The 261325-nt window shown below is 42.8% G+C and overlaps 1 protein-coding gene, 1 long non-coding RNA gene and 2 pseudogenes across 8 annotated transcripts; 2 read left to right on the forward strand and 2 right to left on the reverse strand.

The window, feature by feature from the left end:
- The first annotated feature begins 2717 nt into the window (after positions 1 to 2717).
- Positions 2718 to 189021, forward strand: ARSB (arylsulfatase B). Of its 7 annotated transcripts, XM_077867132.1 has the most exons (8): positions 2718 to 3050; positions 19668 to 19854; positions 24209 to 24399; positions 31980 to 32187; positions 84050 to 84293; positions 108905 to 108975; positions 167205 to 167327; positions 168127 to 170546. In XM_077867132.1, exons 1-8 carry the CDS (start codon positions 2733 to 2735, stop codon positions 168390 to 168392), a joined length of 1608 nt encoding a protein of 535 aa, XP_077723258.1. In that variant the 5' UTR covers positions 2718 to 2732; the 3' UTR covers positions 168393 to 170546. The 7 variants fall into 7 exon arrangements, with proteins under 7 accessions (XP_077723258.1, XP_077723276.1, XP_077723290.1 ...); XM_077867150.1 differs by lacking the exons at positions 167205 to 167327; positions 168127 to 170546 and adding an exon at positions 188906 to 189021; XM_077867164.1 differs by lacking the exons at positions 167205 to 167327; positions 168127 to 170546 and adding an exon at positions 184795 to 185667.
- Positions 52852 to 64768, reverse strand: LOC144294927 (uncharacterized). Its single transcript, XR_013362272.1, has 3 exons — positions 64552 to 64768; positions 59158 to 59224; positions 52852 to 54431 (listed from the first exon to the last, which is right to left on the reverse strand). It is a non-coding gene; the product is annotated as an uncharacterized LOC144294927 (long non-coding RNA).
- Positions 178260 to 178503, reverse strand: LOC144290280 (ATP synthase F(0) complex subunit k, mitochondrial pseudogene; annotated as a pseudogene).
- Positions 189022 to 234899: 45878 nt separating the features above from the next.
- LOC144294949 (copine-1 pseudogene) lies at positions 234900 to 236695 on the forward strand (annotated as a pseudogene).
- The last annotated feature ends 24630 nt before the right edge of the window (positions 236696 to 261325 follow it).

A 261325-nucleotide genomic window follows, 5' to 3' on the forward strand; every position in this document is an offset into this window, starting at 1 on the left:
GCTTTCAGCTGGGGTCATGATCCCGGGGTCCTAAGATAGAGCCCTGTATTGGGCTCCCTGCTCAGCAGGGAGTCTGCTTGTCCCTCTCCCTTTGCTCTTCCCCCACCCCTTCCTTTCTCCCTCTAAAATAAATAAGTAAAATCTTCTTAAAAACCCCGAGAATCCATGAGTTCATAGTGATTTAAATAAACAAATTAATGGGAGAGAAGGCAAACTTCTTCCTTACTTGACAAGTAATTAATATAGAAGGAATGATGGAATTAGAAAATCATCATTCAGTAACCATCCTAATAATAATAGATCAAAGCAAGAAGCATCAGTGGGTGCTAAAACTAATAAGCAAAAGTTTTAGAAAAAATAGAAAAAATTCTCAAAGTATCTCCCTGTAAAATAATGATTAGTTACAAGGGGAAAATAGTAACTTAATAGTGGATAAATGGCTGCCTTAAAAAAGTGATCAAATAATAAATCAACATCATGCCCTTTTTAATACAAAGCATCAAGGGGCACCTGGGTGGCTTGGTGGCTGAGCATCTGCCTTTGGCTTGGGTCATGATCCCGGGGTCCTGGGATGGAGTCACACACCAGACTCCGCAGACAGCCTACTTCTTCCTCTGCCTATGTCTCTGCCTCTCTGTGTGTGTCTCTCATGAGTAAATAAATAAAATCTTTAAAAAGCATCAAAAAGATACATTGTTTGTATGATACTTCTGCTCAAACCCACCACTGAATCTAGTCATCAAGAAACACCAAAGTCCAAGTGAGAGATTTCACAATAACTAGCATGTATTGCATATCATGTGTTCAATAAATAGATACAAATAAATGAATTCTTTTTAATTAACTCATTTGCACATTTCCAGGGCACAATTATACATTTTTGTTCAAAAATGCAAGATATGAGAAGTCTCAGTGCAAGTTTAGCTAGTTTCTGGAGCAGGTGGTCAAAGGAGGAACTGTTTCTGCAGATTAGCAGCTCAATTGGTTTGGGCAATTTGATTTCTATCAGGAAGGGTAGGGAGAAACATGCAAGGTTACGGAGAAGGACATGCAACGGCCATAGAGGAGAATTCTCAAGCCTTTATCATTTCTTACAGGGTGTTTAAATGAAAATTTCAGGCTTTAACATAATAATCAAACAGCTCTTCAAAATTATCCTTTTGAATTTAATGATAAATTTAATTTTTTTTCGTGCTAAATTCCACCGATTCCACCAGAGATTAAACGTGGATGTTGGGCAGCCTGGGTGGCTCAGCGGTTTAGCGCCGCCTTCAGCCCAGGGTGTGATCCGAGTCCTGAGATCGAGTCCCACATCGAGGTCCCTGCATGGGGCCTGCTTCTCCGTCTGCCTGTGTCTCTGCCTCTCTCTCTCTCTGTCTCTCATGAATAAATAAATAAAATCTTAAAAAAAAAAAAAGTAGATGTAACATAAACTAATCCACTTCATGCAAATAAAAATAAATATATGTAAGAGCAAAACTCTCCATGTTAATATTTTGCAAAAACAATAATGACCCTTGTACGAATATAGAAATGAATATATGTTAAAGATTTTAATTTACTAATGAGGAAGCTGGTAAGGTGTTAAAACTAGTTAAAACCCGAGGATCATATCATGAATATTAAAATAAATGTGCAAGTGGAGGCAAAACGTTTTTCCACGGTGGCAGTGGGGATTGTCACTCCACTGGATAGAATTCATTTGTGTTAGGTATAAACAAGAACTAGTTTCCACTCCTATCTGTTATCTACAGCTTATAAAGCTGTGAAATAGTTCCCAGGGCATCAGACTCGGCTAACCTGAGAGGATACAGCGCATAATCCACTCCCCCTACTGTAAATAGTTATAGTCTATCCCCAGGAATAGAAGAGGCAGAGCATTTGGATGGCAGTGGGAATGTGCTGGTCCTAAGGCTAACTTCCCAATTCAATGAGCATGTGGTTAAGGAAATTTTTTCCTTCCATCCAGATGATTTCAGGCAAATTAGATACTATAGTTCCCTGGTTCACTACTTAAGCGTCAGAGCCAGGCCCTGAAGGGGCTCCTACTCGGACGAGCTAATTAATGAGCTGCTCAGTGGTCACACAACACCCCCCAAAATCCTCAGGGCAGCCTAAGCAAAGCTGTCCCTTCGAAGGGGCACCGCAAGTCGGGAGTGTGCATTTGGCCCCTCTTGGGTAGTGAGGAGGAAGTGGCTTCACGTGTGTGTGTGCTCTTCATAAATGAATCTGAAACCTCATCTAGAGTCTGCCTCTCCATCCACCTCCCACTTGGACAAGTCCGAGCTCTTCTGCTAGAAAGGATTCCCCCAGGGCCCTTAAAACATCACGAGTCTGGGTTAGGTTGAACCAACTACAAACGGCCTTATTCTGTAAAAGAAAAAGGAAAGGAGGGTGCAGTGTTTATAATTCGCAGTCACCGAGGTCGTGGAGAGACTTAAAGAAAGCGCTTTGTGAACTAGAGAGAGGCACTGCAAAGACCGCAGCTGCTCCTCTTGGAGGGTGCCACGCGGCCCGGCCCCACCGAGCCCACCGGGCGCCGGCCCCTCCCCCGGTAGCGGTCGGGCCCGGGTCGGAGGCGGCGGGGGCGGGGGCGCCGGGCTCCGCTGGCCGCGGGGGGGCGGGGGGAGTCCCGGGCGGGGGCGGGGCAGGCCCGGCCGCCAGTTCCTGATTCTACCAGCGGCGCCGGGGGCTGCGGGCGCCACAGGCGGCGGGGCCGCGGGCCGCGAAGGATGTGCGGGCGCGGGGCGGCCAGCCTGCCCGGAGGTCCCGGCCCGCGGCGGCCGCGGCTCCCCGGCGTCCTCCGCCTGCTGCTGCGGCTGCTGCTGCTGCTCGCCCCGCCGGGCGCCGGCGCTCGGGCCGCCGGGCCGCCGCACCTGGTCTTCGTGCTGGCGGACGACCTGGGCTGGCACGACGTGGGCTTCCACGGCTCGCGCATCCGCACGCCGCACCTGGACGCGCTGGCGGCCGCCGGGGTGCTCCTGGACAACTACTACACGCAGCCGCTGTGCACGCCCTCGCGCAGCCAGCTGCTCACCGGCCGCTACCAGGTACCTCCCGGGTGCGCAGGGCGCGGGGGCCGGGACGCCGGGGGCGGGCGGGGCGGGCAGGGCGAGGCGGCCGCTCCCCGCGCGGGGCCGCCGCCGCCGCTCCTCCCGGGCCGCAGGCCGCCGCCTCTGCGCATGCGCCCCGAGCGCTGTCCTCCCGCCCGCCCACCTGCTCCGGGGCCGCAGGCCGCCGCCTCTGCGCATGCGCCCCGAGCGCCGGCCTCCCGCCCGCCCCACCTGCTCCGGGGCCGCAGGCCGCCGCCTCTGCGCATGCGCCCTGAGCGCCGCCCGCCCGCCCGCCCACCTGCTCCGGGGCCGCCCCCGCTCCCGCTCTCGGGAGGTGCGGCGGGGGAAGGGGCTCCCGGGGCGGCGCCGGCTGCCGGGCCTGCGAGCCCGTCCGGGGCCCGGGGTCAGGCGGACTCCGCGGAGAGGCCCCGAGGAGCGCGGTGGGGAGGGGCGGGCTGCGGTGCGCCCGCCTGCCCGCAGCCCGAGGGTTTGCAGTGAGCCTCCCCGCGTGGCTGCCCGGACCTTGTGCTGCTGAGCCTCGGGGTCGCCTAGTGGGGGCGTGGTATCCCGGGAGCTTCAGGGGTCCGTCGCAGTGACTCTAGTTTTACACATCATGAAATAATCCGGGCTCCGCCCACGTGTAGCTGTGGTTTGTCACCGCACGAAGCCGTGGCCTCGCAGTGGCCGGTGACCCACCTGGCCTGCATCGGCAGGTGTGCGCCGCGACCCTTCCCCATCTCCCCTGCCCCCCGAGGCCTCTGCCCTCTGGAAACCCTCTGTTCCCTGATTCCGTGACTTGTTTCTTGTATCTGCTTGTCTTTGTTCATTGTTTTGTTTTTCAGTTCACACATATAGGTGGGATCATAGGGTCTTTGTCTTTCTCGGTTCCCTTAGCATTGTACCCCCTGGGCCAATCCGCGTCGTGCCAGGGGTAAGAGTTCATCCTGTTTTTTTTTTTTTTTTTTCTTAATTTTTATTTATTTATGATAGTCACACAGAGAGAGAAAGGCAGAGACAGGCAGAAGGAGAAGCAGGCTCCATGCACTGGGAGCCCGACGTGGGATTTGATCCCGGATCTCCAAGATCGCGCCCCGGGCCAAAGGCAGGCGCCAGCCAAACCACTGCGCCACCCAGGGATCCCGAGTTCATCCTGTTTTATGGCCGTGTAATAGTCCACTATGTATTTTATCTTTGGATGGACACGTAGGCTGCTTCTGCGTCTTGGCTGCTGTAAAGAATGCTGCAGAGAACACAGGGCTGCCTTCCTCTCCTCAGGTTGCTTTGCCCTTTCCTTCTGGTATCCAGAAGTGGAATTGCTGGGCCCTATGGGTCTTTTTTTTTTTTTTTTTTTTAAGATTTTATTTATTTATTCATGAGAGAGAGAGGCAGAGACACAGGCAGAAGGAGAAGCAGGCTCCATGCAGGGAGCCCGACGTGGGCCTGGATCCCGGGTCTCCAGGATCACACCTGGGCCGCAGGTGGCGCTAAACCGCTGAGCCACCTGGGCTGCCCATGTGGGTCTATTTTTAATTTTCTTTGAGGAAACTCCGTACTGTTTTCCCTAGTGGCTGCACCAATTTACATTCCTATCAGCCATGCGAGAGGGTTTCCTGGGTTCCCTTTTCTCCACATTGTCACCAACGCTTGTTATTTCTTATTCTTTTGATAAAAGAATCTGACAGGCCAATCTGACAGGAGTGAAGTAATCACATTATCTTTAAAAACTTTCCTTTAAAAACTTCTATGTAGTTAACAGGGATATGCTACTTGTAGAGAGCTTGATGTATGCTAAAATAAGAATATCAACAACATTTGCATAGTGCTGGACCTTTTTTAAAATAAATTCTTGAAATAACCCATGAGGTAGATGTAACTTTTCATCCTCTTTTACAGATGACCAAATAAACTTGAAGAAGTTAGATTACATGTTAAGAATGACAGAGCTAGAAAGTGGTAAAATTAGGTCTGCGCCTCTCCTGCATCTACAAGTCATCTCAGGCCCATAAAATTGTATCCTTTTTTTCAGGAAGATTGATGATTTTATAAGATCCCGATGTGATTATGGCTATTATATTAAATTCAATAAATGAATACTGTTTAAGAACCCAAGCATACCTCCTTATATACATATTGTTTGTTCATTAAGCATATTTTGAGCCCTTGCTGTGCAAGTCACGAGATATGCTTGAACCTTGCCCTAGTAGGTCTGTGTGCATGTAGCCTCTCAGATCAAGCCTAACCTCATGTTGTCCTGAGATCAAGAGAAGGGAAGGTTTATTTGCGATAAAGATTTCCACAGTGATCTGAAGACTTCTAGAGCAGAAAAGATAGAGTTTTACTACAGGACTGAGAAGGAGCTATAGCCAAGGTTTGCTCTGGAGATAAAGGATGGCTCCCTTCACCATCGGCTCTAAGTACTTTCCACAGGTCTAACTTTGGCTATTAGGTGTAATCAGGAATCTATGCTCTAAGGCAGATCTCGCCCTGGACACTTTCTAAGAGTAAGAGAGCATTTGAGTAAAGAAGAAAGAGAATGCAAGATCTGCCCCAATTAGTTCTGCATTTGCTCTGAAATAAGAGAATTGAAAAATTGCAGAAGAATGGGAAGGCCGTTCATTTTTTAACTTCCTCCCTTCCAACAGACTTGAACAGGAAAGCAAACACCACCATACTTTACAAAACTTGTTCTGATAATTGGCTGCTTTTGTTCCCCAAACATCCTTCTCTGCCACTCACCACCATTGCTTCTTGGAGAAACAACGTGTGTAGAGTAGCCCGTAGGTAGAAGCGAAGGAAGGGTAGAGGCTGCGCATACTCCAGAACAGTTTAGAGACCCCTCAGTGGAGCAAGCTAGCCTCCCCAAACATTTTGCTTGACTTTTCACTCCTGTTTTATTCTGAGTTCAGGAGACCCAATTACAAATTACCTCAGGCTAGCAAGCATCTTTTTTTTTTTTTTTTTAATCAGCAGAAAAGTTTTATTTCTTTTAAGGACAAACAAACCACATCCAAGGCCTTAACTTACAGACGCAAACCAAAGGAGCCATTTAAAGCATTAGCTATTGAGGTACAATACATACGTTGGGAGGAAAATGCTTCTCCATCTGAAGCTTATACCAAACTTTGCTCGATCGACAGCTGAGCTCTGCTAGTGCTTGGGTGTGGCTGAGGGTGTGCAGAACCAAAGGAGAGGAGAACAAACCAAAGGAGAACAGCTGTGTTCCACAAGTACTGAAGCATTTTAGACTGCATTAGTGGGGAGGAAGGGGTAGGTTTCACATAGAAGGGAAGAGGGGGGACAAAGCTAGGTTTTATTTCTGAATGAGTCACGTGTTGTGCAAAAATTTAGACACTAAAATGAGGAAATTTGATGATTTCAAATTTAGGTACTTGAAAGAACTGTAATACTTATATCTGTGAGCTTAATAATCAACTTTGATAGAATGTTTAGAGACCCATCCTTCCCAAAGTCATGTAACTTTAGATTAGAAAAGTATAAAGTGATAACTAAGCTTAGACTGATTGAACTGAATTTCCCCAAATTCTGAGTTTTAGGTTTTTGGCTTATTATTTAGTGACGACGACTGGTTGGGAATAAGGAGATGTGGGTTCCAGTCTTCACATCAGTCTTCAGACTCTGACCTGCTGGACATCATTTTTGACATCTGTAAAATATGGGAGTTGGGCTGAACTCTCAGGCTCTTTCTAGCTCTACATTTCTTTGACTCTAAGGCCCTGTGTCCCATAGAGCAGATTTCTAACTGAGCAAATATATGTTATCGTACCTACTGACCCCATCTACTGGCAGGAAGAGAGATTAATCTTGCCCGATGCTGTGTGCCTTACAATGTTGCTGCTTGTTCTGCTGCCAGGAGCTTGTTTAAACGGAAAAGACCCAGCCTTTTATATTGAGATATATAATTGTTCAGAATCCTCACATAGGAACCTTTTTAAACCTGCATACTTTCGTGAAAAATGCATGGAGTTTGATCAAACGGGCAATAGGGAGACTGATCAGCAGAGGAGGTAAATGGTTATTGGTAAGTTCAGAACTAGAATTCAGGTCTCTGTATACTGTCCTAACCATGGCCCTACGACTCATTCATTCATTATTTTAAAAATATTTTAAATGTATATTTTGTTTTTCTTCTTAAATAGAAACTATAATGGTTTGAAAACTCAAAAATTACTGAATATCTCTCCCTGCGCATATGCACACGCACACATACACTGTTTTGATCCTTAAGCATCCCGTTCCTGATCTTTGGAGGCAAACAGTGCTATCTGAATTGTGCACATGTATCTTTCAAAAAGTATTTTATGCATATACAAGCAAATACATATATAGATATACCTTTTCTCGCTTTTTATATGGATGATAGCATACTCTTCACATGTTTGTTTTATTTTACATTTGAAATAATTCCACATCATTACTAAAAGAGCATCTTGATTTTTATGGCTGTGTAATACTTTAAGTGGATATAATTTATTTAACTGGTCACATTATGATGAACATGTAGATTGTTTCCAGTCTTTTGATATATCAAAACTGAAGTCAGTACCTTCACTATATTATCATTTTACACATGAATATATCTGCAGGATAAATTCTTAGAAAAGGACTGTTTCTAGGTTTAAGGGTGGGTGAATTTGTAATTTTTTAAAAAAAGATTTTATTTATTTGAGGAAGAGAGAGCACAAGCAGGGGGAGGAGCAGAGGGAGAGGGAGAAGCAGATTCCCCACTGAGCGGGGAGCGCAATGCCAGGCTCTATCCTAGGACCCTGGGATCCTGACCTGAGCCCAAGGCAGATGATTAACAGACTGAGCCAGGTGCCCCAGTAATTTTGATAAATCCTACAAAATTGCATTTCAGTGGGATGTATCAATCTACATTCCGACCAGCAACATAAGATATTGCCTATTTTCCTATACTCTGTTTTCTAAAAAGACTTTATTTTTAAGTATCTCTACACCTAGCATGGGGCTTGAACTCACAACCCAAAGATCTAGGGTCATATGCTCCACTGACTGAGCCAGCCAGGCACTGTATACTCTATTTTCTTCTTAAAGTTGTATTTCACATACCACCAAATGCACCATATTAAATGTATAATTTTCCAGTTTTTCACATATCTGCAAAGTTGTGCAACCATCGCCATTGTCTAATTGTAGAACGTTGCAATTACCCCATAAAGAAACCCTGTAACTGTTAGCAGTCCGTCCTCATTGCCCTCTGCCCCCAGCCCCTGGCAACCACTAATCTACTTTCTGCCTTTATAGATTTGCCTATTTTGGACATTTTATATAAATGGAATTATATGATAGATATCCTTTCATCCCTATTGTGACATATACCAAGCCATTTTATGGTCACATAATATTCTATTGTATGGATATACCAACATTTTATTTATCCATCAGTTGATAGACTTTGTCTTTTGGCTATTGTGAATAATGCTGCTGTGAATATCCATGTACATATTTTTTGGTCACCTCTTTTGGGTTTATGCCTAGGAGTAGAATGCTAGATCAAATGGCAACTCTATGTTTAATTTTTTGAGGAGCTGCCGAACTGTGTCCATAGCAGATACACCATTCCCACCAACGTATGTGAGTTCCGGTTTCTCCATGTCTTTGCCAGCACTTGTTACTGTCTTTTTGATTATAGCCTTCTAATCATCCCAGTGGGTATGGAGTGGCATCTCATTGTCCCTTTGATTTGCATTTCCCTAATAGCATTGAGCATCTTTTCATGTCTTATTTGTCATTTGTATATATTTTTAAAAGATTTATTTATTTATTTATTTATTTATTTATTTATGGGGAGGGGGCAGAGACACAGGAGGAAGGAGAAGCAGGCTCCATGCCAGAAGCCTGATGTGGGACTTGATCCCGGGACTCCAGGATCGCACCCTGGGCCAAAGGCAGGCACCAAACTGCTGAGCCACCCAGGGATCCCCTCATTTGTATATTTCTTTGGAGAAATCTCTGCTCAAACCCTTCGCCATTTTTAAATTGAGTTGTCTTTTTGTTGTTGAGTTGTACGAGTTCTTCATATATTTTGGATGCTAGAGTCTTTTCACATACATAATTTGCAAATATTTTCTCCTGTGGGTTTTCATTTTGCTTTCTTAATAGTGCCCTTTTATGCACAAAACTTTTAAATTTTGATGTAGTTCAACTTAATTTCTTTGGCTGTTTGTGCTTTTGGTGTCATATCTAAGAAACCACTAAGATTATAAAGAGTCACCTCCATGTTTTCTTCTACGAGTTTTATAGCTTCAGCTCTTACATTTAGGTCTTTGATCCATTTTTAGTTAATTTTTGTAGTTTTAAAAATATTTATTTATTCATGAGACACACACAGAGAGAGGCATACACATAAGCAGAGGGAGAAGCAGGCTCCCCATAGGGAGCCTGATGTGGAACTTGATCCCAGGACCCCGGGATCACGCCCTGAGCCAAAGGCAGATGCTCAACCGCTGAGCCACTCAGGTGTCCCAATTTTTGTATTTTTCTGAGGTATGTGGATGCATGTGGATGCCCAGTTGTTCCAGCACAATATGTTAAAAAGGCTGTTCTTGGCAGCCTGGGTAGCTCAGCGGTTTAGCACCACCTTTGGCCTGGGGTGTGATCCTGGAGACCAGGGATGGAGTACCACATCGGGAGCCTGCTTCTCCCTCTGCGTGTGTCTCTGCCTCTCTCTCTCTCTCTCTCTCTCTCTCGTGTCTCTCATGAATAACTAAATAAAATCTTTTTTTTTTTTTTTTTAAAAGAAGAGACTGTTCTTTCCTTATTGAATGCTTTTTCCACTCTTGTCACAAATCGGTTGACCATAGGTATATGGGTTTATTTCTGGACTTAAACAATTTTATTCTTTTGATCTGTATGTGTATCCTTATGGCAGCACCACACTATCCTGATTACTCTAGCTTTGTAGTAGGTTTCATAATCAGAAAATATGAGTTCTCCAATTTTGTTCTTTTTAAAGACTGATTTGGGGCGCTTGAGTGACTCTGGTTGAGCGGCTGCCTTTGGCTCTGGTCGTGATCCCAGGGTCCTGGAATCGAGTCCCACATTGGGCTTCCCTCTCAGAAAGCCTGCTTTTCCCTCTGCCTGTGTTTCTGCCTCTCTCTCTGTGTCTCTCATGAATAAATAAAATCTTAAAAAAAAAAAAAGATTGATATGGCTATTCTGGGCCCCTTTCATTTCCATAGGAATTTTGTATAAAAAAAATGTGGAATTTTGATAGGAACTGCACTGATCTATAAATCTGTTTGGGGAGTTTTACCACCTTAACAATATAAGTCTTCTAATTTACGAATATGAGATATGTTTCTACTAATTTAGGTCTTTAATTTCTTTCCAATAATGTTTTGTAGTTTTTAGCATACAAGTCTTGCGATTCTTTGGTTATGTTTATTTCTAGTTTTTATTCTTCTGGATTTTGTTAATTGTTTTCTTAATTTCATTTTCAATTGTTTATTGCTAGTATATGGAAATGCAACTGACAGTTGATCTGTATCCTGCAACCTTGCTGAACTTACTAGTTCTAAAGGGGTGTGTGTGTGTGTGTGTGTGTGTGTGTGATCTTTAGGATTTCTTATATACAAGATCCTATCATCTGCAAATAGAAATAGTTTTGCCTTTTCCTTCCCAATCTGGATGCTTTCCATTCTGAGTGCTTACGTAATTGCCCTGACTAGAACCTACAGTACAATGTTGATTAGAAGTAGCAAGAGTGGGGGATCCCTGCGTGGCTCAGCAGTTTGGCGCCTGCCTTTGGCCCAAGGCAAGATCCTGGAGTCCCGGGATCGAGTACTGCGTCAGGCTTCCGGCATGGAGCCTGCTTCTCCCTCTGCCTGTGTCTCTGCCTCTCTCTCTCTCTCTGTCTATCATAAATAAATAAATAAATCTTAAAAAAAAAAAAAAAAGAAGTAGCAAGAGTAGACATCCTTTTCTTATTCCTGATCTTAGGCGAAAGCTTTCAGTCTATCAGCATTAAGTAAAATGCATTCATTCATTCCTTCATTCAACAAATATTTATTGAGCAGCTGTTTAGACCGGCATTTGCTCTATTCTGGGGATCCCCTGGTACTTGTAGTCTGTTGGAGGTGAGGTGAACAAGAGCGACCAAGGGGGGATGAAATAAACCTATAAACAGATGAGTAAGCTAGGTGAATTTAAATGTCCTGGTATTAAATGTAGAGAAGAAAATTAAGTGGGTAGAGTGCTAAGTGACTCAGGAAATTATCTCCAAGAAGGAGATAGGGACAGAAGCCTGAAAGAAGAGGAGCCAGCCATTCAAAGATACTGGGAAAGAGAGTGTAACCCAGTGGAAGGCACAACCAAGTGCAGGCCCTCCATGCTGCAGTGAGCGGTTTCTAAGAAGTAGGACAAGGTCTCTGTGGCTGGAACTAGTGTAAGAGGGTATGAAAAGCCTGCTCGGAGCTCAGAGGGGGAGGCAGGGTCTCCCTGTACTCATACTGGCTGCTCCTGATAAAATATTAAACTTCAACTTACTTAGGTTTTCATAGTGATATTACATTGGAAGCTGCTCTCTACTGAACGTTTCTAATTGAACAGTATTCTAAGTAAACATACGTTAAGGAACCACAATTAAGTGCCATGTGGCATTCTTTGTCTACATGTTACTTCAGTTGGAATTCAATTTTTTACCCCCTCTCCTCCTTTTTTAAGTTAAGTTTATTTTAAAAATTGTTGTTGGGAAATCCTTTCAAAGTTTCACCTATAAGAGATTTAAATAGAGGTATGTATAAAAACAGACCTTTTCATCTTGGTCCTCAGCCCTCCTTCCTGTTTATCAGTTTCTGGGTATCCTTCAGAGGTATGTTGTGCATACAATGAAGTAGATTTTATATTCGCTTTCCCCTTGTTTAAAATCTCAGGATTGAAATATTAATTTAAAATTCCTCCAGGGGAGGGGGATCCCTGGGTGGCCCAGCAGTTTACCCCTGCCTTCAGCCCAGGGTGTGATCCTGGGGACCTGGGATCAAGTCCCACGTCGGGCTCCCTGCAAGGAGCCTGCTTCTCCCTCTGCCTGTGTCTCTGCCCCTCTCTCTGTGTCTCTCATGAATAAATAAATAAAATCTTAAGAAAAAATCCTCCAGGGGTAAGAGGATAAGACAGATGTTATTTAAAGGTATAGACTTGCAACAAGCAGTAAATAAGACGGAGATCTAATGTCCACATAGACAGCAGTACTGTAATCCTCAAACTTGCTGAGAGACTAGAACTTAATGATTCCAAGCACTAAAAAGAAAGGATGATTATGTAACATGAAAGAGGTGGTAATTACTGCTACAATGGGAATGATGTCACAATGTATAAATGCAGTACACCTTAAATTTACACAGTGTTATATGTCACATATATTCCAATAAAAATATGTAATAAAGATGTCTGTAAAAAGAAAACCTGCCAGCTTTTCTAATAGAATTTGTATAGTGTTTTTAGTCATAAGACTTGAAAATGCTAAATTTCTTTATTCTTACAAATTGACTTTATTCAATACAAAATATTTGTTACACCTCTGTATTCTTACTACACATTTTATGTGGTTGTTCATTCTCAAGTCTGACTTGTCCTTAGGATTGCCTTGCTTGTGCCTGGCCTGGAGAAGCAGTCAGAGTTGAACAACTAAGTGAACGAATGCGTCAAGTACTCTACCTCCCGAGTGTTTCCTGAGAGAGCTCAAGCTCCCTGTCTTTGCTGCTTATGGTTGACATGCCAGGGCTCCTGCTGTCTTTTCAAGAGAACTGAAAAGATGAAAGGGTAACAATAGCAGTGGGCCTTAGTGGGAACACTTCCTGCTAGGAAAAAAGTAAGGAAAGTAACTTGGGCCCTCAGCTGGGAACATTCTCACCTTGGGAACTGAGGGGACCACTCCACCAGAACTCTGTAACCTTCGCAGGCGATACAAGTGATGAAAGATGACTCCAAGGTTTCATTCTTAGGGGACCCAAGTCACATTTTTCTTAATCACATTGATAAATGGACAGGACATCTCAGGGCTCCTTACTCACCCCTGACGCAAGACCTTGGCAGGAAATAGAGGAAGGAGGCTGGGCAGCAGCATTGTGGGTGATTGTTGACTTGCTTCAAGTTCGTTTTAAGAATGTGAGCAGCTGAGACCCGTGGCTACAGGCAGAGCAGGGCATTGCATGCTGGCGTGGAAAGAGCAATGAATTCCCCCTGCGGATGCTTTCACCCGCCCCCCCCCCCCCCAGCTTCTTTTCTTTAGTCCCCTGGCACCCTGCCTGCCCATCCTTTATCAGCCCCCCACCTGGTTGCCTCCCTTGTGGACAGTAGGCTCCTGCCCCTGGTCACCTCTCGCTGGACTCTAAGACTGGAAGTGGGGCAAAGAAGAGTGAAGAGCTCGAAGAAGTAGGTAGAGTGATTGGGGCAAGAAGTAGGTCACACACTGGGAGTGTTCATGGGACCCTCTGGTGGTGGCATCCAAGGAGTGACGTTAGTGGAGCACACAGTCTAGGGGCCACAGGCACTTCTGAAGAGAAAGTACTGGTTAGCCTCTCTTTCCATGCTTCCTTAGGCAGAGGAACAAAGGCTGTGTTGGGTCCATAGTGACTGATAAGAAGGCCCACTGTTAAAACACCTCAGGGCTCTAGTGCAGGGAGCCACGAGGATGACTTGATCTGATGGGTCTTTTGTTTTCGCTGAAGCCAGATATCTACCCTAAGCCCAGCCGGAGCCAAGAAGCATTTTCCCAGAAGGGAAGGGGCATCTGGAAGCCATATTCCCACAAGCATTGAAAATATTTTAAAGAAACAATTCCATGTTTTACATATTTTACTTCCCACGTAATTGGAAGTGAGGAAATAAAGAAGTAAGTTTGGGGCTGAGTGAAGTATGACCCATTGACTTATGGGTTTTTTTTTTTGTTGTTTTGCTGATTGATTTTTGAGGTTTGTTATTTCAAGAATCACTCTGAACCTAAACTCTTTGTTTCTTTAGTCATATCACCTGACTAAAAATTTCTTTTCATCCAGATTTTCCTTTCCTTTTCATTTTGCGCTTTGGGTTGGATTTATAATTTAAACAGAGGAAGGCACTGATACAGTTTTTGCCTTGTTTATTCTTTTTATAAACTACATCCCTTTGTGGGCTTAGCCAGAGATTTACACTCTTTGCTAATCAACACCAAAATAAATGGACCCTTAAAACTGTCAGCGACACCAGCCAGCTCTGCAGCCTGAGTTCTGGGAGACCAGGCCAGATGGCAGTGTCAGGCCCCTAACACACATAATGTGTGTTCTGTAGCTCTTGGCTTCAACAGCATGGGCAGCTGATGGCTTTTAGAAGGCTTATGGGGGGAGGGAACAGATTCTCCACTATCCATTTGTTCTGTGGGGCAGCTCCAGGAATAAACCCTAAGGTGGCATGAGTGGTACTTGACCGTGGTTAAAACCTGTAGTGTGCTGGCTCAGACATAGGCTGGAAATTCTGAACTCCTGGCAGGCCCCTGGCTTGTTCTGTGATTGTGTTCCGGTCACGAAGTTTCCCTCTCAGGCCTTTGGTGTGGACTGTGGGAGGGTGGAGCTGCCTGCTTTTCTGAATTTTAAAGTACGGTAGCAGGTGGTGTACAAATATGTGGGTGCAGTGAGGGGATGAGGTCATCTTGCACAGGTCTAGCTGATAGGATAGAATCTTCCTTCTGTTCAACTAGACATTATCTAAGCGCTATTAAGTTAGGGCAGAAACAGCTCTCACTGCCGTATGTGTGGCCACGATCCATGCAGCCCCCGGGAGAGTTTATTATCAGTGTAGCTGAAATGCTGTGCTCTGGGCTTCCAAATCCTGTAGATAATCAATAGACTGCCTGGACCTCTTAAAAAGGAATAGTGAGCAATTCTGACGGTGGGAGCCAGCCACCTCCCCTCTCCCTCCAAGAGATAGGCCTTTCTCTTTTAAGTTCTTGAGACTACGCTGGTAATATCTCCCATGTCAACTCATAGATCAAATCAATTTTATATGCAACCAAACACACAGGGATTCTTATCAGTCATCTCATGGAAAGAATCTAGAGACAAGCCAGGTTCTTCACTGATTTTACAGACCCTTTACCTTTGTGCAGGGAATCCTTGAGAGTTAAGTGAAATCTTAGGAGGAGCTTTTTCTGAAAGAAGCTTTGGTTTAATTAAGAAGAGATAGGCACATGTGGTAGGTAGAGAGTAACTCCTTTGGATTCTTGTATATTATTATGTAGTCCTCTCCATTCATTCGTGCTCTCTGGACTTCAGAGACTGGGGTTAGAATGGAATTGTTTTAGATGCTGTTGTTATTACAAAAGGACAGTTCTTTTTTTGTTGATTCCTATTAGTGTCCTCTTATCATCCTGCCCCATGAAGCATGGAGTGGATCTGTAGTTCTGCACTAAAGTGCTCGGTTGGAACCAGCTCAGCATTTGCCTGTTTACTGCTTCTCTACACATTACAGCTTCCCTACTTCAAATAGTGTTTGAACAGACTAAAAACATGTTTTTGGCTGTCATCCAGAGTTTGGCTTTCACTTCCCCAGTAATGCCATAAAAATGCTCTGTCAAATAAATTCTCGGGAATTGAAAAGAACAAATTCTCTGCTCCATATGATTGTAGATAATAGAAACAGGCTTCAGCTGACCACCTGGCTTGATGCCCATGGACTAGGAAAACCGAATCTCACAGCATCCCTTGGCACTGCTTTCTAGCTATCAGAGTTAATTCTGTGCATGTAATGGATGAGCTTTCCGTTTAAAGAAATCTGCACATAGCATTTATTTCCACTGGGTCTTTTGGGTTCCCTAAAATAGTGTCTTTCCTTATCCTGCACTGTTGCCAATTAGTATATATTATAAAGTTTTTGGACCTAGGATTAATTTTCTGTTGAGTAAATTTCAAGCTGTTAACCATGAACAGAATCCTTCTATGATTTGGGGTTGTGTGTGTGTGTGTGTGTGTTTTGAGAGCAATGTTTCCTGCCCCGGCCTGGATATTGTAGTATCCTTATTATTCAGGACCCTAGCTGGAAGGAGATGGCACATTCAAATTAGGATGATTTAGGGAGGTTTATATATAGAGGGGCTATTCAAAAATGTGTGAATTGGGGTAAGGGGAACACAAGTGATAGTGTGTAACCCAGTGGAACCGCTGGCCCTGGACCAGAAGAAAAGGAAAGAAAGAACCTAGCGATGAAGAGTGTCATTATAGAGAAGGCTGCCTTCAGGATGGTCTGCACAGAGAAAGGCATGGTCTGGCAGTCCAAAGCCACTCATCTCTTCCCTACATCTAATTTCTTGTCAGGGGTCCCCCTTGGCTGAACCCAGTCAGATGCCAGAAGGTGCAGAGGTGCCTATGATTTGGTTCCCATAGGTCAGCTTCCCAGGGCAGAGAGCAGGACAGAAGCAGAATGTGCATTTGGAAGGCAAGTGGAAGGCATCTGGCACATATCTTAGTGGAGGTGTCCAGTGATTTCTAGGAAAAGCATAGACATCTTTTTTTTTTTTTTTTTAAGATTTTATTTATTTATTTGAGAGAGAGATCATGAGAGAGCAAGTGAGCAGGGGCAGGGGAGGGGAGGAACAGAGGGAGAGGGAGAAGCAGATTCCCGACACAGTAGGCGGCTCCATTCCAGAACTCTGGGATCATGACCTCAGCTGAAGGCAGATGTTTCACCGACTGAGCCACCCAGGCTCCCCAAAGGTGTAGAAATCTTAATAGAAAACTTAAACTCACTTTTATTTTTAAATAGCTTTATTGATATGTGATTGACATGCAATAAAGCACGCATATTTAAGTATACAGTTTGATAAGTTTGGATATGTATACACCTGTGAAACCGTCACCACGATCAAGGTAGTGAACTTATCCATCGCCTGCAAAATAATCCCATTTTAATTTCACATTTAAGATATTTTATATGATTCTTATAAAAACATATGGAAAGACACAAGTAAATGAAGCAATGGCAAGTGCAACTCCAAAGTGCTGGAAAGATCCACAGAAAATAAAATTCAAGGCAATGTCAAAGCTTATGAGAAAGCTATTCAATAGTAGCTTATCGTAAATTTAAAAAAAAGATTGTGAGTGTAAATTTTTTTTTTTGTCTTTCCCTTTGTATCTGTTTATTGCCATGCATTTAACCACAATAAAAATCTGTGAATCTGGTCTGTGTAAGCCAGTTTTTGAACTGAGAAAATCAGTGATTAATCAGTATTCAGTAGTGCCAGCAGAACTATAGAGGGGTAGTTCCAGTAAACAGTTTATGTCGTGTTCATATACACCACAGCCAGCTGCTGGGCAGGTCCAGACTTGCTCTCTATAATGCCACACCATCTCTCAAGAAAGCAAAGCGAAATGTAGTGGGGAAGGCTTGCTATGTTATTAATGACAATGCTTACAGTTCTTACTGTGGCACTTGTTGAATGTGGGGTATGTCTTTGGAGATAGAACAAGGATGGGATTTAATTCCTGAGCTTTATACATTCTGCTTTAAATGATAAAAGCCAGTAAATCATTTGCAAACACACTTTTACCATTTATTAATAATTGCTGGCTACCCACAATGACAGCTGATGGAGGCCAGAGAGTTGCAGTTTGCGTTGAGAACTGGCCCTCTCAGTCTTCTGTGTTCCCAGGGCTCCATTTATTTTAGGAAAATCAGGAGTACCTAGCCTTTCCAGGGAAAGCTGTGTCCAGTGCAGAGTTGAATATGACACCCTACCCCCACTTCGTACAAAGGAAAGTACCTCCCTGGCTAAGCCAGGACAAGGAGAAGAGGTGTGAGGTTTGCGGGAAGGGAGTGGCTGCGCAGGCCAGGCCAGAAGCCCCTGGGGAGTGTCCTGGTTGTGTCCCAGCGGGGGGTGGCTTGGCACCCATCAGCACAGGAGCTGTGACAGGGCCACACTGGCTTCCATGCTGGCCTTCAAACTCATCCAGCAAGTTCAGGTCTCAGGGCCCTTGCACTTTTTAAACATTTTTATTTGTTTATTCATGAGAGACATGGAGAAAGAGGGAGAGACACAGGCAGAGGGAGAAGCACGCTCCCTCTAGGGAGCCTGATGTGGAACCCAATCCCAGGACCCCAGGATCACCACCTGAGATGAAGGCAGACGCTCAACTGCTGAGCCACCCAGACATCCCACCTTTGCACTTTTTATTTCTTATGCCTAGATTATCCTTGCCTCATATTTTTGCAAGGCTCTCTTACTCTATCACATGATTCATATTGCTGCCCAAATAGCTCCTTTCTTTTGCCACCCTCTCAAAAAAATCACGTCTGTCACCATCTCCCTGTCCTGCCTTATTTCTCTCCTTGCAGGGACCACTATTGGACATTATAACATCAATTCTCAACCTTTTTGGTCTTAGGTCCTCTGCATGTGCTTAAAAATTATTATAGACCCCCAAAGAGCTTATGTTTCTGTGGGTTATACCTTTCAAAATTCATCATATCAGAAATGAAAATAGAAATTTAAAAATACTTTTGTTCATTGAAAAACAGCAGTAATAATCCCAATACATGTTAACATAAATAACTTATGAAAAATAACTATATTATCCAAAATAAGAGAATTATCTGAGAAGAGTAATATTGTTTTGTGTTTTTGTATGTGTCTTCTATTAATAGAAGATAGCTAGGTTGTTATAATCTGTTGTAATATGTTATTTTGGTAAAAGTTTGTAAAGAACATCTGGCCTCAGACAGGTGGTTAAAAAAGGGAAGGATCATTTTAACAGCCTTTTCATTGTGGATATTCTATTTTAATATCACACCAGATGCAACAAGGGATCATTTCTTAAAGGACGGTTGTTGTGTGGTCCTTGCACCCTGGGCATAATTGTGTGAAACACTCCCAACAGGTGGGTCAGATGGCTGCTTTTTTTCCCCGTCACTGACTTATGAAATTATGGTTTCCATAAAGTGGAATAAGAAAAGCAAATCATTACTTTCATTAGATTTTTAATAACCCTTAAAAAAATCACCAAATCTTGAAAGGTTACAGAGGCTCCTTCCAAACCAAACACTCATTTCTCACATGCACAAAACTTGGAATACTTTTTCCTTCGTAGATCCACGCATCATGTTATGGTTCCTTTCCTTTGAGGTAGAAAGTGAAATCTTAAGTTAATGGTTTCTAACATAATTCCTTGATAAATATTTGTTGAAATATCTAGTGTTTATTAGAGTGCTTTTATTCATTTTTTCCAATCCTGTTTATGATCCAGTACCTTATTTGGGTAAGTGAGTAAAGTGCCATTCAGAAGTATCCTTAAACTGGTACAGGAATAGAATTAAACCGTCAGGTCTGCAGATGTGTTCAAAAAAATAAGGAACCAAGGGCACTTGGGTGGCTCAGTGGTTGAGCGCCTGCCTTCAGCTCAGGGCATGACCTCGGGGTCCCAGGATCGAGTCCCGTGTCGGGCTCCCTGCATGGAGCCTGCTTCTCCCTCCTCCTGTGTCTCTGCCTCTCTCTCTATGTCTCTCATGAATAAATAAATAAAATCTTTTAAAAGAAAAGTAAACAACCACTCTATCTGCTTGTTCAGGATGTTTCAGATCATCTATATATAATTTCATGTTTATCTCTTTAAGATCCACACAGGTTTACAACACCAAATAATCTGGCCCTGTCAGCCCAGCTGCGTCCCTCTGGATGAAAAACTCCTTCCCCAGCTTCTAAAAGAAGCAGGCTACACTACCCATATGGTCGGAAAGTGGCACCTGGGAATGTACCGGAAAGAATGCCTTCCAACCCGCCGAGGATTTGATACTTACTTTGGTAATGGAAATGCACATGTTCGTTTTACAACTTAGCCGAGCTGCAACCGTCTCATAAAACACACCCCAATGTAATCAAATGAAATAACTGGAAACTTGAACACAGAATGAATCAGCCAGCACTGCTGTGGGCAGCTTCCTAGGACCACCTCCACGCCCGGCTCTGCTCAGCGCACGGTGGGCAGCGCCACAGGGGGCACTTCCCTTTGCCAGCGTATTAAATGCCATGTTGGGGCCTTTGAAGATTTGCTATCTTCACATCTGAGACTGTAGTACTCGTGGAGAACCTTATTACCAAAAGGGCATACAGCTTGATTTTTCAGAAATTTCAGGCAAAACTCAATACAAGAATATTTCCTTCACAAAGGTTCAGAATATTGTTTTCTCTCCATGGACTTTCCCACAGATTTCTTTTTTTTTTTTTTTCTGGAGATGGTAGAGGAGACTCTTTTCTACTGGCATCCTTTTCCCCTTCTGTGAGATCTGTTTTTGAAATCACTAGATTGGGGAAAACCAGTCAAAAAAATAAAAGGAGAGAGTCGATAACAAATAGTAATAGGAAGAATAATAAGAAATAAATGGTTTAGGGACTTGATAGTCATATAAAAATGTGAACCCTGAAGTTAGTTTTAAAACTTACCCTCTTTTAACCTCTTACAAATTATGTCTTAATTAACAGCCTATTTATTTTACTAGTGACTGTGTCTTTCTGATGAGTTCTTTTCATACTACGCTATCTGGCTATTTAGCTACCTACGTACTTCTCATTTGTCTCTTCGTTTATTTACAACCTGCATCTGAAAAGGAACTCATGCTGAACATAAAAAGTTTAAAAATAAATAGAAGGTACCTGGGTGGCTCAGTCAGTTAAGTGTCTACTTTGGGTTTAGGTCATGATCTTGGGGTGCTGGGATCAAGCCCCACATCTGGCTCCCTGCTCAGTGGGGAGTCTGCTTCTCCCTCTGCTCCTCCCCCCTGCTCAGACTCTCTCTCTTTCACTTTCCTTTTTCCTCTCTTTCTCTCTTTTTCTCAAATAAACAAAATCTTAAATAGAATAAAAAATCAGGGTGAGTAGAAAAAGATGGAATTGTATCATGGCACTAAATTATGAAAAAACTGCATGGCTGTAGGTGGGGTTCGCACTGAACTCTGTAACTTGAGAATTCTCATGTCCAAATTTAAAAAAAAATATTTTAAAAAAGGAGACAGCTATAAGAGTCACATTATTTATAAGATAAATGGAAGCCAGATGTTCAGGAAGGGTAAAGCATTTTCTGGCTCTTAGACTTGAGAAATTTCTCCTTTGGGAGAAGGTAAGGTGGACAGCATCCTCAAAAACAGCATTTTAGTAATAAAGTGGTGGTTTTCTTGTACATTTGTCTTGAGACATTCCTTTTCATTTAGAGTTGTGCAACTAGCCCCACAATCCTCTGATTGCTTTTTAACAGAGCATCTAAGTCATAACTTTCGCGAGCACCAAAGTGCATTTTAGTGATTATGTGGGGCCTAGACGATGCAGTTGAAGCCCACAGCTGTGTCATGTTGTGTTGGATCCAGTGTCAAGTTGAGATGCAAGGACATCAGACAGGAGGCTGTATGTGCCCCGCTCCCATCCAGGTCCTCTAGCAGACATTGCTAAGCAATCATGGCATTCTTTCTTAATGAACCTGACTATATCCTCCACATCCTCAAATAACTGTTAAAGTCAGACTTGGGTGTAAGAGCTCTTTGTCATTTTGCAAATTCTAGAGGAAAAACAGCCTGTATGTCCCTTGACAATTTTCAATTAGACCTTTGCTGAAAGATAGATCAATACTTGTACTCTGGCAAGTGTTTAAAAACAGCTTTAGACTATAGACTATAGCTATTTTAATTTTCTTTTCTTTTTCTTTTTTCTTTTTTTTTTTTTTTTACTAAAACCCAAATCACATATTTAAAAATTCAATTGGCTAGAAGAAAATCATATCCTTTTATAAGAGTTGAGAAGCCTGAGGATTGAGATGAACGAACACCCCACACCCATATAGACTTGTAGTTGGAGGGGATAATGACCATGCAGCTGTTATCACTATTATGACGTAGATGTTCTGTTTAAAAGCAGTCAGATGATTGTGGGGCTGGTTGCACAACTCTGAATACCTTAAAGACCACTGATTTGGACACTTTAAGTAGGTAACTTATATGGTATTGTGCATTAGACCTCAATAAAACTGTTAAGCAAAAACGTCAGAGATTTAGTTGTTCAAAAAGTATGTTCTGATTTTTCCCCAATATAACATAGGATGCCATCTTCTTTTAGCTCATCATGTAAGTTCAAATTTGTGAAGCCCTGTTTGAGAAAAGCTGTATGTGATTGCCACATGGTTGTTTGGTATCAGTCTGGCTAAATATGTAAATAAATAGTTCTATTCCTGGAATTCTCCTGTGGTTATATCTTTTTAAATATTTATAATTAAAATTTTTTTAAAAAGTAGCCTCCATGCCTAGCATGGAGCCCAATGTGGGGCTTGAACTCACCACCCTGAGATCAAGGCCTGACCTGAGATCAAGAGTCAGACACATAACCTACAGAGCCACGCAGGCACCCTTACAGTTTTGTATTCTTTTAATCAAGTATATCCTATGCTTATACTCTCTCAAGTAATGGAAAACAATTTACATTTACAGAGAAATAAACGGAAGTGATTTCCTCAAGCTCTTAACACCCAGGAGTTATTAAAAATTCCAGAAGAACCCCAGTGTCCTAACCTCTCTAATCATCCATGTAAGGCCTAAGATCACTTTTATGGATACGTTTCTTTCTCTATTATATATTAATTAACAAATATATTTGATTTCCCTTTTTGTTATATACATTAGGGGAAAAGATTAGCATTTAAAATGTGATCTGGGGCACACGGATGGCTCATTCGGTTAAGCCTCTGACTCTTAATTTTGGCTCAGGTCATGATGTCAGGGGTCATGAGATCAAGCCCCACATCTAACTCCACACTCAGTGAGTAGTCTGCTTGAGATTCTCTTCCACCCTCTCACTTTGCTGAATCTCTAAAATAAATTAATTAATTGAATTTTTTAAAAAGTGGTCTTAGACCAAGGTATTCACTGTATTCGGGACTTTGAATTTATTGAATCGTGGAAAAGGAAATTAATTAAAAATGAATTCATTTTTTATGTAAACTGCATAAGGCTTTTGATTGGTATTATAGAGGATGCTTAGGACTGAAGAAAGGGCTAGGCCAATTTTATCCACCTCATTTTAAGGTTAATAAACATTATTTGTTAGGAGATGGTTCAGAGTCCAGCACAGCTTATTTCTTTTTAATAGCTCTATTGAGGTATAACTTACACACCATCTAACTCACCCAACTAACGTGTACAGATTATTGATTTTTAATAAATACACAGGGTTGTGCCACTGTCATTACAATCCAATTGTAGAATATTTTCATCACCCCAAAAAGAAAACCCATCTCTGTTAGCAGTCACTCCTGATTTTCCCCAAACCTCACCAGCACTAGGTAACCACTAACATAACTTTTTGTCTCTATAGATTTGCCTATTCTGGATATTACATATAAATGGAATAATACAATATGCAGCACAGCTTATTTTAATATTTTAGGAAAATATACAACATTTGCAGAAACCACTTTAGCTGAGACAACCCACTTCCTTTCATGTTTATATTCAAATTGTGGGCTAGGCAGTTGATGACATTTACATTTCGGGCAAAACTGAGATCAGGGTTGTAGACAAATCTGCTTTCAGTGCCCCACGGTAGTTTGATCTGCTGGCTCTGTTAAATTATGTCTAGAGCTCCTCTTTGGTAAGGTTTATGTCTTCCACCAGTGGGTGTCAGCATCTGACTAAAGATGATTCCTCCTAGAGCTGCTACTATAAATAACCTTGAAGCCAGTCTCCCAAGGTCGGTATCAACATTATTTGAATCCTGTGTTCATTTATGTGATTACCTCAGAGAAATCACATTGACTATGTGCTATTTTTGCCATTAGATAGCTTTAAAAGATTAAGATTTTATCACCTTTACTGAATTTGAACTCTGATTTTTAAAAATGGATTTACTTAGAATCATCTACTTTGAGAGTTACATGACAGAGCCTTGTGTTCCGAAGACTTGACTGAGGAATGGATTTGAATTTTTTTTACAATAACATTTTAATGCCTCCTGCTAGCAAATATAGAGATGTTAAGAAGTGGTGCTCTGATTAGCCTTGTCATTTGATTAGCCTTGTCATGGGTAATCAATTGCACTGGGCAATTAAATGCTGAAACATTAGTTTGTTTAACAAGTTTTATGCTATGCTGACTACTTTCATCTCCCATTCATGTTGTAGGATATCTCCTAGGTAGTGAAGATTACTATTCCCATGAGCGCTGTACATTAATTGATGCTCTAAATGTCACACGATGTGCTCTTGATTTTCGAGATGGTGAAGAAGTTGCAACAGGATATAAAAATATGTATTCAACAAACATATTTACTGAAAGAGCAACAGCCCTCATATCTAACCATCCACCAGAGAAGGTAAGCCTTTCTCTTTTATCGATATCAAAATTGTGTTAAGATATACTGCAGGTGAGTATAGGAAAAGGCTGCTTGTTTAGGAGAAGATCTAAAAAAATTCTAGGGGAGTTGTGTTCAAATTTTGGAGTATATTGGTATCTGCTTGGGGAAGCTTGATAAAAGTAGAAATTTCTGGAATCCCTCTCTGAAAGTCTGATTCCTTAGTTCTGGGGAAAATCCATACACCAGAATTTTAATTAATTAATTAATTGATTTTTGTTTATTTATTTATATTTATTTTTAACACAAGTCTTGAAGTCACAACCCTGAGATCAAGACCTGAGCTGAGGTCAAGGGTCAGATGCTTAACTGATATATGATGTATGATGTATGGGATGATGTATGGTGTATGATGTATGGGAGCAACCCAGCTGCCCCCATACATCAGCATTTTAAAGAAACTCTTTAGGGGTGATTCTGACACCATGTGGTCCCCAGATTGCATTTTGAGGAATATTGTTTCTACAGTGTTTTAGTAGAAATATAGTTTTATTATTTTGGTGCATTTTATGTGCTGTAAGTAATTAGTACATTGACTTTTTTTAAATGATAGGCTCATGTACAAGATGAGGCTGTATTATGGCAAACTTTCTGTTAAGAGATCGACAGACTTTGGATTTAGCACAAGTCTTCTTTGTGTTTGGCCTCCCTAGGTTATTTTGGCTATTCTAGATATTTTGCATTCCCATGTTAATTTTAGAATCACCTGGTCAATTTCTACCAAAAAGTTGCTGCTTGGATGTGGATTTCCTTGCCTCTGTAGACCAACATGGGGAGAATGTATGTCTTAACAATATTGTCTTTCACTCCATAAACATGGTATACTGATGAGCCTATTTTTCACATTTACTGCATTGAAGCCATTGTGTATGTCATGTACTGAAATCTTTTGACTTATCTCAAGGTAAAATAGAAAAGAGTGTGAATTGCCTTAAACATTTTGTTGTTGTTGTTGCTGCTGTTGTTAATCTAGAGTTAGCTTCCTAAGCTAAATTCTCTGGATACACTTTTGAAATTGGGTCACATATTTGTGTTGTCAGATGCTGGGCTCAAATGTGGCTTCGTTAAGAATTGAATTAGCACACTGATGAAATTAGTCCTTCAATAAGACCCTGATAGGGCAAACTACAGGATGTGCAGTATTATCTGGTACTTCCAGTTTTCTGTATTTTGTTTCTTTGACAATTACTGAATGGCCTCAGAGCAGATCACAGTTTGGATTTAGATTAATATACCTGTTTAGACGTGGTACCTGGCAGCTGACTCCCTTTTTTTAATTTTTTTTTTCTGACTCCCTTTTTGACATGGTTTCTTCCTGGCTGTGCCTTTGCCTGTTCTAACTCAGTATTGGGGGTCTTCCCTGGTACCCATCCTCAGTTTTACACCACTCTTACATGCTTCCTTCTTGGAGTAACTATACATCTGGTGGAAAATGGAAGATCAGAACATCTCTCAAATATGTGAACATATGCAGGTTTTAAATCTAGATCTAAACCGGGAATGCCTGGTTGGCTCAGTCAGTTAAGCATCTGCCTTTGGCTTGGGTCGTGATCTTGGGGTTCTGAGATCAAGCCCCACATTGGGCTCCCTGCTCAGCAGGGAGTCTGCTTCTCCCTCTCCTGTGCCAGTCCCCCCTGCTTGTGTGTGTGTGTCTCTCTCTCAAATAATTAAATAAAATCTTTTTTTAAAAAAAATCTAGATCTAAACCAATATTGAGAGAGTTGGAAAGATAGCTGCTGGGTATTTGGCCTAGGTTCTCTGTTTTCCTCTGTATGCTTGGTATTCTATAGATAGTGCGAAAAGCCCAAAGAACAAGATAAAGCCTTAAGGGAATTGTGGTTCCTGTCTTATCCTTTGAGTTATGCACCCTTTTACAGATAAGCAAGCAAGAAATTTGTTCAAGGTCACAGAGCTACTTAGAGTCCAAATCAGAATTTAAACCCATTCTGTTTGACTCCAGAGCTCAATGCACTCAACACGCGTCCCGAGTTTACAGCTAATATCCAAGACTAGAGATTATTAGCCTCAGTGTATGATTCAGCTTGATGGTTCCAGTCTTGACAGTATGTTGGGCTCATCTGGAAACCTTGTAATAAAGATCGGTAACAAATATTGTGATTTATTGGTGCCGGTGTGGGGAGGTGTCATTGGCATTTAATGACCCTTCTGCCCCCACCTTTCTCTCACCAGTGATTCTGAGGTGCAGCCACTATTGACTCCCTTCAAACACACAGAGGACAAGCTCAGGCCAACTGCCTTTTACAGGCTTACAGTAAAACACTACCTTAATCATGTAACAACTGTAATATGCCTACAGCAAAAGTTAGTTCCCATTAGGCAACAATAGAGTATTCTCTCACAGTGCCTGTAACATTAAGTGGATAAGAGGAAGCAGCTGGGTGAAGTAGTTCTTTGTGGGTGGGCTGCCTTATCTGGTGTGGTGCGGAAAGCACAGGAACTGTGGGAAGTGAGTCCCTAAGAGCTTGCAAGCCATCCAAAGTTGTGTTAGTAATATAGTGCTGCTCGTAGGTAGCATTGTGGGAATTTCCAGATGACAGGATGGTCATTTTCTGACAGTGTCTAAAATGTTCTGAAGCAGTGTCCAGCATGCCCAACGGCCTCAAGGTCAAGTTTCAAGCGTAGATAAATGCATGAAATAATCGATACAGAATAACAGCCCCAGAGTGTTTGTTTAAGATAGCAAATGCAGACGTTTACATTATCAGTTCTTAGTAAACTGATGCATCATCACATAGTTCCAGGAGCTGAGCTTTTCCTCATTTTATCCCAACGTTGACTCTGATTCCGTACTAATTTCTTAGGTGCTATATATAGACTATAACATAGGCCACTTGTCCTAAGATGGAAATCATTAAAGAAATACACATGAAGTATCCACAGGCCATCTTAAAAATGTGCCTATTTTAAAGAGCACTTGAAGGGAAAAGAGCATATGGAGCAATTTTGTAATAGAAACAGTTGGTGCTGGATTCAGGGAAATACTGCTAATAGCCACTGCACACATGTTGGGAAGGAATGTCTTTTTTTTTCTCCAGGATAAATCCCTCAGTACTAACACTACAGTGTAAAAGCAACATGTCCACAAAATATTGTTCAGTTAAAATAGTCCCCCCTCAACACTTTGTAGAATAAAAATAAATGTTTTCTCATAAACCTAAATCTACTAGAAGCTTCTTAAAGCAAATGTGAATTTCTAGTGGTAGACACTTTTTTCCTGACACAGTTTGGGAAGAAATGTCTTAGTTTGAAAGTCAGTAGAGCAATAGAGCAATAATTTAAAACTGCATCACATATTTTTGAAATTTTTGCTTTAAATTAGGAAAATATACTAAAGAAATAAAAATAAGGCTTTCTTCCTCACTGGAATTAGGTTTCGTAGCATGGTGAGGATATTTAGAGTATATATCTTAGGAATCGAATGGCATAAGAATGGGAGAAGAAGGGCAGCCTGGGTGGCTCAACGGTTTAGCACTGCCTTCAGCTCAGGGTGTGGTCCTGGAGACCCTGGATCGAATCCCACATCAGGCTCCCTGCATGGAGCCTACTTCTCCCTCTGCCTGTGTCTCTGCCTCTGTGTGTGTGTGTGTGTGTGTGTGTCTCATGAATAAATAAATTAAATCTTTAAAAAGAAAGAAAGGGAAAATAACTTTCAGCATCTTACCAATATGCTAGTAACTTTAGATAGTAATGTCATAAGGTTGTATAATACTTAAACATTTGGTCATGCTTCACATTTAGGATTCTGTTTTAAATTCCAAGGAAACCTGAAAGTGTTAGAGTTGGTCTAAAGGTGGCAGCTGGGATCCCTGGGTGGCACAGCGGTTTAGCGCCTGCCTTTGGCCCAGGGCGCGATCCTGGAGACCCGGGATCGAGTCCCACGTCGGGCTCCTGGTGCATGGAGCCTGCTTCTCCCTCTGCCTGTGTCTCTGCCTCTCTCTCTCTCTGTGACTATCATAAATAAATAAAAATTAAAAAAAAAAATAAAGGTGGCAGCTGTAACTGGCGTGGTCAGAGCAGGAATTGGCACCCAAGAAAGAGCAAGGGAAAAATCAAGGTTTGGCATAAACGTGGAGGTTCATGGAGATGAAAATCAGCCCAGGACTACGGTGTTTTAAATTATGGCTGTAAGGTCAGAATGGGCCCGCAAGTCTCCAAAGACCAACACGTGCCTGGGTTGGAACTCAAGTCAGTAGCCAGTGTAGTAATCCTGAGTCCATCCCCAGGATGGCAGCTTGTTTATGGTTAACAGTGAGCTGAAGCCACGTAGGTGGGTGTGGGGAAATTGGCGATGTGTTCACTAGCGGGGGGTCCTACAACAAGTGGCTTGCAGGCAGGGTCCCCATTGTAGTTGGAGAACCTCAGAGCCCTAGTTAATTATTCTTTCCTCTAGGCCACCATGTAGTACAAAGAACAAAATACTCTGTTAATTTTTTTTCATTTAAAAATAGTATTGAAATGTTTCATACCCAGCAGTATGGGAAATGAGTTGTTTCATGGATAAAGTTCACCTGGTAAGTGTTGGAACTTTATTTTTACGATATTGGATGGAAGTACTCTCAGTTATGTTGCCGTGGGCCTCACTTTATTAAAAGGACTGCACTGTACATCATTCTGCGTCCTTCTGGTGAGCCAGAGACCTATGGATATGTGTCCCTGTCCACCTGTACGCTGCATGGCCCTCGATTACTGCTGGTTACATGAGGAGAAAAAAAAAAGAAAATGGATTTTGTTCAAGGAACACTTTTATCTATATTTGTAAGTTACTAGAATGTGGTTGGTGGTAGTGCGAGGCCTTTGCCTGGCCTGTGACAGTCATAGGCCTCATCCCTCAGAGGGGATATTCACTCCTCTTCTCAGCTATGCTCCTTCTCTTTGAACTAACAGAAGCCTGACTGGAAAAATGGGGGAATTGGTGCACTTTTGTAACTTTGACCCCTCAAGAATAATGGTCATGTCTTTAGCTCCCTAGGGAATAATTATAGGAAAGATTTTCAGGTAATATTTTGCTGTATTTGCAAGACTCTCTAATGATGGTCCAATAATCATTTTTCCCCCTGATGTGGTTATAAGAACTCTTTCTCACCACCCTCCCTGGCCATCGCCTCTAGAGATCACTTGCTGGCGGGGAATAACCTGCCCTCTTTCTCCTTTCTCTCCTTCACCATATGGGTTGCCATGTTGTTGCTAATGACCTGGATGAGGGCATCTTCTCCTTAAGTGGTGAGCTCCTTCTCTCCATCCCTGCCCCAGAGAAGCCAGACCAGGGTCACAAACTCTGGTGTTTACAGAGGTCAGGCCGCTGACCTACTAAGTGAAGCCATTCAGGTAGAACAGTGGGGAAGCTCTAGAAACCAGAGAGCGAGGGACGCCCGGGTGGCTCAGCAGTTGAGTGCCTGCCTGCCTTTGGCCCAGGGTGTGATCCTGGAGACCCGGGATCGAGTCCCACATCAGGCTCCCTGCATGGAGCCTGCTTCTCTCTCTGCCTCTCTCTCTCTCTCTCTCTCTCTCTCTCATGAATAAATAAATAAAATCTTTTTTTTTTTTTTTTAAGAAAGAAACAAGAGAGCACTTGAGAGTGAGGCCTCTATTTCATGTTCCAGCCATTTGTTACCAGATGGAGTGTGGGCACGGAGTTGTCGGATTTGTGATTTTTCAAGAAGAATTCTTTAAAAACCACTGAGTTTTATGTGATATTTCCTGATTTTAAAAACTTTGTGTGGGCTGCAAATTGTTGTAGCCTTCCAATATTTAATCCTGCCCTCATCCAGACCATGGCTGGTGGTGGGGGACAGGGCCAAAGGCCCAGATGGCTGCTCCCACAGCAGACCCCTTCACGATGGTCCGGGAGAGATCAGAAGTTTTGCTGTTTGTGTGGCTGGAGCAGAAAGGGTGTGTGTTGAGGGGGAGCGGAGGCAGAGCTAAGGCAGTGTCAAAGATTGTAGTATTGATCTTCGAAGTTGCAATTTGGAATGTTTTCCCATGGAAGTAATGCACAAATGGAGCATAGGTTCAACGTCATCGTAGCTATCATTCCATCACCTAACTTCCTTCATTAAATAGGTTTTAAAGCGATGACTTTGATATTTAATAGCTATTTTTAACATTTTGATTTTGGGGAAGAAGTGTTTCTAAGTTCTAAAGATCTACACTAAAAATAATCTTTTAGGTATCTTTTTGAATGTTGTTTATGTATGTTTGATACTCTATCCTGCAAGGTGTATCATATAGGATTTTTAAAAAATTATCAACAGTAATGAAGAATGAAATATGAGGCTCCCCCCTCCCAATCTGCTTTCTAACTTTCTCCCATTCCATTTTGAGATTTAAATGCCTCAAATACTCTAACGGAATTGTATTATTATTCTTGGATTGAACAGTCGTTGTCTCTTTGAGGGTTTTCAGGTCATTAAGGAATTCTGTAGGAGCACAGTGAAGAGAGTGTTTTCAGAAAGGCTCATTAAAAAATGAGAGGCTGACCTGGAAAGCCACTAATGTTAAATGCTATAAATTGGTATAAAAGGTAAAATAGAATCAGCATATCACACTCCTTAGTTTCCAGGAATTAAATTGGGATTATGTTTGGTCCTTGATAAAAGACTAGCAAGACATGGTATCCACTTGTTTTCTCATATGAAAAATCCTTAACTCTTTCCTAATAGGTGGGAACTTGGTTTTTGGCTAAAGCAAAAAGCTAAAGCATCTATTGGTACATATCTGCACTGTAACAGTGGAGTTTCCAATAGGAAATTGCTCTGCAATTAATATGAATGTGGACATATCATATAGCCTTCCTAAGCCCCAGTTAACTTACCTGTGAAATGGGTGTAAACAGGCTGGATTTGAGTATTACATGAGACAATATGTAGATTGGTATCACGGTATCTAGCACACAGATAACCTTTAATATATAGTTGTTATTGTTGGTTATTGATATTGCTATCATTTGTTTGGATTAGAGCCTTCTAGGCCATTGTGGAACTCCAACTTTTGTTTTTAATTTTTTGTCTTACATCTTCTGTTACATTGCTGATATTTTTATTGATGCTAATAGTTCACATAGCATAAAATTCACCCAATTAAAGTATACAGTTCAGTAGTAAACTCATAGAGGTGTGCAAACATCACCATAATCTAAATTGAAAACATTTTCATCACCCCCAAAAGAAACCTCATTCCTCTTAGCACTCACCATTCCTCATACTCCCTCAGCTCCCTACAGCCCTAGGCATCTTTTGAGTATCTTTTCATGAGCTTATTGTCCATTTGTGTATCTTCTTTGGAGAAATGTCTATTCAAATTCTTTTACCATCTTGTAATTGGGTTGCCTCTTGTTATTTGGTTGTGAGAGTTCTTCAGATATACTGGATACAGTCCCTTGTCAGATAAATGATTTACAAACATTTTCAAGCTATCTGTGGGTTGCATCGATAGTACTTTTATTAACTGATCCATCTGGACTTATGTCTCTATATTTAATACTTCCATACCCTCTTAACTGATTTGCAAAACTCTCTTTCCAGCCTCTATTTCTCTACCTTGCTCTTCAGTCTGTCCACGAGCCTCTCCAGGTCCCCGAGGAATACCTGAAACCCTACGACTTTATCCACGATAAGAACAGGCGTTACTATGCAGGAATGGTGTCTCTCATGGATGAAGCAGTGGGAAATGTCACGGCAGCCTTAAAAAGCCACGGGCTCTGGAACAACACGGTGTTCGTCTTCTCCACGGGTAAGTCTGTCGATAGGAAAATCATCTCTTGGCAAAGCCTAGGACGTGGTATTCGATAAATGGAATGAAGACAAATTGGAGCGTTTAGCAGCTCCTTATTAAAATAAATGTTAACTGTGCGAGTGGAGACAAGATAATAATGGATAGAAAAATGTGTCTAAGGAAAAGCATTATGGGCCTTCCCCCTCTTCCTTCAGATAGCAACATACTCTGGCAGGAAGCTCTCCCCACCTGAGTAAGTGTGAGCAGACATCACTGCTATGCAGGGCCGTGGGCATCACTGGAGTGGCCTGTTCCTGGTGGTCTGCGGCCCAGGTACCCTCTGTGACTAGGACTTCTGCTGCCTAGAGGGTTCCATCTCAGTGTAGAGGCAGATCATGGCATTAAGAAGACAGATGAGAAATGGAGCCATTTAAATCTAGGCTAGAGTCACCACATATCGATTTTTTTGTATTCAGATTGTTTTCTGACAATAAAATTCATACGTATCGATTAGAGAAAAAGACAGAAAAGGAGGAGGAAAAAAAAGTGTTTGAAAATAGTTTTCATTATGGCAGTGCCCTTCTGATTCTGCATCTGGTATACCACAATTTTTTTTCCCTCTCATTAGACAGAGTTTTCTAAGATTTCCCTATGATGTGCTATGGGCGTAGGTCTTGGTTTACTCCTTATGCAGAGTATTCAGAGAGCACTTTGTATCTAAAAATGAAGATGATTTTTTTAATGGGAAGTTTTCTTGTATTATTTATTTCAGAATTGTTTGACCCTCCATCCTACCTTTCTCCTCTTCTCTCTTTACGAAACTTCTCTTACTTGGATAGTGGATCATCCTCTAATTTCCTTAGTTTTTTTTCTCTCCTATTTACTTTTCTTCTGCTATTTGGGAAATTTCCTTGTCATTATTTTGTAACCTTTTCTATTAAATTCAGTGCAACTACTATATTTTTTAATTATCAAGAACTCTTATTTTCTGATAATTCCTTTTTTATAAAGTTCTGTTTTTACTTTATATGTAATGATTTCTTTCTCCAAAGCCTGTCCTCTTAGCTATTAATTTTATGTTGGTATGAGTATGTTTGTAGATATGTATATACGCCTATGTATACTTGTATGTGTATATGTATATGCGAACCCATACATATATTTTTAAGTTTACTTGTACTTCCAACATTGCCTCTCTTCCTTCTAAGGTCATTTTTGTCTTCTTTGGCCTGTCTTTCATGAAAAAGACTTTCTCAAATCCCTGGTGATTCTTGGCTAAAACCTAAAAATTTGATTGCAAACTTCAAGGGTGAGGACAGGACTTCTGGTGAATTTTACTGTCAAGTGACTACGTGAGGCATGTGCCATGACATGTCGTGGAATTAATTTGGGTATTCTACTGATAATTGGTTTGTTTTTTTAAGAGTAGTTTTGTTTTTGCTTTTAATTAGGCATTGTTATTGAATCTAGCATTTAATGAGCATTTACTCTGTGTAGGACAGAGTTCACAGTGCTTCACATGACTTAGCTCAGTTCATTCTCATAATAATTATCTGGGGACAACTATTATCCCATTGTGCAGTTGTAAGAACTGAAGCACAAAGAGGCTGAGTATTCTGCACAAGGCCACACAGCTGGGCAGAGCCAGGCAGCAACCTTTCTGATTCCACTGCAGCTTCCTGAGATGATGCCAATGACGACCTGGATGTTCTTATTGGACCTCATCGCATAGCGGCCCTTTCCCCGTAGTTGGCTGCCATATTGATCTCCTGGGGAGCCTAGGCACGGCCCAGAGAGGCATTCATCCTGAGCAGTCAGTGTCGTTCAGTTACTTTAGTACTGTGCAAATACTCCAATTTTCTAAGTATGCCCTCATGCGAAATGGATTGAATGTAAGATAACATGTATCCTCCCCGTCAACTCCCCAAACTCACCGTCTTCCAAAAAAAATGTTGATTTCTTATACTTGAGTCCTTACAAGATCTCTCATATTCTGAGAGTCTTCTCAATTTACTTGATTTTGAACAGCCTGGTAAAGCACTTTAATCAGGTCTGGAATTGAATGCTTATAGAGGTCGCTAGAAAGAATCAATAAAAAAAGAGACCAAGACATTTAATACTGAGTTAGTAATTATTCCTGGGAAATGACCTCACAGTTGCAAGAATTGAAAGTTATAAGTTTATAAAGCAAGACTTTGTGGTAGAGATCAGAATTATGCAATTTGAGGATAAATGATTTCCTGAAATGAAAATATATGTGGATCAATGTATCATGTGTAGACTGAAAAGTGCTCAGACAAAAGTGAAGATGGTACTTCTGGAAAACTGTTATATAGCTCAACGTGGCTCCTGTAACGATGGTTATTGCTTATCAAGTATGTATGGGAAGAGGTGGAATAACATTTTTTCTGGATATGTGAGAGTTGGGAAAAGGCAATATTCTAAGATCTTTTATTATATGATTTCAAATGCGTTTGCATAACCGTATTTTAAATAGTTGACTGTTTCATAAACATCCCTAATGTATTATTTATTCAAGTATTCAAGTTGTCAAAAATAATTTTGGAAGCTTTGCATTGAGATAATGGGGATTACCTTATAATAAGGCTGCTTTATATTCTTGCACTATGATATATTAATGGGTACATTAATCTGGGACTGTCTTTCCTTTGCGGGCTAAATCCAATTTGATCATGTGTACATATTTTTATTATACTGCTGAGTTCAGTTAGCTAGGGTTCTATTTAGGATTTTTACGTCAATTCAGAAGTGAAAGTGGGGTTGGTGGCTTCTTTTCTCCCTGTCAGGTCTGTTATCTTGGTTATGTTCACTTCATAAAATAGTTTGGATGAATTTCCTTCTTTTATGCTCTGGAACAGTTTACAGATTTCTTGAAAGATCTCTCTGGTTGAGCTGGTCCCTGGAACCTTTTTTGGAGGATTTTTTTTTGAATCTCCATAGTTTAGATCTTTTTCTGAGTTATATCTAGGTGTAGGTCTTTAAAATATTTAAAATTAATTTTGCCTGAAATATATGGGCCCTTTGATCTGTATGCTAAGATTAGTTTTCACTCTGGAAGTTTTCCTTGTACATATTTTAGCTTATTGCTTTAGTTCTGCTCTATTTATTTCTCAAAAATAGCTTTAATTAATAGGTTGAATCACTGATTCAGATTTTCTCTCATTATTTTCAGTTTTCTGTCCTTTTTCTCAGTCTTTTGAATCCCTCTGCATTACTAGTTAGACATTTTTGCAACTTGGCTTCTGTTCTTTAGGGTCTCTGATATTGATTATTATTGATTGTATTTTTAGTTTCTTGTAATCCTTCCTTTGCCTCAATCAGTTCCTTTTTCTTCTAAGCTTGTTAGTATTAATAATAATAATAATAAACAACAATAATAATCATGAATACTGTTTATTAAGCATTTACTGCATGCTCAGGCCTTGTACTAGAGCCTTCTCTATATTTTCTCATTATTGGGCAAGTTGTTAGCATTAAAGCTCAAAGTGACCTTGTGAAATAGGTTTCTTTATCCTCATTTCATAAGTGAAGAAACCAGAACTTAAAGAGGGTAAGTGAGTTGCTCAAGGCTGCTCTTAGGTCTACAAATGTCCATCTAGAATTCACATGTGGTAGTTAGAAAGTGGCCTTTGGGTGGTGATTAGGGTATGAGGGTAGAGCCCTCGTGAATGAGATTCATGCTTTAATAAAAGTCACCACAGATAGATCCTTCCATGTAAAGACACAGCAAGAGGATACCAGCTGTGAACCAGCAGAAAGGCCCTCACCAGAAGGTGACTATAAGGGTGTCTTGGTCTTGGTCTTTCCTGCTTCCAGAACTGAGAGAGAAATTTCTGTTGTTTATAAGCCCCCCAGTCGGTGGTATTTTGTTATAGCAGCCCGAATGGACTGACAAATGGAAGAGCCAGAGTTTAACTGCAGATCTACTTGAGGTCAGTACCTATTAGCCATAATCAACTGGGCCTTTGCATCTCATCTTTTCCTTTTAAGCTCATCCCATTGCCCCTTATCTCTGCTTTTGGCTTTCTACATTTCTGTTCATAGAACCTATGTTTCTCCTGAATCTTTCTGAATAGACCTTTGCTAAAATCTTCCTTTTCACTATAAATCATTATTAGCCACATATTTTTCCTCTGAGTATAAGCATTGATGAATCTGTCCACATAGAGTACATGGCCATCTCTTGGCCTCTGATCACTGTTCTGGTTAATTCCTTCTCATACCTGTAGTTTGAGGTCAGGTTAAGGTGCGCAGCTTCCTCAGTTCTCAGTGGCCTTAGGCATTGAGGGCTCTACACTCCAGTGAATCTGATTGACGTATTTGACATTTTCTTTTCTTTTGGCTAGCTGGATCTTGGACACGCTGAAGGAATTCCAGGATGCAAGGCTACCAGGCTCTTCCAATCTCCATACCTTCAAGGCTTTACTTCAGGGGCATTTCCCAGGATACAGTGTGCCCCACTGTCAGACCCTTTTCTTTTCCTACTCATTATTTTCTGGGAGATGTGATCTCTAACTGCATATAGAAAGAGGAGAAGGTAATCATTCTCTGGTCATGTCAGAAATTAGCACTGTCCCCTCCCAGGCTGCCTTCCTGCCTCTTTTCAGGTAGGAGGGGTGGCTCTGTGTCATGAGGCAATGGGGTTTTGCTAGCCCTTGTTTCTTTAGCTCAGCATCTTTGGCCTTACTGCTGATGGAAATTTCTCCAAGATTCTCTTGGGTGTTACAGGTTGTCATTCAGTCCTGGTTTCTCACATTGTGATGAGTTTTCATCTTATTCTAACGCATCACAGCACAATATTATTCGTTGTATTTTGTGTCTGTGTTATTTTAGCAGGATATCGTTGAAGAGAAGCAGCACTAGTGGTTGTTAGGAAGATACCCTTTTAACCAGGGCCCCTGTCACCATGCTGATCGTTATAGTTGCCAGACTCCAGGAATCTTTGCTGAAGTCTGACCTTGAGTAAAATGAGCTAAAATCAGAGTCAGCTCTGGAGCAACTAGATCATGAATTAAAACTAGGAGAGCTGACTCTAAAACCTTGAAGAGAAAACAGTAATTGATCTCAGCATCTTTATGCAGCTATTATGTATTTATATTAACTCATCAGAATAACCAGTTTCGCTTACCTATAGATGAGAGTTTGACTATAAAGAGAAATCTTATTGAGGTTCTTCCTCTGGAGACTTTTTCTGTGTTCACTGACAGTTTCATTGCCTGAAGTAGAATTTAATAATGTTCTATAATAATGTGACTAAAATCTAAGGAAACAGGGCTTAAATCTGGCTGGTTATAGAGCAGTGATTCATTTCTTCCAGTTTTCTCATTTGACTTCGCCCAGCACTGCCCTACTTTGTAGGCATAAAAATACTGGGTACATCTAAATGTGTTGGATCCATTAGTATAAGAAACCTTAAAATAAACTAAATTCATTTAGTGAAAGGGAGAGGTGAAGGCATATGTTTTTTAGGGTTAGATGTTTGGGAAAGCGGACTGTACTTGATCTTAGCCAAAAGGCCAAGAAGCAATGGGGAAAGCTGACGTTGTGTGTTTTTTTTTTAAATCTCCTTTTATAATCTGAGGGCGATCCATGAGGCTTCTCATTCTCTATCATCATTATCTGAGAACTTGAGGTGGTTATTCTGAGTTTGCCACCTGGGGACCACCTGCAGCAGTGGGGAGTTTGTTAAAAATGCAATCTCTGAGGACATGCCTGCACGATGTTGTGAAAAAACTAAAATGTTGCTGAAATGGACACTATTTTTCTTATCTAAACATTTTTAATGTTTCATAGGACTTAGCATATTTTATTTTATTTTATTTACAAGGCCCATTCATTTTTTTAATCTTCTGTTATCTAACCTTCCTTATATCCATTCTATTTTTTTAAGTTTTTATTTAAATTCTGGTTAGTTAACATACCGTGTAACATTTGTTTCAGGTGTACAGTATAGTGATTCAACAATTCCATACATCACCTGGTGCTCATCACCACAAATGCACTCCTGCATCTCCATCACCTATTTCACCCATCCTCCCACTTGCCTCCCCTCTGGTAACCATTAGTTTGTTCTCTATAGTTAAGGTTCTGTTTCTTGGTTTCTCTCTTTTTCTCTCTTTTTCTCTGTTTGCTCGTTTGTTTTGTTAGATTCCACATATGAATGAAATCATATGGTACTTGTCTTTCTTTGACTGACTTATTTTGGTTAGCATTATATACCTTCTAGCTCCATCCATGTTGTTGCAAATGGAAAAATTTCATTCTTTTATATGGCTGAGTAATATTTCATAATACATTTGTGTGTATATATATTTTTCCATATATATGTATATATACATATACATATATCCCACATCATCTTTATCTGTTTATCAACATCAATCAATGGGGCATTTGGGCTGTTTCCATAATTTGGCTATTGTAGATAATGCTGTTATGAAAATTGGGTGCATGTATCCCTTTGAGTTAGTATTTTTGTATTTTGTGGGTAAATACCTAGCAGTGCAATTGCTGGATCATGGGGTTGTTCTATTTTTAACTTTTTGAGGAACCTCCATACTGTTTTGTAGAGTGGCTGCATCAGTTTGCATTACCCCCAAAAGTGCCATAGGATTCCTCTCTCTCTCCATCTTCATCAACACCTGTTGTTTCTTGTGTTGTTTTTAGCTATTCTGACAGGTGTGAGGTAACTTCTCATTATAGTTTTTTTTTTTTTAAGATTTAATTTATTTATTCATGAGAGAGAGAGAGGCAGGCAGAGACACAGGTAGGGGGAGAAGTAGGCTCCATGCAGGGAGCCCGACGTGGGACTCGTTCCTGGGTCTCCAGGATCAGGCCCTGGGCTGAAGGGCAGTGCTAAACTGCTGAGCCACCCGGGCTGCCCTCTCATTATAGTTTTGACTTCCATTTCCCAGATAAGTGATGTTGAGCATCTTTTCATGTGTCTGTTGTCCATCTGTGTATCTTTGGAGAAATGTCTGTTCATGTCTTCTGCCCATTTTTAATTTTAATTGCTCATTTTGAGGGTGTTGAGTTTTATTTCTTTTTATTTTTTTATGGGGGGTGTTGAGTTTTATAAGATTTTATATATTGTGAATACTAACCCTTTATCAGATACATAATTTGCAAATATCTTCTTCCATTCTGTAGATTGCCTTTTAGTTTTTTTATTGTTTCCCTTGCTATGCAGAAGCTTTTTATTTTGATGTAGTCCCAATAGTTTACTTTTGCTTTTGTTTCTGTTGCTTTAGGAGCTGTGTCTAGAAAGAAGTTGCTATGGTCAATGTCAAAGAAGTTACTGACTGTGTTCTCTTCTAGGATTTTTATGTTTCAGATCTCACATTTAGGTCTTTAATCCATTTTGAATTTATTTTTGTGTATGTTGTAAGAAGGTGGTCCAGTTTCATTCTTTTACATATTGCTGTCCAGTTTTCCCAACACCATTTGTTGAAGAGATCATCTTCCTGTTGGATATTTATTCCTGCTTTTTTGAAGATTAACCATATAACAGTAGTTTCATTTCTGGGTTTTCTATTCTGTTCTGTTGATCTATGTATTTTTGTGCCAGGATCATACTGTTTTGTTCACTACAGCTTTGTAACATAACTTGAAATCAAGAATTGTGATGCTTCCACTTTGTTTTTCTTTTTCGTGAATTGGACACTTTAAAATGGTTCTTTTTATGTTATGTGAATTTTACATCAATTTTTAAAATGCAACTTCTTAGATTCTAGTATAGACTTACTGAATCAGAAATCCTGGGGTCTGGGCCTAGGAAGCCTTCTTTTTAAAAATAATCTAGGTAGGGATCCCTGGGTGGCGCAGCGGTTTAGCGCCGGCCTTTGGCCCAGGGCCCGATCCTGGAGACCCAGGATCGAGTCCCACGTCGGACTCCTGGTGCATGGAGCCTGCTTCTCCCTCTGCCTGTGTCTCTGCCTCTCTCTCTCACTGTGTGCCTATCATAAATAAATAATAAAAAAAATAATAATCTAGGTAAAAAAAAATCTAGGTGATTCTTTTGTGTGCAAAAATTTGAAAACCTCTGACCCAAGGTAATTTATTCACACCTAGGGAATTCACCTAACAAAGAACGTATATGTATTTATTGTATACATAGTAATTATTTAAGTAGCTTGTATGTATAATACATATACTCACAGGAGTACAATACATATATATATACATATATAATTGGTACTTGGATAATGTGGGGATTAGGGGCACTGACTGACCTCTCAGCAGCTGAAAATCCACATAGAACTTTTGACTCTGCAAAAACTTAACTAATGATAGCTTATTGTTTACCAGAAGCATTACCATAAATAGTTGATTAACAGATACTTTGTATGTTATTTGTATTGTATACTATATTCTTGCAACAAAGTAAGCTAGAGAAAAACAAATATTATTATTATTTAAAAAAAAAACAAATATTATTAAGAAAAACATAAGGGGGCAAAGTACATACATAGTACTGAATCATATTTACTGGAACAATCTGCATATAAGTGGACCCAGAAGTTCAAAATTGTTGTTCAAGGATCAACTGTTCATATATTTATACATAGAAACCAGAAACCAAATGGGTTTGAAGTTTAACCTTTTCTAGGTGTTTTCATTTCAGGTAAATGTGCTCATTTCTAGAAACAGACTCTTGAAAAAAAGCTAATAAGAAAATTTTAAATTATTTTCTCTATTTACAATGTGTGATTATTTATGGTAACAAATATTGCTCATCCCATTACAAACATAATATTTTGCTATTTGTATAGAAAGATGACCCTTGAAATCCTTCTCTGATAGAATATGATGAAAGTTTAAGTCCCAGCTTTCCTGCCAGTTGGTTTTGTGGACTGTAGCCTCGGTTTCATGATCTGTCGAGTGCAGATTGGGTGACAGTTCCTTTATTCACTCAGTTTCTCACTGTAGACAGAAAGACAAGCAGGACATAGTTCTAACCCTTGGAAAACTCACAGCCTAGTGAGGCAGACAATCAAATGTATTATTAAGATGCCGCAAAAGTATGTTTGGGTGCAGCCCAGAGTATTGTGTGCACGCGGTAGGCGTGCCTACCAGAACACAGGGGTCTGGGAGGCTTTCTGAGATGTAAAGATTGAGAATGAGTTTGCCAGATAAACGTTGTGCAGATGAACATGAACAAGGACAGGGAGGAGACAGCAGTTGTGTAGGAGGCTCAGCGGGGCTGGAGCCCAGTGCAGGGGGGGAGATGGCCAGAGATGAGGCCGGAGAGCGAGGCAGGGGAGCCTGTGTACGCACAGGAATCTCGAAGGTACAATGAAAGCTGTAGGGAAGCATTGATAGGTTTTAAGCAGGATCAGATTTTCATTTTAGGATTGGTGTGGAGCATGGCTGGAGGCAGGCAGACTTTTTAGGAGGCGAGGCTATGTCAGTGAAGGGGGTAGGAGGGAAGGCAGGGGGGATATTTATGGCCATGAAAGGGTAGATTGAAGAAATCTGCAGGAGAGCTTGGACTGGTTATCTCAGAGTTCTTGTTACTGGGAGAGTTCATTGTTCTGTCATTCTGTGTTTAAATCCCTTTTTTCGATGCTGGTGACAGCCTCTGATGGAGGCATCCCTTCTGCTGGCCAGAGTGTCCATATGGCCCGCATAGCAGTGGATCCAGAGTCCACTTGAGACTGGGCTGGGGCTCTGCAGTACTATTTAGAAATGTATGGAAATGGTTTTGATTGTCACTGTGACTTGAGGGTGATGTCATTTGAAGAACGGGTCCCTGCAGTGCTCAGGCCAGCCCTGTGTAATGGAGAAGCCCCCTGACACAGACCTTAGCAGCATCACCATCCAGGAACACCGACTAGATCCTGGTCGACAGCACATTTCTACTTGAACAGTGATTATTACACAGCCTGCGCTTTTAATGTTTGTTATCTGAGCTTTCACAAAACTCTTTGTAATTTAGTATCTTAAACAGAACAATAAAGAATCTTAACTAATTCTAACACTTATGCCTTAAGAATTGATACTGGCAAGTGGAGAACTCCTTCACAGTTTAAATGTACTTATGCAATTGGCAGACGTGTAAATATTATAGAAATTCGGTGCCAGGAACAGAGAAGTCTGACTGCTGGCAAACCCAATCTCACTAGGTTCTTCAAACACTTAAATGCATTTCTGACAAAGCTAAGGAAAACCTGTTAAGGGAGTAAGTCATACAGTGTGTCCACAGTGTCTTTCTTTTTGCAATTATCCCTTTATTGAACGCCATCTAGCGTAGAAGGAAATAAGAACACATAGTTCAAAACTATGAGACTAGAATGACCTTTCCCCCAGCCAGAAGTCATTAATCCATTTTACCTCTTTAGATTTCATATGTTAATGTCCATGCCAAAAGCATGTTGGATCATCTTAAAATATTATTATTAATAGTTGTAATCACATAGATTTGTTCATTATGATATTGAGAAAAAAGGATAACCAATACATTTTAAAGGCCCCCAGAACAATCTTGTGTTTGTATTATTCTCTGTGACAAACCATTGAATCCATTAGCTCAGAGTCTAAGGCAAAGATGCTTTTCATTCTCTAAATTTATCAAATAGATCTTCAAAGTTTTATTATATGGTTTTTTTGCTATAATATTGCATTATTGACATTTTGAATTTTTTATCATGAGAAACATGAGGTAATCTTTGCTTTCAGACTGCTCTGAGAAGTGGCCTTTCCCTGAGTTTCTGAGTAATGGACGATACATACTGAACTGAGCATGTTTATTGACAAAATTCAAGAAGCTTTCCAATTGGTTGGGGTTTACTTCCTGTTTTTCACTCCATTTTACTTATCTGTTTTTTAAAGATTTTATTTATCCATGAGAGACACACAGAGAGAGGCAGAGGGAGAAGCAGGCTCCATGCAGGGAGCCCGATGCAGGACTCGGTTCCAGAACCCCAGGATCATGCCCTGAATAGAAGGCAGACGCTCAAATGCTGAGCCACCCAGGCATCCCCAAATCCTGCCTCCTGTTAGTCCTCTGCATCAGGTGTTTTTGTTTTGTTTTGTCAAGAGCACCAGTGACCTCAAGCTTGCCAAAGCCAGTAGTTGCTTCTCTGTTCTCATCTTACTTGATGTCTGGGCAGCATTTAATCTACTGGACCACCCCCTTCTTCATTAACACTCCCCTTCTTGGCTTCTCACACTGAGTATTGCTCCCACCTTCTTGGCTGCTTTCTTTGGGTGTTAGGTGCTGAGTCCCCACTCACAGCTGAACCTTTCAATCCTGCAGTGTCCAGGATCCCCATGAGTCATCTTCTCTTCCTTTCCAGTCCCTGGGCTTTCAGTATGAACGATATCCAGAACTCTCCAAATTTCTCTCTCTAACCTGGACCTTTCTTTCCCTTGGGTTAGAGAGAGACTTGTCTATTCAACAGCTTACTTAACATCTTCGCTTGGATCTTGACTCCCTTTTTCTTTCTTTCTTCTTCTTTTTTGTTTTTATAAGTCTTTTAATTTTTTGGATGTTGTGCTGCCAGAGTTTTTCTTTCCTTGCTTGACTTCCTTACACTAATGAATTAATCATAGGTTGGCTATTTACCAGATGTCTATTAGGCATAAGGGTCCTTCTAAGGGGCCACAGAGAAATAAAAATATAGAACATACTCCTTGACACCAAGGATTTCATAATTTAGCACAGGGATCCCAAAGTTTGCTCCATAAAAATAAGGCTGTATGATCAATTAGGTTAGGAAGTAGCTATTTACTTTGTCCCTTTCTTGGAGACTGCCACTAAACACAACATATCAAAGGCTCTGAGAAATTCTGGAGTAAAGAGACCTGCTTAACTTGGCTTAATGAAGCATTTTTTAAATAAAGATTTTATTTATTTATTCATGAGAGACACAGAGAGGCAGAGACATAGGCAGAGGGAGAAGCAGGCTCCATGCACCGGGAGCCCGACGTGGGATTCGATCCCGGGTCTCCAGGATCGCGCCCTGGGCCAAAGGCAGGCGCCAAACCACTGCACCACCCAGGGATCCCCTCTTCATGCTTTCTTAATCGGAAAATATCTCGGAGATTATTGGCACCACAGGTCTCTCTCTTTCCGGCAGTGTTCACCCTGAACCAGCTGTAATCTCTGGCCTCCTGTCTGTTTTTCTCTCACAGTATGGGCCACATCTCATCACCCTCTTCGAAGATGGCTATTCCAAGTCCAGTGATTTTTTTTTTCTTTTATCATTTCCATCCCAGAGTACTTTCTTACTTTCGTCGATTTTTTAAAAATAAAATAAGGATTGTCTCAAAAATTTGAACACATTAAAAATGACATCCATGGCTGTGGAGACTACCAAAAAAAAAAAAAAAAAAAAGCTGTATCTCTGTCCTCAAAACAGCTTGTGATCTGGTGACATGTTCTGACACCGACACACAGTTGACAAATTAGTCAAAAGTGTAAAAGAAGTAGGGGTGAAGGGAGAAGGGAGTGCTGTGTTTGAGAATGTCAGCTTTATGGAGCCACTTTCTTTTCTTTTATATATTCATTTTTTAAGATTCTATTTATTTATTTACTTGAAAGAGAGAGAATGGGGGAGGAGCAGAGGGAGACAGACTCTGTGCTGTACAGAACCCGAGGAGGGACTCGATTTCATGACCCTGAGATCATAACCAAGCCAAAACCAAAAGTCAGATGCCCAACCGACTGCGCCACTCAGGCACCCCTGGAATCATTTTAAAATCCCATTTTGGTACCACATTTGGTGTTAGGAGGTGCTTCTCAGATGCACAGGTAATGGAGCAGGCTGCATGCTGGGACCTGTTGACAGTCTGATCTCCAGGAGCACAGAGTCCACATCTGTGAATCCCTGAAGGAGTGGCATGATTAGTGTCTGTGGCAGGTTGAGATCATCAGGGTGTCATCAGGTGAGGTCGCTTGACCAGGAGAGATCATTTGTCTTCTTCATGACAAGAATAAGTAAATTAGTAAGCACGGTGACTCTCTTTTATTTGAGTCAATACACTGGTCCTGAGGAGACCAGAAGCTAGGTTAGGTAAGTCTCCCTTAAAGAGCACCTAGTGGGGCGGCCCGGGTGGCTCAGTGGTTTAGCACTGCCTTCGGCCCAGGGCGTGATCCTGGAGACCTGGGATCGAGTCCCATGTTGGGCTCCCTGCATGGAGCCTGCTTCTCCCTCTGCCTGTGACTCTGACTCTCTCTCTCTCTCTCTCTCTCTCTCTCAAAAATAAATAAATAAAATCTTTAAAAAAGAAAAGAGAGCGCCTAGTATGGTGGGAGTGGTCTTTATTTCAAATTCCCTGGGGATTGGGAATGAGGAGAGAGCAGGCAAAGGTGTGGTTTAGAAAAGTCCTCTCCCACATCTCCTAGAAAGACTTGTGTTTATTCCATGACCTCCAGGCTTAAAATTGTTTAGTGTGGGAGAGATACTGTGGTAACAATGTGAGTGGTCAGGAGGAGGACAAAAAGTATGCTGAGTCGTTAGTCCAACTCAGTGTCTAGCAGAGAACTCAGGAAATGCTTGCAGGTGGAGACATGCATTCTAGATATAACAACACAGGCCGTCATTCGAGGTCATGTGGGTGGGATAGAAAGAAGTTTGGAGGAGAGGTCATTTTAGATGGTGATCATCAGGGGTGGCTTCGTAGGAGAGATGTGATAGAAATTAAACTGTGCTCGAATGATTGGAAAGTTATCGATAGGTGAATGGAAAACGTGGAGAGGACATTTTGGGCATGGAGAGAGGCCTGAGCAGATGCGCAGGAAGAAGGACGCAAAGGTGTGTTCTGGGCTTGTGACTAGGCCAGTCTAAGCTTAGCTTTGGTGTTCAAAGCCATACACAAAACCACAGTATAAACAGAATGCATCTTCTTAAATGTTAATTTTGCTTCCATATATAGAAGAAAACATATGTAACTTAACTGGCGAATAATTTAAAATTAAACAAGGGCAAATTTTGGAAGAGAGTACAATTTTATGGATCTCATAAAGTTCAAAATCTCAGGTTTCTACTTTTTCCTTTTGATCTGTTGATGGAAGAATTAAACATTTTTTAAAGAATCAACTCCATTCATCCACCAAAACGTGCCCACTAATTCTTACCTAGAACTTGAGGCAGGAGCCGTGGTTCCTTGCAAGTGCCTGTGGGAGGTGGGGCCAGAGCCCCGCACGTGGCCCCTGGCTGAGGATTCTGCTTAGCTGTTGAGAACTCCAGTTGGAGGCCCAGGCTCTCGGACACCGCACGTCCTGGACTGCAGATCTTGAGGGCCGTTAGCGTAGGGCCCCTACAGAACGTGCCTCTGTCCCACACAACAGACATGAAGTAGGCCTGTGCTCTGGTCGGGATGTGGAGTCTGCGCTCTTGCTAAGAATGCAGGGAGGTTTGGCCACCTTCGTCTCTTAGGATAATCCATGGAATGAAGGGTCTTCAGAGGCACTTCCTGAGTCTTCAGTTCTTTTCTTTCTCACCTGCTGGTCCTCAGCTTTCCTGCATTCCTGCGTCTGCTTCTCCAGCCTGTCTGGCTCCCTGCGCTCCGCAGGCCCGTGCCCCCATGCTAGCTAGTCCTTTGTCTTCAGTATGTTTGAGTTGTGAATCATTAGATAGATTAGATCATAGATTCTGTTTTTCTTAGGCAAAGGCCACCCACTCCCTTTCAAAGCTGTCTCCGGCTTTGAGAAAAGACCACATGCAGTCTCTCCAAGCTGGAGTAACATCAGAGGCCAACAAGAGCTGGAACTGTTGGTGGCTGAAAGAGCCTCTAGACCTGCGTTTACCATTTCTGTTTTAATTTCCATATATCCTGGCATATGTCACATTGATTTTGTCATAAGGTTTTCTTTGTTTTTTTATTTTTTATTTTTTTATTTTTTGGTTTTCTTTGTTTTTATATGAAACTCTGCCCAGGGTTATAGACTGCGTTCTTGTATCTGGCCATCTACTCACAATTTAAAGGAATTAAGAAAAGCCACGAGGAACTTTTATCCAGTGCTAAATAGTGCACTGGCTTTTGTTATTCAGGGAAGAAAAGGACTTAGATCTGTGCTGTCCACTAGGTGACCACTAGACACAGGTGGCTAGCATGCATTATGAAATGTGGCTAATTTGAATTGAGATGTGCTATAAGCATAAAATACTGAATCTCAAAGACCTAGTATGAAAAGATTGTAAAATAATGCATTTTTTATATTGGTGACATGTTGGAATGATAATATTTGTGATATATTGAGTAGAATGAGATATTTATGAAAATTAAATTTATCTGTTAATTTTTGAAATGTGGCTGCTAGAGAATTTTTACATTACATGTGTGGCTCAGATCATATCTCTATTGTAATTATAATAATTCCTACATCTTGGGAGTACCCCAAGGGTTGTTTATTGAAGATCTTTTCTCTTAGTGATCAGGCTAAAATGGAAGAACACAAAGTGGACTGTAAGGCTCTACAAAGCAGGAGCTGGGTCATTTTGCCAAGGAAGTTCATAGCTGTGAAGGAAATTCCAAAAACTGTTTTGAGCATTCACAGCATCACTGAAAGAGGATATTGCCTCCCAGTGACTCCACTGAGAGATATAATTTGGTTGCATAATCTGGGGTTGGAATGTTGAAAGAAAGAAAGAAAAAGAAAGAAAGAGAGAGAAAGAGAGAGAGAGAGAGAGAGAGAGAGAGAAAGAAAGAAAGAAAGAAAGAAAGAAAGAAAGAAAGAAAGAAAAAAGAAGGTGGTCTCATTACTTGAATTCTCTTCCTCCAGTGGGTTAAGCATGCAGAAGGGCACGGGGCAAAAACAGGGATGATCGCCTATTGTTATTTTAGAAATGCAGAATGCAACATGATCCAGGCAGAGGGGGGTAAAGAAAGCCTTTCGACTTTAAGGAAAACCCAAAATATTTTTGTTTGCTATGACATGATAGCGCTTACTCCTTGGTGTCAGTAGAAATACAGTTACAACATACAACAAATAGGATTACGGGGATCCTGGATCCAGCATATTAGTATATGTCCACAACATATAAATATTTTCTTGGAAATTTTCATCATTAGTATTTATATAGATTGAAGATACTCTCAAGGCTATTTCTGGCAGTCTTTTTCTTTTTTAAGATTATAAAATCTATTTTGAATAAGTTCACCATTAATAAATATTTCTCCATAAAATAGAAGTAATCTTTTCCCAAAAAGAAGCCTTTAAACAAAGAGATTTTATTATATATATTTTTAGAGCAGTTTAAGGTTTCTAGCAAAATTGAGAAGAAGGTACAGAGATTTCCCGTATGCTCCTTGCCCCTACCCTCACATGGGTACCCCATTACCCCATTACCGACCCCCCTGCCAGAGTGCTGTTGCTTTTTAAGATCTTTAAAATTTTTTCCTTTGTTGTAGAGCTGCACTGTCTTCTAATTCTCTGGGGTAGATTGGAAATAATCAGCTTTTTTGCAAATAGAGACATAATCACAGAGGGGTCACTTGCTGAAAAAGCACAAGTGACCAGTGACTGAAATGGTTTGAAAATTTAGATCTTTTCCTTTCCATTCCAGCTACAGGATTCATAGTCTCACACTCACACAGCTCTGTGAGTTCAAGAATGTCCTTTGTTCATAGTGGAACGTGCTGTTCTGAAAAAGGAGGGGTGTCTCATTTTTTAGGTGTACTTCTTTTTTACTAAATTCTACACTGTGCTTTGTTTAATAATACAGAAATGTTTAGAGAGTTAAGAGAGGTAGAGAAGAATTGAATTCTCGAACTTAATATTCTCTTCCTCCCAGTAGTGATAGAGAGGACTTAAGCATTGTCACCAGCTTCTTAGAGGCCAAGTTGCTGGGCAGCCTTCATTCTCACTTCTCACTGCTTTGTCAGCTGATAATCTTAAGGAATTCATTCAGTCTTATTGCTGTGTATGACTGAAAAGCAATGGCGTTTATTTTCTCCACAGGAACTTACTTTTTCCTTGGATGTCTGTCCTTTTGCCGATAATACTTTCTCACGTCTTAAAACACTCATTGATTCTGGACCTTCAGCAAGATCAATAGTTACACTGAATGTAGAAACTGTGTTCTTGTGGATTATGTACAGTCTGTGTAACCCTCAACCAAGGATCCTGTTGGGAATTGTACATGAGAAGGAAATGATGGGTCATGGTAGTGAGATGCTCCAAGTCTGAGGGTTCAGAAAGAAGCAGACATAAACAGCCTTTTCCCCAAAGACCCCCAGCCAGTTGCTACTGTTGGCTTCCTTAAGAAGTCAGAACTTGAACACATTAATGTGATGTCGAACCTTGAAGGAATGTTTACAAGTTCAGTAATAATGATGAGTGGATCTTTCTCCCTCCCATGTGTGTAAACAATATGTGAAGAGTAAGAAGTAAGAAACAGGGACGCCTGGGTGGCTCAGTGGTTTAGTGCCTGCCTTGGCCCAGGGCATGATCCTGGGGTCTGGGGATTGAGTCCCGCATCAGGCTCCCTGCGAGGAGCCTGCTTCTCCCTCTGCCTGTCTCTGCCTCTCTCTCTGTGTCTCTCATGAATAAATAAATAAAACATTTTTTTAAAAAGTAAGAAACATTTAGAAAAGAAAAATAATTTTCAATGTTGGTATTTTGGGACAATGTTGGTTTTGCTTTTAATATGACATGCTGCTGGGCAGCCCGGGTGGCTCAGCGGTTTAGCTCAACCCTCAGCCCGGGGTGTGATCCTGGGGGCTCAGGATCGAGTCCCACATCGGGCTCCCTGCATAGACCCTGCTTCTCCCTCTGCCTGTGTCTCTGCCTCTCCCTCCCTCTCTGTGTGTCTCTCATGAATAAATATATTTTTAAAAATCTTTAAAAAAATAAAAAATAAAAAATAAAATGACATGCTGCAATCTTAACTCCAATTCAGTCTATTCCCTGAAGCACAATCTACTTCCCCTTGCTCTTTACTGTTCTTGGCATTGGGCATCTATCTCTCATCATTGGAACTTAGGAATGGATCTTGATTTTGTCCTAATTGAAAGAACACACTAGAAATTGATAATACATTTTAACTTTAAAATGCTGCTCGAGTCAAATGCCTGATAAAGCAATAAAATAGGGGAAAGCCAAAAAAGGGGAAGATTCTAGCTTCAGGTCAATGCAAAATTCCCTGGAAAATGAACTACTTGCCATGTTGGGGACAGGGAGAGAGTAGAAAACCAGTTCTGGACAAGGTTGGAAATGGGCTGAGCTGGATATATGACTGGTTCCAGAAGGTGGATGGCAAGTCTGATCTGTAATGACCCAGGAGACATGGCAAGTTTGAGACCCATCTTGAAGAGACAGTGGTTAAGATAGGCAAAGGCCCTGTAATCAGACACACCTGAGCTCAGATTCTCATTCTACCACTTACAAATTGGGTGACTTTAGGTAAGTTTCTGAGCATTAATTTGCTTATCTGCAAATGAGGATAAAGCTTACTCACAGGACTATGTGCAAATTAAAATCAGATTCATGTAAAGTACCTGATACCGGGCCTGCTGAAAGGTAAGAATTTAATAATTACAGCTATTATTCCTATCGTCACTGTATGGGCTTTTGCACTGGTGAGGACATCAAGGCAATAATCTCTGGGCAATGTGTCATTGTATAAATATTATATTTGATTTAGGATTCAAAGATCCAGATTAAAGCAGGACTCCATTCAGCTGTGCTACATGAGCAGAACCCAACACTTCTTAGAAAACGAGGCCTGCAGGGCGAGAGAGGCTGTTGGGACCCTGTTTTCTGGAATGCATTTGTGGAAATGAGTGGGAAGCCCACACATAAGCAGTTGGAGGTGGGTGGTTGGATGTAAGGGTTAGAAGAGCTATAGACTCCAATATGAAGCTCTCAACAACCGGGGTGGAGCAGAGGTAACCCTATATGTTGAAGGCCCCAGAATCTGCTACTGGGCAGGACTGGGGCCGACAGAAGCCCTATAGGCAATTTCTGTCTTTAAATATTACTGAAGTTCTTAAACCCCGGAATGGCAACACTCTGGTTTTAAGCCTTTCCCAGAATGTGAGGTACGTTTATGTTATTCTCCACTTTTCAGCTGAAGAGATGGGCCTGAGGGACGGTGATCCATAGTTAAAAGCAAAGCAATTGCCTCCTTTGGCTCTAGGCTTTCATTTAGAAACCACGCTGATTAAGACACTGTGTCATCCACAACTCTGTGCGTCATGGTGGATCCTTGTAGCCTCATGTCTTGTTCCAGCTGCTGCCCCGGTGACCAGTTCAGAGCAGGCTTTGGTCAGCCTCTCACAAGGCAACCACTGTGCCTTGCCCTGACCCCACATGTTCTCCAACACTGAGAGACTCACATGTACATACCCTACGTGTGCTGCAGTTGATGCCCGTGGGGCCACGCTTACTCACTGGGAGCCACTGCATAAATGTTTTCCCCATATACCCCCCAGAGTGACAGTTAGCAGATGAATTTCATCAGGATTCTCAAAGGGGACCAAAGGGACTGAGCATGAGTCACCTGTGGCAGTGGCTAGCTTGATAACACATCCATGTGTGGCTTTCTCTCATTCCATGTTCAACCACTCTGGCCTCTCATTCCTGCTCCCTGGGATCACCTCCAAAATAAACTACTTGCATGCAGACTGCTGGTTTTGGCTCAAAGTCAGTGTCAGAAAGCATTTACTCGTAGCTCCGTGTTCATACTGACTCCCACTGTCTTCACCAAATTCTAGCATGCTGAAGCTAGAAAGGCTAAGAGCCTCATATTATACATGAGGAAATTGAGCCCCAAAGAGGTTAAGTGACTTTCTATGGTCACACAGCTGGATTGAGGCAGATGTAGGAGTAGGACTCTGTTCAAGTGTTTTTTTGGTTAATGATCTTTCCTTTAAAACTGTCACTCATTCTGCTTCTTAATGGTTGTGTGCTAGGTCTCAAGCCATTTGGGCTTCCAAAAGGAAGAGAATTAGTGATGACAAAATTTGGCTAAGGAACCACTGATTACACTTGGTTTTGGGATACTTAATGAGCCATGGAAAGTTGAATTTAATGAGGATGAGTTTAATAAAAGAGAAAAGGACACAATTGTATGAAGAAGAGAATATGGGGATATCTGGGTGGCGTCTGACTCTTGATTTCAGCTCAGGTCATGATCTAAGGGTTGTGAGACTGAGCCACACGTTGGGCTTCATGCTCAGTGGGGAGTCTGCTTGAGGTTCTCTCTTCCCCCACCAAACTCACACTCTTCCTCTTTAAAAAAAAAAGAGAGAGAGAATATGACATGGGCAGGGGAATAGGTGGAATCAGTAAAGGGGATTAAGAGCACACTTATCTTGATGAACTCTAAGAAATGTATAGACTTGTTATTATATATAGTACACCTGAAACTAGTATAATACTGTATATTGGTTATACTTCAATTAAAAAACTTAAGACAAATAAAACAACAAAACAGAAGTGGTTACAATGAGGGGCCATGCAATGCAAGTGTGGTAAGGAGGGAAACTTAGGACTTGGTGGAGGGTTGTTAAGATGTGGTAAAAAGGTAGTGTGATTGAAGGATTGTATATCCTGAGGGTGGTTGAAGAATTATTGAAGTGAGGTTCTGGATCACTATTGTCCAATGGAAATATAATGCAAACCACAAATGTGAGTCACATATGTATTTTAAGTAGCTGTGTTCAAAAAAACTAAAATAGGTAAAATTAGTTTTAATAATATATTTTATTCAATGTAATAGAGCTAAAGTATTATTTCAATTAGTAATCAATATAGAAAGTTATTGAGATATTGTACAATCTTTTAAAAAAATACAGTAAATCTGGTGTGTATTTTATACTTAAAGCACTTCTCAATTCAGACTAGCCACATTTGAGGTGCTTAATAGCCAAATGTGCCTAGTGGCTACCATTTGTTTTTTTTCCCCTCACTTGATAGAGATATAATTGACATATAACATTGTGTAAGTTTAAGGTGTACAACATGATGATTTGATGCAAGTATGTATTGCCAGATGATTACCACAAGAACGTTAGTTAACACATCTGTTACCTTATATAGTTTCTTTGTGTGTGGTAAGAGCATAGAAGATTTACTCTCTTAGCAATTTTCATGTGTTCAGTACTGTATTGTTAGCTAAAGTCACCAAGCTATATATTAGGTCCCTAGAACTTACTCATCTTGTACCTGGAAGTTTGTACCCTTTGCTCACCCCACCCATTTCCCCCACCCCCAGCCCTTGGCAGCCACCAAGTCTCTTATAAGCGTTCCGTTGTTTGTAGATTTCACATGTAAGATCATACAGCAGTTGCTTTTCTCTGACTTGTTGCACGAGCATAATGCCCTCAAGTTTCAAACATGTCACAGATGGCAGCATTTCCGTCCTTTTTATGGCTGAATAATATTTCATTATATATTCTTTATCAGCACTACATTTTCCGTATCCATTTATCCATCCGTGGACACTTGGGTTGTTTCCATGTATTGGCTTTTGTAAATAACACCACAGTGAACATGTGGATGAAGATAACTCTTCAAGATAGTAATTTCATTTCCTTTGGCTATGTACCCAGAGGTGGGATTATTGGATATTGGATCATATGGTAATTCTATTTTTAATTTTCTGAGGGCCCTCCATATTGTTTTCCATAGTGGCTATATCAACTTCCTTTCTTACCAGAAGTACATTAGGGTTCCCTTTTTTCCACATCCTTGCCAGGATTTACTTCTTGTCTTTTTGGTGATAGCCATTTTGGCAGGTGTGAGGTGATATCTCATTGTGCTTTTAATTTGCATTTTTCTGATGCTGAGTGATGTTGAGGTCCTTTTCATATACCTGTTGGTCAGTTGTGTGCCTTCCTTGGAAAATTGTTCATTCAGGTCCTTTGCCCATTTAAAAAATCAGATTATTTTTTTTGCTCTTGGGTATATATCCTTTTATCAGATACATGGCTTGTAAGTATTTTCTTTCATTCTGTAGGTTGCCTTTTAATTTTAGTGATTGTTTCTTTTGCTGTGCAGAAGCTTTTTAGCTTGTTGTAATCCCACTTGGTTTTATTTTTGTCGCATATGCTTTGAGTGTCATGGAGTTCTTTCCCCATGTTTATTTCTAGGAGTTTCATAGTTTCAGGTCTTAGATTTAAGACCTTAATCCATGCTGAGTTAATTTTTGTGAGTGCTGTAAGATAGGGATCCAGTTTTATTCTTTTGCATGTGAATATCCAGTATTCTAGTGGTTACCATTTTGAACAGCTCAGTTCAGTAGCAAGTGAGCTGATAAGATGGTTGGTGGTCACTGGAGAGAGTGTGATGCCTGAAATTAAAATTGTGGAGGGTTTACAAAAATATATATATATACATATATATATATATTTAAAGATTTTATTTATTCATGAGAGACAGAGAGAGAGAGAGAGGCACAGACACAGGCAGAGGGAGAAGCAGGCTCCATGCAGGGAGCCTGATGTGGGACTCGATCCCGGTTTCCAGGACCACACCCTGGGCTGAAGGCAGCACTAAACCGCTGAGCCATCCAGGCTGCCCTTTTAAAAAAAAAAAAAAAAAAAAGATTTATTTATTCATGAGAGACACACGCGGGGGGCTGGGGGGGCAGTTTACAAATATTTTTAACTGTAAGGCCCAGAGTATAATCTGGGAGTGATATGCTACAGCAGGGTAGAGGATAAGCTCATTGAAGAGGAGGAAGTCAGATCACTGAGAGTCCAGGATTTTGGAGAGATCATCTATATCATCTGTATTGATATTGAAATCATCAGTGGTTTGCAGAGAGTGATAGGAATGGTACTGGAGAGATAGGATGCTGGTAGGTGTCAGAATTGTCAAGGAACATGGCAGCAGTGATCCAGGAGTCTAAAAACAGCTGCAATAAAATAATTGAGTCAGTGGTATAGTCTGAGTGTATGAGCCACAATCTGGGGCAAGATGGATAGTGATTAGAGAGAAGGGTGGGGAAAAAGGAAGTGCAGTGATGAACAGTGAGGCTGAAGAGGAAGCAAGGTCCTTAGGGGAGAGCCAGAGACTCCAGATGGAATTTACTTTTGTTGACGGTGCTCTGCAAGGAGTGGAAACAGAAGGGAAGCGTTCAAGGGCTGGAAAGAGGTAGGATTTACAATCAGATCACCGGATATGCAGAGCTCCTTGGAAATGAGTCTAGGTGCTGAAGGATGATCCTCCCCAGCCTGCTTTTGGAGTGTGAGTCCCTGCTGCTCACTCAACCTCATCATCCACTGATGTACCTGCTCAGATACCCACTTAGGCACTGCCCTTGGCCCCCAGGGGAGAGGATCCTCTGGGACTTAAGGCCATAGTGTATCTTTGGATCCCTCACTCCATCCTGTCTCCTGTTTGATACATTCCTCTGATAATTGCATAGTAATCTTGTTCCACAGGAATGGCTTCATCTAGAGTTCATTATTAAATAATAATTTATTTTTTAACTCATAATGCATGAAGTACGGAATTTTCAAATGTTCAGAAGTTTTTGAGTGAAAAATAAGTCTGTATGCCTGCCACTGTTCTTCAGCCTCTCAGTTTCTTTTCCCAGAGAACACCACTGTTACCAGTTCTAGAATTCACTTGTAGTAGGTAGTGCCTCTGCTCCTATTCCCTCCTTCTGCCTCTTGGGATGTGAAGGAGACTTTCTTCTGAAAATGTATTCAATGTTCTCCAGGACAGGGGCTTGCTAACCAGAAGTCTGGGTGCTAAGAAGTGACTCCAGATCTGCCAATTCTTGAAATTCAGATGTAGTCTTATGGTTGCCTCCTTGGAAAGCTCTTGATTTCTGGGTTCCAATGGCTATATGTAACCCCAAATCTCTGCAGTTCTTTTAGGGAAGAGTAAGATCTTTATTCTTTCATCTATTCAACAAATATTCTTTCAATGATTCTTCTATGCAAGGCTCCATGTAAGCACATAAAAGTGAATCAGACTTGGCCAAACTCCCCTAGGCATTTGGACTATCCACTAATCCTGCCTGAAGTCCAGTCTACGCTAACTGCTGGCAATGGCAGTCTCTCCTTGTTCGACATCGTTTGTATAGAATAAGGGCTGTGTGGTTCCACAGCATGTCCTATCCTGACTACTCTCCAATCTGGGCTGTGATGGGCTCACTGGCACATCAGGGGTTACTAACTGCTATAGTTGTAGCATGAGAGCTGCAGAGTGTCATTGCCCCACCCCACCTCCATCTCCTTATCCCAGATTGGAGAATGGGGTTCCTAGTTTCCTGTATTGAAATTGTGTCCATATAGAAATTGCACACTTAAGAAAAATCCCAACGTTTACTTGACTCTGTTTTGTTTCTCCTCCACTACTGAATTGCAGCATTATATTGATGTGGTCGTGCAGAAGATAAAGGGTTAATATGGGTAACCTTCAGAGGAGAAGAGTGAAACAATCAAAAAGAGCTCTAGCACTTTGCTTCTGTGAAAAGCCAATTAGCACTCTTCCGTGGTTATAATTTCTAATTCCTTTTTGAGCTGAGAAAAAAAAATGTTTTTCCTAATTAGATAATTACTTGGTAGTGACCCTTTGATAAAAAATTGCTTTGACTCCGAAAAGTATCTGGGGAAGAATTACTTTGTTTAATAAATCATTATTCTAACATTTGAAAAAAATCAGACATTAAGAAAAGGTCTTGAAAGGTACAGTTCTTATGCTAAACCATGTAAGAAATACCATATTGGGTTGAAAGTTCTTTGTTTATGTGTGTGTGTGTGCGTGCACGTATGCATGCATACATAAAATTGATATTTTTGTCCCCAAAATGTATACGACTAATTAATGTAGGATGTTAACCAGAAGAGAAACTGAATGTGGGGCATATGGGAACTCTGTATTACATTTGCAATTTTTCTGTACATCTAAAACTATTCTAAAATAAAATATTTTTTATATATGAAAGACACAAATAAAATCAGATGTATTCTACTATATACTGAATAAGAACATTCCTGAAAGCTTTCTATAAGTGTAATTCCACTTAAAAAAAAAAGCTTTATTTAAAAAATTGACAATATATTGCCTTCTTAAGGTTTTCAGCTACATCTAATGGAAGTATTAGAAATGGTAGTTTTAGTACATAAAAGTACGATCAGAATTTCCTGTTGTGCAAATAATGTTAAGTATGAAGTTGAGTTTAGAATATTTAGTTGCTACATAGGCGACACTTTTCCTATGAGAAACAATAAATTACTGTTTGCTAATAAATTTACTCTATACACGAATCAAAGTTATAGTTAAAAACTATGAATTACTTATGTTTAGGGTTATCTCATGATACTGCCAACATGAGGAAGTGTGGTGACACTTTGAGTTTGGTCTATGTCTTGGTTTGTCCCATTGTAAATTTCTAAGAAATTAACTGGTTCTGGCCAAATTTGATTGACATGTGTTTAGTTTTCCTCGATTCTCCTTGAACCTGTGCTTTAATTTGCCACCTTTAAACACAATTGCACTGGAGCACCTGGGTGGCTCCGTAGTTGAGTGTCTGCCTTTGGCTCAGGTCGTGATCCCAGGGTCCTGAGATCAAGTCCTGCATCTGGCTCCTCTCAGGGAGCCTTCTCCCTCTGCTTATGTCTCTGTCTCTCTCTCTGTGTTTCTTGTGAATAAATAAATAAAATCTTTTTAAAAAAACCCACAATTGGATTCGAACACAAAAGAATTTCATGTGAACCTGTATCCTATCATATATAAATTTCAGTGAAATTAAGTAGGTGGGTGGAGTACAGATAATGGAAAAAGAAGTGATGATATAAAAGTTCATTTGTGGTTTACTGCTTGGTATCTTTTAGCCTACATTTTTCTTGACAACAGAGGATTATCAGGAAAATAGTGTAGTCCTTAATTTAAAAGAAGTTTTGGCACAGTGTATCACATGACCCTAATATTGTAATAGAGAAGCCTTCGACCCTTGAATTCCCTTTGCCTAGCACTCTCTTCTCTTGACCTTTTCATGGCTGCTGATACCTTGTCATTTTAAGTATCAGCTCACAAGTCAACCCTGCATCCCATGTTGTCCCTCCCTGCCCCCTCTTCGTCTGCCCCATCACAGTGTTTGGTTTTCTGCATAGCACTTATCCCAGTGGGAATGATCGTTCTGGTTGTTTTTGCCATATTTGTTTGTCATCTGTCTCCCTCAACAGAATTAAGCTTCAAGAGTACAAGGACCTTATTTGTCTTTTTTTTTTTATCAGGATACCCCCTGTGCTTGGAACACTGGCACATAGTAGGTTGATATTTTAATGTTTGACGTTGCAAAACATATGATAGGTATATATACATTTATAGTTCCTGCTAGAAGATAGGCCAGAAAGATTCCCCTCCTCCCATGAATGAATAACTACCCCATTTACTAAATTCTTTCCTAATTCCTTACTGTTTCTGATTTTCTTAGACACTGACATTGTTCTTAGGGCATGATAAATGATATGTTGTAATAGGAAAATGTAAATCTCAAGGAGAAAACTTGGCATTAAGGTAACATTTTATCTGCACAACAAATTGATGTTTTAGCTCCTTTCTTCTGATTTTCGTCGGTAAGAGGATGACTTTGAGGATAGGAAGGAAACATAGGTGTTCTTGGGGTAGGAGTCCATGGGTCATTATATTAGTGACCTCTTGTTCTACCTGCATATTTCTAGAAGACAGGCAACTTTAGTATTTTACCACATTTACCCAGAAATTTGGTCAATGGGCAGTCCGGGTGACTCAGCGGTTTAGCGCTGCCTTTAGCTCAGGGCCTGATCCTGGAGACCCGGGATCGAGTCCCATGTCAGGCTCCCTGCATGGAGCCTGCTTCTCCCTCTGCCTGTGTCTCTGCCTCTCTCTCTCTCTGTGTGTGTATGTGTGTGTGTCTCTCATGAATAAATAAATAAAATCTTTAAGAAAAAAAAAAAAAGAAAAATTTGGTCAAGTCTGCTCTTGGGTTTAGATCCATGTGGCCAGACCTAGTGTTCTTTACCCTGGAGTCGAATAGGCCAGGAGGACCTGTCTCTTTCTCCCAATACTCAGGGACTTACCTTGATGTACCTTGGCCTGTCTCTGCCTTAGAACCTGCATGGGAAGCCTTCACAGACCAGCTTAGAGCTGTAAAAGAAATGTAGGATAGAGTGTGTGATGATTGTTAACTGTTTACATGTGAGATGTTCATACATGTCTGGGATATATTTAATTTTATGAAAGTCACGCCCCACTTGCTGCATGCTCACCTCATCACAAACTTCAGTGATTTTACAATGAATCATTTATCTTAGAGGATATTTGTAGTAAATGCTAACCTCAAAGTGTAAATGAAGTCACAGACCAAGATTCCTTACAGGCTGTAGTAGGCAAGTAAACACAATTTAGATCCAATAGATGTCAGGTGTCATTTTACCTTCTGTTTCACATTCTCTCCCTCCTTTTACTTTCCCCCCAAATTAATGTAGTCTTTATGTTCAATAGAAAGCTATTTGATCTTCCCCATTACTGCCTCTAAGACATCTTTTCTCCTAGTGTAGAGAGTCAGCTCTCCTTAGATTGACTCGAGTGTTTTTTGCTAGCCATGATCCTTAATGTAGGATAGAAGCTCCTGAAATCACTGGTTTCCTTTCAGTTACAGTATCAAGCTCAGAAAAGTCCTTTATGCTCAAAAAAAAGAAGCCAGGGGCCCAGATAGGTTGCCCAGATAAATCTTTCCAATTGAGGTGGCAGCAGTAGTTAGTTGGTCAGATAATTATCAGATAACTCAATAAGGTATCCAGGAAATGAATGGGAAACAGAAACCAAACTGCACATCGATAGTGAAGACCAGATTTATTTTACAGAAGGGAGTGTTTATGCCTCTTTTAGTCAAAATTATACAAGTAAGGGGGATGCCTGGGTGGCTCAGTGGTTGACTGTCTGCCTTCAGTCCAGGGCCTGGTCCTGGATACCCAGGATCCAAGCCCATGTCAGGCTCCCCGCATGGAGCCTGCTTCTCCTTCTGCCTGTGTCTCTGCCTCTCTCTCTCTGGGTCTCTCATGAATAAATACGTAAAATCTTAAAAAAAAAAATTAGTAAGTAATGAAAAGCAGTCCAGGAGCTGAAGAAAGTAGTCTATTGGTTGTCAAATTACCTGGAAAATTAATAGGAATGTTTAATATCCCTAAGAAGACATTCATGAAGTAAAATGAATATAAAGTATCTTGGCATCATCATATGGCTCAAAGTATTTGTGAGCCACTCCATTGTGATAGATACGTGGACCACTTGTTCCCACAAGGTATGGCACTGAAGATTGGTAGAGACATGGAGGGCTTCTTTCATTTTACATTTTTAAAACAATTCAGCTCTAAAAATACTATTTTTCTCTCTAAAAATGGTACCCCTTAGTTCATTTCTTTCTTTTTTTATGAATTAACATTAAAATAATATTTTCTAACCATTGGATTACCAGAGTAGATTTTATTATAAAATAAGTCATACTGGGATCCCTGGGTGGCGCAGCGGTTTGGCGCCTGCCTTTGGCCCAGGGCGTGATCCTGGAGACCCGGGATCGAATCCCACGTCGGGCTCCCTGCATGGAGCCTGCTTCTCCCTCTGCCTGTGTCTCTGCCTCTCTCTCTCTCTCTCTCTCTCTCTCTCTGCCTCTCATGAATAAATAAAATCTTAAAAAAAAAAAAAATAAAATAAATAAGTCATACTTATTTTAGATTGAATATCCATTTTTGAAAGAAATCCTTAGTATCTTCATTAAATTTTTAAAAATGACTTTAATCATGCTCTGATTAAAAAATATTAATACATGATCATGGCAGAAAGCTAGAAAACTCTTGAAAGATATAAAGGGAACAATGTAAATTGTTCATTATCTTACCACTCAAGGTAAATACTTAATTTTCTATGGTAAAAATTTCTCTGACATTAAAAATTCTCCAAAAGTGTATTTTTTAATAATAGCAATCATTTTAAGAAATCATGATCTGGGTGACTACAGCTAGACAAGAGAGGTTTTTTTTCCTTTGGCTAGAAATTTGGTTACCTTTGATATTTTGGCATAAACACACGTGGTGGCAGAGAATAATCGTGATGTATCTAAAATGGCAAGTCTGTAAATACAAATGTGCAACACTGAGTCTGTGTTGAAATGGATCCAGAGGCTCTAACTTCACTTCTTATAAAATAAACTGAGAAGAACCATGACATTTGTGTCTGATCATACTATGAGAAACTTGAGAATCAAATAAGATAAATAGATTCCATCATACAGCAGGATAAGAAAAGTACTAAATCCATCCCAAACAGTTGCTTTTGCTGTGACTCAGCCTACTTTATGATACGGAAAGTGAATTAAATCTACGTTTTTAAAAGCCCAGCTCCCATCATGTTATTGGCTGGCAGGAAAAGGTCTGGGGAAGGAGGCAGTGCCCTGGCCACCCAGGAAACCTTCCTGGAGGATCCCACTGACTCACTCAGGCCTGTCTCCCATCCTCAGCATGTTTTCAATAAGCATGAAAAAAACTTCTAAGTGATCAAAATGATAACTGATTTTTCTTTCTAATGCCTTAAATATTCTTTCAGCAAAGCTTCTTTAAAAATAATTTCTGACCGTATTTTTGGTTTTCATCAAGAAATGGGAATGGATAGTGGTATTGTGAATTGATCCCAAGAGAAAAGTTTCCATAAAATATAAGTGCCTTGGTCAGGTAGTTGGAGATGCGCCTGTCTGACCACTGTTCCCTATCATGAGTTCAAAATATACCTTCTCTTTGGCCGGATGATGTTGACTGCAATCATTTGGATCAGTGCAGAGCTTCCTGACCCACCTGCTGTGTTGGTAAACCTGAAACCGTCATGGCAAATATGTTTATTTGCTTCTCCCTGAAATGTGCTGTCCCTGTTTTGCTTCCTGCAGATAAAAACTGACAGGTCCTTTTCCTGCTAGCCAAAAACAGTGATGGGAACCAGGTGGAAGATACAGCTTTTAGAATGTAGTTTTAACTCATTTTGAGTCCCATAAAGTAGCTTGAGTCACAGACAAGCTGTGGGCCTCACCAAGCACTCCGTGGCTTCACATTCCCTCTGGCAAACCTCTCTCAGTGCACTATGGTGATTTTGCTTTTGGAGTGTCAGAAATAACTTACCTGCAAAAAATTTGCCTGTGAGCTCTGAGGGCTGCCAGAGAGCATCACTATCGTCCATTTTCTCTCTTTTTCCTAGTCTTCAAATCCATATAGCCTAGTGTATTATAAGAATGGTATGAACCAGACTCCCCACAACCATTTGGGTTATAGATGGTGAAGGCCTGGTTACATAACCATTCATTAGAAGAGCAGGTCCAGAATTGGTGAAAGCCTGCATTGACTCCTCGGTTTTTAAAACAGGGACTTGGTAAATAAAATAAAAAAAAAAAAAAAAAAAAGGGCAGCCCAGGTGGCCCAGTGATTTAGTGCCACCTTCAGCCCAGGGCCTGATCCTGGAGATCCGAGATCGAGTCCCGCATTGGGCTCCCTGCATGGAGCCTGCTTCTCCCTCTGCCTGTGTCTCTGCCTCTCTCTCTCTCTGTGTGTCTCTCATGCATAAATAAATAAAGTCTTAAAAAAAAACAACAACACAAAAAACGAATACTTGGAATGAAACCCCTGGAATCTCCCAAGATGGTAATTGACCTTACTATTGTGTACTGAGGCCTCCATTTTAGATTCTCCCCAATTACTTCCTTTTTCTCTCCTTTTAATTATTATTACTCTTGTAGTCAAATACTGGGATAGAGAGCTGGACGGGCTTCGGGAGAAGAAGTGTGATTGTGGCTTTGCTTCTAACTAGCTGTACAGCTTCTCGTGCGCTCTTTCATCTTTCTTGACCTCATCATCTTCGTGTTGATGTCTCAAATATGTGTGAGATTCTGTACTCCAATCATGGAAATTCAAATACTATTTTCTTTTAGGCAGGTTCACAATCTTCTCTGTATTTTTAAGCTGCCTAGAAAGCCTGCCCCAAAGATTCAGATTCCCAAAGCGATTCTGCAGCATAGTCAGGATGAAGGATGAAAACCCCTGATATAGTTTAGACCCAGAGACTCATTATTATAAAACTTTCTCCTTTGCCACATTTTTTTTCATCCTTAAGAAAATTTTGCCATTCAGAAAATAACTACCTTTGTAATCAAATCCTCACAAAAGTTAAGGGTCAGCCATTTTCTCTTTGTGTGACTTTTAATGGATATTTTGCATTGAATCAGTACCCATTTGTGTTCTTGCTTATTTCCACTCTCACTACTCAACCACACTTGACCAGTGATTCTAAAGAACTGAGGATATAAAGTATACTGAGTAAAACTGGTTGATATTAATGTACCAGCCATTACATCTCTCTCTGGAGAATGGTTCTCAGAGCATAGACCCAGAAGCATTCTCATCACCTGGAAACTTGTTAGAAATAAAAATTTTCAGGCCCCTCCTTGGACCAGAAATTTTAGAAGTGGGACCCAGCAATCTGTGTATTAACAAGATTCTGATATGTGCTATTGTATGAGAACTGTCTTAGAGAGATTTTGTATTTTCAGACATTTGGATTTTTAAGTGTGCTTAGATATTTTTGAAGCAATCATTGTCCAAACTTAGAAAATAGAAAGGATATTACATAAGTAGAAATAAAAAAGATATTACATTTCCAAAGAGTATTGTGCCGCCCTGCCTTCCTACTTTTTTATCCTTCAGAAGTTTTCTTTTCTACTCTTAGAAAATCTATCCATATCTCTGCCTTTGTGCAGTTTGAAATTTTTTATATTTTTTATTTATTCTTTTTAAAAACTTTTTTTAGAGTGATTGGGTGACGGACACTGGGGGTTATGCTGTATGTTGGTAAATTCAACACCAATAAAAAAAAAAAGGAAATGTAAAAAAAAATAAAAACTTTAATTTTAATTTTTTTGTGGTCTGAAATTTTATTTTTTTAAGCATGAGAGACACACAGAGAGAGACACAGACATAGGCAGAGGGAGAAGCAGACTCCCTGTGGGGAGTCTGATGTGGGACTCGATCCCAGGACTCCGGGATCATGCCCTGGGCTGAAGGTGGATGCTCAACTGCTGAGCAACCCAGGCGTCCCAACAGTCTGAAATTTTAGTCTTAAAATCGGTTCTATTAGCATGGGAACTTTGATAATCAGTGGTGTTTAAATAATTGTGGAATATGTTGGAATAGTAGATGGAACAGTGACTAATAAAATATTTAATTTCTACTTTTTCATTTGTATATTTTTCAACTGAAACTTCCAGATGGAATTCTTCTTCCTTTAAAGATTTTATTTATTTATTTGAGAGAGAGGGAGTGTGTGTGTGTGTGTGTGTGTGTGCGCACTAGTATGAGCCGGGGGAGGGGCAGAGGGAGAGAGAATCTCAAGAAGACTCTGCATTGAGCACAGAGCCTGGCATGGGGTTCGAACTCACAGACCTTGAGATCATGACCTGAGCCGAAACCAAGAGTTGGACACTTAGTAGACTTGAGCAACCCAGCGTCCTGGAATATAGAACATAGACAAAGATGATTTAAGGTTATCTTTAAATCAATGGAATTGTTCTATAACAGAGAAAGGCTGCTCTTATCAGTGGGACATTTTAACAAAATAGAGCACTTTCAGGGAGGAAGGTGTGAGCGTGGACCAACATCTTGAACTGAATGATGAGGAAGGAGGATAAGGGCATCTGCTGCAGCAGAAGCAGACCGAGAGCCCAGGTTTCTGTGCTTCCAATTCAGTATTCTCTGCACAGAATGGCACTGCCTCTTGGACTGTACCGTTTACCTAATTGGTTGGCTTTTTGTCAAGAACTTGATCCAAGTGTGGTTTTTTGTTTTAATATATAAAGCATTTGCGAGTTCTTCCAAGGGCAGTACATAGCTTTACTTAACTCCCTCAAGCCCTCTCACCTCTGTCGAGTTGGACCAGGAAATTCAAGGTCTAGCCAGGGGCCCCCAAAGAGTTAAAAAGACAACCAGCCTGCAGAGTAGAAGAAACTGATGTCAAAAACAGATGTTCCTATCCAGGCTTTGCTGGATTCCTAAGTCAGGATAAAGCCAGCGTGTATGCATGCACGTCAAAAGAAAAAAAATCTTGGCCAGGACTGTGGAGAAATGGAGGGTCCCCTCATCTGCAGTTCCCCTCCAGGCTTTGTGCATGGGAGCAGCGCCCAAGGGCTCCCGGCCCTCGGCCAGTAGCCCTGAACGCCCTCCGGTCGCTTGCTTGCCTTGTTGCTGAGCTGCTGAGCTGCCCGCCGGCCTGCCCGTCTTCACTGGCTTCGGGATTGTTCTTGGCGTGGCTGCCAGCTGTCTGCCAGGCCGTCTGCAGCCGTCTTCCTGTGCTCCCCACCGCTGCCGAACTTCACAGCACTATTGTTCCTGTTGGGCCTTTTTCTTAAAATCTTTCCCAGCTGTATCCTGATATGGTAAACCACTTAAATTAGCTCCAGATTGCTCTGTTTATTTTGTGTTAGATAAGCGACAAAATACGGTCCCAGCAGCCTGCCAGGAGGAGCTGGCGGGGGGGCCTTCTGCAGGAGGGAGCACTCCCAGACAAAGCTGTGAAAGGCCCAGCTGTGATGCGGTCACCGGGCCTGCCATGCACACGGGCCGCCGCGGGCGGGGATCCGCGCACACCTCATTCCAGAAAATCAAGGCCTTGGCATGAAGTCACAGGAGAAGGAAGCTAAATTTCCATTCTTGGAAATAGATACGGTATCTCTCTTAACCACAGGCCTGGTTGCCCTGCCAGCTGTTGGGGCTCGACGCTCGATGCCCCCCCCCCCCCCCCGATTGGGACAGGAGTCCCTTTTTTCCTTTAAATTGTCCTTCTGTGTTGCAGTGAGTGATAGCTGATGGGCTCGAAACCAGCTGGAGTTTGCTGGCCTCTCCCTACACGCTCAGCCCTAGAGAATGTTCTCGTCTCTGCTGTAGTCTGAAGCTAGAACTCCAAAGACCGTTGAGTTGCCAGCAAAGGTCTTTTCCACACAGCTGCAGTGAAAGTTCACGGTGGGCCTGGCCCGTGTGCCATCATGCAGGCCATCGGGCAGCTGCGCCTGCACCGCCTGGGCCTCTGTGGGAGTCTCACAGGGCCTCTGAGGCGAAGCCTTTCTCAGTACTTCACAAAAAATATTTTCGAATAGAAGAGATACTGTCCTAGAATGAAGATCCTGCCTTTGTGATGGTAGGAATAAACCCAAATAAAATATGAAAAGTCAACTTCCGAATGTTTTAACTCAGCTGAAGCACATGGACAATGCCAGCAACCGGCTGAGTTACCACAATTACTGAAGATTTTGTCTGTTGCTAATTCAACACTCGCCGGGAAAGATCCCATGACTCACTGCAGCATGACTGGGCTTCCAGTCCTCACGCTGGAAGTCCTGGAAATCCTTTCTACCAGGGTCAGGAGTAATAAAAAGTCCTTAGAAGCCTCCTCTTAGTTTTCTTTGGGGCAAATAACCTCCATGTGTAATAAAACGGTACAAAACCAACTTCGGAAGAATTATTACCCTGTCCAGCCCCCTTTTCCTTGTAGAATGTGCCTTTTCTTCTTCACCACATTGGAGCATGGGATTGAATGGCCTCCAGTGTCACCTGCTTCAGCTCCCCGGTTTTCGTCTCTCTCTTTTCCTCTGTGTCCTTTCTTTGTCCTAATTGTGGACAGTCTTGTATTTTTCACACGGACCAGGCTTTCCGCGGATGATCTGTCCCCTGAGAGTAGGGACTGCGTTTGAACTTCTGTTGTCCTTTCCCACGGTGCTGACAACACTTGTGGGTATTTTGCAGGTGCCTAACGAAGACCTTTGAAACCATTGTTTTCTTTATGCTTACCTGATATGAGGTGGCACTCATTCTGCTGCTGTGTTATTCCAGGCAAGCAAAACAACAACCACAACAACAACAGAAACAAGCCTCTTTGGCCAGTTCTCATTAAAATCCTAAGCATACCCTTCCGGTGAGGGGCAGGATGGAGTAAGCCCACTAAAGCCTCTCTTCCCCATGAATTGCACCTGGAAACTCTGGAAAATAGAGAAAGCAACTGTCCGGGGCAACTGAAAAGAAAAAAAAGAAGCAGGGGAGTGGTGAATGGGAGTGAAGTCAAAGCTGAATCAACCCCTTGTATGAGGGGTGGGTTTTGTGGGTTTGTTTTCTCTCCTCTGTCTCTCAGCTTTGACCGAAGGCCTGATGCCATTCTAGAACAATGCAGCAGCCACCGGCAGCAAAATCTTCAGGTGAAACCCTCTATTTCTAAACAGCGATTTGGGAAAGGAGTCCTTTGCTGAAGAACATAGGGGAATTATTACTTTGTTTCTTTGTTTCCTCCCCTGCCCCTGCCCCATGGCCAACCCCGTTGGGGATCTGCTTTTGTGTTTGCGGTGGGGGTTTGGGCACCTGAAATCCCCCAAAGAAAATTCTCTCTGACCAGAGTACTGGTGAAAAGGCACCTCTTTTCTCCAAAATGTGTGGGACATCTCATGATTTCTCTCTCTCTTTTATTTTGCTGCTTTGCTCCCAAAGGCAGCCTCAGTTGTGTGGAAGTACACGACAGAGTAAGATGCTAAAACCTGAGAGAAACCTGTCTTTCTGACCAGAGAAACAAGGAAAAGGGGGCCCCAGGAGGCTAGAAAGTGTGTGTGTGAATCTCAGAGAGGATAGAGGTGGAGAATAGGATCCCCCAGCCCTGTATGAACTGACTCAAGTCCCAGGCTAAGTCCCAGGCTCACCTCCAAGCCATGCGTGTGCCATGCAATCCCAGAGAAGCAAAGCAAAGGCTTCAAGAACTCAACCGCAATACAAACCACTAACCAGGTCCCAACTAAGTCCTGAGTGGGGCGCATACTGGGTGGGTAAACCCAAACATTATAGCAAAGACTTTAAAAACTAAACTGACAATATAACCCTGTTCAGAGAAAGTGAGATGAAGCTTGCAATCTGACTCTAACTGGGTTGGTTGTCTGCTGAACCAAACAGAGATTAACATCCTTGGGGGTATTTTAATAAGGCCTAGAGTGTCACAACTCTGGGGCATTCTGGAAAAGGCAAAGCTTTAAAGATGGAGAAGGCATCAGTGGTTGCCAGGGTTTAAGGGTGGGGTAGAGGTGTGATTACAAAGGAGCAGTACAAGGGAGTGGTTCTGGTTTGATGGATTGTCCTGTAAGTGTGGTGCTAGTTCCATGACTGTCAAAATTCACAGAACTCCATACCAAACCAAGTGACTTCTACTGTATGTAAATCCTAAAATAAAGCATACCATTCGTATCTGATAGGGTTAACACATCTTCGTGACTGCATGAAATATGGAAAAGATCCGTGTAATGTCTTATGTATTTTGAAGTCATTTTCCACTTGATTCCGTGTTAAACTTGTAGGAAAAAAAAAAAAAAAGGAATAAACAATGACGCAGTCTCTTTGGTGTCTATGAAGAGCTTTTCAAAAAAGAATTTTGTGTCTCACGTGCCAGGCAGATGTTTTGTAGGGTCAGCTCACCACAAAAGGCCCCGATGAAAAATTGAGGTATAAAGGAAGGGTCTGTAAGAGATACCTTGATTCCAGAAAAGATCAACTGTTTTTAAAGAAGCCAAGTCAATTTGATAGACTGGTGAAAGCAGGAACAAAGAATTTGACGTACCTTGGAGGCTCTGGGTTTTGATCATTGGGGTGGTACTTCGAGTGCCCTGTCTCGAACAATCACATCTCTTGTACTGAGCTCTGTCCTTGCTTGTGCTCTGAAATACACATGCGGTAGGCAGGCCGGGGCTGTTCCCAGGGACAGATTGTATACATTCCTGGGACACTAGGGAGTTTTCCTGAACATAGGAATTTTTCTTCAACCCACCTTTCATCCAGAGGGCGTACAGTGCCGGATAGATGTTTAATCGTAGTGAGATCCCAGCAGCTGGGCAGAGCTGCACTTTCTACCTCTGCTTATCCTGCCTTTGAATCTTTACCATCACTTTGCATCCTCTTACACCAGCATAGGCCTTACCAATTTATACACAAACGTATAAAAACAGCTGATGGTTTTGAGAAAACTTGCCTACTCTCCAAGTTACAAAGGTATTCTCTGATGTTTTCTACAACATTTTATGGTCTTAGCGTTTACACATAGATCTTTGATCAATCTTTTTTCCCCCATATAGTTTTGTTTTGTTAAGATATAATTCACTTTATCATAAAATTCACCCTTCTGAAGTGTACAGTTCAGTGGTTCACATAGCTGTACAATCATCACCCTTATTAATTTTTTGTCACCCTCCTCCCCCCAAAAACTCCTGTGTCCATTAGCATCACCCCCCCCCCCCCCGCCAGGATATATCCTCCCAGGATATATTGCTAAAAATATATCACATTTCCTTACTGGCAACCACTAATCTACTTTCTTTTCTTTTTTTTTTTTTTTTAAGATTTTATTTATTTATTCATGAGAGACCCAGAGAAAGAGAGAGAGGCAGAGACACAGGCAGAGGGAGAAGCAGGCTCCATGCAGGGAGCCCGATGTGAGACTTGATCCCTGGGCTGAAGGCAGGGACTAAACTGCTGAGCTACCTGGGCGTCCCTCATCTACTTTCTGTATCAATAGATTTGTTTCTTCTGGATGTTTCATGTAAATGGAACCATATAATATATGACCTTTTGCACCTGGCATCTTTCATTAGCATACTTCTTTCAAGGTTCTTTCATATTGTAGCATACATTAGTATTTCATTCCTTTTTATTACTGAATAATATTCCTTTTTGGCTGTATATTGCTAAAAATATATCACATTTCCTTACTCATTCATCAATTAGTGGACATTGGGTGTTTCCACTCTTTGGATCTCTGATGAACAATACTGCTGTGAACATTCATACACAAGTTTTTTGTGGGAATATATGTTTTGAGCAACTGCCGAACTATTTCCAAATCAGTAAAACCATGTTACGTTCCCACCAGCAGTGTTTGAGGGTTCCAATTTCTCTGCATCCTCTCCAACACTTGTCATTGTCTGTCTTTTTTTATTATAACTACCTTGCTGAATGTGAAGTGGTATCTCCTTGTAGTTTTGATTCGTATCTCTCTGATGACTAATGATATTGAACATTTTTTCATGTTTTCATCTTATTTGGAGAAATATCTGTTGAAATCTTTTGCCCGTATTTTAAATGTTTATTTGTTTACTATTAAGTTGTAATATGATCCATTTTTACATTATATGTGCGTTGTGAAGTAGGATTGGTCAAGGGTTTTTTCTTCCTTGTAGGTAGGTATCCGATTACTCTAATCATTTGTTGTATAGAGATTTTTCTCAGTTGGTTTGTCTTGCTAAGTATCAAATGATCATTTAAGTGTGGTTCTTTTACCAGGCTCCCTTTTTAGTACCATGCTGTCTTGATTACTACAGCTTTCTATAGTAGGTCTTGAAGTTGTATAGTATAATTCTTTTCACTTTGTTCTTGTAATTGAAAATGATTTGCAGTTCTAGGATAAACATCACTTGATCATCATAATACTGGTAGGCAGAGTAATGTTCTCCTTTCTTCCTTCAAAGATACGCACATTTTACGCTCCAAACCTATGAATATGTTATGTTATTGACAAATGGGAGTTAAGGTTATAGACTGAATAAGGTTGCCAGTTATCTGACCTTAAAATGGAGAAGTTATACTATAGGGCCTAAAGTGATCACAAGGGTTTTTTCTCTCTCTCTCTCTCTTTTTTAAAGATTTTATTTATTTATTCATGAAAGACACAGAGAGAGGCAGAGACATAGGCAGAGAGAAGCAGCCTCCATGCAGGGAGACCCACATGAGACTCGATCCTGGGTCTCCAAGATCATGCCCTGGGTCGAAGGCAGGCACCAAACCGCTGAGCCACCCAGGTGTCCCAATCACAAGGGTTTTTAAAAGTGGAAAAGAGGGGCACCTGGATGGTTCAGTTGGTTGAGCATCCGACTCTTGATTTCAGCTCAGGTCATGGTCTCATGGGTCATGAGATTGAGCCCCATGTCAGGTTCCCTTATCAGTGAGGAGTCTGCTTGGGATTCTCTCTCCCTCTCCCTTTAGCGCTCCACCTGCTCATGCACACTGTTAAATAAATAAATAAATAAATAAATAAATAAATAAATAAATAAATCTTTAAAACAGTGGTAGAGAGAGACAAAGAGAAGGTCAAAATAATAAAATGCAAGAAAGACTCAACCAGCTATTGATGGCTTTGAAGATAGAGGAAGAAGAATTCCAGTGGCTTCTAGAAGCTGGAAATTGCAAAGAAACAGGTTCTCCCCTAGGGCCTCCAACAGGGAATGTAGCCATCCCAACACTTGGAGTTTTTCCCAATGAGACTTGCTTCAGACTTTTAACCTACAGAACTATAAGATGATAAATCTGTGGTGTTTAGCTGTTAAATTCATGGTAATTGTCATAGTATCAATAGAAGGCGAGCACAATGATGTATTATCATTTTTGTATATAGCTGGATTTGATTTACTGAAATTTTGTTAAGAATTTTTGTACCTGTGTTCATTAGAGTTTCTTTCTTTCTTTCTTTCTTTCTTTCTTTCCTTTCTTTCTTTCTTTCTTTCTTTCTTTCTTTCTTTCTCTTTCTTTCTTCTTTCTTTCTTTCTTTCTTTCTTTCTTTCTTTCTTTCTTTCTTTCTTCTTTCTTTCTTTCTCTTTCTCTTTCTCTTTCTCTCTGTCTCTGTCTCTCTCTCTTTCTCTTTCTTTCTTTGTAATGCCTTTGGTTTTGGAATCATCTGAGTAGTGCTGGCCTCATAGAGTGAGTTGGGAAGCTTAGGCTTCTCTATGTTCTTGAAGAGTTTGTGTACAACTAGTAACATTTCTCCCTGTTTGATAGAATTTACCAGTCAAGCCATTTTAGCCTAGAATTTTCTTTATAGGAAGTTTTTAACTACAAGTGTTAACTTCCTTAATAGATACAAAGCTAACTAGGTTATCTATTTTTGAGAGAACTTGAGTAGATTTTTGAGAATTATTTGCTGGAAAAAATGGTTAAGACTTGGCTAATTTCCTTTTTCAAAGGAAGAAGCATCTCTCGTTGCATTTTTGAATATTTATAGCACAATTTAATATATTTTAGATGAAAAGTAATTACTTTATTATGAGATTGCATAAACAGAAAGTACAAATAAACTGTGTATTGGCAGTGGGACATAGTAAGTCTCTGAGTCCTTCTTCACCAGGAAATCTGATTTCCATTTTGCTTTCCATGCACTTAAGCCACTCACATGGAGCATGAACATGCCATCCTCTATGATAGGTAAATTTACATCATAAATCAGTGGACATTCTGATATATATATTATTTATAATAGTTCTGCTCCTGAGGGGTGGAGCCTCTTTCCATGTGCTGGTGGAATTATTTATGAGCTTACACAGCTTTAGGCCAGACCCCAAACTATGGTAAATTTACAAAGTAATGAATATCGTCTGACAAGCCTCTTGATAGAGAGGCCACTACTTATCCTTGGCTGTATGTCCCAACTGATCATTATGTATGGCGCTGGTTCCTACAGGAAACATTTTGGAAATTTGATAGGGTGCTACTAGCACTCAGTAGACAGAACCCCGGGATGTGATGCTCCTACTAACTCCACACAATGAGGAGCTGTCCTGAGTCTTTTTTTTTTTTTTTTAAGATTTTATTTATTTATTTATGAGAGACACAGAGACAGAGAGGTAGAGACACAGGCAGGGGTAGAAGCAGGCTCCATGTGGGGAGCCTGATGTGGGACTCGATCCCAGGACTCCAGGATCACGCCCCAGGCCAAAGGCACGTGCTCAACCACTGAGCTACCCAGGCGTCCCTGTCCTGAGTCTTATATATCTAAAGATACCCTACTGCATAGTTATGAAAATTAAAAAACATGCGTATAATTTTCTACGTCTAGAACCTAGTCTAGTTTTACATTTAAACATGAGAAGATTTTCATGTGGTTTTATATACATTTAATATCCTAATTCTTTTTTTTAGCATTCATACCTACTACCTTTGATTATTCTGTATGTCTAGTATAGAATGGCCTCCTTTAAGCCCAAGTGGTGTGAGGGGCTCTGAGCCTATAGTCACTGTCGTCTGTTGTGGCCAAATCACACTGGGCACAGGGAAATGGAGAGTCTCGCTGTCCCCTTCTTCTTATTCCCTTACTCTGAGGGTGGTCTCTACAGAGGCCATCTCCAGCACTATGCACCTTTCTAATTTGCAGATTCCAGTCTGCCATGAAGTGAGGGAGCCACACACTAAACCTATCATAAGAAATCGTGTCTGAGACTAAATGGGCCCTACATTAAAAATCTGGTTGCAGTGAATTGATGATGCCTGTTGTGGTTATTTAGGGGCATTTGTTTTGATTTGTTTGATGATTTTGTTTTGTTCTTTTATCCTTGTTCGTGGCTGTTCAGTAGACATTGAGTTTCCCAGATGTTGGACCCCTTTCTCCCTACCCTCCTCCCTCCCTCCCTTCATCTCTTTCTTCTAATTTTAAAATTTGAGTATAATTGACACACAATGTTATACTAGTTCCAGGTGTACAACATAGTGATTAAACATCTCCATATGTTACACGGTACTCACCACTAGTGTGGCTGCCATTGATCACATACATTGCTCTTAGAGTACCACTGACTCTGTTCCCTGTGCTGTGCCCTTTATGCCTATGACTTCTTCATCCCATGACTGGAAGTCTCTACCTCCTGCTCCCCTTCACCCATTTTGCCTATCCTCTCATCCCTCCCCTCTGACAACCATCAGTTTGCCTTTTGTATTTATGAGTCTGATTCCACTTGTTTATTTTTTTAGTTTGCTCATGTGAGTGAAATCACATGGTATTTGTTTTTCTCGGACCTCTCTCTTTCCATATCCCTTTGTTTCCTGTTAAAATGCCTCCATTTAACCTCTGGTTTCTCATTAGACACATAGGCCTCACAGCTCACACTTACTCTTCTCCAGCTGCCTTCCCTGCCCGATGTCTGCTTAGAATGTCCAGGGTCACCTGGTTTCTCCCCACTCTCATTGTGTACCCCTCTGTCATCAGGGCTTCTCCCACCTGGTGTCGTCAGGAGGGCCTAGAGTCCAAGAGTGCAGAGTTGGTTTTGCTTTGTCTTTGGAGCAGGTGTCATCTGCAAACCCCAAAGAATCATATTCTTCTATCTTTATTAAGTATGTATTCAATATTTGAATTATTTGATAAATAATCTTCACTAACTTTTTTTAGTATCTAGGTATATTGAGTTTTTTTGTTTCTGCCATTAAATGTTTCACTCTTACATCGTTCTTCAAAGAGGATTGTGCTGATGACTTGCCTCTCTTCCGTAAGTAGACACTCAAACCTCAGTGAGACCCTTTACCATTTAGTAAACTTCAGAAAAGAGCTTTGGGTACAGAAAATAAGAATTAAATATTTTTATGGTTTCTACATAAGGAAAAAAAAGAAAAGAGTTTTGGGCAAATAGAATTGCCTGTTCATTCAGTTTGGTTTATTGGTTTTTCTGGGTGATCCTAAAAGCATATCTTACTACCTTGGAGGTAGAAATCCAATAAAATGTTGCTTCTGCATCAAAGGTAAATTCAGAACAGTTAACTTGTATGATATATTTGGAAATATAAAGACAAATTAAAGTAGTTGATGCTTGCCCAAATAGAATATGTTAGCTTTCTCTGCCTTAATTCTCTCTGAAAAATCATTGACCTCAATTCCCATCTTCCATGCCATACAAGGAATTAGTGTACTTCTAATTTGGCAACTGCTGTTCTTTTTTCTGTTGATGGTATTTTTCACTCTTGCCGTTCTGAAACTTGCCAGGCTCTGAAATATTTCTGTAATACTTTTTCATCTCCTACTTGTTGATTGCTGATCGACAAACAGCTATCTAGTTAAAAAAAAAAATCATCTGATCTGAAAAGGGAGCCAAATAATTTGTGAGTAAACTATGATACACCCTTAAAGTGCCAAATAACTTTTGTTTGGCCTGAAATTTATAACTTCATTAGCTAAAGATATCAAGCATTTTTTTTCAAGATCAAACTGAAGAGAAAACAAGGAGGGCTTTAATTTTTAAAAAGTGGTGAATAAACATCTATTTTTGCTGGCTCTAAGTACCCTAGACATGAGGCTTCTAAGCTACTTGTTAGGGAAGCAGGAATATGGAGATCAAACCCATGACTCCTGAGTGAGAGTAATTCATAACATTCCATACTTATCTTACAATTTAAGTTTAAGGATCACTAAAATCTGTGACCACCTATGCTTTAAACTACAGAAAAAGTTCAATTGTTTGCCTATCGATATAAAAAGTTCAATTGTATGGGCAGCCCAGGTGGCTCAGCGGTTTAGCACCGCCTTCAGCCCAGCGTGTGATCCTACGGGGGTGGGGGGTGGGGGGGGGTGGGGTGGAGCCCCGCATCAGGCTTCTTGCATGGAGCCTGTTTCTCCCTCTGCCTGTGTCTCTGCCTCTCTCTCTCTCAGTGTCTCTCATGAATAAATAAATAAAATCTTTAAAAAAAATAAAAATAAAAGTTCAATTGTTTGCCTATCGATATATAATAAATTAGGACAGTTTTTCAGTTTCCAGTCCTATTTTAATTTTTATTATTATTTAGTTTGAATTTTTATTTTTATTATTTTTTTTAATACTTTTTTCTTTATTTATTTATGATAGTCACACACAGAGAGAGAGAGAGGCAGAGACACAGGCAGAGGGAGAAGCAGGCTCCAGGCACCGGGAGCCCGATGTGGGATTCAATCCCGGGTCTCCAGGATCGCACCCTGGGCCAAAGGCAGGCGCCAAACCACTGCACCACCCAGGGATCCCCAGTTTGAATTTTTAAAAATTTTTAAGTGAGCTCTATACCTGGCATAGGGCTCAAACTTGTGACCCCAATATCAAGTGTTGCATGCTGTATGAATTGAGCCAGCCAGGCACCTCTCATTTTCCTGTTTTAACTTTTAGAGACCAATTGTTTGCTTGCTTGCTTGCCTTTCTTCTTTCCTTCCTTTCAACTATTTAGTTAGTTAATTAGTTAGTTAGTTTTAGAATTGAATTTAAGTTAACATACAGTGCAATATTGACTTCTAGAATTCAGTGATTCATCATTTACATGTAACACCCAGTGCTCATCACAGCGAGTGGCCTCCTGAATGCCCATCACCCATCTAGCCTATCCTGCACTTATGTCCCTCCAGTCTTTCAAAAGATTTTTGAGTCTTCTCATCCTTAAATTCTAAAGGAGAGATAAAATCCCACAGGCATCTCATCATTACAAGTAATGCCATTAGCCTCATTAAAATGAGGAAATCTTTTACTATAACCCTGTACTTCCCTTTTAATCCTCATTTATTCCTGATTTTTCCCTTTCCCTGCATCCGTCCCTTTCATCTTCCACTTTTTTGGTGGCTGTATCTGTTATTTGGGGTCTGGTTGTCAATCCCATTTCAGCAGGACCCTTCCAATGCTAGCTCAGCAGGCACACTCCCTTTGCTGGTTCTTTTATCCAGATGCAGAGTCCGACTGTGTCTGACTGGGAGTAGGGCAGGAGCATTCATCTGTCCTGAGTGCTACAAACCAGGTGAAACCCCTACAAATGTAACTGAATAAAGCTTTAGTTTCTGACACTTCATTTGAGTCATAGCTTATGATCATTGTGCCTCTTCCTTTGATAATTGAGATACTTTTTTTAAACTCCTAAAAACAAAAAGGTGTCACCTGGCTCTGTCCTGAAAATAATAGCAAAAGCCCTCAAGTTCACTATGTTTTTATGAATCTCAAGAAATCACCTATGGAGAAGAACATATAATTGAGAAGGAATCTGTGCATAAAATCCTTTCTTCTTCATGAATGCATGGTGTTTTAGACTGCAGCTGTGATATCTAAACCTAGTATATGTGTAATAAATACCCGGAGAGGAGACTGTTCTGCTCTGCGTGTTTGATGCTTCTGCGGCTTGTGATTCTTATCGTGAAAATGGCTAATATTTATTGAGTGATACATTTGTGCCAGACTATATGTTAAGATAGGTCTCATTGTTATCCTCATTTTCCAAATGAGAAAATTAGGCTCCGAGAGCAATTTACCCAAACCCAATTCTTTGAATCCATTTCAATGAAATTAGAAAGGTGGCAGTAAGGATGATAGAGACAAACGATGACAGTCATAAACCAGCCAGACACCTTCTGAGTTATATCTAGTCATCATTCAGCTCAAGTTTGCCTTAAGTTCTGGCAACAGAGTGTTCTTAAGAGTGTAGTTAAGATAATCTTGAATTAAGAAGAAGCCTTGATGCAGAACACCCCACCATCCAATGTGTAATTGAATAAGGAGCTTGAGCCTCCTACTCTCCCCTTTCTTTCTTCTTTTTTTTTTTTTTTTTTTTTTTTTATGATAGGCACACAGTGAGAGAGAGAGAGAGAGAGAGAGGCAGAGACACAGGCAGAGGGAGAAGCAGGCTCCATGCACCGGGAGCCCGACGTGGGATTCGATCCCGGATCTCCAGGATCGCGCCCTGGGCCAAAGGCAGGCGCTAAACCACTGCGCCACCCAGGGATCCCTACTCTCCCCTTTCTGATAGTGGTCCCCCCTGTCCCATCATTCTGGTTTCAGCTCCTCCAAGAGGATCATGAATAGAGAGATCATATCTCTTTTTCTACTCACTTCATGAGAGAAAGGGCCTTGTCTGTCTTCTTGGCTGCCATTTCTCCAAAGCTGGAGTAGTCCTTGCCATATGGTAAGCACTCTGGAAAGATTTATTAAAGGGCTGAGTGAGGACTCTCTTCCTGTCCAGGACCGAGTTCCTTAATCCCCTTTGACTTCCTCAATCCCCTTTGACTTCCTCAATCCCCTTTGACTTCAGTGTGACTGATCAAGGGCCAGATTGGACAAACATCTCTGGTATTGTGTTTGATTTGCTTAAATTGTCACGGGGACCAGGAGCTACCCCCACCCCCACGCCCCACCCCCTGTGCAGTGTCCTGTTAAATAAACAGCACCTGTGTATGGAACAGTTCCCTGAAAGTTAAGATCATGGCATGGATGGATGAAGGCTCAGAAAACACTATCCAATAATCAAAGTAAATTTTTAGTGCCTTCAGTCTCAATTTTTGGTGGACATTTTTCCTGTTTGTTTATTATTCCTTACCCACCCCCCAATTCTTGAGCCCTTCTCTTTGGTGGGCCCTGTGCTAGGTCCTGGGAATGTGAAGAAGAATGAGACATCATCCTTGTCCTTGGGAGGCAGAGTTCCTGGGAAGTTAAAGACAACTCATTAACAATATATAGAAATAAGTGAAAAAAAAAAAAAAAAGAAAGAAGTGCGATAGGAAAGGTATATAAAAAGTGCAAAAGTACAGAGAGACTATCTAGACAGGGTGGTAGTGGGGGGCAATAAATGAAAAGTTAACAGAAGATGTAACATTTATCCTGAGAATTAAAATTTAAGTTGGGCAGGAAAGAAGAAGGAGAGCATTTTAGGTGGAAGAATTAACATGTACAGGGGCAAAGTCAGCATGAAGGGGCATGACATATCCTAACAACAAGGTGAGGTTAGTTCTACATGAATGAAACACTGGGCACTTTTTTTAAGCTTTTATTTTTTAAGTAATCTCCACACCTAATATGGTGCTCAAACCCACAACCCCGACATCAAGGGTCTCACTCTCTACCAACTAAGCCAACCAGGTGCTCCAGCACAAGGCACTTTTTATGCAGGAGGGCAAGTTTTGATGCCCAATAAGTAGATTGGGGCCACATGTAAAGGATTCTTTTTTTTAAAGATTTTATTTATTTATTCATGAGAGACACACAGAGAGAGGCAGAGACACAGGCAGAGGGAGAAGCCAGCTCCCCACAGGGAGCCAGATGTGGGACTCCATCCCAGGACCCCGGGATCACGCCCTGAGCCAAAGGCTGATGTTCACTAAGCCACCCAGGTGCCACTGTATAGGATTCTATATGGGGGCTGAAGCTTGAACTTTTTCCTGATGAGAAAGCTAGTAGAGATCTTTAAACATGAACATGACTTGATTGGTTTAGGGCTTCACAAGGATGCCTCTGACAGCAAAGTGAAGCAATCTGTAAGTTCCTGTATATCCAAGTGGAAAGACATGAGGCCCTGGGGTATATAGGAGTGGATGGGTTTCAAATCCATTTGAAAGTTAGACTTAGCAGAAGGGAATGCACATTCAATCAGAAATTGAATGTAGAACAAGAGGGAAAGACAAGAACAGTAGATTGTAAGTTGAATATCCAGGTAGATATTTTCTCCAAGATCTTTTAGTAGGAGAAGATTGAATTTACCTAATCGTCTAGATGACTTCTAAGACATATAGTAACCCTTTGATTTTCATTTTAGTTAACAAAAAATTTTTTTAAAGATTTTTATTTATTTATTCATGAGAGACACAGACAGAGAGAGAGAGAGGCAGAGACACAGGCAGAGGGAGAAGCAGGCTCCATGCAGGGAGCCCGATGCGGGACTCGATCCTGGGTCTCCAGGATCACGCCCTGAGCCGAAGGCAGGCGCTAAACCGCTGAGCCACCCAGGGATCCCAAAATTTTTAAAAAACTAGTTTAAAAGCATCAACCATCAGCAAGCGGGTCCTCTTTTAAGAGAAGGAGGCATCTTAGTATGTGAAATCATGTTGTCTATTCATCTGTCCCACTAACATTGCTGGCCCTGTTGAAAGGAAAGTCCAGGTCCTGATGCAAGGCTATTGGAGTCTTTCTTTCTTTTTTTTATTTTAGGATCCCTGAATCAGAGTGAGGACGATGTCCTGGATAAGCCCGGGTTAGGGAGCAATGACATAGAAGTACACTTGATGTTCAGGGCGCCCTTCCATGGCCAAGCCACAACAATACCCTGTTGGGAGTAGTCCTAAAAATTAATTTTGTTGTCATGGTTCCACCTTAACTTTTATCATCTGGGTCAGGATGAGGATTCATTGTCATGTACTTCATGCATTTGCTCCGATCTCTGGCTAACCAATGTTTTTCCATGACTTTGTAACAGTTATTTTTGTTCAGGAAGGAATAATAAAGTGAGATTTGCCATCTGTATAAGACAACATTAGTTTTATTTTGACATTTCTTTTCTAGACAGCAGAGTCTTTATAATTAGGTTTTCCCTCTGCCAAAAATTTTGCTGAAAAACTACTTCCCTGAAAAAAAAAATTTCAGAGCTCCCATTATTAGTTGGAGTCATCTTATTTTGTTTTGGAAGTTCTTTCGTAAGCCAGTCAGGAAATGAAACAAGAAGATTTTCTCTTGAAAACTAATTCTTAGCAAGAAACAAAAGTTAACTTTTCTCCAAAAGAAAATTAGGAGAGAGAGTGAAAAGAAAACTGGTGATGGTTCCAATGTCTTTTTTAATTTTAATTTGTCAGATTTAAGTGAACAACATAGGAAGCCATATTCCAAATGAGCTTGTATTCTTGCTGTGACTGTGGTCAGGTTTATGTCCAACTTCTCGAAATACCCGGGGGACTGTGCTAGAACTGAAGCACAGCAGCAGTTGTGGGCTCTCTGAAGAGCCCAACTGTGGAATCTACCCTTTGTTGATAAATGGTGGCCATCAGGCAGGTGCCACCTGGGGAGATGCAGGCCCCAGGCAAAGCCAAATGGACCTCTTCATGCTGCAGTTGTGCCATTGGCTCTGTGATGGATGTCCGAGAGAGTAAGTCGCAGTGTGCCAGTTGACGGCACTTTCTCTCTAGAGTGCTCTTCAAAACGTGACAGGTGATAAAATCCCCCATCATTGCTAATGGGGAAAACAGCCCAGTGAGCTAATGGCAAAAACAGTCATACTCACTGCATTGGCACCTTCTACCCCCCATAAGATCTAGAAACACCTTCCAGCCCTAGTGGCCAAATTCTCTTTACAGCACAGAATACTTTCCTTTTTTTTTTTTTTTTTAAGATTTTTATTTATGTATTCATGAGAGACCCAGAGAGAGAGAGAGAGAGAGAGGCAGAGACACAGGCAGAGGGAGAAGCAGGCTCCATGCAAGGAGCCCGACATGGGACTCGATCTCAGGACCCTAGGAACATGCCCTCAGTCAAAGGCAGACACTTGAGCACTGAGCCACCCAGCTGCCCTGGCTATTCTCCTTTTAGAGTCCTACCTGAAGGGCTGCTCCTAGAGTCAGACTGCAGACCCAGCCACCATCCTTCTCTTCCTCATCTCCACATGCCTTTCCTCCACCGCCATCATCTAGTATTTTTGTATTAAGCATTAGCAAGGACATGGAACTGAAATAGACATTATATAACATCTCAAAGGGTGTATCTATTTAAAATGGAGACAGCAGGTGTCTTCTACAAGCACTGAGCCGGTATCGTTTATAGCAGTCTAATAAAAGGGCGAAATACCAGTTCTTGGCTGTTCTTCAGCCGTTCTTGAGCTCACGGGCAGAGTGGAAGCATTTCTTTCCAGTGTATTTTTGTATAAAACGAACAGCACCTCCTTTTCAGTTTCAAAATGTTGCTTATGGGTGACTGATGTGCTGTGAAGTGTAAGGCGTAGGGAGCAATCTCCTCTGTCAGAAGGTGGTGGCCTCTTGTTTTGAATATACAGATTTGCTCATGTAAAATAGAAAGGGTATTAATAAACTGGCTTGGGGGACGCCTGGGTGACCCAGCAGTTGAGCATCTGCTTTTGACCCAGGGCGTGATCCTGGAGACCTGGGATCGAGTCCCACATCGGGCTCCCTGCCCGGAGCCTGCTTCTCCCTCTGCCTGTGTCTCTGCCTCTCTCTCTCTGGGTCTCTCATGAGTAAACAAATAAAATCTCAAAATATATAGACAAACAAGCATACAGGATTGGGTGACTGTTTGGGCCTTGACTCTTTGTCAAGAAGAGATGTAAGGTTCAAGGAAAAGTTCTTTGAAGTCTATGATAGCAAAGGATGAGGCAGGTCGTTGCCCGCCCGTGTGTTGAAGAATTGTTACCTTCATGTAATCTAGCTCCACTCTGCTCCTTCCCTTCACCAAACACAGAGAAGAACCAGGCACTTGGTATGTTAAGGGTTTGAATAGAAGCCTCCTTGGCAGTAGAGCCTTGAATTTCTTATCCATAAGCAACAAAGGTTCCTCTAAAGGGAATTAGCATCACCTTCTGCTGTATGAAAAGGAAGAGTGCACTTCGCTGAGATTTACTGTGCCTATGGTTTTCATTAGGCAGTGGAGCTTTATGTGGCCTGTCGGGGTATTGGGGTAAAGCCCACTTCATACTGGGGACATCAGCAACATGGTTCTCTGGGGGCAGAAGGCACCTGGAGAGTCACACAGGCCTTGTTTGAATCTTAGCTTTGCCACTTACTAGCTATTTGGACTTTTCAATCTTCTTCTTTTTAACAATGAAACAATTAAAAAAAAAAAACAATGAAACAATTATAATGTTAGACTGAGTTATAAATATTAGCTACCATTTATTGAGCACGGAGGTTGTGCCAGGTACCCAGACAAGCAATTATCATCAACAGTGTCATTTAATTTTCATCATAATGCATGAGCTAGGAATTATTATCTCTACATTGAATGTAAGGACTCTGAGGTAGCATATCGCCCAGGGTCACATGGCTCGTGAGTGGTTGGCATCAGCTTCAATTCCGGGTCTCTCAGATTTCAGATCCTGGGAGAGATAATATGAACTTACCATGGTACCTGGTACGTGGTAGGTGCTTAGCAATGCCAGTTATTTTTCCTTCCATGTGTTTCCTGTGGTTTTGGTGTTGATTTCTGTGTCAGATTTTTATATATAAGGTTCTCCAGAGCAGGCCTGTCCTGCTGCCCTCATGTGGTTCATTTGGATAACAGTGGTTTAAAAAACATTTAATTGGGGTGTAATACATATGCCAATAAGGGTTATTTCAAATGTGTCTGTAGAGTCACCTAAATGTATGGATACTTTTGGTTATATCAATGATTCTAACATCTCAGTATACAAGAAATACCACTTTAAATTTTTTTTTCCCTACAGTCCAATTTAATTTCTAACTGAGTTCCACCCAGCTGGTAAGATACTTCATTTCAGTCACTCTTGTAACTTGTCCTCTGGCTTCACCATCAGTTGTCTTAGAAAAGAACCTTTCTCTTCCCTGGTACAGTGTATCACATGAAGCTTTGTCCTCTCAACAAGGGAGGAATTTTTCTTGCAATGATGTTTTCCACCCGACTGCTGTGTTTACAGAGACCTTTAGCCCACTGGAGAAATCTTCAACTTTCACACTTAAGAAAGAGTTCAAATCACCAGGGAGTAGAAGCTTAATCCAGTTACCAGTTTAAATGTTAGAAACTTTTTCCAGGAGAGTAAAAGAGAAAGGTCTGCTGTCCCCATTATCAGGAGCTTTAACTCACTAAGTGAAATTTCACTTGAGGTTTCTTTTTGTGGACCGTGAGAGGCTTAGCTTACCTGGATTCATTTTGCCTCACCCACAATTGCATGCATGCATTTGCAGCCCAGTCATTGATTATCCATGCAGGGCTGTAACCCAAGCAGCTCTCCTCTGGGGACTTCCTTGCTTTCCAGCGACCCGACCCAAGAGATTTGAAGGTCTGCTGTCAGATTGGTGCCACGGCGCCCTCTGATTCTGTGTAATAGGGGGAGGTGTGGGTGCAAGAGGGGAGGTTAGGATGGGACGTGGTAAGGAGGGAGCATCTGTCTTAGTTCTTAAGCAGCATTTATTTTTTAATTTTTTAAAAAAGGTTTTATTAGTTTATTCATTCAAGACACAGAGAGAGAGGCCGAGGGAGAAGCAGGCTCTGCGCAGGGAGCCCGAGGCGGGCCTCGATCCCACGACCCCGGGGTCATGCTCTGGGCTGCAGGCAGACGCTCAACCACTGGGCCCGCTGGGGGCCCCTCTTAAGCAGCATTTCAAAGCAGCATAGACCCCTTGGGTCCTTAAATGTGTCTGGCGTCGTCCTCATGCAGAGACCTTATTGTATTTCAGATAACGGAGGACAGACGCTGGCGGGGGGCAACAACTGGCCGCTTCGAGGACGAAAATGGAGCCTGTGGGAAGGAGGCGTTCGAGGGGTGGGCTTCGTGGCGAGCCCCCTGCTGAAGCGGAAGGGGGTGAAGAGCCGGGAGCTCGTCCACATCTCCGACTGGCTGCCCACCCTCGTGGGGCTGGCCGGGGGCAGCACGAAGGGCACCAAGCCTCTGGATGGCTTCGACGTGTGGAGGACCATCAGGTACTGCTCAGTCTCCTTTGTTCCCTCCCGGGGCGGGCGGCAAGAGCAGCCTGGGGGGCTGAGTGGAAATGATAGTTCAGCTTACCGGTAAATTATTTTTTTAAAGATTTTTGAAATTTATGTATCTACAAGAGACAGGGAGGCAGAGGGAGAAGCAGGCCCCGTGCGGAGAGCCCGACGTGGGACTCGATCCCGGGACCCCAAGGTCACGCCCTGGGCCCAAGGCAGATGCTCAACCACTGAGCCTCCCAGGTGCCCACAAATAAATTATTTTTTAGAAAGAATAAAATGTCTTTAGAACTATTGTCAGGATGTATAGAGATGTTCTGGGTTTGAGATTGTGGCCACGTGTTTGATACAAAGAGGAAGATTGTCTTCAGCTGCTTGCCCTCTACAGGTGTTTTTTTAAGCAGAGAAGCTTCTCAAAGGGGTAGGATGGGGTATTGTTTGCTTCCTGGAGGTCGGGGGACCTGCCCTGTTGTCTGCTGGGAGAATGGAGCGCTACACAGGGGATAGAGCTGGAATGGGAACCAGAGAGTATCTAATGAGCACCCACTATGAACCACCTCGGTTTGTTTTCTTTTTAAGATTTTATTTATTTATTCATGAGAGACACAGAGACACACACACACACACACAGAGGCAGAGACACAGGCAGAGGGAGAAGCAGGCTCCATGCAGGGAGCCCACGTGGGACTCGATCCCGGGTCTCCAGGATCATGCCCTGGGCCGAAGGCAGCATCAAACCGCTGAGCCACCCGGGCTGCCCTGCACCACCCACCCCTGTTTTAGCGGTGGGGGAGTTCCAAGTGAACAAGACAGACAAGATTTTGGCTCTCATGGAGCTTGTGTTCTAGTAGAGAAGGTGAGGGAGGGCAGGGAGTGCAGAGAGGAAATAACTAAACACATAAATAAGCAAGATGACTTCCAGTAGCCGTAAACACTGTGAAGGCAGTAAGGATGTGTGTTGTGGAGGAGAGTTGGCAGACGTAAGGAGGTACGCTGGGGAGCAGAACCCAGACTCAGCTTCGGAAATGGTGGCAGTCCTTTTCCGGTTTAGCCGCCACAGCGTAGAAAAATGGAGGTACACATCTCCAGGGGTGCAGGAAGAAAATTATAAGCTTGTATTTGTTTTTGATTTTATCTTAATTTTGTCTAAGAATATGTTTTATAAGGTACAGCACGTATTAGAAGATTAGCACATATATCCAAGTTATAAATAAATGTGCACATATCGTACATATATTTTACTGGTGGAATGGCAGTTGTCTAGTGCAATAGGATTTAACCTCTCTTTGGTGTTACAGAGGGAGAAAAAGTGGCTGATTGACTACCCTAATGGCCAGGAGGAGACAACCTCCTCGTGTTCTCTTCTTCATCCCACTCCAGATGCTCCATCTCAAAAATAGTAGGGTCTCTATTCTTAGGAAACATGCAGTCGAGTAGGAGTAAAGTGTTACGATAACATGTTAACATATCCTCAGATGGTTCAGAAAAAATTATGTGCATGTATTTCCTATATAGTTCGAGATATACAGTGTGTGTGTGTGTGTGTGTACACAGAGAGGAAAAATACATACTGAGTCAAATATTAACAGTCAGATTATCTGGGTAAAGGGCATAGGTGGTTCTTTTAGTATTTCTTAGTTTTGCAACTTTCTTTAAATTTGATATTATTTCCACATAAAACTTTTTAAAAATAGGCAATTCTGGCAACACAGGGATCCAACCTTACCACAAAGCCAACTGACAGGAATCAAGTTGTTTCTGTCTTCCTTAGAGTATTCCCTCTTCAAATCACTTGTCTCCATTGCCCCCAAATCCCAACCCAGGCCCACTCCATTCACTGGTGTTAACTACCTGGTCCCTGTAGACATTTAGGTTTATAATCCATAGTGCATAGTATGGATATACCATAATTTAACCAATCCCCAAGTGCTGGATATACTGGTTATTTCTAATATTTATATTATCAATTTTTATGTAAGTGATATTCAGTATTAAAAATAGGAGGGTTTGGGCACCTGGATGGTTCAGTCGGTTAAGCGTCCAACTCTTCATCTCAGCTCAGGTCTTGATCTCGGGGCATGAGTTCAAGCCCCACATTGGACTTCACACTGGCCAAGGAGCCTACTTAAAAAATAAATAAATAAAAATAAATAGTAGTGTTTGAGATAAGATTACTTTATGCAAAGGAATTTTAGTTTTGATGCTAAAATTTAAAATGTCCTATGAGCTTAAGAATGGATGAAAGTAGCATTGGGCAGGGCTGTTTGGCCTCTGACAAGCATGGAGTCTATTGGTTCCTTTGTAATGAATCTCATCCAGGAGGTGAGACTAGGGAAGGTCTTCATCTCCTACAGACCCAGGGGAAATTCTGATTCCATTAGCTTTGTGTCCTTTTTCTTTCAATTACTTTGCAATTCAAAGTTCCCAAGTTTTTTTTTTTTTTAAGAGAATTTATCAAATTTAAAAGATCTTTTCTCAAACAGCAAAATTTAAAGTATCAGGAGCTCTTTTTTTACCTTTTCCTATTTTCCAACTATTACTTCAGTCCTTCTTCTAAATCATACTATTTTGGGGGAAAAACCCTAACCAGCCCCAAATTGTTTCCTCCTATTCTTGCCTGAGAAGTTGGTTTTTCCATTTGGATTGGACGACCAGTTTATGATTTGCCATTTAAAGAGAACAGAGCCATATCCACCTCATCAAACAGCTAAGCCAAGAAGTAAACAAGAAAACTTTTTCTCTCATTAGTTGTTTTGAAAGTTTATGCTCAAAAAAAAAATAAATAAATAAATAAAAAATAAAAAAAAAGAAAGTTTATGCTCATTATTTGCTCATTCATACAAGATGACATTTTTCTTTTTCTCTAAAATCTTTCTGCCCCTCTTCATGATCTAAACATGAGATGTACACACGTGTTCTATGCTGACTCTATGTAATTTCCCTGGGTATCAGTAATATATACTCATTGTAGATAACTTGCAAAGCACAGACAATAAAAATAACCACCCAGATCTTACCTGGAAACAGCTACCATAAACATGTCATGTTCCCTTAAAATTTTTCCTAGCATTTTTTTTGCTGCCTCTTTTTTTCCTCAACTCACACATCATCAGTTTTAATCATGTTGTCCAAGAAACTCATTGCAAATATTATTTCAATGACTACATATTCTGTCATTAACCTTTTTTAAAAAAGATTTTATTTATTTATTCATGAGAGACACAGAGAGAGAGGCAGAGACACAGGCAGAGGGAGAAGCAGGCTCCATGCAGGGAGCCTGACGTGGGACTCGATCCCGGGACCCCGGGGTCACGCCCTGGGCCAAAGGCAGAGGTTCAACCACTGAGCCACCCAGGTGCCCCTCTGTCATATACCTTGATATCCTTAACAATTCCCTTACTATAGATTGATCTTTATTTTTTTTATCATTAACACTGGAGTAAACAATTTCTTCATAAAATCTCTGTCTATATTTTGGATACTTCTCGTTATATAGAAATTATTTAAAATTAAATTATTATTCAAAAGAATGAGTTCTACATATTTACTTTTTTGTTTTGTTTTTTTTAAGATTTTATTTATTCATTCATGAGAGACACACAGAGAGAAGCAGAGACACAGGCAGAGGGAGAAGCAGGCTCCACGCAAGGAGCCCGATGCGGGACTCAATCCCCGAACCCCAGGATCACACCCTAAGCTGAAAGCAGAGCTCAACCGCTGAGCCACCCAGGCATCCCTACTTACTTTTTTTGAATGTCAGCTTTATTGCATGCATTTTTAGTTGTTCTTCTTGTGTTGCTATGGAACACAAACCTTGAAAAAGTTTGCCTAATTTTGGAGAATGAAGAAAATAGGTATCAAGTTAAATCTGGAAGTTGATTTTGTTGAATTGTCTTTATATTTCATCATTCAACCATGAGGCAACACACCGCAATCAGAGATGTATATTCAAGGGACATGCTGGGTGGTTAGTGTTCTGTCGTTGAGTCAAACATTGTCTGACACCTTTCTCTCCTCTCACTGACTTATGACTGCTGAATTCCTAATGGGAGGAAAAATGATGTATAGTTTAATTTCATTTTTCCAGCTTTATTGAGATATAGATGACATAAAACATTGTGTAAACTAAAGGTGTACAATGTGATCATTTGATACACATATATACTGGAAAGTGATGACCAAAATAAGGTTAGTTAACACGTTTATCATCTCCCATAGTTACTATTTTTATGTGTGTGAGAACAGTTAAGATCCACTCTCTTAATAACTCTCAAGTATATGATACAGTATTGTGACGCGTAGTCAGCGTGCTGTACATTAGATCCCCAGGATTTAATCATCTAATAGCTGGAAGTTTGTACCCTTTGAGCAACATCTCCCTAGATCCCCCGCCCTCCAGCCCCTGGCAACCATCATTCTACTTGTTTCTAAGAGTTCAGCCACCCCCCCTTTTCTTAGATTCCACATAAATGAGATATCATACAGTATTTATTTATTTTTAAAAAAAATTTTTAAAGAGTTTATTTATTTATTCACGAGAGACACAGAGAGAGAGAGAGAGAGAGAGGCAGAGACCCAGGCAGAGGGAGAAGCAGGCTCCATGCAAGGAGCCCGACGTGGGACTTGATCCCAGGACCCCAGGATCACGCCCTGGGCTGAAGGCAGCACTAAACCACTGAGCCACCCAGGGATCCCCTCGTACAGTATTTAGAGATGACTATTTTGAAAGCATTTGATACACATTATAACATTGCCTTCCCAAAAAGTACCAGTGTACTCTTATTCCACTGGTATATGAGAATTCTCATCTCCTTCACAGATTTTCCTTATATAGCTTTAAAAAACCTCTTTCTTAATATCATAGGCAAAATTATCTCATTTTAACTTGAATTTTTAAAATGTTTATATTCCATTTGTATTTACGCTTTTGAAAATGTGACTCTTGACATTTACTTATTGAAGTTTGAGTTTTCTTGCTGAAATCAGTTTTTCTTTTGCTTCTTTTTGGTCAGAGGCTTTTTCTCAGCCTGAAATGTGCTAAATATTTTCTTCTAAGTGTGATGCTTTGATTTTCTTCCATATAATTCTTAGCTGTTGAGAGAAGATTATGTGTGTTATGTTAGGTTGATATCTAAATGAGAGGAATGAGTTTTTTCTAGGGTTTTGATTCACAGACTTCTTTGAGACTCTGAAAGCTGTGAATTTACAGAAGAAAAGTACCTAAACATATGCACAAAAATTTATAAAGAATTAATTTTTGAGGGCAGCCTGGGTGGCTCAGTGGTTCAGTGCCGCCTTCAGCCTGAGGCTTGATCCTGGAGTCCCGGGATCGAGTCCCACATCGGGCTCTCTGCATGGAGCCTGCTTCTCCCTCTGCCTGGGTCTCTGCCTCTCTCTGTCTCTCTGTCTCTCTGTCTCTCTCTCTCTCTCTGTCTCTCTCTCTGTCTCTCATGAATAAATAAAATCTTTAAAAAAAAAAGAATTAATTTTTGTGATATTAAACACTGATGATACATTTTTTCTGTGACTAAACATAGAAAAATACGAGAAACATTCTTTATAAACCTGTCTCAATTTTTTTAAAGAAAATCTGTTACTTTATTTTTTTAAGTTTATGTAATTTTTTAGTAATCTACACCAATATGGAGCTCGAACACACAATCCCAAGATCAGTTGCATGCACTTTGGACTGGGCCACACAAGCACCTCCCTCTCGTTAATTTTTCATGCAAAAATTAATACCTGCTTTATGATAAGGAAACAGAATAAAAATTTCCATGCCAAGCAAAACTTGAACTTCAGCTGATTGCTAATTTCACTGTGAAAGGTGTTGAGGTTTGATTTAAAGAAATAGGAGAAAGTTTTGAGTGGTTTTTATATGATAACATATGTGTCATGCTTGACATCCAATCAGTTTTGATTTTTGTTTTGTTTTGTTTTGGTGGCAAAAGTGTAAAATCCTGGCTTGCAAAAGCACACCATAGCAAATGGAATCAAAACTCTGTAGTACACTTTGCCAAACGAGAGCAGCCTTAGTTGGGAAATAGTTGAATTCAGTTTGAATAATTTCCTCTGCCCCCAGCTCACTGAGGCTGTTTTCTTTGGCAAAGTCTAAGTCTTTGATGTTTGTGTGTATCACCAAATTTTGGATTATATATCCACATTTCAATCTTAAGATTTTATTGATTACGAGTAACCTTTAAGAGTTTGGCACATGTTTACTTCTACTTACAAAGAAACTGGAAAAAGTTTGGGCACCTTTAACTCCAGATTAGGGGAGTGTTAGAAGGATACTGAACTCCTGGTGACCCAGCTCTAATAGAACAAGAGTTCTCCATTCTTGAGCAGCATACATAATACTGACTGCAGGGCCTTAGCCAAGAGATACGGCCAAAAATATTGTCCAAGTATGCTACACCATGAGACAGTGGGCTTTCCTTTTCTGTTTGGAAAAAAAAAAAAAGTAAAATTTCTGCCCAAAGTTTAATTAAGCATTTCAAGACTTTGCTCTGGAAATCCAGCAAATTTCTATTTAGTAAGTGAACAACTACTCTCATTCTTCTATTTCTTGATGAAAGATCCTGAAAGATGACTCAGCCCCTCTGGCCTTGAAGTTGATGCTTCTCCCAGCATTGGGCAGGCCATCATTCGGTATGAGTGGCGCAACATTCGCCATGACTGCTCATAGTGAAAGCAACCAGTCACATTGACATCTGGAGCTTCTTTTCCAAAGCAGCAAAAACAAATGGGCAGCCAAATGTCAGAGACACTTGATCTGTGCCCAGGGTTCTGGAACTTTCAGATATTTACTTGGAATGCCAGTTTCAAGATAATGCTAATTTTTGAAAATTTCAAAAGGGTTTCATGAAATAGGAATTCCAGTAATGGAGTTGGCTGTGCTGTGAGCATCAGAGGTTTTGCTAGTTGCACAGTTATCAGTTCCTCTTAGACCTGCTTCAAAATATTAAATATATCAAAAGAATCAGTAGTTCTGGAGCAAGTGACATTATTTGCAACAGGAGCTCCTTCAACTGCTTGTTTTTTAATTCTGTTCCAAACCACAGAGCATATTATCAGTTTTAGAGACACAGCTTCTCTAAGTTCTTTCCAGTTCTGTATGGTTTTTCCACTTTCAACTTGATAAGGAGCCTATAGGCTGTTTTAAGGCATTTCAAAGGATCATTATCTCACAGTGTTTTTTCTCTTTCTGCTTTTTTAAAAACTCATTTTATTATACTTATATAAACACAAGCAGAACCCTTAATCATAACGGTAAGCATCTTTTTTCTTTGTAATCAATGAGAAACTCTTCTTGATGTTATAAGATGACAATAGTGAGAATCAAATATTATCTGATGATGTAAAATATCTTAAAATTTTAATAACTTAGAAACTTAAAACTTGGGGCACCTAGATGGCTCAGTCAGTTAAGCATCTGTCTTCAGCTCAGGTCATGATCTCAGAGTCCTGGGATCAAGCCCCGTGTTGGGCTCCCTGCTCAGTGGAGAGTCTGCTTCTCCCTCTCCGCTCTCCTCTTGTGCGTGCACTGTCTCTCTTTCTCTCTCTCCCCCACCCCCCAAAAAAATAATAAGTAAAGCTAAAAACAACAACAACTTAAACTTCCCCCACTATGGATTCAATTTCAAGAGGAAAACTAAAGGGAAAATAAGTCACTTTTAACCCCACTTTCACAGATACCATGAAGGCCAGTGAAAATAATGGTCGGGCAGCCCCAGTGGCTCAGCAGTTTATCGCTGCCTTCAGCCCAGGGCCTGATCCTGGAGACCCATCCATCGAGTCCCACGTCAGGCTCCCTGAACGGAGCCTGCTTCTCCCTCTGCCTGTGTCTCTGCCTCTCTCTCTCTCTCTCTGAATAAATAAAACCTTTAAAAAAAAAGAAAGAAAATAATGGTCAATGAGCCAAAGTTTAAGAACCTCTGAATGAAGATTTAAAAAAAAAAAAAAAAGATTTTATTTATTTATTGATTTGACAAAGAGAGAGTGAGAGAAGGCAAGCACAAGCAGGGGGAGTGGCAGAGGGAGGAGAAGCAGACTCCTGCCCCTAAAATAACTTTTAATGACTGCTGCTAATTCCAGCATCCAAGTTAGTTCTGGGTTGGTTGTGAAGGGACGATAGTTCTCTTAACTATGGGTCATGTTTCCATGACTTTTAATCTTTGATTTGATGCTGGACATTGTGCATTTTACCTTGTTAGCTGCTAGATATTTATGTATTGTTATAAATCTTGCTTTATTCTACTTAGTAATAGTTAGATTCTTCTGGGTGTTGCTTCGTAATTTATTAGGCAGGTCCAGACCTTTGCTCCGTTTAGAACTAATTATTCTCCTCCTCCTCCTCCTCCTCCTCCTCCTACTACTACTACTGAGTCAGCACCTTCCCAGTACTCTACGCAGTGCCCTGTGAATCTGGCTGGAGGGAGCATGTGCTGTCCCCAACTCTGTGACTACTGGCCACTGTTCCCTCTCATCTCTTCAGATGGTTCTTTTCCCAGTTTGAAGTAATTCCCTTGCATACATCTGATTGGTGCTCAGCTAAATAGTTTAAGGGACCCTCTGCAAATCTCTTTCTGGCCAGCTTTCTCTTCTCTGGTACTCCACCCTATGAACTTTTCAATCCCTTGGTCTGTCTGGACCCTTAGCGCTACCTCCTCAACTCAGGGAGTCCACTGGGCTATGCCTCAGTTCCCCTTCTGTGCACCAAGGTCTGAAAACTCTCTCAAGGTAGTAAGCTAGGGTACCAATAAGACTCAACTCCTTTGTCTCCTACCCCTCAGAGATCACTGTCCTTTGCCTGATATTCCTTGTTTTGAAAACTATTGTTTTACATATTCTTTTTTTTTCTTTAAGATTTTATTTATTTATTTATTTATTTATTTATTTATTTATTTATTTATTTATTTATTTATTTGAGAAAGAGAGTGAGCACACGAGCAGGGGGGAGGAATAGAGGGAGAGTGAGAAGCAGGCTCCCCACTGAGTAGGGAGCCCCATGTGGGACTCAATCCTAGGACCCTGGGATCATGACCTGAGCCAAAGGCAGATGCCTAACTGACTGAGCCACCCCAGGCACCCCTGTCTGTTTTTCCTGAGGTTGTTTTAGGTAGGAGGTAAATCCACCCTGCATGCTACTCTGTCTTGTTTGGAGGCAGACATACTCAAAGAAAATTTTATTGTGCCTTTCCTTTCTTGATCAATATTTTCCTGCTTATTTTCCACTTTCAAATGCTTGTTAATTTAATCTGGGATCATAGACCCAGCCTTCTGAGACATGATATTATACATCTTACAACTCTTCAAAGCTTTTCTTCTGTATTCAGTGTTATCACATAATAGAGAAATTATATATGTTGATCTATATGTTTAATTATCTTTAATGTTACCAACCGCCTTTTATTATATAGCTTTGCCATTCTTCAGTTCCTAATTTTAATTACTCTTCTGATCGGTTGCTCCATATTTTATTTTATTTATTTATTTTGTTTTATTTTATTTTATTTTTATTTTTTTAAAAGATTTTATTTATTTATTCATGGCAGACACACAGAGAGAGAGGCAGAGTCACAGGCAGAGGGAGAAGCAGGCTCCATGCAGGGAACCCGATATGGGACTCTATCCCGGGGGCTGAAGGCAGGTGCTAAACTGCTGCGCCACCCGGGCTACCCTTATTATATTTTATTTTTAAAAATTTTTATTTATTTATTCATGAGAGACACACAGAGAGAGAGAGAGGGAGAGAGAGAGAGAGGCAGAGACACAGGCAGAGAGAGAAGCAGGCTCCATGCAGGGAGCCTGACGTGGGACTAGATCCCGGGTCTTCAAGATCACACCCTGGGCTGAAGGTGGCACTAAACTGCTGAGCCACCCAGGCTGCCCGGTTGCTCCATATTTTAAAGTAATTTTCAGTAGTGGTACATATATGATAAGGAGTTTTTTTTAAATAAATCTTTCCATATGAAATATTTATTAGCCTTTGCACTTAAATAATAATCTGACAAATCTTGCCAAATTTCTTCTCCTCCAAGAGTCTATAGACATTGCTTTATTGTCTTCTGCAATGGTAATTACCATTACAGCAAGGATTTGCCTGCAAACAAATAGAAAGCTGAGTTTATTTATAATCTTGATATCTGACAAAGTAAAATTGACATTAAAATTAGTGGTAAGTTTAACAGTAGGGGTAGGGCAAATGATCTCTTCTTTGACCAAGTATTTAGAAGTATGTTGCTTAATATGCAAATATGTTAGGTTTTCTGTAGTTATTGATTTTTTTGTTTAATTCTGTTGTGGTCAGAGGACATACTTTACATTACTGAGTTCTTTTCAATTTGGCCTTGGCTCTATGTATGATCTTTCTTGGTGTCTCTGCCATGTGAACTTGAAAAGTATGTGTATTTTGTGGTTGTTAGGTATAGTGTTAGGTTTTTCTTGGTGATCTAGTCAGAAAATATTTTATTGGGATGCCTGGGTGGCTCAGCGGTTGGGCACCTGCCTTTGGCCCAGTGCGTGAACCTGGAGTCCCGGGATCGAGTCCCACATGAGGTTCCCTGCATGGAGCCTGCTTCTCCCTCTGCCTCTGTCTCTGCCTTGCTCTCTCTATGTGTGCCTCTCATGAATAAATAAATAAATCTTTTTTAAAAAAAAAGAAAATATTTTATTTTAGTAGATGAGTTTATATATATTGCAATGACCGGTATTTTTATTCCTAGCTTTATCATATTGTTTTATGTTATATTTACTCTCATCTTTGATCTTTGATTTTTTTAGTTCCTTTAATATATTTAGAATGATTTACATTTTATTCTAGTGCTCACCTTTATCCTAATATCTTTACAGACTGTCCCTGATTTATGAGTTTTTATGATCATGACCTGAGCTGAAGGCAGACATTCAACCACTAGCCACCCAAATGCCCCTGAAGTGCACTTTTTAAAATAAATGTTGCCCCTATTTTTCTAGTCTGCCTTCTTGTGATTCTGTGATACTAGGTTGTTTCAGTAGGACTCTGATTTTTTGCCTCTTCCTTTTTCCCCTTTTATCATTCACTCTCCAAAAGACACCTATTATTCACTGGTTCCTGTAAGAATTGGTATCTTCCTGAGACTGCCACTCTTGTCCTGCGCAGCGTCTAAGCCCTTCCTTTTGACTCCTCTGAGGCCGGTCCGCTGATCCATTTCATCACTCAGGGTGGGGCCCTCTTTTTCTAGGGTTTATTTTACCAGATGCAGTCCTCATGAGTCCCTTCCCTCTTGTGCCCCCTCACTCTCTTTTGCATGATGCCAACCTGACTCTGCCCTGATTGTCACTAGCACTGACTCTTCGGGTCTAAGATGATTATTTCCTCACAGCTACCTGAAATTTAAACATGTTCTGGCTCCCACTTATGTTGTAGGCTTAAGCATTGGATGATTTTACTTTCTTTCCCTTCCTTTTTTTTTTTTTTTAAGATTTTATTTATTTGAGAGAGACAAAACGAGCAGGGGGAGAGACAGAGGGAGGGAGAGACAGTGGGGAGAAGCAGACTCCCCGCTGAGCAGAGAGCCCACTGTGGGGCTCTATCCCAGGACCCTGAGATCATGACCTGAGCCAAAGTCAGATGCCTAACTGACTGAGCCACCCAGGCACCCCCACTTTCTTTCCTTTTCAATATGGCTTCTAAGGAGAATATGTGGTGAGTTTAAACTTTAATGGCCACCATTATTCTCTAGAAATCTGGAAACTCACATGTTCTTAGGCTCTTCCTCTAGTTTAAGAAAAACAGCTCCAGGGTATTATGTGCAACTGAGGAATCACTACATTCTACTCCTGAAACTAATAATACAGTATGTGTTAAATAAATTAAACTTAAATTTAAAATTTTAAAGGAAAGAAAAGAAAAACAGCCCTAGAAACTATAAAGAAGCATTATAAGTATGGTTGATGAAATAAGGATGGCAGGGAATTCTAACCAGTAGCCGCATTCAAAAAATGCCAAGTGAATATATATGTTTTTAAGTTAAAGCAAAATATTTAAGGAATGATGTGTTATTTTTTTATCTACTTTACCAACCTTTTTAATAAAGGAGTTTCTACCCTGGAACTCTGGGATGCTCAGTTGGTTATGTCTGCCTTCAGCTAGGTCATGATCTCGGGGTCCTGGGATCCAGCCCTGTGTGGGGCTCCCTGCTCAGTGGGGAGTCTGCTTCTCCCTCTCCCTCTGCCCCTATCCCCCCCCACTTGTGCTCTTGCTCTCTCTCTCAAATAAATAAATAAATAAATAAATAAATAAATAAATAAATAAAATCTTAAAAAAAAAAAGAAGTACTTCTACCCTAAGTCCACAGTATGTAGCACTCTAGGGGTTTGTTCAGATTTGGATTTTTTTTTCTTGTTAGGAAAAAACTTCACATGCAAGAATGCTATATATTATGCCTCATGTCTTCTGTTTCCTTTCATGTAATCTAGTGTTTGCTGCCTGGGTGGACATAGGGAGGGATGTAACTGGGAGTGAGGGAGGAAAAACATGATGGGCCAGTTCTGAAGACAACTAATGGAAGATCATTGCCCATTTTTTCTTTAGTGCGATCTCTGAGTCCCAGAGCTAGAAGTGGACAAAGCAAATCCATCTTTTTTCTGTTTTCTTTGGGATCAGGTTTTGATTTTTATGCTAGAATCCAAGAATATGTTGTTAATCTCTTCAGCATTGGCATTAGTGAAAATCCCCTGGAGACTTTGGCATCTGGTCTTCTCTTTAGTTTCCAGTGCTCTTGCCAGTTTTCATCTTTTTGTAATTCTTTATGGGTATTATCATGGAAATTGGAAGAAAGGCATATTAGGCCCTGCTGGTTTGCCCAGATACTAACCCAGAAGTTCTACAAATTATTTTTCAGTAATGAATAGGAAAAGATATATTTAGGGGAGTGAATCAGTTATTCATAATAATATTACTTATTTCTCAAGTAGCCTACTTTAAAAATTTAATAAGATTTCTTAATAAAAATGTCCATGAAAATAATCTTTCTGTATATAACACTATATCAAATGAATTTAAGTTATATATTTCCTCACCAAATTTAGTCAAAATCTTATAATTCCCATGCCTAAACTCTTTATTCATGGTTATGTTTGCATGTTAAAATGGCTTTTCAAGGAGCATGGGATTTGCACAAACCTTATATCACCTGGACCCAGATAACAAGGAAAAGAAATCCTGCCAGGAATTTCAGTGGTACCATTGACCCTTGAGCAACATGGGTGTGAGCTGTGTTGGGTCCACTTATACACAGATTTTATAATATAAATATAGTGCAGTACAATAAATGTATTTTCCTTATGATTTTCTTAATAACATTTCTTTTTTCTAGTTTCCTTGATTGTAAGAATACAATATACAATACACCTAACATACAAAGGGTCTGGTCAATAGTAAACTATTAATAGTTAAGTTTTGAGGGAGTCAAAACTTGTACATAGATTTCTTTTTAAAAAAAAATATTTTATTTATTTATTCATGAGAGACATAGAGAAAGTAGCAGAGACACAGGCAGAGGGAGAAGCAGGCTCCCTGCAGGGAACCTGATGTGGGACCTGATCCCAGGACCCCAGGATCATGACCTGAGCCAAAGGCAGACGCTCAACCACTGAGCCCCCAGGCGCCCCTGTACATGGATTTTTGACTGCACGGGGAGCCAACACCCCCCACCCTAACATTGCTCAAGGGTCTGCTATGTAATGGCTAAAAATGTGAACTCTGTAGTTGGAGCTAGTTCAAATCTTATCTCCTCCATTTGTTATTTATGTGACTTTGGGCAAGTTACTTAACATCTGTAAGCAGCAGTTTCCTCATGTGCAGGAGGTAACATTAGTAGTACCTACCTCATAGACACTTATGTGCGGATTTAGTGAAAGAATATGTATAAAACACCTAGCACAATGCCTGGGACATGGTCACGACTCAGTAGCTTGAGGTGAAGACGGAAACAATAATGACGATGCTCACAAAGAGGTAACAGGATGGACTTTACTCTGGGTGTTTCTTGAATTTTTTAATCAGTAACTTTTTTTCTTTTTCAAAATTTTTCATCTCAGAAAATATTATCATAGCTATTTATTTCTGTTTCTAAAAATTTGATACTGCTTTTCAGAGTGTGTCTTTTTTATGACAGATGGTCAGCAGCTAATGGTAAAATGAGGATGGAATGTAATAGCATTATATTTATTTATGGGAAATATTTTACTGCCCCACCCTTCAACTAGTTGGAAAATGAAAGTCAAAAACTGGAAACTATTTATAAATGGACAGTGCTGTGATCTCAGTGTCTGAAACTGTAGACTTTTAGAAAATATTTATAGAATATTGGAAACTAGTCACTGATCAGTCTCTTCTTGCCCTGTTATTTTTAAAGCTAATCCAGAGAATATGCAATTTGAGGTGAATTAAAACAATACTAAAATGTCATCAAAGATAATTAACTGTGTACCATTTTATATACGTTTTTAAGAGAAGAAGATAGAGAAAATGATTCTCTCTCTTGTGAATAGGGGCATTTGAAGTTAATAGAGATATTTGGTAATAGAGCCTTGAAAATAAGCTGAATGAATGGAAATATAAACATTCAAGGAGATACTGAGGTCACATCTACATCCTGCTAAGGAGACAATTTAGCATAGTGGTTAGAAGTGAGGAATTCAGGAGTCAATTAGAAACTCTGCCTGAGTTTCAAACCCAGTTCCTTCACCTGCTCAACTACACAATCTTTCAAGTCACCTAACTGCACTGTGTCTAGATTGTGTCTGTGTCAGAGTGTCAATGATTAAACGTGATAATATACATAGATCATTTAAAATGGCATATGGCACAGAATAAATGCTCTATAAATGCTAGCTACTGTTATTCAAACTAGCCTGGCCAAAACAAAGAAACCTCAAAATAATTCCAGTTTGGTGGTTATGGACATGGATGAAACATGCCAGGTTTAGAGATGGGTCTCTGTCAATGTGAACAACACATTAGAGTTCCTTTTCTTTACATAATTCTTTGACTACTTACTGCCATAGTCATTCACGTAAGCTGGGGTGGGTAGTGAGCATTGTGCAGTAAGGATCCTCGAACAGTCCCACAGGTGCCTACCTTAAGAAGCTATTTAGAGAGCCCAAACATTTGCCAGAGTAAAAGCACACACTACTTTGCCATAATAAAGTGAGGTCATTGCAGGGACTTGTGTGATTATTGGAAAATCATTTCCCATGAACATCATTAGTCATTCAGAGATTTAAATTTCACAAATGGGATCAACAGTCTAACAAAGATAGTGTTGTTTGTACAGCAAACTATACCATATGCTTAATCTGAAAAATAGGGAAAATCCCTAGATAACAGATGACAACATATCTTTTTTATATGCATTTCATGATTAGTAGACTGTGACTTAGCTATATTTGACACTAATACTTTTCTAAAATGAGACTCTCACATGGGAGAGAATATTGTAATATGTCTTCGAAATTAAAGTTAAATTAAATACACCAGTGTATTTCATAAGGGGAATTATTTTTTTAAAAAGATTTATTTATTTATTTATTTATTTATTTATTTATTTATTTATTCATGAGAGACACAGAGAGAGCAGAGACACAGCAAAGGGAGAAGCAGGCTCCATGCAGAGAGCCCGATGTGGGACTTGATCCCTGAACCCTGGAATCACCTGAGCTAAAGGCAGACGCTCAACTGCTGAGCCACCCAGGCATCCCACTCAGCCATCCAGGCATCCCTCATAAGGGGAATTCTTGCCAGCAAGAAGAAAGAATGGGAATATAATGTTCCATTGTATCTCCATATTATTCTTATATCTGTATCTCAGATTATAGTCTTGTAATTGTGGTTCTGTTGTTTCCATGTCTGCAGAATCAGTATCCACATTTTGCAATATAAAGGGTGTTTTTAAGCTACCAGCTTATTTAGCATGCATCATATTCCAGGTTTATGTATGTGTGCTTTATGTATGCTGCCTCATTTAATTCTCCTAACAATTGTGTAAGTAGGTTCTTTTATCCACATTCTACTGGTGAACAAAAAGCTCTAGTTTATATAACCGTGTAGACCTGAGATGCAGACCCTGAAAGGCTGTGCCCTTAAAGACAGTGCAGGACTGCATCTGAGAGAGTGAGGCCTTCAGAACTGGTCAGGAGGAGGACCAGAAACTACTGAAACAATTGATAGCATCCACTTTCTAGTACTTTGGTTGTATGGAAATAAAACTTTGGAACAGTACAATTTACAAATAATCATGAAATGCTACAATGTTTGTAGTGTTACCTGTACATGCATAGATACATACAGAAGATAGAAGTCAACACATGTTATAATATAGCAATAGTCAGTCCCATAATCATGTATGAGTTTGATGAGGCCATTGTTTATTTGTAAGATTGTGGTAATTACACAGTTAATACTGCTGAAAACTGTCATGACCATGCAAAGCACTTTTTTTTCCATCTCACTTCGGTACCCATACCTTTGAGGAAGAGATTGTATCATATGCAAAAAGAGATGTGTTCAAAGTACTTTTATCTCTATACAGGGGCCTATTAAAGGGACTTGATTGTAGGAGGTTATCAATGGTTTTCTTAAGATAGTTTCTGAGGAACTAGAACTTCCTTTCAAGGGCAAGCCATTATCATCTACATGGGCTCATTATGTAAGTGTCCTGGAAGCTAGTCACTCATCTTTTCCTCTATGGAAGAAAATCAAGAATTTAGAACATTTAATCAAATGTGTTGACTTCATATAACAAGGCTCAAGACTAGTGATTCTCACTCAATAAATGGTACTGGGATAACTGGATATCTAATGCCAAAGAATGAAATTGGATCCCTACCTCACAGCACACACAAAAACTAACTTAAAATGGATCAGAGACCCAAGGTGCCTGTGTGACTCAGAGGATTGGGCAGCCGACTCTTGGTTTAGGCTTGGATCATGATCTCGGGGCCTTGGATTGAGCTCCTCACCAGGGTCCGCACTCAGTAGGGAGCTTACTTCAGGATTCCCCCTCTCCTTGTTTTCTCTCTCTCTTTTAAATAAATAAATCTTTTTTAAAAAAATCATGAGAGACCTAAATGTAAGAACTAAAATTATAACCTTCCTAAAAGAAAAGATCAGAGTAAATCTTTGTGACCCTGGATTAAGCAGTGGTTTTATAGATAAAACACCAAAAGCAACAAAAGGAAAAATAGATAAGTTGTACCACATCAAAATTTTAAACTTTTGTTCTGCAAATGATACTATAAAGAAAGCAAAAAGACAATGCAGAGAATTAGAGAAAATATGAACAAAACATGCACCTGATATGGGAATTACATCCAGAATAAATGCAACCCAATTATAAAAAGACAAATGGCCCAATTAAAAAATGAGCAAAGTATCTGAATAGATATTTCTCCAAAGCAGCTGTACAGGTAGTCAATATTCACATGAAGATGAAAACATAAAACTGCAGTGAGATACCACTTCATACCAACTAAAAATCGCTATAATCAAGAAGACGACCATTAACAAGTGATGATGAGCATGTGGAGATATTGGAATGCTCACAGTCAGTGACAGTGTAAATGGTACAGGTGCTTTGGAAAACAGTTCTGCAGGTCCTTAAAAGGTTAAATATAGGATTACCATATGAGCCAGCAAACCCACTGCTCAGTATATATCCAAGAGAAATGAAAACAAGCTTCTGTACAAAAACTTGTATGCAAACATACACACATTACAACATTATTCAGAGTAGCCAAAATGAGGAAACAATCCAAATGTCTGTTCCCTGATGAATATGGATGAAGAAAACATGTTATATTCTTACAATGAAATATTATTCAGCCATATAAAGGAATGAAGTACTTGATAGATGCTGCAATGTGGGTGAACCACAAAAATGTTATGCTAAGTGAAGGAAACCATCACGAAAGACCACATAGTCTATGATTCCATTTTTATAAAGATTTTATTTACTTATTTGAGAGAGAGTGAGCAAGAGGGAACACAAGCAGGGGCAGAGGGACAGGGTGAGGCAGGCTCCCACTGAGCAGGAAGCCTGATGCAGGGCTTGATCCCAGGACCTGAGCCAAAGACAGATACTTACCTGCTTAATGGACTGAGCCACCCAGGTGCCCCTCTATGATTTCATTTATATGAATATCTAACATATGCAAATCTGTAGGAGCACTGTAGATTAGTGATTGCCTTGGGCTGCAAGGAGGGTAGGGAGAGAAGAACTGAAGGATAGCTGCTAGTGGGTGCACAGTTTTTATTTAGCAGGGGAGAAAAATAGTTTAAATTGTGTTGATGGTCATACAACTCTGAATTTACTAAAAACATTTAAGTCTACGCTTTAAGTGGGTGAATTGTATCATTTGTAAATTGTATTTTAATAGTTAATTTTAAGAAAATTAGCATGGGTGCTTTTATACATTTGCATGCCCAGGCTGAAGTGCATGTCAACGAGAACACTCTCTTATGGCGTCAGTAGTTTTCAGAGCTCCCCGGGTGACTGCTTTGTGTAGAAGGTGAAGAATCACTGCTCTAGAAGAAGGTCTAAACTAAATGAGTTTCTAATTTAGGAAACTTCAAAAGAGTTCTGGTCCTATGTAAGAGGACTCCAGGAGACCTCCTCTAATATTGGTACTTAAAGTGTGGTCCTCAGAGCAGCAGCAACAGTACTACCCGGAACCTGTTAGAGATTCCTGGCTTCACCAGCTCAAAGAAATCAGAATCCACAGTTTAACAAGACCTTCTTCTAGTGGGTTGCCTGGGTGGCTCAGTTGGTTGAGTGTGAGACGCTGGATTTTGGCTCAGACTCAACCAACTCTGGCTCTGGTGGTGGCTCTGGCTGTCAGGCTTAGAGTTGAGGCTGGAGCCTGCTTAGGATGCTCCCTCTCCCTCTGCCTCTGCCCCTCTCTGCCCCAGCTCATGATCCTCTGCACATATGCTCTTTCTCTGTCTCTGCCTCTCTCTCTAAAAAAAAAAAAAAAAAAAAAAAGTCTCCTGGTGACCTAGTAGTAGTACCTGAAAGTGAACAGTTGTGCTCCAGAGCAGTGGTCACAACCCAGTGCCTCTAAGCTGCATATCAGATTCACCTGGGAGTTTAAAACAATATGAACACCTGGGTTCTACCCCTGGTGACCTTTCTGGTTATGAGGGACAGCCTGAGCATTTGGATTTTATCTTATTTTTTTAATATTTTATTTTTAAGTAATCTCTATACCCAATGTGGGACTTGAACCCACAACCCCAAGATCAAGAGTCTCGTGTTCCACTGACTGAGCCAGCCAGGTGCCCTGAGCATCTGGATTTGAAAAACTCCTCAGGCAATTCTTTTTTTTTTTTTTTTAAGATTTTATTTATTTATTCATTAGAGACACAGAGAGAGAGGCAGAGACACAGGTGGAGGGAGAAGCAGGCTCCATGCAGAGCCCAACGCGGGACTCGATCCTGGATCTCCAGGATCAGGCCCTGGGCCACCTATGTGTCCCTCCTCAGGTGATTCTAATGCGAGGCAAAGTGAGAAGAACTGGTGTAACAATACTGTTTGGGGACATTTAATGGTGAAGAGAAGAGATGATAGTTAAAAAAAAAAAAAACGTAAAAACATGGAAGAGCATGCATAAAAAATAAAGATTATTGGTGACAAAAATGTCCAGAGGTGTAGAGGAATGGCAGTATGACCACAGAGGGTTTGCTCTAAAAAAACACAGGGGAGCACCTGGGGGGCTCAGTGGTTAAGGTCTGCCTTTGGCTCAGGTCACGATCCTGGGTCCTGGGACCCAGTCGTGTATCGTGCATTGAATAGTTTGCTTCTCACTCTCCGTCTCTCTCCCCATCACTCATTTTCTCTCTCTCTCTCTTTCTAATAAATAAATAAAATTTTTTAAAAAAAAGACACAGGAAAAGGAAAAGATAAAAAAAGACTAAGCATTTTTCCATCCAGATACAAACCTTTTGTATGATCACTGGAGACTCCTCAAATTTAGGTGACTGCGGATTTGTGAGTTCTTAAACTGCATTGAAAATAGGTGCCTTCCTGTTGAACTTTTAGTCTATAAAGAGAATGTTAGCTTATTATCAGGGTGGTGGATATTTTTTCCCAATAGCCAGAGTGCTGGTGTCCAGTTCCTCAGCCCTGGGAAACTGAATTCCTACCTCGACTCGACAGGGGGAGCTGTGTGGGGTCGGGGTGTTTATGCTTCCCTTCAGGTGTCGCCAGTAATGGGCCACCGCTCTCCAATGACCATCGTCTCCCTGCCCTTGGCTGGTCACTTGGCAATCAAGACTCTCTAAGATTCCCGACGCAGTACCGGGGAGCTGGTGGTCTTTGAGATCCCCCTTCAGCCCCTGCCCCCCTCGCAGCCCCAGCAGCCCCTCCCCTGTGGTCCTGTCCCCCCACCACCACCTGAGTGCACACGCCCCCAGCAGCAGTCAGTGCCCCCGCTGCGCAGCCCACTGTGTATGGGGTTTCTGCAGCTCCCCAGGTGGATCTGGGTGGGGGGAACTTGGTGCAGCACAGAGCTTAAAGGGAACCCACAGGCCTTCCCCGCTTCTTCCTCCTCCCCTGCCTTTTCCTCCTCCTTCCTCCTCCCCTTCCTCCCACCATCCCTTTCTTCATCCCTTCCACCTCAGGCTTTGAGACCCTGTAACCTTTACTGAAAGAAAAGTAAAAGGCTTTAGTAGTGAGACTTGAGAACCTTGTGACCTAATAGGACATTTTCTCCCTTTCGGTAAAGGCAATCCTGTTCTTTTTTTTTCCCTCCACTCCTAGCATGAGCCCAACACCTGAGCTTGAACCCTGAGATCAAGAGTCCTGTTGCTTCGCAGAGGGAGCCACCAGGTGCCTGAGGCAATTCTGTTCTTAAACTTACGGAGTTGTCCGACTCCTGAGGGAGTTACACCCCCATTCAGGGCGATAGTTTCTGAGTGGTTAGAATGCAATTACACTCCAAGGTTAACGTATTTAAATACTACATCCACATCCTAGTATGGATAGTTTTCCTCTCTTTAAGTTCCTAAACTCTGTAAAATATCCAAGCTTTCCCCTTGTTATATTTTTAAATGTTGTGTTTGTGGGACCTTAAATTTTTACAAATTATATACTCCTTTAAAAAAAAAATCTTAAATTTTGGGACACCTGGGTGGCTCAGTCAGTTGAGAGAACAACTCTTGATTTCAGCCCCAGTGGTGATCCCAGGGTCATGGGATGGAGCCCTGAGTGCATAGCCTGCTTAAGAGTCTCTCTCCCTCTGCTCCCCCTAAAGAAAATAAATAAAATATTAATTTTAATTAAAATATTAATTAAAAGTCTTAAATTTTTCTTGATTACAATAATAATGCTAGTTGTAGAAGTCGAAAGCCCTCTATAATCTTACCCTACCCCTCTGTCCACTCCAGTTAACAGTTTAGTGTATATTTTCCCATATTTCCATAATTACTTCCCATGTAGGTATGCATCTTTCTAAAAAATGCATCCAGAAATATTTCTAAAATCCATCATTTTCCAAAAGGCTAGCTCCAGGGAATGGTACATGGGCTTATCCAAGATTTTAACAACTTTTTATATTTTGAGGTGGAGTAACCTGAGATTTATGGTATTTTATTCAAGTACACTTGGTTTCCTTGATTTATTTAATAACCTGAAGTGACTAAGGGCTTTTAGTCATTGTTTTAATCACTAATCACATACTGTGTCTTCCTTCTTGCCTCATATTCGTAACCACATCCTTATCCAAATATTCTGATTACTACATTTTAAAAAGTAATATCACAAAATAAATAAATAATAAAAAAATAAGAAGTAGTATCACAACCTACTTAAGAGAACTGGTTGTTTCTTGCTTTTTTGTTGTTGTTGTTGTTGTTTTGTTCCTGTTTGCATCATGGTGAGTCTGCTTGTGAAGATTTTTCCCAGCAAATAATCCATCACCAGGATTACTCATGGACTCTAGTATTCCAAATATCATCTCTTCTTTTAAGTGTCCTTATTTTGAAATATCTGTGGCTCTTTTGAATAAAGCAAAAAATATAAATGAATGAATATCATAACAGAGAAATTCTTTCTTTTTAAAAGTCATTAGAAGAGGGGATCCATGGGTGGCTCAGTGGTTTAGCGCCTGTCTTCGGCCCAGGGTGTGATCCTGGAGTCCTGGGATTGAATTCCACGTCGGGCTCCCTCCATGGAGCCTGCTTCTCCCTCTGCCTGTGTCTCTGCCTCTCTCTTTTTCTATGTCTTTCATGAATGAATGAATGAATAAATAAATAAATAAATAAATAAATAAATAAATAAATAAGTAAATAAAATCTTTTTTAAAAAAGTCATTAGAAGAATATCCTTTATGGGATGCCTGGGTGGCTCAGTGGTTGAGCATCTGCCTTTGGCTCAGGGTGGGATCCTGGGGTCCCAGAATCGAGTCCCACGTTGGGCTCCCTCCATGGAGCCTGCTTCTCCCTCTGCCTATGTCTCTGCCCCTCTCTCTGTGTCTTTCATGAATAAATAAATGAAATATTTTTTTTAAATCCTTTATTTAACTGTGCCTAATGCTTTGGGATATTCCAGTGAACATGCTTTTTAAGGACAAGGGATTATGTACTATATTTTAGCCCTGAAATTTGGGGGTATTCCTTTGAATTGAATGAATTTTGTTTTGTTTTTCTGTAGTCCAGAAAAATTCTATCTTCATTTTAAGTTACCTTAAAATTTTAACATGCAAATTTTACTTAGCTAAATCTAAATTTCATCAATAGTAATAACTTCTTCTGAACAATATGAAGACTTTATAAAATGCATTCATTCTGATTTCCCCTTCTGACTTACTTGCTATTTTAACTCTCTTTACATTAAACCCACAAATTAGACATCATCAACTTGTTTAGATTTTCTCACATTCACCATTTTGTTTGCTAATCATCCCTTCTTGGTTTCAGAGCTTCTGGAAACAAACCCTGTCATTTTGGACTGGTTGACAGTCTTCAGGACAATCAGATAGTTAGTTGCCTCGAAGAAAATGAGAAGAGTCCTGGGAAATATGCCCCCCTCCCCAACAGTGCTGTCTTCTGTGCCCCCAGGACTAGAGGCATCCCTGTGTATTTCCCTCCCTTTCTCTAGTTAGCAAGTTTTATGGAGTAGAGAGAACCAGGACATCTGATAGAATACTAAAGTTAAATACGTCCAATTTGAAGAGCTGTCGTGTTTTTCTGAGATCATATTCTTCTTACCATTTTTGCTGTTATAATCTTTATTTTAGGGGTGCCTGGGCAGCTAAGTCAGTTAAGCGTCTGACTCGATTTCAGCTCAGTTCATGATCTCAAGGTTGGGAGATTGAGCCCCAAGTCGGGCTCCACACTGGGCGTGGAGCCTGCTAAGTTTCTCTCTCTCTCTGTGCTCTGCCCCCCCTTAAAAAAAGATTATCTTTATTTTATAATATAATGATGGTGGTAGTGGAAGTTTGGGATTTTTTTAATTAGTTAAACTTTATTTAAAAATTTGTTTTACTTGGCAAAAACAACATTGCCAATCACAACCCAGATTTTTTGAAATTTTATGGACCTTGAAATCCCAAGCTACTGCCGTAGACAACTACGTGTAATTTTAAATGTGGGTATTGGGTTGCCTGAAAACATGTCCTCTTGGTTACATCAGGGTCCTTAATGGTTTTTCAGGTGTATACAAATCTTACAGTGTTAACAGTACTGTCCAGCCTTTAGTTGGGTTAGCAGGCAGTCCTTAGGACTCTCCCAACAATTGAAAATTGTTTTTTACATAAGGCTGGGTCTATACTAGCAAAACCATGTACATCTCACATATATGTGGTGATGCTAATGCTCTCAATTTTTTTTTTTTTAAGATTTTATTTATTTAAGAGAGAGAGTGGGTGGGAGGGAGAGGGAAAGAGAAACTGAAGGAGACTCCTCACTGAGCTTAGAGCCCACCGCAGGACTCAGTCCCATGACTGTGAGATCATGACCTGAGCCAAAACCAAGAGTCGGACACTTGACCGACTGAGCCATCCAGGCGCCCCGATACTCCCAATTTTTTTAAGAACACCATTTTGAGAGTCATATGATCTAATATTTGGCCAATAACTTTGTGTCTCTTTACTCATAATATAAAAAGTTGGACTGTGATCCCTAAGTTTCCTTTCACCACTAATGTAGGTTGTGATTGTAGTATTGATGCCGCCAGCCTGGTAGGTGTTCTTTCCTCATCTTCCTGTGAATGGTGGATGTGAAGTCTACACAGAATGACTTGAGTTCTCATTTCCCCTTTGTGAAGAATGGTCATGTATAAATACAGCCACATCGTTTATTGCAAAGGGTCACAGGAATCTTATTTTTAAATTGTGGTATGTGTGACACTGACAGATATTCACTCATTACTATCTATAATGTAGACAAATAATGATGAATTAAAGATGCACCAACTACAGATTTTAGAGATCTCTGAATTTGTGACAAAGTTGTTAACTGGCAAGTTTGTTATTTCCTGGAAGTACAAGGAAGGGAAGTATTGAAAGTCATCATATTAATTTGAGAGGAAACTAACGTTTCGTAAAAAATTCTCTTCTAGCGAAGGAAGCCCATCTCCCAGAATGGAGCTGCTGCATAATATCGACCCCAACTTTGTGGATATTTCACCATGTGAGTACCTCATTTATCGCTACTAAACTTAATTTCTTTAGCTAGCAAAGCCATTTGTGTTGCCAGGTTGTCTTCAGCCTTGCTTTCTCCTTTTCCACTTGGGTTTGCTGTCAGGATAAACAGTCTCCACGACACCTGTTGTACTGACCTCACTGGCTTTGGTGCTGTTCTTGGCTCTGCCACTTACTAGCTTCGAGCCACTTCAGCTCCCTACTTCAGCTTTGCCGTAGGACCTCAGAGGCTCCTGCTCATTGCTCACATTCAACAGGACCATCTTATTGTTGCCCTCTTCTCACCTGACAACCCCAGAGTCTTCTTCCAGGAAACCCAAGGTCAGATAAGCCGCCATGTCCTCTGACGGAGCTGGCCACATGCTGCCCAGCACCTGCTGTGTCTCAGAGGTGTGACTTACCTACCAATCGGGGAAGCCATTTGGCTGGACTGTCTCCTGCCTAAGTTAAGCCATAGTAGCCCCATTAATTCTTCAGGGAAAGAGGCCATTTATTCTCTTAGATCACAACAGGCTGTAACGGTCTGGTGCATATACTAGGCTAGTGGCCCCAAGAACCCTAGCCTAGTGAGTTTGCATCTGGAAAGCCTTAACTCTTAGGCCCTTTGTCCAGCCTCCCCCGTCAAGCCTCATCTCAAGACTCTTCAGAAAACAGTGCTCTTCAATTCCTTTCATTCCCTTAGGTGCTCACATCCCCTCCTTTCTAGACATAGGGCCCCTTCACTCACTCATTCCATCGTTCAGGCTTTCCTTACTTCTTTGTCTCTCCAGTCTGTGGCACAACCAGCCCCAGGATTTCCCTGCTCAGATAACAACCTGATAGCGGTTGTGTGGCAGGGAGCACTAGAGGACCACTTGCTCTGCCAGCTGCATCCAGCCCCTCCTTGCCCTGTGAGACACTTACCCTTTCTAAACATGTAAATTGTCATATTTTGTCTTGAATATACTTGTATGCTTTTCTCTGTAGCTTCAACACCTTTTCTTGCACTTCCACAATTTTTCCTCATCCCTTAAAACTCAACACAAATGTCTCATATATGTGAATGCTTCTTGGAACCCCAGAAAGTCCTTCTTCAGCATCCGTTTGTATGGATGTGCATAAAGCCTTCAGTCAGTTCCCTTATATGTGCCTTCATTTCCCATGAAGCTGAGAGCTCCTGGAAGTCAGGGTCTATGCCTTATTTATCTTTCATCCTCACAAGTTAACACAAATACTCAGCACGGGGTAGGCCCTCAGTGATGATTACTTGAAGACTAATGGAGGAATGTTGGGATAGAATTAGGACAAAAGTGGAAGCACTTTTAATTTTAAATTCAGAAAGGAAAGGGCCTGAGGCAGGTCGGGATGGCTATAGCATGGAGAAATTGATATTTCCGTTGGAGTAACTTTTGTCAGTGAGAGAGGCAACGGTAGCCACTTGTCTATGTGGTAGCCACTAGCTGTGTGTGGCTATTGAACACCTGAAAGGTAGCTAATTGTGAATTGAGATGTGCTGCAAGTATAAAATACACATCAGGTTTTGAAATGGGGCTGGTGGGAAGTGCCGAGGTGGCTCATTTGGTTAAGTGTCTCAGTCTTGGTGGTGGCTCAAGTCATGATCTCAGGGTCGTGAGATCAAGCCCCATGTTGGGCCCTTGCTGAGCATGGAGTCTGCTTAAGGTTCTCTCTCTCCCTCTCCCTCTGTGTCCCCACCCTCCACTCGTGATTACGTGCTCTTTCTCGAAAGAAAGAAAGAAAGAAAGAAAGAAAGAAAGAAAGAAAGAAAGAAAGATAGATAGATAGATAGTTTAAATTCTAGATTTCTGCATAACCCAGCCACAGTACTGCTTGCTTCAGGGTTCCTAGTCAACCTGCTGTGGGTTTCACTACCTTCCCCGTAGTGCCCCAGCTCAATCCCCACATAGACACCTTGTTTCTCCAGTATAAAAGTTAAGGAGGTCATGGAACTCAGAATAGAGAATGGTTTTAGTTTTGCCACCCATAGATTATAAGCAAGTCCCTCCTTTTCCTGGACTCAGTTTCCCACAGGCTAAATGACGGACTTACAATGACTCTCTACTGCTGTTCCAAATTCAGGGACATTTTCTGGCTTTCTGCTGCCCGCACCCCCCTCCTCGAAATCCACTCCAGGCCTCTCTATTGGCCTTCCCTGCCCACGAGGGACTCTTGCTCTGACTGCTGCTTGTAATGAAGGACACTGTCCAGCATTGGCATTGACATAGAACCACATTCACTGCTGGTCCACAGAAACAGGGCTTTCATTTCTGTCTCCACCTGCAACTAGGAAAATGCCCCTCCTCCTCACACAAGCACAACACCTTAGACTTCTCTCCCCAATTTTGATATTCATTTTAATCCACTGTGCAGCAGAAGCTGAAAAAAGGGAAGCTGTCTTTGGGGGGTCTGTTCCTTCACAGGAGGATGATACAAGCTCATTTCCTTTTCTATGTAGTTAAATTTGGGGGCGGAATAAAATCCATCAAGAAGAAAATATGTATTTATAGGACAACAAGCAAGTCTGTGAATCATTTTTGTAGAATGTTTTGTGAGTATGTTCTAGAGGCTTTGTGGAATGAAATCATACTGTGGCCAATCTCGAGTATAAATTACAGATTGAGCATTGAGTCAGTGTTATCACAGAACTATTTCTTTGGTTTCTAACTCCAGTACTTCTCAGATTGTCCTTACTTATAGCACAAGAGGGTGGTATTTTACTTCTTCCTTCCCAAAGCCACTTCACCAGTTTCCTCACCTATGAAGTGAAGATTGAATTAAAAGATGTCTGAAGTCCCTTCCAGCTTCAACATTCTGTGGGTCTCTGCATAAAGAGGATCTCAGAGGAGCAAAGCTGCTGACTCAGTTTCTCACCCTTTCCACCCTGTGTTCATTAATAAGCAGTGATGTAACCAAAGGCATGGTTGTGAATAGATAAGTATTTTATAAGTAAAAATGTGAGAAATCTTTGAAGTGCTAGGGTAATTAGAATTGTAGGATTTCATTATAACTACATCCTGCCCACTTTTCTGATCCCTGTTCTAACACATCACTGCATTGATCCACTTCTCCATCTCCCTCCTCCCCTTCAGTGGGTCTTGTTGGGGGTTGTGGACCAATGTCTCCTCCTATAATGAATCAGAGGAACAGGCATTAGACGTTTCCCAGGGGAGCCCTGCCTTCTAGGTAGTACACATCCCCTCAGAAGCTGGCCTTTAGGGATTTAGCAACTCTACCACCTTCCTCTTATTCCAGGAGCACAGGGTACCCCCCAGAGGCCCTTCCTGCTGGTGAGTTGGGGCTTTTTTTCATGGCCACATACCCGTGGTATATTGTGGATTGAGTATGAATAATAAAGATATTCCCCAAAGCCTGAGACAGACACAAGCACACACCAGAGGTTATAGGGTTTCCCAGGGACCCAGAGATTGTGCAGTAAAGCATGAACAGTCTCAAAGAACCACAGATCACACTCATTTAGATGGCTACTATCTAAAGAAAGAACAAAGGAAGGAAGACAACAAGCATTGGTGAGGATGTGGAGAAATTTGAACACTTCTGCACTATTGGTGGGAATATAAAATGGGATTGCACTGTCGGTGGGATGAAAGGATAAACAAAATGTAGTCTACACATATGATGGGCTACCATTCAGCCTTAAGAAGGAAGGAAGTTCTGGCACATGCTACAATGCGGATGAACCTTGAGAACATTGTGAAACAAGCCAGTCACAAAAAGACCAAGTACTGCATGATTCCACTTACATGAGGTCCCTAGTATAGTCAAAATTTGGAGACAGAAAGTAGACTGGTGGCTGCCAGAGGCTGGAGGGGGTGAGATGGGAAATTAGTGTTTAATGGGTATAGTTTCAATTTTGCAAGATGGAAAGAGTTCTGTGGGTGGATGTGATGAAGGTTACACAAAGGTGTGAATGTACTTCATGCCACTGAACTGTACATTTAAAAACAGTTAAAATGGTATATTTCATATTTATTTTACCACAATTAAAAATAAATGAAAAATGCAAAACCAAAAAAAAAAAAAAAAGCATAGAAATTCTTGAGGACTGGGTCTGTATCTTTTTCATTTATTGCCATATCCCCAGTGCATAGCACGGAGCCTGCATCATAGCAATTTCTCCATAAATACTTGTTAATGAATGTTAATAGATCAACAGCTGAAAGCCATTGTCTCCATGTCTCTTAGCCTTCCCTGAACCTAAAAGTACCTCCAGATGGCAATTCACACCCACCTCTTGATCCCTGAACTTGCATCTTACATTTTGTTCCTAAATAAAAATAATCTAATTAAGATTAGGAAGTGCCTGGTGACCATTAACATTATCATCTACAGCTGCTTGAAACTGCTGGTCCAGTTTATAAATGCCCACCCTCACTCCCCCACTGCATTGACAGTATCAGCCAGCAGGGGTGATGGGAGAGTTTTCCCTCCCTTTCTTCCATCCTTTCTCTAGACCTCCTTGAGAGACAAACATACATATTTATAAAGTCGCTTCCTTTGTACTTGGCCCAGCCTGACTTCCCCTGTGAGTCCAGGGCACTGCTGCTTCTTACTCTTCTAGAACTTTCTGTTCCCTTCCTGGCAAGTTCCCTTGCCTTGTTTCATTGGTCACTGTCCTCTCAGGGCCCCAGATCTGCCAATGCTTTCATCTCCACCTCACCCCTCATCCCCATGACCAGTGTCAGACGTGTGGGCTGTAATTGCTTTCCTATGTGCTTTGAGGAAGCCTTTTATTCATCTTTAGAGGCTTTGTTCCGAGGTAACCTTGGACAGATGTGTTCTGGTCTCCATTCAGATGCTACCTTTTTTCTCTTCCCTCCTTCCTTTCTAAGAATAGATCCTAAGAATGAGTTATTCCTCAGGTCTTTGAAATATTTCTTTCTAGCAGGCTGACCTTGACTCAGTGTCCTTCTCAAGCAGTACAGGGTAGTCAGTGAAGGAGGCCTGCGAGAACCCAAGGGACTGGGATGATGCCATTTAAGCTCATTTATGGGAAGCCCAGAACTATCTTAAGTGGCAGAAAGCAACCGAGATCCAAGTTAGGCCTTGAGGTCCAGCAGGTGTGAGTCCAGCTCAACAACGTGCTTCTGAGGGTCACCAGATCCAGACTCCCTTAGGTTCTGGCCAGCATGCCTCAAAACCATGAGGAGAAATAATTTCAAAGGAGTTAGCTTGCCTTAGAGAAAATATATGCAGCCATCCCGCAGTAACCAGCCTTGACAGGCACTGTCCTGAAGGAACGAGCCTATGCCATCTGAAACCACGACTCACCTCGGCAGTCAGACGTGACATTCTGTGTCTCCTTAGAATTCTCACATACATCCAGTCATGCAGTGTAGACATATACACCTGACACACGCAAGCATACAAAGCACTCAGATTCTTCTGGTAGAAGCTTGATCATAGATGAAGGGCATGGACAGATGTTAGCATTTTCCGTACCACCAAAGGCCAAGTCTTCAAAGTGATTCTGTACAGCTTTTCTACTATTTCATTTAAAAGGCCTCCTTTCTTTAAAGGTTATAATGAGACGTTATTTCTGCTCTTGATTACAGAGTGAAAGAACAGTCTTTCCCTCCCTCTCTCTCACACACTCATTTTCTGTGGTAAAATTGCCAATTCAATACACGAGATTTAAGAGTTGTCCAGGTTTGCAGGCTGGGAGCTGCTCCGTTTCCTCTTTAGAGCAACATTCAATCCAGTTCTGAAGTATTTTATTCAGCAGGTATGACATGCTAGGGACTGATGCAGGGACTGGAGATCAGTTAGACTTTCAGTTTTGTTAGAAGCTGGTCTGGAAGAAGCTGTGGACACAGCCTCTTGCTTCCCTGCCTGACAGCTGTCGTTGCTCCCCAGCTGCCCACAGCCACATGCAGATGCCTGAGCCCCCCAGCTACAGCCTCCCCCCTCATTCAGTTTGCATGAGCCCTCAGCCCTGTTGCAGTGCCCACCTTTGGCCACTGTCATTCATCTTCCTGTGCTTTTCTGACACTTCTCTAAGGACCTGTTCACATCCCTCCTCCTCCAAACTTGAGTCTCTTGAGCTTCTTTGGAGCATCTTAGGACACTGAGTTCTTGCTATTTCATATCGCAGATGTTTATATTCCTGTGTTTCCCCCATCCAGAGCTGTAAGTTCCAAGGAGGGGAAGATTTCATCAATAACTCTCTCAATTCCCCTCCCCCCTTTTTAGAGGAGGGGCATAGGGAGAGGGAGAGAGAATCTCGAGCAGGCTCCAAGCCCAGCTCCGAGGCCAATGCCAGTGGAGCTCAATCTCACAACCTTGAGATCACGACCTGAGCAAAAATCAAAAGTTGGATGCTTAACCGACTGAGCCACCCAGAGCCCCTCTCAATATCTTTTGTTGCAGAGATTTGCCCACACTGAAAAATGCATGCTAATAAATTCATCATTGAAGTTGGCTATCACCCACTCATTTCATTAGAATAAATCTAGCAAGAGCAATAATATCATACTTCATTTTCAAAGCACTTAGTTTTTTTCTGGGTATACTTGTGAAGTAGCAATCCAGAAGCAACTTTTCATTCGTCAGCCTGAAATTCCACATAGAGCAGAATTTTAAAAGTTAGATGGAAAAAACAAAACAAAAAGTTAGATGGGATGCATGAGGCCCACCACCTCTTGATAAAGAGATTGTTCATCATTACATAGAATACCAGAAATTAGAAGGCATTCAGTTCATCCACCCTCTTTATAATCAGGAAAGAGAAACGGAGGCATTGGCCACACATTGCTAATAAATGACCTGGAATTCAGGGCTTTCCAGATTCAGGCCTCACATAAGAGCCATGCCCTCCTAATTTCAGGAGTCTCTTTATTTTCTGTTCTGCATGGGATTTGGGCAAAAAGGATGGCCCAGATCTGCGTTATAATCATCTCAATTGTCACTGGAGCATTATGCACTTAAATGTGGCTGGAAAAATAGGTCTAGCCATAACACTAGCTTGCAGTTTCAGGTACAACCTGACTGTGTGGATAACAGCAGCTTCTGTGTGCAGAGCTAGTTATGCAAGTCCCGTAGTGCCTTGTAGTAATTGCACTGCAAGATGGTGGTGGGATGAGAGAAAAGGGTGTGCACAGGGTGTGTAGCCTGCTGGGACATGCAGAGTTCCCAGGTGTCGAAAGTCTGGGTTCGAATTTTAGTTTTGACTTATTTCCTGTAAGCTTGTGGATAAGTCCTTTGAGTTACCCGTTTCATCGCCTATAAGTTGAGAACGATTATATCTATATCTTGTACATATGTCACAACAATAGTTCATAGGGATTCTGTTCTGGCTGCAGAGATGGGGGGGGCGGTGCGTGTGTCTGCCCTTTTTGTTTTATGCATTTCTTCAGTTTTAAGTTTCAGTAATGGCACTTCCATAATCAGGAATAAAGCCATAAAGATTTAACTTTGAAAACCAGCCCGGAGGGTTCCTGTGAGACCGGCCCATCTGGAAGGCTGCTGGGTGTCCAGTGAATGGGAGCTGAGTGCCTTGCCCCCATGCCCACCTGTACTATGGTGGTGAGATGAGTGTGCGAGCATGCTCCTCCACCACCAGCCTGAGATGGGCTCAGCCTCTGCTGGCATTCTTTCTCCTTATTGAATTTAGGAGCTCATTTTGCAGCTTGTCACAAAGTTAGCAGAATTTTGTGTTTTCTCTACCTGCTAATATTTGTCTTTAGCAGCTCATCAAATGTTCCTCGGTATAGGTTGGTACATGCCCTCGGTTGCAGAGCCTAAAGTTGGGTGACCTTGTCCCTTTTTAATTTACAAAGGTTTTTCTGCTGCCTCCTTCACTTTGGGGAGCACTAAAGTGTGTTTGGAAATGTGGCCTCTTTGATGCCAAAGGCAGTCCCACAAGCCTCATATCCCATCCACCCCACTTCACACAGTGCATCTCAAGTAACATACATCAAACCTTTGCTGTTAACACTTGGTGCTGGCATACTGGCTTTCATCCTGAGAAAATAAATAAACCACACCAAACCCACAGCCCTTTAAAAACACTAATTAATCCTCACCACAGGCCTTGGCTACACAGAAACGGCAAATCCCACTGCCCCAATTTTATGTTTGGAGAAATCAGAGTAAGCAACTTTTTTAAGGCTTCCCAGGGCCAGATAACAGAAGCAATTCGAAGGGCTGGGGCTGGCCCTGCCTCTGGGAGAAGGCCATGTGGCCAGGGCCAGCTGCCTCCCTGAGTTGCCCTCCCCACCACACCATGCACTTACTTGCCCAGAACTCCATTTACACATCAGCTTTTATTTTTCCCCCTGGGGTTACGATGATGCCAAATCCTCTCATTTCCAACTGACCACTTACTTATTTGCTTGCTTTTCCTTAATTCTGGTACAGCCTAGAAATTTTAACAATGGCTTCCAAGAGTAGGCTGGTAATTTCAGTGGATTAGAAGGTCTATGCTGATTTTGACAGCACGGTATAGACTATACCTTCCATACAGTCCCTCCTCCACACTGGAGCCTGCCCAGGATTCAGGTCTGTTCAGGATTCCAGGATGTCCAGACTTCTTTTTTTCTCCCCTCTCCTGGACCAGACATCTTCCTACCTCAACTCCCCAGCCTTATAATCTCTAAGGATAAATACGCATGCCTTTCTTGAAATAGTCAACCATAAAAGTTTGGAAAAACCTAAAACCTCACTACATTATGTGGGACATATCCAATGGAATTAAAGTATAGTAGATCCCCTTTCTAAATATTTACTAATCTGGATAGATTTTTTTAGGGGCTTGAGGGTGTTAATGTATAAGACTGAAATAAAACTTTTAAAAAACATTTCTGAGAAGAAAGCTGAGTACATGGTCTCCCTTAAGTAATCTATAATGTAAGATGTTAGTAATCAGGCATTTGTTACTTCCGGCCCCAAATACCTAGGGAGTGAATACATGGCCTCTACTTCTGAAGAGCCTTTTGAATGAGAGGAAAAACTGTGTGCCCAGGAAATGATATTAACACAGCAATAAAAGAAGTAGCAACAAATGATAAATGATGTCAATTGAATACATAAATGTTAAAGAGAAATAAAGATATAATGAGAGGCGTTTGGGGGATTAGGATAGATTTCCTCAAAAAGCATAGTCTTAAATGTGTCCATTATTTTAATAACTTTGGCTTTATCTTTCTTGATTTAAATATGAATGAAGGAAAATAATATTTAACACTGTATTAATTTTCTATCACTGCTGGAACTAATTACCATAAACTTAATGACTTAAAACCACACAAATTCATGTTACAATTCTGTAAGTTAAAAGTCAGACATGGATCTCACTGAACAAAGAGGGTTGTATTCCTCTCTAGAGGCTCTAGGGGAGAATCCATGTCCTTGCTTTTTCCAACCTGGGGAGACTACCCCCCATGCTTGGTCAGTGCCCTCTTCCTCCGTCTTCAAAGCCAGTGATGAAGAGTTAGTTGAGTCCTTACAGCACAATCCTTACTTCTGTCATCACACCTCTTCTGACCTCTGCCACTTTTTAAGGACTCTTGTGATTACATTAGGCCCACCTGGGTAATCCAGGCTAATCTCCCTATTTGAGGGTCAGCTGATTAGCAACCTTACCTCCATCTGCAACCTTAATTCTCCTAGGCTCTGAAACCCAACCGGTTCATAGGCTCTGGGGCTTAGGACATGGACATCTTTGGGGCCATTTTTCTGTGTACCATAGACACCTACTCTGTTGCACTAGACTTGATGAAAAATGACAAAAAATAGTTCATAATCTAGGTGGAGAGAAGAAAAAAACATACAAAAAGTTAAAAGAAAATCAAATAATAGTGCGAGGCACCAGCGGTCGAGACATTACAAGCTATATTTGATTCATCACCAGATCGTTGCCATGGAGTCTGGTTGAGAGGGCTGGTATTTGAGTGGAGGGTTCAGTCACTCAGGCTGGTTAACCAAGGGGAGGAAGCCTTGCCTGGAACCCTGAATGAAGGGTTCTGGAGGTGGAAAAGGCAATCCTGGGACACACAAGCACGTGAGTAAAAGGGTGTACGTGTAAGCCTGTTTAGACAAAGAGAAGGAGGAAGCAGAAGATGGGATAAATAAATAAAGACAGTATGTCAGGCTAAGGAGGCTAAACTTGATCCTGGTATGAGGGAAACTACCTACTTGTTTGTTTCTTGTACAAGTAATACACAAGAAGAGTGTTGTGTGGAAATTTTGACAAATACTGAAAAGCTCAAAGATAAAGGTAAAAATCACCACAATCCTACTATCCTGCTACCTCAAAGTAAGCAATGTTAATAATTTAGCATGGATTTTTTTTTCTGTTTTCTCTCTCTCCCAGCTCTGTTCGCTGACAGCCATGTGTCACACATTCTTACAGAATTTGGATCCTATGATATATTATTTTATTAACTGATTTGTTAGCAAGGTTAAGTATAGAAATTTTTCATCTTTAAAATTTTTGTGTAACAATTTTATTAATGGCTGTATAGCTTTCTCTGACCTGGATCTATAATTCTAACATGCAAAATACTTAATCATTCACCCTATTTTTGTATGCGTTCATATATTTTCCAAGTTTCATTAATATAAATAAAGCTGCAATGACCAGCCATTATTTTGGGAGGATGATGTCTAAAAGCAAAATTCCTAGGTCAAAGGGCATAAACAGTTTGAAGATTCTTTATTATATATTGGTCAGTTGCTTCCCTGAAATACTGTATGAATTGATATTTCTACCATCACTACGTGAGAATGTTTATTTTGTGGAATTCTTGGCTATAGGTTATATTAGCATTTCTCAAAACATTTGCCAATTTTGTAAATAAAATAATTTATTGATTTAATTTGGATCTTTTGTATTGCTGCTGAGGTGAGGCTTATTTTTCGTATTTACTGGCTATAATTACTAATTCCTATCTTTTTCTCATGTTAAGAAAAAAATATTTTTCTTTTCAATCTATAAGAGCTTTTATATATTAAAATATTGTTGTTATGTAGCAAATATTTTTCTTTTGTTTTTTTAATTATTCATGAGAGACACAGAGAGAGGGAGAGAGAGAGAGAGAGAGAGAGAGGCAGAGACACAGGAAGAGGGAGAAGAAGGCTCCATGGAGAGAGCCTGATGTGGGACTCGATCCCAGGACTCCAGGATCATGCCCTGGGCCAAAGGCAGGTGCTAAACCACTGAGCTACCCAGGGATCCCCTTATTATATCTTTTAAATTTAAAAAATAAAAGCTTTCATTTTGTAGAATTCTTGTGTTTATTTATTTTAAAAGTTCTTCATCCTGAGTTTAAATATTCACTCAAAAAAATAAATAAAAAATAAATAAATACTCACTTATATTTTCTTCTAGTCCTACAAAGCTTTAGTCATTTACATTTGGCTCTTTAAAAATGTGTCTTAAGTGTAATAGTATGAATGCAAAGTAGGTTTACAATTTAAAAATAGCAAAATCAATATGGTTATGCCCACCATCTTGAAAAACCAGTTGAGATTTTGATTGAAGTTGCATCAAATCATAGCATAGATCAATTTGCATAGATCGATTTGTCAATGGACATGGTATAGCTCTCCTTTGATGTGATCTTCTCTAATGACTTCCTATGAAGTATTATAATTCTCAAGATTTTTTATTATTTATTTTTGCATATCTTATGGTTTTGTTGCTATCATAAATAGTCCTTTTTTCTTTTTGAATTCTGTTAGTTGTTAGTGTATAGGAATGCAGTTGAATTTTGGATATTCACTTCACCTTTAATCTTATATCTTTTTTTTATTTTTTATTTATTTATTTTTTTAATCTTATATCTAATTAGTGATATTGTTAAACCCCGTTTCTAAGTCTCATACTCTCTTGAGTTTGTATATCAACAAGGAAATTATCTTGAATAATGACAATTTGTTCCTTTCTAATCAGATACCCTTCACTTTTTCTTGTCTTATTGCTGTTTTTATTCAGTGTTGAATAAAAGTGGTCATATCAGGCATCCTTGTTTCATTCCCAAGCCCAGAGGGAAAGCTTTCAAAGTATTACCATTAAATATAATGTTCATTATAGATTTTTATACTCTATCAGAGTAAGAATATCCCCTTCTATTCCTAGTTTGTAGAATTTTCTGAATTATGAATAGGTGTTTTATTTTTTTTCAAAATTTTAGGGATCCCTGGGTGGCACAGTGGTTTAACGCCTGCCTTTGGCCCAGGGCACGATCCTGGAGACCCAGGATTGAATCCCACGTCAGGCTCCCGGTGCATGGAGCCTGCTTCTCCCTCTGCCTGTGTCTCTGCCTCTCTCTCTCTCTCTCTCTCTGTGTGACTATCATAAATAAATAAAAATTAAAAAAAACAAAAAACAAAATCTTTTTGCTTCTATGTGATCATATTTTTTTCCTTTGATTTGTTAATTTTCTGATGTTAAATTTGCATTTTTGAGATACATTCAGTTTATGCATTGCTAGATAAAGTTTTCTAATACTTTATTCAGCATTTTTACTTCATATTTATGTATAAGAATATCCTGTAATTATGAGTTCTTAAATTATCATTGTAATATTTTGATCAAGGTAATGCTGTTTTCATAAAATGACTAGAATGATGTTTCCCCTTTTTGGCCCCTATGGAAGAGGTATTATTTGTGCATTGGGTATATTTATCTTTTTATCTCCCAGCTTTATGGAGATATATTCATTACATATTACATTATGTAAGTTTAAAGTGTACAGTGTGATGCTTTGATATATACTTATATTATGAAACGATTAACACAGTAGTTAGTTAACACATACATTACGTCCATAGTTACCTTTATCTTTTGGATTTTTGGCAGTGAAACCACTTAAGATCACGTTTTAAATAACTTTCTGGTGTACAGTACAGTAAACTACATACAATGATGTACTTTAAGTACCCAGAACTTTTTCATCTTATAATTGGAAGTTTGTACCTTTTGACTACCAGGTACTATTTCTCCTACCCCCACCTGTACCACCTCTGGTAACCATCAGTCTACTCTCTGGCTCTATGAGTTCAGTTTTTTTAGACTCCATATATGAGTGAGATCATAGAATATTTGTCTTTCTCTGTCTGACTTATTTTACTTAACAGAATGCTTTTGTGGTTCATCCATGTTGTCACAAATGACAGGATTTGATTCTTTTTCATGGCTGAATAATATTCTATTGTGTATATACTACAGATTTTTTCCAGTTTTATTGAGGTATAATTGACAAATAAAATGGTAAGATATTTAAGTGTACATTGTAGTGATTTGATATACATATACATTGTGAAAGGATTCTCACCATCTAGTTGATTAACATCATCTATCAGCTTTATATTTGGATGGGCAGAGGAGAGTATTTGAGTTCTACTCTGAGCAAATTTCATTTACATAATATACAGTGTTATCAATTATAGTCACCAATGTTTACATTAGATCCTCAAACATATTCATCTTATAGCTGAAAGTTTATACACTTTTCCCACCTTCCCCTTATTTACTGCCCCCTATGCACATTCCATTCTGGGAACCACCATTCTACTCTAAGAGTGTGAATTTTTTTGTTTTTAAAGATTTCATATATAAGTGATACTATGCAGTGTTTGTCCTCAGAGCCCATCCATGTTGTCACAAATGATAGGATTTCCTTCTTTCTTATGGCTGAATATATTTAATACATATATAAAATATAGATATAATATTAATCTATATATGCCAGATCTTCCTTATCCATTCATCCACTAATGGATACTTAGGTTGTTTCCATACCTTGGCTATTGTGAATAATCCCACAGTGAACACGGGAGGACAGCTATCTCTTCAATATCCTGTTTTCACTTCCTTTGGATATATACCCAGAAGTAGGATTGCTGGATCATAGGGTAGTTCTATTTTTAATTTTTCGAGGAACCTCCATACTATTTTCCATAGTGGCTGAACCAATTCACAGTACCAACAGTGTACAGGGGTTCCTTTTCTCCACAGACTTAACAAAACTTTTTTTTTCTTTTTGGTCTCCGCCCATTTTTTTAATTGGATTTTTCTTCTATTGAATAGTATATGTTCCTTTTGGGTATAAACTCCTCATCAGGTATATGATTTGCAAATATTTTCTCCCATTCTTTAGGTTGCCTTTTCATTTTGTTGATTTTTTTTCTTTTGGGGTACAGAAGCTTATTAGTTTGATGTAGCTTCACTTGATCATTTTTGCCTTTGTAGATTGTGTTTTTGGTGTCATATTAAAAAAAAAAAATCATTGCCAAGACCAGTGCTAAGAGGATTTTTTTCCTATGTTTGTGTCTAGGAGTTTTACAGTTTTAGATCTTACATTAAATCTTTAGTTCCTTTTCAGTTTGTGTGTGTGTGTGTGTGTGTGTGTGTGTATGGTATAAGATAAGTGTCCAAATTTCACTCTTTACAATGAGGATATTCAGTTTTTCCAACAGTCTTTGTGAAAGAGACTATCCTTTCCCATTGTGTGTTCTTGGATTTATTTCTGGGCTATTTGTTCCATTGGTACATATGTCTGCTTTTATGCCAGTAATTATTTACTTCCTTTTCGTTTTTTTCCTGTTGCTCTTTTTCTAAATAAGTTGAAAATTCAACTCATTTATTTTCAGTCTTTTTAAATTTAAATTATAAATTTAATTTTATATAAATTACATATAGACTTAAGTGCTTGCTTTATTTTACTGTAACTAATTTCATCTTGAGATAGATATTTTATTTTGATCCTTTTTGTTTGTTTGGTACATCTTTGAATTATCTTCTTTCCATGGAAATGTCATGGGTAATATGCTTTCTGAAGCCTTCATATCTGAGAATATAGCTTTCTGTTACTTTTGCCCAGAATGATAACTATGTTAGGTAAATAATCCTATGGTTATTCTTTTTCCTTAAAAATTCAGTAGACACTGCTTATGGTCTCTGGCATCTATTGTTGCAGAAAAATAATCTCAGTATTGTCTGATACTCTTGCTTTGGAGATATCCAGTTTTCTCCCCCTGAATGGATAATTACAGTGTTCTGTCTTTGGTACTGATAGTTAAAACCATATATATATCACCAGTATATTTTGTATTTATTTCATCACTTTTTCTTGGAGGAGAGTGGGTACTGCACAATTCAAGATTCTTCATGCCAAGAAACTTTTAATCTGATGGGTGTTTGGATTTTTATCTCTGTTAAATGTACTCTGGTCTTTTGGGCAGTAACATCACTTACATGCGTGTTTGATATCCTTTGTCCTTCATATATACATTCTCTCACTTCTCATTTTTATCTCTTTGCCATTTTCTCCCACATTTTGGGATGAGTTCCACTTCACTTACTTTTTTTTTTTTTTTTTACAGATCTCATTCTGTGTACCTTTAATGCTTCCAGTGGCATTTCAGAATATAGTATGGGAAATCTTTTCCCTCATTGCCTTTCTATAGGCTTTCCAGCAGTTTCTGTTTTAAAAAAATCAATTTTATGATTGTATCTTTTGCCTCTTTCATAGAGTTAATATTTCATTCGATTGTATTAAGTACACAAATTTGAGGCTGACAGTTGACTCTTTTTCTTCAGTAAATAGTTCTCAGGTATGCTGCACCTATACCTCTACAGTGATATGTTTATCTCCTCTTATATTGTAAAATATTATATTTGTGTATATTTTATTATGTTCCAGGTTCATAGTATTTTGTTACTGAGTGTAAATTAGGTGGGTTTTGCTTAAAAATGGCATAGATTAATTATCTTTGGATTCCATCTTTCATGCTATTAGAACACTTTCAAGTATAAAAGCAGGAGGACTAGTTTATAAAAAAAGATACATAAAACTTGTTCAGTGATCTAATAGGCAATGGATGAGGAAAAGTGATCTGGTGCAGTGGACCCTCCTAGTAAGTCTCTAGGTGATTTCTTTGTATTTGGTGGAAGCCTTGATCAGGAGCCAATTTTGTGGTCTCTTCTCAGTCTCTTGGACTCTGTTCCAGGTATGCAAGTGGCTATGCCCAGTTCCTTTCCTGGTGGTATGGTACCCTGTGTTAGGATGGATTCTGCTGCATGCAATTTTTTTCATCTCATATGCTGGAGATGCCCTTGGACTTCATGCATGAGTGATTCCTAACCCTCTTGACTCATAGCAGTGAAAAACGTTCTCGTTTGAAGGATTCCTTTCTGTCCTGATTTCCAAATTAGGAATGTTTGTGAAAGTCTTCTAGTGGGTCTTTTATTTCCTGGGGCCCCATACCATTTTCTCAGGGGTGGAGCTTCCAGTCAGCTCTAGCTTCTCCCTTTAAAATGTGAGGGGTGTTAGATACCTGTGCTTAGTTGTCCTCTTATCTAAATGTCCCCAGTAAGCACTTTTAAAGAGGGTACATACATGATTAAGGAGGTTGAGAGCAATCACATGGAGAAGAATCCAGAGAAGAAACTAATGTTGATTATGTGCTGTGTTCCAGGCACTGTCTAGGCTTACTCTCACCACTGCCCTACCCCCCATGCCTGCATTATGTTCTTTAGAGTACACAGCACCATCTGTCATAATTATATTCTAAACATTTATCATCTTTTGCTCCGATTAAAATATAAGCTCCATGAAGGTAGACGGCAGACATTTTTTACCTTTTGTATTCATTACATGACTATACCCAAGTACCTAGAATGGTGGTGAGAGAGAGAAGAGAGAAAAGCAGTTTTTGACTAAATATCCTTAATTTAAAGAACAATGAAAAAAAGAAAGACTTGAGAAAACCTTTAACAGATCTTTTAAAAAGAGATTGGATAGATGTCAGAGGTACTTGATTGGTAATAGCTAATGTTTGTTTGTAAAGTAAGATATGGAAGACAGATTTGGTTTACTTGATGGCTAGTGTAAGAGACTGATGTGTACTTGTGTCCAACGTGAGTATAAATTTATGGTGACTTATCAGAAAGTCATGACTATTTTGGCAACTTACAAAAATTCATTTCAGAGCCTTTCTTTTATATAATTTTGTAAAAATTTCTTACAGAAAATAATTAGATGCTTATCTGACTTTAAGCACATTTCTCAAAAGAGAAAATAAAAATATAAGGAGGAAAGAGAGAGACTCAGCTCAAGTATTACTCTCCCTTATAATCATTTGCCTGAGATATAAGAATTATTTGTAATATATATATTTCATTTAAAGAAAGTTGAAGGTTGGGTTTGGGTTATTTCTTGGATGAGTTAGAATTCAGTATTTGATATCTGTTAACAACTAATTTTTAAACATTTTAATGTTAGAGACTGAAAAAAAATCTAAACTTTGCCTTCTAATTTTAATTGTATTTTCAAATGTATATGAGGTTATTTTTTCTTAATCTCTTCACAAATTATAAAGAACATAAAGCAGCATTTATTCCTGCATTGAGCTCAAATGATTACACATTCTTTGAAAATGAAAATGTTGACAGTGGAAGCAAAATTAGAAAAGAATGCAGAGAGCTGTTCATAAATCGCCAGACACTTGGAAGAGCATGCAAGCAAATCTAAGAACTATGCGTTTTTCATAATTTTACATTTTCCCTTTTAAAAATCACTTTCTAATTTGTTGATGGTTTGGCAGCTCCTAGGATGACATCAACTCTTCCATTGTGCAGTAATTGCTTTCTTTTAGATAACTTGATGGCACTTTATCAAGTGTTAGTGATGAAGTTGAATTAAAAACCAACTGGGTTTGAGTTTAAATTCCCCTACCTGATAAACCAAACACATTCCTGACCTTAAGCCTGCTTTTGAGCACTCTTCAAAACTTACATTGTGGGCAGCCCAGGTGGCTCAGCGATTTAGTGCCGCCTTCGGCCCAGGGTGATATCCTGGAGACCCGGGATCGAGTCCCACGTTGGGCTCCCTGCATGGAGCCTGCTTCTCCCTCTGCCTGTGTCTTTGCCTCTGTGTGTGTGTCTCTGTGTCTCTCATGAATAAATAAATAAATAAATAAAATCTTAATAAAAAAAAAAAAAACCTTACATTGCCTGTAGGCTGCAGAAGTAAGCAAGTGAGAGAAAACACACGTTTTAGAGTCAATAATCAGTCAAAATAAATTGTCAAAATGCATTAAATTATCGGTGCATGTCTCCAACCATTCAGATGCTTTTAGCCCAAATCATCTCTTTTATTTATCTTAACTTGATCCCAAATCCAGAGCATAATGACCTTGGCATTGTTTTTCCATTTTGGAAAACCAGAGCTGGGTTTTTGAGCTGTAGTCTGTCTCAGCAGTCAGGGGCAGATGAGGGGCAGCAGGTGGTAATGAAAAGATAATACTAGAAATTAGCCTGTTAATGGGGAAGAAAAAAGTCTGTTAACAGTACTAACAACTTTTCTGAATCTCCTAGGAACTCTCCTTGGATGACCAGGTGAAAACACTTGGATTTGTAAAGGTCAGCTCTATCACCCCACTCTAGGCCAGAGCTTCTCAAACTTGACTGAGTATAGGGATCACCTAATTCAGGATTTTAAGGAGCTCCCGGGTAGTGCCCAGGCTACTTTTGAGTAGCCAGCTCCCAGCGTGGAAAGTACTTTTACACAATTTGGAGTCCAAGATTTATAATTTATTTACTTTTTTTTAAAGATTTATTTATTTATTTATTAATGAGAGACATACAGAGAGAGCGACAGAGACACAGGCAGAGGGAGAAGCAGGCTCCACACAGGGAGCCCGACGTGGGACTCGATCCCAGGTCTCCAGGATCACGCCCCGGGCCAAAGGCAGGCGCTAAACCGCTGAGCCACCAGGATTGCCCCAAGATCTATAATTTAAAATATTTGTGGGAATATTTGATTTAAGACTAATTAAATATTTTGTGAGATATGCAGTTGGAGACAGAGATACAAGATGTTAAATTTTCAGAACTGTTTTATAATTGTTACTATATTAATTATATACCTAATATATTGATTATATAATTAATTATGTAATCAATATGTAAATTATAATTATAATTTTGTAATTTCCTCCAGAATTCCTGTGTTGGCTAGCTGGTAGCATTTTACATGATCTTTCCCATGATCCAAATACCAAATTGTTTTCTGATCCTAAAGTAATCTGGTATTTGATGAAAAAAAATCAAAGTATATTCAATTGAGCAAAGCGTGAAGATTTTAGAGCTCAACTCAGAAACACAGTTCCTTTTTCCTTTTGTTCCTGATGTTCTCATCCTGTCAACAAATAGGAAGAAAATCTAAACTTCTCAGAAATGGCAGTGAACTGAGCATCTGTCCCTCCAGGAAGTCAAGAATGAGGTACTAACATTTCTACCTAAATTCTCTGAGAATTTAGAGAATTCTCTAAATTCACCCTGCTTGGGTGGTGAGTTCTTTTTTTCCAGATTTATTTATTTGAGAGAAAGAAAGAGCACATGAGCAGAGGGAAGAGGCAGAGGTAGACGGAGAAGGAGACTCACCACCGAGCAGAGAGCCCCCACATGGGCTTGATCCCTTGACCTGGGGATCATGACCTGAGCCAAAGGCAGATACCTAACCAACTAAGCCACCCAGGCAGGTACTGGGGTTGTGAGTTCTGATACCTTTCTTTTCTTTTTTTCTTTTCTTTTCTTTTCTTTTGAACAATTTGTTTTTTAAAGATTTTATTTATTTACTCATGACAGACAGAGACAGAGACAGAGACACAGGCAGAGGGAGGAGCAGGCTCCATGCAGGGAGCCCGATGTGGAACTCCATCCCGGGACTCCAGGATCAGGCCTTGGGCCAAAGGCGGCGCTAAACCACTGGACCACTAGGGCTGCCCTTCTGACACCTTTCAAGTACTTCCTCTGGTCTTGCAGAATATTAAGACAAATATTAAGACAAACTGCAACAAGTTCCCAGAGAGAATAAATAGAGAAATCAGGGGACTAATTGTGCTACTTCTGTGGAGGAGACTTCCCCATGTTCATGCCCGCGTACATGGCAGAGAGGCTCCTGGCATGGGTGCTGACATCCACACATCTGTTTGGGTGGTCACAGCAGTAGCTGTGATACCTGTTGATGAGCCAGTGTCTCTGAGGGACACAGAGTGCCCTTGCCGAGCATCATTCTTGAGCTCAGCTGGCATCCTGACTCAACGAGCTTCTTTCTTCACCTCATCTTTCAAACATAAAGGCATACACATGTCCACATCAGAGAATCTGAAAACCAGATCTTATCATCATTTATCACATTCCAGGACCATGGAAGAATCTGATGTTCCTAAAATACGGCATAGAAGATCTGTTCCTTCTTTTTCCCCATAAATTGCAGCCTTTGTTTAGACTATCCTGAGGACTCACTATAGTTTTCCTTTAAAGTGTTTGGAGATCACAAGCAGAACATTGTATGCAATATTTAGGAGGAAAAAACCATAGAAGATAAAATTTTTTATTCGGTATCATCTCAATAATAAGTTTTATAGGCTTCAAAACAGGATTAGAAGGAATAGACCAAAATGTTATGTTGGTCCATTACCTTTGGAGAATGAGGTTATAGATGATTTCCTACTATCTTCTTCATTCTGTTCAGCATAGGCCAACTTTTCTATAAGTTTGTATTACTTTTGCAATTGAAAAGAATGAAGAGAGAAGAAAAGAAAAAGGAAACAAAGCAACAGTGATCAGGCTAGAAGTCCCTGAACCTAGGCCCCTCCCACCACATGTGGGTAAATCTCTGTTCAGGGACTTGGGTCTGTAGTTAATTGTTTGATGTTTTTTGTGGTATAGATCTGTCTACTGCTGCAGTGACAGAAATAAATTAGAGTGTCTCGGTAAAGACCAAACTCATCAATTTTTCCAGAATCTGTATTTGATTAATTCTACAAAGGTCCAGGTCAAAGTTATTCCTCAAACCATATTATTTCAATAAAGAAGCCCAAAGTTTCCAGGTTTATCAGGAAATTCATTATCACTGTAAAATAGCAAAAGGTCACAAAATGTCTCCTTCCACAATCAAATAGCATATAAGAAAAATTTCTTTTTCTCCACAATTCATTACCCCAGCAAAACCAAGAGAAACCTCTGACATTTCAGATCCTTTTGCTTCAGGGGAAATAAATGTTCCATAGATCATGGAGAAAAATGACAAACAAATTAATGAAAAACAAATATACTCCTGCAGTGTACTCAGCCATGCCAGACCAAACACAAGTCAAAGTGAGCTTTTATTCTCAGGTCTTTCCAACTCTGAGGAGTGACAGTTTCCATAATGGCATCAGCACTTTAGTTACAGAAAGCTGTACGCACACCAAAGAAACACAAATTAAAGAAACATGCAGTGGAAAAACAGAAAGAGGAATTCTATCATTTCATGCATATTTAACTGTAGTGGGAAAATCATTGCTGGCAAAGCATTGTTGAAATCTTGAGCTAATAAATGGAAGCATTCTAGAAGCTTTTCACCCTTCTCTTCATAATGCTTTACACAAAATTGTAACTTGACTGAGTTTAGCTCAATTTTCCCACGTCCTAAAAATCCCTTCCTTTCATCTGCCTCATTCTGGCCACCTTTTTCTTCCTCTCTAAAGGTTGTCAGGGAGTGATTAACAAGTACTTTCTCCATATCTTCAATTTCCATTCACCTGCAAACTACTTTTCACACCAAGTACATTTCCATTTTCTTTTTTTAAAAAAAAATACAAACAATACAAATAAAATAAAAATTCACTATGACTCCCTGCCCTAGCCTGCTCCCCAGAGATGACCGCTGTTAATAGTTTTACCCTTCTAGATACTATCGTGGCATCACTTATATAATATGAATATTATATGAGTGTATAGAATACTATTTCCATGTAAATGGTATCATATAAAATGTACTTTTTTTGTGACATGTTTTCCACTCAACGATCTGCCTTGGCAGGACATATAGACCAGTAGTTCTCAACCTGGGGACAGTTTTGCTGCTTGGGGAACTTTAGGCAATTTCTGGAGACATTTTTGGTGGTCATAGCCTGGGTGGTGGTGTGACTGGCATCTTGTAGGTAGAAGCCAGGGATGCTGCTAAACATCCTGCAATGCACAAGATAGCCCATGACAAAGCATTGTCCACCCAGGGACACCTGGGTGGCACAGTTGGTTAAGTGTCTGACTCCTGGTTTCAGCTCAGGCCATGATCTCAAGGTCATGGGATCAAGCCCTGCACCAGGCTCTATGCTCAGCACAGAGTCTGCTTGAGAGTCTCTCTCTCTCCCTCTTCTCTCTCCCACCCATCTGCTCATGCACACAAGTGTACATGTTTGCTCTCTCTCAAGTAAATAAATCCTAAAAAAAAAAAAAAAAAAGAATTGCCCACCCAAAATATATATATGGTGGGGATCTACTTTATTCTTTTAACTGCTACATGGTATTCTGTAGTTTATTTTACCAGTCATGGAACAATGTACATTTAGACGAATTTTTTTAAATGTTTGTTTGTACCCATCATTCAGTGTTTCTTTCATTTACTTTTTACCTAATTGCAATCTGCCTTCTTCCCCAGACATTCCCTGGGTTCCCAGTGGCCTCCTAACTTCCACAGTCCCTGGCTTCTTTTCAGGATAAGCTGTCTTGGCCTTTCCCTGACATTGCCAGTCCTCGTTATTCTCTTCTCCCAGAAGTACTTGGCTCCCTGGCCTCAAGACTGTATCCCTCTGTGTATCTGCTGCCCCTTTTCAATCCCTGGGGCTGACCAACCACCGTGCCTTGAGCTCTTGCTGTTCACCAGGCACTGTGCTAGGCATCGGGGCATGAGGGTGAGCTGCAGCACATTCCTGCCCCAGAGACCCTCTGGTTCAGGAGACGGGCACAGCCACAAGTTGTGCAGGGAGGCATGCTCCAGTTACAGCGGGTGCAGAGTTTGCTGAGTGACTCAATACATGATTAGCTGTAGTAAGAAAGACTTTAAAGGACTATAGAAAATGTCTTTCCTTCGTGGTTCAGAATGTACTGCATATTTTGTCTTCATGCCTACTTCTCCCATAACACACATTTAAAAAAAATAAATCAAGGAAAATGCTTTCTTCACATTTTACCACCACCACTCTTTTTCTCTGCTTTGAAACAGCAACTGCATTGTTTCACTCTTGCTCTATGGGGAATGCACTCAGCCTTGGCCAAAGCAGAGAAGAGATCAAATTAGAGGAGCGAGTCTGCTTGCTGCTGGCTGAGGGCAGGAAGCAAGGTTGGCACGCCCTCCTCTCCATCTGGGGCTTCCTTCTCCTCCACCTTCTCTTCAGCCTCCTGGGTTGGAGGACCCCAGGCGTGGGCCACATCTGCCGCCCGGCCCCGAGTTCCCTGGATCAAGGGATCTGAAGCCCCTACCCGAAACCTGATAGCAAAGGAAATCTTAACCCTAAGTCCAGCTCAGTGCTCAGAATGAACTCCTTCAACATGTACTCAGTGCTCCCTGGGCAGGCCCGGGGAGGCATGAAGACAAATGGGTTGTACCCCTGCCCCCACAGGGGTACAGGGAGGGAGTTGGGGGGTGGAGGGCAGCTACTCAGGGCAAAGCAGAAGAAAGCCCATGAATGAGGACTGAGCTAAGTTGCTGAAGGAGAAAGGCCAGGGGGCAGGGGGCAACTGGGGGGGATCAGCTTTGCTAAGGGATCGAGCAAGGCACTTAAAAATCATTGCCCTTCTCTCTTAGAAATAAGAGCTGTTTTGTTGGATGGACTCATTTGATTTAAACAAGGAAAGTAGGATTCTGGAAGGAGAACCCAAGAGCTGGGTTCTCGAGTGCCTGTCTGCCAAGCCCTGTGTAGTTTGGGTGAGACCGAGCCTTGGACACAGGGGCTTTTATCTGCCATTTGTCTCAGGTCCCACTGCAACCATCCGGGCTTATGGCTGTGTCAGCCCTGGATGCTCAAGTCCTGCAGCCCCGGTTGTGTGTTGGGGATCTTAACTTGACTCACTTCTGTTCAAGTTCATTCAGCAACTCACGTTATCTAGTTCTTAAGAGCACACTCACCGATTGCTCCAGTGAGCGGAGCTCTGCAGGGTCGGTATTTGTATTTCTAACTGTTTATGTGAAGCCAGGCGGGGTCCTGGCAGCCTGGAGGCTCTAGTTCAAGCATAGAACCTTCTACTGAAGACTGCGAGCCATGGCAGAGGGCAGAGGGGAAGGTTCCAGGATGTGCGGCCGGGAGGGCAGCAGAAGCAGGCCTGTGAACACGGGCAACAGCAGACCACCCAGCACTGCTGCTTACTTTGGGTCCGCTCCCGCCCACCCTTTGTGTCTCCAAGGCCAGGACCAGGGGAGCTGGGGTCCACGGGGTGGGGGGTGGGGAGGAGAGCCGTGGACATCCCTGAGGGCCCCTGTGTTCATCTCCTGCTGCTGCGGAACGAACCACCACCCACTGTACATCCTAACCCAACAGCCCTCCCGTGTCCCATGGTCCTCAGGGTGGGAGTCTGGGCAGGCTCAGCTGGGCTCCAGGCGGAGCATCTCGCTAGGTGCAATCAGGCTGTCAGGCCGCAGTGTCACCCGGCGGCCCTGGCCCGTTCAGGCTGTTGGCAGGATTTGGTTGCTTGTGCTTATAGGACTGGGACCCCTGTTCTCTCGGAGGGGACTGCTCCCAGTTTTCCGAGGCTGTTCTCCTGTCCTTGCCCGGTGACCTCCATCTCAAAGCCAGCAAGAACGTTCCTCTTGTTGAAATCCTTCTGTAATCTCTGTGACTTTGTGACTCTGTGACTCTGTGTTTGAAAGGCTTGGGATTAGGGCAGGCCACCCAGATAAACTCCCTCTTTGAGGTCACTGATTAGGAACCATCATATCTACAGGGTCCCTTTTGCCATGTGAGTCACATAATCATGGGAGTAACACCAAGGGGCCAAGGGCAGAGATTTAGAATTCAGCCAACCTCAGGTGCCCAAAGTGTGGTTCTCTTTGACCTTCAAATGACATCTGGAGACCCAGAGCCCAGAAAACTGTGGCTGAGGGTAGGAGTGGGTGGGATGGAGAGTGACACAAGGAAGGGTTCTCAGGGGACAGAGGCCTTTCAGAGGCAGAATTAGAGAACCCATTGAGGGATTGAGCTCCATTATCAGTTTTGTTGGCTTCTTTGCAAGGCCCCATAAGCATTAGAATAATGAAAAACACAGGGTCCCTGCCCATTAACACTTCAAAGTCTGGTGAGTTTGTAAGGTCTCTCCTAGACTGGAGATGTTGTCCTGACAAAAATTTGTACCTAAGAAAGCTACCTATCTTCAGAAAAATAATTTTTTATATTTTACAGACTGGTCTGAGTGCCTAGCACCTTCTGTTTTTCACATGGTTTTTTGTTTGATTTGTTTGTTGTTGTTGTTGTTGTTTGGGTTTGGCATGGGCTTTTTTGTGTTCTTCTACATAGTCGACAAATACTTCTTAGTACTGATTCTGTTCATGGCACTCCCCCCAGTTCTTGTATCTACTGGCCCAATCTTTACAGTGCCTAAGAATCGCCTGGACAGCATGTTAAAAATGCAGCTTCCCAGGCTCTCTTTCCATGTACCTTAAGGATCTCTGAAATTCTGTTTTGGTCAAACAACGAGGCAATTCTAATGGTCCCCGGGCTCCTCTTTGAAGGTTGCAACAGGGGTAGGAAGAGTATAACCTAGAGTTCCTTGTCCTCAAAGAGCATATCAATGAACCAGGGAAATAAAATAGACTATTTCAAAATAACTGATAATACACAAACAGTGGATGCTTAAAGAGCCAAATGAGAGATAGAGAAAATAAAGAAGGGATGGGATATTACGTGGGGAGAGGAATATTCCTAAATAGGGTTCTCAGAAGATTTCAAACCAGCTTGGGTTTTAACTGGGCCTTAAAAGAGTGGTGAGGGTATGTCTAGTGGGGAGAATAGGAGTAAAGGCTCTGTGGCCTGATGCTGGGGCAGAGAGCTCAGAGCAACCCAGGGGGGCTGATTTAATATCTCCTCACTGCTTCATCAAGGATCCCTCTTGAACCACAACTTCATCCTTCCTTATTAGGCTGCTTTTAAGAATATTCCATAAGAGATTGCACATGTACATGTAAAAAGAGACTAATCACAGTTGAAGCCTATGCACTGAGTTATGTATAATTTCAAACTGATTTGTCTAAGTGTCTATCATGTTGAAAAATTATGTAGACTCCAAATGGAAATGGCATCCGATTATTAGGTTCAGATGCCAGCACCTTTCATTAACAGTGAACATTTTTGCTCTGTAGATTTTCAGCATACTTCTTTTACTCTGTAGATTTTCCTTCAAAGCAGTGGGGCCTACAGACGTCTCAAACTATGCTGCCAATCAGTGAAATAGAGGAAGTGGTCATGAAATTAAATGTGAACACTCTATCAGCCTTTTGCAACGTAGAGCCTTTGTTTATTCATCTAACCCATGTTTGGAGCTCATTCTATTTCAATGGATTGCTAACCAAGTGATTTATTGGAGACTGTTTGATGCTTGTGTTTTATAATCCTTTTTTCCCTACGCAAGCAGATATTCCCTACTTTTCAAAAAAGTTCCCATTTCACCTTTCACTACTACCAAAGATGCACTTTAGTACCTGTTTTTGGTAACTAAAAGATATCCGAAGCAGATTTTCATTTTTAAGAAGAAACGTGAAAATAGAGGATAGCACTTGGCATTTGTTTTGCAGCGAGTTGTTGCAGAAAATATGTTGCAGTGATTGTTGCAGAAAATATATTATACTTAGTAAAACCAGAAGAAAATAAACAGAACTCTCTCTCTCTCTCCCCTGATACTCATAATAAATGAGAAACAGTAGAGATTCATATAGTACTGCGTGACTTTCTTATTTTAGAGTACACATCGCTGCTGTGGGGTTTTCTTGGGTGATAAGTAAATGCTGGGTGGCTTCAGGTAGAGACTGTATCTAAAGTTTAATTTGTATAATTAAATAAAACTTACAATTTTGTGTATTTCTGCCCAAGTAGAAAAGCTATTAGTAGAAATATATTTCTTTATTTCTGCTATGTATACTCATAATCTGTAAACCTATTTATCACCATCATCAAAGAGGGGTGCCCAGGATAATCCTGAGCCCTCTAAGCCACATCTAATGCTACATCTAACTCTGTGTGTGTGTGTGTGTGTGTGTGTGTGTGTGTGTGTGTGTGTGTGATTGAACAGAATGTCACTTTGACTTTGTTTCCGTAATATGACCATATCAAATATTTGGGGTTATTTTAATCATACAGCATTGATTTCTACCAATTTGATCTTGACTATTATATTGCCATTCCCAATCTAGTATGTATGTGTAATATATATTTTATTTACTCATTTATATTCCATGTACATCAAAGTTGAAGTTTCTTTGAACAATTTTCCTAGCCTGGTTTCGGACTAGCTGCTCCCTAAGGACTTTGTCTACTCTCTTCTCTTCCCCACCGTGAATACTCTACTGTCACACCAGGTGGGCCTGCCCTCTGGGACACTGTGCTTTCCTTCCCAACTCAGTGCTTGTGTTTTTGTCCTTGCCTCACTTGTGCACTTCTAAGGACCTAGAAGACAGCCAAGCACTTGCCTCCTACCCTGTAAACATCCTGCACCGTGAGGGGAGCAGCCTTTGAGCACTTTCCAATTTCCAAACTGATTAACTCATGGATCCCAAAATGTAGACACACAATGAGTATGACTCTGGAGTACTCTACTGCTTACAAGGATGTGGCGCTTTTTCTTTTCTTTTTTTTTTTTTTTTTTTTACGGCTTTATTTATTTGAGAGAGAGAGAACAAAAGCTGGGAGGAGGAACAGAGGGAGAGAGACAACCAGACTCCCCACTGAGCAGGGAGCCCGTTGCAGGGCTCCATAGCAGGACCCTGAGATCATGACCTGAGCCCAAGGCAGACGCTTAACCTCCTGAGCCATCCAGGCACCCCTTTGGCACTTTTTCTAATCACTTAAACAGTCAAGTGGATCTGAATTCATATCTTCCAGGCAGCACTTAGCCAAAAGTTCTGGATGTGTAATCTCTGGTGCAGGGTTAGTTTAGTTGGCAGATATCCTTCCAGTTTAAACAAAAAACTGTGGATGAAATGTGAGTATACTGTTAGGCTTTTATCTGCATTAGTAATTAGTATTTTCCAGATATTAAGTTGCTGCTTTCTATATTGAGTTTTCAGGGACAGAGTATGGTCAAGATTTGTATTCATTGCTTTGCACAATATATAGTTCTTGAGATAGCGATATAATTCCAAATGTTGATACACCCATAGGAGAGTTTGCTTTTCCCTCTCACACATCTGTTTTGCTTTATGCAAGAGAAATTTCTCATGCCAGAATGGCTTTCAGTGGATATAGGCAATCTGCTTTATGTTGAGCCCCTGCAATTCACAGATGCAAATGTTTAAAAAGCAGTGAGGTTAACATGGTTATTTCTTCATCTGAAATGTCCCCAGTCACTACTTTTATCCTTAAAAAAAAAAAAAATCTTGTGTTATAAATCTATTGTGTATAATCCTCATAGCCTTGCCTCATAATTCTCTTATCAGAACTGAATTAACTCTTTAGTGGCCTCTGAGGCTGAATTTCAGGGTCCTCCAAGTTTATGTTGCTAGTTTCATTGTGTTCTTTTGATAGAATTTATGTTCTCAAAGAGGGAATGAGGGAGACAGTTTCATTACCTAGAACAGAATCCTACTAACCAAAAGAGCAGCCCCCTCTCCCCCCACCAAAAGTTCTAGCCTTCAATGTGTTCTCAATTACTTACTCAGCAAATATTACTGAGCACCATTGTTTCACTCTGGTAGGAAATGTGGGCAGAGCAAGGATAATCTATGGATGCTAACCTCAGAAAAAGTACAGATTGTGTGGACAGATGAAATCTAAAATAACATAGGTGGCCGTGGGCGGAGCTCCTGTGCTGTGCTCCTTTCTCTCCCTCAAGAAAGGAGAACCCTCAGCTTATCAGCCCTATAACTCCAGGCAGCTTTTTCGAATTTTTAATTTAATCCAACCCTCGAGGACCTGAATCTTTCACAGAAATGTACCTAACTCTTCTTGTATTGCTAAGTTGTTATGTTAAGTAAAGCCTTCAGTGGAGGGAGAAGTCGAACGATGCAAACAACGCTAAGTCAAAGGTTCAAGGCCTTTGAGAGCTTGGGAGAAATCCAACCACAATCATTTTCTGATTCAGCTGAACATAGGAGCCAATGGTTGAAAGTTCCTGAAACTCCTGAAGCAGGGGAAGGCCGGGTACTGATCCCGGTTGAAGTCGTGGAACTAACATCGTTCCCAGTGGCTCTCACTGCAGCAGGGAGGCCTCGTATTTTCTGAAAACAGGTCCTAAGTAAACACACAAAAGCCTTTTAGTACTAATTACAGCTTCATGATGGAAGGTGCAGCTCTGTTCGCTCTAGAATTAGAACTGTGTAGAATGTCCTCCCGAAAACGAGCTCGTATGGCAAAACCAGACAAAAGCTGCCCCCCTTGCCAAACTGGCTGTCAGCAGAAATCCGGTCTGCTTTCTGAAATGGAATGTAGGCTTCCAGACTCCCTAGACAATCTCGTTACAAAGCAAATGAGAAACAAATAGCTCACAGGCACCAACTTCATTTTTGCGTTCAAAGCAGGAAGAGTTTAAAAAAAGAAAAAAAAGGCAGGAAGAGTTTTCACTCTGCTGCTTCGACCGTCTTTGCACAACCGAGTTCTCCCGTGATACTGAGCGCGGGAGCACCGGACAGTCATAGGATCAGAATGCTGGTTTGGGATTTCAACTGAATCCCTCCCATTCTTTTTTCTCCTCCTGTCCTGACTCCCTGCATAGCAGGCCCTGCCTGTGCTTGTTCCCAGGAGGGAAACGCCAGTCCTACTCCGAGCACTTGAAGAGAAGACAAATGAGCCCTCCGCCTTGGCAGGGAGGCCTGAGGGGGGCAGCGAGGCGTCCGGGTGGTGGGAAGTCTGAGCCCTGAGTAGAGGCAATGAGCGCCAGGTTTGATAGGGACAAGCAGGGGAAGCAGCGCCTTTTCACCTGGGACAGCAGACGGGCCACTCCGCCAAATCAGGGCTCTGGTGGGCGCTCACCATGCTGGGCCACGGGACCACGGTTTGACGAGAAGGACCCAAAGGTGGGCCCTGCTTATACAGTCGGTACCTCGTGCCAACGTTCAGCCACCTCCGATTCTTTTCCAAGACGGGCTCCCAGGGCCAGCCAAAATCGGAGGGCCAGGGGGCAGGCCTGTAGCTTCAGGAGTGTGTCAAGGCCTGGGGTTGGGGGCCAGGCCCATAGGGCTGCTGTAGGGAGGGCAAGGCAGGCCCGAGGTGTCGGGCAGGCTGCGGGGCATGGTTATCAGAGCAGGGACACGGGGTGAAGGCTGACAGGTGCGAGTGGCCAGAGGCCTGGTGCCCAACAGCTGCAGAGCTGCTCCCGCCTGCTGTCCAGCCTGGTCCGGGGGCTCTGGCTGGCCCGAGCCAGACCTGGGGCCCCTGGCCTCCTCCCTGCACGTGGTCCGGAATGATCGTCTCCTCGCTCGTTCCTCGCCATTTCAGCTCCTCCACGGGACTGGCCCTTGGTGTAGACAGAGGAGCGAGTGGCCCATGATATATGGGAAAGGTCTGTCAGCAGGTGCTTCCCCCTCTGGCTGCGGGCGAGCCTGAAACCCTCCCATCAGAGTCATGTGGCTGCTCGGGGCCCTCCGTGAGCTCTGGGTGCCGGCTCCAGATGGGAGCTGGGCTCCAGGCCCCGGTGCGGCCCTGCCCAGGCGGCCCAGCCCCTCGGCCAGCCCCATTTCCTGACCCTGCCCTGTACCGGCTCTTCCTGTCCCCAGATGTGCCGCAGGCCTTCCTGCCTCTGTGCTTTTCCTCCCACTGCTCCTCTTGCCTTGACTGCCCTTTCTTGCCTTCCTCTGCTGGGAGAAATCTGGCTAACCCCTTGAGGTCGAGTCCAAACACAACCTTTCTTGGTAAGGCCTTGCCAGCCGGTGCCCGCACCACCTCTCCCGGCAGCATTAAGTGCTAATTGCTTCTCTCTGGTGCCCCTCAGCATTTTATATGCACCTCTAGCCCAGTAGGACAGGCCAATGCACGCCCGTCCTGTTGGATTCCAAACCTCTCAAAGACAGGCACCTGGCCATCTGTCCGTTCATCCTTGTATCCCTCCCAGCACAGCGCCCGGAACACAATTTGTAACTTATACACATCGGGGTTGCACATCCGTTACCTAAGGTGGAAGCTTCTAGCACTCATTAACATTCAGCTCTGGCTGGTTGAGAAAGTCGAAAGCAGGGCAAGTGGAATTGCTAACATTTATGGATGCCTTTCTTTGTCCCTCCTGACTCCACGTCCAACAGAAATGTCAGCCAGGACCCCACTGGCCCAGCAGCTCGTTGCCGACAGGGCAGAGGCATCAGCCCCATGCTGAGTGCGCAGCTGGCCCGAAGCAGAAGTTAGATTTGTCCCTGTGGCCTTCACAACTATTTGGCTCCCCGAAGCTGCCTGTGGCTCTGGAAACCAGGGAAATGCTTTATGGGAGCACTTCTCTGTGCTAGGAGGTGTCAATGCAGCATGAAATGAATCTCACTCCACCCAGTACAGGATGTGCACTGTGAGCAGGCGGGGCTGCCCCGAGCCAGGTACGTGCGCTAGGACGGGGTCCTCCCAGCCACCCTGGAGGTAAATGCAGGCCTTATCAGCAAAGTGGTTTAAAACCCTGCAAAGGCAGGTATGTGAACAGTGAGAGGATGTCTTTGTTCAGGCTGCCATACCTGGAAGGACCACAGTCTAGGTACCTGGAAGGACCACAGTCTAGGTGGCTTATAAATAACAGAGATTGGATTCTCCCAGTTCTGGTGGCTGGGAAGTCCACCTCCAGGGTACCAGCTTGCTACAGCCTGGTGAGGGCACGCTTCCCAATGCATAGCTCATGCCTTCTTGCTCTGTCCTCACATGGTGGAAAGGGTCTTCCCTTTCCCTCTGGAGCTTCTTTTATAAAGTTCCAACCCATCCATGAGAACTCCACCCTCATGACTTAAGTGTCCCATCTCTACTACCATCGTCTCTGGGGGTTAGGATTTCAGCGTATGAATTTGAAGGGGACATAAATATTCAGACCGTAGCACTGGATATGTGAAGCCATTGGGGAATTGTTACTGTTTCAGGAAACACTGTTGATCTTTGCTCACTAAATCATTAACGTGACAATAAGATTATTATTATTTTTTTTAAAGATTGTATTTATTTGAGAGAGAACATGAGCGGGTGAGGAGCACAGGGAGAGGGAGAAGCAGACTCCCCACTGAGCAGGGAACCCGATGTGGGGCCCAATTCTGGAACTCCTGGATCATGATGTGGGCCAAAGGCAGACACTTAACCCACTGAGCCACCCAGGAGCCCTTCTCTCCTTAAAAAGAACCCTTGTCTTTCAGAGATATATATACTGAAATATTTACAGATGAAATGTTGTGATGGCTGGGATTTGCTTTGAAACAATGTGGGGAGCAGGGAAAGGCAGGGAAAGATAGAAGATTGGCCATAAGCAGATAATGGTTGGAGGTAGGTATTGAGTACCTTGGTATTATGCAATTATATTACACTATTTGGTTTACTTTTGTGTGTGTGCTTGGAGTGTTTTATAATTGAGAGTTTTTAAAAACATTTTATTTAAATTCCAGTTAGTTAACCTACAGAGTAATATTAGTTTCAGGTGTACAATATAGTGATTTGTCACTTCCGTACACCCAGTATGAGCACCCAGTGCTCATCACAAGTGCACTCCTTATCCCCATCACCTATATCACCCATCCACCCACGTCCCCCTCTGGTAACCATCAGTGTGTTCTCTATACTTAAGAGTCTGTTTCCTGGTTTGCCTCTTTCTCTTTTTCCCTTTGCTCATTTGTTTCTTAAATTCCACATATTAGTGAAATCATAGGATATTTGTCTTTCTCTGACTGACTTATTTCACTTAGCATTAAACTCTCTAGCTCTATCCATGTCATTGGCAAAGGGCAGGATTTCATTCTTTTTTATGGCTGAATAATAATTAAGGGTTTTTATTTAAGTATGTGGGAAAGAAGATTATTTTGTTCCCATCCCCTTCAATTCTTAAATTTGCTTTATTATATCTCTTTGCCTCACTCAAGGTCACCTCTGAGGATCTATTAGGGAATAGGGTCCAAATCATTGGTATCGCCACCCCTTCAGCACTTTCACGTTCCTCAAATATTTAAAGGGCTTTGAAAATGAGATGTTCCTCCTTACATTGGTTCCAGAAGGGTAGGGGCCAGCTGGAAGTCCTGGAAAGGTCTACACTCCAAACTCTGGGCTTAGGCTTCTTCTGGTTTGAAATATTTGCTTTTCCCTAATGAATTTTCCCAATTCCTTTGATGACACATTATAGAAGAAAGCATACTCTTTTCACTGAGCCTGTACCCCCAGGGAGTTGGCCTGGGTTCATTTTATAATAGAAGGACACTTTCATGGGGCTAACTCTACTTGGAAGCCAACTGATAAAAATGTGTTATCTGATAGAATTGAGGCACCACCAGCCAGTTAGGAACGCACAGTGTGGACAAGAGGCTCAGCACTAAATTATTTAATCTCTCAAATATTTCTGTTTTATCTCCTTCCACAGATTGGATGCTCTGAAGTCCATTAGCTTAATGTTTTCCAGAGTTAGAGTTTTCATTGGCCTCATTTCCACCACCCTCTTTTTCCCACCCCACCTCCACCCTACCGCACTCCTCCATGGAACACTCTGTGCTCACTTTGTTCTCCTCAACCACTGCCCATCGTCATGGGCCTGCTTTCTGTGCACACCACAGACATAGCTGTAAGAGAGTTGAGGATGAATAACTAGTTGGAAGTGACAGGGAGTAGAGGAGTAAGCATGGCAAGTGTGGGCCAACAGGTAAAGTCTTCAATGGAATAATTTAAGACTTAAAAGTTGTGAGGGAGGGATACCTGTGTAGCACAGTTGGTTACGTGTCTGAGTCTTTTCTTTTTTTTTTTTTTTTTTTTTTTTTTAACGTGTCTGAGTCTTGATTTCAGCTCAGGTCATGATCAGGTCATGATCTCAGGGTTGTGAGATTGAGCCCTGCATCAGGGTCCACGCTCAGCACAGAGTCTGCTTAAGTTTCTCTCTCTCTCTCTCCCTCTGCCCCTCCCCAGTACATTCTCTCTCTCTCTCTCTCTCAAATAAATAAATAAATCTTTTTTTTAAAAAAAGAAAGAGTTGTCAGAGATGCCTACCCCTTCGAGTTAACATCTTGTCTAGCTTCTGATCCATGGCCCATTTTCTCATGGTGGGACTTAGAAGACGCTACCAAAACCATACATACACAGTCCAGGTGCCATAAGAGCCATAGGTGATGGTGAACACAGCAGATGATAAGTTGGGATCCTTGAGATGTTGACAGTCTAGAATAAATAAAGAGGCAAACCTGACAGGCTGACATGAAATGGGGTACATGTACAGTGCTGTGCTCACAGCCATCCCCAAAGAACAGCATGAGGAGGAGTGGCAGCCTGGGAACTTATGTGAGGCAATGATTTGAGGCAGCCACATAGACCTACAAACAAATTTTTAAATTTACTTTATTATATTGGGGAATTGTTACTGTTTCTTATGTGTATAAAATAAGTTGGAAGCATCAATGCTTCAGTTATGTGTATAAAATAAGTTGGAAGCATCAATGCTGTATCCAGAGGAGGAGGGCCAACCTGGAAACCACGTTTTGTTTCCTGTCAGCTTCTCAAGGGGGCCTTCTACATAGGTGTTGGCTGTTAGCATAAAAGGTGTTAAATTATTTCCCTGGTAGAGCCTGACACAGGGTGTCACCTGCAGAAGCTGGCCTGCAAGATATGGAATTGCCGTACGTGGCCCTGGGCACTCTGACCATGTGGTCATTTTTTATTTCCTCTGAGCACTGGTTAGTTTTGCAGTCGCCAGCTCCCCAAAGGCCCCTAGTTACCCAGGAGGGTGGGAGAGCGGCAGGTGAGGCCAGAGCAGATTTCATAAGAATAAAGCAACAGTAACGGCCCCATATTGTCCCTCTATCTGGTGCCAGGCACTGGCTGGGCACTCTGCATCAGGCCATGTCATCGTCACAGGAACCCCAGGGGGGCGGGTGGCAGGGTTATTCCTGTCTCACAGAGCCATGGAGTAGGTTTTAGAGGCTGTGCCCATGGCTGTGGAGCTCTGGAGAGGCGGAGTGGGGATGTGCGTCCTCCATGGCCTGGACTCGGCTAACACGGACTTGCCCCGTGGGAGCACTGCTCGCCAAACCACACCCTGTCCTGGCACCACCGCGGTGAGCACGCCGAGCTGGGTGCGACTGGGGACCGAGCCACAGGTGGCTCTGGCCAACCCCCCCGGGACCGAGGGCACCACTGCCAACCAAGCGGCCACCTGTGCTTCCCTGCCAGGACCCACTCTCGGAAAGCATTTGGGTGATTACAGCTTCCATTCTGGCTTGGTTGTCGGCTTTTGTGGATTAGTCATCTGCCGTGTGAAGAGATTCCCCTGATCCTCTGCACTCCTGTCCTTTCCTGCCGTGTCGCCTGGTGCACTGAGTCTGTGATTTGCACTCCTGCCAAGCCCCGGGAGGGTAGATGCTTCCCAAGCTCCCCATCCTCCCTGACTTACCCTCTGCTTTCTCTCTCACCAGAAGCTACTGTGACCACACTGACCACGTCATCTACCCTCAGTGGTAGGTAGACATGGAAGGGGTGGCAAGAAAGGAAGGAGGAGTGAATGAATTTCGATTAAAACAAATTCTCCCTGACTTGGAGGGAAACACTGTTTTGCCTTTCATTCTACATTTGGTCTCATCTGAAAGAACAATTACTAATCCTAGAGATCATCTCCCCCTGGTATTTGCTTCTTTTTGCAGGAGTTTATCTCTGCTTATATCTTAGGTGAGCCCCTTGAAACTAAGGGACATTTCTCTTTTATTCCCCAAACATTAATGGCCAAAGAGTCTTAGGGCCTTTTGGGCCTTCTGCTTGTAGTCTTGACCCACCCGGACTGCCTGGCACCCTGACTAGGTCTGCCCGCTGCCCTCAGGTGGAAGAACCAGGGCACCGAAGCCAAGGATGGGCCCTCACTGGATCCAGAGCCCCTTGCCGCAGGGGGTGGCACAAGAGCCCTTCCCAGCACGTAGTAGCTGCTCAGGAAATAGTCACTGATGGAATGAAATCGGTTCCTGGTATGCTACCAGGTACAGTAGATAAATATTTGTCGAAATAGTGAATGAATGACTGTATTCCATGGGGAAAGAATTCCAGTCTCCATAGAGGTTGCATCATTTGACCCTCCAGAAGGGATTTGGGCTGGATGAAGGAGAGAAGCAGCCAGAAGCAGGGGAGCAGATGTCTGATCCAAGCCCTGCAGCCCAGGAGACCGGCACTGTGTCTGTTGGAACTTGGATGCTCTGACCTCAGGGAAGCTTGCAAGAACAGGGGGGCCAGGATAGTGCAAATCCAGGGGCTTCCTCTGCTCCTCCTGGCACTCTTACACCAGCACACATTTGTCTGTGCCAGCCCCCAGCTCCAACGGTTTTAACAACCCAGTAATTACCTCCTGATCAAGGGAGGCACGGATGTGTGTGGAAATCACTTTTTAGTAGCAAATATTTCTTTTGGAAAAAGCCCCGGTAAGCTGCTGGCTTTCTCTCAAGTGTTCAAAGGATACCAGAGGACTGACAGGCTAATTTAATCGTATCAGTACAAGAAGTGTCCCCAGTGCAGAGGGAAATGCATTACAGTGAACTGTCAGAACTGGAACTCCAGCTCCGTGCAAGTGAAAATGCTCTCTATGAGAGCAGAGGCGTAACACAGAGGAAGGGAAAGTGCTCCAAAGGTCCCAGGAGGCCTGCTCCTCACTTGCCTGAGGAAGGCTCTTTGTCTCATACAGTAGGTGTTGCTCTCAGGGGAACAAACACCACCGAATAGGACGTGGGTGTTCCTCCCTCATGTTTACAAACAGCTGCCCCCCTCTTGGACCGTTGAGGAGAAGGGACCTGAGATTTAAGTTCTTAGGACATACAGGGTCACCCAAGTCCATCAGGAGATGCCTCTTAGGTCCAGCAGTAGGACCACCGGTTCTCCCTGGCCACGAATGATTTCGGGCCTTCTGCTTGTAGTCTTGACCCTCCTGGACTGCCCAGCACCCTGACTAAGTCTGCCCGCTGCCCTCAGGTGGAAGAACCAGGGCACCAAAGCCAAGGACGGGCCCTCACTAGACCCAGAGCCCCTTGCCGCAGGGGGTGGCACTGGTACCCTTCCCAGCACGCAGCAGCTGCTTAGGAAGTAGTCACTAGATGGAATGAAATTGGATCCTGGTAGGGTACCCAGTACGGAGTAGATAAATATTTGTTCAAATAGTGAATAAATGACTGTATTCCATGGGGAACGAATTCCAGTCTCCGTAGAGCTTGCATCATTTGATGATTAGGCCACAGCCTAATATGGAGCTGGATACTTGGACACCAACTACCTGGGTCAGGGTCTTCTGTTTCCTTAGCTACATAAAGGGGAGCTCTGGTAACATGATGTCTAAGCCCCCCTGGGAGCACTAACATTCTTCATCCTATAACAACCAGCAACTCCATTATTATCCTACCATTTCCCTACACTGTATTCTTCTGCAGTGATCGTGTCTGGGGTGTGAGATGTCCGCGCTGTACCCGAGTGTGTATTTCGCAGAGTTGTGTCTCGGCGCCTCCTGTCTGTGCCTGTTCAGATCACCCTCAGGTCTAATTAGAACCTTGGAGCTCCAGGCATTCGCTTATTTAGTACTATTTATCAGATCCCTACACAGTGCGAGGCGCTGGGTGTACAGTGGCAAACAAAACAGCCACAGTCCCCACGTTTGGGGGATCTTACACTTTTGTAGGGAGACATAGTAAACAAAGGAAAGAAATATATAATTGGAAATGGGAATATGGGTTATAAAAGATTAACAGGGGTCATAAAATTTCATTTGGGTGGTGAAAAAAAGCTGCTCTAAGGAAGTCGTGTTTTATCTGAGACCTGAAAAAGAAGTTAGCCAGGCCAGGAGCCATAGAAAGTGCTCCAGGTGGAGGGAAGAGCAAATACAAAGACGTCTGTAGCAGGGAAGGGCCGTACAGACCAGCGGAGAGAGCTTAGTGTGTGCAAAGACCGGAAGAGACCAGCATGTCTGGAGCGGAGTCGCGAGGGAGGAGCGTGCCGTGAGGCCGGAGGAGGGATGGGCTGGTTAAGGTAATGCTGGCTCCTGGAGCAAACCGAAACCCTCTGCTAATCCCAATCACACAGGCATGTCTTGTTCATGAGGAGAACAGATGGGTATTTCTGAGCAGCAGACACCTCTTGTCCAAGCAGCGTGTGGGGGAAACCACAGCTTCTTCCATCTTGGGGCCCTGCCGCCATGTTTAATGGGCTGCCGAGGCCAGTGTGCTTACTGTCATGGAAGGTCGTCCATGCGAGACTTTTCTGGGCCCAGGCCTGCCTGGGAGTCTGCCCTCGTGGCGTTCACATTCCGTTGGCACAACCTAGCAGCAAGGTTGCTGTGATGGGCAGAAGGAGACCCAGCAGGGGATGCAGGCCCCGGGCAATGCGACAGAAGTTAGGCCAGGTGAGAGCGTGCCCGCAGTCAACCCATCACCACGCCTGCGCCTGCATGTTCGATTGCTCGTGGCTCCCAGTGTGTCCAAACCTAGCTCTGCAGCCTCCTCAAAAAGCAACCCTCACCCCCTTTCAGTGGTGCCGCTCCAGACCCAAAGGCACTCGTTCTCCTGCTCTGTTGGTCACCGAGGCTTTCCCTCTAGCTGCTGGTCTCAGTTCCTGCCCCTTGAGGCTCTTTGACCGGTTTCCTGCTCCCCTGAGATGGCATGCTAATTTGCAGTGTGGACTGGCCTCTCCCAGGGACAGGTTTTCCTAGCTGTGATGTTTTCCCAGTATCAAGTCATCTGAGAAACTTCATAATCACATCATTGTGAGCGAGGACATGAAGCTTTCTAAAATGCGCCTTGCATTTCAGATCAAAGGTATGACTGGTGTCCAGTTACCTACCGAAAAGAAGTTCTTACTTCTGTAGTTTGGGGGAACGGATTTAACCCATCCTTTCCAAACTATTCTTACTGTGTCCCCCTACAGCCAGCCGGGATGCATGATGGGCCTCCAGAGTCAGCACACATCTAGAGACTTCCGGCCCCATGCTGTCCCCCGCTGCAGGGGCATCCTCTTCCACTCCATCCACCTCCCAGAGTCCTACCAGTCCTTCCGTGCCAGGCCTCATTCCCAAGTCTCACCTTTCCCAGGAAGCTTCCCCTTTTCCCACCAGCCAGAAATAAGCTTCCTGTCTCTGGAATTCTCTGGCCCTTCCCAAAGTCCTTTGCACAATGGCTTGCACATGCTTGGTTCTCAATTAATACTTAAATTACTTAAAAAAAAAAAACTTAAATTACTTAAATTAGGTACCGCTCCTTTGGCATTGGTCACATAATGCCTTTTATTGACATCTTCCTTCCAATTAATTATAAACTTCCTAAGTAAAGACACTTTCTCCTTATCTAATATGGTACCTGGCACATCCTTAAAACAAGTTATTAATTAATGCTTTTCTATAATTCCTGTGACACCTTGCAGTTCCTTCAATGCAGCATGTGTTCAAAACATTCTGTTGGTTGCTTCTTGTTGCTTTAATATATGATACCTTTGTAAATGCAAAGCTTCGGTCAGTTAAGGGGGAATGCTTTTGCTGGGAATTCCAGCCCCAAAGAGGGACCATTGGGCAAAATACGAGGTAGAGAGTAGGGACGCCTGGGTGGCTCAGCAGTTGAGCGTCTGCCTTCAGCACAGGGTGTGATCCCGGGATCCCGGGATCGAGTCCCAAGTCAGGGTCCCTGCATGGAGCCTGCTTCTCCCTCTGCCTGTGTCTCTGCCTATCTCTGTGTCTCATGAATAAATAAATAAAATCTTAAAAAAAAAAGAGAGAGAGAGGTGGAGAGTAGAGATTGCCAGTGACTGTCTAGCCCTCTGTAGGCAGCTTCCTGTTTGGTTTCTTCTGCCCAGCTCTGGGTTTGTCATGGAGTTTTCGGTTACAAATACTCCCACTTCCTATTTACAATGCTCCTTTTCCAAAAGGAAGGAGAAGAAGAAGGGGTGAGTGGATAGGTGTTGCCCTGGGTATCTTTTCAAATTTTCCATGAGACAGACTATACCAGAGCCGGGAGACAGCATCAAAGCAAGCAACCATATTTCCAGAATATACTCTGGCTCTGTGGGGTTTTGTTTGCCTAGAGCACCGTCCTGCGGTAGATGAGACCCCAATATGATAGTAGGCACCTCCGTTCCATTTCCAAATCTACCTGATTCTCAATGTTCTTAAGTCAGATGGAAAATTCAGTTCTATCTTGTTTTTCTCTGTATCTTAACTGGTTTTCCCCACGCAGGCCTCAGAAGGGGGGTTTACCTCTGCGCGTCATCCCTTACTGGGAGCTGCGGCTAGTGGGCTAACACTGGCGAGGAGGGAGGAGGAGTGACAGCAATGCTTGGCGTCAAGTCCCTCCCACCTGCTCTGGGCTGCATAGAGAGCACATGACTGACAGGGAGAGAACGTCTCCCCGGACTGGGATGGCCAGCACAGGGTCAGATGCTTCCCCTTCTGGGAGTCACTCCCCCGATGTGTGTGGGTCCGTGGCAGCCAGCAGTCTTCAGGGAGCATTCTTGGGATTATGGGTGTAACACCAGATTTGGGGGAGAATCCTGGAGCTTCAGGAATCCTGGGATCTCTGTCTGTTGGACTCCCTGCCAGCTTCCAGTCAGCATCTGTGAATTCATGAGCCTCTAAGGCGGGTGCTCCTTGGAACCAGATCTCAAGTAGGTCTGAGGAGTTGGTGGCAGCGCTTTGACACTTCATTCTCTCTAAATCAGTTGCAGAACAGAGACCCCAACTTTGCTTCCCTTCTCAAATGTGCTTCTAGTTTTCCTTGGAAAGAGAGATTGTGTTCTGAATCCTGGTTCATGCGAGACCCTGATAGTCTCAAAATATAAAACATCCTTAGTTTCAGCCGGGCTGCTGCCAAGAACCAGGGTAGGCTAGAGAGAGTGGTCTCAAATGTTTGCTTTTTTACCTTTGGCAAGCTGCACCTTGTGGTCCTCGTTTCAGTGATTATAGGGTTTGTATGACATGCCGGGGTTTGGACTGTGGAGCAGCAGTGCCGCGGAGGGCTGGCCTTGGAAAAGTGCCCACGGGCTCCAGCTTCCTGCACTGTCGCTGCCCCGCGTGCGCTCCTGGGGCCAGGAGCCTGCCCGGAGAGGCCAGGCCCACCTGACAACCATCGCGGGCTGCTTCCGTGGACAGCGCTCCCTTTCCATGTTACGGATTAAATTAGCGTTTTTTCTTCCCTATCCAAAAATGTGCTGAGAGCCTAGACATGTCTTTCCTGTGCCCTGGAACACGAACAGTCCGACACAGGAAGAGAGAGGCCTTTAGCAAGGCATCTCGGACCGTGAGGCTTTGTGGTCCGGATTTCACTAAATGCCGAGTTGGGGGGCGGGGGAGGCTTTCTCCTTTCATCCCCCGCCAGAGAACAGGCGACCCAGCCCGGTTCATGCTCATCATCTTAATCACAGACTGAAGATGAATATTTTTGGTTAGTTTCTCTCTTTTTTTATATATATACACACAGTGCCTATTTATAGCTCTTTGCTGAAGGACTCTACCAATTAGTTTAAAAACTTGTATTTAGAGAGAGACAAACTAAAAATGTGAATTCAGAGGAGAGCCATAGCTCTGCACGGATCAGCCCATTGTGGGGCAGGGTCAGAATGGGGACGGTCGTTGGCATGTGGTGATGTCAGAACTGGACATGATCATCGGTTGTGACTTTAATTTGGAGATGATTAGAGAAAAGACCCACTCTTCTGTCTGTCGTCGTTATTACGAGCTTCCTGGATCCCTTGTGCATGTTTATTCTGGGCACTGTGTTATGAGCCCAGTGCAGTTGCTGTTGCCACAGTCATCAGTGACATCCTCTTTGCCACATCCAGTGCTGTCTTTCCCTGCTTTCTCAGACTCTCCTTCTCTCTGGCAGTAACCATGTCCTCCATGGAATATTTCCCCTGGCTTCTGAGGCATTTTTCCCGACTAACTCCTCCTTCTCCGTCTTTCAGAGGCTCGCCCTGTCTTCCTTGCCTTTGGATTGTTGGTTCTCTCCGGGGTTCCGTACTGCCCCCCTTTCTCTTCCCAGTCACATGTTCCTCCCAGGGTCATGACAATGGGAAGATGTGGAGGTACGGCACCCAGCTCGGAAGTCCAGGACTTGGCCACATGTGGGCTACATCAGAGAAGTGCTTTCTGTAAAGCTTCTTATGAGCAGATAAACAGGATTTCTCTGCCTGCCACCTCTGGTCCTCACGCTGGGCGCAGGCTGAAAAAAGGCAAGGTGGCTCTGAGGCCCTGGAAAGGAGGTGGAGCCAGAGACAGCACATGTACTGTTGTCCAGGGAGGAGAGGAGAGGGGCAAGCTGGAGCCATGGAGGCTGTTTTGATGGTTAAGGCCAGAAATAGAAGATGGGTGTCTGATTCCCTATGGACAAATGCGCGATTGGAACGTGACAGAGGGGCAGTGTGTGTGCACATGAGGCCCGACGGCTGGGCTCCCACCACATGGTGGCCTGGGCCAGAGGCGCTGGCAGTTGGGCAGGGCAAAGAATGATCCGGGTAGGAGATGAGATTTTGGAGCCTGGAATACCCAAGGGAATGTTGAAACTTGGACCTGGGGGATGAAAACATTCAAGAGATGAACAGGGAAAGAAGAAGAAGAAAAAAAGGAGGCTAAAAACAGTCCCAGGGAGAAATAATAGCCCAGCCTGATGGAGCGATTTCTCTGCGCCAGGCACTGTGGTGAAGCGCTTTGTACACATGTTCTTATTTAGAAACTGAAAAGGAGGACAACATCATAGGGAAAAGAAAATTTCAGGAAGACAGACATTCTCCGTCCCTGGACCATCTTTGTCACCCTTTATCTGTCATGCTCCTCCTGCCTCTAGAGCCCAGCTCAGTGAGCACTGCTTTCCTGGGTCTTTCCAGGCAGTTGGTATCTTCTTGGGAATCACCTGGCACTTCGCACGTTTTATTCACCTGGCCCACAAATGTTTATTCCGCTGTTTTAGAATTCGTGGTGTCTAATGAAATTTTTATTATAAACTTCTGGACTCTGGTTTATTCATTCTGAAGATTTAGACTCCAGCGTGCAAAGTGGTCAACAAAATAAATATTTGTTTAATAGGCAAATGAGTCTGCCACATAAAATAGAACATTTATTCAAGATTTAATTTGAACCAAAGTATGAGACCATCTCTTGACAACCCATTTCAGGTGTCGATTGCTAAACTTAGGGCGAACCCTCAACAGTTGGGAGCCCAGGATTCACCGGATGGTTGTTTTCTGTTTGTTGGGGTTTCCGGTGCTCAGTTGACACTCCCGGCTCATGTCAGACATTGACCGACTGCTGGAGTTCCCTGTAACACAGGCATGCACATTCTCTGAATACTTATTATGCACAATTCAATAATGATTAACATTTGAACTCTGTCTAGGCCGAGCAAGCCACATCAAAGCTCTTTTTTTCATTAGGACTTTTAAAATCTCAAATATGGACTGAATGAGTAGGTGTTGGAGAAACTAACTTTGTAAACTGAAAATCATAAACCCAGATTCATTTGAAATATGTCATGTGGAGTGCACATATAAAAATTATGAGCGTTTTGATTTTTCCCTTGTAGGTAATAAATAACATCTGTAATGTTCCTCCTCACCTTTTTCTGATTAGCTTTATGTCTGGCATATTTTCCCCCACACTCCCGTTTCGTGCTGCAAGGATTTCTCCAAGGAGAGAGAGGATTCTAAAGTAGTGTGGGGGCCACAGAGAACTTGCAGTGATCGGCTTTAAGTCCAGAAATAAGGAGCAGGATGAGTTTGGTGGGTAATCAGGCCTCTCTCTTACCTTTCTCTGGGGTACCCCCAGCAGAGCTGCACAGGCCCTAAGAGATGAGAGGACCCCGGAAGGGCAAAGTGCGTGTGGCCCACAGACCAGCTCCACTGTAGCCCCAGTGCTGGTGTGGCTTCCTAGGCCCCCTCACTGCGCACCTGTGCCCACGTGGGTGCATCCAGCAGAAAGCCACTGGCTTTCACCTGGGGGTCCATGGAGCCCCAGGGGTCCTCTGGGGACTGCCGAAGGTGAACCCAGTGGAAGCTGGACCACTCTGCTTTTAGCTGTTTTATACGATGGGCAGCTGCATACCATTTGTTAGGAGGGAAGAGCTCTGTCAAGACTGTTGCAAGTGTAGTAGCTGCTGCTGCTGCTGCTGCTGAAGATGGGATTTCAGGTCATTGAAGGTGACAGACAGCCAGGCAGCCAGTGTTGGGCCAGGCTGAGCCTGTCAGGAGGCCAGTGCTAAGCTGTGCCAGGCCTAGGGAGCCACACATAGGTCAGTCCTGAGGTGACTGTGGGGGTCAGGTGATCCCAGTGTACACCCAGAATTGGGAATCCCCCATCTATTTCGCTCTGTTTTCATAATTTTAACCAGACATCTAGATTAGCATACATAATTTAGGTGATATTGCCATGTTGTTTTTTTCCACACAATTTCCTTTTTTCATTCATTTTAATACCACTTTATCGTTTTTTTAAGATTTTTTTAAAATTTATTTGAGAGAGAGCAGACACGTACACGTGCACCCACAGGGGAAGTGGCACAGGGAGAGGGAGAGGGGACAAGCCGACTCTGCGCTGAGCGTGGAGCCTGGCATGGGGCTCGATCTCATGACACTGAGATCATGACCTAAGCTAAAATCAAGAGTCAGATGCTCAACTGACTGAGCCACCCACGTGCCCCTTCCTGAGAGAAACCACTTCATCAAGATATGGTTGACATAAAAAAGCTGCACATATTTAATATTTACAACTTGATGAGTTTTGAGACCATTGCCACAATCTGTGTCGTAAACAAACTCCGGAAGTTTCCTTCCACCCTGCTATTATTATTTTTCTTGTGTGTGTATGTGTGTGGAGGTGAGATAAGAACACTTAACATAATATCTACCCTCTTAGCAAGCTTTTAAGGACACAAAATAGTATTAACTGTGGGCACTATGCTGTACGGTAGATCTCTAGGGCTGCTTCATCTTACGTAACTGAAACTGTATGCTCTTGACTCCTCCATATCCCCGTCCCCTCTTTTTCTTTTTCTTTTTCTTTTTTTTTTAAGATTTATTTATTTATTCATGAGAGAGACAGAGAGAGAGGCAGAGACAGAAGCAGAGGGAGGAGCAGGCTCCATGCAGGGAGCCCAACGCAGGACCCCATCCTGGATCCCGGGATCACAACCTGAGCCGAAGGCAGCACCCAACCACTGAGCCCCCCAGGAGTCCCTCCCCATCCCCTCTTCACCACAATTTTCTAATATCTTGCTCCTGTGGCAGCTGTTGCAGGTTTCATGGTTGTTACAGGTTTGGGCAGCTGACCATACCTTCATTTGGATGCCTGTCAATCAAAGGCCATAGGCTGAACCTAAATTGAAATAATTTCTTTCAATTGGTCAGTTTGTTTATCCATGTACCCAGTCCTCTGGCAGCTGCTGTGGGAATCCAAGAGACTTAAATTTTTATACTTACAGGGCAAACAGTCACCAACCACAGGATCTCATTCCATCCTCACACTTGTCCTGTGAGTTAGGCATTATTTTTCTCCTCATTTTACATATGAGGAAACAGGAATTCAGAGTGGCTAAACAACTTAATAGATTATTCATTCTAAAGGCTATTAAAATGCACAGTGGTTTCTCAGAACTAGCAAGTAATTGTATAGGGAAGAATGCTGCTGGAAACTCCCTAACCATTCTGTAAATCCCAGCTTTCCAGCTGCCAGAGCCATACCTGTGGCTCGTAGGGGCTCTTTCCATTTCTGAAAATTGAGTGAAGGTTTGATAGAGCATCAGCTCAGAGTGTGGCATTCTAGCACGTGTTTTATTAGGAACTACTTTTAGAGAAAAACTTAGATTTTTAGATCTAGAATGACTTTAAAAACAAGAATCCAGACAACAAAGAACACAGTCGCATCTGGGTGTGTAAGTCCTTGCCCCCCGGGGAGATGAGAGGCAGCTGTGGCTTGAGCCACGGTGTTCAGGACCTGTCGAACCCTGAGCAGAAGAAGGGCGCCCACCCAGATATAGTCCCAGTGTACTATGGAGGACATGCATGCTGTGCCCAGTGGGCTCAGACTAGTTGGTGCAATAAGGACCTTGGTGACCTGAACTTCACTTTGGTTTGGGGATTCTTACAACTTTTCTTGGCTTAAGCCATGAAGAAACTGGCCAGCCAGTCAAATGTTGAGAGTAAATACAACTTTGGTGTTTTAATTAAGAGGCACATTTGGCTCATGTAATTAATAAATTTGCCTGTTCATTAAAAAATATACCTGATAGGATTCCATATATAAATATACCTTGATCACCAAATATCTGGAAAAGCTGAGGGTTTTTAGACCAAATGAGTAAGTTTTGCTGTAAGTAAAACTGCATATGCCATAAAAGCATGAAGATGGCCTCACAGCAGCAAGAAGAATAAAATGGATCATTAGAGGTAAACTTTTAGGCTGATCTTTGTAAATTATAAAACTGATCAAGGCCAGAAAGAGCTCAGTAGAAATGAAGGACAGCCCTCTCAGCAGGGCAGAAAAGGGAATAAAACCCAAAGTAGCAAATTAAAGCCTCACCATTAATGCTTTCTCCCGCTGTTTAAACTCTAGAACATGTGGTGGGAGAGCAAATATGGTTCTTCTCTAGACCCAGACCAGAGAAGTGGTTTGTTTGGTTTGGATTTTAGTTTAGGGGGATTGTTTTGTTTTGTTTTGTTTTGTTTTTTTCTGGTATAATAATGACCTCTGGATGAAGTTTTGGAATATAGGTGAGATTTGGTGGGGGGAGGTCCAGAGCCAACGACCAAGAAAGAACTCTTGAGACTCTTTGGTACAAAAGGGGATGGGAGCCATGGGCAGGGAGAGGGGCTGCCCCGGGCCTGGGAGGGGAGGCTGATTATACCCCTGGGAGAGGGAGGGTTGGGGAGCGCATCCTCCCTAAGGAGCTTTGGAAGCCAGGTTTCCAGGACCTCGAGGGGCAGCTGTTGTTGGGAAAAGGTCACTTACCACCATCTAATGAAACCTGAGTCATGAGACCCTACAGATCTATATCGGTGGGCCACGTGCTTGGGGATGATTGCCCACACGTATCCTGGGGGTAGAGATAAAGGAATTTCTAAAGGAATTTTTATATGTTAAAGTAGACGGACAGGCTCCTGGGGGTCAGGCTAAGCTTGCCTCTGCCCTTAGCAAAGTCTGAACATCGAGGCAGTTGAGTCCCTGGAGGAAGGTCCCTCTGCCTGTTTCAAGGACTCATCAGTGTGCTCTGTCCTCAGCTAGTCCTCTGGCCCCCGTCACTCTGCCTACTTTTCTCCTCTTTGCAAGGTCTTCAATAAAAGAGGATATAAAAGAAAAAAACCTATATTATATTGATAATAGCTATCATTCAGTGCCCATCATTACCAGCCATTATTACCCATTTCATAGAGCTATTGCAAGGATTAAATGAGTTAACATACACAGAACACTTAACACAGCATTTTATAAGCATGTAGTGAGCATTATTACCTTTAATGTTGACAATGTTGCTAAGCACTGGATGTGCCTTATCTCACTTGCTGTTATTATACTACTTTTATGTAGTAAATTGAGGCATAGGGAGTTATGAGAGTTGCCCATTAGTTGCACAACTAGTATCAAAACCATATATTGTGCACTTACTATATGCTGGACATGGTGCTAATGAACATTTTCAATGTATCTGCACAGTTAGGCTACACAATAATTCTGTGAAATAGATGATATTATCCTCATTTTACAGGTGGGGAAGCATAGGTCTAGGGAGATCAGCTAACCCCTAAACTCACACAGCTGGTGAAAAACAGAGTGGAGATTCAAATCCAAGCAATCCTGCTCCAAGAGTACACGCTCTGTACTGCTGTGCACTGTGGGAGAGGGGTCGGCAGGGTCTTCATTGCAGTCCCAGGCCCTCTCCTCGTCCTGATTGCATCCCTTGCGGTGCTTTTCTACAGGCTCACAACCTTAACTCTTCCCAAGGCGCATTTTCTAGCGATACCCAGGGCACACTTGAACAAAGTCCTGCAGAGGAAGAGACCCAGACCATTCCCTTCACCCCTGCACTGATGCTTGGGACTCCTCCCTACCCTGCCTGATTTTCTCTAGGCACGAAAACTTTGTTTTCTATGGGCTTTCCTCCTACTTGCAAGTCAGCTAATATGTTTATGTTATTTAAGCCTTGTATAGTTAAAAGTCTTAAGGGTCATACACCAAAATGTTAACAGCAGCTAATAAATTTAGAGATAGTTTAAATTTTCCCATTCATACATTTTTGTGTTTCCAACTTACATACGAGAAACATAAATTACATAGAAAAATAATGTATTTTATAAAATACAGTCATAGACTGTATTGGACAGTAGTTTCCAAAGAGTCATGAGGATACATTGTACAGTCAAGGGAACAAAGTTGCTGTTCATGAACACCAGATTAGGAGTGTCCCTAGGCACCCACCACTCGGACCATTCCACATTGGACGAGTCCATCACCCATCACTAATTAGTATCTTTCCAATTGTAGTTTAGCTGGACACCCTTTTTTTCAGACAAAAAACATAAGGACAATATTTTATTCAGGTGATATATTTAGCCAATACTACAAATTCTTACTTAAGGGTTAAGCAGCACTAATTGAAATGAAGAAAGGAACCTGGACCCTGCCAACTTACCATCCCATCTAAAGACAACTCCCACGGTGCTCCTGGAACCCCTTCTAGCTCTGGAGAACACATTCTCCACTGAAAACCATTGACTTGCCTCATCCTAGAAGCTCCAACTCCTTCAGATTTCCAGAGGTTGCTCAGATAAGGAGCTCTATAAGTTTACTACGTATTATGAAGATAGTGATTTCCCTCATTTGCCCTAAATTTTTTTGCTAATATCCTTCTTTATTTTTTATTTTTTTAAGATTTTATTTATATATTTGACAGAGTGAGAGAACAGAGCACAAGCAGGGGGAGCAGCAGATAGAGGGAGAGGGAGAAGCACACTCCCCGGTGAGCAGAGAGCCGGATGTGGGACTCCATCCCAGGACTCCGGGATCATGATCCAACCAAAGGCAGACACTTAACCAACTGAGCCACCCAGGCCCCCCCTATTAATCCTTTTTTATATACAGTATCAGTACATGTGACTGGTCCATCTGATAACTGAGTATTTCTATCTAGCCAGAAAGCTTTATCCCAGAGGTGATTGTCAGCTCAGAAGGAAAGGAGAAAGATTCTTTTGTTGGTTTGTGCTTCAAGTTAAGAAATCCAATGTCCTTTTATCCTCCATCAAGCTGCTTTGTATGACTCTCTGAATATGCTCAAAACCATTGACTTTTAGACTTTAAAGGAGTAAATTGTGTCATATATTAATTATATCTTAATAAAGCCGTTAGAAAAAGAAGTTTCATTTTTAAAAAATATTTAAATTTTTCTTGCGCCTCTCCATTGATGAGAAGTGACAGGTTCTGAGGCTGGCGTTTCCCACTGCCTGGTTCTGAGGCTGGCGTTTCCCACTGCCTGAGGCTGTTTCACCCGCCTACCAACCACCTCACCCCAGCCTCCAGCAGCACTTCCCCTCATGTCCTTCTGAGGCACTGCATCAGGGAGACTGCTTCTCTTCATCTTCAGGCTAAAAGTACCTTCTTCAAAAAAATAAAAAATAAAAAATAAATAAAAGTACCTTCTTCACCTTCTAGTTATCCAGTTTTTAGTCATCTCCTGTTTCAGTGAGCATTGTTGAGTGCCTTGTCATTGAAGTGCCTGGGCACTGGGTCAGGCCTTGGGGTCACAGAGCTAAATCAACCCTAGGCCACACCCTAGATTATTTTATGCTGGAAGGGGAGCCAAGTGATAACAAAAAAGTACAACATTAAGGTCTTCCCTAAAGCCCCACTTTCTTCATCCATCCTTCCTGTGTGCCTCCACCTGCATCAACTTCTTCCTACTGTGGCCTTTTAGAATATTTACTGTTTGACCTTAACGATATTTCTCCTGATGGTGTTTATTAAATCATTTCGTATATAGTATCTTCCTCATGGATTGCAAATACACAGCTCCCTTGTGTGGTTTTCTATTGCTGCTGTAACAAATTATCACAAACTTAGTGGCTTAAAAGAACACAGATGCCTGTCTGACAGTTTTGCCGGTTAAAAGTTCGATAAGGGTCTCACAGGGCTAAGGTCAAGGTTCCAGAAGTGCTGTATTCCCTTGCAGAGGATCTAGGACAGAATCTGTTTCCTTTGTTTTTCCCAGGCGGTCGTGGTGGTCCACATTCCTTAGCTCACGGCCCCTCCTCCATCTTCAAAGTCAGCAGCACTGCATCTCAGACCCTCTGACCAAAGTCAGGAAATAGCCCCTGCTCTTACAGACTCATGGTTAGATCAGGCCCACTCCGATAATGTGAGATAACCTCCACATCTCAAGGTCCTTACCCTTAGACATACGTACAAAGTCTCTTTTGCTATGTAAGGCAACATACCACAGGTTCCAGGGAGGTTAGGACCAGGCCATCTTTGGGAATCACTATCCTATCTATCACCTCGTTTTATACTTCTTTGTATTGCATATGAGATGGATGGAAAAAGATAAAGTATGCAAACACCAACAACAGTGATTACGGCTAATGATCTGTACATCAGACAAAGTAGACAAAAGGAGGAAGGCATTGTTGGAAATAAAGAGAAGCTTTTCAAAATTATAAAAAGAAGAACCAGCCAGAAAATTATAATGCTTCCAAATGGGTAAGCACTTAATAATATGGTCTCAAAAAATGAGAAAGCTTAGAGGAGAAATAAACAAATTCTCAGTTACAGTGAGAAATTTTCTACATAACTCTCTCAGTAACTATTAGAACAAGCAAACAAACCAAAAAGTCGGTACAGATGTAAAACATTTGAAAGGCATAGTTAACACACTATGATATATATGGATCACTGCACCCAACAACTTGAGAATATGTGTTTTTTTTTTTCAAGTGAGAATGGAACGTTACTCAATTGACCACATACTGGGCTATAAAGCAAGTAGAAACACATTTCAAAGGATTTAAATCGTATACTGTACATGTAACATGATTCTAAAGTTAGAAGTTTATTTTTTAAAAATCCATGGATCTATTTTTTAATCATAATGGAATTAAGCTGGAAATTAGTAACAAAAAGATAACAGGAAATTCTCAAATGTTTGGGCATTAAGTGATACAGTTTTGAACAATCCACGAGTCAGAAAGGAAATCACAATGAAAATTTGAAAATATTTTGATTGAATAACAAAGATACATATTGAAAACATGCATGATAAAAATAAATTGGTGCTTGGATAAAAACATACTATTAAATGTATATGTCAGAAATGAAAAAGTGCTGAAAATTAATTACTCAGGAAGCTATAAATAGAAGAGCAAATTAAGGGGCAACTGGGTAGCTCAGTCAATTAAGCATCTGACTCTTGATTTCAGCTTAGGTCATGATCTCAGGGTCCTAAGATTGATCCCAGAGTCAGGCTCCTGCTGGGCATGGAGCCTGCTCCAGATTCTCTCTCTTCCTCTCCTTCTACTCCACCCACCTCACTCACTCTTTCTGCCCCTACCCCCTCATTCTCTCTCTCAAAAAAAAAAAAAAAAAAAAAAAAAAAGGAGAAGAAGAGCAAGCAAATTAAGCCAAAAGGAAACATAGGAAGGGAATAATAAAGAGAAGAGGCAAAATCATGACATTGAAAGTAAATATAATACAGAGCAGGACTAATAAGTAAAATATTGGTTTGAAAAGATTAATAAAATCAATTAACCTTAAACAAAATTTGTCATGGGAAAAAAAGTGAAAAGCACATACTGCCAATATCAGGAATGAAAAGATATTACTACAGATGCTACAGACATTAAAAAGATAATACAAAGATAAAAAAAATACAGATTCCCAATACAATACACTTCACCAAAACTATAAATGAGAGAAATAGAAGATCTGAAGAGTTCTATATCTATTAAAGAAATGAAATTAATAAATAACCTGCCCACAAAGAAAACTCTAGGCCCCCATTGTTTTGCAAATGAACTCTTGCAAATATTTAGGAAGTAACATCCATCTTAAACAAACCCTTCAGGGAATACTTCCAATTGCTTTTGTAGGACCACTGTAACCTTGACTCAAAAACATGACAATATTTTAAGAAAAAAATTATTAGAGCAATTTCTGTCTTAAGCATAGGTGCAAAAACCCGAAATGAAATGTAAATTCAGGAAATATAATCAATTTCAAACCAAATGCGAATCCAGCAATATATAAAAATAACAAACATCATGATGTAAAGCTTATTCCATAAATGCAAGATTGGTTTAGCATTTAAGAATCAATAAAGGGACACCTGGGTGGCTCAGCGGTTAAGCGGCTGCCTTCGGCTCAGAGCGTGATCCTGGAGTCCCAGGATCAAGTCCCGCATGGGGCTTCCTGCAGGGAGCCTGCTTCTCCCTCTGCCTGTGTCTCTGCCTCTCTCTCTGTGTGTGTCTTTCATGAATAAATAAATAAATAATCTTAAAAAAAAGAATAAATATAATTCATTCTGTTAAAAGATAAAAGAATAATTATGTGATATTTTCAGATGCAGAAAAAGTATATGGTAAAATTTAACATCCATTTTTGATGGGGACATAGTGAATGGAGAGTAGAAAGGATCTTCTTTAATATGGTAAAGCATAGCTTGACATCAAACTTAATAGTACAATACTGAAAGCTTTTCCCCTGAAATCAGGAATGAGATAGAAATTCTCACTATTACTACTTTCATTCAAATTTACACTAGAGATTTTGTCCAGTGTCATAAGGTAAAAAAAAGAAAACTAAAGGATATAATATGGGGAGAAACCAATGTCATTATTTGCAGGTGACAAGATAGGATACAAAGAAAATCCAAAGACTCTGTAAACAAAGGATTAGAGTTAATGAATTTCATAAAGTCACTGGAAACAAAGTCAATATGTAAAAAAAAGTCAATTGTATTTTTATATACAACATCCAGAGTATGAAATATATTTTTAAATATTGTTTGTAATAGTATTAAAACACATTAACTAACAAAAAAAAAAAAAACACATTAACTAAGTAGGAGAAAACCTAAGACACATAAGACCTCTCCACAGAAAATGATACACTATTATTAAGAGAAGATGGTGGAAATCCACCAAGCTGGATTTGTAAGTCTCATGAATTGTAAGTCTCAATATTTTAAGACAGCAATACCCCCAAATTGATCCCTGGAATCAATACCATCATAATCAATATCGTAGCAGCTAGTTTGGGAAATTTAACAAAACACTCCTAAAATTCATCTTGAAAATGCAAAAGGCCAATAATGACGAAATCAGTCTGCAAGAACAACAAAGTTGGACACTTATACTACCAGATAGGAGGACATGTAATAAATCCACGGTAATTAAGATAGTGTAATATTAGCATAAGGACAGACAAATTGACTAGTGTACAGAATAGAAACTCTAGAGCTCAGCTGTCCCACGCAGTAGTCACTAGGCAAAGGTGGCAATTGACATTTACATTAATTTCCTCATTTGCACTAGCTACATTTCACGTGCTCAGTAGCCACAAGCGGTGAGCGGCTGCTGCAGTAGACAGCACAGATATGGCACCTTCACTAAAGAAAGTTCTGTCGGACCATGCTGCTTCAGAGAGAGACTCACCACCACAAATGGAAATAAGATGTTTGACAAAGTGTCCTTGCAGATGAGTAGAAAAGAAAGTCTTTTCAACAGTCTTGGTCAGATGATAGCCATCTTTGAAAAATGAATCTCAAGTCCTACCTCACTTCACACACACACACAGATCAATCCCCTGGGGGGTCCTAAATGCAAGAGGTTGTGGAACTTCCATGCAAGGGAATAACAGCCAGCAATGAAAACGAATAGTGTTGGGAACAGGCTGAACCTCAACACCAAGGGTGAATCTGACCAGCATTATGCGATCAGCTGGAGCCGGAAGTAAAAAAGAACATGCTTAGTTTCCCTTTACATAAAGTTCAAAAGCAGGCAGATAGAACTCCAGGGTTGGATAGCAAAGTAGTTCCTTCTGAGAGACTGGAGGGACTGGAGGCTGCCCACACGGGCTTCTGAAGTCCTAGGAATGCCCTGGCTCTTGAGTGGAAGACGAACGTGCAGGCTTCATCAGCATCTTCTGTGCACTTTTCTCTATAGATGTCATTTAAAAATGTTTTTTAAAGCAACCTTTAGATTGACAGGGAAAAAGAAAGATCATTCTTGCTGATTGAATGACTTAAAAAAATGAAGATTCTGTATAAAATGTTTAGATAGGCAACAATTTTAAGTCTGAAAGTACCAGGTGGAGGGTATGGAGAAAGGGGTTAATTACTAGGAGGAGGGCCAATTAAGTGTGTGTTGTAACATCGGAAATGTGTGCACCTTGCAACTAGACACAAATCTAGAAATCCTAGAGAAACTCTTGTTCATGCTCAATGTTGTGCCCAAGATTGCGAATCCGAGAAACCACCAAGGAGCCGACACCGATGCAGACACATGAGGGTTTATTTACAAGCTCGAGCTCGGGTCCAAGTATACCTGACACAGCGGAGCAAGGACTTGGACCCCAAAGTGGGTTACAGCTGGGTTTTTTATAGGCTGGTCTAAGGGATTTTCAGAAGGGATGGAGGAATTTCTCAAGTTCTGTTTACATTCTGATATGGGGCTTTCAAGGGCATAGAGCTCTGTTCTCATTCTGATATGAGACTTTCTGCCACTGGCATTGAGCTCTGTTCTCATTCTAATATGGGGCTTTCTAGGGCAAGCTGTAAGCTGTTTTCTTCCTGTAACTGAAGTAATGTAAATTTCAGCTCTTATTCACAGGGGCCTGGGATGGCTGTACTTGTGCTAACGCTGAACTTAAAGTGGAATGGCCTTAATTTTCTCTGCCTCCACACTCAAAAGGAGTCCAGGGCAACAGTGTTCATTGCAGGAGAGTTTTTAATAGAAAAAAAAACCGCAGCCCTGGTGGCTCAGCGGTTTAGTGCTGCCTTTAGCCCAGGGCCTGATCCTGGGGACCTGGGATCAAGTCCCACATCAGGCTCCCTGCATGGGGCCTGCTTCTCCCTCTGACTGTGTCTCTGCCTCTCTCTCTCTCACTGCATCTCTCATGAATAAATAAATAAAATCTTTAAAAAAAAAGAAAAAAGAAAAAAAAATAATCGAAGTAACTGAAATGCCTAATAGAAAAATGGATAAATGTGATTTTTTTTATATAGCGAAATACCAGACAGTTAAAAGGAATATATATGTGTGTGTGTATGTACATATATGTATATGTATATGTATATGTATATGTATATATACAAACATAATCACAGAGCTCTAAAAATACTGTGTGGATGAAAATAGCAAGTTGCAGAGTATGTATGACATATACATGGACATTCTTACAGTATAAAACAAGTCTAGATATTATTCTTTGATGCATGCATATATCCCTCTGTTTTTAAGTGACTGCAGGATTCACTGTGCACTGAAGCCCTGACCGCTGCAGCCCCAGGGGGAGGGCATGAGGTATTGGGGACAAACGGTCACATGGAAACTGCCCCTTCATTGTCATTGCTCTGTTTCCTTTCTGTTTTGTTTTGTTTTTTTCCAAGCGAGTAGGACAGAATGTTAACATCTGTGCATTTTAGGTGTTGGCTCCCCGGGGAGTGGGGGGTGGGGGGGTGTTAGTTAAACTATTCCATGTAATTTTCTCTTTGTTTAATTTCTCAGTTTAAAAAAAAACTAGAGTTGACACCGTAGCATCTTCCATCATTTAGTCTTCTGCTTGTTCATTGCTTAGGTATTTTATGGTCCTGTTTTAGAAAAAAATGTATAGAAATAGAAGTCTGGCCGAGAGAGCTAAATTTCCTCCCATTGTTTATGTTTGCAACGCACTTGTTCCATCCCACATTGTGTGGTACCCAAAGGCGGCCCTTGGACCCCTGCGGGGAGCAGAGCAAGACACGCAGCCGCTGGTGCCCCAGGGCCTCCCCCCACGGGCGCCCGTTCCTCGTGCCGGGGAGCGGCGGCCGGGGGGGTCGGTGCGTGGCTTCGGGGACCGGAGGCCTGAAGCCGCCCCCGGGTGCTGGCTCCCGCCCCAGAATGTCCCTCCAGGGTCGCTGGCACAACACCCGCCCCCCCAGCCAGAGCCTGCCCCCCCCAGCTGGAACCACCCCCCGCGGGGAGCTGGAGCCCCCCTACCCCCACCGCCACCCGGGAGCTGGAGCCTGCCCCCCCAGCCAGAGCCTGACCGCCCCTCCCCACTCCCCCGCCCCCTCCCCCCTCCATCCCCTCACTCCCCCCCACTCACTTCCCCCCAACCCCCCCAGCCAGAGCCTGACCGCCCCTCCCCACTCCCCCGCCCACTCCCCCTCCATCCCCTCACTCCCCCCCACTCACTCCCCCACACCCCCCCCAGCCGGAGCCTGACCGCCCCTCCACCCTCTCCACTCCCCCACCCCCCTCCACCCTCCCCACTCCCCCCCTCCACCTCCCCACTGCCCCCCCAGGAGCCGGAGCCTGCCACCCCCACCCCGGAACCCGGAGCGCCCCCCTCCCCCTGAGCCAGAGCCTGACCGCCCCTCCACCCTCCCCACTACCCCCCCACCCCGCCGTCCCCTCACTCCCCCCCACTCACTCCCCTACCCCCCCCAGCGAGAGCCTGACCACCCCTCCACCCTCCCCAACCTCCCCACTGCCCCACCCCCCTCCACCCCCCCACTCCCCCACCCCCCTCCACCCCCCCACTCCCCCACCCCCCTCCACCCCCCCCACTCCCCCACCCCCCTCCACCCCCCCCACTCCCCCACCTCTGGGAGCTGGAGCCTGCCGCCCCCACCCCCTCACCCTCCCACCGCGGGGCTGGATCCCAGGCCCCCAGGGTCACGACACGAGCAAGGGCAGCCGCTTCCCTAAGGCGCCCCTTCACCAGGGTCCCTAGAGTAGAAGTCAGGTCTCTTCCGCTGCACTTTATCCACCCCTCGCCGCTGGCCAAGGAGGGCGCACCGACAGAAGGAACCGAGCTGCTCATTTCAGACCTTATGTGTGTCTGCCCCGGGATGCCCGTAGGCACCCCAGTCGGTTCTCAGCCCCGAGGGAGCCCAGTGGGTGTCCAGCAAGATCAGTGGTGGGAGGTTTAGTCTAAGTCAAGAGTCCGTTGTTAGAAAGGCCTCTGTGCCGCAGACCTGGAGCTCTGTTATCTCCAAACTACTTTATCAGTAACAAAGACAATATTTTACCTCCAACTGTCTGGTCTCTGCCTTTCAGTTGGTTCCAAATTCAAGAAAGTGGGGGAGTAGGTCCTATTAATTGCCTCCCTCAAAAACCTAATAATCGATTAGCTTAAGACCCCAAGATGAGAAATTAATGTAATCCATGATAATAACTAAGAATCTGTATACCAATTCCTTCTTACACCCGTGATTACCCTGTTGAATAGTTAACTGAGCATTGCTCAGCTACTTTAGGTCTCATCAGTGTGGTTAAACAGGTGACTATAGCACCGTTCATCATGGCATGACTGAACTCTCATAGCTCGAGACAGACTCCATTAAAGTGTATATTTTATAATCTATCCCATTATCTATATAGGTATAAGTATAAAATATATATTCATCTAATTTGAGCATTTAACAGCAAAAAGAAAACAGGTGCACACAGAGAACAGCCTGACCTGCTATGACAGACCACTGCTCTGCAGGGGCCGGCTGCACCTCTGCAGAAGGCAGTGATTTTTTTTTTCCTAAAGATTTTATATATTTATTCATGAGAGACACAGAGAGAGAAGCAGAGACACAGGCAGAGGGAGAAGCAGGCTCCATGCAGGGAGCCGGACGCGGGACTCGATCCAGGATCCCAGGATCACACCCTAGAACGCAGTGATTTTAAGGATGAATTCGTGTTCTAATCTCTTTGGGATTCCCTTTCTATCTGCAGTGGTCTATGCTGTTCCGTGTAGCTAGAGCTCTCTGTTCATATATAATAGAAGATTCGCTTCCGTGGTGGGAGACACGTTCACACCCCAGCATTGAATGAAGCTACTGGTCAACAAGAAGGCTGTTAAATGTTGATTTGTAACAACACGTTTCAATAGCAGAGATCTAAGGCTTCCACCCGGTTTCTTCCCAGGTCCTGGGCAGAGCCTGGCTCCAGCAAAGGATGATTCTTCTCATCCAGGATATTTCTCCTTCAACACATCTCTCCATGCTGCAATTAGACACGGGAACTGGAAACTTCTCACCGGCTACCCAGGTACAATGCTGAGCTCCTGCCCCCAGAAGGGCAAGGGAACCTTTACGGAAGTGACAGCTGCCTTGCAGAACATACCTCAGGGGCAGCTGAATGAGGAAGAGTGGTTTGATCTACTGTCCCGACAGAAGAAGACTGAGAATTAACTGTAGGCCGGGGGGAGGGGGGGTGTTGAAAGGAAGCAATGCCACGCTCATGTTTCATGGGGAATAAGGAGTCCAGGGCCGTGTGCTGTCGGGTACTAGCCTGCCTGCAAGGAGACCCTCTGAAAGCTACGTCCTAACCAGCTGGGTGGTTGAGGGACGTGCTTGCTTCCCCGGAGCACAGTCTCTAAAAATGATGTCCTTTAAATACTTTTAAAATATGGGGTGTGCCGGCTAAGACTGTGATGCCATTAGCAGTATTGATAATGACGACATTCTTGGCATTTGCGGCAAGCCAGTTCTTTGATTGGTAGCGCCCGAGCATCGCAAGGCATCTTAGCTTCCCTGGCCCGTGATGCCTGTGTGCCAGTAGCCCCGAGTCCCTGGGACAACTACACACCCTCCCCACCGCACCCCCCCACGCACGCATGCGAGCCCGCGCTTTCCTGCAAGCCCCTGGTCATGAACCCGTGAACCACGTCTAGTTAAAGCACCAGAAGTCAGAGCCTGAGGCAGACGTAGCTGCAGCATCCAGGGCTGCATCTTTGCGTGGCTTCCTGCCCACGTCCCGCTCAGCCTTGTGCCCCAGTCTCCTCCCTTGAAGTGAGAACCCGCCCGTGATGCTTCTCCCCCAGTAAACCATCGGATTTCTTTGCCAGGCTGTGGTTGCTGGTTTCCTCCACCGTCTCAGCACAACGTCTCTGTGATCCCCTCTTCGGACCCACCGACCAAGACCCTGTGGCTCTTTGATATTGACCAGGACCCAGAAGAAAGACATGACCTGTCGAGAGACCACCCCCACGTTGTCAAGCAGCTCCTTTCCCGCCTGCAGTTCTACCACAAACACTCGGTGCCTGTGTACTTCCCGGCGCAGGACCCCCGCTGTGACCCCAAGGGCACCGGGGCCTGGGGCCCGTGGATCTAGGCCTCCCCGGCGGCCTGCGACAGCCAGGCCACCTTTGTGCTACAAGCTGGACTTCAGGCCTTCACTCCTGTGTCTCTTGTCTCATTTGCTCTCCCAGCCCAGGTTCCCCTGGCCCCCCTCTTGTTCCCAGCCCACCCTGAGGTGTCTCATTTCAACCCCCAGTGCACTGAAGAGGCTGACGTCGCCCGCAGCGCCCCTGCTGTTGGCCAGGGTATGTGTCTGGAGGAGAGGGTGGCTGAGTTCAGCCTCTTTTTCCTGAGCCGTGGGACCGCTGGGAACTCGGCTTGAAATAGGAAGTTCTCGTCGATTCCCGGAGGCTGGAACAGCTGGCTCTCTTTGCCTCACAAGTCAGATGTTAGACTTCCCTCTGCCAATAGCTGGGTTTTATTGGAGTGCCTCGTGTTTCTTGTAACAAATGTGGGGAGCAGACAGTTTGTAATGGTTCTGCTGGCCGGGGGATCTCCCCGTCTGTGAGATATCATGTTCGGGCATGCCATGAATAACCCCCCGGGTTCAGCCCTCACTTACTCACCCTGTCACTCATCTCATGATGGAGTATAAGGCCCGTCTCATAGTTACGGTCAGCATGGCAATATGCCTGCTTCTCGGTTTGGGTTATTACAATAAAAAAAAATGTGGTTTTATTCCCAGTTTTTCTTTCCAGCTGCTGCTCATTTTGTCTAGACTTCCTGCTACCCCCTCTCCCCTGCGGTTCTTTTCCTAACCTCCTCTTCACTCAGGCATCCTGTGCCTAGGAAGGCTGCCTCGCCTCCCTACTCTGAACACCACTGGTTTTTGGAACACTGCTGTGGCCTGCCTTCCCTTCGCCTCTAACCCTGAAACTGGAGCCCCACCCAGGGAAGGTGGTCAAGTCTGGCCCTGCAGGCACGCTTGTGGTGGACAGGAGGGGCTGGGCAGGTGATGTTCAACTCTGTGTCATCTGTTTGGTAAAGATTTTTCTAAGTTGCATGGAGTTTATTATCATGATGGTGGCTTTGTCTTGTAATGTATTAAGAGTTGCATGCTATTCCCCAGCAATGAGGAGAAACCCCAGGAAACAATAATATTGTCTTGGGATGATGGAAGTGGGCGGTTTGAAAGGAAATGGCCAGCATCCGAGATACCAGGCCTCGGTAAAGCAAAGGAGGCCACATCTACGTTTCTCTTGTTCCGTTTTACTGCTTGTATTAAGGTTCTGGGGTTGAGGAAAGAGGATGGGCAGTTTGACCTGCTGATCCTTTCTCAGTCCCACTGATGTCCTACTAATGCGGGTCAATCCAGAATAGCTCTCAAAAGTGTCAGATTTAGTATGTGCAAAAATGATATTCTTTTTCCCATTAGCTCCACTGTTTTGTTCACTCCTTGTCACCCATGCCTGGATCAGTGCCTGTTACAAAGAAGGCAGTCAATACTTTTTTTTTTTTTTTTTTAATGAATGAATGGACAATTGAACAAGTTGAACAAGTGAGAAAGTTGCACACCATGAAAGTACAGCTAAACACAGGGCTAAATTAAATATCTCCAACTGTTGCTTTTCTCTTCTCAAGCTGTCCTCCTGGGGTAGGAGCAGAGTTGTGTGTCTGGACAGTCACCGTACACTCCATAGTGAAGCCATGGTGTCCTCTTCAGGAGGGAATAGGGGAAACACACCTGCCAAAGACACTCTTTGGGCAATAATCCTTAGTTCTATTCTTTATAGGACACTAGAAATTAAAACCAGCAAATAATGTGCTATAGGTCCTTGTATAGCCATCCTTTAATTTAGTAGCAGTAATTTCTGGTCACTACTAATATGTATTGTATTAAAATAAGATGATTGGAAGGCAATGGTGCTAGAGCTAAAGATACCTATTACCAACCTTTACCCCACTCCTGGGTTGGGAAACAGCTGGTCAAAATGCCATCACCTACCACTCCCACACTTGTGGTAGATACTATGAACTGAGCCCAGATGTTCCTCTGGATCCTTCTAATCCCAGTGTCTATTAATACCATAAGATTAGAGGCCATCACCACACGACAGCCATCAGCTCTCCCCACTGTGCTCCCAGGGCTGGCCCAGTTCTAGTCCCTTGGGGGCCAGGTACAACATGGATGTTCTACACTCAATTGTTTAAAGGGAGTTGTAAACACTAATTGTTGTCAAACTTTTGAGATTTTATTTTATCCATGATAGAATGTATCCCATTAGGTTTCTTTATTCCATATTAGAATGTGAACAGATTCACATTAATGTGGTTTCTTTCCAAATTTGCGTACCTTTAAAGAAAAGTTTTATTGATTTGTTTTTCTTTGTTAGTACATGATTATTCCAGATCTGGAGAACAAAAAGTTTTTATCCTTTAAAATGTGTCCATAGGGAGTTTCCATTTGGGTGGTGAACAAGTTCTGAAACTACGCAGTGGTGATGTTTGCACAGCATGCCTCTGAATTGTATACTTTAAAATGGTTTAAATGATAACTTTTATGTGGTTTTTTAACGTATTGGCCAATTTTATGGTATGTAAATTACATCTCAATGAAACTGTTAAATAAATAAATGTAGAACTGAAAAAAATGTGTTAGTCATTGCCCCCAGAGTGCAAACTATAAAATAACTTATTGGAGGGAGGTCAGGAGAGGGTAGGAGTGAATATAAAGTGATAATAAGAGAGTATATCTGTTCTCTATTGCTGCATAACAAATTACCCCAAAACTTAGTAGCATAAAACAAACATTTATTACTTCACATCTTCTATGGGGGTCAGGACCCCGGGAGTGGCTTAGCTGGGTGGTTCTGGCCCAGGATGTCTCATGAGATTGCAGTTAAGCAGATGGCCAAGGCTGCAGTCATCTGAAAGCTTGTCTGGGGCAGCGGATCCACTTCCAAGATGACTCACTCACAAGGCTCTTGGTTAGAGGCCTCTGTTTCTTGCCTATGGCTTCTCCACAGGCTGCTTGAATTTCCTCACACATAGCAGTCCACTTCCAGCAGAGCAAGTAATGTGAGAGAGACCGAGCAAGAGGAAGCTACAGTGCCTTAAAGACGTGACCTCCAAAGTTGTACAACGTCACTTCTCCCTTAAAACCAGTCACTAAGTCCAACCTTTACGTAAGTGAAGGAGAATTAGGTCCTGCCTTTTGAAGACAGTGTCAAATTGGTGGACATAATTGATTCTACCACGGACGATGGAGAAGAATGGGCAAAGGTAGCCTCCTGGGTAATGGATTGTCCACTCAAGTCCACATGCACTTATCAAATTCTATTTGAAGACAGATGGAAGAAAAAGCATCCAACTTTGCTATTTAGTGGTTATAATGACCATGGATCTAATCCTCTCTGTGGCTCCCGGTTTTTTTTTTTACTGTAGGGTGATGGGTTGAATTAAGTAAACTGTAAAATCTCTTATATCCCTTGTGCTTAGAACAATGCCTAACACATAGTATATATTAAATAGATGGTGGTTGACTGACTCTCAGCTGACTGGACTCTGGTGTAAGAATGTGAAATAAAATTGTGCTGGGGCGCTGGGGTGACTCACTGGGTTAAGCACCCAGCTCTTGATTTTGGCTCAGGTCATGATCTCAAGGTTGTGAGATTGAGCCCCATGTCGGGCTCTGCGCACAGCAGGAAGTCTGCTTGAGATTCTCTCTCTCCCTCTGCCCCTCCCCACCACTCTCTCTCAAATAGATTTTTTTTAAAGACTATGCTAAAATAGCCAGAGATTGTGCTCCATCTTAAAAAATATTTGTTTCCTGAAAATATGATTTAAAAACTAGTTTTTTGAATGCTTAGTGTATTCCAAGCATCGTACTAAGTGCTTTAAAAGAATTATCTTGTTGCCCAAGGAAAATAAAGGCAATGTTCTTCTTAATAAATAAATAAAGAATTATCTTGTTTAATATAATTTTAAACTAAATAGAGGTAATGTTTATAAAATCTGTTCAATCATAAAGACATGCTTTCAGGGCGCCTGGGTGGCTCAGTCATTAAGCTTCCATCTTTGGCACAGGTCATGATTCTGGAGTCCTGGGATCAGGCCCCACATGGGGGGGGCAGGACCCCACTGAGTGTCCCTGCTCAGTAAGGAGTCTACTTCTCCCTTTCTTTCTGCGCCTCCTCCTGCTCATGCTGTCTCAAGGAGACATTTATTTAAATGAATAAATAAAATCTTAAGAAAAAAATGCTTGCTTTTCACCCCTTACATTTTTATTTTTTTATTTGTTAAGATTTAATTTATTTATTCATGATACAGAGAGACACAGAGAGAGAGGCAGAGACACAGGCAGAGGGAGAAGCAGGCTCCATGCCGGGAGCCTGACGTAGGACTCGATCCTGGGATTCCAGGATCACACCCTGGGCCAAAGGCAGGCGCTGAACTGCTGAGCCACCCAGGGATCCCACCCCTTACATTTTCTAAATGTCCAATATTTACCCAAACATAGGATTACTTAAATCAAGAAAATAAAAATAATTACTTTATCTTTTTACAAAGTACACCAGAGAAATAACCCAAGTGTTAACCAACAAATGGATGAACAAAATATATCTACACAATGCAATATTGGCCAGAAAAAGAAATGGAGCTCTGATACCTGCTGCTAGAACATGGATGAACCTTGAAAATAGTATGCTAAGGGTCGCCTGGGTGGCTCAGTGGTTGAATGTCTGCCTTTGGCCCAGGGTGTGATCCCGGGGTCCTGGGATCGAGTCCCATGTCGGGCTCCCTGCATGGAGCCTGCTTCTCCCTCTGCCTGTGTCTCTGTATCTCTCTCTGAGTCTCTCATGAATAAGTAAATAAAATATTTTAAAAAGAAAAAGAAAATATTATGCTGTGAAGCCAGACACAACAGGGTAGATATTATATGATCCCACTTACATGAAATATCAAGAGTAGGCAAATTGGCAGAGGCAGAAAGCAGAGTAGAGGTTACCAGAGGCTGAGGGGAGGGAAGAACTAACGCTATTAATGGATAGCGTTTCTTTTGGCGGTGATGAGAAGGTTTTAGAAATAGTAGTGATGATTGCACAACTATGAATGTAATTGATGCCATTAAATTATACACTTAAAATTGGTTAAAATGGCCAATTTTATTATATATAGATATATTTTTATTATATATAAAATATATTATATATTAATATATTTAATCAAATATAAAGAGAGAAGGAGGGAGAGAAAGGGGGGCAGAAAGAATGGAGTGGTGGGGTCTAGGTCCTCTGACCTACCAGTATAGCTGCTCTTTTAGTTCTTTTTATAGATTGGACTTCCACATAAGCCAAAACTAACTGATGGTGAGAGAAGTCAACAAACTTCTTCCCTTGGCAGAGAGAGTATTTACTGGGAAGGAACATAATGAAACTCTTTGGGATCCAGAAAATGCTCTGTATCGTGGTCTGAGTGGTCTTGGCATGGGTATACCCATGTGTAAAAACTCACGAAGACGTATACTCAAGTTTTGTACTTTAGAGTTCCTATGTTATACCTAATTAACAAGTGCTTTACAACAAAAAACACCTGCCCTTACAGTAAGAGATCACTACATATTTATCTCATATGTGACCCAAATGTGCTTGGAAACATACAAACGATTGCAAATAAAATCTTTTAAACACTGCAAAGACATTCACTACTTAAAGAAGCTTTTTTGTGACTCCTTTTGTAAACACAAATTTAGGTTTTTGCTTTTACAAAACCTGAATGCATTGATTTGGCGTTCCTAAATTGAGATTTTGCTACCCCCGTTTTCCTGGAGGTTTCTGGTGCTGGGAGAGAGGTGCAAAGACCACGACATGATAGGAATGAAATTGCAGGCAAGGCCTCTGCTCCAAGAGGCTTCCGATCCAATTCTGTAGTACCAAGCTCTTTCTAGCTTAACAGTTGTTAAGACCATTCCAGCTAATACTAAACATATTGAAGTAGTTACTATCCTTCCCAGTCACCACTTAAACTTTAAAATCTTTTTTTTTTTTTTCTTTTTGTTCAAGTGAAGAATAGCCACAGCTTGTGCAGATGGGTTCGTTTTCAGGCTGTTAAGACCCGGCTGCTCCCTCTGGCCATCTTCCTCACCGATCACCGAGAGCAGGAGGTTTGAACGGCTGTAGAGGCGCCTGCCGCATCTCTCACCCTTGCTCCATTGCCACGGGAGCCACCCACTAGGTGCCACAGAGCAGAGGAGGCGTGACTCAAGTTGCCGGGAGCCTGACTTTAGGACTTTTAACCATAAGGAAACTGGAAGGGCAATTTAATTCTCAAACTAACTCACCCAAGGAACAAATCACTTGAGCTTAAGATATTTCATTTCATAACCTTTATTATTTGTCTGACAATAGAGATAATACGTCCCACTGTAACAATTTTAGAATTGTTATACAGAAAATGCATAGAGAAAATTAGACATCCCATAAAGCAGCCACCAAGAGACTGCCACCATTAACCTTCTTTCTCTTTAAGAGAGTAAATAAGTGGCCCACTTCCCAGATTGGTTTTCTTTTTTATTTTTTTTTTCAAGATTTTATTCATTTATTCATGAGAGAGAGAGAGAGAGACAGGCAGAGGAAGAAGCAGGCTCCACTCAGGGAGTCCAACACAGGACTCAATCCCGGGTCTCCGGGATCACGCCGTGGGCTGAAGGTGGCACCAAACCGCTGAGCCACCTGGGCTGCCCCCGATTGGTTTTCAAATCCCACTGAGCCCAACTGAACCCTCCCTGGAGACTATCAAGATGGTAGATAAATAAAATGTCATTCTTTTGAAACTCTTCATTTTAATCGCATTAACGAAATACTGATCTTCCCAGCATTTTTATTCTAAGAGTACATGTTTTCACACACACTTACAAATATGAATTTTCTCTCTCTCTACACCATCTTTTCCACAAACCTCAAGAAGTGAGGGCCTCCACACACAAGGGAGTTTGTGCAATCAATCAAAGCAGCTAGTAAGCACCTGCCTTTTGGGCCAGTTTTTTTTTTTTTTTAATTCAATTTGCCAACCTATAGTATAACACCCAGTGCTCCTCTCATCGTGAGTCTTGCAGTTAAGGCAGGTAAACCAGTCTCACTGTGCCTTTGTTTACATTAAGTGAACCAAAGCTGGGATTGCCTCTTATGCCAGCGTTTTGTAACTGGGATGGTTCAAGTCCACACTGTGATATGCACTGGGGGTGAGGCCAGGGGCCACTGACCAGCAAGGAGGGAGGAGGGTGAGATCAGGGAACTCCACCAACAGGAGGAGGTAGTCCCAGAACAGGGCTGGAAAGCAAGTGAGGAGGAGGAGGCTCTAGAGACAGAGGAAGTACAGCTTGACCTTTGCCAAGAGGATTCACTTAACTCCAATTATTGCTTTGTATCTATACACTCCTGACAGCAGTAGGTTTTTTCTGAATGAGCTATTTTTAAAATGAAACCCTTTGATTAGAAGGTCCTCTGAATCTGTTAGGGAAACAGCTGATTTATTTGAAAGATGCTGCTTGTTTGGACTTCACAAGACTGTTCTGTTTTTTTGGTTCTTAGGCCAGAGCTTCAGTGAAAGCGTTTGGACTTAACACATACAGGGGGTGGAAGTATGTGTCTGCCACATGCAGGACTCCGGGACAAGAAGGGCCTGTCTCACTGGGACCCGCCTGTGTCCCGCCCCTGAGGTCAACGTACCGGCTCCTCCGCCAAGCAGCTGAGCTCCCTGGGCGCCCGGTCGAGCAGGGCCCTTAGCGATCCCCAAAGCTCCTGGAGACCCCCAGACTCTAGCTCCCCTCGGCCTGCCCCTGCTGGGAGTCGGAACACGGTGCTTCTCCTTAAATGTGCATCTGTACTAAGAGTGCAGTTTACTACAATAAGGGAAAGCGAGGCTTTTCTTTGTCACTACGGTAAAGAGAAAAGTCTGCGGGCAATCACGGAGGAGGACAAAAGGCCCTGACACCTGAGCTCCGAACTGTCTCTGGCCTGGAGGGAAAGAACTCCGTGACCGAGCCCCTTCCGAACCCCGAGGCGTGAACCAGTTCGAGGCCAGCGTCCTCAGCGCCGGGTGCCACGCGGCGGCCTGGCCTGGGGACAGGGAAGTCCCCGCGGCCACTCCGGGGCGGGCAGCTGCAGGTGCTCGGGTCCCCTCGTCCGCCCCCCGCTGCCGCCTTCCGTCCCCGCGGCCTGCGCTCGTGTCCCGGCCACCCCCCCCCCGAGATCTTAGGGGGGCAGCGAGGGCGGGGGGCGGTGTGCGGCGCCACAGGCCAGCGCACAGGGGCCGAGCGGCAGGTGACGAGGGCCGGCATCACAACCGAACTGGAGGCCTAAAACCTCAAGCCCACCTGAAGGGTATTTGAACCGCTCAGCCCGGGAGGAAGTTTATCAGCGGCCGCCGCACATTCCGCGGGGGGCTGTGTCCGCGCACAGGGCACGGCCGCTGGTGCCCAAGACGGTGGCCGCACGGCGCTGGCCGCGGAGGCGGAGGCCCGCACCGGGTTCTCCAGGCCGCGGCAGCCCTGGCGCAGGGGTGATGGAAGGGGGCGCAGGGGTGCGGGGGGTGCAGGGGTGGATGGAAGGGGCGCGGGGTGCGAGGGAGGCGCAGGGGTGGATGGAAGGGGGCTCGGGTGTGAGGGGAGACGCAGGGGTGTGGAGGGGCGCAGGGGTCAATGGAAGGGGGCACAGGGGTGCGTGGGGGCACAGGGGTGGATGGAAGGGGGCGCAGAGGTGGATGGAAGGGGGTGCAGGGGGTGCAGTGGTGGATGGAAAGGGGCGCAGGGTGCGAGGGAGGCACAGGGGCTGGATGGAAGGGGGCGCAGGGGTGCGGGGGGGGCGCAGGGGTGGATGAAAGGGGGCGCAGGGGTGCGAGGGGGGGCGCGGAGGCTGGTTGGGAGGGGGCCCAGTGTTCCATCCCGTCCTACGGCCTGCCGCCACCGGCGCGGTGCTGCTGGATCCTGCAGGTGCTCCTGCGCTCTTCTCGAGGGCCCACGGGCCCCTGTCCACCCGGTGTCTGAGGCTCAGCAAACACCAAGGCCCACTGGTATTCCCTCAAGTTCCGTGGTAAGGATTTCGGGGGGGGGGGGGGGGGTGGGGAGCGGGATGAGAGGGAGCAAAGCCGAGGTTGTGAGCAACATTGCCTCGCAAGGGCCTCTCCTTGAAGAGGCACAAAGACTATGTTTAGATCCAAATACTATGTTTTTGTTTAAAATACCACAAATTAGAGAGCTCTGTGTTGGTCAGCAGGACCTAGTGATAGGAATGCTTGGTCTTGGGCAGCCCCGGTGGCTCAGCGGTTGAGCACCGCCTTCGGCCCAGGGCGGGATCCTGGGGTCCCGGGGTCGAGGCCCACGTCGGGCTCCCTGCATGGGGCCTGCTTCTCCCTCTGCCTGGGTCTCTGCCTCTCACTCTCTCTCATTAATAAATAAATAAAATCTTTTTAAAAGAGAGAGAGAAATGCTTGGTCTTCTATAGTTAGCTAAACACTGTTGCCTTCAGCAAAAAGTTCTGCAACCGAGCCGTGGGCCGACCACAGCTCCTCTTCTGTGGAGGGATAAACGGCGGGGCGAGGGGTTCCCTGCACCTCCCTGCTCCTCCCCTGGCCGGCCTGCCTGGCCTGGTGCTCCCGAGGGCTCGGCTCCTTCGGCACAGCCACCCCAGCGGCCCCTGTGCCCGGGTCCCCACCCACGCAGGCCCACGCGGTCGCCAGGGGAGCCACGCCAAGGGGTAGCCAATCCACCCCCAGCAGGGGAGAAGCAGCCTGCCCTTGGACAGGGAGGCGGAGCAGAGCAGACAAGGTGGTGCCATGAGTCTCTCCTCTGTCGTCAAGGTTTTTGGGTTTTTGTTTTGTTTTGTTTGTTTTCCAGGTTCATAATTTATTGTTGAAATTGAGTATCAGGTGATGAGTTGACATTGGCCTCTCCAAGCATGGGACTTAACAGATGAGGTCCAAGTTAAAGTCCATTTATGTTGCTTTCACAGCTGGCGTTTTTTTAGACCCTAATTTGAAGTATAAAATCAAAGCAATGCCTCCACGTGTGGCCAATACACAATTCATTCTACCTGTGAGAGTATAAGAGTTGAAATATTTTCTGATGCCAGTGAAATGGAATTGGGCATCGGTTTCTGGACCTGCCATGATTTCAATCTTGCAAAAGGTAGCAATTCCACTGATTGTGTCTTCAATGTACGCAGCTAACCTGTCATCAAGGTTTTAGGTGTAACCCTCAATAGGTGGAACTCGCCCGCCCTCTCACCAGGTCGTGTTATCCCACAGCTCTAAGACTTGCTGGTGTGACAGGCTTTAAAATGTTACATTGTTTTGTGTTTCTTTCGGTACCAGGAGATTGGACTTTTCCATATTTTTATTGGCCCATATGGCTCTTTTTTGAGTGTCCTGATCACCACTCTCCCTCCCTGGTGCCACCCATCCTGCCTACAGGGAGCAGGAGGAGGGGGAACAGAGGGCCCAGCCAAGAGGGTGGCGCAAGGAAAAGCCATCCTTCGCTTGCACCCGAGCCATCACCTCCGCTGGGGCTGCTGGTGACTCACAGGCCGTGCATTCGGTGTGCTCCACTCTCTGCTTTATGCTCAGTCTTTGGAACTGTGTTAGGAGGCAGGGAAAAGTAAGAGGAGTAGAAGGAACAGACAAGATCCTTTCCCTATAGACGGAGTCAAACAGACTTGTGAGAAAGGCGAAAATTTGGTGACCCTTCGAAGTGATGTTCTTTTATTATTGGAACAGAAGCGCTGTGTTGGGGGTGGGGGGCGATGGATGGAGAGGGGAGACCTCTGACAGCGGCCCCCAAACCCCATTGTGACCCCAAACTCATCAAGGCTGGTGCACTTGCACTTGGCAAAACGAAGCCCTGCAGGTACAGACTCACCCTGAGGGTCAGTTAAACCGAAGCTAGCTTCTTCCTCAGCGTGTCCCCTGGGGTGATCCCACCCAACTGCACACGTGAGAGAAGTTCGGTCTCTCCCCAGTGACAGCGCTGTCCTGTCACACCTTCAGACCCTTGTACCTGGGCTGACCCATCTGAGTGGGGTCCCTGAAGCCCCTCTCCCCCGAGTCAGCCTCATGAGGGAGGGCAGTGCCCTCTGTATAAACAGCTCAGAATTGAAACTTGCATTCCACTTTTAGCCTTGCCTTTTTTAGTAGGAATAATCCTAATGCCTTTCATCTGAGTTTCTGCACTTCGGCTCTTCCAGTCTGCCGGCGCCCCAGTGATCCCCAGCCTAGGATCACACAGGCTAGTGCCTTTGCATACGCGGTTCCTCCGGCTTTTTTCTGGACTAGCTCCTCCTCCAGGTCTAAACATCGTGGGCTCCTTCCCCCGGGAAGCTTTCCCGGGCCCCGCTGGACGGGGATGGTGTTCCTATGAGAAGGGACATCACACTCCATTGTTATTCCTGTATAAATAAATGTCTGTCTTCCCCAGCAGGCGGAAATCTCATGTCTGGCGTGTTTAATGGAATATCTTTGTCTCAGAGAGCCATGCTTGGCACTTAGACAATGCTAGTTGAATGAGTTCCATTTGTTGAATTCAGAGGACCCAATCATCCTTCAGTTTGAGGGTGACAGGGAAGTCCCTGATCTAGCTCTTGCTCTCAACCTGCAGACCCTGCCCCTACCCTACCTGCAGACCCTGTTTGCCCAGCCTGACAGCAGCCGCACCCCACTGCCTGCTCTGGGGAAATGTGTGTCTGGAACCTTGGCTATCTTCAAAGGCTTTATCAGTATCAGCTGGAAGGGCTTCAGCGCCTTCGTCAAATCGGGTGAACAATACACTAGCCAGACTCCTCGGGCAGGCTTTGTTTATCCTGGGATCTCCTCCAAGATATCAGCTGATGGCTTCAAACACTTTTTATGGTCTCAGATTCGGACAGACTCAGATTTTCCCCCTTCATCTTCCAATCCTTCCCTAAGATTTTCCTCCTCGCGTTTGTTCAAGCTTTATTACAGATGCTTTTCCGTGCACGACTTTCCCTGCAGAAAACTGGTTTCATGGCTTCCACTTGCAGCTAAGTCTTGCAAATGCCAAAGGCAAGCTGGTAAGGGCAGATGGCATATTTCCTGATGCTCTTTTGTTATCGATCCATATTTACTCAGGCTTTTCTCCTTCCACAGGGTGGGAGTGGGTGGGGGTTTTTGGTGTAGATATAATGGAGATAAACTAGAGATTTCCTTAAGGAAAGTGGAGTTGAACAATTTTTTGAAGACAGGGATTGGGGATAATAGAGATATAAGCTTAGCTACCTAGGTGCAGACTAGGATAGCATGAGTCTTGGTGAAAAGTGTAAGGCACAAATGTGTTTAGGACCATACACAGGGGTGCCTCAGCCAGTTAAGCAGCTGCCTTCAGCTCGGGTCATGATCTTGGAGTCCTGGGATCCAGCCTACATTGGGCTCCCCGCTCAGCAGGGAGTCTGCTTCTCCTTTTCCCTCTCTCTCCTCTCCTCCTCTCTCTCTCTCTCTCTCTCTTAAATCTATATCTATCTATCTATCTATCATCTTTTAAAAAAAGACCAGATTTATCTCCTCCAGTTTCTGAGAGTCAGGGTGGACCTTAGCTCGGTGACTCTGGATGAATGCTCTCATGGGGTGGTCATCTCAAAGGCTTGATTTGGGAAAGGGTGGGTAGGATTCAAGAGAGAGCATGAGTACCCACAATGGAAGCTGCAACCATTTATAACTAATCTCTCAGAAATGATATCCATCATGTCTGCCATATTCTGTTTGTTAGAAGCCAGTCACTAAATCCAGCCCACCCTCAAGGGGAGGAAATTACTCAAGAATGTGGATACCAGGGGGCAGCAATCCCTGGGCACCTTGTCAGGCTACCCACCGTGTGCCTCCACCCAGTCTCACTGCTTCCTTACCAGTTCAGTATGTGCTTATGGAAGGGGCTCGTGACTGCTTACCACCACCACCCCGGCCCCCAAGAGTGGGGAATAGCCTAAAGTCGTAAGGGCATTAGGCTGGATGCTCTGCTTATACAGGCAGTGGACCCAGAAGGACTTGCTGGTGGCAGAGCCTGTCTATAGAGGCCAAGTTCTGGGCAAGAGGCAGTAGGTGTAGGACACATTTACGGAAGAGTTGGCTGACGGGGGTGGCATTTTGAAAATTACGATCTGAAGCCTCAAGCTGTCCCTTGATGCATTTTGCAAATTACGATCTGAAGCCTCAAGCTGTCCCTTGATACCACTCCTAGTGTGCCGTCTTACAAAGATAGTGACGGTCCTGTTGATGTCTCAGGACCATAGAGCTGACTTACAGAAGAGGACACTTTCTGTGCCGTCCCAGGGCTCAGCCTCTCACCCATTTGGTCACCTCTTTGATCCAAAGTCTTGGACCTCCTCCCTTGCCTTCCCTTTAAGACCCTTCCAGTCCTTTCTGGCTCTGTGATTCAGCATAGTCACACTCAGCCCTGGTCATCCTTGTCTCTTGTGGTCTCTCCACTGGCTCCAATCTGTCCTTGCCTCCATCTTCGTCGAGAAGCACTTAAGGTGCGACTTCTCCGGGGGGCTGGCCGAGGCCCCTGCTCATCCCACAGTTCAGTATCTAAGCCCAGAGGTATGAGGTGGCCTGGGAAAGCAAAAGTTGTTATGACCCAGTGGTGACTGAGGAATTGAGCTCTCAAAAAGGTGTCTGGTGGCAAGTACCAGATCCTAATTAAAGCAGCCTCCTTCCTAGCTGGCTGCCTCATCCTCCTGGCCACTTACCCTCCAGCTGACTTTCCAATGCTGTGCATGTGGAGAAATAAGATGCAAATCAAATATACTTTGTGGAAGTGGGCAGTGAAGTTGAATTACTCACTCCTGGGTGAACCTAAAGAGGAAGGATCTGGGGGGTGGGGCTGGGGAGCTAGAGCAGTTGACAGAGGAGAGAAAATCCACAAGGACACTGACACATTAGGCTCTTCAAAGGAAGGTGATTTGAATATCAAAGGCAGAGGAGAGGCCCTCAGGAAACTGATGAAACTCCTGAATATTTTCTGCAATATTTTCTTTATCTTCCTGTCCTTGAATGTAAAATGAAGGAAGACATACTATGCTATCTGATAATCTAATCAAAGAGCTAATGCCCAAAAATTGAACTCATTTTTCAGTCTAAGAATTAGTGTACAATCACACAATATCCATTGTATAAAATGGAAAATAAGGTTTTGTGATGTTTTAGTTTTGTGTGAAGATAAAGTTCCAACTGAACCCCTTTTCTCCTCAGTTTACTATGATATTATAGATGAGGTTGATGGTGTAGCGATGTGAGGCTGAGGGGGTAAGGAAGTGTAAGGAGGTGTAAGTGCAGGTGTAAGGAAGGAGTATTTTAAGCAGAGGCGAGAGCTAGCAGGATGTGCAATGGAACGTTTCCTGTTGTCTCAGGTGTTGGCTACAGCTTCAAAGCTGAAGTCAATGGATGATAAGGACCCCCATGTTCTAAAGAGAGATGCTAAAAAATCTCACAGGATTTGCCAAAGACAGGCTAGAGGTTCAGGAGAGAGAGTTCTTTGAAGGGAATTCATAAGAGGAGCAAGCTTTGCTTTTCCCTCCACTCCCTATGGGAAAGGGGATTCTTTACCCAAAGCAAGCAGAGAGTGGAGACAAGAGAACCTCAGGCTTGGGAGAAGGTTCTTGAGAGAAGGGGAGACAGACTGGTCTCGCACTTTGTAGACAGATGGAAGCTTGTTGAGTGGCAAAAACATTTCAGCCTGTGAGGTGCTATTACCAGAGGGAAGAATGCCAAGGGTCTCGGGAGACCTTGCTGCGTGCCTCTTGGAGTCTGGGGCCAGGAGGACTGGCATGTGGCTCTCAGGGAGCTGTGAGGGCAGGAGGCTAGCTGAGACTGGGCGATGGGGTATGGTGAGAGAGGGCAGCAGGGATGCGTGTCTGCCATTTGGAGGGCTCTGTGAGTCGATTCCCATTAGGCCAAGTGATAGCCAGAGAGCTGCACTGTGGGGCAAGGGGCCCAGCAGAGAGAGATTGAGATAGGCTGAACAGGGCACCACCTGCAGTGCACTGTGGGAAGTCTCCAAGGCGGAAGTAGGGAAGTGCATCTCAAAAGTCCTGTTAACATGCCTATAAAGGAGCTGGACTTAGAATGAAGGGGACTTCAGACACTCCAGGGAAAGCCACAAACTGCACATGTTATACATAATGGCCTGATTTCCTCTCAATTTTCCCCATCTGCTCAGCCCTAGAGCATCCAGAAGCAGGTTAGGGGTGAACAAGGCAAATCAGGAAGAAGGAAAGAACAGACACACTCCCTTCCCTACTGGAGGTTCTTAACCCTCACGTCAGACCTGAGCTGAGGTGTGGAAAAGGAACTAAACCGGATGTGAGGCTCAAGTGTGGGGTTAGAGTGGAGCTTTTAGTATTCCCAAATAGGACTCTGCTGATGCCTGAACAGGACTGAAGTCTTGGAATCTGCCTGGAGACATCACCAAAGAGTAAAAAAGGTGACATAGCAGAGCTCATTTGAAGACAATGGTGGGAGAAAACAAAATCTTACCCAGCTCAACTTGGTCAATAAACAGATGGCTAGTGTTTGAAGAAGGCTAGTATTTCAATTTGCAACAGGAGTTTTTCCATTTTACCCATGCATTTACTCTTGGACTTTCAAGATGGCACTGCTGCCCTGGAAAGATGTGCAATTTAATGGGAAAACAAAAAAGGGAGCAAGTGATTATAATATGGTGTCATACTGGGAAAGTACAGGGCATCATGTGAACATAGGGGCAGGCCAACCCAATCTTAGGGGCCAGGGAAGCCTTCCCAGAGAAGTGATACCTTGGCTTGGCTCTATTTTTAGGGAGAAGTAAGAGCTAACCAGATAAAAAGGGTGATGAGAGGCAGGGGATAAACAGAATGGAGTATAGGGAGTGAGGGCTGGTTTTGAGGAGTGTTAATGAGTTCTCTTTTAGGCATGTTGATCCTGTAATTAGATATGGGCCAGGAACCCTGTCTGTGCGCCAAAGATGGTGATTTGGCATCATCATCCGCGTGCAGTATTTGGAGCCCTGTGGGTGGGTCAGGTCTCTCAGGACAAGTGTGTATAGAGAAGAAAGAGACTATAGATAAAAGTCAGATAAAGATGCATTTGAGAATGGCTGCTGACCTCATCTGGGACTCTGGGACAGGAACGTTTAAAAAGAACCTAGGCAGGCAGAGGAATCTCCCAAGGAATAGATGTTTGAGGGCTTTAGTCCCTGAGGATAGGGACTAGCCCTAGCCCTCGTTGTGTTGGGTTTAACTAATGGAGCCACCAATTGTCTGGTCTATAGCAGGCAGATCTGACTTAGCCTGAATGGCCACCTGTCCTCATAAGCCCAGATGCAAGTCTACTCTCTGTTTTATAGAACACCAAGGCAAAGGCATGGCAAAAAATGGGTAAGGAAACAAAGAGAGGTTTGTTTTGGCATCTGGAGCATTGCTGGTCAAATTGTGCTTTTATAACATGTGCTTTTCCAGCAGCTGGTGGCCACATGCGGACTCACTCAACTGGATAGCTGGAAAATAAGAGCCCCAGAAAGGAGCCCCAGAAAGGAATCTAAGAGAGAGAAAGCACCAACTCCAGAACCTTTGGCTCAACATAGGGCCTTGACTGTGAACGGTTTGCCAAGTAGCCTCTTCCTAAGAGCTGAAGAACTATCAGTGCCCTTAGGGGCCAAAAAGGATCCCCTATGTTTAAGGAATGGATAGAGGAAGCAATATGGAATGGAACATTTGGGAAAATGGAAGAAACAACAGGAGAGTGTGTTCCCTTAAAAGCTGAAAGAATAGAGTTGAGAGAGTGGATTAATGGAAGAACAAAAAAGTGCCCCCTGGATGTGGGGAGTACTTGACAAAACCAATGCCTTCGAAGTGATAGATTCAGGAACCAGACTGCTCATGTATGCATGGGATGTAAGCAACCAGAGGTAATGAGTAGACAGTGCCCTTTATAGAAGGTTGACTATAAAGAAAAAAGCAATAATGTGAGAAACAAGAAGTACCTTTAGGAGTGTAATGGCACGAGAGAGGGTTTTTCTCTTTGGTAGGAGGTCTTAGAGCCTGTTTCAATGGTGATGGGGAAGAGGGAGGGAGGGAGAGGTTGAAGAGGTGAATGAATGGGGCACAGTGGGTGGAAGGAGAATTCAGGAAGCAGGGAGGCGTGGCTCTAGAAGAGCACAGATATTGCACAGGTAATTGGCTTGGGAGGGTAAGAACAGGAACAGATAAGGAAAGAGCAAAGAGCAAATGAGATAGGGGTGAATGCAGATAACTGGTAAGTGGAAGGGTGGAAAGGTTGAAGCTTGTTTGCTTTCCTGGTCAATAAAGATGGTGAATAACATATCAACAAAAGCATTGTATAGTTTTAAAACATTTGCATAAATATTTCAAGCAATCCTCACAACCAGCCAACCAGGTTTTTTTTGGTTGGTTCCAAATCTTGAGTACATAGCCTGGTTTTCTATTATTCCTGGCTACTTGAGCTGCTGTTCTCTCCTGTAGCTCCACACAACTAGAACTCTCTCAAACTAATCTTTTCTCCATGGCCTAAGCCAATTCTTCTAAGTCTCATTTACAGCTGCTGCCATCACGGGAATTCAAACTACAATTGGTTCTTTTCTACCTTATCTCTGAGCCTCAAGCATTCCTGCCACCCAGCAGCAACCAGCTCTAGCATGGCTGATCAGTGCCTGTCTCCTGGCCTGTTACAAAAAAAAAAAAAAAAAAGACTTTGACGGAATCCAGATCTACACTGGATGCATGGTGCTACCGCTTGGCTATAGCCAAGGAATATTCCTTGACCTAATGGAGGTTCAATTTGATTTGAGTTGAGGACACTGGCCAGTTATCTACTTATATTTCTTTCTTTCTTTCTTTCTTTCTTTCTTTCTTTCTTTCTTTCTTTCTTTCTTTCTTTCTTTCTTTCTTTCTCTTTCTTTCTCTTTCTTCAGATTTATTTATTTATTTGAAAGAGAGTGAGAGAGCAAGAACACAAGTGGAGGTGAGGGAGAGGGAGACTCCCCACTGAGCAAGGAGCCCGAAGAAAGACTCGATCCCAGGACCCTGAGTTTGCGACCTGGCTGAAATCAAGAGGCAACTGCAACGAACCGAGCCACCCAGGCACCTCTCACATTTCATTTAGTCACTCAATACCCAAAAGAATTGGGGCAGTGACCATGCTCCATTGATCTCTCAGATTCCAGACTGCAGTTGGCCCCTCAGTCTTTTTGCTGGACCTTTCCATTCTCAGCACCATTAAAACACTCTGTTGGGATCTCTTGGTTATCAGTTCATGATGTGAAAGAGGGGAGAAGGACAGGAAGAATGTTTCAAAAAGTGTGAAAGACAAGAAGATGTATTGGTTCAAAGAAGCAAACCTGTGACCCTCAAGTCCGGTGACGTCTTTTTGCTTTTGTTCCAGTTATTTCAACGGCTACCCTGCAAGAGAGGTTTTGAAAATGCTTCTAGCAATAATGGCATCATTTGAGTAGAAAGATTATTTCAAGAACAATATTTATTTGTGTAGACATATTTGTTTACTTATATTTGGTTTATACGTTCTAATGTGTTTGTTATTTAATGGTCACTCAAACGTCATTTAAAAGGTTCATTATTTTATGGTCAGTGTCTCAGTGTTTCAGGCAGTGCTGTGACTGTTAAAATAAAGGTCTTCTAGGTGAGATGAAAGGTATTTTTTTAAATGTGGATCCAGTACCCAACCCCATGCTAAGTATCTTTAAACTTTATAGTGTAAAAGAAGACAGACTTTTGACAGTGGGAATTAACCGTGTGGTTAAAGTCAGCTTCAAAGAGAGTTGACACAGGTTAGCCTTGACTTGTATATTGAAGAGGCAGATCTTTTTGCCCTCAAGTGAAGGAGAAACTGCTAATGCAACCAAGGCAGCTTCAGTAAGCAACATCACCTTGTTTTGAAGGCAGCTAGTAGTTTCCTAGGTGCTGTGCTTTCATGGAAGCCAAATACCCTCCCCACCCAGGCACTGAGCAAGCAATAAAATACAAGCTGGGATGTTATCCCTGCTCCAGAAAACAGTCCTAATTACTCAAGACAGTTAGTTCAAGAGATCGTCCAGCCTGTCCCCCATAATCTCCCATGTTTTCTTTCACTTTCCATCCATTTCAGCAGCCAACCTAGTGGGGTTTTTGTACTTGTTCTGGGCACCATGTTAAGAGCGTTGGACACAGAATTGAGCCTCCCCAGACTTCCCCCTTGGTCCACCCCAGGCAGGTAAATACATTCTCTCTGGCCTTCTTGTTCTTGGCTGTCAGGAACCACCCAAGGCCCAGCCTCTCCAGAGAGTAACCAGTCACTATAATAGGGTATAACTCCTGGGCCCGCCATGGGGCCATATAAAACAAGTGGGTTTGCAGCAGGAAGAGAACAAGACACATTTCTCCCAAAACCTTGAGATCCTAAGTTGCTCTTATTTTAAGAAGATGTCTCCCCAGAGAAGCCCTTTTGAGTGCCATCACGCTGTTGGAGATGTGCCTTTGTACCCTGACTTTTGTGGTAAAAATCTGTGTAGGCTTATTTTACATTTACTGAGCTCCCAGTAGACACGAGTCATTGCAAGCGTATCAGAGACTTCTTTGCCAATTCCCTATGTTCCCTGAAAACCCTCTCCAGGTCCAGGGAAGAATCAGTGCCTCCCAGGCCCCATCTGGATGGTGTCAACAGCTCTTGTCTCTTGTGAAACCCATATATGACCATGGGTTTGACGGTAGACTGTGTGTATGTGGGGGGAGGGGTCCCTTAATTTTGGAAGAAAAGAAAAACATGCAGGGCAAGAATACAGTTACATTGTTAGAGTGATAATTTGGCTTCTGGCTAACTCTTGGTCTCCTGAGAGGCAGAGAGGAGAAGGTTTGGTAAAAATTAGTTCAGTTTTCTTTTCTGCAAACACGACCGGAAAAAATGCAAACCAGCTGAGTAGGCACAGTTTTTGCCTGCCCCAAATGGAGGTATTTATGGTATTGAAGAAAGTTTATAAAGATGTTTCAACCTGGGTTTTCTGTGAAAGAATTAGGAAGAAAGGGAGTGGATAAGAGCTGGGTGGAACTAGACTTTCTTCATTTACACAGTCCACTGGAAACCAGGGCCCTTTATGGGAAGCAGGAAAGTTTCATTTGGAAGACCTTTCTGCTGTGCCTGAAAGCCCTTTGAATGTGCCCTGGCTTCAAACATGAAATTGAAATATCCCCAGCCCTGGCCTTGAGGTGGACATCAAGACTGCGCTGACATTTCAGAGAGGTTCCTGAATAGCAAGGCTCTCTTCTCCAAAATCAAAAACCTAATAATCCAAAGTATACAGCTGTGGTGGCTCAGGCAGCCCAACATTGACAACATAGAGTTAATGTTTTTATTATAGCTTCATTAGTCAAGGATCTTCATTAAGGTGTTATATTCCAAGGCTGTTTCCTCTACAGAACATAGACTGATGCACAAGCTTTCCTACTCATGATGTACAGTTCCAAATATGCTGAAAAGACTAAAGCCTACTAAATGGTTTGGACCCAGGTCAGTTATATTTATATCTAACACGTGTGATATTCTTATTTTTCTCCATCTAAGTCAATCCCATCCATGCATTGAGCACCCACAAAGAAGACAGTGTTTCAGGTTGGCCTACAGAAGCCTTAGATGTGGTCCCGGCCCCTAGGAAACCTCACTAATGAAGCATAATGGGGGCACCTGGGAGGCTCAGCCAGGTAAGCATCTGCCTTCAGCTCAGGTCATGATCTCGGGATCCTGGAACTGAGCCCACCTGGGCCCTGCTCAGAAGGGAGTCTGCTTCTCCCTCTCCCTCTGCCCCTCCCCATTCATTCTCTCTCCCTCTCAAATAAATAAAATCCTTTAAAAAAACTTTTAAAAAGGAGAATGTGTGAAGCATTAATGAACAAGTCAAGGCAGGATGTGATAAAGTGCCAAAGGAGGAAAAATAGACCTGAAGAAATTGAGAGAAAATGAAGAGTGTGTGAGACCAGGCTTCCTATTTTACAGGGATATTGAATCTGTCTTCAGAAGGAAGAATGTGAAAGTTACAGGATGAAGAATTCCAGCTCATCAACAGAAAGAACTGAGTTGGGAAAGACAAGCTAGTGGGATTGTTGGAGGCATGCAAAGAGATTGAATGTCATCTGTTGGGGGATATGACAAAAGGGTTTTCCACACTGTGTAAATTAAATGACATCTAAACTGTCTTGGACCTTTGAAATAGTTATGTGTGCAGTTACTGGAACATGAGCTCAATCTGGACCTCCCAGAGGAGTAGGGTGACTGGCCTCTAGGTGAGATCCTCCTGTGTGTTCCCCTACCACCACCCACTGCCTGGTTCCTGGGAGAGGAGAACATATGGCAAAGCAGTCTCTGTGGCAACAGAGGCCAGGGATACAGAACTAAGGATCCAACATGGATGCATTCATGATACACTTGAGATTTGTACAATCCACCAAATATAAATTTTGCCTTTTAAAAGACTAGATGATAGGATCCCTGGGTGGTGCAGCGGTTTGGCGCCTGCCTTTGGCACAGGGTGTGATCCTGGAGACCAGGGATCGAGTCCCGTGTCGGGGACCCTGCATGGAGTCTGCTTCTCCCTCTGCCTGTGTCTCTGCCTCTCTCTCTCTCTCTCTCTCTCTGTCTATCATGAATAAATAAATAAAATCTTAAAAAAATAAAATAAAATACTAGATGATGTGCGTTGTGAAAAGTACTGATGTCTGTAGCCTACTTTAAAATAAATTTTGAAAAAAAATAAAGTAAATTTTGAAAAAAATGGATCAATGGGTGGAAAAGAGATAATAGGCAATAAAACATATACAGAAAAATGCTGATTGTAGAATCTAGGTGGATGGCTGTTCACTGTGCCATTTTCGACTTTTTTGTATGTTTGAACTTTTTTGTAATAAAATGTTCAGGAGAAAAACCGATGTCAAAGAGAGCAATGGTTTTCAACATTCACTGACATGGAATACAGACTATGATCGAGTTCTTGCTGCTGTCTCTCCCTATCTCGTTCACTCTCATAACCGCCTACAAAGTAATTATCATCATCCTCACTTGGTAGATGGACAACTGAGGATACTTGAGGCACAGAGAGCAGGAAATGTTTGACCAAAGTCACACAGTTGGAAAGTGTCAGGTACAGGGTTTGAACCACATCTGACTGGCTCCAGGACCCAGAGCTGCGACTGATGCACTACCCCTGGGCCCGGATGCAGATGGCTGACCCAGGCCTTGCTTTGGCTGGAAAGCAGGAGCCTTGGAGGAAAGCGGGAGGGTGCCCACATGCTGGCGCTTCCCTCCCCCGCAAATGGGTCACATGTGCTTTGGCTCTTTAGTTGTTCTTTAATGGTTAATAAACACCCAGACCTCTACTTGGGAGTTTTATTTTGGTTTTATCTTTTTTTCCCTTCATTTTAAACAAGAAGTTTATTTAAACAATAAGACATTTGACTCGAAGGGAGAACGATCTAGGATTCATTCCTTTTGGAGTAATTTATCCCTACCTAAAGATAAATTGTCTTACACACGTAGTGGCTACATGCAAAACTGGTTTAAAATTGTCCTTGGTTTTACAATGATAAGTGGAAAACACTAGAATTCTATAATCAAATAAGGTCTGCAAGGATTTTTTTTTTTTTATGTTGCTGTTTTGTTAAACAGTGAGAGCAAAATAACTTAGTGGAATATAAAGATGAGAGTGGAATGAGCATGCCACTAATGGAGAAAGAGACTATTTTCCCAGAACCAGTTATTTTACCAGTCTCATCTCCACTTGATGACGATCAAAACTTACCATGGCTATTTAGTTTTTTTTAAAATGCAGCATTCGGGACACCTGGGTGCCTTAGTGGTTAGGAATCTGTCTTTGGCTCAGGTCGTGATCCTGGGGCCCCAGGATCGAGTCCCACATCGAGCTCCCCACAGGGAGCCTGCTTCTCCCTCTGCCTGTGTCTCTGCCTCTCTTTGTCTCTTATGAATAAATAAATAAAATCTTTTTTAAAAATTAAAAGAAAAATGCAGCATGTATACCAGTTACTTGATGTACAATAAAGGAACAAGAAGGGGAAGGCAAAGGCAAAGAGATGATGCTGCAGGAGTCGGATGCGGTGGAACCAGATGGGTGTCCTAACTGTGAGTGCCCCTTGGTCTGTAGGAACGGAGTTATGGAGTCCAGCAGCAGGTGGCCCCTTGGCGGGCACCGCTGGAGCACGCCAACTGCATCTTTGCCCTCCCTGTCCACCCAGCCGGGCGTGACTGCTGCACTGATTGGCTGCCCACCAAATCAGAAACTGAGCTGCCTCCAGACAAGCCCTGTTGTTCCCAGCAGGCTTCCATTAGCTACTAAGTGGTATAAAAATGGCTCTCTGTCTTAAGCTGCACCAAGAATCAGCCAGTCCCACCAGCTAGAAACCAAAGCCATCATTGTTTCTGGGTCCTGACTTCTTCCCTGGGCTCTTTCATCAGCCCTGGCCAGCTCTGGAGTCTCAGCTGCTGCTTCACAGGGGAGGCCTTGCAGGGAGTGAGTGTCATCTCACTTTGCCTCCCATTGTCCCTGAGGAGTTGGTTCAGTCACTGGCTGAACATATGTAATATGGCAACTCTCTCCAGATCCAGTCCTCGGGGTCATTGTCCACTGCCTTGGATTTGTCTCATAGTTTGTAAAACGAAAAAAAGAAAGCATTGAAAATCAAATACTCTCACCCGTTTTTACTTCAAAGGCCCATTGAGGTGGGGACCTCCATAGCAGTATCGGGTTGGGAGTGGGATGTTATGTCACACCTGCGTGTGATTTCTCAGGAGGGTCTGGAGTCCCAGCAGAGCGGCCTGGGGGAGGCAGCCTGTGGGTGCTGGTCACCAAGATCACCCAGGCATGGTGGGTACTTGTGTTACCCAGCTCTGCGATGGCCTCAGGGCTGGCCAGAGGAGGCCATCGTTGTAGGCCTCAGATTCAGCTTGTTTGGGGTTCCTATTACTTTCCCTTCCCTCCACCTTTTAAAGGGAGAGGGAAGGCTGCTTTTCAAAACTAGAAAGGAACGAAAGCCCAACTGGATGGCTTCCCCACCAGCGTCCCAACAGCTCCCTGAGCCCACTCCCACGGGGGTAAACAGCAGGAGAAGGATGATTTTAGAAACCGGAGCCAGGGAGTAGAGAAAGAATTCCTCAAGTCTGGGCCTCTGGGTCTTCTTGGGCTTGGCCTGCATATAACCCAGAGTTCAGGCTGTCAAAGGGAGCATTTGCTTCTTTTTTGTTTTGTTTGTTTTTTAAATGTATTTTTTTTCCTAGTTTTATTAAGAAATCATTGAAATACATCACTGTGTAAGACATACAGCAGAAGGCTTGATTCACATATATTGTGAAGTGATTATCACAGTAAGTTCAGCTAATGTCCACGTGCTCACAGATATAATAAAAAGGGAAAGAAATTTCTCCTGTGATGGAAATGCTCAGGATTTACCCCATAAACAACTTTCCCATATAATCACTAGTAGTGTTAGCTATACTCACCATGTTATAATTTGCATCCCTAGTACTTACGTTATAATTGAAAGTTTGTACCTTTTGGCCACCTTCCTCCGATTCTCCCTCCCTGTACCCCTCCCCCATATTTGCTTGTTTTATTTTTTATTTTTTTAAATTCTTTTTTATTTTTTTTAAAGATTTTATTTTTTATTTATTCATGATAGACATAGAGAGAGAGAGGTAGAGACAGGCAGAGGGAGAAGCAGGCTCCATGCAGGGAGCCCGATGCGGGACTCCATCCCGGGACTCTAGGATCGTGCCCTGGGCCAAAGGCAGGCCCTAAACCACTGAGCCACCCAGGGATCCCCCATTTGCTCGTTTTAAATGTCCTGCAGGGACTCTGAGCCCAGGGGCTATAGCAGGGTCACTGCTCTAATTATGCTAGGGATGTGTCCAGGGTCGAGGCCCTACTAGACCACACAATTCCAGAACAAAGGGGGTGAGGGGTGTGCACCAGGAGCTGAACGCCAGCCTCCCTCATGCTCCGCTGGGAATATCAGCCAGCCTCTTCCCTCTGCTGTCCAAGCAATGCCTGGGGCTGAGCTGGGGGCTTCAAAGCAAAGTAACATGAGATCAGATGGCAAAGACTCTAGGAGCATGGGAAGGAATCCTAGAGATCACCACATCTAACCCTCTCTGTTTTTCTAAATTGTGGTAAAATATACATAAGTTGTCTTTTCAACCATTTATAAAAGTATTTTATTTGCTTATTTGACAGAAAGAGAGGGGGCACAGAAGTAGGCAGAGTGACAGGCGGAGGGAGAGGGAGAAGCAGACTCCTGGCTGAGCAGAGAGCCCGATGTGGGGCTTGATCCCGGGACCCTAGGATCATGACCTGAGCTGACGGCAGATGCTCAACTGACTGAGCCACCCTGACCCCCCCATTTCAACCATTTTAAATGTATAATTCAATCACCCTAAGTACGTTTACGATGTGCAGCCATCACTACTACCTACCCACTTCCAGTTGTTCATCATCCCAAACTGAAAGCCTGTGCCCACCAAACAACACAATCTTTTCTTTAATAATGAGGAAATTGGCCAGAGTTGGCTCAGTGTCATGCAGGTAGGACCAGGCTCTGTATCTTGGAATCAAGGGCTCTGTCCTTTATATCAGCTGATTTTTTAAAATAGGATGAGATTTACCAAGAACTCAATTGCTTGTTCCAATTTTAAACGGATGTTAGCAAACAAGAGTGTCCAGAAACAGCAGGCAGGACGGCGAGCGACCTAGGGACCGTGTCCCTTGTAGATGGAAGAACTTGATGACAGGGAACTCAGGACAGTTAATAGGCATTGTTTTCAAAGACTGTAAAGTATATTGTGAAGGAGAGATTCAGCTCCCCTGGATTCAAAGGCAGGCACTTGGCAGCAAGTTCATTTTAATTGGAAACAACAAAGAGCTTTTTAATAACCCAGCCAACTGCCGGAGGTGTGGAGCAGAGCCTGCGTGACCGGTGCGCTGAGCAAGCCTCCAGGCTAACTCGGAGATGCCTCCTGAGGAGCAGAGAGGTGAGGTCAGGCTCAGGACCTGCTTACCTAACCTCCCAGCGAGTTCACAGGCTCCTGGGCTGGAGTCCTGACACAAAAGGCTTTCGAAGCATTCGCAAAGGTGCTCACTGATGGTGATGCATCAGTTTACGCTGATGATGCACGCAGAGCAGTGCTCGGGTGGCTGGCCTCTGTGACTCTTCTTCCACGGCAGGCCACACACAACTTGTCATGAAATTGTATCCAGTTATGCCCCACAGATTTTAAAAACTGAAGTAAAATGGGACACATCGGAGTGCAACACACAGGGTAAGGGTAAGTATTAGGTGTTTTTCAAGAAATATTTTTGGTTACAATTTGCGTGTATGTGTGCAAGGCCCATGTAAAAGTCACATTTTACTGTGGGTTAAATTTTTTTTTTTTTTTTTTTTTTTTTTTACTGAAAAGTTTAGAAGCAAATGCAAAACAGGGGAGAGAGAGATCTGGAGTTTTAAAAATGTGTCCTAAGTTGTTGGGTCGCATGGCAGCATAGAGAGAGGACAGTCCCCCACCAGTACTCAGCCCAGTACGCGGGGAAGCTCGTGTCCGTGGGGCCACCAAGGACACCGGCTCTGGCTGGGAGCTGCACGTCTGCACCGAGGAGGAGGCATGCGGGCATATCTGACTTCTCACTACTCTTCAGTTCCCCGGAGGGACTGTAGGGAAAGTGAATTCAGATCCCCCGAGAATAACCAAAAACAAACCCTGGAAATGGGACGGGGGACGCCGAGAGTATATGTAAGAGTGTCTCTCCCACTCTTCCCAAGGATACCCACTCCTTCGTCCCCGGAACCCGGGACGCTGGCCATCCTGGGACAGACTGGGCACGTGCTGCTGGTCAGCCTGCCCGGGGCCTGTAATTAGAGGGTTGCTGCTAGGAAGCCCCAGCGGGTTTTGAAGGAACAGGCAAGTCACAGGGTGCAATGTTTTGGAACACACCGTGCAAGAGGAAGTCTATAGTTAGACCAAGGGACAGTCACCTATATCATACACACACAATGTTTTCCATTAAGGGATGCTGCTGCCAGTTGTACGGTGAATCCTTTCTATAAGGCAGGATATGTGTAATGGATCTGGTTTTGTCCGTCCAATATCCCTTCCTGACTTGGCCATCAGCATCCACCGTCGTCCACTTCCCACAGATAATTGTTCCTGTCCTGCTACCCATCCCATGTGGTTCGAGTGGGTCAGCCAATCACAGTATCTTGCCCCCTCCCCGTGGCCTCAACAATTGGCCCATGAAGAAAGCAACTGGCCCAACCCAGCCCACCCTGGGTCTTTCCCTAGGACTTATTTTAGAGCAGTAGGCAAGAACTGAGTTTTCTCATGGGGTTGCTGACCTTGGAAGCTCCGGCCCGTGCTCCTCTAGCCATGGGGAAGAAAACCACCGGCAGAGTGAGGGAACAAAAAGTCTGACGACAGCCGTGCTACTCTGGCCCATTCACCTTTGTGCTCTATCAGTTCAGTGAATGGCAATATGGGCGTGGGGGTTTGTGGTTGTGGTGGTTGAAGGGGTGGTTTGGTTTTTGCTTAAACTAGGATGAGTTGGTGTTTGAATTTCCACGTGAGAGAGTTGCAAGTTGCTTCAGCATGCAGATAATGGATTGGGCACAGGATTGGGAGTGAAGACCTACATTCAAAGCCTAGATCTGGTTCTCATTAACTGTGTTCAAGACACACAACTTGTCCAAACCTCAGTTTCTTCATCTGTACAACATACGAGGCATTTATGAGGATTAAATGAGCCAATTGTGTGGAAGTGCTTTGTATAAGGATAAAACGTTGTCTGAATGTTAACTACTAATCCAAGCACCTTTCTCCAAAGTGGTGCAGCGGTTTGGCGCCGCCTGCAGCCTGGGCTGTGATCCTGGAGACCTGGGATCGAGTCCCACATCGGGCTTCCTGCATGGAGCCTGCTTCTCCCTCTGCCTGTGTCTCTGCCTCTCTCTCTCTCTGTGTCTGTGAATAAATAAATAAAATCTTAAGAGAGAAAGAAAGAAAGAAAAAGAAGAAAGAAAGAGAAAGAAAGAAAGAAAGAAAGAAAGAAAGAAAGAAAGAAAGAAAGAAAGAAAGAAAGAAAACCAAAGGCAGGGTGGGGGGAGTCTCCTTGTACACCCTCTCAGGGAACCCACTCTTCCCAAAGGACCACTATTCTGACCTCTCCCATCACAGACTCCAGCGCTGCTAACTAGCCACAGTGGGACTCCTGCAGACCAAGCTCCTAACTTCTCAGAACTGGAATTTTATCATCAGGTAATGACGAAGTCAATTAAAATGACTTGCCTTGGAGAGTTGTTGCAAAGTCTATTAGAATAACAGAAGCTTTCTAATAAAGATCCTTAAAATGGAGAGCTAAGGAGCAGGTGCTGTCATTTCTCTGTCATGAAACCATCTGGGGCAGGTGCTGGAGCTGGTGGATGGCTTAGGCACCACCTAATAGCAGCTCATAGGTTTTAAAACCTTTACATTTTCCACCAACTCATCCAACAGGAGAGGAGAGGAGGAAAGAGCATGGAGGAGGCCGACTCCTTCCCCCGAAGGCTCCAGCTTGGGGTGGAGTGGGGGGCAGCACACTCATGTCACACTCCCTCTGAAAAGGTACAGACTCTGGGCCTCCCCTGCCTCCAGGCTGGGAAATGTCCTTCTGGGCCTTTTGGCCACGTTCCAGCCGCGACTCCTGCGGGCAGGAGGGGAAACCGGGACTTGGTGGAAAGCTGCTGAGCAAGGAGGGATGAGAGAGCACACATGAAGTGCTCCAGAACATTCCACTGGCAAAGGGGAGCGCTCAGGCATTAGCTGTTTTCGTGGTGTTCCCTCATGCTATCGGAATTAGAAAAGAAGCTAGGCCTCAAATTAGGCCACAAAATGACTCTTTCTTAGGGAATCTGTACTGATCTCACGACCCTGCTCCGCCAGCTTCCTTCGGCAGCTCCGGGCCTGTCCCTCCGCCCTTCTCTCTAAGGCCTGCCGGTCCTCAGCCCCACAGAGCTTCTCAACTACTCACTAGTGACAATCTTGAAAGATGAACCATGGGGAAAGCGCAGCCTTATCCTCTGGAATGCCCCATTTACTTATGGGATGAGCTCAGAATAGAAGACCATTAAAGGATGACAAATGGGGGTTGGACTTGCTACATTTCCCAGCCTGCTTTTGGCCACCGTACAAATGTATGCCGACCAGTGTGAGACCCTGGGAATTCTTTCTTTTTAACTCTGGCATTGACTCTCTCCTATTCTGCTGACAGACTCCTGGGGCAGAGGGTGTATGGTGGCCACTTGGGGGTAAAAGGATCGCGGAGACTGATGGGTGATCCGCCTTCCGGTGCCATCAATAATGCAGGCCCAGTCTCAGCAGCCCTGGAAATTCACAGTAAGAAACTAACGAAGTGTTTAATTATAAAGTCCTTAGCCATTTAGTCTTCCAAGAAGGCAAAGCTCCTAATAAATACTTTGGCAGAGGCCGTAAGCAGAGTGTGGGCTGCGCTGCGTAGCCGGTCAAGTGTGACTATGAAAGACCACCCACTGGACCGGCCAGAGGTTCCTCGGTGACCCAGCAGATGCGCTGCCAAGGCAACAAAACTCCCCACTGCCCTTTCCCCTGCCCTTTCCCCCACCCTCTGGACCTCCCAGATCCATGGAAGGAGCTGGGCCTCCACTTAGGACAGCCTACCTGCACTCAGCTCATGGGCAGACGTTACCTGGCTCCTCAAAAAATTGCTTGGAGCATCTGCGTGAGTAATTAATTTGCAGGTTCACATTTATTTATTTATGTATTTATTTATTTATTTATTTATTTTTAAAGATTTTGTTTATTTATTCATGAGACACACAGAGAGAGGCAGAGACGCAGGCCGAGGGAGAAGCAAGCCCTGTAGGGAGCCCCATGTGGGACTCAATCCCAGGACCCCGGGATCCCTCCCTGGGCTGAAGGCAGGTGCCCAACCACTGAGCCACCCAGGTGCCCCTCATTGCCTCGCTTCTAATCAGGTTCAAATCCCAAGTCCAAGAAAGAGGCTATCTCTAGAGGCAGCCACAATGTTTTGGTCACCCCTGTGGGAAAGTAGTGTCACACTGAGCAGGTGATGGAGAGAATGCCATGTCACCTGAAAAACCAGAGCTGAGATGGAAATCCACAATGCACTTCCAAGAGAAGGACCAAAAAACAGAGGAAACCTATATTTGGAGCTTTCAGAGCCCCTCGGGGTGGTATCTATGGGAACTGGAGGAAACAAAGGTAACAGGCAGCCTTACTTCAGGCTATGGAGACGGTCTAGGGTGAGTCAGAGCTAATAAAAAGTGCTCTGTAATGTCCCTGCACAAACTGTTGAGACCAAGCCTTGGAGCATTTTCTCTTTGGCCTGGAGCCCCGGAGCGCATACGGCTGGTGATTAATTGCAGGACAGACCCTGGGAAATAGATCAGGAACAGAAAGTGGTTTATATCAGTGTGATCATTAAAATTTGATCAAAAGCTGGACGTGGCTGGTTACCTTTTGATGGCCTTTTCTGAGAGCCAGTTCTCAAAAGAAGTCCCAGCCTTTCCCACCAGGAACTCTCCTTTAACTCCCAAGTAATAATTTGAGGTAAGACTGCATCATGAGTCAAAAAGAAGTCGGGCCAAGCAATGAGTGGACTGGGGGCCTTTGTAGACGGTGATCTGAAAAGGAAAGCAACAGAAAGGGTTTCAGGCTTAAGACGATTGGGAAAAAGCAAAAGTCTTAGCAACAATGAGTATAATCAACGGATTTTTAAAGATTATTTATTTGAGGGCGAGAGCACGAGCCGGGGGAGGGACAGAGGGAGAGGGAGAAGCAGAAGCAGAATCCGTGCCGAGCGCACAGCCCATCGATGCAGGGCTCGATCCCGGGACCCTGCACTCACGACCCAAGCAGGAGGCAGACGCTTAACTGACCACGCCACCAGGCGCCCGGAGTATCACCAACCTCTATCTCTGTTTGAGGAAGAAACAGTATACAAGCAATCTGAGATGTGCACGTCAAGTGGGGCTGATAGACCAGCAAGTCCGGAGTTTATATCATTTGGATTTATATCATCTTCCCGGGGTGGCCTGGGGGGCTCAGGCCGTGATCCGGGCTCCCTGCAGGGAGCCTGCTTCTCCCTCTGCCTGTGTCTCTGCTTCTCTCTGTGTGTCTCTCATGAATAAATAAATCAAATCTTTTTTAAAAATTACATTTTCTCATAGTGTCACAGACCTTTGTGGTTTAGATGTCACCTTAGATGCCCAGTTTCCGAAGCCTCCCATCCATCCACCCAGGCTGCACTGACCATGACCTCTCCCGGAGCCCTTGTAACACCTAAATCCACCCAATTTTAACCTTGTTACGCTATTGTGGTTGCCTTCTTATGTCTGTGTTCCCTACTGAACTGTAAGTTCATTTTGAGGAAACTCGCCAGCTTTAGCTGAATGCTGGGTGCTCACTAAGTGTTCCCTCACTATCTGTTGAGCTAATAACAAACGAATGGTGAAGTTTCCAGCTCTTCCATAGAAACGTATGTATTCCAACAGGAGGAAAGCAAAAGTCCTACTCTTATTTTCCACAGATGGTATCTGTGCTTTCTTCTCCCATCCTGATCCGAGAGTGTCCCCCGCGTGCTGTAGAGCGTCCCATGGCTTCTGTTGGCCGATGCGCGTGGCTTGCGACAGGGAGCTGGACGGGGCCCCTGTTCATGCGGCTTCGGGGCCCTTTGTGAAGACCATTGCCTGTACTCCCCCCCCCCCACCCCCCCCCGCTCTGGCTGTCGCATGGGTTCTTTCCTTTCTTTACACACCATCCCCTGCACTTGGAGCATAGAGAGGGTGTCTTCTGGGGTCACAGCAGATGGAACACCACCTGCTCACATTCATAAGCACATGTTTGTATCCGAGAGAACATTTTTTAAGCAATGGATTTGTATCCTGGAAACTGCCTCTTTTTTTTCTCCCTTTCTCTCTCTCTCTCTCTCTCTTTCTTTTCTTAGTTTTTTTTTTTTTCTCATGTGTGTGTGGGAGGCTGGTTTTGTTTTGTTTTTTGGTATTGAAAAAGGAAAATTAAAAAGTTGGGTTTGTTATTTTTTCCCCTGTAATAAAATCATTCAGAATGCTCGATTCTCAGGCTGCTTTTGCTCTGCACTTTTATAGTTAGCCAAAAAGACAGTTATTCCTGCCTGCTTTGAGAAGATCTACTCTCTTTTTAATTATTATTTTTTAATGCTATTTCCATTGTGCATTCCTTAGCTTTGCTCTTGCCATTTTGCAGTATGCAAACACATCTCTTTCCATCTTGAGTTGCCATTAGTTCAAGCTTTGGCCCTGAAGGCTGGATTGTGGAGATTTTTAGCTACTTAACTGTTATGTGATGTCATTAGCAGCTGGAGTGAGGAGTTTCAGAGATGGCAAAGGAATCAGGCAGTTGACAGGGTAGATGAGAGGTAAAGACGTGGTCTGCCTTAAAGGCAACATCTACCCCCATTTATATTTTGTGAAAAATATTTATATAGTCATATTATGAATATTAATTTAACCAAAATGTGCTAAAACTATTTGGGAAGATGGGAAGAGGGGAGAGAGAAAGGATTTATTTTTGTAGGGGGAGCATGAGAAAGTTTTCAAAAGTTGAATCTAGCTCTTCCATAGACAACATCCAACATTTTATTTTATTTTATTTTATTTTATTTTATTTTATTTTATTTTTATTTTTTTACATCCAACATTTTAAAATCAGGAAGTTTCCCCCATGTTTTATTCATTTCATGCCATCCAAAAATATTTTCTAGTTTTCACTGATTTCTTTTTTGATCAAGGCTTTATTTAGAAGCTTATTTTTTTAATCTCCGTACACATGGGGTTTTTCTTTTTTTTTTTTAATTTTTTTTTATTTATTTATGATAGTCACACACAGAGAGAGAGAGAGAGAGGCAGAGACATAGGCAGAGGGAGAAGCAGGCTCCATGCACCAGGAGCCTGACGTGGGATTTGATCCCGGGTCTCCAGGATCCCACCCTGGGCCAAAGGCAGGCGCTAAACCACTGTGCCACCCAGGGATCCCGGGTTTTTCTAATATGATTTGGTTACTGGTTTCTTTTCAGTTGCTGTGTGGTCAGAGTATATGCCGTGTGACTTCAATCTTTGGAAATTTGTCAGGATTTGCTTTGTGACACAGTGTCTGATTGATTTTTCCATATATGCTTTAACACAGGCTATGCCCCAAAGTTGCCGAATGTTCCGTGTTGTCTCTCATGTTATTTCTTACTTACATTTCATTTTGCTGAAGTCCTCCATGGTCTTACTGAGTTTGTTTGTTCATTCTATCACTTACAAAGTATGTCAATAAAAACTCCCACTGAAATGTTTTTATCTGTTTTCCCACTTAGTTCTGCCCATTTTTGCTTTATACTATATATTTTGAAGCTATATTTTGAAGTGGAGATTAATTTAGAGTTGTCATATCTTCCTAGTGTAAGTTTCATCATTGTGTCCCTCTTTACAGATGTAGTTTACTGGATCTGATGTTAACATGGCTATACTCACTTGTTCTCCTTGGTATTTATATTGTATTTCCTTATCCATCTCTTTACTTACAGTATTTTTGTATTCATATACATAGAGATATAGATAATTCTTATAAGCATAATTTTTATGTTACTTTGAAGATCTTTGACTCTCTCATTGCATTGTATGTAATTAAGGCTACATAGTTTATAGTCTTAAGGAACTTATTGTTACTCTTAATCAAGTAACTTATTGTTACTCTGGTCTACATTCTTTTTCTCCTCTCCTTTCTTTGTTTTTACTTTGAACTTTCAAGTTTATTGTGATTTTCTTTTTCCTCTCCTCCAGCTTAGAAGTTATACTCTCCTTTGCATATAGGTAATAAATGAATTCTTTATAAGTGTAATTTGATTGTTATTTTTGTCTTCTTCCTGAACAATGTTAGGATCTTAGAGTACTTGAATTCCATTTATTCCCCCCATCTTTATCTACCATTGTGGTTGTATATTCTAATTCTTATTATTGTTTGATAAGTCAATATTAAGTTAAATTAAACTCCTCCCACCCCCGATTTCTCCTGCATCTTTAAGCTTTCATCTGGTGTCATTTTCCTTCTGCCTGAATAATGTCCTTAGCTTAAGTCTGCTAGTGCCAAATTCTATCAGTTTTGGTTTATCTAAAGATGTATTTCCCAATCATTCTGGTACATTTACAGTTATTTTTTTCAGCTTTTTGAAGATATTACTCCTTTGCCTTTGTTTTACATTGCTTCTGTTAAAGTCGGTTTTCTGTATCAATTTTTTAAATTCTGTATCGTTTTTTCACTCCTTTGAACGTTGTTTGTATTATAACCAGGATCTGTTGAACATTATTCTCTCTTTGGTTTTAGAATTTTTACTATAATGTGACTAGATATCGTTTCCTCTTTTCTTTTTTAAAAATTTGTTTAGGATTGGTAAGATTAGTTGAATATATGGCTTGATATCTTTGATCAGCTTTGGAAAATTCTCAGCATTATTTCTTCAGATATTACTTTTATCTCATTCCCACTCTTTTTCTCAAGTATGTAATATCTTCTTATTGTATCTTCTTTTACTTATCCTTGCTCAGATATTCTCCATTAATCTATCTCTTCATGATTCATCCTGAATTATTTTCTCTGACTTATTTCTATTTCATCAATTCTCTCTTCATCTGTGTTAAACCCATCCACTAAGTTAATGTCAGTCATCTTTTTTCAGTTCTGAAATTTCTATTTGTTTACTTATAGTTTCTAGTTCTTGTCAAAATTACCCATCTTTTCATTTATCTCCTTGGCATAGTGAACAGTTAAGTAAGACTTGTGCTGATCATTTGCATATCTGAAGCTCTTGGGGGTCTGTTTTGTGGTTGGTTGTTTCTGCGTTGGTTTGGTTGATTGATTTATTTTCATGTTGCCTTATCTCATCATGTACCTAGTTATTTTTTAGTGTGTGCCCAATGTATTTACAACATTGTTTGTAGAATTAATTAGGTCTAATGTGATTTTTTTCTACCAGACAGGAACACCACCAATTTGGATGATCTCAATTCAAGGTTCGAAATAAAGTTGAGCTTTAATCCTTATAAGGCTTTTCTAAATCTAGTCCACCCTTTTTCCTAGATGGATCCCTTTGGGGTCTCAATTTATAGTTTACCAGAGGCCCCCTTGGTGGGCACTAGTGTAGGCCCCTTAGCCCAATATGGCTGTCAAAAGCAGCTTTCAGCCTCTCAGACACTTTCAGAGTTGGCACATATTCCCAGGAAAAGACATCTCCACGTGCTGGGCCACCTTTCTGGGCCTCTGTCTTTCAGCCTGGGAATTCTATACCATCTTGAGAGCTCTCAGATGCCTTCAAACAGACATTTCTAATGTCCTGCTGCAAAATTCCTCCAATTTACCTCAATGGGTAGACTAGTTTAAATTGACCATTCTATCATTACTAAAATCTCAATTAAAAAAAAAATGAGTAAGGAATCTACTTAAAGATATTACATCATTGTATCACTATGGTTAAAAATGTATATCTCAGTTCCAGGATGGTTTACTCTATTTCTATACCAATACTAGAGTATAATAATTACTGGGGCACCAGGATGGCTCAGTTGGTTGAGTGTCTGACTCTTGATTTCAGCTCGGGTCATGATATCAAGGTTGTGAGATTGGGCCCCCATGATGGACTATGTGCTCAGTGGGAGTCTGCTCAAGATTCTCTCCCTCTGCCCCTCCATCCTCTCTACATAATAAAAGAAAGAAAAATTTTAAAAAAGTGTATGATTGCTTTTCCTGTATTACAGTCTAGGAAGGAAATTGCCAAAATTATAGTGACAATTTGGAAGTTATTAGGTTTTTTCTTATGGTATAAAGTAAACTGATATGAGATCTCTCTCCATTTGCAGTCTTCAACTAAAATTTTTAAATTTATTTTGGATATATTCTCATAGGGTAAAAATACATTAATGTAGCATTGTATAAATTTTGGATTGACCTCTATTCTGTTAGGGGACATCCGAAAATGCTTTGGACCTTGAAAAAAAAATTAGTCTTCAACTCTTTTTTCTAGTCTATATTTCTAAGATTTCCCTTTTCCCATGGTTTTTTAGCTCCTTTGCCTCTGATTGCTGTCTTGTGCTAGAATTCCCAGGAAATTATTGCTTTAAAGAAACTAACATCATGGTCAGAAAACAGCAGGAAAAAATGGATTTTTTTTTCTTTTTAATTAAACAGGCAAAAGTATCTCAGGTCTGAGATGACCAGAGTCCAGTGAAATTGCTCTGAGGTTAACATGTGTTGGAGCCTTTGGAATCTCTTGGGATTGAAGAATTCCTGAGCTCAGCATTTTGTCAAAGCAGATTGAAGAGTGTTTTTTGCTTGATACATTTTTCAATTAAATAATCCTATATACTATGCTTCCTCCTGACTGTGTTATTAAATTGAATGAGAGCATATGGGCTTTACTTTTTTTAAAAGGTCAAGCAGTTTATACATAGACTGGAGGATTTGTATGTGACAAGTTTGCCCGATATGATCTTGATACTCCCCTTCCTGAGGCAGGCAGATCAGAAGACCCTTCCAAGTACATAATGGCTCCCTTCCTTCACAGTTAGGTGAGTCAGTGAGTGTGGTTTCCCAAATGAACTCTTGTTGAAATCACAGCATAACCATCCATGGGAGAAGTGCTAGCAGGCCACAACCCCAGACCAAGCATCCCCAGTTAAAGTTGCTTATTCATTTTATTCACAAAATAGCATTTCTCGAGTATCTCCTAGGTACCAGCACTGGGAATAGAGCAATTAAAAGTCAGACTTGCTCCTTGCCTCATGGGACATATGTTCCAGGGGAGAAAACATGATAAAAGTACATAGTAAGGAAGCAAGTTGTGCTGTGCATTCAAGGAAATAACAGGATGATGTGAGAGAGAGTAATCGAGAAGGCCACTTTAGATAAGAGGGTAAGCAAGAGTCTAAAGCAATCAACCTTGGCCTGAGGCATGAGAATAAGCCAACCATGGAAAGATCTGGGGGGAAGGAAATCCAGGCAGAGAAAATAACCAGTGGGGAGGGATTTGTTATCATTAAGGACTAGAAAGGAGGCAGGGATCAGGTTTTTAGGGACCTACAAACCTTGGTAGATCGCATGGGAGTCTAGTTGTAAGTGAATATTTTCTCAATACACATGGCTGGAGTGATCCAATTTATCCTCCCTATAAGGCCAAGGAAATTTGTCAGGACTGATCTCTTATAAACTGCGCAGAGCTCTGTAGCCTATGGGGAAAGCACCAAATCACTAAACCCAAAGGCAGGACACGTGGGCTATGGGTGTCAGCTGTGCTCATTGTAAAGCCATCCTCAGGACACTTTCGATATGAGATACGAGGCTCTTACCAAGTCTGGACCAAATTGTAACTAAGTCCACGCTCATCCGCTTTGCACAAGGTGGGCCAATAAATCGAGCAGAGGCAATATGGGCAAGGAAAGGGACTTCTTTCCAGAAGGCAGCAAGCTGAGGAGGCGGCCTCAGCAGGGGACTGGAGCTGCTTTTACGTTAGGAGGAGGGGGAAGCGTAGAATCAAAAGGGCCCTGGAGGCTGTAGAAACCTGAGGGAAGCTCGTGTGACCCCTTTGTCCTTGGTCTGTGGATCTTCCGTACCGAAATCTGGTCACATAGTTCCTGTAAATCTTCAACGTAGTATCCTCACTGCTGTGCAAACTTCCTTATCTCCTCGAATGAGGTAGGTTTGTGGTTTAAAAAAAAAAAAAAAAAAAAAGCAGTTTTCAAATCTCTGCTGTATGCAAAATTCCTTCCATGATGAGCATACCTACAGGCAGGCCTAATCAAGAGTTCCTGAAGCGCTAGGTCACAGCCGCGGGGGGCGGGGGTGGGGTGGGGGGAATAGAAGCAATATGGGGTCAGACATGCCAAGTTTCTCCCTGCACAACATGATGCACGTGAAAGCACTCGTCAACATGTGGAACTTCATGGATACAAGATGTTATTATTTATTTATTTATTTATTTATTTATTTATTTATTTATTTATTTATTTATTTATTTATTTTCTGGCACAGTCTCTGTTGTGTACTGATCTTTCAAAGAAATTTCAGAAGGGTGATAGGCCACCTGGGCATTACATCCCGAGGAAAGCAGGGAAGACCATGCCCACCTACGTGGCTGTAGGAAGGGTTAAGTGAGGCTGCATATGGGAACACGCCACACTGAATGCCCACCCCAGAGGCCATAGCTGCCTCCTCCCAACAAGCTTGGTTCAGTACTTGTGTTCTGGATCTTTTACTATGTCACCTCTAGTACCCATTTCAAAACTTAGCTGTCCTGTGACCCATGTTCTCATGGTTCTTCTCTGTAAGATAAAGCAGGCTGCATTTATGATATTCCCACCAAATTATGCCACCCAGGTAAAATGAACTAGTGTCCAGAAGGCCTAAGCAATAACTTTAATTTGGGGGATACCAGATACTGCAGGAGTTGTTGGTCATATACAGGATTGTTCTGGACTCCCTGAATCGCATCGAGCGTATAGCTCTGTGCAGTTTACGAGTGCCCATTGGTAGTGTTGGCTCATCTCAGAACGTTAGACAAAAGCAACGCAGCAGACATTCATAATCTATACATTTCCCCCCTCATTTGGGAGTTATCACTTTATTCCAGGCCAGATCTCCCTGATTTACCTACTACTCGAACACTCCCTATGGCTAACCCAACACTTTGAGCAGTGTTCTCCTTCCTTCCTCTTGCAGATGTGTGCGAATTTGGAAAAGCAGTTACATGGCAGGGCTGCCCACAGCTGAATGAAAAGATGCAAGGCCGGTCCGGGGTGAGAACAAGAGAAAGCGGAGCTACCAAGGCAAAGTCAAGAAGGTTTGGCAGCCCCGTTCTCCCTTTCTGGGTCCCAGCCAGCACTTGCTGGCACCGTAGGCAGTGGTGATGAGGCTTGTACAGGAGAGGTGCCTCGCAAGCCAAATGGAAGCAAAAGATTCACAGAAATTAGAGGAAATAAAGATGGGAAAGAAAATGAAGGGTGGTCCTAAGGGGGCATTGCACAAGCCCCACCAGGATGTGGGAAGACAGCATTTTGTTGCTTGGGTTAATCTCCATTCCCGAGAGGCCACCGGAGTGCACAGCTTTGGGATCCAGGCTGCTGCTCTTTGCTCCTCACCGCTCAGGTGTTTCTGCGAAGGACTATAGGGGATTTCTCAGCCCTCTCAGGGTGGGCTTGTTGCCTCGTAGATTGGATCCCGGTGCCTGCACCAGGAGACCGGACACCAGGTAGCGTATGTCACTGGTGACCTTAAGTTTTTCATCTGCAAAGTGAAGAGAGCAGAACCAGATGGTCTCTAAAGCAATAGTTGAAATGATTTGTTTGTGCACTGCTGAAAGAATTCGAAGAACTTTCTCCCTTATGCAATTTTATGTTATTTAAAATGTTTCTTTAACAAAAGACATAATTTCCAACACATTATGAATATGGACACTTGAAACACTTTGTTACATCATTCTTTAAAATGTATCCAAAGTGACACAGCAATTTTATCCCCCATCATCACTTTAAAAATATATATCAAAAAATTCTTCTTTAATACATACAAATTTTACATTGTTTCTCTTTTACTTTAAAATAATTTCATTACATGTCCCCCAAAGAATTTTACCTCTGATATGTCTGTATGCTTTAAAGGTTTTTTTTTCTTTAAAATCACTTTATCAATACTTTAAGAAAAGGATGTGAGTAAATCGAAGTTAAAAAAAAAAAAGGGATCCCTGGGTGGCTCAGCGGTTTGGTGCCTGCCTTTGGCCCAGGGCGTGATCCTGGAGTCCCGGGATCCAGTCCCACGTCCGGCTCCCTGCATAGATCCTGCTTCTCCCTCTGCCTGTGTCCCTGCCTCTCTATCTCTCTCTCTCTCTGTATCTCATGAATAAATAAATAAAATCTTAAAAAAAAAAAAAAATCTTGGGGCACCTGGATGGCTCAGTGGTTAAGCGTCTGCCTTCAGCTCAGGGCATGATCCCAGGGTCAGGGATCGAGTCCCACGTCGGGCTTCCTGCAGGGAGCCTGCTTCTCCCTCTGCCTGTGTCTCTGCCTCTCTCTCTCTGTGTCTCCCATGAATAAATAAACAAAACCTTAACAAAGAAAAATCTTGTGACTGTAAAGCTGTAAGGGTAAAAAAAAAAAAAAAGAAAAAAGAAAACTTTAGATGGAGTTATCACTACAATTGTTTTGGCCAACTAGAATCATTAAACATAAAAGAAAAATTTCATTGGAAATGAATCACTTAGTAAGATGGATATAGGGCTGCTTTGCTTTTTAAGGAAGTTCAGTTACTTATGGCTGAGTATAATTTATTGGATCAATTGTATTACCTTTTTCTGTTTTTAAAAATGTCAGTGCTGAAGAACTGTTATTTATATAATCAAGCAGATGGCAATGAAAAGACTTTTACAGCAATGCCACTCATTTCTCTGAAGGCTCACGTTACATGTAAAAAGTGGCTCAGGAATCCATTGTCAAAAATAATTTTAAAAATATTTTCCTTATTCATTTGAGGGAGAGAGAGAGCATGAGGAGGGAGGAGAGGCAGCGAGAGAGAGGGAGAAGCAGACTCCCTGCTGAGCAGGGACCCAGACATGGGGCTTGATCCCAGGACCCCAGGATCACACCTGAGCTGAAGGCAGACACTTAACCCACTGAGCCACCCAGGCGCCCCCATCAAAAATAATTTTTAATGTGCTATCAGCTGACAACTCAACAGGTTCTCTTTCAATTTTTTGGAATGCAAAAACTTGGAAACTAGCTTTTGCAAGAGTGGGACTTACAAAAGGATTTATTTCCCAATCTGTAAAATTCTTTGCTGTCTCAAAAGCAATGCCAATATTTTGAGCTATTCCCTGGTTCGGCCTCCTAGGGTCTTTCCTCTCCAGGGGGACACTCAGCATACAGTGTAGGACAGGTGAGAGGTGGAAGGAGGGCTAGGGAGAAGTCAGAAAGGAGAACCAGCCCAGCAAGGCTGGGCAAGTGAATTTCAGGCGGGAACTTCTGCACTCATTCTAAATCTGGACACTGATTCCCGTTAGCCTCTAACCACAAATATACACCCTGAAAGAAAATGTTCCTGATCCTTGGGCCTACGTGTACCTCACTTTGAAGACTCAGCTCTAATATCTGAAAGTCCAGACAGCATTAAGTCAAAGCCAAAACAACTGTTAGAAATGTCCTTTAAAAAAAAATTATTTACTTTTTTAGAGAGAAGGAAGGAGCAGAGAGGGAGAGAGAATCAAGAAGACTCTCTGCTGAGTGTGGAGCCCAACTTGGGCTCGGTCCCATGACCCTAATATCGTGACCTGAGCTGGAACCAAGAGTCAGATGCTCAACTGAGGCACCCAGGCACCCCAGAAATGTCTTGTTTAAGTTAATTTTATTTCTTTATGATTAAGTTAATACATTCACTGGAATAAAATTAAAAGATGTTAAAGGGTACACAATACACCTCTGCGCTCCCACTCTTGTCTGTCGCCACCTCAGTACTTTTCTCCAGGCAATGGGCGTGAGGGTTTCTTGTGTGATTTACAAAGATAATTTTTGTGTATTCATGCAGTTATGAACAAATATTCCTCCTCCGCTTTCTAAAGGGCCACTTTACTATACACGTTGCCTTGTACTTTGCTTTTTGGTTATTGGCTTCCTTAGAAATTACATTGGAGATTTTTTTTTCAGGTCAGCATATAAAGAATACCATCATCTTTGTTAGACTGAACGATATTTTACTGAATGTTATAGTTTGCTTAAAGAGGCCCATATTGATGGCCTTTTAGGTTATGTCTTATAATTTCCATTTAAACAACGCTGTGATAAATACATTGTATGTATCTGTGTGAGTATATTTGTCGGGAAGCTTCTAAAAGTGGAATGTCTGAGCAAAGGGCCTGTGTATGTTTTCTTTTGATAAAAGGAGTAAGTTACTCATCACCAAGGAGGATGTGCCAATTTAGTCCACCTCCAGCAAGCACTGAGAGTGCCTGTATTAGTCAGCTATAAAAATCTATGACTACTGCTGTTTCACAAATCACCCCAAACTTAGTGGCTTCAAACAACAACAGTAGTTTCTTTCATAGTTCCTGTGGGTTCAGATGAGGAGTGACTTGGCTGGGTTGTTCTGGTTTGGGATCTTTTGGGAGATTGCAGTCACGCAGCGTCTGGGCCTGGGGTCGGTCCCAGGGTCCCCGAGCTCCAGTGCTGGCTACCGTTCTTCCCCTGCCACACCGTTCTAAGTATTGTAGCCTTGTGATGTATTTTAATATCTGGTAGATCTACTTCCTTTATTTATCATTTTAATTATGTTCTGGGTTATTCCTTCAAGTTTATTTTTCTATGAAAACAATTTCTTAAGTTTAGTTGCTTGGTGATGTTACTGGTCATGAAATGTGATTAGGATGACACCCGGGGGTGTTTGGGAATTTTCTGCACATAAAAGAAGGAAATGGGAGGTAACCTGGCATCCTAAAAAGAAAATTAGGAAAAAACTAATGGGAAAAAACTCAGAGGGAAAAATTTCAACCTCAAAGCTGCTGAATACTCTATGGCTTTGATCCAAGCCATGATGATAACTTGAATAGAACTGACCTAGAGTGGTGAAGATGAATGAAGGGGAAAAAAAACCCTAACTTTTTATAAGATTATTTTCCTCATTTAATAATTTTAATATGCCAGATCTCTGGAGGTAATGGAATCTTTCCTTTGTGTTTAGGAATCATGAATAATTTCTCATTGTTCACCTGTGGTACTGTTTTGGTATAATTTGCTGAAAAGCAATTTTTTTCTAAAAGCATGTGAGAGTGGTGGACAGAATTTAGTCATTAGAGGTTTTATTCACAAATATTGTGTTAGGCTTTTTATATATATTTTGCAACAAACCAGTAAGTCTAATGAAAATCTCCTAGAACCACATTTTTGTTACTTTCCCATTTCAGTCTCAGAACTGTAAACACTCACATTTCTATGTTCTGACTAATGCACAACAATATTTAAAGCATAGAACTTGGCTCTTATTGAGACTTTCCTACTGAAGGGATCAAAAGCATTTTGCTATTGTTCTTTGGCCATTCTCCTGAGATCCTGGGAGATCCTGCAGAGTCTCCTGTGGTACACACTTGTAAAATGTCTTGGATTTATAGAGGTTTTGCTGTTATTACTTAATAGTCAGTCTTAGGATTTCAGCATTCCCATCAAGGGAGAAACCAAAGCTCAAAAGTTCACAAGAAGCTTGCATAAAAAGTAAGCAAACTGAAAAATGTGAAGACACCATCATAAATTGAATTGTGGCTCCGAAAAGATACGTCCAAATCCCATCCTCTGTACCTATGAATGTGACCTTATTTGAAAATAACTTCTTTGTTAAAATTATTTTTTAACTTTAGATATAATTTACATACCACATTCTGTAAGTTTAAGGCATCCAACCTGTTGATTTGATACATTTGTATGTTTGCAATATGATTACCACCATTCTTAACTAACACCTCTATCACCTCCCCTAATTATCATTCCTTTTTTTTATGGTGAGAACATTTAAGATGTAGTCTCTCAGCATTTTGGAAGTAAGCAATTCAATATTGTTGGGAATAGGGTCTCTGGAAGTGTGATTAAGTCAAGGTTCTCTAGCTGAGATCATTCTGCATGTAGACTGGGCATTCGATCTGATAACCGGTGTCCTTGTAAGAGAAAGAGAGACACACAGAGGCACAGAGGAGAGGGCACTGTGTAGAGGGAGGCGGGGACTGGAAGGACGGAGTCACAGGCCAAGGAGCACCGAAGGTTATCGGGCAGTGACCAGAAGCTAAGAGACAGGCATGGAATGGATGCTCCCTTAGAGCCGCCAGAAACAACCAACCTTGCTGACACCTTGATTTCAGACGTTAGCCTGTAAAACTATAAGAGAGTAAGTTTCTGCTAATTTAAGCCACCCAGGATGTGGTCATTTGTCACTGGCAAAAAAAAAAAAAAAAAACCCACACACAAAAAAAGCGAAAAAACAAGGCAGCCAGAGGAAATTAATACAACTCCTTTTACCCACCAAGATGTGCTGAGCAGGACAGCTTTGTTCTGAGTCCAGCACACTGGCGAAGTAGAGGAAGTACTCCAGCAGCTTCCCTCCCCACTCCCCGCCGCCCCTTCAGGGCCCCCTCTCAGGCCTCATTCTGTTTTCTCCTCCCTGGGGATGCCCTCTGCTCCATGCTCACTCACGCTCACGGCACCCTCACTCCCTCTTCAGTCTCCCCCTGTGCCAACACCCCCACCAGGGGTCAGCTTACAGCAGCTTAGGGGCTTGTTTCGAGGTGGGAGAGACCAATAATGTGGGGTACTGACCTTCTCAGAAATATCCTCACCTTTGAAACCCTTGCAAAGGACTTTACCACAAAGGAATGCTCTCTACCAGTAGAATCTCTGGAATGGGCATGAGGGCAAGGTGGATGACTTTGCAGGGGCTCTTCTTCATCCTCCAATCCCCATGCCTTCTCCCCCTGCCTCTTCCCCAGAAACGCTGGTTTTGTGGGTTCATTAGAGCAAAAGAGGGACCCTACTATCTCCATCTGCACAGCCCCTTCTCCAGGCTCAGCAGCCCACAGTGGTTTGGTCAAGGTTTGGACTGGAGATTAGGCTTGTGAGGAGCTGTGGAGAAGGGAGATTTTCTGTGAGGGTCATGTGTGGGCAGAACCAGCTACCTAATTTTCACGGCCCAGTACAAAATGAAAATGTGGGGCCTTTAATTCAAACCTGTTAGGAATTTCACGAGGGTGATGGTAGAGCATTAAACTGTGTTAGAGCACTTCTAGATGTGGGGCCCTGAACCACCACTTGGGTTGGTGCCCATGAAGCTGGCCCCGTGTGGGGGTCACCAAAAGCTTTGAATCAGAACAGAGGGGCAGTATCTACCTGGGTGTGTAGGTGTCTATTTGAGCTCATTCCAGAAATCGGTGTGGCACAAAGAGAAGCTGCCCCTGCCACAGGTGTGGCTTGACGGGGACCTCAAAGGAGGTGATGTGCAGGTTGCCTAGATGAATTGGTGTAGGTGATGGGAGAAAAAGTAAACCAGAAAAATGATCTGATACTTAAAATTCTTCCACCAGGAGGGTTCCTGGTGCCTGGGGGAGTTCTTGTTTTTGGACCCCAACGTCATCTTGCTTCTGCATGTCCAGGAGCCAAATTACTCTGCATAAGCAAAGGGGTGAGGTGCATGTGATGGGAAAATTGGAGTGAAGAAGGATAGGATACTGAAGCTGAAGGAGCTTGGGTGGGAAGCATCCAAAGGCAGAGATTTTAGGGAAAAGAGACACATCTAGGGGACCTTTCTTTCTTTCTTTCTTTCTTTTTTTTTTAAGCTTTTATTCATTTATTCATGAGAGACAGAGAGAGAGGCAGAGACACAGACAGAGGGAGAAGCAGGTTCCGTGCAGGGAGCCCGACGTGGGACTCGATCCTGGGACTCCAGGGTCACGCCCTGGGAGGAAGGTGGCTCTAAACCGCTGAGCCACCCGGGCTGCCCTAGGGGACTTTTCTAAGGGTAATTCTGTGTCTGAGTGATGTAATTGCCCTGCCTCCTTACCTCACCTCCAAATCACTCCCTTCACCCTGGCAGATCTTTTTACAAAAGAACAATTTCCAGGATGCCTGGGTGGCTCAGTCAGTCGAGCAGCCAACTCTTGATTTTGGCTCAGGTCGTGATCTCAGGGTCATGAGATGGAGCTCCACCTCAGGCTCTCCGCTGGGCATGGAGCCTGCTTAAGATTCTCTCACTCCCCTCCGTTTGCCCCTCACCCCTTAAAAAAAAGAACAAATTCTTAGGCATCTTTTTTGTAAGATTTTATTTATTTATTTATTTATTTGAGAGAGAGAGAGAGAGAGAGAGAAAGTGCACAAGCGAGGGAGAGGGAGAAGCAGGCTCCCTGCCAAGCAGGCAGCCCGATTCAGGACTGGATCCCAGGACCCCAGGATCATGACCTGAGCTGAAGACAGACGCTTAACCGACTGAGCCACCCAGGTGCCCCTTTGAGGAATCTTTGAGGGGGACAGAGAAGTGTTGAGTCAGGGGTGAGAGTAGAAGATTGGGAAACGGAGGTTAGTATGTTGCGGCCTTGCTAGAAGGGAGAGGTAAGCTTCCACGGAACTCATTCAAATGAAGGAGGAAGGCTGAGTCAAGCAGCTTCAGAAAAACCATGATGACAACTGTTCTACGTTTTTAATTAGTTTCTCTCAGGAAAAAAATAGTGAAAAAAAAAGAGGAGTTGGTAGGCACAGGTTGACTGGGGCAAGTCCAGTTCCTGGGGAGGAGGGTGTGCGGAACTGATGGTGGTTTAGGTGTAGACCCAGGAGAGAAGCCCAGTCCAGAAAGAATACCGAAGCCTCAAGGCTGCTCCTGCCTGACCTAAGGCCCTGAGAGTCCCAGGGCTAAATCATGCAGTCGGTACTCCTGCCTGGTAGCTACGGGCTCTTATTGTGACCACATTCCAATGGCCGACCTGTTCACATTCCCTCTGGCTCCTGGCTATGGTGCTGATGGGTAGAACAGTATGTTCCTGGCCAGTAAATACCAGTAATTGACACTCTAGTCTAGAAAGTGCTACCTCTATCCAACTAGTTGGTGGGTTGTATGTCTGGTTGAACTCACCTGTGTTCAAACTGGCCCAAAGCCAAGTGTACATTGTGCTAACTACCAGTTCCAGAAGGGGAACACTGGGCATATTTTCTCACTCAAGTAGAAGTTTTTATTTGTCCTGAGTAAAGGTCCAACAACGTCCTACCTAAACAGGTTCTACAGATGAAATGCCTCGAGATACAATGTGTCCCCTTGAAAACCCTGAGAATGTGCCCGTTAATGTTGTTCAATCTGTAAACCACGCTGGTGTGAATGAAGGGGGCGAGCTGCGTTGATGTTTGGCATTCTTGTGTAGGGTGGAGAAAGGTATTTCCAGTTACCTGGTTCGCCCCTGAGGCCTCCTCTGAGACACACCCATCCCTTACCACTCTCTCAAATTGAAACCTTAGCTGACCGCAGCTCCCTAGAGATTCCCGGGCATCCCCACTTGCGCATGACAAAGCAAAAAACAGACCTTCACTCCTGGTTGGTGGTTTCATCTCCACTCCTCAGACATAGAATTAACTCGGGTATATCATTTCTGAAGCCGTCACTTCAAATCTGTTTGTTGATCTCTGCTTATGGAGCTGCTTGCTGTTTGTATTCATTCAAGCAGGTCAGAAAATATTGTCAAGTCCTAGAATGTCATTTGGTAGAGAAGTTTTAAAACATATTGTTTCCTTGTGTTACAAAAACATAGCAATGCTTGATTTTAGATCTCTGTATAGTCAGTTTGGGTTGAATGGAACATCTGATCCCTGAAAAGTGTGTTTGCTAGTTTAAAGTCATTCCCTGTCTTTTTAATCCTTTAGCACTTGTTATCTCCCCATTGCAGTTCACTACTCCTCTCACACCCCCCACCAAGAGAATGCCTGCAGGAGGCCAGTGGTCTCATGCATTGTTTAAAAAACGGAGTGAAATCATCCACTTGGGGATTCCATCCATCAAATCAAATGTTTGGGTTTGTTTTGTTTGGTAGATGAAAAAGCCCAAACTGGCTGTCTCCCAGTCCATTCCACATACCACTGTGTGAAAACCAGGGCCAAGGGTCCTCCCAAGAAACAACAGAAAATGGGTAATTCTGTGAGCTAAGAAGCCAGCAGTTCTCCATCCTTTCCACAAAAGCCTGTTTAAATTCCAACATAGTTGCTTGTCCATAATCTCCAGAAACGCAGGGCAAAGGAGTAACCGCAGCAGTCAGATTCACGGATACATTCATTTCTTTGTTCCAACAAATACTGAGCACCTACCATGTGCCCGACACCGTACTGAGCCCTGCGGCTACAGCCGTGATCAGGATGTTGATGTGGAGATAAGACACAAGGTCAACCCTGTAAAGAAACGGAGTCTCAGAACCTTATGGCAAGGACACTGTCATCAACGGTCTCTGCTCTCCATCTTGTATCCCCAGCCATCCTGACAAGGGAATGTAGCTCAGGGCAGAGAACTCCATGCTTCTCAAGCAAGACTATTCTATCTCCCATCAGTCCCAGCTTCGTCCCCTAGAACTGCACAGAGCCACAGTGTGCCTTCCCCTCTGTGCTCACCCTTCCGACATTAGAAGGCAGCTGCCGTATTTCTCTTACTCTTTATACCAAATGTAAGGACAAGGGTGTGAGAAGATGGCCCAGACTGAGTCCATGCTAAAATGCAGAAATGCCAGGGCTTTTCTGAAACTGCTGGGGGATGTCTGTCAGAAGTCTGAATGAGGCTGTGAAGATCCTACTAGGAATGAATTCATCCAGGGAAGGAATAAGCCATAGGTGACTGGCTTGACCTCACCAAGCCCTGATCATTGAAGAAAGGGACAAACCTGAGTAGAGCAGGGTCACAAAGATTTAAAAAATACGTGGTGTGTGTGTGTGTGTGTGTGTAGAAAAATACGACAATTTTCCTTCCTCTGGGAGGTGAGGCTTTGAGTGATTTTACTGTTTTCTTTAACCTTTTTTGTATTTTTGCTCTCTTCTATAATGAACGTATAAAACATGTAAAATTTTATTTTACAAAGCATTCAGAAACTTTTCCCACAGTGATTGGTTTATCTGCTCCTTTTCACCGTAGAACAAAGGCCCTTTAGTTTATATAATAAAGAACATTCAGAAAATGCGGTTAATATTAGCATATATGCTTTATAGAATTGTTCCTCTGTTACTTGTTGGCATTGGCCTCCTCTCTCTCTCCACATGTTTGAAAGAAAGCATCTGGCACCCGGCCTATAAAGACACTTTAAAATGCCTTAAAGATTTTCTTTAAACAGGCAACCAGCAAATCTTCATTAGCGTCTGTATAGTTTGAAAAAATAAAAGTAACCACCAATAGAAATCCATGCCCCCTGAACAATTGCAAAGTATCTCTCAGAGAAGTCTGAGACAAAGGCATTAGGACAAAATTTCTAGAGCAGTTAAACATTGCTTCTTAATGCCTAATCACATCAACTAAAATTGCTTTTCAGATGGTAGAGAGATTTACAAAACTCATCAGCATTCACACACATCAAAATTACCATCCAGAGAACTTAGGTTGTAGTTAGAGGACTTAAGGACATAAAAACTCTGAATTATAGTTTGTGACCAGTGATTATTTAATGCATGGGATAAAATTTTCAGTAAGCATGTGAATGTTTTCAAGACTATAAATTTCTTAACTCTGTGGGCTGAGCAGTCATCAGATTTTGTTTCTAACTTGGTGGAAATCATACAAACACACTGGGTTTTTTAAATTTCATTGCTGGGTTTAAGATTACAGGGTGAAAATGTTCACAGTAAACCGGTTTTAAGACTGGCTCACTTGGCAAAATGCATTTTTTCGGATGGGCCCTGGGACAGCACAGGTCTCCTTGCAGGCCCGACGTACTGAGGGGTTCCACGAAACAGGGGTAGGAGCCAACTGGACTCCTTGGCAGCTCATTGACCATTTGTAGTCTGGAAATTGTTCTTTAATGGAACTAAAATAAATCTTTCAAAATCAAGGTGGAGAAGGGGAAGATTGAAAGGAATGAAAATGATTGTCCGACACTTAGGATATTATGATCCAGTTTTGTTTCTTTTCCAAACTCCTATTTACTCTTCTGTCCCTCACAGTTGCTCAAGAAACTGATTTAGGCGTAACATATTGAGGCGACCCTCATTCCTAGAAGGAAGTATCCTCTATGGAGTCTTCTAGCCTCAGAAGGAAGAGAAGTTTAGGGAAAACTAAGCTGAGAAAGGTTGACTCTTTAGGCTTTAAGATAAAAGGCTTGGGATCCTCTAAAATCAACTTCAAATGGACCCTATGTTGTAGTCTTGCTTGTGATCTAATAGTTCACTCCAGCATTCATTTGAAGTTGGTCCATTGTCTCCTGTTAGACACAACTGTGTTTCAAGAGTATTCTTGCTAGCAGCGCAGTTCAGGAGCTCAGACTCTCACACCAGACCTTCTGGGTTCAAATCTCAGCTTTACTACTTACTACTTGTGTCACCTTGAGCGGCTCACTTCATCTCTCTGTGCTTTGGCTTTCTGCATCTATAAAGAGGAAATTATAATAGTAGCTAGTTCATGCAATTGCTGTTAGGATTGAAGGTGTTAATACACGTAAACCATTGAGATGGCGCTTAATGCCAGGTAAGAGCTCTTGCTGGTCTTAGTTTATTTTCCAATTGGTCCTCCCTCCAAAGTGTACGAAAAAGTAAGAGCAGGTGGCACCCGGGCGGCTCAGTGGTTGAGCATCTGCCTTCACCTCAGGCCATGATCCTGGGGTCATGGCATCAGGAGCCTGCTTCTCCCTCTGCCTGTGTCTCTGCCTCTTTCTCTGTCTATGTCTCTTATGAATGAATAAATAAAATCTTAAAAAAAGAAAAAGAAAAAGTAAGGGCAACCATTGTTATTGTTATGGCCGAAAAGAATGAATATTTTTCCCCCGAGTCTTAAATTTATTATCAAATCGAAAGTCTGGTGTTAGAGAGAATGCAATTCCGTATTTTGAAACCATAATGATATTTGTTTCCACTCCGGTATTTTTTTCCTTTTTTATGGTACATTTACAGGTGTGTGATGCATGTGACTTTTTTAAAGGGGCATTTTATGAATTCTCTACATGAGAGAAAGGTTGAAAAAATGCATCAGCTTTTGTCAAGCTAATAAAGCAGTGAGCTTAAGCTAGATTTTCATCTACACCTTCCACAGGAGTCAGAGCACTTCCTATAATGTGATGCTGATTTCCAGTTCCCTCCAGCATCCTGTTTACCTTCTGCACCTCCCAGCCCACCCCCTCAGCTGTTTGCTGGGTGTTACCACAGGGAAGTCACCTGCTAACAATACCCGGCTGGCCTTCTGGCCTTCCGGAGGGTTCCAAGATCGGGCTCCCCTGTAAGAGGTGAACTTATTTTTCATTTTGTTTGGTTTGCCTTTCTTTTCTCTTGTTCCCTTTTCCTTCTAAATTTTAGTCTCCTTCAACTCTTCTTCCTAGAGTGGTTGTGAGATTCCTTTCTTTCATTCTATTTATTTATTTATTTATTTATTCATTCATTCATTCATTCATTCATTCATTCATTTATAAAGATCTTATTTATTCATTCATTAAAGACATAGAGAGGCAGAGACACAGGCAGAGGGAGAAGCAGGCTCCCTGCAGGGAGCCCAACGTGAGACTCGATCCTGGGACCCCAGGATCATACCCTGGGCCAAAGGCTGACGCTCAACCTCTGAGCCGCCCAGCGTCCCTTTCATCCCTTTTAATAATTACTCAGAGCTTCCTACTTGGGGATCGACACCTCCCAAATTCTGATGCTCTGCACCACTTTGGAAGGCCTGCTTTTACTTTTTTACTTTTATTTTTCTTTGGAAGGTCATCTGTGCAAATCATTACAGTTAGAGGGTTAGTACTGGTCAAGTCCATGAATGCAGTCACCCCTCTGTGTGAGTTTACTTTTCTGGTTCAGTGTCTTTTACTGCGGGGCTTGTAAAGAGCCTTTATTGCTTGAAAAAGGTGCCCCTTGGAACCTTAAGATTTCCTGTTTATACGCAGGCCAAGACCCAGCTGAACTCTGGACGGTATAGGCAGCTCCTGAGCTTTGCCAAGGGCTCTGAGTGGGACCCCAGGGGAACCACGATGGGATTTAAAAGCAAGTGTCTACTTAGCTGCCAGAGTTGTGCCAGAAACAGTCAGAAAGTGCCCAGCCATGGCTGACAATAGGTTTGGTGCTGCCAGTGGAAAAGTCTGTGCAAACGTCAGGGTCCCAGCAGGGCTGCCATGAACCAAAAGATGTCTTGATGTTAGTAAAGGAACAGGTACCGTCTTCTAGGTCCCAGGCTGAGTGGATATAAAACCAAAGGGTTAGTGCCTGTAGTGCTGGTGACCGGACAGACGGTCTTCAGCTCTGGGCCATACTAATAGGATTTACAGAAAAGGGGCGCCTGGGGGGCTCAGTGGCTGAGCGCCTGCCTTTGGCTCAGTTCATGATCCTGGGGTCCTGGGATCGAGTCCCACGTCGGGCTGCCTGCATGGAGCCTGCTTCTCCCTCTGCCTGCGTCTCTGCCTCTCTCTGTGTGTCTCTCATGAATAAATAAATAAAACAAATAAAATCTTTAAAAAAAAGAATTTGCAGAAGATATGAACTTCCCCCAAATGCCGCCGGTGTCCGACGGGATCTAGAGGGGGTTCTGATCTGTGCTGCAGGTAACACTAGTCACAGGTCGGAGCAGCTCTGCGGGGGCTTGGTTTTCTGCCCTGGCCAGGGTTCCAGGCCCACCCTGATCAGATGCTCCACCTCCAAAACTGTCCCTGTGGAATAATTGTTACTCAAAATGCCAGCAAACGTGTGCCTGCGAGCAGGGGGAGGCAGGGTCAGGTGTGTGGAGCTCCCTGACGGCTTGGAGTCTCAGCAGAAAGGCCTTGGGAAGAGCAGACTCAGCAGGGCCCCTGCCACGGGCCCCCCGGGTGTTGCTGGGATAGGGAGGAGCAGGTGAGGTGCTCACCCACATGGTCAGAAGCAGCAAATCCAAGAAGAGTGTGCTTTTTCCCCATGCAGGAGGGAAGGAAGCCATGAGTTCAGGATCAGCCCCCTGAGGGACACCAGCCAGGTGTGGGGAAGCCGGTGACCCCCAAAATGCCCACCCTCAGGCCAGGCTCTCCCTCCCTAGCATGGCCCGAGTAAGCCTGGGGACGTCTTGCTTCCCGGTTTCCTGTCCTCTGGGCTCCACATCACCCACCCCCCTCCTGTTAGTAGAGTCAACCCTCAGGGTAGGGGAGATGCGGCTCTGTCCTCACCTGGTCCTCTCTGCGTGGACACGTGGGTTAGTGTGGGGTCGTATTATTGTTAGATCCACTTCCTTCTATCCGGGTTCCAACTGTGCAATTGTAGGAAAGAGAAGACCAATAGACTCCTCCAGGTAATCGCGTCTTTTCCCGGGAAAGCCATGGTCATTCTTACGTGTCTGCCTCGTGGTACCACCAAGCTCTGAGCACAGTCATCCTGCATAATAAACAACCACGAGACCCTAGTGCCCTCTAACAGGGACCATGTGGTGGGCTGGTGTGTCTGGGGGCGGGGAGGGGCCAGCTAGGCAGCTCGCCTGGGGTGCTTCGCACGTGGGGGAGTCGGCTGGCTGTGGCTGGGTGCTGAGGTGACTCGGCAGGCCAGCCCACACGCGTGCTCGTGCCACGGTGGAGGAACACCAGGGAGGGACTGGAATCATGTGAGCTCTTCGATCCTTTGCACAATATTGCTAATGTCCTACTGGGCAAAGCAAGTCTCATGGCCAAGCCCAGACTCCAGGGGTAGGGAAACAGGCAGCCTCCTTAGTGGGAGGATGCTGGGACAGGGACTGTTGCAAATACCACCCTCTTCCTGGTCTCAGCTGGACGAGACTGACTCCACGGACGGCGAGAACTTCCACGATAGCAATCCCAACAAGACTGACGAGTTACAACCTGCAAAGTCAAATCTTTGTCCCCATGAATGATCTAGAGAAAGAGCTCTTTATTAGAGTGTTTATACCAAAAGGGATTTGTCACAAAGTTGTTTTTTCTTTGTTTGTTTTTTATTTTTTAGGCAGGGGTTGGGAGATGATTCTCCATGGATATCTTTTTTTTTTATCTTTTTTTTTCCATGTCTTACAAGCAGAGGCACTAACAGCCATTTGCTCCTAATCATACCTTCCAGTATGTTTGTACAGCAAATAGCCTTGGAAGATAGAGGGGCTCCCTATGGAGCAGACAGCAGGGGGGAGATGTCTCCCTCCAGAGCAAAAGTCAAGCCCATTTGCTTATTCCCATTATAAAAAATTCAAGCTCCCCAAACTCAGGCTTTCTCAATTGTGACACAAAACTGTTTTGTGGGTGTGTGACAGTCACCTGTGCCCCCAGCGGGTGTGGGGGCAAGGAACACCAGTGCAGATAGGAAGCTCACGCTGCTTGTTCTACCGTGAACAATAAAATGCTTGTCTCTGACTCAGGAGTCTCATGTATCCACCAGCGTCCGTGAAACTATGGTAGACCCCCTTGCTAGTTTGCTGTTAGGGCAAAGTTCCAGAGCCTTCGTGATTTTTGACAAGTTAACTAGTATCCCAGCAGGCCATCCATGTGTCTTGCTCCTGGGAACACCGTGATCCATTAGCCATCGCCAAGGATCCCTCTCTGTTGGTCAGAACACCCTGGTTTGCTGCCCTGGCCTTGCTGCTCACTACAGTCTAACCAGTCTCTGGCATTTCAGAATCCCGTAGTTTCCACTGATACTAGTGAGCCTGTTTCCATGACGGTATCTGGTCCCTACCAAAGACAAGCACCGCCGAACTTCTCTAGGACGGCAGTGCCTCCTTCACCCGTAGGTAACCCTCATTGCCGTGGCGAAGGGAACATTTCCTCTGCCCTCCTGAGGAATATAGGATGTTGGTAGCTCCTATGGTCCTGCACAATAAATCTCTTCGCGCATTCCCACAGACCTAAGCTTTCCGACCTCTTCATCAAGACAATGCTAAGGCAATTCCAGCATTTCCACCTCATTTCCCGTGGCCATTGTTTGGTCCAAACTTCAAGGAGCTGTTCCAACAATATATTAGGATCATTCCTGGGTCTCCTTTCCCTAATATTCAAAGCAGGGGAGAGGCCCCCGGATCAGTAAACCGGCCGCTTCCCCGCCTTACTGTCTGCCCTTGCTACCAAACCCACCTTCTCCCCTACCTGGTTCCACACCCTCATGTGACCTTTGGCTTTTCCTGGAACTCAAGGTATCTTTCACGTGGACAATTTTTATTCCTGGAGAAGGAGCTGTGTTTTCTACTCAGACTGCTGAGACACTAAAAGGAGTCAGAATATCTTTTCAAGAAGACAGATACCAAGTGGGGCTTCAGTACTGCATCTGGGCAAGGGCAGTCTGCTCGCCGTTAGCAGGGGAGAGAGTTCGGGGGAGCAGGAAAATTCATACTCTTCAGGCTCATCCATCCAAGCATCCCAACCACATCTCAGGATTTTACCCTTTTTCTACCTTGATTTCTTTAAAGATTTTATTTATTTATTCATGAGAGATGCAGAGAGAGAGGTAGAGACACAGGCAGAGAGAGAAGCAGGCTCCCTGTGGGGAGCCCGGGGTGGGACTCGATTCCAGGATCCCAGGATCACGATCAATCACTGAGCCACCCAGCTGCTCTCTACCCTGACTCTGACATAAGAAATTCATTGAAACCATGAGGTAATTGCCTTCGCCGCTTCGCCACTGTGATGATTAGATCCCGGGACCAATTTTGAGCACGTTCTACTTACTCTGTAACTGCTGGAGGCCTTCTAGATTTCATATCACACCTTCGGTTTACAGCAGGGTCTGTTTTTTCCTGGCTTCCGGAGAGTTAAAATCAGACCAGCTCCCCAATTTTTGTAATTTTCACCCCCACTCCATTCCAATGTCCTAGCTGCCACATAATCCAGCCTTCACCTTCCACCTGCACTGGTACAGGTGTGAGTCTATGGGTGCGATGCGGCCACACGCCTAGGGTTAGCCCCACCGCGCTCCGAACTCCCATGCTGAGGGCCTGCTGCTTGGGACCAGTGCTACCCCTGGCTTGGATGTGGGCCTATTTATGGACCATCAAGTCTGTTTCATCGAACCTTATGACTATCTGTGTGTCAGCACTACACAGTTTTGCTTTGTATTTTGATAGCTCTTATCACTTTTCTAAAGAGCAAGCTTGTTTCTTTTAAAATTAACTGTGTGGGAAATATCAGAAAGGGAGACAGAACGTAAAGACTGCTAACTCTGGGAAACGAACTAGGGGTGGTAGAAGGGGAGGAGGGCGGGGGGTGGGAGTGAATGGGTGACGGGCACTGGGTGTTATTCTGTATGTTAGTAAATTGAACACCAATAAAAAAAATAAATAAAAAAATAAAATTAACTGTGATGCTGAGCCCATGTGTAGGGGGAGATCTGACTCTCCAACCTAGCTCAGATGTTCTTCCCAGGCCCCAGGCCTGAGTCACGTTCTCGTGGTTCTCCATGCACACTTAGAAGATGGATTACAGAGAGGGGAGCCCACTTCATCCCTCCCCCTTGGCAAGGGCTTCCCTAACAGCCTCCACCAGTAGTGCTTCTAAGTCCTAGAGGGATCCACCCTCCTCTGGACCAAACACAGGGCTTGAAGTACTTCTCTTGTTCAGGTTCTCAGAATAAGTTCTGAGGTTTGATGTTTTTCTCCAACTAATGTCAAATAGCAGGCCTGTAATTTCCCCAAATTTCAGAGCATTTTCCCCCAGCTTCCTGGCTGGCTCAGACTTGTGAAAATATTCTCCATGTCAACCTTGCTTCCTCCAACATTGTGCAAGACAGTATGTGGCAAAGCCTTGGAATATAAAACATTTCTGACATTTTCACTCTGCAGCTTGCCAATTTTTCATGTGATTCTTTTTCCTTTTTTATAAAGACAAATTAGAAAGCAATTGTCTCATAACCTTTGGCTTTATTATTTCTTTATCCTTTGTGCTACCCAGTCCTATTCCCCCGTCCGTCACTTTTTATTGATTTTGGATGGTCTGGTGTTTGCTTTTGTGCTTTGTGAAGAGAACCATTGATTTTGAATGGATCTAGAAATGTTGGGAGCATTTGGTGACATAGCCAGTCTGAGTGCCGCTACTGAAGGATTTCGACATCGCCTTCTAAGTGAATTTATTGGCTCAGTCTTCGATAATGGAAATAGAGACTGCCGCTAACTGTTAGCATAGACCTTCAGAGTTATCCTCTGTTGATTAGTGACAACAAGAGCCAGGAGCGACCTGCTGAATGTCCTACTGAACCACTGACATCTTCAACTTCAACTCTAAAATATAGGATATGGTGTAATGGAAAGAGAACTTTGGATGGAGACTCAGGCGATCTGAATGTGGTCTTGATGTGCTCCATCTAGGTAGAATTTCTGACTGGGCTCTGGAGAGAGAGGCTGCTAAACGAGTCCCAAACAGGAGCTTGGAGCATACAGACCATTCTAGATCATCCCTAATGGGTAAGAGCCAGGGATAAGGTGCATAGTGAAGGCTATCTGACCTTTTTACCTTTCTTCCTCATAAGTCATCCACCAGATTTTTGCCCAGTTTCCGTGGTACAGCACATGAGAAATGAGTGGGCAAAGGACAAACAGTGGAAAGGAGGACAGGAAAAAAATGTAAGTCATTCTCGGGCTGGAGAACTAGATTGCTAAACAGTTGGCAGTTACCTCCAAGTATGTGGGAAGGATGATGGCGGGGGATGAGCCCAGCCAATGCTCTAGCCCCTGAGGTGGTGCCAAGAGGACAAGGGTAAGGAAGCCTGTGTGGGCGCTAAGGTGCTTGCTGCTTGCCCATCTGGATCCCTGCCGAGGTCACCCTGCGCCTCTGCCCCTGGAGAGGTAAGGAGCCGCGTCTCCATATAAAGTGTTCCGGAGCTCTAGGTGCTGCTCCAAGGTACAGGAATTCTATCAAAAACAAGAAACACACCTGCGTTTCTCAGCCGTGTAGAAATTACGTGGGAAATGACTCAGCAATTCCTAGGTGAAAACTTGACAGAGCATTAATTTGAAAAACGGAGTTTTCAGATGCTTGGGCTGTGGTGCAAACTGAGAACACCTTCCGTGTCCCCCTGAAATCCTCGGTGAGTTCCGTGATTCTCAGGCAAGGGGATAATTTGAGTGGCAGCTGAGCCCAGAGCTCACAACTGCAGAGAGGGGTGAGGAGGCAGATGCCAAATAGTACGGGGGTGAGGCCGGGGGTGAGGCCGCGCAGGTCTGGGAGCCACTGGCCAGTCCAGTGGAGCAAGGTCTTGTCCAGGGCGACGTTTGCTGGGAAAGGGAGAAAAGGTCTCATGATCACTCCCCCACTTCGGCCGAGGCTGAGTCACCCTTAGTTCCTTCAGATCATTCGTGCCCTTCACCTTCCCAGATATTCAGGAGAAGCAGGGGGCTTACGTCCAACTGGAGGCCAGAAATTTCGTTTACTCTTGGTTTTGGGGTGATGGGTAATGGGTGATGGGTGATGGGTGGCCTCGCGTTGCAGAGTCCCCGCGTCTCGGGTGAGCCTTCTGGTCCCGTCGGCCTCTTCGTCAGCCAGGGAGGCCTCTGCTCCTCACTGATCCCTGGAGTTGGGGTGCGGGGGGGGTGCATTCTCCTTCCTGCACTTGAGCCAGTCTGCTCACACCGCCCCCCCTCATCCCCCGCCTTGCCCAGCCCTCCCTCCCTCCCTAGTGCTGAGGAAGTTCACCCACATTTACTCTTGATGGAGTATCTAGAATCCCATAGTCCTACAACATCCATTTCGCTTCCCTTCCAAGATTTTTGTCTGACTCAATATTTGAGGTGAAAGAACATGGGAAATGAGACATCTGGGCATAAACTCAGTCTGCGGGGGGAAAAAAAAGTTTTTTTTAATCTGATAAAGGAGACCCACCAAAGTCGGCTGAGAATGAGTAAGTACGTGTTGTGTCAGAAGATTGCCCAGCAGTAAGAATAAATGAATTATGGTTTGCAACAAAGTGAAGAAGTCTTAGGAACAGTGTTGAGCAAAAAAAAGGAACTCTCAGAATCTCTCTGTATAATATTGCAATTTTATAAAGATAAAATCTAGCCAAATGAACTATTTAGATAGATGTTTTAGGAGCACATATGTGCAAAACAGTGTGTCTCTGTATCAGTTTCCTGGCTGTTGTAACAAATTTATCACAAACTTGGTGATATTATTTAACAACAATAATTCTCTCCCAGTCCTACAGGCCAGAAGTCTGTAACCAGTTTCACTGGGCTAAAGTCGAGAATCCAAGATCATCTCTCCAACTCAAAATCCTTAATTCAATCTCATCTGCTGTCTTTGTCATATAAGGTAACGCAGATTCCTAAGATTAAGGTATCTTTGGGGTCATTATTCAGCCTCTCCCTATTTTCTCTTTTGATTTTCTTAATAACATTTTCTTTTCTGTAACTTACTATTGTCATTAGAATACAGTGCATAACACATGCCACACACAAAATATGTGTTTGTTGATTGTTTACATTCTTGGTAAGGCTTCCAGTCAACAGCAGGCTCTTCCTAGTGAAGTTTTAGGAGAGTTGAAGGTTATATGCAGGTTTTCAACTCTGTCGGAGTGAGTGCCTCTAACCCCCTGCATCGTTCAGGGGTCAGTTCTTTCTAGGATGATAAATACCGAGTTCAGGACCAGCGGGGCTAGAATAGGCTTGTACTCTGTCACAAGAGCGGAGTCCATGCATCTCTTGCCTGCTCACACCCAGTTACCCTGATTGGCAGCTTGAAGTCTTTCATGTGGTGCTTACACCCCAATATTGACAAGCTCTGTGAAGCAGAGCTTTCCCCCCAGAGAACTGGTTTCCACTGTCAGGAGTGGGATTGCTCTTTCGGTGGGAGAAGCAGAGGGTGGAACTGGGTTTGATACGCTCTGGTTTTTAAATTGGGCAATGAATGTGTTGATAGGTATTTGTCTCACTGTGCTTTGAACTTAAGTAGATTTTATACACACACACACGTGTGCATGCATGCTTATACAGACATATACATAGGACTGATTTTTTTTTTCTTTTCACTTAGAGGGTAAAAAAGGAAGGTAGCAGGATGTTCCTGATCTTTCAAAAAAGAAATAATGCAGCACCAACTGCTGGTGAGGATGTGGAGACATTGGCTTTCATACACAGATAGTGGAATTGTAAAATGTTACAGTGACTCTGGAAAATAGTATGGGATTTTCTTACAAGACTAGACATACTCTTGCTATACAAACATAGCAATTGGGCTCCTGGGAATTTCTATCAGAGAAATGAACACGTATGTGCACATAAAACCTGGACACAATGTTCACGGTAACTTTATTTGTAACAGCCAAACACTGGAAGCAAGGAAATTGTCCGTCCCTATGTGAATGGCTAAACTGTTGTGTTCAATTATTTTTTTTAAAAGATTTTATTTATTTATTTATTCATGAGAGACAGAGAGAGAGGGAGAGGCAGAGACACAGGCAGAGGGAGAAGCAGGCTCCATGCAGGGAGCCCGACATGGGACTCAATCCTGGGTCTCCAGGATCAGGCCCTGGGCCCTTCGAAGGCAGCGCTAAACCGCTGGGCCACCCAGGCTGCCCGTGTTCAATTATTGATACGAGTAAAAACTTCGATGGACCTCAAAGGCATTACGCCAAGTGAAAAAAGCCCATCACAGAAAGTTACATATTGTATAAATCTATTTATATTGCATTCTCAAAATGACAAAATTCAAGAGTTGGAGAAGATACTAGTGGTTGCAAAGGATTAGGGATAGGGAAGTAGGAGGTGAGTGGTGGGGGAGATGGGGGTGGAGTGCGACTATAACAACAGGGCCAGAGGAAGAGAAGTGGTGGGTGTGACCATAAACAGGTAGCAAGAGGGAGACCTTTGTGGTGATGGAATATTCTGGATCTTGATCTTGGTAGTCCTTTCAGAAGTCTGTGCATGTGATGAAATGGAATGGAACTACCTGCACATGTTGTATCAATGTACAGTTATGTAAGACGTAGGTAACCATTAGGAGAAACTGGGTAAAGGGTACATAGGAACTCTAGTCTATCTTTGTAGCTTCCTGCGAACCTATATTTAAATTCACAAGGCTAAATGAAATTTAAAACTTTCAGGAGAAAAAAAAGTGAAAAGCTGTGATTGCTTCCTTCCTCCTAAAATCAGCACAAAACCTAACTTCTGCACTCATACCACCTTTGGTTTTCCCTGAGTCATCCTTCATAACAATTCCAAAGCAGTTCCAAAAAAGCTCTAAATCAGAACAATTGTTCAGCATCATCCCTGTGTATCCCACCTCCCTGTGTCATTATCTCTTCTGAGACTCATCGTCTAAGGCTTCTCTCACTCATTTCTCCCTGCCTGCCGTGTCTGTGACTTTGCCCTAGCTCCCGTCACCCTGCTCTATCTTGGGCAAGCATCCGCCTCATCTCCCTATGACAGTCTGTTCCTCAGTGTAGGGAGCAAACACTGTGTTTCTTCCTTATCCTGACCTGCTGCTTTGTCTTCCTTGGCAGACTGCTTACTTGCTGGCTTCCTTCCTTCCTTCTTTCCTTCCTTTTTTGATTTTTTTTTTTTTACTTTTTATTTAAATTCAATTTGCCAACATATAACACCCAGTGCTCATCCCAACAAGTGCCCCCCTCAGTGCCCGTCACCCAGTCACCCTGTCCACCTCCCCTTCCACTACCCTCTGTTTCCCAGAGTCAGGAGTCTCTTATGGTTTGTCTCACTCTCTAATTTTTCCCCACTCAGTCCCCCCACCTTCTCTTATAATCCTTTTCACTCACCCGTATGAGTGAGACCATATGATGATTGTCCTTCTCCGATTGACTTACTTCACTCAGCATAATACCCTCCCATTCCATCCACGTCAATGTAGATGGTAGATATTCATCCTTTCTGATGGCTGAGTAATATTCCATTGTGTATATAGACCACATCTTCTTTATCCATTCATCTATCGAAGAACATCGTGGCTCCTTCCACAGTTTGGCTATTGTGGACATGGCTGCTATGAACATTGGGGTGTGGGAGTCCCTTCGTTTCACTGCATCTGTATCTTTGGGGTAAATCCCCAGCAGTGCAATTGCTGGTCATAGGGAAGCTCTATTTTTAACTCTTTGAGGAACCTCCACACTGTTTTCCAGAGTTGCAGCCTGCTTTTTCATCTCTGTCCAAGCCTGCCTTGCTGTCCTTTATCATAACTTGCCAGACAGCAGGTTGAAAATATTTTCTGACAAAAGCAGCCCCCTGAATTTTATCTATTTCCTCTCCTTTTATTTTCACCAGGATTTTCCCTAGTCAGCAGGTCAATAGTAATTCCTTGCTTTTTTCCTCTTTTCCCATAAGTAAATTCCAGCCAGGATCAATACTATTGCCTGAATAGGTCAGGACATTTCAACTTTGAGGGGGCAGGGGGTAGGGGGGTTAGTAAATGGAGGACAGACTTACAGATCAGAAACTCCCAGCTTGTGACACACAGGATCAGAGGATCGTAGCGGAGGGAGCTTGCAGTCCTGGGATGAGGGCAATTTCTGGCTCCCCTTCCCTAGGTAGTTCTGCAGATTCCAGCTAGGAACCAGTGGCCACTGATGGGCCTTCCACATCCTGCCTGTGAGTTTTCTTTCTTTTTGTAAATTCATTTATTATTATTTTTAAAATCCACATGCATGAAGCTGAAGTCAAATTGCCTTACAAGATTTGGTAAGGAAAACAGCACCCTCCGCTCTCTGCTTCGAGCCCCATTCCCGGAGGGGACTGTTCGTAACTCCTTCACCCGTTTCTCCGGTTGCTTGCCCTGCTCTCTGGAAGAGATATTATCTTCCAGTCTTTCCACTGAATTTTGAACTTCAGCTATCACGGCTTGAAGTTCCAAACGCATTTTTTCCTATCCTCAGATTGTTATTCCACAATATCCATTCCTCGTTTCATAGACACAATATCTTCTTCCATTTCTTTGAGGTTATTAGAATATTTTTTAAAAGTCTGCTCTCTATATTATCTGGATTCCCTTCACATTCTATTTTTCCCCCTTCTTGTATGTTATGTTCTCTGTCCTACAAGCTGGGGGTTTTCCTCAAATATCTGGTGACCCCTAGTTGAAAGAACAAATCCAACAGCAAGATATTATACATAAAACATATTAAAAGATATACAAGTGATAGGCTCTCCTTTAAGGGGATCAAGTGGTAAGCCAGCCTTTTAATTGGGAGTCCTAGAAGGTCAGGATCTGTAGAACTTTTTTTGGAATCTTTGTTTTTTTTTTCAAAGAAAAAGACTCTCGTCTTCTGTCCATGTGCTACTATCCTGGCTACTCTTGTTTTGAAAGCCAGGAGGTAAAGGGGCTGAGGAACTCTCCATTTAGTAGGCAAATTTTTACTTAACCTCCCTGTTTTCAATAGACCATCTTCCACCCATCCTCTCCTAAGATCTGCTGATATCTTAGAATGAGGATGCTCTTATGCTCAAACTTCCAGAGAATAAACTTAGGTGTGTGAGAACTAGGGGGTGTGAGAAGGAGGTAGCTGCCTGCTGGGTGGGGGAGAGAAAGAAGGGGAAAGGGAGTTTTACATTTCTCACCTTTATTCCCATTTTTTTAAAAGATTTTATTTACTTATTCATGAGAGACACATACACACACACACACACAGAGAGAGAGAGAGAGAGAGAGGCAGAGACACAGGCAGAGGGAGAAGCAGGCTCCATGCAGGGAACCTGATGTGGGATTTGATCCCAGGACTCCAGGATCACACCCTGGGTCGAAGGCAGGCGCCAAACCGCTGAGCCACCCAGGGATCCCCCTTTATTCCAATTCTTGTGAACATCCTTATAGCACATTTAGGGAAAACTGCAGTTCCAGTTCCTATATTTAATAGGCACCGCAGCCTCTCACGGCCCTTTGATAATGCTGTTCCTTAACTGTCCTGGATGAAACACAGTGTGCTTTGTGCATTGCGGATGGCAGTCAAGACTCTGGTCCAGTTGTTCTCCTTGCTGTTTTGGAATGTACTCTGCCATCAGTTTGTTTTGTGATTCATATTCCAAGTTTTGGTATTAAGGGTGGAATAGGAGCAAACATTGTGCAATGTCATAACTTCTCAGTAAAAACCAAATCATAGGCCAAATCATAAGGGTTGGCTGCCTGGAGAAAGTAAATGTTTTCACTAAAAGCAAAAGAACAATCTTTTTGCAAGCATAAGACTGGGCTCTCTACCTCTTCTATTAACCGTAAAATTGCTCAAGGTGAAAAGGACTTCAAGAGTGGTCTGATCCAGCCACTCATAGAGTGCTTGGAGCCCCTCACTCCCTGTCCTCCCTCACTCCCCAGAAAGGACAGTTGTGACCAGGCTTGGACACCTCTGGTCATGGGCATTTACTTCTCCTTTAGGCAACCTCTTTGCCCATCACAGCTTGAACTATTCTTATTTCAATCATCTAGGGCTTATTAACCCCAGTTATGGGCCCAGCTCTCTGCTAAGAGCTTTACAAGACAAGCTTTTACAAGACATCTCATGTAATCCTCACCACGGTCCTTCAAGTATTATTATTATTCACATTTTGCAATTCAGAAAACTCAGAGAGATTAACTGCTTGCCCAAGATCCCACACCTGGTGAGTGGCAGGGCCAGCAGGTGAAGAGCTATCTGGCTGTCACTCCTCATGCTTTCTACTTATTTTACCTTTTGTCCGGCCCACAATACCCCTTCTCTGTAGCTTTCACCTACTAAGGTTATTTCTTTCTCTTGGGAGCACAGAGGGAAAAGTTAAACCTCTCTTCCACATGAGCACTCTTCAGCTATTTCAAGATACTTATCTGGTGTCCTTTCCACTCCAGGCTAAAGCTTTCTTAAAAAAAAAAGAGAGAGAGAGAGAGAGAGAGAGAGAGAGAGAGAGAGAAAGAAAGAAAAGAAAAAGCAAAGGAAAAGAAGATCCATATCTGTCTTAAGGGTATTAAGTGCACTTCTCCCTCTACTTTCCAGCTTCTTTTCCTGCTTATGGCACTGGGGGACACTGGCTTAGCCTCATTAAAGGGCAAACACCAAATCCCTTCTGTGTGTGTTTAGAAGCTGCTGCCCAGAGAATGGCCAAGACTCTGCATCCACCTTCATGAAGGGGCCTAGGTGGGCCTGTGTGATCTGCGAGCGTCTAGTACCTCAGTCCCTGAAGTTACATGGAGTTCCTTCAGGAGGAGACCCAGCTGAGTCCTGGGACAGGATTAATCACTTAATGAAGGAGCTCTTAAGTAGACTTTGTTGTGTGCCATTAAAGCAGCTTCAAGGGACAGGATTCGCACTGAGCACATGCCCTTATAAACTCCACAGTAGCCTGGCTCCTTGGTTACAAGTAGGTTTATTTTATAGCATCATTGCCCAAATTTTCCTGATCATTATCCCTGAGGGAGTTTATTTAAACCAAGATCCTGAGTTAAAATCTGTGGGGTGACAGGGTGTGTGTGTGTGTGTATGTGTGTGTGCGCGCGTGTGTGTGCGTGTGCGTGTGTGTGTGTGTGTGTGCAGAGATTATGCAGTTTTTATAAGCCTCCAAGAGATTCTCATCATCACCCAAGTTTGGAAAACACTGTTTTGAGGAGTTCATTGCCTGAAACTTTATTCCTTGTCTTTAAAATTTGGGGTAGAAACAGAGCTAGAAGAAGATTGTGATGGTTAAACTTATGTGTCAACTTAGCTGGGCCACGATGCTCAGATACGTGGTCCAACATTGTTCTGGATATTTCTGTGGGGGTGTTTTTGGATGAAATTAGTATTTAAATCAGTGGACTTTGAGTAAAGCAGATTGCTCTCCTTGATATGGGTGAGCCTCATCCGATCAGTTGAAGGCCTACATAGACTAAAAGACTCACCTCCCCCAAGTAAGAGTTGTCTTCAGCAGACAGCTTTGGATTTGGATGGCAGCCCTGGCTCTTCCTTGAGGAGAGTGCATAGAATATTTGAGAAGAGGAGAAATTAAGAGAGTTGTCAGTATTCTTCTGAAGAGATGAGGGGAGTTGAAAGCCAACTGCTGGTTTATGAGTGAACAAAGTGCCATGATGGCCTCACTGTAACCCTGCTGTGATAACAGCCCATAATCAAATAATTTTGGAAAGCAGCAGGGGTAGAGTGGGGCCTATTTTTAATGCTCAATTTGTGTTTAAGTAAGAGTAACTAATGTGTAATTTACACACAATAAAACCACCCTTTTCAAGTAGAATGTTGGATGAGTTTTGGCAAATGTATAAACTCACATACCACTGCAACTATCGAGATGCCAAATGTTGCCATTACCTCAAAAGCTCCCCAGTATTTCGGTAGCTAAGGAGAATAGTCTCTGTATGCACACAGACATCGGTGTCCAGTCGCTTAGTTGGGTAAACACTTGAGTTTGAATATGTCACTTGGAATCCTTTTGGAAATCCTATTAATCAAATGAAAAAAGCCATTTGCACCATGGCATTTTTGACAGCACCAGGAAAATTGTAATAGAAATATAAATAAATTATTTAGTTCTCTACTGGAACCATGTGGGGGAATAGAATATAAAGCACAATGTTGCATTTGGAACAGAGGGATTCAGAATGGAATAGAATGAATTATGCCTTCCATGCCATAAGCACTGCCAGGCACTCAGCCTAAGCTTGTAAGTCATGTCTCTTCCTAAGATCTGGACTTCTGGAGTTTGGTCCTACCTTATGGAAGAAGTCCAATTCCACCTCCACTATCCACAGGAAGAGAAGATAGAGGAGGAAAACTTCGACTCTCAGACTTGTCTAGTTGATGTGGATTCTCAAATCTATGCCCTTAGTATTTCTCATTTAATAAGTCACTAAATGTCTACTAAATAAAGTCGGAGCAATTATACTAAACTGTTTTTAAAACTCAGAACTCGGGAATGCGGAGCTGCTGAGCGGCTGTCAGCCATTTTGTGAAGCAGCGAAAGAGATGGCCCACTGTGTGACCTTGGTTCATCTATCCATTTCCTGTGACCACCTCATTGACAAGGACATCACCTCCAAGTCTGACCCACTCTGTGTCCTTTTACAGGATGTGGGAGAGGGCAGCTGGGCTGAGCTTGGCTGAACTGAGCAAGTGCGGAACTGCTCAAGCCCTGAGTTCTCCCAAACTCTGCAGCTTGAGTACCACTTTGAAACAGTCCAGAAGCTCCTATTTGGCATCTATGACATAGACAACAAGACACCTGAGCTGGGGGATGATGACTTCCTAGGAGGGGCTGAGTGTTCCCTAGGACAGATTGTGTCCAGCCACATAATAATTCTACCCTTGATGCTGAAGCCTGGAAAACCTGCTGGGCGGGGGACCATCACAGTATCTGCTCAAGAGATGAAGGATAGTCATGTAGTGACCATGGAGGTGGAGGCCAGAAATCTAGATAAGAAGGACTTCCTGGGGAAATCAGATCCATTCTTGGAGTTCTTCCATCAGGGTGATGGGAAATGGCACCTGGCCTACAGATCTGCGGTAATCAAGAACAACTTGAACCCTACATGGAAGCACTTCTCTGTTCCCCTTCAGCACTTCCGTGGGGGAGACCCCAGCACACCCATCCAGGTGCGATGCTCCGATTATGACAGTGATGGTTCACACGATCTCATTGGTACCTTCTACACCAGCTTGGCCCAACTGCAAGCAGCCCCGGCTGAGTTTGAATGCATCCACCCTGAGAAACAGCAGAAAAAGAAAAGCTACAAGAACTCTGGGGCTGTTCTTGTCAAGATTTGCCAGGTAGAAACACAATATTCATTCCTGGACTATGTGATGGGAGGCTGTCAAATCAACTTCACTGTAGGCATGGACTTCACAGGCTCTAATGGAGACCCTTCCTCCCCAGACTCTCTGCACTACCTGAGCCCAATAGGGGTCAATGAATACCTGATAGCACTGTGGAGTGTGGGCAGCGTGATCCAGGACTATGACTCGGAGAAGCTGTTCCCAGCATTTGGATTTGGGGCCCAGGTACCTCCTGATTGGCAGGTCTCCCATGAATTTGCCTTGAACTTCAACCCCAGTAACTGAGGTCTACTGCACATTGTAGATGCTTACGCCAAGCCCTGCCCCAAGTTCGCCTCTATGGCCCCACCAACTTCGCACCCATTATCAACCACGTGGCCAGGTTGGCAACCCAGGCTGCACATCAGAGGACAGCCTCGCAATACTTCGTGCTGTTGCTGCTGACTGATGGTACTGTGACAGATGTGGAGGCTACACGTGAGGCTGTGGTGCGTGCCTCCCACCTGCCCATGTCAGTGATCATTGTGGGTGTGGGTGGTGCTGACTTCAAGGCCATGGAGCAACTAGATGCTGACCGTGGACCCCTGCAGACACGCTCTGGGGAGGCAGCTGCCTGTGACATAGTGCAGTTTATGCCCTACCGCTGTTTCCAAAATGCCCCTTGGGAGACACTGGCACAGACTGTGCTTGCAGAAGTTCCCACACAGCTGGTCTCCTACTTCAAGGCCCAAGGTTGGGCCCCATTCAAACCACTTCCACCCCCAGCAAAGAGCCCTGCACAGGCCCCTCAGGTCTAGGTTCTGTTAGAGGGTAGGCTATGGCTAGTCCTCAGCCTTGTGTCCCAAGTGAGCGTGGTTCAATCCTGCACACATTCTCCAGTGCTGCACTTTACATTTTACACTTTTATATTTGCTCCTGCTGTTGCTGCTCTTGATTCCCTCCTGCTTGCCCTGGAGTCCTTCATTTAATAAAGATCAATGAAGACTAAATAAATAAATAAATAAATCTCAGAACTCAATGAATTGTGTTTTGAATTTGCTAATGGGGAAATGGATTCATACATTATTTTTTCCATACATTTTTAGTATGGATATGCCGGTATTTCCTGTGTAAGCTGAAAGTGTTCTGTGTGGCCAGACATACAGAACACAGGGCTTACTCAGAACCCAGCCTGAAACGCCGTGGGTCAAAAGCTTTCGCTGAGCTCCCATCTACTTCTGGGCTGTCACACTCACCAACAGGACCATAGTTCATTCTCATGATAATTCTGTGAAAGGTATTACATATACTCATATTTAATTTAACAGATGACAAGACCAGAGAAGTAAAATAATTTGCCCAACATTTCCCAGCTAGTAAGCAGGAGAAATAGAATTGAGGTTGAGGTCCTGCTATATGGCTGCTGCCAGATAACAGATGAATATCCCCAAAGAACTAAGGACATAAAAACCCTGGTAATATCATATTTTCATCTATGATCACAAGGAAAATGGCAGGAATACCTCAACTGCTGTCCAAGAAAATCAACCTCAAAATTTGGGACATGCATCTGAAATATCACTAATTTCCTTAATAACCTGATGAAGGTCTTTAATCTCTACATTTCCTAATATTTAAGTTTATGTTTTATATAAGAACTATAAAAAAAAAAAAGAACTGTAAATAGTTCTAACCTGAAGTAGCTCTTGGGATAATAAGTGCCTTAAGTTTACCACCATTTGTATTATTTGTTGTTGCTTTTATTTTTTTTTTTTTAATTTTTTTTTTTTATTTATTTATGATAGTCACAGAGAGAGAGAGAGAGAGAGAGGCAGAGACACAGGCAGAGGGAGAAGCAGGCTCCATGCACCGGGAGCCCGATGTGGGATTCGATCCCGGGTCTCCAGGATCGCGCCCTGAGCCAAAGGCAGGCGCCAAACCGCTGCGCCACCCAGGGATCCCTGTTGTTGCTTTTATATACACTTAAAACATTTTCAAACTTCAGTGGGTATTCCCCATTTGTAGAGTTCTGAGTTTGGAGTGTATATTTTTTTCCACAGCTATATTTTCAGAATTTCATAAAAATGTACTCCTATCTTCATCTTTAAGAATGCCTAATTTCTGGGACACCTGGGTGGTTCAGTCAGTTAAGCATCTTTCTTCCATTCAGGTCATAATCCCAGGGTCTTGGGATGGAGCCCCACGTCAGGGTCTACCCTCAGCTGGGAGTCTGCTTCTCCTTCTCCCTCTGAACTTGCTGGCTTTCTCTCTCTCTCAAATGAATAACTAAAAAAAAAAAAATCTTAAGAAAAATAAAAAAGAATACCCAATTTCCAAGTCTGAGTCTGTCCTCCCTCATAAGCAAGACTCTTCATTATAGATGTTAATTCTGAACATTTTGCAGATGAAGGAAAAGGTAAAATCTACCCTATGTGGCTGCCGTCACAAGCCTCCCCTTGGTTGGACACTGCTTTCCCCTCTACTCTGTAGGTCTCCCTTTAGGGAACGTGCGCTTCTCTCTCTTTCTATTCAAGAAACTGATAACCAACTAGATTTCAGGTTCTTTCTTGCTTTGGGGTATTTCCAACTATTAATGGGCCAAATATCCCCTACCTTTCTGATGAGTGCTAACATTTTAGTCTCAGAAAGCTCTAATTAAAATTTTTTATATTACAAATATTTTATATTATACTAAAATATTCTTTGGAGCAAAAATCAAGCAAAGGACACGGGAGAGAGAGAATGGCCACTTTATCTAGCACTTGGAAATTCTGTGATCGCAAGTGTACCAGGACACCAGGGACCTCTGCAGATTCCTGGGGCGTGACCCAGACCTGATGGGTGAGGATCTCTGGACAGGACCACAGGAATCTTCTATTTAACTGGTTTCTCTGCAAATGATTCTGATGCAAGTGGTCAGAAACACTGGGACGATGTGATGCAATCGGTCAGACCTTTGTCTTCTGGAAAGATGCAGTGCCAATCATCTAAAACTCAGGTTTTTATGACCACTCATTTGTGATAGTAAATCCTGCTTAGAGCTGTGAGCAGTCTTAGAGGCGCTTCTTCTGAAAAGTCTAAAACAAAAACCAAACAGAAATACTCACCAATCTAATCAAATACATGCTGCCTGGAGGAATAGTGGTGGCTGTTCCGCCTTCTGCTCCATGATTTGGAGAGAGTGTTTTAGTTCCTCTCCATAAAGTAGAAGGAAAAGATTGTATGATTAGAAATCTGTGGGCTATTCTTAAAAAAAAAAAAAAAAGAAAGAAAGAAATCTGTGGGCTCTTCCTCTGTGGGCCCTCTTGAAAACAAATAAACCTTTGGTTTGGGGCCCAACTGAGAAATGTTTAAATGTCCACATGCACAATCAGATAATCCCCAAAATGCCTTTCCCCTGGCCTAACTCAATTCAGATAACTGTGTTTGTCTGTGAGAAACCCTCAGAGAAAACATTCAGGCCAAATGATCTCATGCCTGGATTTTGCAAAACAATATGTGCACAAGACCAGAATTTATATCATCATCAAATAGGTGCCATTCCCCAATCCAGCCCCAGGATTTCACTAACAACGTGGCTGCTTGGCCACATCTGAGTCACTTCCTAGGCCTGGATCCAGGACGGCCTGCAGACCCCTGGCCACCATGCAGACCACATAAGGAAGCAGTTCTGCACTATTTCTAGGAATGGCATCTTTTAAAATTATTTTACACTTATCTCACCCATTTTGCTATCCCAGATGTTTTTTAAAAGGAGGACCAGCTTGACCAAAAGTGATGTTTTATTCTTCCTCAGAATAATTTAGATTTTCTATTGTGTCCTACTGAGAGAAAAATCAAAGGTGTGCGGTGGTGGTGATGCCTGACGTCCCTGGAGATGCTGGACTAGTCTCTAGTCTAGATGCTGGAACAAAATGCTGCAGATTTGTTTGCTGCCTTGTGGTGTTAGCTACCTTTGGGCCCCTGTTTGGGGGCCATATGGAGGACTCAGATGCAACCTCTTCTTTTCCAAGGAGAGTGAAGAAGCAGGAAAAGTTGTTCTGGCTTGAACCTCTGACCACAAACAGTCAGTCATTACTCTATGGTGCCTGAATTTATTAGACTATATTTTGTAATTGAAAAGCTCTAACATCATTTTCCTGGTGGTCACTTCCGGAAGGTCCACCTTCCACCTGGTATATGTGATCTATATGTGTATTTTCATTTTCGTATTAAGGAGAAGAGTCCAGGAGAGTTACTCCATGTCTGTCTGTGGGAAAGAGGCTGCAGTAGGCTGGTATGGCTTCCTAGAAGGGGGTACACTCCATCTAGGGATTAGAGGATGATACCTCTGAGCCTAAACTTCCCCACACATTGCCTGTTTCAAGTACCTCCATTGTTATAAGGTCGGAAATTTATTTGATTTGACAGATTTCCTCTTTAAGAGGTCAAATAAGAATGGGTTGGGGCCTAGAATGCTCTTCCTGTGGCTCTTGTTACCTTATTAACCTGCTTCTATAAAAATTAAGTAACACCTCTTGCAGAAAGCTTTTCCATTTTTGGATCCTGGCCCTTCTACGTGCTCTGATAGGCTTGGGCTGTGTTGTCAAATCTTGCTGGTGGTTAGTGTTCTCTGCTGGCCATCTTGAAGGATCATCATTTTGTCTCCATTGGGCCCAACACACAGTCATTAGTCTATAAATAGTAACTGAATGAGCCCCAGTACCCTCTCTTCTAAAATAGGCATGGCAATGGTAATGATGCCTTTCTCAGGGTATCTGTGAGCATGAGATGAGATAATTTATATCAAAATGTTACTGAACTGTAAAGCACTATGCAAATAGAAATCATTATAACTTGCCAGGAGGTGGGAGGGAAGTCTCAAAGAGGTACATAGAAACCTCACCACTTTGAATATTTTCCTGAGGCCTGTTCTAAGTGATTACACCTAGAAGACAGTACCACAGGACTTTGCTCTGTCTTTATACCAAGATCCTTTGCTCTGTGTGCATTTGAAAGGACTTAATCCCAAAGGTGTTTCCAGAATTCATCTTCTTATAGAATAACCAGAGGCTGGAAAATGAGATGCTAATTCTCTCAGAATCTGTTTGATAACTAGTTTGATGGATAATTGCTTTAATTACTAAAGTTAAGAGCCTGAGGTTGAAAGAAGTAAGAATTTACTCATCACTCATGTGGACCATGATCCACCGTGTGGTTATGTTTTCAGTATTTTGTTTTTGTTTTTGTTTTTTTTTTTAAGTTTTTTTTTTTTAATTTTTATTTATTTATGATAGTCAGAGAGAGAGAGAGAGAGGCAGAGACACACAGGCAGAGGGAGAAGCAGGCTCCATGCACCGGGAGCCCGACGTGGGATTCGATCCCGGGTCTCCAGGATCGCGCCCTGGGCCAAAGGCAGGCGCCAAACCACTGCGCCACCCAGGGATCCCTGTTTTCAGTATTTTGGCAGGTAGAGCTTCAGAGGTCCTCCCCTTATACCTGTAAGGTCCCAGAATCCCAAGTTGTACTTGTACTTTCTTTCTTTTCCTTTGCTTGTCCTTGATCCTTTTTCCTTCTTTTTCCAAGCATTATATCATTTTCCACTTTTGCTTTTCTTTCTACCAACTTCTTCCTTGCTTTTTAGAAAACTTCCTTTCCAAGTTTTTACATATTTAAAAATGGCTGGTCCTTTGAAACCTGCAACCAGGGAGGAAAAAAAGGTACTGTTCTCCTTTCCTGAGTATTTACGTTGCTTGCTTTTTGGCACAATCATCACACCATTGTGGTATTTCAGGCCCACCACATCTTAGAAGACTAATGTGAAAAATTTAAAAGAATTGTAACCTTGGGGCCATTTGCAAAGTGTTCATTCTGTGAACACAAAGTTTAGTGAGCTTGAATGTCAGCTTATCTCATGTTTCCATTTGTTGTTCATTTGAATGATAAACATACTCAATTTATGGCTCTAATCTTATACAGGCTGAACTTAGGATCTGCCTAGACATTTCTGGTCCTTTTCCAAGTCTACACAGTTTCCAGTGATTGCCTCCTTGCAGCTCTTCACTATGATCCAAGGTTCTTTATTTGCCAAACTGTATATTATGTGGGGAGATTGGTGGTTTTCTTTTTGGCTATTTCTTTACTTTCATAAATTAAAAATAAGGTATGCAATACTCTTAGGACTTGGTAATCAAATCTATCCATCCTTTCTTTAATCAAAAGCTCAGTGAAGGCCTATTGCGGGCCAGGTATTGTGCTTGATCCTGGGGGTGCAGTGATGACAATCATAGAAACAGTGGAAACAGTGCACCTGCTGTCATGGTGCTCACAGTCTAGCACATGCATCATAGAGAGAGGTAATTGTAGGGCTAAGGTACAGCCCCTATGGGCCCAGTTTAACACTAATCTCAAGAAAAAAAAAACTGCATCAGGGGTTCCTGGGTGGCTCAGTCAGTTAGGCATCTGTCTTCGGCTCAGATCATGATCCTGGGGTCCCGGGGTTAAGGCCCACATTGGGCTCCCTGCTCAGTGAGGAGTCTGCTTCTCCCTTCCTCTCCCCACCCTGCTCATGCTCTCTCTCTCTCTCAAATTAAAAAAAAAAAAGAAAGAAAAGAAAAGGACTGCATTATTCAGAGGCTTACACAGAAAATATTTTATTACATCCTTCTGAGTGTCATTCTTGACATCATTGTTAAAGTTAAGACCATTTTTTTCTTATTCTCAGCACAATGCAGACATTTCCCCCAATATTTTCCTAACGAGAATCCTCCATATATTTCAGTAGAGTAGCTATTAAGCTGCCCTTTCCTATTGTTCTATTTCACCATTTACTATGAAAGGTCTTATTTGTTGGGAGTTCTTGCAGAGCTCGTGGATGTAATCAAGCATAATTTGTAGGAGGGTTTCTTGAGAGAGAACAGAGTGCTAGGATTCATCCTGAATAATAGTGGTCAGGACTTAAAAAAAGAGATTTTTAATTTTTAGAGAGAAAAAGACTATGTTCTGTAAGTATAACATGGGTTGTTTTTTGTTTGTTTGTTTGTTTTTGGATAATGTATGTGGGCCACTAGAATTAAAGGAAGGTGGAAGCCCTACGTAATATATTTTTCATCAGCAATTTTTCATACAGCCCAAAATCATACTGGATTTTGTGCAGCATTCAAAAGAGATGTAATGCCTGACATTATACAAAGAGAGGTGTCGTTATTATAAACAGCACTGTGGTTACAGTCTGGGTGTGCGGCCTTTTGCTGAGGGCAATGGCTGACTCTACAAGTTCAAGCACTTAATAGAGCCCGAAACCCTAAGTGTTAGAGCTTAGCCTCCATGACCTGTGTGAACACTCCCATCCCGTCACTTCGCAGGGAAGCTTACCAATATACACAACAAGCCTGGTGACAGTCTTTGGGTCTTTGAAGGCAGCTGCTCTGTCGATTAAACACTCTTATTTTCCTTAAGAATTCCTTATATGTTATCCTGGTTGCCTACTTTGCATTCCAAGTCCCACCTTTCTTACTTTGCTACATCTCTTAAATTGCTCCCTTTTTTCTTTTCTGTTGCCTTTACCTGCACGTCTATGAAAACCGCCTGTCCATGGACATGATCAGATGGTTGAAGTTTTGGGAAATGCAACATCAGGCTCATTTTTATGATTGTCTTTTGGAGGACATGGGAATAAAGCAATGGCCATAATCACTGCCAATCATCCCGGGACAGGAGTCAACATGACATCTAGTTTTGTTTTGTTTTGTTTTGTTTCTAATGACATCTAGTTTTAACTTTCCCTGCAATCACAAAAAAATGAGGACTAACACTTCTGAACCCAGGAAAGTAATGTTCCTCCTTCAAGCCTGAGAAGAGAGAATTCTAGGCAGAGCAAGTGTTTGTTATAGAAACACTGTCCTATCTCTTCAGACCTCTCCCCCACCTTCAGAAACCATCAATGGCTTCCCACGACTTAAAGTATAGAATCTAAACTTCTGAGCTACCTTTCAAGCACAAATATGTACCAGCAAAATGAGTCTATTTCTTGCCTGTCCTACCCAAAATAAAAGCTCTGTGCTTTCCTGCTTTTCCTCTTTGGTTACAGCTGTTTCCTCTATCTGATATGTTTACTTCTCCCTGCCTCATCACAACCAACAATTCTCAACATTGATCACCTAACTCAGTCACCCATGAAACTTAAAAAAGAAGGAGGAGGAGAAGGAAGAGGAGGAAGGAGAATTCAGCAACTAGATCCCACCTCAGACCTATGTATCACCACTCTGGGCTAGAACCCAGCACATATATTTCTTTAAAATGCACTGAGAACAAAAAATAAAATTTAAATTTAAATTAAATGCATTTAGAACCACTGGCCTGCCTAATCCACTACTGTTCAATTCACATCCCACCTCTTCTGGGAAGCCCTCCCTGACTCTCCCAGAGAAGAAAGTCCTTCCTGCTTGCCATTCTGAGTAGTCTCCCTGGCACCCAACACTTCAGCTGTATTTGGCCCTAAGTTAGCTCAGAAGCTCTTTGAAGACAAGTCTTCTAACTTTCTAGTCTCTGGCCCCTAGCACAGTACCTTGCTCTCAGTCATCTTGGTAAATATTTACCAATGGTATGCCCCAGGCTGGAGGGGCAGGTGTAGTGACTACACAGAGATACAGAGCACGCGATCGAAGAAAACCAATGCTGGGAATCCAAGGCAGGCCATGGCGGCAACAGGGAGTTGGCTAACACTTCATATCCCCGGGCAAAGGTAAGCTGTGTGACACCGGGAGCTCACTTAAGTCCAGGTGAGCCCATAGCAGATCCCGAGCAGGGGAAATACCACGATGACTCAGAGGAACCACTGCATTTCAGGGGCTTGGGGAGGCAGCTTGCTTTCTTTCTTTCTTTCTTTCTTTCTTTCTTTCTTTCTTTCTTTTTTAATATCTTTATTTAGTTACTCATGAGAGACACAGAGAGAGAGAGAGAGAGAGAGAGAGAGAGGCAGAGACACAGGCAGAGGGAGAAGCAGGCTCCATGCAGGGAGCCCGAAGTGGGACTCGATCCCGGGACTCCAGGATCATGCCCTGGGCCAAAGGCAGGCGCCAAACCGCTGAGCCACCCAGGGATCCCCTAGGGAGACAGCTTTCAACTGGAGAGAGGCTACCCTCTGGGCCAGGCAGACAAATGGACTCTCCAAGGTCCAAGGGTTTTAAAGGACAGACAGCAGATTTGGCCAGGGGGCTGGGAGTAAGGCGAAAAACTGGAAAGGAACTCTTCCAAGATGGAGTTGAAGAGAGGAGTCCAAGAGGAACTGAGAGATTAGAGGCAGAGGAGGCAGGCCTGATAAACCTCTTGAGCCATCTTTGAATTCCTCCTGAATTACCCAAGTCCCCGACTTACAGATCAGCTGACTCCTTTATTCCCTTGCCTAATTCCCAAAGTAGTTAGGTGCTTTAACATGACCTGTGTGCTGGGCCGCAGGCAAGGACACACACGGAGGCACCCTGTCTGCTGACAACCACGCGTCCTCCCACGGAGTCCTACATTCTGACGACTAGCCTGGGGCAGCCAGCCAGGCAGGAGCCTTTGAAAAGTCCCCCAAAGAAAACCCTACCAAAAGGCCCTCTGTTTGGGAACTGCCTGGGGAGACTGTTTCATCCCCAACCCTCCCACGTCTGTGATTCCACAAGTGATTGATATTTTCTAAACAGAGGAACTCGATCTTACAGATAACACACTTATTGAAACATCCCCACTCTACCACAGCTGAAGGGGTCCTCCACCAGAACCCCTGAGGAGAAGCAAATTAAGAAAACAGTCTGCTGGCCCCAGGGTGTCCCTCTCCCTTGACGGTGGGTCTCAGGGTAGTGGAGACTCCTGAGGCCTCACCACCCGGTGACCCCGGGGCAGTAAGAAGGGAATTACCCAAACAGCAGCCTCTGTGCCTCTCTTCTTCCCCCCAAAACCTTCTGTCCCCAAACAGTCTCCCCTCAGTCTGCTAAACACCTGCTCTGTGGCTTTGGGGGTGGGACTTCTAAAAGGAACCTGAGACCTAACGACCGTTTCCTGCGTGCCCACTGCGAGCGGGCCCTGGAGCTGCTCCACGCTGAGCTCACTTAAATGTCAGACGGTACAACCCTGTGAGGTAGGTCTGCTAATCCTGATCCACAGGGCCGAAACGCAAAGCCTGCCGGAAGTTGAAGGCCGTGTCCACTGAGATTTGGGTGCTGCCAGCCCAGGGCTTTCTGATTCTACTTAACAATAAGGGTCACCACTAACATGTATTAAACATTTAATACTTGTCAAGCTTGTTTCTTTTATTTTTATTGAGATATAATTGACATATAACATTGTGTAATTTAAGGTCTATTGTGTGTTGATTTGTACATTTATGTATTGCAATATGATTACCCACATAGCTTAGCTAACACCCTATCAATGTCACCTAACTATATTGTGTGCGCGTGCGTGTGCGTGCGTTGGGAACAATTAAGACCTGCGGTTTTAGCAATATTGAAATCTGCAATATAGTATCGTTCTCTGTGATCACTATGCTGTGCGTTAGATCTCCAGGTCATCTCTATCTGCTGGTTGCAAGTTCATATCCTGAAGAAACGTCTCGACTTCCCCAAGTCCCACACATTGTGATAAGCACCCTCCATGTACCCACTAACAATCCTATGAGGTAGGAGACACTGTTAGCATTTTTCCCTTTTACTTATGAAAAAACTGATGTGCAAAGAGATTAAATAATGTTTCCGAGGTCACAGTATTATGGGACATGACTGGGTTTTACCTCAATAGGTGGTCTAGGTGCTTCCCTTGGGAGTCCTGGGGTCTTCTCTACTCGGCCTGCCGTGGCTTTCTCAAGCTGGTGGCAGAGGATACCATCCAACAGCAATGCAGGGCAATTGGTCTGATAGAAAACTAAGGTCTTAAAAAAATGCTTCTTGACATATTTGAGGCTCTTAACAGAGCTGTAAGGAAACCATGAGGATTCTCTAGTGGAATGTGCACCCCTGCTCAGTCACTAGCAAGCACAGAAACGGGCCTTGCTTAGGAGGGGATTTAACACTGGAGCAGACAAAATGTTTTCTAACATGAGGAAATGGTTAGGTCATGGTGGTTAAGCCGGGGGGAAAAGCTATGAGGCTATCTACAGCATGATCTCAGTGTTGTAAAAAGATGCATAAAAAAGATGAAATCAATGAACTTACAGTTTTTCGAAGAAGATTTTTATATTTTTTTAAGTCAAACAACAGCAAGAACAATCCTTCTACTGGTGTACATTTTTCTTAGTTGAGTAGAGCTCCCCAGAGGAATTCTGAGGACCTACTGTGCCCATGGCTTGATGACACAGGTGCCTCTGCCTTCCCTGGGGAAATCTGCATTCTGGTGCTGGTTGGCTGGGCTGTGAAGTCTCCTCTCCACCACCACCCCGGGCCAGGGAAAGCAGCCTGAGCTCAGCCCAGCTGGGGCTGGGCAAACTTTTGAAGCAAATGGTAGTATCTTGTACACTTCCTTCCAACTGCTTCCTGTGTCCAGGTGCTCCTGCCACCCAGCCCAAATCTAGCATATACAAGGGAGCTTAATATTTGTAGACTGAAAATACATCTCTCCCTTTCACTCAGTGTAGTACGTTCCTTAAGTAGAACAACTCCATTGCTAATTATTAACTAATAACCTTGAACAAAATTCTTTATCTTTTTACACATTTTCTTTATTGAAATTAAATCAGGGTTGTATACGTGCAAAGGAAAAAGCCTTACCACCCTTCAGTCTCACCCTTCCTTTTTTTTTTTTTTTTTTTTTTTACTTCTGCAAGGTAAACCGGTAGATTTTAATATAACAGAACACAAAAAGCTAATTGATTTGGTTTCAGATTCCACATCAAAACTAACCTAAAAATCTATCGTTTGTTGAATCTAGGTGTCATATCAAAGGAGAATGAGTATCCACTATTATCTAAAAAGGACATTAAAGTCTCCTTTTTCCATCTACATATCTATGTGAGATGGTTTTTCTTCATACACTTCATTTTTTAAAAATTTTTATTTATGATAGTCACACACACACACACAGAGAGAGAGGCAGAGAGAGAAGCAGGTTCCATGCACCAGGAGCCCAACATGGGATTCGATCCTGAGTCTCCAGAATCACGCCCTGGGCCAAAGGCAGGCACTAAACCGCTGCACCACCCAGGGATCCCTCTTCATACACTTCAAACAGTATTGTAACAGCTCGAATGCAGAAGCAGATAAAAGCACCCAACTCTTTTCTACCAAGTCATTTGTAAGAAAGGTTTACAAAAATATAAAACAATGTTACTCTTCTCAGTGCTTACTTTTTGGTGTTAGAAAATAGTTTTTTATTTGAGATAAAATTCACATAACACAAAATTCACCATTTTAATTAGTTTAAAGTTTATAATTCCGTGGCTTCCAGTAGGCTCACAAGGTTGTGCAACCACCACCACTGTCAAACTTCCAAACATGTTCATCACCCCAAAAGAGAAATCCCATACCCATTAGCAATCATTCACCATTTCCCCCTCCTGCAGCCTCTGGTGACCTCTCATCTGCTGTCTCTATATTTACCTATTCTGGACACCTCATAGAAATGGACTCATAGGTGTCCTTTGTGTCTGGCTTCTTCACCGAGCCTAATGTTTTCGGCATTTATCTATATTGCAGCATGTGTCAGTAGTCCATTCCATTTTATGACTTAATATTATGCTCTGTGAATATACTACATTTAACTTGGACATTTGGTGTGTCTTTACTTTTTGACTGATACTATAAAGCGTGCTATAAACATTCATGTACAAGTTTTTGTTCGGGATCCTGTTTTCCAGTTCTCTCAGGTACATACGTAGGAGTGGAATTGTTGGGTCATGTTTGAACCCTATCTTTAACTTTTTAAGAAACTGCACAACTGTTTCCCCAAGCAACTGCATCATTTTACATTCCCGTCAGCAATGTAGAAGGATTCCAATTTCTCTATGTCCTTGGCAGCACTTGTTCTTTTCCCTTGTTTTGTTTTTTATTATAGCCATTCTGGTGGGCGTCAAGGGGTATCTCTTTATGGTTTTGATTTGTATTTTCCTAATGACTAAAGATGTTGAATATCTTTTTGTGTGCCTATTGGCCATTTGTATGTCTTCTTTGGAGAAATGTTTATTCAGATCCTTTGCCCATTTTTATTTGGGTTGTCTTTTTGTTATTGAGTTATAAGAACTATTTATATGTTTTGGGTACTATAGCCTTATCAGATATATGATTCTCAAATATTTTCTCCCATTCTGTGGGGTTCTTTACTTTCTTCATAGTGTACTTTGATGTACCAAAGTTGTAAATTTTGATGAAGTGTGATTTATCTTTTGTTTATTTCTCGTGGGTGCCATAGCTAGTAATCCATTACCAAAATCAAGGTCAGGAAGATTTGCTTCCATGTTTTCTTCTAAGAATTTTATAGTTTCAGCTCTCCCATTGGGTCTCTGATCCATTCTGAGTTGTTGTATAGTACGAGATAAGGGTTCAACTTACCCTTACGCTTGAGAGGTTCCTATACATTGGTCATGAGATAATGACCAAAGAGTAAGACTTGGGTCATTAGATACTTGGTCTCTCCTGGAACTTCCCACTCAGCAAATAATTTCAAAATGACTTTGTCTTCATGTGGGATATAGTTCAACATAAGTTCTCTCAAGATATAAATAAGGGGTGCCTAGGTGGCCCAGTCAATTAAGTGTCCAACTCTTGATTTTGGCTCAGGTCACGATCTCAAAGTTGTGGGATTGAGCTCTACATCAGGCTCTGTGCTGGGTGTGGAGCCTGCTTAATATTCTCTCTCTTTCTGTCCCTCCCCTCCCCTCTAAAAAAAAAAAAAAGGATATAAATAAAAACCTAGTAGTGAATCTTCTAAAAGCATTTTCTTATCATCCAACTGCCATATAGAATGTTTAGTTAGGCTACTTTATTAGAAAAATGGCTACAAAGAAATCCTGGGCTTGGTTAGGGCTTGGACACTAAACACCAAAATAGAAATGGACATTTAGTTCCCCCACTCCACCACTACCTGGAATCGCCTGAGATAATAGTTGAGCCACCATGGCTACAGTTTGGACTTTGTAAGATGCCATAAACTGTTGCTAATAATTTCCGTGAAGATTTGTGAGACTTGGGTTATAAAAAGTATAATAAAACTATGAATTTATTAAAATTCAACTTATGCATATAAAGCATTATTAAATGGCTTTATTTTGTAATGTTGAAAACTGAGAGAAATGAATACATTTTCTCAAGGTAGCTCCTTGAAGAACACAGTATATGCACAGTCTCTTACATTAAAATGTTTGCAGGTTGCTGGCATTGCTACCTTCAGGCACTGGCAAGTTTCCTTCACTTACAATGTCATGAGTGTGGACGTTTTGGGAAGTATTCTGGGCTGAGAGAAAGAGAATCTATGCTTCTGGACCACAGCCAGTTTCAGACAAAGGATAAGAAAGATTTAACAATTTGTTTTCTAAGTTTGAAATGTTTCTCCTGAATTCCTTTTGTGTTATCAGTAAACATGGTAGCTGCTTTTTCTTTTGAGGTCTCTGAGGTTAAAATGCACTTTGAATGATTGTTTACTTTTGAATAGGCATATCATATTGTCTTTCATCCTATGTTGAAATGGTGACTTTCTACCAGGTCAAAGGAAGTTCGGGTTTCTAAGGGAACTTTGCACTCACACATAGAGTCCCACATTAGAAGATAGAGATTGTTTCTGATGTGGCTTTATTTTTAGGATGGTTTTATTGATTATTTTTCATGTTAATTTTGATCCCATCAGCAATCAATAAATGCATTATGAGTTGCACTGAAACTTTATTTTGACTTGAGAATCAATAATCCCAATAGGATTTGAGGGCCTTATCTGGGTTACACAGTTATGGAAGCTTCTGAAGTAGTATTGAGTATAAGTGCAAAAGAACAACTCAAAACAAGGGGAAATTTCTCTTAGCTTTTTAGTTATTAAGTGTTAAACTAATGAACGAGGTGGTGCCCATTGGGAATACTGGTTTAGACAACTGGTGCATTTTACATGTTCTCATAAATGACAACGATATTTGATTCAACCCAATTTGGCTAAATGTCTAGAGAGTCTCCCAGACTCCATCAGAACCTAGATGGTAAAGTCCCTCGGGGGAATCTTTCCCAGGGCCTGTTAGCTATTTTTCATTTGGCTAGAAAGCATTCAGTGTACCAAGATTTATCAGGACTATCTAATAATCGTTGGTATAGTCTGAGTGACCAAGATAGAATTTGGTGTCTTCTAGTGCCTGAAGGCCCGCCCTTGGCTTGGGTCCAAGGAAGGTATAACTGTGCCTAATTCCACAATCTGGTGGCAAAGGGAAGGATTTGACACTGATCTTTAAAGTTTCCAGGAGGGAAATTCTCATTCTATATATCTGTGGCCTATGGCCTCTTGCACTCTGTAGGAGCGCTGACAGTACTGACTTCATCTTTGGCCCTCTGTCTTGTTTATGTTCATTTGATGATCTCTCTTGGGGCTGTGTGTTCTGGAGATTAATATATTCCCTTAGAAATGCCCATTAAGGCCAGGATGGGAGGAGGCTTGTTTTTGCCTTCCATGAATCTGTTAGAGATAACATGGTCTTTCCCCTTCCTGACACACAAGTGGTGCTCCAAAATCTAACTAAAAGTTAGCTGTCAATTAGATACATGCAAACCCTCTGACCTCACTACAGTGTTTTTCTGCATGTCCCCTCACTCTCTAAAATTAGACTAAGATCCATACTTTTTAGAGAATAATTATGTAGCTGCCACGGGTTGTCCTCACTGGATCTGCCCACCTTTCCTGTATACCCTTCATATCCTGCCAAGACACACACCTCAGTAATTTACCCTGATTAAAATTCTATGTAAACTGAATGGAGTGACCTGATTTGTTTTCTGGCCTCAAAGTGCCTTCTCTGTTTGGGGGCTACTCTACTATTCCTCCCCTACCTTCTAACATATTCATATGAGGGGTATATCACATTTTCCATGCCTCCTCGGGCATCTCATCCTTTGTTCCACGTTCAGTCCTTCTGTGGCTGACACAACATGTCATGTGTCACCCAGCCTGGAAACCTGGAGGTCATCCTTGATTTGTTTTCCTTCCCTGAGCACCTAGTTGGCACTGTAAGCCTGCCACCATTACTTATGTTGGTCCTTATCCCCACTCTCTTGGAATATGGGTCTCTCCATTTCTGATTTTGTTCTCATCTAGTCCCTTTCCTCCCATAGCAGGCAGAGCAACCTAAGACTGGGCCATCCTGGGGTTGAAAACCTTCATTGGCTTCCTGGGGACCTTGAGTTGAACTTCTTAATGTGATTCATAGGATGTTGGGTTTCTCACTAACATCCACCCCCTCCCCCCTTCAGTCAATTTCTTATCTCTCACTTTTCTTTTCTGTGTGTTCTTCAGCCACGCACTTGCTGATGCTTCAGGACCTTTGTTCATTCAGTCTCCTTTGAGTGGATTGCCTTCTTCTATCTTTCAACTTGTGAACTCCTACTCACTCCTGAAAACAGTGTCATCACCCCCAGAAAACCTCCTTCCCCTCCTCTCACTTCCTTTCAGTAGTGATAAGCTTCTTCGGCACCCGCTCTCTAGCGCAGCACTTTTACCCAAACCCTTCTCTGCCACTCCAAAAGGCTGGGTGCCTATAGAGAGTTACACATGCAAACTTCACATCCCCAGGCTTAGCACGATGCTCAGCACTGTGCATTAGATAAACACTGCATTCCACCTATTTATTTAATTGTGGTCCCACTGGCAATCAAAATATACACTCATCTTCATTGAACTGCATCCATTGGCTAGATTTTAAGCACTTTGAGGATAGAGTCCATGCTTAGCCATCCTTGTATCCCTCTCTTACACAGTAAGCAAATGTTACTCCTGGTTGTTGGTAGTACAACCGTTTCTCCTATCATTTCTTTTCTTTTTTTTCCCCAAGATTTTATCTATTTATTCATGAGACACACAGAGAGGGAAGCAGACACAGGCAGAGGGAGAAGCAGGCTCCATGCAGGGAGCCCGTTGTGGGACTTGATCCCAGATCTCGGGATCATGCCCTGAGCCAAAGGCAGTCACTCAACCCCTGAGCCACCCAGTGTCCCTCTTTTTTTTTCTTAATTTCTGTTTATAAATGGAGATATATTTCACATGCCAAAAAGCACACTCATTTCAAGTGTACAGTTCAGTAGTTTTTAATATATTCACAGAACTGTGCAACCATCACCACAATCTAATTTTAAAACATTTTTGCTGCCCCCAAAAGAAATCCATACCCATTAGCAGTCACTCCTCACTTCCCCCTACCCTCCTCTCCACCCCAGCCCTAGGCAAACTTGAATCTATTTTCTGTCTCTATAGATTTGCATATTTTAGACATTTCATATAAATGGAATCATATAATATGTGCTCTTTTGTTATTGGCTTTTTATACTTAGCATAATGTTTTCAAAGTTCATCCATGTTGGAGCACCTGGGGGGCTCAGGGGTTGAGTGGCTGCCTTCCACTCAAGGCCTGATCCCAGGGTTCTGGGATCGAGTCCCACATTGGGCTCCCCACAAGGAGCCTGCTTCTCCCTTTGCCTACGTCTCTGCCTCTCTCTGTGTCTTTCTCATGAATAAATAAATGAAATCTTTTTTTAAAAAAAGTTCATCCAGAGCACTGGGTGTTATTCTATGTGTTGGCAAATTGAAAACCAATAAAAAATAAATTTATTAAAAAAAAAAGTTAAAAAAAAGTTCATCCATGTTGTAGCGTGTACCAGTACTCGACTCATTTTTATTACTGAATAATATAACAAATGTATATCGTATGTATATAACACCTTTTGTATATCCATTCATCAGTTCATGGATATTTGCATTTTCACTTTTTTGCCTGCTATGAACGATACCACGTGAACATTCTCTATAGGTTTTGGTGTAGACCTGTTTTTATTTCTCTTCTGTACATACCAAGAGAGGAATTTCTGGGTCAAATGATAGTTCCATATTTCGCCTTTTGAGAAGTATTAGACTGTTTCTCAAAGCGGCTGAACCATTTATAATCCCACAAGCAGGGTATGAAGGTTTCACTTTCTCTACATCCTTAACAACAGTGTTATATTCTGCTTGCTTTATTTTAGTCATACTGGTATATGTATTGTTTTCATTTGTACTTTCTTTTCTTTCTTTCTTTCTTTTCTTTCTTTCTTTCTTTCTTTCTTTCTTTCTTTCTTTCTTCTTTCTTCTTTTCTTTCTTTCTTTCTTTCCCTTTCTTTCTTTCTTTCTTTCTTTCTTTCTCTCTCTCTCTCTCTCTCTCTCTCTCTCTTTCTTTCTTTCTTTCTTTCTTTCTTTCTTTCTTTCTTGAGAAAGAATGCAAAGAGGGGCAGAAGGTGAGAGAAAATCCCAAGCATGCTCCACACCCAGCATGGGTCTCAGTCTCAGGAACCTGAGTTTGGGACTTCAGCCAAAACCAAGAGTCCTAGGCTGAGGCAACTGAGCCACCCAGGCACCCTTCATTTGCACTTTTGTAATCACTAATGATGGTGAGCATCTTTTCAGGTGTTAATTATCCATTTGTATATATTCTTTGGGAAAACATCCATTCAGATCCTTTGCCCGGTTTTTTTAAATTGGGTTGTCTTTTATTTATTTTTATTTTTATTTTTTTTATTTATGATAGGCACACAGTGAGAGAGAGAGAGGCAGAGACACAGGCAGAGGGAGAAGCAGGCTCCATGCACTGGAAGCCTGACGTGGGATTCGATCCTGGATATCCAGGACCGCGCCCTGGGCCAAAGGCAGGCGCCAAACCGCTGCGCCACCCAGGGATCCCTGGATTGTCTTTTATAATTGACTTGTAAGAGTTTTTTTTATATATTCTGGAGACAGGTGCCTTATCAGATACATGTTTTGCAAATATTTTAACCAATTTTATGGTTTTATTCTTACTTTCTTGATGGTGTTCTCTTGTCACACAAAAGTTTTTAGTTTTAATGAAGTACACTTGATGTATTTTTTTCTTTTTTTAATTGTAATTTTGGTGTCATATCTAAGTTATCAACGAGCCCAAGGTCATGACGATTTACTCCTCTGTGTTCTTCTAGGAGTTTTATAGTTTTAGCTCATATATTTAGATCTTAATGCATTTTGAGCAATCCATTTTTGAATGGGTAGGGGTTCATATTAATTCTTTTGCATGTACTTATCCAGTTGTCCCAGCACCGTTTGTTGAAAATCAGTTGACCATAAATGTGAGTTTATTCTGGATTTGCCATTTTATTCCATTGATCTATATTTCTATCCTTATGCCAGTACCACAGTGTTTTCATTCTTCTGTCATTTTTTCTTTCTTTTTTCTTCTGTCATTTTTAAAAAACAGTATAGGAAAGCTGTGTAATTGGTAAATTGGGAAGACTGGTCTCCTTAAACTTGGAGAAGACTTTTTGCAGGATTATGGATGTCAGGGAGAAGGAATAAATGTCTATTGGGCACCCATTATATGTTAGCATTACAGTAGACACCTTTACATACGCTGTAATAATAATCATGTAACATCATAATGACCCCATGCAATAGGTCCTCATAATCCTCACTTAAAAGAAAGAAAAGTAGGGGTTCAGTGGGTGGAGCATGTGACTCTTGATCTCAGGGTCATGAGTTCGAGCCCCACATTGTGAGTGGAGCTTACTTTAAGTAAAAAAAAAAAAATTAATGTTTAAAAAGCAAGAAAAGTAAAGTTTGTAAAGGTTAAGTAACTTGCCCATGAGCATTTTGTAACTAATAGTGGAGGAAGTGTTATGTATACACAGTCCCTAGGAATCCAAAGCCCATGATCTTTTCATAACAAGGAGCTTTTATTATTTTGCATTTAGTGAACACAAACTGCATCTGAAGGCAGTGTAGGGACTTGAATTCATTAATATCAAACATTTTCTTGTGACACTCTAGAAAATTACAGAGGCACTTATTACTATTTTGAGACTGTTGTCTAACAGCAGTGTTTCACAAGATATTTAAAGAAGTCATTCTTCAACTATAAAAACTAGTTTTATGGTTCATTTTAATTTCACAGCTTATGTTAGCCTCATTTATATGACCTCAAAAGTGATTGAACATTATTTTGTATAATTAGCATAGTGAAATGCCATTCTGTTGGAATAAAAGCTAGAAGGAATCTCAGTTGTGTGGACTGGCCTTGTCCTTAATTCTTGTTTTCATTGAAAACCTTCCCAAGGTTGCTCTGAAATGAACACAGGTCATAGTTGTCAAATGAGTTCTACGTGAAATAATAGAATGTTTAGGACTGAGAAAGCTAGGTGAAGTCGATGAAGAAATGTATTTATTTATTTATTTATTTATTTATTTATTTATTTATTTAGCAGAATTCATTTAATACAAAGCTCCTTTGTTTTTCTTTTCTTAATGGAGGACATGGAGTATATCCTCTGGGTCTCAGAATCTACACAGAAGTTCAATTTAGATAATGCAGTTTCAGCCATGACAGAAACACAGTCTAGACAATCCTGTCATCTCTTGTGAACTTTTTACCCTCTCTACTCTGCAGGGCATGAGGCTGTTGCTTTCTCTCAGTGAAGACACTGCACCCAAATGTTTAGATTGCCCAGTGGCTCTTATGTAAGGATTCCCATGATTCAATTCCTCTTAGAAGTTAATGCCAGGAAAAAGTTTGTCTAACTTGAAGAACAACTATGATTCTTTTACCAGACCATGAGAACTGTATTATTCACTGTATGTCATTCTTGCCTTGGGTCTGGGAAGCCCAGAGCTAAATTTAATGCTCAACTATGGTAAATCAAGACTCTGGTAAGAGAACTTCTTGCGTTCTTCTATTATATTTAACTACAAGTCATCCCAGGGCCATATGGAAATAGAGTACACGTTATGACCAATAATAATTATCAATAGAAAATAATGTATCCTCTAACTGTAGCACTATATGAAAATAGGGTCCCCAACAGTTGCTAGTTTTAGAGATTTATGTGTTGTACTTCTTGTTTTCAGAAGACAATTAAAGGAGAGTAAAAGAAAAAAAGCTCCTTAAAGGCAAAGTTTTCAGATTGGAGATTGGGTTTTTCAGTCTGGACCAGATTAGGGACAAGTATCCTCTTTACAATGCAAAAAACAGCAGTGGTTTCCTCAAATTCTCATCTCAGCATTGCTCTTGAATCACAGAGTATTTTCCAAATTTTATTGTAGGTATTAATAAGGGTAATAGAAAAACCTTACCTCTTTGAGGTTTTGAGAGCAACACATAATTCATAATAGAGAAGATAAAGCCCAAGTGAGGGGCAAGATGCATAGCGTTGTTGTTGTAAAGGGCTAAAGCATACTTTCTTTGGATGGGTTTATACCTGTCATGAATACTGTAAGACAGCTAATCCTCCAAGCTTCTTTGTATTTCATACGTCTTCAGAGAAAAGTTTGTCATCCCGGAAAATGTCTGCAGGTGAATACTTGGAATGAATTGCATCTGTCAGTTATGCGTTATGAAGCAGCTAAGAATGTTGCAGAATTTGCATGTAACTTATAAAGTAATATTGCATAGAACATTCTCGCTGTATGGAAATTTCCACCTCACTTCAGGGGTAAGCTCAATTGGATGAGGGCCAGATGGATTTGTTTATGGTAGTGGTGACATAATAGGAGGAAATGAACAGAGCACCTTCTTGAGTTGAGTTGTGCTGGAGTCACATGGAATCAAGTTTTGGAACTAGAGGCAGGAAAGCAGACTACTTCTTTAGAAGTCAGTGGCAAATTAAAACTGCTTCATTTATAGAATAAAGGAAGGCCAGAAGGTAGAGACTTTGTGGCCTGAAGATAAAAGTGGTCAACAACCCTTAGTTTTGCCAGAAGAGAACGAATGCCCAAAGTTCTGTGTGCTCATTTCTTTCATGGCTTAGCCACAGTGTATTTAGGGCTATGTTTTCTCTTGGCTTCTGTATGGATAGTGTCTTTAATAGATGTGTGAAAATTAAGGAAGCATTTCTCCAGATCACTGAGATTTTCTTTATCAGGGGCTCATGACCCTTGATTTCTGACTTGGTCCTACTGCCCTCTTGTAATGTGGCTACTGAGATCTCCTACATGCCTATTTGTACTTGTAATAATTATTCTCACTTGGAGACATTTTGCTATTCTCGTTCAACAAATAGCCGAGCACCTTGGTAGTGGGATTTCAGGAAAAATAGGGATTTATTTTATTTTATTTTATTTTATTTTATTTTTAGTATTTAGGAGTGTCATTTTCACCCTTGTGTTAAAAACTGCGAGTTATAGGCAGAAAATGAAATATGATATGGCTAAGCCCATTGGATACTTTGGCCAGCCCATTCTGTAGCCAGAAGACTGCTTCTGTCTCGCATGGATCAGAGAGCACTGATTTTAACTGCCCAGAGCCCTTTTAATTAGGAGAGCTTTTCAAGTCTTTGTGCTCAAAACTGCCTTTTCTTTATCCATATCTGTCAAGGAAAATGGATTCTTAGAATTTCAGATGATTTCTTTGTATTATTAGATCCATGGATAAAAAGGCAGAATGATAATTTTTAAGAGACTCATTTTTCACAGGACCTCAAGTTGGTGAACTGCAATTTTGCTCATTTCCTTGAAGAGATTCTCTGCTTAAATCATTTCATTTTTTATATGATCTTCAAAAGATGTTGATTTCTGAATGTGGGTCTAGCACTGGAATTCTATGATCACGGTTTGGGAAATGTCAATCTCTAAGAAGGGGGCAGTGGATTTGAGAGTGTAGTTTATACAAAGATGAATAGGCAAATTTAAAGTTAATCTATATTCAGTATGCTGACAATCATGAAAATATATCAAATATGTCAGTTGTAAATGCATATTTTATTTGTATTCCAAGCAGATTCATACTCATCATAGGATACAAAGTGTTCACACATGAAAAACATCTAGCCCTGTTGATGTAAGTTATACTAGGTGGGGTATACTGTTCAGAGAAATGAGTGATTTGCACAGGCAAGTAAACTCAGAATCACAACCCTGTAGCCAGGCACCACTATAATTTTACCTTATGACCTATCTAGTGGCTCACAATTACTTTTTTCCAAGGCCTCCTTGTCATTTGACCAAGCTCTTCGGGTACCCTTTAATTTCTTGCAATTTTGTCCTCACTCATCTCACATTGTTTCTTGAACACTTGGCTGAAACACATGAAAGCAGCAGCATCATAGTTTCCCAAAGTTCCTGTTATTATCCTTCTTTCTCCAGCTACATTTCCAGAAAGCTGAGAAGTACTTTCTTCTTAACTATACCTTTTAGCATCTCTCTCTTCTATCCTCCCTCCTGCTTCTCATCCTTAATTTCTTGCTTCCTACCAAATGTAATTCTTCTACTCTTCAGATCCAAACGATCCTATCTGGGGAACTTGCTTTAATTTTAGCCCAAATAGCACAAACAGTTCTGAGAAAACCTTAGTTTTAGATATCTCAGGTGATTCTCCTGTGAATTCAATAACACAAGGCATAAAATGGATGTAAAATGCCTAACTTACATGTCCTAGTAGGCATTCACTGTCAGACATTTTGAAAAATACAAAAACATAAGGCATTAGATAAGGCGCTAATTTAAATTATATACATATGAAATATGTAATACCATCCCAGGATGCCATGTTCAAGTACGTATGCTCCATAAGGGTAGACATTTTTTAAAAAAAGATTTTATTTATTCATGAGACACATAGAGCGAGGCAGAGACACAGGCGGAGGCTAGAAGCAGGTTCCCTGTGGGGAGCCCAATGCAGGACTTGACCCCAGGACCCCGGGATCATGACCTGAGCCAAAGACAGACAGTCAACCACTGAGCCACTAAGGTGCCCCAAGGGCAGACATTTTTGTGCTTCTTTTTGTTCACTGACGCATCCACAAGGCCCAACAACACTTCCTGGCATATAGCAGGCTCGCAATCCATGTGTAGAATGAAGTACAGCCTACTTCCTAAGCATAACCCTGTTTCTGTAATGAGAGTATAGGTAACACAAATGAAGTCATTAATGATTGACATGTAGGGAAAGGATATTAATAAAATGAGGTGGTTGTGTTGGTTCACAAGCGATTGTTGCCAGCACTCTAATATTTTGCACCACCAGGTAACAGCATCTACGAGCAAAACACTGCAGACTACTAGTCATGGAGAATAAACGTGTGCGGTGCCTCGTGCCTATTCGCCGTGTTCCTTCTCTTGGATTGGTTTGGCCATGAGTTCTAACTTGGAAGGATTTATGGTGAGGGGGGTATTCACCTCTTATATTTGTATATTTTGTGCTTATCTTCCCAGGGCAACAGCCTCAAACAACTCTCCTTCCAATCTCTCCATCGGTGACCGCCGTCGTTTTTTAAACGTAAAGGCCTATATTTATATTTACTGTAATATTTACTAGGAATTCAACATGACTCGTAAACTCTGCTAGTATGTTTTTTTGGAATGGTTACAGCTTTTGTTAGTGTTCCAGTTGCAATGTTATGTGGATTTGGAGTTGGGGGTGCCTGGGGGTCTCAGCCCGGGGAGGGCATGACTGCTGGTTTTGGCTGAGGTCATGATCTCAGGGCGGTGGAATTGAGCCCCAGGTCTGGCTCCAAGATCAGGGGGGAGTCTGCTTGAGATTCTCCTCCTCTGCCCCTCCCCTCAGTAGTGCACATGCTCGCTCGCTCTAAAATAAATAAATAAATCTTAAAAAAATTGATTTGGAATCCTTTGTTGCTAACCCCATTTCCCCCATAAGCCTTGTTATTTCTAGCGTATGATTTCACAAAAATTGGAAGAACACGTACATCCTTTTATAGAAGAAATGTACTACAAACTCTTTTCAACGAAGATAAGTAGAATTTGGCTGGGGTGGGGTGGGGTGGGGTGGGGTGGGGGGGAGATAAAAGAGAGCATTCCAGTTCTGGCAAGAGCATCAGCAGCTCCCAAGTGGATACAGTGTGGAACCTTCTGGGAGGGGGGGAGGAGTCCCCACTGGCAAGCTAAGCTCTGAGGAGTGGGCAAGGGGGTGGTTTTGAATAGAAGAGTTTTAAATTCGGAATTCTCTGTGGTAAAGGGCTTCCGAGAGCTTCTGGAACAGGAAGCGGCCTGCCTGGGCCGCGTTCTAGACCCGTGACCCGCAGGCCAGGCGGGTGGGGAAGGGATGCGGTGCTAGGGACGCGGCGAGGGCCCTCAAAGCACGGAAGGTGGCAGTGGGCCAGGCCAGCATGTGCGGCCCCGGGGACCCTACCCCGAGAATCGGCGGGGCAGGAGCTGGGCCGCGGGCTCTGCGCTCAGGCAGGTGGTGGAGAAAGGAACCCCGGACGCGAGGCGGGGACGCGGGGCCCGGGGTGCTCCTCGGGGCCTCGGACGGCTGTCGCCCGAGCTCGTGGCCGTCGGTCCCGTGCTTGCTGGCAGCCCGGGGGCTGGCGGAGGGGAGCGGGCGCGTGGGCCCCTCGGGGGCAGGGACGCCCGGGCGGGGGGCGCGGAGCCCGCGGGCGGGGAGGAGGGTGAGGCCGGGGATCCCCGCCCCGGCGTCTTCCCGCGCGGCCCCCCGGAGCTGCCCCCGGGCCCC

Source organism: Canis aureus, chromosome 2 (assembly GCF_053574225.1).
Source record: "Canis aureus isolate CA01 chromosome 2, VMU_Caureus_v.1.0, whole genome shotgun sequence".
In the NCBI taxonomy this organism is placed as follows: domain Eukaryota; kingdom Metazoa; phylum Chordata; class Mammalia; order Carnivora; family Canidae; genus Canis; species Canis aureus.

Coding starts and splice junctions, on each gene's coding strand:
- ARSB (XM_077867132.1), top strand. CDS start 2,733: ATGTGCGGGCGCGGGGCGGCCAGCCTGCCCGGAGGTCCCGGCCCGCGG. Junction 3,051..19,667: donor TGCTCACCGGCCGCTACCAG/GTACCTCCCGGG, acceptor TATCTCTTTAAG/ATCCACACAGGTTTACAACA. Junction 19,855..24,208: donor AGGATTTGATACTTACTTTG/GTAATGGAAATG, acceptor TTCATGTTGTAG/GATATCTCCTAGGTAGTGAA.